The following is a 203,183-nucleotide window of genomic DNA, read 5'->3' as shown; positions in this document are numbered from 1 at the left end:
TTTTGTGGCTTGAGGATGGTTCTCAAATAAGGGACAACAGCCCTCTCAAGGATCTCCAAGTCAAACATTGAGTACACAACAGTCTCGTTTCCAGTTGACAGGGTTCCGTCCTATTGCGCAACTTAGTACAATAACCAGTCCAGAATTTTGAGACCAATTCATTTAACTGGATACATAAATATGAATCAGTATTATTTGATACATCTAAGCACTTGTATACAGCAACACTACGCTCCTTGGTATCCTCCCATTTGTTACACATGCCAGTTGTTACACACCCCAATACATATAAGGTCACAGACCACTGCACACACCTATTACCTATTTGTGAGTTGAGTTGAGTTGAGTTGGGCTTTTGTGAAGAATGAGATAGTCCATACTCGTTACAGACATAGAAAGAGAACGCAACACAATTTATTTTATTGCATTTGATGTGCATTTGTTTGCAAATCCATGTATACTAGCCACATAAAGAAACTGTGCATTGTCAAAATATTATCCCAGTTGATAAGTACGATAACAATGTCAAAGGTACATATAAACTTTAATGGAGGGATCATGAGACCATAACAAGTCGGGGAGAATTTCAATTGAAAAGTCAATCACAATGACGTCACGAGTCCACAAGCGGGACAGGGGTTAAAAGACCATGTCACAAGCTCAATAACGGGTATGTCCACCATCGGCATTGAGAACAGCAGTGCATCGACGACGCATAGAGCCTATCAAACGTGCAAGGAAGGCTTGTGGGATGTCACGCCAGATTCTCTCAAGTTCTGTTGCAAGGTCAAGGACGTTATCTGGCGGATGAGGAAGACGGCGTAGACGTCGATCCATCTCGTCCCAAACATGCTCTATCGGGGAGAGATCCGGTGAATTTGCAGGCCAAGGCAGTAAGTCAACGTTGTGGTGTTGCAAGAAATCCATAGCAACCCTTGCCGTATGAGGGCGGGCATTGTCCTGTTGGAATGTTAACCCAGGGCCATGACGTTGCAGAAAAGGAATCGCCACAGGTCGAAGAATCTGATCCATGTAGCCCACACCAGTTAAGTTGCCCTGAACAATCACCAAAGGAATTCTTTAGCGTGCTGTTATTCCACCCCAAATCATCACGGAACCACCACCAAAGCGATCATCTGTGAAAACAACATTTCTCCACCAAAACAAGGGTCTGCGGACATGATTTCGGAACCACATTCGGCGAGCTTGTCGATGACGTTCTGTCAGGATAGGCCGTATGGTAGGACGTCGTGGTCTGATTCCGTGATGACGTAAACGTTGTCGAACTGTTATCGGCGAAGGTAGATACGGCGAAGTCCTGGGATGGTTCGGGCAGCCATCATTGCAGTCTGAAACCTGTGGCGAAGTTGGGTCACCCTTATCCATCTGTCCTGCTTTCGCGTTGTTACACGTGGACGTCCAGAACGTGGCCGATCGATGACGTCATTTGTGTTCTGGTAGCATCTCACCAGTGCAGAAATGGTGTTCCGGTGGCAGTGGAAATGTGCAGCCACTTGTCGTTGAGACATTCCCCCACGGACCATCCCAATGGCCTCATGACGTTGTGCAGACGTGAGCCTTGGTATGCTATGCGTTTCAATAGCCGTTTAATTTTTTGAGGGCAGGGATTGAGCTTTCCAAAGTGACAGCATTGTGTGACATTCGTAACTACTCGCCTCTTTCCGTGACCTACAAGAAGACCCGTACCCCTCTCGTACGCCATTATTGCCAAGAATCATGGCAAACCAATCAAATCGCGCGTAGTAAAACGCATTTCGAACTATGAACATGGCGGCACCGTTGAAATTTGGAACTTCGCTAAACTATGCAAAGCACAATTTAATCATAAACATTTAGCTAAAGGATCAGAAACTTTAAACACTGAAACATATTTACAAAGGGAATGACTGTATTGCTGTTTGGCCCACGGGAAGGAGATATTCTAGGAGTTATGTTTGGAAATTCAGAGTTATCTTTCCTTGGTAATCGTACTAGACTATTTTCATCTCCGTGCCCGTTTGCGCTTAGACAGAGCCTGTCGTAAACATGGCCACGAGAGGGGTACGAGACGCCATCCGGCTTGCCGGAATGACACGAGTAGTTACGAATGCATTGTGTGGCATTCATGTGCTCTGTTTCCCTTTCCCGGAATGCACGTGCAACAACTTATTGCACGTCTCAAGGACGAACCCACTGACGTTACGGAACGTGGCACGTGCATGCATGTTGGATACATGTCACTAATCTCTGAATTTAAATCCGTATGTGTCTACACAGGTTTGATAAATTTAGATTTTAAATTTTTGTTTCTTTATGTGCCTAGTATATATGAAGTTCATCATTCTTCGATGTCTTTTATCATTTATTTCTAAACCACTGATTCAACTCAGCACATAGATTTCACATGACAAGAGTCTCAACCCAAATGGGACATCTGCTGCATCTTGTTCAGCGATCACCTGGTTGTAGAGGTCATGCATGTGGGTTGTCTCTTCTCTAGCTTTTTCCTAAGACTGCCGATAAACTTAGCCCTAGTGACATTTTCTGGTGGATGACTGTGGTCAGACAAAATCCTGACAAGATCTCCAACTGTTATGCATTGCCCTTGCAGGTCTTAACAATATATCGACATGTCTGTCGTGTTGTATACTTGTTGTAGATGATCCATCAAAAGGATCTTGTGATCTGCCTCGCTGCGTGTGACATACTCTATTTATATCAGCCATGGTTAATGTGCAAGGTTGTTGTTGTTGGTGATGTTAATTGCTTTATTTAACGTTTGAAAGAGTGGTGTAACTACCCGAAAAAGCAACAACAAAAAAACAACAAAACAAATGAGTATTAAGGAAAATTTTAATGGGAGGCCGAATTAAAAAGGTAGATGTATATGAAATAGGTAAAGAGTAATAGAGATTTGGAATTTAATATAGATGTAGTGTAATAAATAGTTATTGTTATTGTGTTTTTTGTTTTGTGAACCAACCCATGTTTAAAAACATATTTATTAGGTGAATAATGATAAACATATAAAATGTGCAAGGGTCATCCCCAGCCATTTATAGTAGATGATGTATTTTCTCAATATAATTGAGTTAACTCTACTAAATAGTTAATCCTGCTTTGAGCAGATGAAATCATCTCAAGATAGAAACAACTGAATGTACATATTAAATGCTAACTATAAAAAAACATATTTAATCAAACAAACATTTCTTGAGTAAAAGACATCAAAACTGCTAGCTCTTAATCCCTTTGATACATTTGACAGTTTGGGCTAGTCCATTATTGTTGTAGGTATAGCAGTAATTAACCCCCAACCTGACTGTGTAACAACTGGCAATATCAGAGTGTGTAACAACTGGCATTTGTAACAAATGGGAGACAACCCGCTCCTTAACCTTGTAAACATGTCGTGTAGCGTGCTCTGTCGTACAGCGAGCACTGACAAACGGGAACCTGGAAATCGTGGAAATATCAAAACGAGGCTCTACCGCTAGAAAGTTTGGCGGTCTGGTACGGACTTGATATCATATCAATCACATTGTGCGTTACAGAACTCCACTGAATAAGCGCAAAAACACATAACAGGTTTAACCAGTGAGCCAGAAGCATTGTGAATCATTTTACGACCTCATCAAACTGGGACAGTCTGTGACGTCTTAGTTAAGGTCATGCTGCCTACAGCTCGCCATAAAATATAGAAATACGATGTTATTAAACTTTAAAATTTAAATTCATTTGTAAATAGCATTTTCTTATGAAACAAGGAATTGGAATTCAGTGTAACCATTGTTGTTTGTGATGTCTATTTTCACTTTCACACGAGAAAATTCGGATCGGCTGAAATTGTCATTGTCTGAATAGGTTAATGAGACTCGTGTTTCGGTTTGTGCTGATACCGAGGTCCAATAAGGTTACCATATAATGAGATCCATCTTCCATCCCAAGGAAATGCAACCCCATACCATGATTGACCCTCCCAAAAGGGAACCGTGTCATGGAAATTGCGGGAACCATAGTTGTGTTCCCTTGTCTCCAGACACGTGTGCAACCATCCACCATATGCAATAAGAAACGAATCTCATCAGAAAAGTGAACCCTCCGCCATGATGTATCAACGTTGATCACACCAGGTAAAACGTGATGGTTGTGAGCTGGAGACTTTGGTCCTGTGTTCTACTGCTTTCAGACGATTTCTGGTGGTCCCGCAGGAAATGACTCTCCATGGAAGCCACTGTTGCCTTAACAGTGTGCTTGGGTCCCATGAACAGCTCCTAACAGGTCTCAACAATGCGCCATTCTCTGTTATTGTCATCTTATATGTTCTGTCAGGTCTAGGGAGATCTTTAACATCATTGATAACCCTGTGTTTCTTCAAGAGTCATGAAATCATGGATGGAAGGATTGCGTCCGACTTCGTATCCAATTTGTTTGAGGGACATTCCTGCATTTCTCATGCCATTAATTTGCGATCTTGTAGCCTCTGACAATTTACGACGTGCCATTACATTTATGGTTCTGAATACTCAATCCAAATTGAAAGGAGAGACTGAGAATTGTTATCAGTAAAAACTTAATTTCAACAATGTTAGGGGTATGACATTTCACGTGCATTGCTCACCGTTGCACGTGCATTGAATATATCCACACACATGCAGCTATATGTTTAAACATCATCCAAAACAATCCCTGTTTTCTTAATTCACAGAATGAGAGGTCTGTCAATTAGGTGTTGCTTAATTAATTTCCATGTGTATAATTTCAAACATTTTATATATATGCGTTTCTTTTGGAATTCAGTATACATTAGAAAGAGCTAGGCTTCAGCTTCTACCCGTGGGATAGTCTAGTGGTTAAGGGGTTTACTCGTTACACCGGTTCGATTCCCCACATGTGTACAATGTGTTAAACCCACCGTGATTTTGCTGGAATATATAAAACTTTATTCACTCTTCGCTGGACCCGTGAAGGTCCGGGCTAGAATTGATCTTCAGCAACCCATGCTTGTCGTTAGAGACGACTAACGGGATTGGGTGGTCAGGCTCACTGGCTTGGTTGACATATGCCATCGGTTGCCAATTGCTCATGCTGTTGATCACTGGATTGCCCGGTCCAGACTCGATTATTTACAGACTGCAACCATATATATCTGGAATATTGCTGTGTGCGGCGAAACTAAACTCACTCTTCGCTGAGTTGTTTGATACGCCTAGTTCCTCAGAGACAACTTTGTTTTTAAAGCAGGGGAATGTTTTGTTATTGTCTGTTTTTGTCTGCTGGGCATATGAAATTCACGTGCTTGCCAAGATCAGCTCTTGGAGTGAGTGAGTGCGTGAGTCTATAATATTCCAGCAATATCACAGCGGGAGACAGCAGAAATGGGCTTCACACATTGTACCCATGTGGGGAATCGAACCCCGGGTCTTCAGCGTGACAAGCAAACGCCTGATCACTAGGCTACCCCACCGCCCCTTTTCAATTAAATTACGTAGATTAAAATGAGTTAATATTAGTAGTAAAGTGTATGACCTCGTTGCCATTTAATTACTTGTACATCTGTATCTATAACGACAAGAACACCAATATTACTGCTGTTATGGCAGAATATTAATTACGGTTCATACGTTAATATTTCATGCCTAAAACATGCATGACATGTATTCCATAGCTCTGCACAGTAAGTTTTACTTGCAGTTTATCCTGGGGCGGTGGGGTAGCCTAGTGGTTAAAGCGTTGGCTCGTCACGCTGAAGACTTGGCTTCGATTCCCCACATGGGTACAATGTGTGAAGCCATTTCTGGTGTTCCTCGACGTGATATTGCCGGGGAATATTGCTAAAAGTGGCTTACAACCATACTCACTCACTCAGTTTAACCTCCACTAATTGTCACACTGCATGCTTACAACACTCCTTGCTCCATCGTCCCCGGTCATTTCCATTGTTGCACTGATAGGCCAAGCTGGCCACGGCTTAATTTCAACCTAAAGATTTCATACTCACTTGCCCTCTCTTATCTGTGAAGGAAGGACACAAATATAAAGCGCTAAGAATTCCTTATGATGACTTGAGGTAGGTTCATATTGTGTGTTATACCACTAGGGTGTGTTATGTCCATTGTTCCGACAGGTTGATTTTCTGCGTATCAACCTTCTGTCTGCACGTGCAGAGTTTGATATGTGGATAACAACCTTGGCGGTGCAGGAAACGCACGAGCAACAAGCAATTGTACGAGTCCATTCGGCGCCCACGTGGTATAAGCAGGTTAGCACCCGCCCTCTGCGGGTGATATGGATTCAACGCTCTCGCCTTACGGCTCGAGCGTTGAAATCCATATCACCCTTGAGGAGGGTGCTAACGTATACATATGGTGTCTATATTGATAGTTTCTTGTTTATATTATTAGAAATATTCTGTGTACTAAACATGTTAAATGTGGAGTAATGGACACTAAATTTGAAAGGATTGATGTATAAACCATGGGCGGGTCCAGGAATTTTGAAAGGGGGGGGAGGGGGTCCGCCAAAGCAATTTTTTTTTTTTAATGTGGTCTTAAGTCATTTTCAAAAGGGGTTCGAACCCCTGACCATCGCCACCCCACCCCCTGGATCCGCCACTGTACACAAAGAACTTAGTTAAGCACCCCCTGACAAATCTCACGGTTGAATCAGTCCCGATCTGAACCCTTCTGAGCAAATATTGGATATGATTGGTCGTCGTGTGCAACATACGGATCCAGTACAGAGCCTGACCCAATTGGAAGCTGCTTTACACGAAGAATGGCGTAGATTCAACATGGATTCCACTCAGTATGTCGTTTGTTATGAGTCAAAGGATCATGCTGGTCAGATAAACTCATGTTTTTCCATCGTGGTCACCACGAGAGGTTTTCACCCCCCCTGGACTGACTGACTGACTGAGTTTGGTTTTACGCCGCTTTTAGCAATATTCCAGCAATATCACGGCGGGGGACACCAGAAATGGGCTTCACTCATTGTACCCATGTGGGGATTCGAACCCGGGTCTTCGGCGTGACGAGCCAACGCTTTAACCACTAGGCTATCCCACCGCCCCTCACCCCCCTGGAACCACTGTCCTGCAGAGTTCAGTGATAGGGATAGGGTGACTGCCCGCTAGACTAACAACTAGTCTCTGAAATGAACATATTTTATTGAAAAATGTTCATAGTAAAGAAAAATATAATATAATGAAAAGGAGCCCTGAGACTTTCTTCATTTTCAGAAGCTGAGGAAATCTAGACTTGCCACATTTTCTAGACTTGCGTGGGCTTTCTTGGATATATTTGCTTCAGGGTCTGTACGAGAGACTAACTGCCCGCCTGCGTTGCAGTGATCGCGTGCTTGTTTTGGCGGTGAATGTACTTTCGGTGTTAAAAATCTAGTCATCATTTGCGAAAGACGAGCAATATCATTTAATGTTAACATTTCACGAATGTAAAGGTCCTGATGGTTACTTATATAAGGTTTTCAGTTGCTAGGTTCAACATGAAGAAAGCAATCAGCGGTTATCGGCAGAACATACCTTTTCACGTAGTCAAATACTAAGTTTAATAGCTAATGGTTTGATGTTACAGTATTTCTGTGTGCAGATATTGTTAATGATACACCTTCCACATATGTGAAGTCTTTACTCAACTGAATGCATAATATTCATGTAATCTGTCTAAATGTGATAGTGAAGTGATCGGGGTCCAATGATTGTACACCCAAGTCGTATTTTTTCTTGCAATGGTCGGTACAGTCGTTTCAAACATGAGCATACACCCAGTAGAGAAGAAGATAACTGAAATAGATCGTATGGTGGTTAAAGCGTTCGCGGGGCGGTGGGGGTAGCCTAGTGGTCAAAGCGTTGGCTCGTCACGCCGAAGACCCGGGCTCGAATCCCCACATGGGTACAATGTGTGAAGTCCATTTCTGGTGTCCCCCGCCGTGATGTTGCTGGAATATTGCTAACAGCGGCGTAAAACCAAACTCAGTCAGTCAGTCAGTCAGTTAAAGCGTTCGCTCGTCACGCCGGTTCGATTCCCCACATGGGTACAATGTGTGAAGCCCATTTCTGGTGTTCCCCGCCGTGATATTGCTGGAATATTGCTAAAAGCGGCGTAAAACTAAGCTCACTCAGGCTTTCTCACACATGCACGTGTAATGAACGCTCTACAGCCGTTTGTATTATTTAGACTACACTAACCATAGCGCCGTTATACTTTGACTTGATTATCCCTAGGTATGATGGAAATATGTGGGTGGGGGGGAGACACGTCATGCTTGAGTTGTAAGTAATCATGCGACCGGGAGAATTCACAAAATAACCGTTCCGTTATGAGTAAATGTGCCACTGAGATTCTGTTGAGAATAGACAAAATATTATGGATTCGATGTTTTGTTTGTTTATAACGCCGCACTCAGCAATATTCCAGCTGTATGGCGGCGGTCTCAAAATAATCAAGTCTGGACCAGACAATCCAGTGATCAGCGGCATGGGCATCGATCTATGGGATAGGATGACATGTGTCAATCAAGTCAGCGATCCTGACCACCCAATCCCGTTAGTCGACTCTTACGACAAGCATGGGTTACTGAAGACCAATCTAACCCGGATTTTCACGATGTAAGTAACAGATTAATGCATTCGTGTCTGTCTGATACGATATTTTTAGAAAGATTTCCGCCCGTAACCACCGTATTTATTTTTAATTATTATATGCCTGAGAATATCCGCCTAACAGCCTATACCTAACCCTAAAATCTAACCCCAAACCTTACCCTAAACCCTCGAAATAATCCTAATAAATAGAATACATTTCAAGTGGGGGTTACGGGCGGAACACTTACCCGCTGGGATGAAAAAAAATTACAAAGAAACTTTTGTATATATTTTGAGATATTTAATACGATGCTTTTCTATGGTTATCAGCTGTATCATACTCTTTTACATATCTCAACATAAACTTTATGAAAGAAAGACACGTAAGATGTTAATCTATAGCCGAGACATATTCAACACACATGAAAAAGTACAAAATATCTTTGAGATGACCCCTTGTGCCTGACCCCCCGTGATATTGCTGGAATATTGCTAAAAGCGGCGTAAAACCATACTCAGCCAGCCTTGTGCCAGTATGCAACACATGCATTTCATGCCAGGTGAGTCGACGGTCTGTCGTCATACCTGGCTGAGTGACCTAATTGCCATCTATGGTCTGATCTATTGTTTTCAGCAGCTATTCGTATTTTTTCTTAGTTTTGTCCAGTTAGGCCGAAGTGGGTTATTTCGACATGCTATTTGCGGTTGCGTAACAGCCTAAAACAGTTCTTTTCTATTTCCGACAGTTCTTTAGGAAAGGGATCAGGCGATCAATCAAAATAATATATTATATATTGCCTAATATGGTAATATGAATAAAAGAACTTGCTCAACTGTTAATTATATCAGTACTGGTGGGGAGAACTTGTCTTTTCGTAGTGTACACATTCTAACGACAGGGGGCGCTGATTCCACATTTCAAAATGTGTTTGACTTGAATACTTCACGTAGACAACTTCCTGGAGGATCGTGTGATTTATAATGCCAGGGGACATAACTCAGATTTCTTCCTTTCAGACTCCATTGAACAAATTCGCCGGCCTCCAAGCTAACAATGGGTGTAGAGATAGAAGTTATACAACCTGGCGATGGTATGGTTGATTAGGATAATTATAAACATAAAGAGATATGATCAGACTATATTTTGGAGCCAGACATTCAACAGTAATTACATAGTTCGCGAAAAACGAACGTGCCCAAGCCATGACCATGTGGGAATTGAGATTTCTTTATATCCTGTTCCCGCCTTGACTAGAAATAGATCGACCTTTATTCCTGCAATATTTCTCGTTTTTATGCATGTCAAGTAAATTGTAACTAGAACCTCAGAGATCACACACATAGAGCATAGAATGGAAGTACTCAGTGTGTGTAATTTCTCAAGCCTGGATTGACAATGGGAATAATTCGCCAATGAGCATGCAGTAAATATACAGAGTATGTGTTACGAGCAAACTACAGACATAATTAACACGGTTTGACGAGTTTAATATAATCGTTGGCCGTAATATGCTTAGAAGTACCAGTGTAAATATAAAATCAAGTTCCTGATCTCAACTTGAAGTAAAACATAGCTTTTTCTTTCCAGGTACCAACTTTCCTAAAAAGGGGGATAAGGTTAGCATGCATTACACAGGTGAGTTGAGTTGAATTTCCTAGTATTCAGTTAGGTCCCAAGAACCCAATGACCATTGTCTTGGATATGGTCTTAAAAGTCATAATACTTTTTGCCTGGTGGTGTGAAACACCACCTTTCATTTTATCTCAAAACATGCTGAATTCGACGTTCTGGTGATTTTGACGATTGTGTTGCTCACGCTATATTGGGGGAGTACCTGCACGATCGTAATGCACAAGCAGTTTCATAGGTAGGGCGGATGCCCAGTCACTATCGTGATAAGTTTTATTAACAATTGAAATCTGGAAGTTAAGTTATTTAAAAAGCAAACAAACATCAATAGTATTTACCCGTGATCATTAATACCACTTACGATGCAAAATCTATTGATTATATAACAAAATATAGCAAACCAAAATTCAGTAATATCGGTCATCTGCTTGTGACAGGCAATATATAAATAGGAAGCCATGTGATCACAGCACTCACTTGCAGTGCAGAGCGAAAAGTATGGCTCATCGTCGAAAACCCATACAAAATCCCCGGATGGGGCGGGCGGCAACATTTTCGATGATACGATGTCATCAATGTTATTTTTTTTGGAAACACTTGATATTTTTTTGTGAAATAGATGAATATATCCTTTATCACTCAAGGCTAGTAAAATAAAAGGTTTAAATGATATTACAGATAAAGAATGTCTTGTCTTGCATCATCGAAAAACCCTGACACCAGGATACACATGGTGACCTGGTCGTGTGAGACACCTTCCTTCAATACACACATGGTGACCTGGTGCTGTGACACACCTTCCTTCAATACACACATGGTGACCTGGTGGTGTGACACACCTTCCTTCAATACACACATGGTGACCTGGTGGTGTGACACGCCTTCCTTCAATACACACATGGTGACCTGGTGGTGTGACACGCCTTCCTTCAATACACACATGGTGACCTGGTTGTGTGACACCTTCCTTCAATACACACATGGTGACCTGGTGGTGTGACACACCTTCCTTCAATACACACATGGTGACCTGGTGCTGTCAGACACCTTCCTTCAATACACACATGGTGACCTGGTGCTGTCAGACACCTTCCTTCAATACACACATGGTGACCTGGTGCTGTGACACCTTCCTTCAATCCATTGACCTGGTGCTGTGAGACACCTTCCTTCAATACACACATGGTGACCTGGTAGTGTGACACACCTTCCTTCAATATACACATGGTGACCTGGTGTGGTGTGACACCTTCCTTCATTATACACATGGTGACCAATGACACACCTTCCTTCAATACACACATGGTGACCTGGTGCTGTGAGACACCTTCCTTCAATACACACATGGTGACCTGGTGCTGTGACACACCTTCCTTCAATACACACATGGTGACCTGGTGCTGTGAGACACCTTCCTTCATTATACACATGGTGACCTGGTGGTGTGACACACCTTCCTTCAATACACACATGGTGACCTGGTGGTGTGACACACCTTCCTTCAATACACACATGGTGACCTGGTGCTGTCAGACACCTTCCTTCAATACACACATGGTGACACACCTTCCTTCAATACACACATGGTGACCTGGTGCTGTGAGACACCTTCCTTCAATACACACATGGTGACCTGGTGGGTGACACACCTTCCTTCAATACACACATGGTGACCTGGTGGGTGACACACCTTCCTTCAATACACACATGGTGACCTGGTGGGTGACACACCTTCCTTCAATACACACATGGTGACCTGGTGCTGTCAGACACCTTCCTTCAATACACACATGGTGACCTGGTGGTGTGACACACCTTCCTTCAATACACACATGGTGACCTGGTGGTGTGACACACCTTCCTTTCACACATGGTGACCATGGTGACCTACACATGGTGACCTGGTGCTGTCAGACACCTTCCTTCAATACAAACATGGTGACCTGGTGCTGTGAGACACCTTCCTTCAATACACACATGGTGACCTGGTGGTGTGACACACCTTCCTTCAATACACACATGGTGACCTGGTGCTGTCTGACACCTTCCTTCAATACACACATGGTGACCTGGTGCTGTGAGACACCTTCCTTCATTATACACATGGTGACCTGGTAGTGTGAGACACCTTCCTTCATTATACACATGGTGACCTGGTGCTGTGAGACACCTTCCTTCATTACACACATGGTGACCTGGTAGTGTGAGTCACCTTCCTTCATTACACACATGGTGATGTGGTTGTGTGAAATTTGTTATCAGATATGTTATATGTTGGAGTAACTTTTAAGTGACATTGATTGATGTTTTCTGTCAGGAACTTTAACGGATGGCAAGAAGTTCGACTCTTCACGCGACCGAGGCAAACCTTTTCAATGCAAGATCGGTGTAGGTCAAGTTATAAAAGGTAAGTAGTTCTAAACATTGGGTAAAAATTCTGTTGGAATATTTTTCAATACAAGTATCCCTATTGTGATAGATTGGGACCTAAAGTGTTTAGTAGTGAGCAGCACAGATTTTACATGCAGATCTTTTCACACACACGATCAGGGGTGGAAACAACTTTAAAATTGCTAGTGTACTCCGGAACAGTGGCACATGTAAAATCACTTGCCCTGATAATTTTCCCACTATACCGGCTGTTTTCTTGTTGATTTTTTAAAATAAACAACATTATTAACATCGGAAAGTCAACTGGACACCGGTACAGTGTGATATACAAATTTGCTTGCCCGACAGAAAACAACACTGGACTCGGACATCGGGCAATGAGGTAATTTCCACCCCTGTCGATAAATGTACTTAGCTCATGTCATGATCTGTTTGTACCAACAAATGAGATCAGGAGTTTTTCAGCTGCCAGTGTACTGTTGTACAAAATAGCCATCATACTATGACTTTTAACAAGTCTATATTATCGTAAGAGGTGTTATAAGACGGTCAGGCAGCAAAATGGGTGCGGTACGATTTGTATCCTGATACTTTAAGATATGGCTCTCATTTTCCATTCTTGTCATAAAAGGTAACTATGCTTGTCGTAAGAGGCGACTAACGGGATCGGGTGGTTAGGCTCACTGACTTGGTTGACACATGTCATCGGTTCCCAATTGAGCAGATCGATGCTCATGCTGTTGATCACTGGATTGTCTGGTCCAGACTCGATTATTTACAGACCGCTGCCATATAGCTGGAATAGTGCTGAGTGCGGCGTAAAACTAAACTCACTCACTCTCATTTTCCAGGTGAATCAGAATCCTAAACCATTTATTTTAAACTTTCAATCAGCGAAAAATAGGAAATTGGGGAGAAACATTAATATGGGGACACTATGCAGATTATGCTAATCTTAGCTCATCAGAAAATGTTTGAATTTGTATTGACTTGAAAATTTGACTTGGATTGTATTGTATGCATTGTAGAGGTGTGACGATATGATTCGATTCAATACATATCACAATATGCTTTCTTTAGTTATTTTCTTTTAAAAATTATATTTTAATAGCAGGAAATTTTGACATAACCGTCAATATCTAATAAAAATTAAGAATTTTAAGGTCAACGATACATATAACGATACGAATAAATGTATCGATATATTTATCGTCAGATAAAGTATCATGATTATCGATACTACGATATATAGTCACAGCTCTAATGTATTGTGATGTAGGAGTTGTAAATTCAGGGATTTATGGGACGTGAATTTCATGCGTCCTATACGCATAAAAATTGACAATAGACTCATCAAAATTTAATAGCTCGTCCACAGGGATGCAGAAAAAGCCCAAATACTTTTTGTAAACTTTCATTCAAGTAACAAGTTATCACTGAGTTTGCTACTAGCCAGGTCATGGTAGCATTTGCAATTTAATTACTGTAACTATGTGCTGATCATGATACACAATATAATAACAGTAACTGAATTACAACAATATTACAAAATAGTATTAATGATAATGTTTAAGTGTATGGGACCCCTATTTTGTGGTCCAGAACCCCTGAGAATTGACTGTACCTTCCAATACAGGACTGTGGGGAAAAAACCTAGACTAACAACTAGTCTCTGAAATGAACATATTTTACTGAAAAAAAAGTTCATAGTAAAAAAAAAATATATAATGAAAAGGAGCCCTGAGACTTTCTTCATTTTCAGAATCTAGACTTGCCACATTTTCTAGACTTGCGTGGGCTTTCTTGGATATATTTGCTTCAGGGTCTGTACGAGAGACTAGAAAAAACCCTGTGTAAATCGATATGTTGTATCGTGAGCCTTTATACAATGACAAACTCGTAACATGATATTTGTTTGTTTCAGGCTGGGATGAGGCTGTTGTAAAGGTATGTGGAATCAAAGAGCAGTGCTCACGATAAGCCAATGACCTAATAACTTTGAGGTTGCGTGCTTTCAGATACATAGAAAAAATTCATTTGAATACTCAGTAGTGTAACAATCCTTTGCATTCGCCCAAAGCCACATTTGCAGCTTGCAAGGTGTCATGTTCCTGTGACAGGGGCGTTAACTATAGTCTGTTTGCAGTGAAAATGTACCGATGAATTTCACTCTAAACAAAAAGGTAAATCGAATAAAGTGAAATTAAGATTGTGAATCCTCATAATTTTACCATGCCAATTGAGCATTCAAATCTCAGAATTTTATTCAACTTAGGATAAAAGTTGTTTAACAAACGATCATAGTTTCAAATCGCTATTATTGGTTTGTATTACAAGGGGGTATGCACTTTAAATGAAACATCGAGAACAAGTACAGTCCGTTTGAGTCAGAAACGGACCGATGAATTGCAAATTTTATCATTGTACAAAATTGCCACATTATTGTCTTATTAGTCTTAAAGAAGGGTTGGCTTCGTTTCCGGAGCATAACTCAAGAACCGTTCAGTATTTTTTAACAAAACTTGGTAGATATATCAAACAGATCCTAAAGTGGTGCCTTTTGCTATTTGCAGATTTTTGGCATTTTTATTTTTCTTGGTTTCCATGGAAACGATTCGGACTTAGTCCCAAAAGTGAGGGGTGGGCTTCGTTTCCGGAGCATAACTCAAGAACCGTTCAATATTTTTCAACAAAACTTGGTAGATATATGAAACAGAACCTTAAGTGGTGCCTTTTGCTATTTGCAGATTTTTGGCATTTTTATTTTCCCCGGTTTCCATGGAAACGATTCGGACTTAGTCCCAAAAGTGAGGGGTGGGCTTCGTTTCCGGAGCACAACTCGAAAACTTCTCAATGTCTTTCAGCAAAACTTGGCAGATATGTGAGGCAGATCCCAAAGTGGTGCCTTTTGCTATTTGCAGATGATTGTGATTTATTATTTTCTCGGTTTCCATGGAAATGATTCGGACTTAGTCTCAAAAAGGAAGGGATGGGTTTCATTTCCGGAGCACAACTGGAAAACTTCTTAATATCTTTCAGCAAAACTTGGCAGATATGTGAGGCAGATGCCAAAGTGGTGCCTTTTGCTATTTGCAGATTTTTATCCCCCGCAATCATTATGAATCAAGCATTAACTCGATTATATTGATTATGAGTAGTTTTTTGTTTAAAAGAACCCATCTTGCAATATATTGCAATACATATGGCAATATATGCTTTCACATTGCAATATATCGCAATATGAAAATTCTCTGCAATACCCACCCCTAGTAACTAGAGCTGTGACGATAAATCGTAGTATCGATAATCGTGATACTTTATCTGACGATAAATAAATCGATACGTTTTTTCATATCGTGATAATTGTATCGTTAACCTTAAAATTGTTAATTTTCATTAGATATTGACGGTTATGTCAAAATTTCTTGCTATTAAAATATGATTTTTAAAGAAAATAACTAAAAGCATATTGTGATATGCATCTAATCGAATCGTATCATTCCAAGGTATCGCGATACGTATCGTATCGTGAAATGTCTATCGTCACACCTCTATCAGTAACCCATGCTTGTCGTAAGAGGCGTCTACCGGGATGGGGTGGTCAGGCTCGCTGACTTGGTTGACACGTGATCGGTTCCCAATTGTGCAGATCTATGCTCATGCTGTTGATAACTGGATTGTCTGGTCCAGACTCGATTTATTTACAGACCGCCACCATGTAGCTGGAATATTGCTGAGTGCGGCATAAAACTATACTCACTCACTTGATCTAATGTGATGTGTTTCTACAGCTGAGGTTTGACGATACAGAAATTTCACGATACGATACATATCGCAGTATCTTGGAATGATTCAATTCAATGCAGATCACTTCATGCTATCTTTAGTTATTTTCTTTAAAAAAGTATGATTTTGTCTTATCCTGACTCATGATCTTTTGCTTATGTCCCTTTTCTTTTCGAATAGTAGTGGAACACTTGAATCCCTTGAAGTTTCCGAGGCGGACGTAAAAATACACTCACCCACGAGTTACCTCCCTTTTCCCACGTAAACAGTCATGTGACCAGCCTTACTTGGCACTCTCTCCTTTTTCGCCCAAGTGGATAGTTGGGCGAGCACTGGAGTCCCGTATACGGCATTATATCCTTTTTATTTAGGTCCTATTCTTCAAAATTACGCTGTGTATGGATTTGGCAATAACTACTATATATTATATCAGGGAGACTCTATAAGGGGGAGTGGTCACTCCTCGGAAAGCTCCTAAGCTATGCCTCGGCTCGTCACGTGACCAGTGTAGCCAATATGGCGGCAGCGTAGTTTTTAAGATTTAGCCCGGTATATTTTCAACAGCTGATTACATACGCTGAGTGTTGTGACAACTGAAAACCTACATGTAGAAGATAAGTTACCTATTCTGTCACTTCATTTCAAGTCAAATAATTGTTATTAGTGTCAGTATAAGTACAGTAGCTTTGTAGTAAAGTTTCAAGTGGGCATGTTGTAGCTCACTGGCTTCAATTCTCAGTACACAGCGAAGAAAGACTAAATTATATCGCTAAAAACTTCTTTCACATATTCGTTTAATTTTTAGAAGGGAAATATACCTTTAGTTGAAAGGTGTTTGCAAGTAATAGTAATAGTTTTATCATTTAAAAAAAATTGTTAGTGTGTATTTGAGGTGTGTGAAAAATATGACATATCGACGATCTGCCATTGAAATACTACAGGGCGTTGTTTGAGTGTTTCTAGTTAGTGTTCAAAAACATCTTTCACATATACCTTCAATTTTTATGAGGGGAATATACCATCAGGTGAAAGGTGTTTGCAAGTAATAGTGATAGTTTTATAATTTAAAAAACATTGTTAGTGTGTATTTGAGGTGTGTGAAAAATATGACATATCGCCGATCTGCCATTGAAATACTACAGGGCGTTGTTTGAGTGTTTCTAGTTAGTGTTCAAAAACATCTTTCACATATACCTTCAATTTTTATGAGGGGAATATACCATCAGGTGAAAGGTTTTTGCAAGTAATAGTGATAGTTTTATAATTTAAAAAACATTGTTAGTGTGTATTTGAGGTGTGTGAAAATATGACATATCGCCGATCTGCCATTGAAATACTACAGGGCGTTGTTTGAGTGTTTCTAGTTAGTGTTCAAAACATCTTCACATATACCTTCAATTTTATGAGGGGAATATACCATCAGGTGAAAGGTTTTGCAAGTAATAGTGATAGTTTTATAATTTAAAAACATTGTTAGTGTGTATTTGAGGTGTGTGAAAATATGACATATCGCCGATCTGCCATTGAAATACTACAGGCGTTGTTTGAGTGTTTCTAGTTAGTGTTCAAAAACATCTTTCACATACACCTTTAATTTTTATGAGGGGTATATACCATCAGGTGAAAGGTTTTTGCAAGTAATAGTGATAGTTTTATAATTTAAAAAACATTGTTAGTGTGTATTTGAGGTGTGTGAAAATATGACATATCGCCATTGGTGCTTGTGATGCTTGAGTGTTATAGTTCTAAAACTTCTTTCTTTCTTGTTGATCTTAGTATTTGACAAAACTGGAAAGGTGTTTACAACGCTTTGTGATAGTTCTAAACTTTCTGTTCTTGAGGGGTCTGTGACAGTGTCAGTTAACATTCTGTCAATGCCCATGTCATTCCACACATGCAATAAGATATCTGAATTAGTTACTAATGTAAAAACATGTCTCAAAGTAATTTTTTTTGAAAAAGGACAGCTGATGTTAACATTTGTGTTCTACCGATAGTTTTGCGTTCTTTAACATGTTTGGGGAGGGATGGCCGTGGTGTATCATTTATTCTTTCATTCATTCACATATGTTCTTTTTCTTTTGTTCTTTTTCTTAATTTCTTTCATTCATTCACATAAATTTCTTGCTCTTAATTCATTCATTCATTCATTCATTGTAAAATTCCGACTGATACAATACACTGGCTGAAGTACTGTTAAACGCAGCCGAAGTTGCGCTGGGACCGAACCAAGTCACTGTGTGCGTTGGAGCATGACGAGGCACACGTTAATTAGTACAAATGGTAAAGAAAGCAAGCGAGTGACCTATCCCTGTTGTAGAGTATCCCTGATTATATATAAAAAAATTGTAAAAATTATTTGTATTTGTGTCATAATTTCATCGTTATGTAACTTTGTTTACATTTCATGAAATCTTGCAGTGTTTGCAGGCACAGGTTATCCATGGCTGATCCTCACCTCCAATGCCTTTCGTGCATAAAACCATGTTCTTCCAGCTTGAGCTGTTCTTATTGTGTTGATTTATCAAATCTACAATTTAATCAATATTTGTCTTATATCTATAGACGTGCCATGGATCGGGTGAGGAAGTCATGTCAAGTCACGGCTGATAAAACAGATCAGCAGAGGCCCAGGGCCCCGTTCCTCAAAGTGATCGTAGGGCTACGACAGTCGTAAGCGTATGTTAAAGTATGGCAGTTACAATCATCTTAACTCTACGATCGCTTTGAGGAACGGGGCCCTGATCAGCTGCGTATCTGGGTAAAATACGCATAGAAAATTTCCAATTACTTATTGAAAAATAATTGTTGCGTACTAATTACGCATTTAAAATGTTAGATACGAAAAAAGTTTAAAACTAAATGCGTACGAAATATATTTATAAAAATCGCTTGCTTAATGAAAAAGACATCAAGACATCAAGTTGTACTGTTAGTATAGGACTAGTGTTGTACTGTCAGTATAGGATGAGTGATTTTTTTATGAAATCATTTCCATTATATTTAAGTTGGTTTGATTAGGTATGACATAAGGCACGACATACCAGCTTAGTAAACTTACTCAATGACATAATACTTAGGTAAGTAAAATGACTGAAATATGCACATATTTGAAAGCAGTGGGTAACGGAAAATATAACACCCACTCAACATTCATAATATCCACCCCAAAATAATACAGTGGGTAGAGTACCCACATGAGCTAAATCTTATCTGGAGCTCTTGATCAGCCCTCAAACCGTATGTTGCTTGCTACTGCTGAAATTCATAATACTGGTGCTATGTTGAGCACGGTGCAGGGGCTGTCTGCTGGTACGGGGGGCCAAGAAGAGATTGGCTACAACGCAGTTGTCTCCGACTCAAGCTAAGAAAAAGACGTCTTTTACGTCGCAGAAGAAAGCATCTGTTACCAGATTGGAGGGTAAATCTACGCGGCCTAGTAAGTCAACGCATCAGAAATCCTTCAACGAAGAGATATTACCTCCGCATGAAGTCGACGTTTTTTGATGATCCTCCGTTACTTCTACCCGAAGTACCTACGAGATCGGCAACTCAATCGACTTCCACGACTACTAGATCGTCTCCTGCAACGGTCACAGAAAGCCAGCTGTTTGACGAACTACCACCAACTTCTCAACGGGGTGAAGTCGAGGCACACAACTCGTAAGCGTCCGCGAACGCTTCTTCTACACGAAGTCAGAGCATTGGTGTCAACACTAGCTCTGCATGGAAATTGCTCTATATCAGCAATTATGGAGGGCTGCTTTTAGAAGTCGGACACAGTGTTTGCCAGCAACTACCTCCGATACAGGACGTATCTAAGGACAGCTGATGAATCCAGGAAGTGGCCTGACCCACCACCAATCTGTCGGATTCTATAAGCAAAAGATCATAAGTCAGGATAAGAAAAAATATGTAAGTTTTCAAATATAATTGATATTTTTATACTTATCCTGACTCATGAGGTCAAGCCCTCCCGACCTCCCCGCAACAATTCGGATTGCACAGCAGATCCAAGTGCTTTGGCAGAAAAATCAGGAGAGAGTGACAAGTAAGGCTGGTCACATGACTGTTTACGCGGGGAAAAGGGAGGTAACTCGTGGGTGAGTGTATTTTTACGTCCGCCTGGGAACTTCAAGGGGATTCAAGTGTTCCACTACCATTCGCAAGGGAAAGGGAGATAAGAAAAAGATCATGAGTCAGGATAAGTATAAAAATATCAATTTTAACTTGAAAAGTTACATTTTCATAGGAAGTAACAGTGTAAATTTTGACATAACTGTCAATTTCTAATGAAAATCAACAATTTTAAGGTCAACGATACATATCATGATACGAAAAAAAAAGTATTAATATATTTATCGTCAGATGAAGTATCACGATTATCAATAGTACCAGGGCTCCAGATAATATTTCAACATCAGGAGTACGTACTCCTTATTTTTTCACTATAGGAGTACTGGAAAAACTTAGAGTACATTTTGAGTACTGAATGGAATTTCATGGCGTATGAGTAATCCTGTGTTTCGTTTCATATATGCACCACAACATTGCTACTCTTGTGTAAACAGGTCAATAAACAATAAAACAACACTCTTTCAGATAAATACGTCTGTAAATGATTCCGAGACCGTACAGCATTGCTGTGGTGCGTATGTGCTACGTTTTATAAATTATTTCCTACTGTATCGTGCATATTTTTTATCCGTACATACGCCGATACGGCCCTTATCTGGAGCCCTGAGCACGATATATCGTCACAGCTAGACATACAGCTGTTTGGATTCACTCGCATATTCAGTGAATCAAACTGTATCCCATCGTGAATTCAAATTGTTATTCAAAATGACTAGAATCCTAACTAAAAAGGAGTGATAATACTTGAATTTGGGTTATGCATCAAAAAGTGACATGCAAGTCCGAATGTATCAAAGCCAGGCTGGATAATACTCAACACTCATATTTCATTTGATAGTATTCTGTCAGTGGTCATTTTCGTGATATATTTAGGGGATAACTGTACTGTGTTTGACGAATTGGGGACGTATACCGGTGGTTATATAGCTGCAAACTTAATTATATCGGCGACGCGTAAGCGAAGCCAATATAACGTTAAATTTGCGGCTATATAACCACCGGTATACGTGCCCAATTCGTCAAACCCAGTACAGTTATCCCCATTCTAATTCAACTCGTTCTACGCTGTTTTTTCGTGAAAAATTCATTATTTAAACCAGGTCAAAGTTCCTCTAGGTCAAAGGTTAATCATATCACTCCTTCAACTTAAACCATCGCCAGAGAAAGTAATTCCCTTTTCAAACTACACACGTTTATTATGTGCACACAGACAAAATTTGACAATGATGAATAGATCATAGTATTATAGATAAAATGGACGGTATTATGATGAAACCGCCCTCTAGTTACAGAAATGAGCGGCCCGCTGATTCCTCAACTACGGGCCATTATCAGTTCTGTTGTCAAATGACGTCATAGCAGGTGATGTCACGCTCCATAATGACGTCATAAACCTTGTTTCATGATCTAACAGTGTTGGGTCAACAGCCCGTTGCGAGTAAGTTGTTTGAACTTAAAATTAAATTTATGATACTGTTTTGTCTTTTTTAACACAAATTCCACCCATTTTAGCTGGATAGGGGAGTTAATTGACCAATGGCTTCTGCAAATGACAATGTCCTGCGAAACAGCGTTACCCCAATAGTGTAGGGATACATTCAAAGGTTTCGGTGAATCGGTTTTCAAATTGCGACCGTATATGCTGATTATACGGTCGGAGATTTATAGCATTGACCAATCAGAACTAGTGTTACATACTAAGTTGAATTAGAATATATAATATGCCAAATATAAATTATAATAAGCCAAAGGTATGTTTGGTTATATCAGTCACAAGTTCGCAGGGACTTAGTTAATTACTCTCTGGCATGACACAGTTGCTGATTGCTGAACTAACTGGTGGTCAAATTCGAAAGTCTTTACAGAGAGTACACAATATGTTCAAGAAAGTGGTCAGTCATCACAAATATTTGAGATTACAACTTTTGTTGGTGTTCTTTTTCCAACAAGTATCAGTTGCCAAGTGGGTTAGATTGTGGACGTGTGCTGGTGATTTGGTGCCTTCAAACTAATTTGTACTTTCCTAAGAAAGAATAATTCCAAATATGTGTTTTATGTCTATTCTAACAGTGCTGAGTTTGCCCTTATCAGAGCGCAGTGGGGTAGCTTAGTGGTTAAAGCATTTGTTCGTCGAGCCGAAGACCCGTGTTTGATTCCCCATGGGTACAGGGTGTGAAGCCCATTTCTGGTGTCCCCTGCTGTGATACTGCTGGAATATTGCTACAAGCGGCGTAAAACCATACTCACTCCTGTTTCAGATGACTGTAGGTGAAAGGGCTAAACTCACCATCTCACCGGACTATGGGTACGGAGCTGATGGTGCCGCTGGAGTATATCCTTTACTAAGTGTATGCACTGTCAGGGTTCTGGGTTAGAATAGCTACCAGCTACCCATCAGGGATTTACATGGAGTCCTGTATTTGCGGGTCCCTTGGACTCATATTCTCAATTTTCAGGGGTCCTTGACATCCAAATAGTGGTCCCAGGCACTTATTTTCAATCATTATATTATTATGAATACTATTATTGTATTGTGTATCATGATCATCACATTGTTACAGTAATTAAATTGCAAATAATACCATAACCCAGCTAGTAGCAATTTCGGTGATAACGTAGTGTCACTTGATTGGAATTTTTACAAAAAGTGTTTGGACTTTATCGGAGTCCCTGTGGATGCGCTAATAATTTCATTGTGTCCATTGTCAATTTTTATGTGTATAGGACGCAGGACTTCGCAACCTGTAAATCCCTATACCCATGCTTATCACGGGTTATGATTTGTCTTCAGTAGTGGTGTCCCAATGATCAAAAATAATCTAAAATCGATTGAAAGAAGGATTAAAAATAATTATTGAGTGTAAGAAACATTTTTAATTAATCAGATTTTAGTTGTTTTAGTATTAAATACTTGAATGAAGTAAACTAACTATTATTTGATGAATATTCGATATTTAAGTGTGAATTTACCAAGTGTATGCACTCAGGTACAGATAAACTGCGCATATGTGTAAATGACGCAAATATTTATGTGAAAACTCAATTCCTATTAAGTCTGTTGTGTAGAAATACGCTTGAATTTTGGTAAATACTCAATAAATGTGATCTTACATGCGTACACAAAAAAAATGTCAAATCTTAGCTTGCGTGGATAAATAAAATAACTCAGGTATAACGAGAGGTTCTATTTCAGGATATGAACTTGACAACTTTTTTCTTATCGTTTCTCATATTACAGATCAAATTCAAATAACAAACACCAACATTTAAACTTTATTATATATTTTAAATGAATGGAAAATGGCAAAATACCCAATTGAGTTTGAGTGAGGTGAGTACAATTTATTTGGTTACTCAAAGGAAAATTAGGATACCCAATTGAGATGAACACAAGTGAGTACATAACTCAATGACCCAGAAGTTATCTGTAGCTCTGGCACTGTCTGGGTTAGTAGTAGTAGAATAGCTACCAGCTACCATGTTTATCCTGGGCCACAATTAGTCTTCAGTAGTGGTGTTCCTATGATCGAAAATCTATCAAAAGAAGGATTAAAAATAATTATTGATTGTATAAAACAGATTTTCGATTAATCAGATTTTTGCTGTTTTAGTATAAAACACTTGAATGAAGTAAACTAACCATTAAATTTGATGAATATTCACAAACATGCGTATAACAGTGTAAAGCTATGTGCATTGTAAAATTTCAACCAGATTTATTGTTTAATTACAAATCCAGTGTCTTTCTTGCTTGCATCCATTTCATTGCTTGACAGTATTAGTTATAAAACACATTAATTAGAAAAAAAACTGGGTAAAAAACGCTTAAGATTGGTGATTATATTAAGAATGTATATATTTCGATTATCATCGATAATACCTCCGATAATTGATTGTGGATTTCGTTTCCAACCCCCAACACTAGTCTCCAGCTACCCCTGCTTGTCAAAAGAGGTAACTAACAGGATTGGTTGGTCAGGTGGGCATGTCATCATATCCCAAATTAATAGATCGATGCTAATGATGTTTATCACTGGATTGTCTGGTCCAGATGATTTACAGACCGTTGGAATACAAGTCATTAGACAAAACAAACGTTACGTGTGGATTTGGTGGCCTTGCTCTCTGACCCAGCGGTCTAGTGGGTCTTTGTCAGCGTAAATAATTGCTTATGTTAGTCATAAGATTGTCTGGTCTTGATTTTGTGCAGGCTGGCATTGTACAACTGAATTATTGTTAAGTGGCATTTTAAACAACAAAACACATCAACTGCATACACAGATATACCATCGTAGAAAATACTTCCTTAAGAGTTGTTCTAATATTTGAAACATTCTTTTAGCATTAAATTTTAAATTAAGGAAAACACCATTTGCAGTAAAGTCAGTTAAATGTGTATGAGGTATATGTTTCTGTGTACAGTGCAGATCACAGATCACATGAAGTTAGGGTTTATTGCAGAGACTAGTTTAAAAGGGGCAGTGTTTTGCCAGTTTGATGTCGGAGAGGTGCGAGTGCTATTCAGGGCCCTCTTTCACAAAGCTATTGTAGCGCTACGACTGTCGTACCTCCTATACTGAAACTTTGACTAGGAAGGTCGTAGTGCTATGATAGCTTTGTGAAACGGAGCCCACAATGAAAGTAAGTGACATGAGGGGGTCTCCTTGACTTCAAGCTGTTAACATTGATTGATAACCATTATTATAGGATATCTATTATGAATTTCTTCTCCTTAACAAAACCACTATCCCGCCCAATGCTACCCTGATATTCGACGTGGAGCTGCTTGGGATTAACTAGGTCCCGCCAGGAGGATGACATGGCCAGTGGAACCGGTCTCTACATATTCAGCGTCTTGATGTCGTCATCATCTCTATCAGAAATGGATTGTCACTGTTGTCACCATAGAAACCCAAGCATCATTTCTACAGTCTTTTCCATGTACCTCTTATAAGCTGGATGGCAGAGTCTTAATGGTTCTTTATAGCGTATTCAGGTTCTTTTTAATAGTACTGGATATCAGTTTGCGATATGTCTTAATGACTGCTTCATTTTCTGTGAAAGTGATGGAGGAAATTAACTGCACTCTGCAGTAGTCTGGCTGTTCTGTCTTACACTTTTCTTTCTCAATAAAAGTCCTGAATAAAATCACAGTGCACGTCCTTCTTATCCAGTGAGAGACCATATCTGTGGTCTGATGGGTTGAGTTCATTCGTAACAACTCGTCCCTTCCCGTAACCAGAAAGAACACTCTTACCCCTCGCGTAGCCATTTTATTGAACGTGACTCTGTCTGAGGGCAAAAGAGCAGAGAGAAAGAACTATTTTCAAGGGCATGTAACTCTCATTTACTTGGAAAACAAACATGGCATCCTAGCCAATGAAATTTTTTGTCTGAGTGAATACTTTCCTACGCCATAATGTTAATATATCATGGTTATGAAAATTCAGGAAACCCAGAAGGACTATGCAATAATTAAATAAATTACTTGAAGTGTCTGGGTAAAAAATTATGCAAGCCGAAATGAAAATTATTTTTGACCCAAGTTCTTCTCTACATACGCACATTCTGATTGGCACATGTAAATCACTTGCCCTAGTACTTTTTCCACAATACCGGCCGATTTTCTTGTTCAATTTTTTAATAAACAACATAATTAACATTGGAAAGTCAACTGGACACTGGTACAGCATGGTATACAAACTTGCTTGCCCAACCAAAAAAAACCCACTGGACTGGGACGTTGACCAATAGGTTTATTTCCACCCCTGCCATTTGAAGTTTTTGAAACTTTTTTTAACAGTAATTTTGTGTTCCTTATGGTGATAAAGGACAAAATGGATGCTGTCAAACTGTCAGCAGGCGAGTGATCACGAAATGCACCCTCAGTTCAAAATATTATGTAGACATTTCGGGTGGTAGGGTTAAAATGTTGCTCATCAAGCTGAAAGCCTGGGTTTGATGCCAAACAATGGGCACAATGTGTGACACCCATGTCTGGTGTCCCTGCTTTTATATTGCAGGAATATTGCTAAAAACAGCACAAAACCTTGCTCACAATGTAGACATCTGAGATTTTGCAGTTGACCTTCCCTGATTTCTGGACACGTATTTACGTTGATGTGTAGATTGCAGGCAGTGTGCGAAATAGTTTCCAAATTTTGCTAGCCAGTCAGGCTAGCTGTGCCCACAAAATAATTCACTAGCAGGAAATATGAATGGTGAAACTAAGCAAAAGTTGACAAAAAGGTAAAACACCATAAAAATCAAATGACCTCATGACTGGAGATTTACTGGCCCAGCTGGACTTTTTACTAGCCTCGGGCCAGTGGCTAATTTGCACACTGCAGACAGGTTGTAATGATCTGTGTCACGGTTTTCGTAACAGTTCGATTCGTGTGAGTTTATTTAGAATAGACTTGACTCCTCGTGCAATAACAATGCAAAATTCCACCTTGATCAAATACATTTAATGGACGAGATGCAAGATTGTTAAATGGCGTAAGTTACTGGTAACCATGGCATCTGATGGTATGTACACTCAAGCAGAGGCAAATTAAGGATGCAAACAATGCAGACGATCAAGGCTATTTACAAACACAAGTAATATAACAACTTTCAACAATATCTAAAATGTGGACATGCAAAATAGCATTGTAACATCTTTTGATTATCAGTATCCTCACATCTTCATTCTCTTCTTCAGTGAGAGCAGGACTTCCATTGTCTAGACCTGCTGCTCTTGTAGATTGTCAGGACACGCCAACATGCTGGCACAGGTTCAAGACCAGGACCTGTTTCACAAAGCTATCATAGTGCTACGACTGTCGTACCTCCTATAATGTAACAGACTTGAGACAGTCGTAGCGCTACTATAGCTTGGTGAAACGGGGCCCTGTAGCTCACCTGGTTCATTGTATCTTTCAAAACTAAAGAAAGCAATTTCGTGTTGACTGCTTTCAAAAAGCAGGCAGTAATTGTAACAGATTGCTTCAATCATTTGTGCACATTTAGTTCAGTAACTTCAGAGAAATTTAAGATTTTTGGTGGCAGGGTTGTCGAAATCCAAATAATTTAAATCAGTCTGCGCTAATGTTAACCCATCAAATCTTTCCGCTTGTACTGTATATTATTGTGTGTCATTACAAGCTGCTTTCACCAATTTTGCAGTTAGAAATAACTTAGTCTAGACCAGACCTAAAAATCTGTCTTGATGTGACCAACGATACAAGCAATCGGTTATGAACTGTATACCAGTAATGGTTTACATACATATTTACAAGACATCTTAAATCTAAACTACAGTCGGGAGTTAACATATAAGTTTATTGATAAGTCTGTACATAACATTGCACAGGACATACTTTCATGGCAAAAATGAACCCACTATCACATGTACACATAGCTGACAAGCATTGTCATTTCGCCTGGACTCTGAATCAAGGAGACTTTATATAAATAGGATTACAGGGATAACTTGCTGAAACTTGGTATTTAACATAATTAAAACGTAGAAAAAGAAACAATTTTTTATGCAGATGTAGTTGTCTCCCTTTGTAGTGGTTATCTCCCCTTGTCAAGCCACTATCACATGTACACAAAGCTGACAAGCATTATCTTTTCACCTGGGATTCTATGCATAAAGGGTTCGTAGCACTAGGCCATTTGTAAGTCCATGGTTAAGTATAGAGTTACGATAGGTTGTAATGTTACGAATGCTTTGTGCATCAGGACCCTTGACTCTAAATCAAGGAGACTTTCATATAAATTGGATTTTAGGGATAACAATCTGAAACTTGGTAATTAATATCATTAAAACAGAAAAAGTAAAATATTTTTATGCGGATGTAGTTGTCTCCCTTTGTGGTGGTTATCTCCCCTTGTCAAGCCCAGTCCTTCAGCACCAGTTTATAGTATCCACATTAACAAGACATGATCACAAAGCAACAGCAGCAGCGAGGAAATAACATTTCTGAATTTTGGTTCAACCTACCATCAGACATACAAATATACCACGAAAGGACAAGTAAAAAAATAAACAGACATTGACTACAAAAATGGTTGGTCACGCCACTGGATATTCTTAGCACTATCAACTATGATATACTTCTTGCTGTCATTTCTCAAACCAAACTTTTCAACAGACTTAAGACATACTGAATGCAGTTCCTAAAAATATCTTGGTCCAGACAACTTGCTACAGGACTGATGTGAAATTCCAATCTCCCATCCTCCCCTCCATAAAAAGACAACTCATGAAACAGCCACCCACCCAAAAAACTGTACAAACATCCTTGAAATAACTGACTGCGTAAATTAGCATTGACTATTTCTTTTCTCATTTACAAAATGTACAATGGGCTCGTTTATATAGTGAAAATAGACAGTTTTGGTATTACCAAGGTAAGGGGAAACAACCCACATGAATCCTTGACAAGAAGCAGCAAAGATTTTGAAATGTTAATTTGTGGAACGTAAATGATCAGTCATTTAAAACAGATCTTGATGAGTCTCCCATTTCAGGATGTGTGCATTTATAACAATAGCACAGTGTTCCAACAATCTAAATCCTGTATGTGATTTTTTGTCCTAAGTTTCATGTGTAAGCTGACAAAAATGTCTTCAGTGGTATGTGTACAATTATGCTATCGGCACCATGTTCCAACAAAACCCCTTTTAGTGACTTTCTTTCTCAAATTTCACATCTGAAAGCTGACAACATGACAATGACAGAAATTCCCAAACTTTCGCTATCATTGGATTAAATCTTAAGTCCATAAAAATCTCAAAATATAAATTATATCACATTAAGCAGGTAGCTAGCAATAACAGCATTACATCATAAACACAGCTTAAATAAATAGACTTGGCAAAGTAACTCTAGAACAATGTACATAAGGCTTCTGCTGTTTGTCTCCCCTGCTGTTGTCATGGCAACTGACGGAGCAAAAGGTGACAGTCTTAAGTCATCAGGACATATGATATGAAATGTAGCAAACTGTTCTTCGAGTGGAAAATAGTTCTTGATCAGATTCAAGCTGGCATGTCATTTTTATATTTTCTGATGATTTATTTCAAACTGGGAGCTTAATGCTTTAAGTGTCATATTTAGAGCAACATTTCCATGCATCTTTTGTTTGCAAAAACGCTCTTCATCGCATCACTTGATCAATGCAGGAAGTCACGATTCTCAGTTGTCTGAATTTGACCTACCGGTGTTTTACCATTAAATACTGCACCGCCAGATTCAGACTGATTTCTTTTCACAAGACTTTCAGCCTCTCAAGTAAGACCATCTCATCAACATCAATCTAATGGACATAATGAATTACTATACCCCCAATACAGTCATCCTGACCATAAACATTCCCTAATTTCTATCTGTTGGACAATATCCTTTTTGTCCTCCCTGTATTTGCACAAGAGAGACGAAATCACTGTATGTCTCATCAAGAATATTTCCAATCTGAGGTGAGCTCAGAGCTGTATTATTTTTAACAAGATGGCTGACAGCAGCCATATTTGTTTTCCAAATACTGCATACAGTAATGCTTGGCTGACAATTTGACTTTCAGGCAGTGCTGTAATAAGACACCCTTAGAAAATTTAAGCACCACAGACTATCACATTTTAAGAAAATCACCCCCTGGTGGCCATATAAAATATCTGCTTGAAACCAATGAACATCTTTTGGGGGAAAAAAACACAAAAAATTGCCAAGATGGCTGTCTGGTTGCTGTATGTAAATTCTGCTTGGAATAAACATGAGCATCTTTAGCTGAGAAGATCATTTATAGAAAATGGCCAAGACTTCCCTCTGGTGGCCATTGGTATTTTCTTCTCAAAACAAACATGGACAGCTACACAAAATCTGAAGATGATAAAGAATTATGTGGAACTTCTGTACAATGATCTCAGTACCAAACTTTGGACCTGAATGTTTGGTCCAAAGGATCCATTCACTCACAACTGGAGGACAAGATTGTGTGGAGATTATTTGCTTTATCTATGGACAACACTCAGGTATAAAATAGTTGAGATTCTTTGGCCAATTCTGCTTTTTAAACTTGGACAGGACATATTACATTCTTTAACTGTATAAATTAGAACACAAGGGACTGTTCCACAAAGTGATCTTAGAGTAGAACAGTCTTAGTTCCATCATACTTAGGATTGAGTGAGTGAGTTTAGTTTTACGCCGCTTTTAGTAATATTCCAGCCATATCATGGTGCTTCCCATATTGTACAAATGTGGGAAATCGAACCTGGGTTTTCGGCGTGACAAGCAAATACTTTAACCACTAGGCTTCCCAACAGCTTCCCTAACACACAGGAGCAGAGACCTGTGATTGGTGTAACAATAATGTTGACAATAAAACTACCTTATTTGAAACTAATTTGACAGCATAACCTACTTAAGGCTTGATTTGCAGGTAAATGGAAACAACTCTTGGGAGCTGTATGTCCCCAGCCCTTCACCGCTGATCTAAGGGAGATAACTATACTTATTAAGGTGCTAAGGGGCTTGCATATATTTTGTTAATGAGCTAGGGGATATGACAGGTCAAGGTCACCTTTTGAACCAACGCAAGTTTCCCCCAAATGTGTTATCATTAGAAGTGCTTGCATGTTTTGGTAAAGTATGGAAGGTTTAAAATACTTAACAGATCAGGACCCAAGTGTGCCTCATTTATACTGTCACTGTTCACTTCCTAGCGTATTCCTGTCCTTAAGTTTTAGCTTAACACAGTTGATACAGAAGATCTCTAAAATTGTTCCACAGACATTCAAATCAATCTTTAAGTCTAACTTTACACTGTGGATGCAAAAGATCTCTAAAATGATGCACATAAATTCAAATGATAGACTGGAACCTATATCATCCAGAAACCTTTCGTAATGATAACTGTTACATTTACCGGTACACTTATGAAAACGACGGCGCAACCATTAATGTACTACTCAAGTGAAGTGAAGGGTCATCTGATTATCTCGTATCACTCTTCGTTTATCAGTCATGCCACAAGAAGTAAACGACATCAAATTTGTTCATATCACTGTTAGTTTGTCTGTCTTGAAAAAAGAAGTTAAGCATACTGAATTCCTTCATGTTAATAGTCAGTCGTTCCTTAAACCATCTTGAGTTGTATATGATACGCCACTACCAATCTATTTCCCCATCTTTGTGTTAATGCTGATGTAGATGAAGGTGTATTTTGGGTGTGACATAACATGTGGGAGGGTTAAAACAGTTATAGCATATGCCAGTGTAAGGTCTCCCACACACGTCATATCTTCCTTACATTTTACAAATCGGTTATAACAGTTATAACACATGCCAATGTCATATTCCTTCCTCTTTCTGCAAATATTTTATAACAGTTGTAGCAAATGCTGATGATATTCCTACCTGTTCTCTACAATTTTTATAACCGTTATAACATCCATGCCACATTCATTCAATCTCTAGTTGTTATAATGGTTATAACATGCCAGCATCATATTCCTCTCACTTCATTACAGGTAGTATATAACAGTGCCCCTCTCTTCACTACAAATACTTTATAACGGTTATACAAATGGGTATAACATGATTGTGTCATATCTTACTTCCTCTTCACTACAAGTGGTTATAGCACATGTTGGTACCATATTCCTTCCCTTACAAGCAGTTTATAACTGTTATAACACATGACTGACATATTCCCTGCCTCTTGTCTACAAGTAGTACATAATGGTTATAAAACAGGATCGTGTCATATTACCTCCCTCAGATTTATAACGGCTGTAACACACGGCAGTGTCATGTCAGGCTATATAGAGGCATGAATATACCGGATGATATTGGGTTATGTGTTATCTAGACATGTTGGCACACAGGCTAAGTCAAAGCTTAGTAGAGCAGGATGCGTTTCTCCACAGACTTGCGGCAGATTGGACATTCGTTCATGCGGTCACCACACAGCTGACACGTGCCGTGGCCACAAAGGAAGATCATGTTTTTGAGCCGATCCATGCATACAGGACAGCATGTCTGAAAAGCAAGAACAAAACAGAGTGAGTGAGTGAAGAAGGATGGGGTTAAACGTCGCACTTAAGAATATTTCGCTCATATGATGATATGCATGCGTGTGTATGTGTGTGTGGCTGCTTGTACTAGCCCAGATTTAAGTTGGTTTTATGGTGCTAGCTCACTGAGATACCATGCCGCAGTTAAGCATGAATACCCCACTCAGACACATTATACCGACTCCAAGCCGACCAGTCCTTGTACCCATTAATGTCGAGCGCCAGGCAGGGACTAACAAATACCATATTTTAACCGTGACCTTCCGGTCTCAGGGCGGATGCTCTAACCACTACACCATGGAGGCGGTCGAGTGAGGGAGGGAAGGAGGGAGTGAGTTTTTAATGTTGTTTTTCATTTTATATTACATGTTGTCAGCATGATGGAAGAGGATTTGATGCAGGCCTTAAACTTTTACCTCCTTGATGAGTAAATGAAGCTGACGGGGTGATTGTCAGCACAGGTACTACAGATATGTACCTATGTTTCTGTATACAGAAATGTAGCCTAAACAAAATCAAAATACATAAACGTGACTGGTACCCTAAACGTTTGTTCCTCAACACAAAAACAAAGACAGTAGTCATTGTTCTCGTTCTCTTGATTTAGAGCGATAAAGTGCATCGCGAAATATTTGTCATTGTGTATGCTCATTTCTTATATAACCCGTGAAGGTCTGGGTTAGAATGAACCTTCAGTAACCCATGCTTGTCGTAAGAGGCGACGTACGGGATTGGGTGGTCAGGCTCGCTGGCTTGGTTGACACATGACATCGGTTCCCATGTGCGCAGATCGATGCTCATGCTGTTGATCACTGGATTGTCTGGTCCAGACTCGATTATTTACAGACCGCAGCCATATAGCTGGAATATTGCTGAGTGCGGCGTAAAACTGAACTCACTCACTCACTTACTCATTTCTCATATAACACAATGAAATGCATCTCATACAATAGTATGATAGTTCCGAGGAAGAAAACGAGGATTGGACTCATCCTAGGGTACGTTTCTGAATTCTCCTTTGGGCTAGAGTAGGTTTCTGTATAACGAACTGTAACTGGGGTACATATCTGTAGTACCAGTGCCGACAAAAACCCTTTCAGGTTCAGTGAGTGAGAGGGCTAATAAATACTGCTATCAGGGATGAGAATGGGTACGAGTGAAAAAAAGAGGAAAATTAGCCTCCTCAGATTTAGACGATTCACAAGAATGACTCCAGTGCGATAAATCCACGGAATTTCGCAGATCCACAGGAAATTCTCATCCCTGTGCAATGAACAGTATACCAGCTGTATTGGAGCTTGTGAACTTGACGTGGTCACAGAAGATTCTTCACTTTGTGCAACTAATCAGCATTGACCTGGTGCCGACAATCCTGGAAACGATTCAGACGGATTGGGATTCAAACCCATGTTCATAGGTTTGATAGGAAGGAAAGATAACTCTCACCTGATCTTTGATGTCCTGCAGTTGCTGTTGCAGCTTCTGGATGTCACGGGAGACGTCCCTGGAGCCGTTGTTCATCACACCAGGGGCCTGGGGGGCAGGGGGCGCTGCAAGGAAAGTATACAGTATTACCCACAGGGCACGGATATGGTGAAAATACTGTATTCTCACAGTGTATTTTTAGCTTAAAGCTGAATGGGAACTTGGTTTAGATTCTTCCATTCTTTTCATCGTTCAAGAGGATTTGTCATTTCATCACATTTGACCATTATGTTGCTATCAGTCAGAGATGAAGTCATTAATTGTACATGTTTGCTTATCCTTCAATGAAACACTCAGTAATGTTCATCTAATCCAGGGGTTGATAGTAGGAGCAATGATTTAGGCCACTGTATGTGAGGTTCAATCAAAACACTCAGCTAGGCCATTTCAAATCAGGAAACCAACATTTTTCTACCTTTTTATTTGAAAAAGACTGGTTAAAAACTGACCAATCTGAAATGAGTTATCTATCCAAAGTAATTAATTTTGTGAGTTTTGAGCCTTTTTCTGTATGTTGTAAGTTTTAAAGTAAGTACTTTCATAACATATTAACAGTGTTCACTTGAGAGGCCCCAAGAAAATGTGCGGTAACTTACGGGTTCCTCCACAGCACACGATGAATGGGATTGTCTTCTCAATGGAGGCACGACACTGGACACACTTCTTCATGAGTGCAGCACAACCTGGACAACAGATATATATTTGTCACATTCACACAATCTGACTTGCCTGGTTCATACAACCGAGCAATAACAGCTATGTCTGAACCAAGTGAAATATCACTGCACTGTATCATGTTTGAACAATGTTCAAAGTTATGTTTGACTGACTGACTGAGTTTGGTTTTACGCCGCTCTTAGCAATATTCCAGCAACATCACGGCGGGGGACACCAGAAATGGGCTTCACACATTGTACCCATGCGGGGATTCGAACCCGGGTCTTCGGCGAGACGAGACAACGCTTTAACCACTAGGCTACCCCACCGCCTCAGTTATGTTTGAACAAAATGGGCTTTATCTCAGCAATGTACCATTTCTGAAGGAAGACCTACTATCACACAGAGTACTCTGTCTGAACTATGTGAAAACTTAATAATAATTTCTTTCACAAAAATTGGACGGAAAGGACACATTAAAGGAAAGCTTGTTTAAATAAGAATGTTTTTAAACCGGTCTTGAATGAACTTAGAGAAGGGGAATTGTGGAGTTCATTTGGGAGAGCATTCCAAACTGAGGGCGCACTGTATTTGAAAGAGCGCTGTCCTGCTGACTTTAAGTTGTACTTTGGGATTTTGAACAGTTTCTCACTGGAAGAGCGGAGTGTTCGTGGAGCCTTGTAAGTAGAGAGCTCTCTGGACAGGTATGGCGGTAGTGAACCATCAACAAATTACCACACCTGAAACTAGTGGGGCAATGGGGTAGCCTAGTGGTTAATGCAATCACTTGTCACATCAAAGTCCTGGATTCAGTTCCCTTCTTGGGTACATTTCTACTGTCCCCCACTGTCGTATTGCCTGAGTATTGCAAAATATGGCATAGAACCATACTCACTCACTCACTCACTCAGTGAATCAAAAGAAACCATCTCAGTAATGTTCCATGTTTGAACCACATGGCTTATACAATCAGTGTACCTGCCTTAACCACACTAAGCTATGGATGTGAGAGGCCATCACTTACCATCACAGGCACACATGTGGCCACACGGCTTGAACATGATGGAAGCCTTCTTGTCTGAGCAAACCACACACTCCTCGATCTGAAACAAACAACATACAACTTTACATAGTCATGTTTAAAATCTCCATTAAGTTTATAAAGTTTTTTTGTAATTTAAATTTTATTTCTGAATCCCTGTTACAGTCAAGGCTAAGCATACAGGGAACCGCTCAGTCAGAAGATATGCAGCATTCGCATGGGATACAGGTGTAAATTTTTACGAAACAAGACAAACCATTTACTCACCATTCACGCAAACACAAAGTTGTTTTTAATAAGTTTATGAAGTTATCATCATTACTGCCTGGTTAATCAGGATCTGACTGATGTCCAAACAATATTGATATTGTCATGCAGCTCCATAACAAATCTTTGAACCTACCTTGGTGCGAGACTGGACATGGTCTTTACACATAAGGCATTTCTTAACCCGAGGAGAGCAGAGAGAGCAGGTCGCGATGTGTCCGCAGGGTCCGAAAAGCGTGTCCCGCTTCATGTCCGAGCATACCATGCACTCCTCTAGAGACTCCTGGTCGTTGCGGATGACAGCAGCATTGGATGCTGGGACTGTCGGGCTGGTCAGCAGATATGTCAGGCTGCAACACGAAGGGGTAAATATCCATCAACTAATGACAACTGTACAGACAGGTCTATCTTGTGACAACTGTACAGACAGGTCTATCTAGTGACAACTGTACAGACAGGTCTATCTAGTGACAACTGTACAGACAGGTCTATCTACTGGCAACTGTACAGACAGGTCTATCTAGTGACAACTGTACAGACAGGTCTATCTAGTGACAACTGTACAGACAGGTCTATCTAGTGACAACTGTACAGACAGGTCTATCTAGTGACAACTGTACAGACAGGTCTATCTTGTGACAACTGTACAGACTGTACAGGACAGGTCTATCTAGTGAGGTACAGACAGGTCTATCTGTGACAACTGTACAGACAGGTCTATCTAGTGACAACTGTACAGACAGGTCTATCTAGTGACAACTGTACAGACAGGTCTATCTACAACTGACAACTGTACAGACAGGTCTATCTAGTGACAACTGTACAGACAGGTCTATCTAGTGACAACTGTACAATCTGTACAGACAGGTCTATCTTGTGACAACTGTACAGACAGGTCTATCTAGGTGACAACTGTACAGACAGGTCTATCTAGTGACAACTGTACAGACAGGTCTATCTGACAACTGTACAGACAGGTCTATCTTGTGACAACTGTACAGACAGGTCTATCTTGTGACAACTGTACAGACAGGTCTATCTAGTGACAACTGTACAGACAGGTCTATCTAGTGACAACTGTACAGACAGGTCTATCTAGTGACAGGTCTAAGTGACAACTGTACAGACAGGTCTATCTAGTGACAACTGTACAGACAGGTCTATCTAGTGACAACTGTACAGACAGGTCTATCTAGTGACAACTGTACAGACAGGTCTATCTAGTGACAACTGTACAGACAGGTCTATCTAGTGACAACTGTACAGACAGGTCTATCTAGTGACAACTGTACAGACAGGTCTATCTTGTGACAACTGTACAGACAGGTCTATCTAGTGACAACTGTACAGACAGGTCTATCTTGTGACAACTGTACAGACAGGTCTATCTAGTGACAACTGTACAGACAGGTCTATCTTGTGACAACTGTACAGACAGGTCTATCTTGTGACAACTGTACAGACAGGTCTATCTAGTGACAACTGTACAGACAGGTCTATCTAGTGACAACTGTACAGACAGGTCTATCTAGTGACAACTGTACAGACAGGTCTATCTAGTGACAACTGTACAGACAGGTCTATCTAGTGACAACTGTACAGACAGGTCTATCTAGTGACAACTGTACAGACAGGTCTGACAACTGTACAACTGTACAGACAGGTCTATCTGACAACTGTGACAACTGTACAGACAGGTCTATCTAGTGACAACTGTACAGACAGGACAACTGTACAGACAGGTCTATCTAGTGACAACTGTACAGACAGGTCTATCTAGTGGCAACTGTACAGACAGGTCTATCTAGTGACAACTGTACAGACAGGTCTATCTAGTGACAACTGTACAGACAGGTCTGTCTCTAGTGACAACTGTACAGACAGGTCTATCTACTGTGACAACTGTACAGACAGGTCTAGTGACAACTATTCAGACAGGTCTATCTAGTGACAACTGTACAGACAGGTCTATCTAGTGACAACTGTACAGACAGGTCTATCTAGTGACAACTGTACAGTACAGACAGGTCTATCTTGTGACAACTGTACAGACAGGTCTATCTAGTGACAACTGTACAGACAGGTCTATCTAGTGACAACTGTACAGACAGGTCTATCTAGTGACAACTGTACAGACAGGTCTGTACAGACAGGGTCTGTCTTGGTGACAACTGTACAGACAGGTCTATCTAGTGACAACTGTACAGACAGGTCTATCTTGTGACAACTGTACAGACAGGTCTATCTAGTGACAACTGTACAGACAGGTCTATCTAGTGACAACTGTACAGACAGGTCTATCTTGTGACAACTGTACAGACAGGTCTATCTTGTGACAACTGTACAGACAGGTCTATCTAGTGACAACTGTACAGACAGGTCCATCTTGTGACAACTGTACAGACAGGTCCATCTTGTGACAACTGTACAGACAGGTCTATCTAGTGACAACTGTACAAACAGTACAGATGACACTGTACAGATACGTCCATATGGTGACACTGTACAGATACATCCATATGGTGACACTGTACAGATACGTCTATATGATGACACTGTACAGATATGTCCATATGACACTACAGATATGTCCATATGGTGACACTGTACAGATACATCCATATGGTGACACTGTACAGATATGTCCATATGACACTGTACAGATATGTCCATATGGTGACACTGTACAGATACATCCATATGGTGACACTGTACAGATATGTCCATATGATGACACTGTACAGATATGTCCATATGGTAAAACTGTACAGATACGTCCATATGGTGACACTGTACAGATATGTCATATGATGACACTGTACAGATATGTCCATATGGTGACACTGTACAGATACGTCCATATGGTGACACTGTACAGATATGACCCTACAGATATGTCCATATGATGACAATGTACAGATATGTCCATATGGTGACACTGTACAGATACGTCCATATGGTGACACTGTACAGATACGTCCAAATGGTGACAATGTACAGATGTCCATATGGTGACACTGTACAGATACATCTAGATGATGACACTGTACAGATATGTCCATATGGTGACACTGTACAGATATGTCCATATGGTGACACTGTACAGATACGTCCATATGGTGACATTGTACTGATACGTCCATATTGAGACACTGTACAGATACGTCCATATGGTGACACTGTACAGATATGTCATATGATGACACTGTACAGATACGTCCATATGGTGACACTGTACAGATATGTCCATATGACACTACAGATATGTCCATATGATGACAATGTACAGATATGTCCATATGGTGACACTGTACAGATACGTCCATATGGTGACACTGTACAGATACGTCCAAATGGTGACAATGTACAGATGTCCATATGGTGACACTGTACAGATACATCTAGATGATGACACTGTACAGATATGTCCATATGGTGACACTGTACAGATATGTCCATATGGTGACGCTGTACAGATACGTCCATATGGTGACATTGTACTGATACGTCCATATTGAGACACTGTACAGATACGTCCATATTGAGACACTGTACAGATATGTCCATATGGTGACTGTAAATACACGTCTATCTAGTGACATCAAACTATCTGCTGTTACCTATTCCTCTCTTTGTGACACTTGGCCAGTGCCTTGCACAGATTGGGATCTGGACACAGGTCAAGCGGGGTCTGGCCCTTCTTGTTCTTGATGTTCAGATCGGCCCCGTTGGCGGCCAGGAAGCAGGCGATGGAGGCGCTGGACTTCTTGTCAGCACCTGGTGTCCCGAGTCCCATCAGCAGCTGGCATAGAAAACACCACAGACATGATTCATGTACAGTACATCATTTAAAGAAGAGCAAGAAAGACTTTGAGGTGGACAGTTTATCTTGTCCAAACACTGCTTTCTTTCCCATGGAACATTGTTTATCTTCCCATGAAACTATTTACTTTCCCTTGACATGGTTTACTTTCCCTGAGACTGATTCATTCTCCTGTGACACTGCCTACCACCCAAAAGACACAGCTTACCATCCTATATGACACAGCATACCATGATCAGGAAAGAGCTTACCATCCCCCACACAGCTTACCATCCCCCAGACACTGCTTACACCATCCCCTAATCACAGACTGCTTACCTTCACAGCTTACCATCCCCTGACATGCTTACCATCCCCAATCACAGCTTACCATCCCCCAGGACACTGCTTACCATCCCCCAATCACAGCTTACCATCCCCCCAGGACACTGCTTACCATCCCCCAATCACTGCTTACCATCCCCCAATCACAGCTTACCATCCCCCGGACACTGCTTACCATCCCCAATGCTTACCATCCCCCAATCACAGCTTACCATCCCCCAGACACTGCTTACCATCCCCAATCACAGCTTACCATCCCCAGACACTGCTTACCATCCCCCAATCACAGCTTACCATCCCCGACACTGCTTACCATCACCCAAACACAGCTTACCATCCCCGACACTGCTTACCATCCCGGACACAGCTTACCATCCCGGACACTGCTTACCATCCCCAATCACAGCTTACCATCCCCCGGACACTGCTTACCATCACCCAATCACAGCTTACCATCCCCCAAACACTGCTTACCATCACCCAAACACAGCTTACAATCCCTAGGACCCTGCTTTCCATCCTCCTTACCCTGCTTTCCATCCTGCTGACCCTGCTTACATCCCCCCGGACCCTGCTTACCATCCCCCAAACACAGCTTAATATTCCCGGGACACTGCGTACCATCCCCCACAGACCCTGCTTACCATCCCCCAAACACAGCTTACCATTCCCGGTTCACTGCTTACCATCCACCAGACACTGCTTACCATCACCCAAACACAGCTTACAATCCCCAGAACCCTGCTTACCATCCTCCTGACCCTGCTTTCCATCCCTCCGGACCGTGCTTACGATCCCCCAAACACAGCTTAATATTCCGGGACACTGCGTACCTTCCCCCGGAAATTGCTTACCATCCCCCTGGACCCTGCTTAACATCCCCAAACCCAGCTTACCATTCCCGGTACACTGCTTACCATCCCCCAGACACTGCTTACCATCCCCCAGACACTGCTTACCATCCCCCAAACACAGCTTACAATCCCCAGAACCCTGCTTACCATCCTCCTGACCCTGCTTTCCATCCCTCCGGACCGTGCTTACCATCCCCCAAACACAGCTTAATATTCCCAGGACACTGCGTACCATCCCCCAAGCTTACCATTCCCGGGACACTGCTTACCATCCCCCAGACACTGCTTACCATCCACCCGACACTGCCTATCATCCACCCGGGCACTGCTTACCATCCCCCAAACACTGCTTACCATCCACTAGACACTGCTTACCATCCCCCAGACACTGCCTACCATCCCCCCAGGCACTGCTTACCATCATCCCGGACCCTGCTTACCATCCCCCAAACACAGCTTACCATCCCCGGGATACTGCTTACCTTGCCCACATCCTGCATGTCCTGGAGTTGGCGGAGCTGGGACAGAGTGTGGTGGCGGAGTGCCTCGTGGAGTGGCGTGTCACCATCCTTGTCGGGCACATTCAGGTTACAGCCTTCACGCACCAGGAGCTGAGGCAAGAAAATACTCATCAATATATGTACGAACTATCCATGCTTCACTACAACAGGCATGGTGGCCCAGTAGGTAGGCATCACACCCATGTTCTATTCCCACTTGGATGCACAACATCTTTCTCACAACGAATTCTCCTAAAGTGTTTTACAACAGTTACGAATATTAACAGGTACAACATGTCAAGCCAGAAAGCCTTTGGTCCATCAGTTCACAATGTACCGCTTTGCCTATCTTTTTAACAGTTTATAATTTTCTATTTTCTGTGTTGAAGTCAAATCAATGTGAACATGATATTTGAAGCAAACATAAAAGCATCATTGAATGAGCTGTTGAATTTCCAAACCCAGTCTGCCATTCGTACCTGCAGCCTCCAAGTGCCATTCATGCTTGCCATAAGATACAGTCATCCCTGAACTTGCAATCAAACATCACTAGACATGATAATTCAATTGCCGTCCCTGCTATACTACCTGTTATTCAACTAAGCCGGACTGACTGACTGACTGAGTTTGGTTTTACGCCGCTTTTAGCAATATTCCAGCAACATCACGGCGGGGGACACCAGTAATGGGCTTCACACATTGTACCCATGTGGGGATTCGAACCCTGGCCTTCGGCGTGACGAGCCAATGCTTTAACCATTAGGCTACCCCACCGCTACTAAGCCGGAAATAGCAATCAGTTATGTACACGTTTTGCTCAAATCTACTAGTGATTCAGTCAAAAAGGACCCGGAAAAATAACTTCAAAGAATTTCTATTCCAGGCAAAGGGTAAGTCGAATTTCAGGTATGTCAAAATGTGGATGGATAATAAATGGCTCATGATGCAATGTTGTAAACAGGGCTGGAACAGAATCAAGGCTTCCTGTCTCTGCAGTATCATCATCAGCAGCATCGCTTACCCTGACTATCTGCGTGTGTTGCCGCTCCACAGCGAGATGTAGCGGGGTCTGCAAGTTGACGTTCTGGATGTCCATGTTGGCTTTACCCTGGAACGAGACACACGATCATTGCATCATCACGTGTTAATCACATCTATAAAAAACCAGAATCAGTTAATTAATCTTAACAAACTTATTGTACAGTCATGGCCCAATCATTATACAATCAATACACAATCTCTGTGTACAGTCAAGGCACAATCACTGTACGGTCATCATACAATCCTGATGAGGTGTCTGTGCAGTTTAGATGCCTACAATTTTAGTCATTGTACAATCATTGTACAATCATTGTACAGTCATGACACAATCATGAAAATCATTGAGCAATCATGAAACAATTCATGACACACCTAAAACTAACCTTCAAGTGCAAGAAAAGTTACTTGCTCTCAGAAAACATTATCAACATATTTTGGTCACCAGGGCACCTGTAGGACCCTATATTTCTGGCAGCTAGACTGAACACTGTGACTAAATGATGGTCCTAGATGGTCCACTGATGGTCCTAGACTGTCTCATTGTCCCTGAACCACATTAATTTCCCTTCTGCCAGCACTTTCAGCAATGCTAAAGCCCTGAATGAAGAAAGTGAATCTCCCATCCCACTGGGGCTCCTTTTCAATAGAAAATTCTATGCATTTAGAGACCAAGCACTTGTCTATGATGGCCCATTGAAGGTCCACTGAAGGTCCACTGAAGGTCCGGGCATTACCTGGTGGACAAGGAGTTCGGCCACTTCCACGTGGTTGTTGAGTGCGGCCAGGTGGAGAGCGGTATAGCCGTCATCTTTCTTTTCATCAACAATCCATGGCCGCGGCAACTTCGACAGCAGGATCCGCATCGCACTGTTACACAACAACAACTATTTAATTCAGGACACTAAATGATTCTGATGATGCAGACATAACAACTTAATGTTGATCTACCTCCAGTAACCTGTAAATCAAATATTACTTTCATCGTGACATCATGCAAGACGGACACAACAAGGAACCAAGTTCATGTACATAGTCCAATCATATGCTCAGTCATCTGAAAGTATATCTTTTACCAGCGTTTAAAATTCCCACCTGCCCGAACAGTCTATTTTCATCTCGGACGGTCAAATTTCAAAAGTAGCCTGTCCGGTTGTCTGGTAGATGTTTTTTCCCCAACAGTAAATATTTCATAATATCAGACAGGTTCTCTTGTCGTCAGTTTGAGGTGTTTTAGGTATTATGATAATTATGTTAAACTATTTACGATTGGAAGTTCATTTTACAATAACCAATCACAACACGTGTACTTTCAGTTTACCTAAACTCGGTGCATTGCCTGGTAGTGCTATATTGTTCATTGCCATGCCTACAAACAGTAAAGTATTCAGAAACCTGATATTTTTTCTTTATTTTTTTCCTTTGTTGAAAACCGGACAGGCAAATTTGTATCCGGACTGGTAATTTTTAAAGTTACCAGTCCGGCTGTCTGGCTTGGAGTTTTGGGAGTTTTAAACACTGCTTTTACACCATATCTTCTGGCTGTCTGTGCAATATCCATGCCTGACAACTATTAGTTCATATTCTTAGCTGTACCATTCCGGTCAGATGACATGCAGACAACAACGTCACTCCATGCAGAAATTGTCATTCATTATCCTCCTGTGTAAACATATCCATAAATCTCCACCCTCGGATTTGCATATTAATTAATACACAAACAGTGTATCCCCAAAATTCTTCTACATTATATCTATATAATGTAAATATCATTAACTAACTTGTCACTGTTTTTTGGGTCTCACAGGATTAAAACAGGTGAAGAGTTATCTCCCTTACACCATGAAATTTTTCTGATGATACCGTCTCCTATTCATTCTGGATGTAGTTGTAGGTTACTCCTTGGCCTAACAGATTGATCTAGTAACACTGAGTGTTATACATACGTCTTGAGGAATAGGTTTCAGAGTCAGTTTGGTTCTACATCTTTAAACAGTATTCCTACTATATCACAATTTGTCAGCTACATGAGATGAAAGCCCAAAGTGATGCACATCTCAGACATTCACCACTTTGGCTGAAGGGGTCGTAGTTGTCACGGGTACTACAGATATGCACCCCAGGTATGTTTCTGGATACAGAAATGTACCCTAAACAAAGTCAAAAGACAGAAACGTACCCGGTACGCTAAACGGGGGGTGAGTCCATATTCCTCAACCCCAAATAGCAAATGGATGTAGTTGTTCCTGTTCAACTGATTGCTAGTGATGTTTTGCACTGAGAAATACTCATAAGTATTTAACACATTTAATATAACAGTATGACAGTTTCGATCAAGAAAATGCCACAATGCAGAATGGACTTGTCCTAGGGTGTGTTTCTGTATTCTGATTTTCGCTAGGGTACGTTTCTGCATACAAAAACGTATGTGAGATATGTATTTGTTGTGCCCATGCTGACAATGTCGCCTGCAACACCACTTTGTAAGTGAGTTTAGTTTTACGCCGCACTCAGCAATATTCAAGCTATATGGCAGCGGTCTGTAAATAATCAAGTCTGGACCAGACAATCCAGTGATCAACAGTGTGAGCATCGATCTGCGCAATTGGGAACCGATGACATGTGTCAACCAAGTCAGCGAGCCTGACCACCGGATCCCGTTAGTCGCCTCTTACGACAAGCATGGGTTACTGTAGGTACATTCTAACCTGGACCTTCACAGGTACCACTTTGTGAAAAACCCAAGCATGGCTATGGTGCTGATAATCCTTAAAATTAATCGGGATGAACCAGGATTCAAACCGTGTCATACGTTTCTGGAATGCCCAAAGAACAAATCTCACGGCAAATTGTGTTGCTTCAGCCGACTTACCCGTGCACCCCTTTTCAGGAATAATACGCTAATCATAAAAAGTTATGTGTCTTGCGTTAAAGTTTCACATGCCAATCAGACAACTCCCACATACCAGTGTGTTTTTATTTACATTACACCTCTACTGCAACAAATGTTTTGGCAAGACTTTTTTCCGAAGTCTGATAACATATTCCGATATACCTAAAAAGAAGTGGAAAAAATCCAACGAAATCTGAACCTTCTCGTTCTGCTAAAGGCAACTTATCATCTTCCAACCAATTTTCAAGGTTCTTCTTTGAACAGTATTTCAGTTACGTCAGTGCATATCAGTTTAATGAGCAGATAATAGTACATACGCAGGCTGCAACTTCACATTCCAGGCCAAATACAGACTAACTAAGATATGATTGATATTGGCCATATCCAAGATGTGAAAAAAGGGTGAATCCCCTTCCACAGACAGATAAAGACATAATAATTCACAGACCTTCATCTCTGACTCACTACGAGACCTCCAACATATTGTCAGTTCTCAAGTAGTTACAGAAGCAGAAAATCAGTACTTCTTTCAAAACTATAAAAAATATACCTCAGTCCAACTAAAGAATCATGATTTTATTTGTCTTTTAGTGTGAACTCAAAAAAAAAAGAGAGCCCATATATATTGGACAAAAAAATAGAGATCACATAAATCAAACAATTTCACACAATATGTCCCAAAATATTCATGATGCCTAACAGATTTTTTACAAAATATATATCCAGCACATACACTAAAAGCCTACAGAAAACAATGATAAATGACAATTTTCGGTTAGGAAACACGGGCAGTTCAAGTTTATATGAATTACATCAGCAGATGCCTTCAACAGTTTGTTTAAGAAAATATGTTATGAAAAAAGCTATCCATTTCACATTTTGGAAGTTTTGGAAAATTTCTATATTGTAAGTAATATCAGTGACCCTGTAACAAATGTTTCATAGTGAAATCATATATATTTCTTATCTTTAATTGATTGTCCAATTTTGCCCATGTGAGACAAAGTGTCTAATCAATGCAAATATTATACTACAAACACAAGTATCATGGAATGAGCTTCTGGTTCTGTTTCCAACACCAGTCTTCATCTGCAACCCTATTCCCAGGGGCTCAACCAACATTTCAAACTAAGTGCTCTTGTTTGTCGATTTGGAACTAAATAATTTCTTTGTAAAGATCGATATTTTATAAATTAATAGGGCTGAAAGGGTCGTTGTCGGCACGGGTACTACAGATGTGTACCCCAGGTACGTTTCTGTATACAGAAATGTACCCTGGCCATAATCAGAATACAGAAATGTACCCTAGGACGATTCCATTCTGCATTGTGGAGTTTTCTTGATCGGAACTGTCATACTATTGTATTAGATGCATTTGATTGCATTATATAAGAGCATACACAGTATAACGAATATTTCACGGTGCACAACGTACACCACTCGCAATCAGCTGAACGGGATTAACTACATACGGTTTCGGTATTGGGTTCGCGGAATATGGACTCGTCCGTCGTTTAGGGTACCGGGTATGTTTCTGTATTTTGACTTTGTTTAGGGTACATGTCTGTATACAGAAACGTACCTGGGGTACATATCTGTAGTACCTGTGCCGACAACGACCCCTTCAGCATTAATAGGGATTTTAATATTGCAATTTATTCAAAACAATTATGTCTGATGAAGCATTAAAGCTTCTTAGTCTCTACTGGACCTGCTATCAGTCTAATTAACCCACTACAAAGAATAACATTTAAATAGATATATTAATTAAACATAAGTTTGGAAATTTTAATTCAGTTTGGCATATCTGTTGCAGCTTGCAGACCCAAACGGCAGCCTCTGTGTAATCTCAGAAACCCTAATCCCTGAGCAGAAACTGCACTGACAGGCTGATGGGACAGACATCTTCTGGTAACATTCATTCAAACTACCCACAATGGCTTTGATAAATTGTTAGCACTTTTTCCTGACTTAGATCTAATTGCAAGTGAATGGTTCACAAAACAAGACCATCTTCCTTCTATCACATGACATTCTTGAGAGCTCTTGTCTGGAGTTCTGACCATATTGAATATATCAGAAGACCAGGACATCCCTTCATGGGCCATTGCCAGTCCAGTCTGGAGTCCTGTCTCCCCTGCCATGTGTGGACAGCTGTCACTGAAGCAAGACCACTGGTCATTAGGCTTCTGGCAGACCCATCAGCCATGGTTCCGGCTCACGCTGTAGCCACAACATACTGACCAGCAGACAGACATGGTCACATGATCAATGGCATCATCTTCCACACTCACACAGCCGCCTTGCTTCACACCATATAATGGCTACAAATCAAACATGAATCTATTTCTACTGACTCATTGAAACCTACTAAATAAAATTGATCATAATTCATTATAACTTCATTTGTTCTAAATGCTAAGAAGCCACAGCCCAGGGAACTAAATATTTTAACATACTTTATCCTCAGTTATAAGAAGCAGGGATATTTCACCTGACTGACTGATTTTAGTTTTACGCCGCTTTTAGCAATATTCCAGCAATATCACGGTGGGGGACACCAGAAATGGGCTTCACACATTGTGCCCATGTGGGGAATCGAACCCAGGTCTTCGGCGTGACGAGCCAACGCTTTAACCACTAGGCTACCCCACCGCCCATATTTCACCTGAAAGCTCATTAGATTGACACTGGCAGAACTCAAAACACTAAAAGATCAGATAGACTTATGTAAATTTTGCTCAATGAATTGAATGAATGAATGAATGAATGAATGAATGAATGAATGAATGAATGAATGAATGAATGAATGAATGAATGAATGAATGAATGAATTCGAACATCTGATCTGATATTGATTCACACACAATTTACTCACTAAAAAAAAAGAAGATTGGACACAAGTATAAAGTCTACTATTTACCCAAGATATTTACCATTATTTCTCGTCAATAACATACATCAGAAAAACGGTCAGAAAACAGAGCACAACACAAATTAGACTGGTTGCTTGCATAAACTTCCACCTTCAGTTCATAGAAGTTTCCTGAGGCTTACATCCAGAAAACGCGGAGAGCTTCAAAACCTAGCTTTCTGGTTTGCTGTTTAGTTTTTCTTAAGATAAATTAAACGTTGAAGGCCAAAGGAGTAATTTTTCACTATTAAGCCCAGGGCTTAAATACGTAAATTCCTGGTAACATTAAAAATTGCCTAACTTAATACATTCGAAGTGTATGAATTCATGAGTTTAGTTTTACGCTGCTTTTAGCAATATTCCAGCAATATCATGGCGGGGGACACCAGAAATAGGCTTAACACATTGTAACCATGTGGGGAATCGAACCCAGGTCTTCGGCATGATGAGCAAACACTTTAATCACCAGGCTACCGCCCCTCCTGTGTATGAAACTGTGTGATGCCATTATTTTGTTATTGAAACCCACTATATACCTGGCCAATCAAATACAAATACATATCCTAAAGACACATTTTCTTTCCAGTCTTGTTCAACACCTCAATAAAAGCACAATATTGTGAATCAATGCTTCCTTTACATTTTTGTCATTGGTTCCCAATTCCGAAGATCGATGCTCATGCTGTTGATCACTGGATTGTCTGGTCAAGACTCGATTATTTACAGACCGCCGCCATATAGCTGGAAACTCACTCACTCACTCCTTTACATTCTGATATCTGTCCCTAATGTACCATGAAATAAGATAAAATATAATGTAAGTTTATTCCTCAAAATATATCAGCTGTCTTGTCCATTCATAATGAATACATCCTCCTCCAATAAAAAAAAATATAACAGAAAATACTAACCCCCTCCAAAAAACCCAACAAAAATAATATGAACCTACAAAAAGTCTGGTGTTATAGTTTGCCTGTAACCTCTGTTACTAGTGAAGGTGTACATTACTGGAACTCTACAGATACTTCAAAGGATGGTGCACCCATCCCCCCCTCTCCTACCCCGGTCTCCTATTTCCTCAAGTCAGAGGTTGTGCGTTCATATCCATACTTAGTGTCATAGGATCAGCTTGCTGACTATCGTGTTCATCTCTTTAGGTTTACTGCATAGCAATATTGGGTATTTCAAGATTCTCATCTGGAGAAAAGTAGTCCTTGCGCAAACAGGAAAATAAGCGATTTGATTTGTATAATGTCTTAGACCAACTGTTTAGCTTTCAGTTTGATCAGGCCTATAGCTTAACAAACACACATTCACTGCAGGGGCGTACATAATGTATGTGTGTGTTCGTTATTGAACAAAGATGGATAGATCTGCATCAAGGTATCTGGTAAAGATACGCTGTTCGCAATTTCATCACTGTCATTGTGACCATGGTCTATGATTGTGAGCATGATCAACAACAAAGAGGAAAGCAATGCTCATGCTGTTGATCACTGGATTGTCTGGCCCATACTCAATTATTTACAGACCGCTGCCATATTGCTGGAATATTGCTGAGTGTGACATTAAACAACTAACAAACAAAGAGGAAAGATCGATGACATATGTCCTAACATCAGCCCAGTGATTGCCTCCTAACCTTCAGAAGATCGTAAGAACTGCTATAGATATTTCCTTTGACCAAGGTCATGTTCCGCAAACAATGTTAACACAAAGACCATCTCAGCACAAAGACCCAGGCATTTGCCCTGATAATTTTTCCATGATACCGGCTGTTTTCTTGTTGATTTTTTAAATAAACAACATAATTAACATTGGAAAGTCAACTGGACAACGGTACAGTGTGATATACAAACTTGCTTGCCCGACAAAAAAAAACACTGGACTCGGACGTCGGGCTAGGGTTATTTCCACCCCTGAAGACCATCACACTGCCATTACAGACCTATGACAATCAAAGCACTAAGATCGTGAACAACAGGGACCTAAAACAAACTTCAACAGTTTATCATAATACCATAGCCTATATACAATGTTAAACATTTAGGGAAATCTTGGAGCTTGTCCTCCCTCTTACTGACACCAGAGCTACTACTAAAAGAATCATCAAACTCCCATTCTCAGCATCTTGTACCCATCGCCTTCACAGCTCAGTAACTTCAGTTAAGAGACTTGAGGTTTCCTCTGTAGTCAAAGTTTTCGTAACAGAACAAGGTATACTTAACCACACACACAACCTTATTTTAGAGACAAAATATCAGTGTAGGGTCTTTATGCTACACTATATCAAGGTAGAGGCCCCTCTTAGGGGTAAAACATTCCTGGATACATAGCTCTGTACTGAAAATATGTCTCTTTAACTAAATACACTTTTACTGAACATAGTGCTGATCAGATAATGATAAAGATAAAATATTTATTGTGCAAAGGTTCCATACAGAAACAGTGACAATATTCTATAAACTACATAAACAAGGTATATAATGAATCATATATATTTATGATGAGTAACAAAACATATATAATACAAATGTGTATAATAATAATAATGGCCTAGGACAATCAGGATTTAAATGAACATAGTGCTGATCAATCAGAATTAATGGTGGTCATTGCTTTGATTTAAGGGATGATGATGATGATGATGATGATGATGATGATGATGATGATGATGATGATGATGATGACAACGATGATAATAATGATGATGAGGACGATGTACACCGATCATGTGGAACTACTTTTTGTACCCTGCCCCAACAAAATCTTGAGAATCATTTAAGTTATTTGTAGTATTTTGGTAAATATTCCAGAAACTGAGTTTTCATGAAAATAGTATCCTGCATTCTCCACATAAATTACAGGTACTCTACACCAGAAATATACCGACAGCTATCAACCATATTCCACTCCAGATTGTGGAAGATAGCTCATCAGAACATCCATGGCTGTTGATGAGAACACCAGCGTCCCCCCTGCTGACAGCGCCACTGTTACCACCCCTGTTGCCGTAACCCGAAGCCCCCGTCCAGTTACTGATTGAAGAACCGAAACACAGAGGGGCTCACTTCTCTAAAGCCACACCTCCATATAAGGCAATCAATGTGGCAGCAGGGGAGGGGGGCAGGACAGTCTCCCTGACCCCATGGCCAGCTGTTCTGGGGTAGTGGACTTGTAATGATGTAACTGATTTGCCAGACAGGCTGTTCCCTCACCATAGAAAAACACCCCATGGTGAAATTACTCAGGGTTGTATACTAGTGTTAATTAATTTAATCAGAATTCTGCTGTGTCATTCAAAGATGCTGCTGTAGACAGGATGTGTGGATATACTTAGTCCCAGTGTTGCAAACATATCATGATTCTTCAAACTAAGAATGAAATGTTTCGAAACTTTGATCAGAAATTTTAGTAAAAGAAAATTATAAATATTTCTTCTACTGAATAAAATTCATGACATTTTCCCTATGGTGATCTCAATTTCCTGAATAATATGCTGTAACAAAGGAAATCTGTGTAACCAGTAGGACTGTAACACACCTCTCCTTTGAGATACAATATATATCTGGATAGTGACATCAGGAACATATCTCAATAGTAAGGTCAGGAACATGTCTCGATAGTGAGGTCAGGAACATGTCTCGATAGTGAGGTCAGGAACATGTCTCGATAGTAAGGTCAGGAACATGTCTCGATAGTAAGGTCAGGAACATGTCTCGATAGTGAGGTCAGGAACATGTCTCGATAGTGAGGTCAGGAACATGTCTCGATAGTAAGGTCAGGAACATGTCTCGATAGTGAGGTCAAGAACATGAGTGAGTGAGTGAGTGAGTTTAGTTTTACCCCACTTTTAGCAATATTCCATCAATATCACAGCAAGGGACACCAGATATATTGATAGTGAGGTCAGGAACATGTCTCGATAGTGAGGTCAGGGTGGTATCTTCATAGTAAGGTTACGAACGTATCTTCAAGGTCAAGAAAATATCTTGTTAGTTATGTAAGGGCACCAAAGATGGAACTTATGAAACTTGTTAAGGAAACATTTATATCATCTACAGAAATTAACAGCACCAGAAATATTGGGTATTTGACTGGTTACTGGTGCACACTTGCAAAAAATAATATTTTACCAATATATCCTCCACATATTAACTTGAATCATTTTGTAGCCATACATGTAAGTGAGTTTAGTTTTATGCCACACTCAGCAATATTCCAGCTATATGGCAGTGGTCTGTAAATAATTGAGTCTGGACCAGGCAAGCCAGTGATCAACAGCCATACATGTACAATAAGCTATAAATATATTGCAATGCACTGAAAGTGTGGTGAATTGTTACACCCCTGAAGCGCTGTGTGGTTCAAGAAACTGGTTTATTACAAGGCTTCAAGATTCAGTGTTAAAAGACTAGTAATCTGAACCTCGTTTCTGTTTTTCTATTCATGCCAATGGTTAGTTACAAGGCATCACGATTCATTTTTAAACAACTAGAAATCTGAACCTCGTTTCTGTTTTTCTATTCATGCCAATGGTTAGTTACAAGGCATCACGATTCATTTTTAAACAACTAGTAATCTGAACCTCATTTCTGTTTTTCTATTCATGCCACTGGTTGGTCACAAGACGTCAAGATTCAGTCACTGGTTACAGTACTAGTAATCTGACCCCCATTACAGACGTAGCCACTATTTTTCACAAGGCATCAAAGAATCCGTTACAACCCAAGTAATCTCACTCTCATCTACTGTTCAAACCTCTGGATCTAAGATTAAGTGAATCAGTTCACCACTGCCAATCTATCATCACTGGAGCAAACCGACTCCCAATCCTCGGCACTCCCATAATCTCCAGCAATATAATATTGGGACTCTGAAGCCAGACTCATTACATAATCTCAACAGTCACAATATCAGGCTGGAAGAACCCTCATCTTCAAATCGGTCTACAGCAGAGTTTTTAAACATATTGATTAATTGGACCTCCTCTATCACCACTTGTCCTTGTTAAATCACAACTGCTGCGACTAGACTACAGTGTATGTATTCAACAAAGATATATCCACATCTACCCAGAATGCTCCCGCAGACTTCAATCACATAAACTCCTATCTCATCAGTCTTTTTCAGGGACCATTTCTCATCAATCATCTGGGAACTATTCAAAATGTCTACATGACAATATGAAAAATTTTAATTCCGATCCAAAAAAAATTGAGTTTCCAGATGAAAGGTGCAATTATCTGACAAATTCTCAGTTGCATTTATCTTTTTTTTCCAAATGAAACTGGAAATGGTATAAATCATCGGGCTTCGCGAAGTATCTGTGGTTTCCATGGTATTTGAGATACAATAGCTGCTCCCTCCCTTCGCTCCCCTGGGTGGCAATAACTAAAATGAATGGTAAAGTGTGTTGTAGACTTGCACAAGTCTCTAAGGTAATAAATAAAAGTTTAATGTTAATTTCTAAAATAATATGAATAAAAGGACACATTGTCCCTCTAACAGACTGGGGTCTTAAATGTACTTCCGCTAATATAGACTTGCCTCTTGAAGGAATAGAATTACTATACATCCACTGGCTTAGCAATCAGTAAGCCTTGGACTGACTGACTGACTGAGTTTAGTTTTACGCCGCTTTTAGCAATATTCCAGCAATATCACGGCGGGGAACACCAGAAATGGGTTTCACACATTGTACCCACCACATGGGTGTGGAGTAAGCCTTGGAGCAAGGTTAACTGTGCTGGTATCTGATTGAAAAAGGTTTTTAAATTGGATTAGATCCTTGTAACCTTTCCAATTTTTTACTGCATTTGTGTATTTTTCAGGATAATTATTTTGTTTTCTCAACTGCAAATTTGAAAACAACTATAATGCCATTCGGTTTGGTGAAATATACCCTACAAATTAATAACTATTTTTGATCAAGTTTTATCCGTTCTTCTGACTGCAGGTTCAGTTATGAAGGAAGCATGGCGTCAAAGTCATTGTTTATTGTATCATGACGTCAAAGTCATTGTTTATTGTATCATGACGTCAAAGTCATTGTTCATTGTATCATGACGTCAAAGTCATTGTTTATTGTACAAAGTCATTGTTTATTGTATAATGACGTCAAAGTCATTGTTCATTGTATCATGACGTCAAAGTCATTGTTCATTGTATCATGACGTCAAAGTCATTGTTCATTGTATCATGATGTCAAAGTCATTGTTCATTGTATCATGACGTCAAAGTCATTGTTTATTGTATCATGACGTCAAAGTCATCGTTTATTGTATCATGACGTCAAAGTCATCGTTTATTGTATCATGACGTCAAAGTCATCGTTTATTGTATCATGACGTCAAAGTCATTGTTCATTGTATCATGATGTCAAAGTCATTGTTCATTGTATCATGATGTCAAAGTCATTGTTTATTGTATCATGATGTCAAAGTCATTGTTTATTGTATCATGACGTCAAAGTCATTGTTTATTGTATCATGACGTCAAAGTCATTGTTCATTGTATCATGACGTCAAAGTCATTGTTTATTGTATCATGACATCAAAGTCATTGTTTATTGTATCATGACGTCAAAGTCATCGTTTATTGTATCATGATGTCAAAGTCATCGTTTATTGTATCATGACATCAAAGTCATTGTTCATTGTATCATGATGTCAAAGTCATTGTTCATTGTATCATTATGTCAAAGTCATTGTTTATTGTATCATGATGTCAAAGTCATAGTTCATTGTATCATGATGTCAAAGCATACCATTCTCAGTTTATATATAGTTTTAGGAACAGACTAATTGATTGTGATAAACAGAGTATATAAATCAATCTTCTCATTTGATATACTTTAAAGAAATTAAGTCACTTTTGAATGTTGAATATTATATAAATTTCAACAACTAAATAACTGTTAGAAGAAATATTTGCCTTCTTAGATTAAATTCCCTCCCTTTACTGACTGACTGACTGAGTTTGGTTTTACACCGCTTTTAGCAATATTCCAGCAATATCATGGCGGGGGACACCAGAAATGGGCTTCACTCATTGTACCCATGTGGGGATTCGAACCAGGGTCTTCGGCGTGACGAGCCAACGCTTTAACCACTAGACTACCCCACTGCCCCGCCTCCCTTTACAGTGTAATATAAGGGTGTGAATGTCAATACATATTGTAGAATGTGTGAAGAGGGGATGAATGAAAATGATATACATTCTTTGTTTGAGTGTAATGCTTACAATTTTAATGTAATTAGAAATAGATATGTTCCTGTAAATAGTCAGTTAAATTTAGTCGCTAATTATCATAATATATTAACCAGCAATTGTAGATATACCCTTGTAAATTGTTCTAATTACATCAAAGAAGCTCTTGCTTATCGAAAAATGTTACATCATTAGCCATTTACTTGAATTACTTTGTACAGTTGGTCCTATTCTACGAAAATGTATTCTTTTTGCACGTATTGTACATGGGCTGATGGCCTACAAACCCGAAATAAAAGAAGAAGAAGGTTCAGTTATGAAGGAAGCATATGACGTCAAAGTCATTGTTTATTTTATCATGATGTCAAAGTCATTGTTTATTGTATCATGATGTCACTGCATAAAAGATTGATCTCATATCTGTCTCAAATCCGTGAAAGTTCATGTAGGGAGAGATAGCTCTCTTTCCTTCCCTCCCAATCATTTTCGGTTGACCTCAGCGCTAATGTACACAAATCAAAGTTTACTAAGCTGAAAAAACCCAAGTTGCTCCTCCACGTGATGCTTAATTCTCAGACTGTTTTTTATGTCCTCACTTAAACTCATACTTATTTGTTTGAAGCCAAATATAATCTTTCAAATCAAAATATATAAAAACAGCATGTCAGAGAGAAATATCTGCGTCTACAGCTTCCTATTGAATTCACCAAAGTTTGGTGCTTGACAGCAGGAAGTAATATCTGAAAATGCGTCTCCCTAAACTAAATCATCTTGTGTTGGACAGTAACTTCGTTGTTTCAAATGGTTCGTTCTTGGGAAGATGCAGTTGGTTGTGTGGCAATCAACATCAAAGCATTTCCTCCTTGCCGAGTTCCCCGAATAAATAGGGCAAGGTTTTCTTCCACTGTGGAAAGCATACAAATCTCCAGGAACTCTTATAACCAACTTGTACCTTGACTAGCTGCCAGGATCAAGCAGGCAGGCAGGCAGGCCACACATGGCGGGCTTTCTTAATATCCTGTGTTTGGAGGCCTTTACTGCTGATACAACCTGCACTGAATGTCTGTGTCATTTAAAGTCCGTTCCCAACACCGCCAGACCCACAGATTCACAATCAGGGGGCAAGCTGTTAGAGTTACTTTCAACCCATGACGGTTCTACAGTCTGTATATTTTTGAAATCAGAAATGTTTGAATTTGAATCTGTGGGTTTATTAGATTAAAGTTATGGTCAATACATGGTTGAGTTCTGAGGCGTGGTTTTGGTCCTTGAGAGAGTTAGGCATCTATAAATGTTCAATCAATTGAGTTCGCTTAAATTGGAGAGTGTAGACACAAACTGTTTTGGCTAGAGGGGTGGTGTCGGACTTATAACTCTGTGTAGAGATGAGGGGTGGCGTAGGACACCCAACACTCAAGTAGAGGAGAGGAAAGATGTAAACTTATAACACTGTGTCAAGACAAGGGGGGATGTAGGATACCTAAAACTGTACATGAGAGATGTAGGCACCCTACACTGGGGAGAGGAGAGGTGTAGGCACTAGGCACTAAATACACAGACTAAAGACCAGGCACTGTGTAGGACAGGGGGGGGTGTAGGTACCAGGCACTGTGAAGGAAAGGGGTGGTGTAGGCACCAGGCACTGTGTAGGACAGACTGGTGGTGTAGGCATCAGGCACTGTGTAGGACAGGGGGGGTGTAGGACACCCAAAACTGTACAAGAGAGATGTAGGCACCCTACACTGAGGAGAGGAGAGGAGAGGTGTAGGCACCAGGCACTGTGTAGGATGGGTGGTATAGGCACCAGGCACTGTGTAGGACGGGGTGTAGGCACCAGGCACTGTGTAGGACAGGGGGTGTAGGCACCAGGCACTGTGTAGGACTGGGGGATGTAGGCACCAGGCACTGTGTAGGACGGGTGGTGGTGAAGGCACCAGGCACTGTGTAGGACGGGTGGTGGTGTAGGCACCAGGCACTGTGTAGGACAGGAGGATGTAGGCACCAGGCACTGTGTAGGACGGGTGGTGGTGTAGGCACCAGGCACTGTGTAGGGCAGGGGGGGACGGGTGGTGGTGTAGGCACCAGGCACTGTGTAGGGACTGGTGGGTGGTGGTGTAGGCACCAGGCACTGTGTAGGACAGGAGGGTGTAGGCACCAGGCACTGTGTAGGACGGGTGGTGGTGTAGGCACCAGGCACTGTGTAGGACGGGTGGGGGTGTAGGCACCAGGCACTGTGTAGGACGGGTGGGGGTGAAGGCACCAGGCACTGTGTAGGACAGGGTGGTGTAGGCACCAGGCACTGTGTAGGAGGGGTGGTGGTGTAGGCACCAGGCACTGTGTAGGACAGGGTGTGTGTGTAGGCACCAGGCACTGTGTAGGACAGGTGGTTGTGTAGGCACCAGGCACTGTGTAGGACGGGTGGTGGTGTAGGCACCAGGCACTGTGAAGGAGAGGGATGGTGTAGGCACCAGGCACTGTGTAGGATGGTGTGTGTGTGTGTAGACACCAGGCACTGTGTAGGATTGATGGGGTGGGGGTGGGGGTGGTGGTGTAGGGACCAGGCACTGTGTAGGAGAGGGATGGTGTAGGCACCAGGCACTGTGAAGGAGAGGGATGGTGTAGGCACCAGGCACTGTGTAGGAGAGGGGTGGTGTAGGCACCAGGCACTGTGTAGGAGAGAAGTGGTGTAGGCACAAGCACAGTGTAGGGTGGACTAACACTTAGTCTCAGAATAAATATAATTTTGATTGTAACGAATAAACCTATTTCAATCGAAAAGGAGCCCCAGGGAGACCAGAGATCCTGAACCTGGGGAAATCTAGACTTGCTTCATTCAGGACTTTAGCACTGCAGGGCAGGCTAGACAGTAGGGAAAATAATATGGTTCAGGGACTGTGAGGCCGACTATGTGTAGGGGAGAGGAGTGTTATGATCAACTGCATTTAATTTGCTACCACTGGAACTTACAAAGTCTTCACATTTGTTTATTGTTCAAGACTAAATAAACCGACTAAAGTTCTGTCAAGATAATTTACAAGACCCAACAGATTTCCACAACATCAACACAGAAATAGTTTCTAAATTCGTCAAGACTCATGTCCAGACTAGCTTTGATAAAGTTTGAATCAGTGGAGGAGTTTATTCTGCAGGGATAGCCATCAACAACTGTTCACTTGACTCCTAAGTAGAGGGGTATGTGGATTTACAAGGCATGTGGGATGTGAGGCACGTTAATACCCAGCATACACTACTATACTGACATGGCGAGACAAGGTCCATCTCGACTCATCACAAATCAGTAACCGAGTCAAACAGTTTACCAATACTTCTCACAACAAACTATTAATATGAACAACAGCAAAACCAGCATCAACTTAGGCCACACTCAGAAGACAATTTCCCTGAAGCATGAAGAATAAGTCTACAGGAGGCTCGATAAGTCCAGCAGCGAAAACAGGTTTACCGTTCTTTGGCTTGCAGCCCAGCTGCAGTTCCCTCCCAGACTTCGAATATACAACCTGTGTCGGAGATCTTAAAGAAACACACCATTCCCTCAATCCAAATTCAGGAATTCATTATTCTGAGCTTCAAGTTGACTGCCAGTTGAATTTAATTGATTTTCTGACACCTTTTGAAATAAGTTCACTCAGTTCACTGTTTCCCTGAATAGATCCAGGAGACGCAGACAGTTGGAACAGCATCCTTGGTATGAGCTGTTTCTTTAGCTTTACATGTCCTCATCCACGCTGCCAATATTGTATTTCAAACAAACACAATTCTGAGATTTCAAATTCTGTTTAGATTTAAAAAAAACCCAGCCAATCAGGTTGTCACTGTAATTCAGGCAGCAAACTTTCTTTTATGAAGTCTTTGTGTGCAGTCAGTCGCAAAATAACAGTTCCTATGCTGGGGCTTTACAATTCAGTGTACAAGTTCTGCTGGCTCAATATTATCAGTGTGTTTTCTGATAACACGTACGTGTCTCTCCATGATAATCACAGCATCACGCTATGTTAGAATTTCACAATTAATTGAATGAGTTTAATGCTACTTTTAACAGTAATTCACAGTATGAACAGTTTTGTTTGTTAATGATTCCGTATTTTTGTAAAATGATGGCAGCCTTTAAATAATGGAGTCCGGAACAGTGATCGATATTATGAACACAACCTGCATCACCCACTAATGTGACTTGTATTCAAAGACACAGACTGCTGGTCTTATTCTCATCCAGAATTCTTGCAAGGGAACATTGTTTTATTCAAATCAAACATGTCTCAGCTTCATGTTGAAGGAAAAACTGAAGTGATGCGGGTCCAGATATTTACCACTTTAAATGTATAATTACAATATAAATATGTATGCAAATAATACATTGCAATTGCATCTATTTTTGTCAGTTGTACTCTTCCCCACGAGGGTGACTTGTGCAATGAATCTACTCCTGTCTCTTTATACCACTGACATTATTCTCAATTTTCTATGATACTTGATAATTGTTTCTGATTAATCCTCAATTTATCAGTTCCAGTTCCACCACTTCAGAAGAAAGTGTCACAGTCTATCCCAGTGTAATTATGATAGGCCTCATTACCTGAATTAGTCGTGGCCATTGGCCTAACATTTATGGATGTCAGATGCTGGGTTAGTGTCTCACAGTCACTGGACTCTGTTAATTCCCTTTCCATCCCTCTCTGGAATATGTATGAGTGAGTGAGTTTAGTTTTACGCCGCACTCAGCAATATTCCAGCTATATGGTGGCGGTCTGTAAATAATCGAGTCTGGACCAGACAATCCAGGGATCAACAGCATGAGCATCGATCTACGCAATTGGGATACGATGACATGTGTCAACCCAGTCAGCGAGCCTGACCACCCGATCCCGTTAGTCGCCTCAAACGACAATCATGGGTTACTCAATATTCTTACCTGGACCTTCACGGGTCTCTCTGGAATATGGGGCGGTTACTACGGGAAGCTCAGTGATTAAAGCATTCGCCCGTCACGCCGAAGACCCAGGTTTGATTTTCACATGGGTACAATGTTTGACTCCCATTTAAGGTGTCCCCCGCCATTATATTACTGGAATATTGCTAAAAGCGGAGTGCCAAATGAGTGAGTTCTGTTGTACACTGCTTTTAGCAAATTTACCGCAATATCACCGCAGGGACACCAGAAATGGGCTTTACATGTAGTAGCATTAGTACCATGACATTTCCTTCTGATCTGAATACAACTCCGCATCAAAACATTTGAGCCTGCTGGCATCCATCATCAAGTCAGAAGTAACAACAACTGTCATGGCCTCCAATGGTCATATCTCATATGATTCAAAGCTTGATGATGGAATGGATATTATGACAACTTTGTAGAAGAATATCTTTGGCCCAACATTCTACACTCATTGGTGGATTAATTCCATAGCATCTCAGCAACTAATCATTTCTCCATCCACAGAAACATTCAAAAAATGTTATTTTCCTGTCAATTCTCACAGTGTGATACAATACACAATCCAATATCAGACACTACAACACCCAGTTAGTCAAGAACACTTGAGACCATCACTTTGGAGCTCAGAGATCTACATATAATCAGTATACATGAATACATTAATTAAATCTACACATAATCAGTATACATGAATACATTAATTAAATCTACACATAATCAGTATACATGAATACATTAATTAAATCTACACATAATCAGTATACATGAATACATTAATTAAATCTACACATAATCAGTATACATGAATACATTAATTAAATCTACACATAATCAGTATACATGAATACATTAATTAAATCTACACATAATCAGTATACATGAATACATTAATTAAATCTACACATAATCAGTATACATGAATACATTAATTAAATACACATAATCAGTATACATGAATACATTAACTAAATCTACACATTAATCAGTATACATGAATACATTAACTAAATCTACACATAATCAGTATACATGAATACATTAATTAGTATACATAATCAGTATACATGAATACATTAATTAAATCTACACATAATCAGTATACATGAATACATTAACTAAATCTACACATAATCAGTATACATGAATACATTAATTAAATCTACACATAATCAGTATACATGAATACATTAATTAAATCTACACATAATCAGTATACATGAATACATTAACTAAATCTACATATAATCAGTATACATGAATACATTAACTAAATCTACACATAATCAGATTACATAAATGAAGGCTCCCATGGGTCCTTGTTATACAATCTGATCATATTTGCATTAACCCTAATGTTGAAAGATTAAGATTTCAGGGTCCCAAATACTTTAATTTAGTTGTCAAGTACAATAATTATTAATCTCAAGGACCTTGCAATCTCACTCCATTTCAAACACTGCCTGTTTTAGTTTTCTGTCAACTTGAAATGTGATGATTCCAGAGTCCTTAGCTCTGTGAGAAGCTACAGTGACAGCAATTCAAGCTAAACTGTAGATTTTCTGACAAGATAAACAAAAACGTGTTGTGAAACTACGTTGCAAGATTATTGTAAGTGTCCTCAACTCAGACTTAACAGCTGAGGAAGATAAACAACTTTGCTCAAATTATATACCAGATCATGTGAGTTATACCGTATATGACCGTCTATAAGCCGAATTTTGAGGACCAAAAAATGCAGTCTGTAGAAGGGGGTCGTCTTATCCATGGGTTACGCTTTCATCAAACTTTTTTCCAGGGGTAAGAAAACAACATCGTATCACTCCGCGTGAACAAACAACAGAAGACGACTTTGTCAGTAGAGACGTCAAATTTGCAATTAAACATCACTAGACAAGATTATTTACCTTTTAAGTTATAAGTTGTTTTGCTGGGCATTGTATTATTTGCAGGGATTAAGATTACCGTGCGTATTTGTCTCGTACACAAAGCCGGAAATAGCAATCAGCTGTGCACACGTTTCCCGGCGAACAAGTTCAAACATGCACAATAATATAATGGGACGAATTCTGACGCAGTCATCAGTAAAATATAATACAGAATACCATTATTTAACCCAAAGAAATATATCCTAGCATTGTGTAATTTTAGTTACAGTTTTTGCTCTATAAATTAATTAAGATTACCGTGGGTGTTTGTCTCGTACACAAAGCCGGAAATAGCAATCAGCTGTGCACACGTTTTCCGGCGAACAAGTTCAAACATGCACAATAATATAACGGGATGAATTCTATTGATTGAATACTATTATTTAACCCAAAGAAATATATCCTAGCATTGTGTAATTTTTTAAGTAAAATATATATAATCAACACTAAGGTTATATGGACCCTCATGAACGTGGTAGGCGCAAGGAATGGGGTAAAATACGGAAGCCATTTAAATTCACACATTTATACCAATGTTACTGTAAACTAGCAGTCAATGGAAAACGAGGCGGTAATCAGTTCGTGATTGTTGAATGGGGTAAAATAAGCAAGCCAGTTTGTTGCTACAATAAATATGATATTTAGAGAAGCTATATTATGCATTTTCTGTCAACTACACTTCGTTTCGATCCGTGAGTAGACACAATATATATGACAGTGAATTCTTTGAATAATGTGGACCAAAGTTATAATTATTGGTAACTGCCAGTTGTCTGTGGTCTGTGTTTGCCGCGATTAGGACCCCATCGCGGGGGATCTACTTATGCACGAAACACCATTTTGACACTGATTTTAAGGGTCAAGTTTGGGGGTCGTCTTATCCATGGGGTCGTCTTATAGACGGACATATACGGTACTTCATCATGTTTTCAGGGTAGTGTGTAAACATGTTGTGCCTTTCTTCTTATTCTATTTATTTTGAGGGGACAGGAGTTCAGTAAGTTGGCACGTAGTTTTTCAACCCAAAACTCTATATTCACAATATCAATCACCTGACTTTCTGGTCCAGATATGACTTTTGACAGGCGTTGAACATCAACAAAAGAAATAAATAATCCAGAACTAGCATTCAAAGAAACTTTAAACTGTCCTCATCCAGTTACAAAATATACTAATATTGTATTACAGTCAAATCCTGATGAGTCGAATCGCTGGGGACCAAGTAATAAATTCGACTTATCCATGTATTCAAGACATAGGTATGTCTATGAGGGTAGAATAAAGATGATCCAGTCCTAATTCCTCTGCCTAAGCATTTGTTTATCTAATGATTTCCATATCACTAATAGGGGCACCTTAACAGTTCCAGTCTGATTAGAACAGACAATGATTTCTGTAAAATCACTAATCTGCCTTTTGAACTCACCCGTCAATGGCGGAAAGGTGTGAGCCGCGCTGGTTTGTTAATTGGATCAGTTTGCCACACCAATCAACTTCTCATTGACTGACTTCGGCTTATGTATACAAGATTGCTGTTGTTTGAATCTCATGGGACCAAATTTCCTTCTCGAGTCATCGTGTGCATTTATGAGACGAATTCGTGTAACTGGAATTCAAATGATGACAACTATAACAGGGAATGGTCGGGACCGACAGGTACTTCGAGTTATGCATAATATTCGAGACACCGGCATTCGACTCATCGGGATTTGACTGTATGTTGGAAAAATACTATAGACAAACATACTGGCAATATGTCAAAAAAAAGCATCTAGCAACTTGTACACTGTATTAAGCTCTAGTATACAGATTTCAGTGCTTTGGTAAACTGTCTGCCAGCATTAAACAACAACCTATAGCAACAGTAAAGAAATAAATCTTGAAAGCTGAATCCATAAACACTGTGTGAAGACACCAGTTGCATGACTTGTCAAATCCCTTGTAAGTACATAATATTCAAACTAACCCTGGAAATCCATTTCTGTGGGTGCCAAATACAAGATCTGACAACATCTCTGCAATCTCAATCAACATATTTCGAGTACTCAAGACTGTTTTCCGATTAACGTCCAACTTGTCCCTGATTCCGAAGTCACCCTGACATTGCGAACAGAGACTCTTGCAAGTCTAGACACTTGGGGCAAATCCCATAAAGAGGCCATGTCAACTGAAAACCAGATCTATTCCTGGCAAACATTTGGTTAAGCAAACCTCTAAATAAGCCACTGAGAAAGTACACTTAGTAGGACTGACTATGCATCCTCTGCTATCTGTTCTCCCCAGCCCCACCCCGAGAAGGATCAAATTCCAGGACGGTTTCTGTGTATAGAAGCAGTGGCAGGGAGAGTGCCGCGGCGGCAGTGGTGGTAGTGGTAGCCCATGCAGCACATGCAGTAGCGTTGGCGCCGCCATGTGGTGCACATTATGCAGAGACAGAAGCGGCTCCCATTGCCTCCCATCAGGACTGATGATAGTCCCCTTGGCCCAATCCATTGCGTTCCTCATTAGCATACCAACCCTGCTGGCGGGAGGGGGGGGAAGAGTTACGTTTCCATGGCAACCATGAAAGCATATCAGACAGTATCAGTTGGGGGCAGTAGTTGCACCGTGGCATTGATCTGTGTGGAAATATCAGACACACCAGGACAGTCGCTCCTGACCCTGTGACCCGAGAAAAACTCACAACCAATTTGTACCAGCCCAGCGTACCACTTAGTGCATAAATAATGTCATTAGCCTTCTCATGTGCTATTTTCAATAATTGCATGTCCAATATTCTATGTTGAATGGCAGTCCCCACTCTCCTCTCTCCGCCAGAGAATTCAGACATGACATTGACGCTGCAATGAGATGCTGTGAAACTGGTGTGGAGGTGGGAGGTGCTGGCCGTTCACTGCCATTCATGTCTCTATGTCTCTCTCATGCCATATCTGGTGAGTACAGCATCCTCACTTGCTCTAGCCCCAGCTACATACTACAGCTAGTTCACTCAGTACTACAGCACTGTAGTCGCAAATCACATATATTCAATTTCAAGCAGCTAAACAGCATCAAACTTCAACCTTTGTCAATGGATATTTCATTAAAGTAATGCGATACTTCTGTGAATGAATTTAAGCCTCAGGAATCAGAGTTTATCAGAGTCTGACTGGGAAAGAACAACTACTGGGCAGCAATAGTTGCCTAAAATAGTTGTCTCATTATCTCGGGCTATAAATACTCCGTAAAGCAGAAGTGGCAATCCAAAGTGGCAATCCTCGGAGTGTTCCTGGAATACCCACCTACTGCAGCCACCCTCAACACACTCTGTGACATCTCCGAGCCCCCCTCTCTTACCAGGAACCCTGACCCCCACAAGCCCATCATCTGGGAGTGTTCCAGGAATACCCACCCTACTGCAGCCACCCTCAACACACTCTGTGACATTTCCGAGCCCCCCTCTCTTACCAGGAACCCTGACCCCCACAAGCCCATCATCTGGGAGTGTTCCAGGAATACCCACCCTACTGGAGCCACCCTCAACACACTCTGTGACACCCCCTAGCCCCCCTCTCTCACCAGACTTCTTACAGACCCAGCCCATCATCTGGGAGCGGTCTAGACCGACATCCCATGATAGGAATATCACAGCATCTAATTTGCCATCTGCTGCAATAATTCATCAGGTTGATATGGATTACTCACGGTTCAGACATTAACCACCAAATGGAGTCTGTTATATGCATTGGTGAAAGGATATGAGCTTTTCCAGGACTACTTAGTGTAACAAGAGGCGTCCACACTACGTTGTTAAGGTGTCATCTGTAGCAATATTCCAGCAATATCATGGTAGAAATTGGCTTCAGATATTGTACCAATATGAGGATTCAAACCTGCGTCTTCAGTGTGACAAGCTAACACTTTAACCACTAGGCTACCCCACCAACCAGTTCACAATATTGAAGAAAGAATGGCTTGACACCACTCTTAGATATATTCAAGCAAAAATCACAGCACAGACAAGAGAACTAGGCTTTACACACTGTAATCATTAGAAACAAGCCCAGGTGTTTTGATTCAAGAGTGAAAACTTTAACCACTAGACTGCCCTTCCATTCCAAAGGAAACTTTAAGTTAAAGCTAAAGCACCACTCACAGATGTACAGTGTACTCTGTCAATACCGGCATCAGTCGGGACCAAGTAAAAATGCCGGTTTTGACAGAGTGCCGGTTTAGCTAGGTTCGCTTATGACGCCTGCGCACACGGAAGTTCGCTGTCGTACTGTCACTTTAGCATTAACAAGATGTTTGAATAAGAAACAAGGCAGTGCCTGAATGCACATTCATGTTGTTTAAATCAAATAAAAATGTCTGAAATCTCTTATTAAATTTCAACTGATCATATATTATCGGCAGAATTAAAATTAGAAACTATTTTTCGCAATGTTATTGCAAACAACGATTCTTGTTTATGCTTCGGCAGCGGGTCCACAATAGCATTGTCAAAGAGCAAAGTAACGATGTTTCAAACATCGAGGAAATCATTAAATAAATTGAAATCAACAATAACATTCATAAAAGTTGTCAAACGATACATATAAAATTACTATTTCCATTCTTTTGGCGATCATGCAATGTAAGTCAAGTCACTGACAAGTTACATCTCGGCTTTCACACGATGCTTAATGTGAAAATATATCGTGAAGCATTTTTGTCATAGGCCATAACCTAGCACGATATGTCCAATACGTTCCATGATTTCACGATATAGGTAGCGATGTCTTTCTTAATATGTTCAGAATTGCATTATTTTACCCAAAACTTTTCGTCTTAATCTAAAACTTTTAGTTTCACGAGGGCGGTATCCATTTCCATAATATGATTGGCTGCTTAGGTCACGTGTCTGATTTTGACCAATCACGACCCTGATAAGCAAAGTGTAGTGAAAAGCGTCGTTAGAAACCAATCTTTATCCAATAAAATCGCTTCTTACAAATGTGAAAATACTCGGCAAGAGTACAGTGATATTGTTGATGTTCAGAGCTTTCGAGCGATACTGCGCCATCAAGCGATTAAGCCTCTATGTAAGTGACACGTGCCACTCACTAATTAACAAGAAACTGATTGATACTTCCGTTTCTGAATAATCTCGAGTCAATACCAGCTTGAATCAACAAAATGTAAACACTTGCTTGTTTATACAGTCAAACTGCCCACTACATGTATTAATTACTCTGGGTAAGTGTTACGTACCACTCACTGATTAACGGGATACTGATTAACACTTCCCGTTTCTGAATAATCTCGGGAGTCACAGCGAATTGTGTTGTTACATCATTTGGACCTAATTGCATCAAAGGGTTACGCTGTCTTTCATGTGCCGGTTTTTACAGATTCGTTTTCATAACAACTTGTTCGTTGGGACTGAAAAACAATGCCGATATCCTGAATAGACAGATGCCGATGTTTACAGAAGTTTCTTAATGATAATAACGTGCATTTCTGCCGGGACTGAAACTTTGTGCCGATGTAGACAGAGTGCCGGTGTTAAGAGAGGCGGGTATTGACAGAGTCCACTGTATATATAAAGTCTATAAAACAACAATAACTCAATCACTCCAGGTTCCTGAAATTGAAAAGATGTGTCGTCATCAGAATTATGGGTAGGATAATATTTGTCAACACAATGAAAGCCTAACAAAAGTAAGTTACATGATATTTTCTGACAACATTGCTTCAGTGTGGACAAATGTACTGAAGATGATTTTGCCTGCAGTCAAACATTTACTTGGCATTTTTTCACGTAGCAAGCTGTATTATGAACTTGTAACTCAATAAGGAAGACTGTGTTTCACATGGCAAGGCCTATAAAGGGTATCTCACAGAAACGTTTGTCCCATTCATTCTTATGATCAGCAGAAAGGATTCCCAAAAGTAATCTGTTAACTCTTTGTTGAGTTATAACGAAAATAGTATCTTAGCTTATCAGGCAAAACAGAAGGTTAGATTTTAAACTAGACTCAAACACTTTCTCTACACATCATTATGTAACCTATGTACACTTGAGGATATGTACAGTTTGGGAGAATCTAGGGCCTGCAGCTTGGGGCTTGATATTGCAACATCCCTTGTCTGCCTGAACGCCTGAACGTCTGACCGACTGACTGACTGACAGACACATATAACATCCAAATACTGACTGATATATCAGACTTGTACAACAGGCCTTGTCTGCCTGAAAGTCTGACTGACTGACTGACTGACCCGTATAACATCCAAAGACTGACTGACTGACTGTTCACATCCCAGACTGACTGACTGACTGACTGTTCACATCCCACACTGACAGACTGACTGACTGTTCACATCCCACACTGACTGACTGACTGTTCACATCTCAGACTGACAGACTGTTCACATCCCAGACCGACTGACTGTTCACATCCCACACTGACTGACAGACTGTTCACATCCCATCCCAGACTGACTGACTGACTGTTCACATCCCACACTGACTGACAGACTGTTCACATCCCACACTGACTGACAGAGTGTTCACATCCCACACTGACTGACTGACTGACAGACTGTTCACATCCCACACTGACTGACTGACAGACTGTTCACATCCCACACTGACTGACTGACTGTTCACATCCCCGACTGACTGACAGACTGTTCACATCCCACACTGACTGACTGACTGTTCACATCCCAGACTGACTGACAGACTGTTCACATCCCACACTGACTGACTGACAGACTGTTCACATCCCACACTGACTGACAGACTGTTCACATCCCCGACTGACTGACAGACTGTTCATATCCCACACTGACTGACTTAATGCCCCACAGGGCTACATGTACAACATCCCAGCCAGTCATTCCACACATAGCACTGCTAAGGAAGTTCAGATGCAGGCAGGAAAATGTCATAAAATCAATTACACCAATGACAAAATTACCGGAGGGGAGGATTAAGTTTACCCCTGGTCTATCCATTCCCTCTCTACTGTACGTTACACACAACCTATCGCCCGAGCCAGCAGGCCAAGGGCGGGGTGGGGCGGAGGGCGGCCATTGCTCCAGATTGTGGAGTACCAGAGGTGGGTGGCGCGATGAGGTGTCAATGTCTCGCACGAGGCGGCTTCCACACGCCGTCCTAGTAAAGCAATATATACACAGCAGCATGTGGAAACATTTCAACCAGTAGCATTTAACCCGCATTCAGTCTGTCTGTGGGCTTATTTTGGCCACTGGAAATTGTATTCTGGTCTAGAAATGTTAGGGCTGCATGGCTTTGTCTCTTAAACAGTCTGCGGCTTACCTAATTTTATTAACATTAATTTGCTTTTAGTTCCAGCCTTGAAATGAGATGGTTGTGCGGATAATAGGTTATTTTTACTGCTGATGCTTAAAATACACTCAGATGATAAAGGTTTACTTAGCCTGTTGATTAAATAAGGGTAGCACTTAGTGGAACCGATGCCTCAATGTCTCTACACCTCTGTCAACAAGCATCAGCTGACTGCTAGGCTCATCGGCCACAATACACACATCATCCAGATAACCTGTTGCAGATCAATGGAAATTAGTACTAGCACTAACTCTTACATCCAACCAAGTTCCATCAGTATTTATGAGCCCAAATTAAAGCGTTATATTGCACGAGAAACTAATACTGGCTATCTCGATCAAAACTTGACATGAATATGTTGTAATACATTTGTTGAGGGGAAGACACACTCCGCACTGACTTGATAAGCGTTGGACTGTCGTTCAGCAGGAGAGTGTAGACGTCTGTCGCTGTTCCAGACGACTCCCCGAGCTGCGACTAGCGCCACACCGAGGTAAGTTAATGTGCTACACTTCTACACATATGCAAGTAGATTTGTGAGATCACAAGACTGGTCACAGCGATCAGATATTGCTGCCTTATATACGGCTTGTCAACATAGGCCATTCTAGCACTGTCAAGGTCACTATCACCAAGAGACCACATATAATCACAAGCAGCAGAGATGGGGGTGTGAGAAACACTAAACAACAGTGAGCAGACGGTCACGGCTTTTGTCGTCTGCTTGTCGTCTGCTACTCAAACCCTGGTGTCTGACACACCAGGTCTGTTGGATGTGATTGTACGACAAGCTTTAGATCAGACAGATCAATGGCTGGAGTCTGTAATGGATCTCTGCTCATTCTGTTAGTCCTTGTGGGAACACACAAGACATTTTCTAGGTGCTGGAATTCATCTATGCATCAGTCACTAGGAAATAATTGAGACAACTGTTGATTGTAAATGCCCCAGTTAACTATAAAATCAGTTCCGAAATACCGAACACACGATTTTCCACACATATCAATACACTGAAATATATTGTTGATGTATATTTAAACTATCATTTCCCGGGAATCTCCAGCAAGCAAAGGTGGCTAACATAAATCAATGGAGGGAATTGCCAAGGGCAGGATGTTGTCTCCCATGTTTGTAACCTGATTTAAGGAACACACAATGTGTAAGATATCATATAGCTTTCAGAACTACAGACTGAAGGAAAGATCTAAAAAAACATCTCTCAGTTCTTTCAACAATAATGATGCTTATTGAGTTAATCTTTGAACCTAAGCAGCTTTGCAGCTCCATTAAGAATTTACAACATTAATCTAATAATGCTTGGAATCTTTCTGGCAATGGCCTTCCAGCCATTTTGTGATGGCTGAATCTGTGTAAGTCATCTGCAGCAGCAGCAGGAAATAGCATCATGCAGGATATAATTTTATCTCCCTCCACCAACCACTGACACTCAGATCTAACCACCACATCCCACAGCTTGCTGCCCAAAGCCCATGTGTAATCCCCTGTTACCATATATTTCATTTTTTTCAGTACCATCATGTATTGATTTTTATTCTACATCAAGGCAATAACTGAAGAAAAGTCAAATATCGGTATCATATTGTTCCCATTTGGGAGGATGTTTGACACCATCCACCATATCCACGGAAGGGGGTCATGCTGGCAAGCAAGGAACTGACCAGTTGATTGTCTTCCATGGTTAAATAACCAAACCACTGGCGCCAACCATTATGTTGATGGAAAACCGTCCAAATTTCAAGCTTGGCTGAAGGAGTCAGTTAATGAGTTTATTTACAAGCAAACTCTTCTAGAGTGATGATAGATAGGCTGCATTGATTTTTTGAGGATTTCCCAGAATCTGCAGATGAGATATAAATACTCATGTGGAGCATAGTAGGTTATGAGGGAAGGATGTAACTAGTAGTGTGGAACATAGCATCCACCGCGAGGTATGTGGCGTATGTCCTAGTTCTGTCTCGTACTTTACAATGAGGGTAGCATTATCTGTCAAAATGAAATCCTATATTCTAGTCATCACTTTCAGGACTCAGGAAGTGAGAACATTTGTCATTTGAATTTCGATGTTTTACTCGTATGACATTCACCAAAAAAAGATTCCTTATTCAAGTTAGATCTTATTCAAGTATTATCTTGACAATGGTTGGTGGATTTATATGACTGACTTGCTTAATTTAAACGTGAGTGAGTTGATTTTTACGCCGCTTTTAGCAATATTCCAGCAAAATCATGGTGGGGGACACCTTAATTCAAAAGACTTTGCAGATAATGCTAGTATGTCTCTCAGTCTCTGAACCTACTAATTTCTCATCCGCCTACTGTAATGGCCAATCTCTAATGAAGCAAGTCATGAGATTTTCCAATGGCCCAACTGGGGCCGAAATTCAGTTTGATATGAATTGTGTGTCTGCATCAAATTACGTATTTCAGAAACTAAATTTTACATGGGTGTGATCTGTTTAAATAGAACATGGATGTGATCCATGTAAATAGTAGCCTGGTCTGATCTTTGTAAATAGTACATGGGAGTGATCTATGTAAATAGTAGCCTGGTCTGATCTATGTAAATAGTACATGGGTGGGATATATGTAAATAGTAGCCTGGTCTGATCTTTGTAAATAGTAGATGGGAGTGATCTATGTAAATAATAGCCTGGTCTGATAGATGTAAATAGTACATGGGAGTGATCTATGTAAATAGTAGCCTGGTCTGATCTTTGTAAATAGTACATGGGAGTGATCTATGTAAATTGTACATGGGAGTGATCTATGTAAATAGTAGCCTGGTCTGATCTATGTAAATAGAACATGGATGTGATCCATGTAAATAGTAGCCTGGTCTGATCTTTGTAAATAGTACATGGGAGTGATCTGTGTAAATAGTACATGGGAGTGATCTATGACAATTGTACATGGGAGTGATCTATGTAAATAGTAGCCTGGTCTGATCGATGTAAATAGTACATGGGAGTGATCTATGTAAATAGTAGCCTGGTCTGATCTTTGTAAATAGTACATGGGAGTGATCTATGTAAATAGTAGCCTGGTCTGATTGATGTAAATAGTACATGGGAGTGATCTATGTAAATAGTAGCCTGGTCTGATTGATGTAAATAGTACATGGGAGTGATCTATGTAAATAGTAGCCTGGTCTGATCTTTGTAAATTGTACATGGGAGTGATCTATGTAAATAGTAGCCTGGTCTGATTGATGTAAATAGTACATGGGAGTGATCTATGTAAATAGTAGCCTGGTCTGATCGATGTAAATAGTACATGGGAGTGATCTATGTAAATAGTAGCCTGGTCTGATCTTTGTAAATAGTACATGGGAGTGATCTATGTAAATAGTAGCCTGGTCTGATCGATGTAAATAGTACATGGGAGTGATCTATGTAAATAGTAGCCTGGTCTGATCTTTGTAAATTGTACATGGGAGTGATCTATGTAAATAGTAGCCTGGTCTGATCGATGTAAATAGTACATGGGAGTGATCTATGTAAATAGTAGCCTGGTCTGATCTTTGTAAATAGTACATGGGAGTGATCTATGTAAATAGTAGCCTGGTATGATCGATGTAAATAGAACATGGGAGTGATCTATGTAAATAGTAGCCTGGTCTGATCTTTGTAAATTGTACATGGGAGATATCTATGTAAATAGTAGCCTGGTCTGATCTATGTAAATAGTACTGGGTGTGATCTATGTAAATAGTAGCCTGGTCTGATCTATGTAAATAGTACTGGGTGTGATCTATGTAAATAGTAGCCTGGTCTGATCGATGTAAATAGTACATGGGAGTGATCTATGTAAATAGTAGCCTGGTCTGATCTTTGTAAATTGTACATGGGAGTGATCTATGCAAATAGTAGCCTGGTCTGATCGATGTAAATAGTACATGGGAGTGATCTATGTAAATAGTAGCCTGGTCTGATCCTTGTAAATAGTACATGGGAGTGATCTATGTAAATAGTAGCCTGGTATGATCGATGTAAATAGTACATGGGAGTGATCTATGTAAATAGTAGCCTGGTCTGATCTTTGTAAGTTGTACCTGGTGGGATCTGGTCTGATGTAAAGTACAGAGGCCTGGTGGGGTCTGGTGGGATGTATGTAAAGTACAGAGGCCTGGTGGGATGTATGTAAAAGGCTGGTGGGATGTATACAGAGGCCTGGTGGGATGTATGTAAAGTACAGAGGCCTGGTGGGATCTATGTAAAGTAGAGAGGCCTGGTGGGATGTATGTAAAGTACAGAGGCCTGGTGGGATCCATGTAAAGTACAGAGGCCTGGTGGGATCTATGTAAAGTACAGAGGCCTGGTGGGATCTATGTAAAGTACAGAGGCCTGGTGGGATCTATGTAAAGTACAGAGGCCTGGTGGGATGTATGTAAAGTACAGAGGCCTGGTGGGATCCATGTAAAGTACAGAGGCCTGGTGGGATCTATGTAAAGTACAGAGGCCTGGTGGGATCTATGTAAAGTACAGAGGCCTGGTGGGATCTATGTAAAGTACAGAGGCCTGGTGGGATCTATGTAAAGTACAGAGGCCTGGTGGGATCTATGTAAAGTGCATAGGCTGACAAGGACAACCTAACATGACCTAGACAGCAGGAACATCTCCCAGCTACAGTATTCCTCCAACATGTGGCATGTGCCTCAGGCTGCCAGCCAAACCTTTGTTTTGTCTTTTTCTGACATTTTCCACTTGTTGCAGATGTGGTATGACTGACTGCATCAAACTGCTGGCCCATTGACCAGTGTCAGACTGAACAACACCACTGCCAGAGTTAACACCACAAAGACTGTGAGACTGAACACTTCTGATGTACTGAACACCACTGACAGAGAGAACAGCCCTGTCAGACCAAACACTGACTGATAGAACACCCCTGTCATACTGAAGAACACGGCCTGACAAACACCACTGACGGAGTTAACACCAGAAAGACTGTGAGACTGAACAACTCTGATGGACTGAACACCACTGACAGAGATAACAACCCTGTCAGACCAAACACTGACTGATAGAACACCCCTGTCAGACTGAAGAACACGGCCTGACAAACACTACTGACGGAGTTAACACCAGAAAGACTGTGAGACTGAACATCTCTGATGGACTGAACACCACTGACACTGGAGAGAACTCCCCTGTCTGACTGAACATAATTGAAACACAGAACATTCGTATCAGACAGAACACCACTGACAGAACACCACTGACAGGCTGACCACTGACAGGCTGAATACCAATGACAGGCTGACCACTGACAGGCTGAACACCACTGACAGGCTGAACACCACTGACAGACTGAACACCAATGACAGACTGAACACCAATGACAGACTGAACACCAATGACAGACTGAACACCAATGACAGGCTGAACACCAATGACAGGCTGAACACCACTGACAGACTGAACACCACTGACAGGCTGGACACCAATGACAGACTGAACACCACTGACAGACTGAACTCCAATGACTGGCTGGGCACCACTGACAGGCTGAACACCACTGACAGGCTGAAGACAACTCAGACTGAATACCACAGACAGGCTGAACATAACAGGACACACCTGTCGTACTGAACACCACAGACAGACACCATCACTAGTATTCCATAACAAACAGGAGACTGCCCATGTCTAAGGGACACAAATCTCCTGCAGGGGTGGCCTGGGACTTTTGCCAGAGATGGAATATCTTTATAGATGTTTCTTCAAAACATTTTCTGTGAACCATATTTTTGTTTCCGACACCGAGCTTCCCCTGGGACATCAAACAGTCCCTCCCCACAACAATCCCCTCACAACACCATCGCTGTTTGTTGAGCAGAAACAATACACCTCATCACCTCACACATCTCTACACATCAGCTTGCTCTACATACTCCCCATGCTACAACACATTCCATCAACATAAATAGACTAGAAGCTGAAACATGTTTAGTAGATTCGAGATGATAATGTGGCTTCAGACATCCTGTACATACCAGCAGGAAATAGGTAACAAACATTAAAAGCACTCATGTTGTATACCAGAGTTGGATATATTATTCATTCATTCATTCATTCATTCATTGACTTATTTATTTATAAATGTATTTCACGTACTTATTTATTTCTTTTACTTACTTATTTATGATACATTTAATAACTGATTATTCTTGGTTAAGCATTTGTCAGTGTTCAATGTATATTTTGACATCATTATAGTGAGAGGATTTGTACTGTGGCAGGGACATCATGATAGTATTCTTTATGGAGCCTTGGCAGTTGTAGTACTCTTATTTTTTATTACTATTTGTTAACAACTCGTTGTATCATGTCCACTTTTCTAATACCAATGTTAGAGAAACTGGGGAATTAACATGAAATCAAATAGTTTAAATTGCTAGTATAAAAATTATTTACAATCTACTTTCTGATATTCCATAATCTGATATTCAGTGACACTATGAGGCCATGTTTAATGTTTCAGAGACAACGAATCAACATTCCATGGAAGATGATGCATTGTGGGTAGGTTATTAAAGGCAAAACTTCAATATTAGGTCAGAGATATCATTTAACAATGCAGAACAAAGGATTAAAACAAGAAAATAACAACAGCGTCTTCATAAGAATAGATAACCAATCAAACACATATTTGTTGCAAAATGATTTAAAATTATGAGAAATCAGAGCTGAGATCAACTACCATATTTACACAGAGGGTATTTGGATATGAGCCTGAACAGGTCATGGTGAAATCACTTTCATTCAACATCTTGAAAATCTGTTTGCAGGCAATTCCAGACTTTAAAGGCCTCAAAGGCAAATTAATTAAACTCAAATTTATATGTTATCACTGGGACATAGGGATCCTGCCGATTGCTATAAATTCATCAAATTTTTAATTAAAATGGTGAAACATGTTCATTGATTCAGAAAACTTCATCTCGAAACATGGATGCTCAGAAAACTTGAAAAGTCGATAGAGTTTCCTGTGAAGGACATATCCTTGAAATCAGTTTTATACTTGTGAAGACCAACAATATTACAGTAAAGAAATGTTGTTTTTATCATTCCACTTATTGACTTCATAACATAACTTGTTTTCTTTTGTGTATTTGTCTTTTAGAATCTTGGGCAAGGACTTTCCTCTGCAATACCACGTATGATGTCATCGCATCTTTGACACCAATCTCAGGCATCATCTTCAGAATTCACAGATAATTTGATTTGAAGGATTTCCTACTGATTTGAGTGATTTCCTGAGAACCGTGGGATTTCCTGCATAATTCAGGGATTACATTAAAATGGATTACAAGTTATGATTAAATGAAGGCAAATTACAGAAGATTTAAGAGATTAACTTCAGCTGTTGGAATAAAATGATATTCAAGGATTTACTAGTCTTCCAGGAGTTACTACAGATATGTGATATCACTACAGAATTGTATGAATTCCTACAGCTATTGGATATAACGACATATTGCAGTGATTTACACCTGATCTCCAGGATATACTTCACATTTCCTGGATGTAAAACTGATTTCGAGGATTTCCTAATGATGACTTCCAGAGTTTCATGAGATGCAGGACAGTGAACCCCTGTTAATCAGGATAATACAGCTATACTGGGCAGCCATCATGTGTAAGTGTTATACTGTATATCACTCCAAATGCTAAACTTTCAGAATCTTTGTTATCGATATCCAAATAGGATGTCTCACAATTTCAAAAAAGTATTATTGCAAGCTATCAGTTGTAAAACCTGCCATGTTAGTGTCTGATACTTGAGTGAGTGAGTGAGTGAGTGTAGTTTTACGCCACTTTTGGCACTATTGCAACAATATCCCGGCAGAGGACACCAGGAAGAGAGACATTTTTAATTCCTAATTAGGACTGCTTCCTGACACCGGCTGCGGACCATCAGTCTGGGAGCAGGTCGAGATAAATCTCTGGTGTATATTTCAGGGCTGAAGAAGAAGAGGAAGATATGTGGATGTGTGGAGAGTTCAGCAGCAGGAGATGGAGGCGAGATTGGAGAGATAAACCTTGGTGTGGGAAACGGATAGCGACATCACTGGCCGTGTTCTCGCACTACAAAGCATGAAGAGTCTATAGAGCAGGGTACCACAGATTTAACATTCCACCAGTATCAGAACAGGATCACAGTATGCAAGGCCTTGATGGGGAGGTTAGATGCTGTAGGCTGTATGGTGCTACAGGTAGAATACAATTGGCTGTATGTTCCTATAGGAAGTACAGGGCCTATAGGTACTATACACGGGGCTGTATGACGCTACTGGTAGTGTACAGTGGGTCTGTATGGCTACAGGTAGAATACAATGGTCTGTATGGTGCTACAGGTAGCATACATGGGGCCGTATAATGCTACAGGAAGTGTACAATGGGCTGTATGATGCTACAGGAAGTGTACAACGGGCTGTATGGTGTTACAGGAAGTGTACAATGGGCTGTATGATGCTGCAGGTAGAATACATGGGGCAGTAGGATGCTACAGGAAGTGTACAATGGGCTGTATGGTGTTACAGGAATTGTACAATGGGCTGTATGATGCTACAGGAAGTGTACAATGGGCAGTATGGTGTTACAAGAAGTGTACAATGGGCTGTATGGTGTTACAGGAAGTGTACAATGGGCTGTATGATGCTACAGGAAGTGTACAATGGGCTGTATGGTGTTACAGGAAGTGTACAATGGGCTGTATGGTGTTACAGGAAGTGTACAATGGGGTATGATTACTGTACAATGGGCAGTATGGTGTGTACAATTACAGGAAGTGTACAATGGGCTGTATGGTGTTACAGGAAGTGTACAATGGCTGTATGGTATGTGTGTTACAGGAAGTGTACAATGGGCTGTATGGTCTTATAGGAAGTGTACAATGGGCTGTATGATGCTACAGGAAGTGTACAATGGGCAGTATGGAGTTACAGGAAGTGTACAATGGGATGTATGGTGTTACAGGAAGTGTACAATGGGCTGTATGGTGTTACAGGAAGTGTACAATGGGCTGTATGGTGCTACAGGAAGTGTACAATGGGCTCTATGGTGTTACAGGAAGTGTACAATGGGCTGTATGGTGCTACAGGAAGTGTACAATGGGCTGTATGGTGTTACAGGAAGTGTACAATGGGCTTATGGTGTTACAGGAAGTGTACAATGGGCTGTATGATGCTACAGGAAGTGTACAATGGGCTGTATGGTGCTACAGGAAGTGTACAATGGGCTGTATGATGCTACAGGAAGTGTACAATGGGCAGTATGATGCTACAGGAAGTGTACAATGGGCTGTATGGTGCTACAGGAAGTGTACAATGGGCTGTATGATGCTACAGGAAGCATACAATGGGCTGTATGGTGCTACAGGAAGTGTACATGGGTCTGTAATGTGTAATGTACATATAGTGTACAATGGGCAATATGGTGCTACAGGTTGTGTACAATGGGTCTGTATGGCAATGCTACAGTTAGTGTAAATTGTTTTTACAATGCTACAGTTAGATCGTGTAAACAGTGTTGTACAATGCTACAGTTATAAATACTGATACTGAGAGTGTAAATCGGGTTGTACAATGCTACAGGTAGGTAATGCAAATGGGGTTGTACAATGCTACAGGTAGAGAGTGTAAATGGGGTTGTACAACGCTACAGGTAGGTAATGCAAATGGGGTTGTACAATGCTACAGGTAGGTAATGCAAATGGGGTTGTACAATGCTACAGGTAGAGAGTGTAGATGGGGTTGTACAATGCTACAGGTAGAGAGTGTAAATGGGGTTGTACAATGCTACAGGTAGGTAATGCAAATGGGGTTGTACAATGCTACAGGTAGAGAGTGTAAATGGGGTTGTACAATGCTACAGGTAGGTAATGCAAATGGGGTTGTACAATGCTACAGGTAGAGAGTGTAAATGGGGTTGTACAATGCTACAGGTAGGTAATGCAAATGGGGTTGTACAATGCTACAGGTAGGTAATGCAAATGGGGTTGTACAATGCTACAGGTAGAGAGTGTAGATGGGGTTATACAATGCTACAGGTAGAGAGTGTAAACGGGGTTGTACAATGCAACAGGTACGGGTACTGTATACAGGGGTGTACCACACTATAGGTACTGGTAGTGATCATTGGACTGTTTGACACAAGAGGATATTGTACATAGAGCTACGGGTACATGTTGTGTACAGCGTTATATAGAGCCACAGCTTCCATAGATACAATATGGTGCTACAGATATTGCTGATAGTGTTTAGGGCATGCCACAGATACTGGTAGAGAAGACAGGCTGACATAGCGCTACAGGTTTTGTACACAATTTGATGTGGTGCTACATGTATGATGTACAGAGTGATAAGATGCTAGAGAGCTAGAGAGCTATAGTGTTGCGTCAGGGTAGACAGAGCATTCAATCCAACTTGTGGATCATGTCACCAGATTCAGAAAAAACAAAGCGTCCAATCACATTTGGGAAAGCCTCGTACTTACACAGGCAGGCATTTTGCTATGTTAAGGTGCTTGATTTCTCCTTAATCATATTCTACAAAATACTCTTACCATAAGGTAACAACTGACAGAGTATAACAAAAAGTTCACAGAACATAAACTACAGAAGTGGTCCTTATTATTCATAGCATAACATCACGAAGTAGAACATTAATGCAGCTGTCGTTACTACTTAGACAGATTATACTTCATAGATGGTACCACCATCCCACCAAACAATCACCCCATTTACCCCATCCACACCATTCTATATATTATCCCATACAAGGACCATCCCACCAAACAATCACCCCATTTATCCCATCCACACCATTCTATATATTATCCCATACAAGGACCATCCCACCAAACAATCACCCCATTTACCCCATCCACACCATTCTATATATTATCCCATACAAGGACCCTCCCACCAAACAATCACCCATTTACCCCATCCACACCAATTATATATATTATCAAGGATACAAGGACCCTCCCACCAAACAAACAATCACCCCATTTACCCCATCCACACCATTCTATATATTATCCCATACAAGGACCCTCCCACCAAACAATCACCCCATTTACCCCATCCACACCATTCTATATATTATCCCATACAAGGACCCTCCCACCAAACAATCACCCCATTTACCACATCCACACCATTCTATATATTATCCCATACAAGGACCCTCCCACCAAACAATCACCCATTTACCCCATCCACACCATTCTATATATTATCCCATACAAGGACCATCCCACCAAACAATCACCCCATTTACCCCATCCACACCATTCTATATATTATCCCATACAAGGACCATCCCACCAAACAATCACCCCATTTACCCCATCCACACCATTCTATATATTATCCCATACAAGGACCCTCCCACCAAACAATCACCCCATTTACCCCATCCACACCATTCTATATATTATCCCATACAAGGACCATCCCACCAAACAATCACCCCATTTACCCCATCCACACCATTCTATATATTATCCCATACAAGGACCATCCCACCAAACAATCACCCCATTTACCCCATCCACACCATTCTATATATTATCCCATACAAGGACCATCCCACCAAACAATCACCCCATTTACCCCATCCACACCATTCTATATATTATCCCATACAAGGACCATCCCACCAAACAATCACCCCATTTACCCCATCCACACCATTCTATATATTATCCCATACAAGGACCATCCCACCAAACAATCACCCCATTTACCCCATCCACACCATTCTATATATTATCCCATACAAGGACCATCCCACCAAACAATCACCCATTTACCCCATCCACACCATTCTATATATTATCCCATACAAGGACCATCCCACCAAACAATCACCCCATTTACCCCATCCACACCATTCTATATATTATCCCATACAAGGACCATCCCACCAAACAATCACCCCATTTACCCCATCCACACCATTCTATATATTATCCCATACAAGGACCATCCCACCAAACAATCACCCCATTTACCCCATCCACACCATTCTATATATTATCCCATACAAGGACCATCCCACCAAACAATCACCCCATTTACCCCATCCACACCATTCTATATATTATCCCATACAAGGACCATCCCACCAAACAATCACCCATTTACCCCATCCATCCACACCATTCTATATATTATCCCATACAAGGACCATCCCACCAAACAATCACCCCATTTACCCCATCCACACCATTCTATATATTATCCCATACAAGGACTATTCCACCAAACAATCACCCCATTTACCCCATCCACACCATTCTATATATTATCCCATACAAGGACCATCCCACCAAACAATCACCCATTTACCCCATCCACACCATTCTATATATTATCCCATACAAGGACTATTCCACCAAACAATCACCCCATTTACCCTATCCACACTATTCTATATATTATTCCATACAAGGACCAGGTATGCAAAGGGAGGCAACTATTCTATATATTATTCCATACAAGGTCAGACAACCCATGGGTTGAAGTCACACTCGATGTCCTATAACCTATGGGTTGCAATTACACTTGATGTCCTATAACCTATGGGTTGCAATTACACTTGATGTCCTATAACCTATGGGTTGCAATTACACTTGATGTCCTATAACCTATGGGTTGCAATCACAATTATGTCCTATAACCTATGGGTTGAAGTCATACTTGATGTCCTATGACCTATGAGTTGCAATTACACTTGATATCCTAAAACCTATGGGTTGCAATCACAATTATGTCCTATAACATATGGGTTGAAGTCATACTTGATGTCCTATGACCTATGGGTTGCAATTACACTTGATGTCCTATAACCTATGGGTTGAAGTCATACTTGATGTCCTATGACCTATGAGTTGCAATTACACTTGATGTCCCATAACCTATGGGTTGCAATTACACTTGATGTCCCATAACCTATGGGTTGCAATTACACTTGATGTCCTATAACCTATGGGTTGCAATTACACTTGATGTCCTATAACCAATGGGTTGCAATTACACTTGATGTCCTAGAACCTATGGGTTGCAATCAGATTTGATGCCTTATAACCTATGGATTGAAGTCACACTTGATGTCCTATAAACTATGGGTTGCAATTACACTTGATGCCCTATAACCTATGGGTTGCAATCAGATTTGATGCCTTATAACCTATGGATTGAAGTCACACTTGATGTCCTATAAACTATGGGTTGCAATTACACTTGATGTCTTATAACCTATGGGTTGCAATTACACTTGATGTCCTATTACCTATGGGTTGCAATCTGATTTGATGTCTTATAACCTATGGATTGAAGTCACACTTGATGTCCTATAAACTATGGGTTGCAATTACACTTGATGTCTTATAACCTATGGGTTGCAATTACACTTGATGTCCAATAACCTATGGGTTGCAGTCACACTTGATGTCCTATAAACAATGGGTTGTAATCGCAATTATGTCCCATAGCCTGTGGGTTGTTATTGCAGTTATGTCCTAGAACCTATGGGTTGCAATCACAATTAGGTCCTATAACCCATGGGTTGCAGTCACACTTGATGTTTATAACCTATGGGTTTCAATCAGATTTAGGCAAGTCTAGATTTCCTAAGTTTCAGGGAAAATGAAAAAGTTTCCAGGTTCCTTTTTTCATTATTTATGATTACAATTCATGATACCAGTTTTTTTCCCCGTAAAATATGTTCTATTCAGAGACTAGATGCTAGTCTATCCTATAACCTATGGGTTGCAATCACACTTTATGTTCTACAACCTATGGGACCAAGCGTAACAGCCCAACACCCACGGGCAGTGGGGTAGCCTAGAGGTTAAAAGCGTTCGCTCATCTTGCTGAAGGCCTTGGTTCGATTCCCCACATGGGCACATGTGTGAAGCCTTTTTCTGGTGTCCCCGACATGATATTGCTGGAATATTTTTAAAAGTGGCATAAACCCCAACTCACTCAACACCTGCTACATTCTGTACACTATGCTATGAACCACGTATATCAAGGGGTTACAGTCCCACGGCCATTCCCCCCACCCAAATAACCATAAAGCCAATCTATATGTCCTAAACATACGAAACTAAACGTAACAGTATCCCAACATCCCCTACCCCACAAATCAAGACCCAAACTGTTACGCTACCTAAGGGAGTAGGTATATGGTTCCATGATACTCAACACCTACAGTTCCAGCCTCCACAGATGGCGATACAGTTACATGTGAGAATAATAACAATAATCCCCATCCCCTACAATAAACCCTCTCCCTATGTTGGTTTACAGCCGCGTGATATAACCCGTATTGCGTAACAGTGACAGTGTGTTAATCTCTTTAACAAAATCCCTCAGAAACTTGAGGATGAAATAACACTTGGCGATTAAACCTACTAAGTACTAGCAGGCTTGCAGCAGTTAACGATGCCTCAACTACTAATAAACATCACCTGGAGACTGACAGTTATCTGGTGGGCTTTGATGTTCCCATCACTTACAGAATACCATACCATAACACACATGCCTCAGTGCTTCAACCATCTCTCTCCGACCCCAACCACAGCAACATCTCCATCAGCCTCTCCATCATCAACTTCACATCTAACCTTCCAAACCAGCCCCTCCACTCTATGAAGGAATGGACCTCAATAAATTACAGGAACCATTTTTCCATATGGCGGCTATCTACAATGAGCAGCCTACAAACCTGGTGTGATGACACAAAGAAACCTTGAATACCACATTATCTTGACTCTCAATATACAACTTCAAAGAAATCTGAAAAACCTTTAGATCATCCAATGTCATTAAAAAATATTTGTATTACAAATACATTGTATTGTTATACTGCCTTATGTGTCAGTTTATATAGTTTAGAGAATATTCTTAGAGTCTCTACATGGACTGTTTGCTCAATAAATATCTTTATTTCTGCTGAATCACAATCTCTACACTATAAAGAATCATGTATTGGAGAAGCTATGTCAAAGTTGAAATGCTCATATGAGCAAGATTTACTCTTCTCTTTCAATGGTTCAAAAGTATGAATTTTTCTTTTCTAAAAGAATATAAATAAAGAAATTGTATTGCATCATAATTACATTGACATTATCATCCACTTCTCATCAGCTTCAACTAGACATTGCAAATATTCTAATATTCCTTGAAAACAATATTTCCAGTATGAATCAATAATTCATTGTACAAAAATTACCCTAAAATGTAGAACATTACCTGGTGCATTGATAGGAATGTAAGAGAGGTGTATTATGTTGAAGAAATATATCGTCTTTTGATCTGCGTGAAATACCAAAACCATGTTGATAAATACTTCGTAAATTGTTACATCCACTTAGCTTGTATGTATGCTTGGGGAATCTACTGATATAATATAATTACTGAGCTTGAAATGGTTGAATATCATATTTAGTATATGAGATATTTATATAGTTAAGGATGACTACAAACCTTAATGGTGGGCAGACAATAAGCCCACTGGGGTAAAAAGCCCTCGGAGAAAAAAAACCTAGGCTAAATGCCCCCAGGACAAAAAGCCCTTGCAAATTGCACCACCTTAATGCATATATTATTATGTTGCTGATATTGCACTGAAACCAATGGTCTTTAGTCATCATGAGTGAATAACGTAAATACTGTATTGCCAGGTAGAGCTTCAAATTAAGGAATCTGAAGTGTTCATAAAAAGCTGAAATTCCATGCTTCAGATACTATGTTGTGGACTGAGATCTGCCCTCCCAACCAAGACAGCCCCATCCCCCAAACCAGTTCACCCCCACCCCCATTCTCCCCACATGCACTCTCTACCACTCCTTTCTTTCACTGAAGCATCTTATCTGAAAGAGATTCATTTCAAAATGAATATATTCATGTTCATGTGTGCAACCCTGATTTGTAAAGGAACTTGATTTTTTCTGATGCTAATTTTTTACAGATGATCAAAATAATTCACCCCAACCATAATTCAAAGCATTCTTTTGCTCCAATATGTCCGCGGTGTACTGACTAATCTGATAGGGGATATCCTCTGTCACCATCAGCCAGGGCTCATTTACCCCTCCCCCCAGTCCCCCCCCAGCTGCCTGGCATCTCAGAGTTACATCATCCTCCACATTCCTCCACAGTGGAACCCACAGGCCCTCTGTATGAAGTCTGTTGGAGTTGGTAATTAGTTGCTCCTTCTGTATTCAAAATCTCCTTCAGAAACGCTGTAGATAAACTGAACTAAAATGCAAGTCATTCTTGAACCTGTTGAAAAAACAGGAACTTCTGTCTTTAACTTCATGGTATAAATCACTGTAGGATATTATCAGATGCTGAATATTCCAGCCTTGAATTATTGTAATTCCAGTAGTGGTGGCGCCATGTCCACCCCTGTATCAGTTTGTGATTGCTCCATACACCAAACTGTCAGTATATGACAACCCCAAACTCCAACCCATAAAGTGTGACAGCTCCAAACATCCACCCCAGTTACCATCCTACAATGACAGCCCAACCCATCCCAACCAAACATCCATTGGTACCTGTATTTATAAAACCACAACTGAGTTATCTATGTGACCAAAAAACTCTATCACAGGCTGAATGATAAACAATTCTTAACTTTCCAGAGGAAACCATGGTGAAGATTGGATTGATGAGTGCCAAATGTTGTCTGTACATTCCATTGCGTCTTGACCCTACTCTGTAATAACTCAAATCAACACTGTGCCACTAGTCTTGTCTATACGTTTTATACTATGTGTTCTACTTTCTTTCCCCATTCTTCCCATCAATATACATGTCTGTATCCACTGTTCTGCTCCAACATTCCACTGATGGCCTCTCTACTGGGTCAGCAATATACACAGGTGAACTTCATCAGTGATAATCCCCTTCCACTTGGGAAACATTCCCCCTGCTGTTCCTCAAGTACAGATGACATGGTATGAGCTAGTGGCAGATCAATCCACCCTGAATTACTAACAGACCTACTACTAGTCCTCCCCCCACTCAGCACCATCACTCCCCGCTCAGCACGCTCTCTCTCCTCTACCCTCACATCACCCTCCACACCCCTCACATCACCCTCCACACCCCTAAGGCCAAAAATAAATATATGTCCGTTTCCTATTACATGCTTTTTAAAAATAGGGTAGGTGGGTAGGTTTTATCTTTTTTTTAAATTTTTACAAATTTTTAGTAGCACCAGGTGGGCACCTGAGAATGTCTTCAAGGATACCATATCATGTTGTGACAATGCCTTGTGATGAAACATAGAAAGATTTCTATAGCAAATCATTATTTATGTTATTTATTTGCAGTTTTTTTCAGTGATAGCCCATTATGCCAATTCAATGCAATCTATTTTAGCCCTACGTACACTGAAAAACATGAAAATATCATACTAGATTTGGATGAAAATGATGAGTTGAAATGCACTCCAGTCATGATTTTGATTTGGTTAAAAAAAGGGCCCACACACTTCACTACCATCACTCACCCCACACCACCAACTTACACCCCACACCACCCTCACCCCACACTACCATCACTCACCCCACACCACCATCACTCACCCTATACCACCCTCACCCCACACTACCCTCACTCACACCATACCACCATCACTCACCCCACACCACCATCACTCACCCCACACTACCATCACTCACCCCACACTACCATCACTCACCCCTCACCACCCTCACCCCACACTACCATCACTCACCCCACACTACCCTCACCCCACACTACCATCACTCACCCCACACCACCATCTCACACCCCTCACCGATCCACACCTTTCACATCAACAAAGAAAACCTTACCCACCCCACCAGCCACCAAAGGAGCATAGCCACATGTACCCACACACCCGATACATCCCACCTTGGCCCCCCCAACACATCCCGACCCACAGACAACATTTCCCCAGATGTTCCAAACCTACCACCCTGACACCAAGACCCCCTCCCCTCCAGGCCTACAACATATGGTTGTTATCCATCCCCCCTTCCCCAGCTTTGATCTCCCTCATCCTCTCTCCCACAGATGTACCCTGACACTTCCATCATCAGGTTACCCCAAACTCACACACATCACAAACTACCAACAAATACATAATAAACAACACAGAGAAGGTATTGGAGGACTATTTGCAGCAAAGTAAACAAACTTGCAAGTAAATTTGACTTATATGACCAATGTTCGACAAGGAACAAACAAGCACCAGATGTAATTCATTTCCATTCTATTATTAATCCATCTGAATGAATGAAACAGTATGGACCTGTAACATCTATCAAGAATATACATGAAACAGGATTCCACAGAAGGGTCTATTCCCTCAGTTTCCTAACATTCCATAAAATAAGCTAATAATCTGAATGAATGGGAAGAGTATGGTCCCATCTAACCAGAATATCATCAATAAGACAGGGTTTCACAGAAGGATATATTTCCTGTTTCCTAACATTCTGTAAAATAAGCTTATGATCTGAATGAATGGGAAAGTATGGTCCTATAGCATCTAAACCGGATAATATCTATGAAACAAAATGTCCTGTTTCCTAACATCAAATAAAATAAGCTTACAATCTGAATGAAGAATTATTCTCCTATAGCATCTAAGCAGAATATTAAGACAGTATTCAACAGAAGGATCTATTTCCTCAGTTTCCTAACACTCAATAAACTAAGCTCGTACAGAGGATACAGAAGCCATTAAATGATGACACACAACCAAGAGCTAAGGAATACTCATGTATCTTCTCAAACTATCAAGTACAGAAATGTAAGATAAAATTTGAACAAATCACAAACCTTCCTAAAGAACAAGATACTGTAAACAAAGACTCCCAATGAGCTGAGCTTGGATATTTACTCCTGCAATATATTGACTGTTATCAGAAGTATTTGGCAGGTATGCCTGTCATGGCGAAGAGGAACCGCACATTAGACCAGCCATTGATGCTTGTGTTTGTTTATTTGCCAAAAATATCATTTCCAGGAGCAGACGCCAAGTAGCAGTGAAGAAGGGTCGACTTTGAGAGTGACCAACACCTTCTGCTGTCAACAGCCCTAGATGGCAGCAGAACCCAGGGGTGTGTATGCAAATTACAAGGTGCCAGAGCCCCCTCCCTTCTCCATCCCCTCCCGCTCAAGCCAGCTGGGGTTATGCAAGTTTGATTCCGTCCTGTATTTAAGATGCTTCATCCCTCATTCCAAGCAGCAGAAGCAGAAGCTCCTTCCACGGGGCAGACAGACCCCAGACACACAGACACTCAGGACCAGTTCTCGGGTAAGTATATTCTAGGTATGGGTATCTGATTTGGGTAGACATTGTTGGCTTGGTTTGATTATGTATGTGTGAATGAGACAGGATGCTGCAGGATACGATTGTTTCACAGGTTGCAGTGAGTGGGTGCACGCTGCAGCTTGATAAATGCTTTGGGTAGATCACATGATTTCTGCATTTTTGAGTCAGGTGTTCGCATAAATCAAACAGTATTTTCTGACCTATTGTAGTGAGTTGTGTTTGGCTCGAGTGTGTTGTGCTATGGCTGGGGAATGTCTCTGGGGAACGGCTGAAGACAAATCACTACCACATGTCCCCTACAACTACTTCCAGTCACCCTCAGGCCGTGGAGTCCTTACTTCAGGAACTAGTTATCGCGATTTTTTTTCCGGCAAACTTACCCACAAGTCCCCGAGAAACTACATTCTCAAAATCTTTCGAATTAACCCAAGACTCATCTTTTCCATATCTAGCTATCTGGCGTAACCGAAGCCGGTCCAGGCTCCAGGCAGAGGGACATACTTTAGTAAAATTATATGGGCCCTGCATCTTGACTGTGCCAGCCATCAGGCCATATTTAGCATGAAGAGCATCTCCCTTTGCCCAGCTGGGATGGCTGCCATTAACATTTTGTGATCAGTCTCAGTACACCTTATCATCCCATCCCTTCACTGACTTGCACATCACAAACTTTCTCCACTTTAATTGCTCTTCTTGTTGCAGCAGCACCCCCAGCTAGGGGGAGTGGACTCCTCCGCCCCACTCACCCACCACTGCATGTGTGGAGGCAGCCCATTGGTCCAAGATCTTACTGAAGGAGCCATTGGATCTGGGGCGTTTTGATTGGCCGAGGGTAGAGGGGTGCAGGCAGTAAAGGCCAGGCTGAAATTGGTAAAACTATCGGTTGGCGTAGGCTGAGTGAAATGAGGCCAGTGTACAGTGTCGAAGGGTATTAGGAGGCTCCAAGCCTCTGGGTGACCAGCATACTGTAGCCCGCCTGCCTTCCCAGCCCGCCAACTTCACTACAGCTACCTCCACCTTAGCTGCCATCTTTTTTCTTTTCCTCACGGACCGTCCACAGTCAGGCCGACAGCCATAACCTGTGGCCTCTATCACACTGTGTGCAAGGCACATACTTCTTTGCTATCCCATATGTTTGACAAAAGTTATGGAATGTAAAGAAGTATGTATCGTGTGTGCAGAAGTTCGTCTGGAGTTTGATAGCTGCTGACTGGATTCAAATTTGAAATGCTTATCCTCCCTGGACTCAGGGATGTAGGTGAGTTGTGGCATGAGACGAGGGTACCAGTAGTTTGCTTTCTAGCTCATACCTCACCATTAAATCTGCTTCTTGTAGTCAATGTTTTCTCTCTATATAGCCGTGTCTCGCTTTCTTACTCTGGCACACACATGAAAGCATGCCCCAGAGTACAGACAGTCTGTGTTCCACATGTCGATTGAGGTCACTGAACTCTTGGATCGGCCATCTTAATATACTGCCCAAACACTGTGTCAGCTTGGCCATATTAATATATTGCAAAATACACAGTCGTGTTAGCTTGGCTATCTTTAGTCCACTCTTGTGTCAGTATGTCTGTCTCAAATACTTTCCAATTCCAGTTAATGCCTGCACCTTCTATATACTGCATGTTGCATGACTCACAACGGTTTCACAATGCTGGGGCGTAAAATAGATCTTTTGTGTCTTACAATTTGCATAAACAGAAATAAAGTCAGGCCCGGCATCTTAACCTCTTAAAACCTGCACACCATATTCTACAAAATCCCCAAACTGCTTCAAAATGATAGGATATGCTTCTGTGTTAGTCTCCAAGTTACTAACTTCAGAACTACAAACTACAATCTCCTCAACCTCCCAGCTGCTTTTAATCACATCAATGTCTTCCCTGGTCAGCCTTGTTTCCACAAGGATGTGATACTCTGCCCTTTGACATTAGTCTCACCACCAGGTGGGGTGAGACAGGAAACAGCCCGCCTCTCTCACCCTTAGTTTACCATGACCCTGTAAGCTTGGTAGCAATGGCCTCCCTGCTTGCCTCCCTAGTTCCCTCTGCCTTCATGGCTGGCTTGACAGATCAGCTACTGAATGTGGAGGTCACACAGCCAGGTATGCTGCCAGCTTCTGAATGTGTAGGTCCCACAACCAGGTGTGCAGTCAGGTTCACACGCTTAGTTAGCATTCTCATCTTGAACAATTTTTTGGTTTTCTCTTGTGAATCTTGTGTAATCTAGCTGGCATGGACATAGCAATGTGGTGAGATGGTTGAAGCCAGAGCGCACTGCCTTCAAGAGGGATCAACTTACAGCTGACTAAATTTAGAATTGTGCTGCTACTGAATCGCTGCTTCTTCTCCAGCTTTGGGGGGTGGAAAGGAGAGGAGCAGGTGATGGAGGGAAGCTGGTTCCAGCCAGGCAGAACCATCCAACTGACTTGTGTCTGTGTGGTGTTCCCGCCATGGCTGCCTGCATTGTCAGCGGCATGGACTATCTGACCCAGAAGCTAATGACAAGATGGTGCCTTGTGTGGATGTGCTGTGTCATCTTGCTGGATGTACTAACCTGTGGATGTTTGTTCATTGTGGATTAGTGTATGATACAGTCAGGAGCTGCCCTCATGTGGAGTAATATTACCATGTTCGTTTCAGGAGACTCAAGGACAAATAAATCAAAGCAAAGCAAGCATAGACCCCACACAAGACAGCATACCAGTGCTTCTTGCCCCTCACCATGTACATACACACACAAACTACACATTTGCTAGACATGTCCCTATGTCTTTTTCTAGACAAGCACATCCATACATGTTCCTGCAGAAGACATGGTACCAGATTACACAGGACCAAACACAAATCCTATTTCCTAATGCATCAATTCCAGATGGCCATGTTGACCTCACCTTCATCCACTGCAACATCTGCATCAATCGCCCAACTAGTCTTGCACCATCATGGTGGAATATCTGGGTCTTCCATATAGGTTTCTTGCTGGACATTCAATGAGGATATTTTCCTATCAAATTTGGAAAGGGCTTACAGAATTGGCAAAAATTCTTTGAATTTCAACCATATATCTACCTTATCTTTTCATGTAGTTACCAATTTGAACATTAAAAATATAAAATCTATTTTCTCCAAACGTTACCAATCAAAATTATTTCATTCCTTTGACATGTACATTCAAGTAGTTACCAGTTAAAACATAGTTTATTCAGTCTTTTCAAGAAGTTACCAATTTAAATTCTACACACAATTACTTTGTCTATTACATTAGCTCCCAATTTTATTAAAAATTAATTATTAATGTATTAATTACTTATTCTCGGCTTTTCAAGTACTTATTAATCTGAATTTCAAACTTACTGGGTACGGTACTTCATTCAATTGCTTTGGCTATTCCAGTAGCTACCAAATTGGAATAAAAGATATTTAATTCCTTGTCCTTGGCTTTCCAAGTAATTCTTATCTGAATTTCAAACATACTGGGTACTAAATTTCAATTGCTAGGCTATTCCAGAAGCTCTCTATTTTATTACAATTTTTTTATTTCCTTATCCTTGGCTTTGTAAGTATTTATTAATCTGATATTCAAACATACCTCATTCAATTGCTTTGTCTATTCCAGTAGCTCCCAATTTGAATTAAAGACTGTTTCATTTGATAAGCTTGTCTATTCAAGAAGTTATCAATTTGAAAGTTAAAAGTATTAAATTCATTTGCAAAAACTATGCAAGTATTCACCTGTTTGAATTTCAAACACTTTTGTTAGAATTTTTCGCGGCTAGTGAACATTCTTAATAATTTTCCACCCCTGAAGATATGGGCGTTAACACTATAAGACCCAATTTCACTCACATGGACTGAAAATTGTCTAACCTTGCAGACTAAACTGGCAATACATCTTACAAAATACATAAAGCCAGCTAGTTCATAATAAGCTGAGGTATTTTACAACCTGAATAAGAATCTACTTATCTCCTTGCAACTCTATATGACATAGAAGAGTTGCGGAGAACAAGACTATAAAATCTAACAAAAACCTGAAATAATTTCTAGAAACTGACACACAATTCATTCAGATTCCAACAGGAACTTGCACCACAAAGTATAAGTGATGTTTCGGTACAGGTAAAAATAGCAATTAGCAACACAAACTATTTCAGGATCAGCAGCCTTGTGGAAATTCTCCAGGAAAGAGAACCTGCGTTCTAATTCATCATCACTCAAAGATGTAATTACAGTTTGTGAGCAGCTGCTTAGCTGCAGAAATATTTCCAATGCATACCAGTTGGCATAAATGAATCACAGGTAAACTTGCCCGGGGAAACAGTATCAAGTATGGAGGTAAATGCCAAGGTGTCTTTTATTCTGCATCAGATTCAGGCTAACCTTTGTTATCAATTACTACGGACACTGCTCATCTCAATAAATAACACATCATACCCGATTTATTGCCAATATAAAGAACAGCACACTGACCTTAACAACAGTGAGTGAGTTTGGTTTTACGCCGCTTTTAGCAATATTCCAGCAACATCACGGCAGGGGACACCAGAAATGGGCTTCACACAATGTACCCATGTGGGGATTCGAACCCGGGTCTTCGGCATGACGAGCGAACGCTTTAACCACTAGGCTACCCCACCGCCCCCCTTAACAACAAATATCAGAGCATTTATTGTTTGTAGTTAACTCCTCACTCAACAGCTGTATGGCGGAGTTACGTAAATAATCAAGTCTGGACCAGACAATTCAGTGATAAACAGCATGAGGGGCAGCCTGTAAATAATTACCGTAAGCCTGGACGAGACAATCCATGGGACAATATTATGAGCATTAAGTTACACAGTTGGTGAATGACATCATGCTGATTACATCTCATCCCCAAGAACCCCTTACAGAAAACATAGTTTGGGGACCTCTTCTAACCTGGAATCCCTACCTAGCTCAAGGGTTAAAGTTTCAAATCAGGATTGATCCCTTCTCATATCAACAATGAAAATATATTGACTGATAAGGGAGACCGAAATTAAATGAAAGACAAGAAATAATTCAAATAGCTACTTAATTCTTGGGACAATGATGAAAGGCTCAAGGACAATGAAAAGGATTGAACTTGAATGAAAGAATGTAACATATGTTATATTTGGGATTACACTTTCTTAGTAAAGTACAGATTGTAGTACCTTTTGGGTTGAGTCCCATCCGGAAGCCGTAGGGGCTGAGCGGGTTAGACGGCTGACTTTGTGTGCTGGCGATTAGGTGCCTGACTCTGAGGGTGTGGGTTTGAATCCCGGATGGGACTCAACCCAACAAAAGTACTACAATCTGTACTTTACTAAGAAAGTGTAATCCCAAATATAACATATGTTACATTCGACCATTTTCTAAAATGGCATTGTGTATTTCATTGAATGAAAAAATAAAAACGTTCCGACAGCTGCTCAATTTTTGGGTCAATGGAGGAAGTTTAACATAAAGTTCCTTGCATCTGGTTAAGTAAAACTCACAAGGTACCAGCAGGTGTTTCATGAAGCACCAAAGTTTTAATATCGAGGCCAAGAGATGACAGAAATTACTATTGGCTGCTTGAGAAGAGTAATGTTTAGTCTCTATAAAACTATAATTTAGGCAGAACAATGAAATTCAGAATCCCAGGAACACCAAAACTTGCTTCACTTCGCCCATTTGCATTTAAGTAAGGGCTTGGAGGAAGAGAAAATAATATGGTCCAGGGACTGCTCGAGATAGAAGGTGATGAGACTGGATTTGAGATGAATGTATCTTAGTGAATATTCTACCTGGGATCAGTAAGATAGATACAGGGCAGGGCCTAGATTTTCGAAGCTCTCTTAGAGCTAAGATAGTCGTAAGTGCCATACATTAACATTAACTTACGACTATCTTTGTGCTAAGAGAGCTTCAAAAATCTAGGCCCTGATTTACACCACTAATAATGATTAACCAAAGTCATGAGTACAGATATAAAAAACTCTTGACATCAATGCACAAGACATCTTGTGATTAGTAACATAGCTTCCATACCATATTGCCAAGATTGCAACCAGTCGCCAAACAGTCTGATTCCAAAACATAATAATTTTCCCATAAAGTTTCGAGGAAGTGGGTCTATTGATATTCCAAGATTGGTTTCTTGTGGGAACTACAAGGTGGCCACTTAGGGCAACTATAGAATATATGTGCAACTACAATGAATACATGCAAACAATTCATCTTGGAATAGGTCAACATCTTATGATTCATATTACCATGGGTGCGGTGTGCAAATCAACAAGTTTACCAGAGACCTAAAGGTAAAATAGTAATCACTGCCCAAAGAACTACCAAGTCAGGTTGTATAACGCAACATTAGAAGTATTCTCTCAGCCCAAAGAACTACCAAGTCAGGTTGTATAACGCAACATCAGCAGTATTCTCTCAGCTCAAAGAACTACCAAGTCAGGTTGTATAATGCAACATCAGCAGTATTCTCTCAGCCCAAAGAACTACCAAGTCAGGTTGTATAACGCAACATCAGCAGTATTCTCTCAGCACAAAGAACTATCAAGTCAGGTTGTATAATGCAACATCAGCAGTATTCTCTCAGCTCAAAGAACTACCAAGTCAGGTTGTATAATGCAACATCAGCAGTATTCTCTCAGCTCAAAGAACTACCAAGTCAGGTTGTATAATGCAACATCAGCAGTATTCTCTCAGCCCAAAGAACTACCAAGTCAGGTTGTATAATGCAACATCAGCAGTATTCTCTCAGCTCAAAGAACTACCAAGTCAGGTTGTATAACGCAACATCAGCAGTATTCTCTCAGCCCAAAGAACTACCAAGTCAGGTTGTATAATGCAACATCAGCAGTATTCTCTCAGCTCAAAGAACTACCAAGTCAGGTTGTATAATGCAACATCAGCAGTATTCTCTCAGCTCAAAGAACTACCAAGTCAGGTTGTATAATGCAACATCAGCAGTATTCTCTCAGCCCAAAGAACTACCAAGTCAGGTTGTATAATGCAACATCAGCAGTATTCTCTCGGCCCAAAAAACTACCAAGTCAGGTTGTAAAACGCAACATAAGCAGTATTCTCTCAGCCCAAAGAACTACCAAGTCAGGTTGTATAACGCAACATCAGCAGTATTCTCTCAGCTCAAAGAACTACCAAGTCAGGTTGTATAATGCAACATCAGCAGTATTCTCTCAGCCCAAAGAACTACCAAGTCAGGTTGTATAATGCAACATCAGCAGTATTCTCTCAGCCCTAAGAACTACCAAGTCTGGTTGTGTAACGCAACATTAGCAGATTTCTCTCAGCCCAAAGAACTACCAAGTCAGGTTGTAAAGCGCCAACATAAGCAGTATTCTCTCAGCTCAAAGAACTACCAAGTCAGGTTGTATAACGCAACATCAGCAGTATTCTCTCAGCTCAAAGAACTACCAAGTCAGGTTGTATAACGCAACATCAGCAGTATTCTCTCAGCTCAAAGAACTACCAAGTCAGGTTGTATAATGCAACATCAGCAGTATTCTCTCAGCTCAAAGAACTACCAAGTCAGGTTGTATAATGCAACATCAGCAGTATTCTCTCAGCCCAAAGAACTACCAAGTCAGGTTGTATAATGCAACATCAGCAGTATTCTCTCAGCTCAAAGAACTACCAAGTCAGGTTGTATAATGCAACATCAGCAGTATTCTCTCAGCTCAAAGAACTACCAAGTCAGGTTGTATAATGCAACATCAGCAGTATTCTCTCAGCCCAAAGAACTACCAAGTCAGGTTGTATAATGCAACATCAGCAGTATTCTCTCAGCCCAAAAACTACCAAGTCAGGGTTGTATAAGCACAACATAAGCAGTATTCTCTCAGCCAAAGAACTACCAAGTCAGGTTGTATAATGCAACATCAGCAGTATTCTCTCAGCTCAAAGAACTACCAAGTCAGGTTGTATAATGCAACATCAGCAGTATTCTCTCAGCCCAAAGAACTACCAAGTCAGGTTGTATAATGCAACATCAGCAGTATTCTCTCAGCCCAAGAACTACCAAGTCAGGTTGTATAATGCAACATCAGCAGTATTCTCTCGGCCCAAAAAACTACCAAGTCAGGTTGTAAAACGCAACATAAGCAGTATTCTCTCAGCCCAAAGAACTACCAAGTCAGGTTGTATAACGCAACATCAGCAGTATTCTCTCAGCTCAAAGAACTACCAAGTCAGGTTGTATAATGCAACATCAGCAGTATTCTCTCAGCTCAAAGAACTACCAAGTCAGGTTGTATAATGCAACATCAGCAGTATTCTCTCAGCTCAAAGAACTACCAAGTCAGGTTGTATAATGCAACATCAGCAGTATTCTCTCAGCCCAAAGAACTACCAAGTCAGGTTGTATAATGCAACATCAGCAGTATTCTCTCAGCCCTAAGAACTACCAAGTCTGGTTGTGTAACGCAACATTAGCAGATTTCTCTCAGCCCAAAGAACTACCAAGTCAGGTTGTAAAACGCAACATAAGCAGTATTCTCTCAGCTCAAAGAACTACCAAGTCAGGTTGTATAACGCAACATCAGCAGTATTCTCTCAGCTCAAAGAACTACCAAGTCAGGTTGTATAACGCAACATCAGCAGTATTCTCTCAGCTCAAAGAACTACCAAGTCAGGTTGTATAATGCAACATCAGCAGTATTCTCTCAGCCCAAAGAACTACCAAGTCAGGTTGTATAATGCAACATCAGCAGTATTCTCTCAGCCCTAAGAACTACCAAGTCAGGTTGTATAATGCAACATCAGCAGTATTCTCTCAGCCCAAAGAACTACCAAGTCAGGTTGTATAATGCAACATCAGCAGTATTCTCTCAGCCCTAAGAACTACCAAGTCTGGTTGTGTAACGCAACATTAGCAGATTTCTTTCAGCCCAAAGAACTACCAAGTCAGGTTGTATAATGCAACATCAGCAGTATTCTCTCAGCCCGAAGAACTACCAAGTCAGGTTGTAAAACGCAACATAAGCAGTATTCTCTCAGCCCAAAGAACTACCAAGTCAGGTTGTAAAACGCAACATAAGCAGTATTCTCTCAGCTCAAAGAACTACCAAGTCAGGTTGTATAATGCAACATCAGCAGTATTCTCTCAGCTCAAAGAACTACCAAGTCAGGTTGTATAATGCAACATCAGCAGTATTCTCTCAGCCCAAAGAACTACCAAGTCAGGTTGTATAACGCAACATCAGCAGTATTCTCTCAGCTCAAAGAACTACCAAGTCAGGTTGTATAATGCAACATCAGCAGTATTCTCTCAGCCCAAAGAACTACCAAGTCAGGTTGTATAACGCAACATCAGCAGTATTCTCTCAGCCCAAAGAACTACCAAGTCAGGTTGTATAACGCAACATTAGCAGTATTCTCTCAAATCAAAGAGGGGCGGTGGGGTAGCCTAGTGGTTAAAGCATTCGCTCATCATGCTGAAGGCCCAGGTTCGATTCCCAACATGGGTACAATGTGTGAAGCCCACTTCCGATGTCCCCCGCCGTTATATTGCTGGAATATTGCTAAAAGCAGTATTAAACCCAACTCACTCACTCACTCAACCCATCTCAAAGTACTATCAGGCTGTATTACACAATATTAGCAGTATTCACTTAGCTTAAGCATCTTCCATCCCAAAAACATATTTTGCTATACAGGTTAACTCATTTGTCACTGCATGGATGGTAATTAAAAGACAGAAACGGCAGTAACAGCAGCAGCAGCATTTCTTGTTGCCGCAGTGGTTTCTTCTTATCAGTGTTTACACATGCAGAGGGTTGCAAGGTGAGGGCAACCTCTAGCAGCGCGGCTGCAACTGCTGTTGTTGCCGACTGCACCGTTGAGACGTGCTCTGCACCCATGGAAGTGCTGCCGACTCGACTTCAAATGCATCTCCAAAAAGCTATTCTGTTTCCATGCCAAAACAAGTTGTGTTTACATAAGTGCATCCTAATGTTCACTGATAGGGCCGCCAAGCATACAAGGACGTCCTGGAATTGCTACCAGGGCAACAAACATACCAAAGTTGAACACTTATCAAATCATATGGTTATAGCAACCAGTTAACAGGGACAACAGGTATACCTACCTGCTTTCTTCATGATCAAGGAACTGTTTGTTTACCTGTCTTGTAAGATTAAAATCGATAGTTTGGATTCACACAAGGATCTCAAGATAAAGACACAGATGTGGGTAGTGCTATATTCAGAGCATCGACCTGGAGGGTTACCAAATGAACTGACGTATGTTTGAAATTTACAGCCAGTAGAGATGATTTTTTTTAACATAAGACAATAGGAACCAGTAACATGACTATTTCTGGCTGATTATTTGCAGGCCACTGTGATATGTCTGGAATATTGGTGAGTGTGATATTGACTGACAAACACACAAGAAACGGGAGTCAGAAGAGATTCTGGACCTCACCTGAATTATGACCAAAAAAGTGAGTGAGTGAGTGAGTTTAGTTCTACGCCACTTTTAGCAATATTCCAGCAATATCATGGCTGGGGACACCAGAAATGGGCTACACACATTGTACTCATGTGGGGAATCGAACCCGGGTCTTCGGCATGATGAGCGAACGCCTTAACCACTAGGCTACCCCACCGCCCCTATGACAAAAAAAGGTGACGATGTTTCAGTTTGATTGGAATGCTCTTGGAGACACTTTAGTCAGGATCGTTCATGTCTTGTGGGTTCAGCGCAGATTTAAAAAATGCAGAAACGATGGGGGTATTTAAATGTCAAAGGTCATGGGTTGAACAACTATCAACATAAGCAGAACATTGTACCATAATATTTCACATGGAACATACATGATGCATATCAAATATTATCCATGCAGTCATGGATGAGCCATAAGCAAATAATAAATGTATCTCCAACAGTCACCATGTTCCATATTTCAGTTTGGATCACAATGCTTTGACCGCTTGTTAGAGATATCATAGCCCTGTGAGACCCATTAGTTGATGATCAAACCTAGTTGCCTTGTTCAACCTAAAACTGGATGATCAATCCTACCCCTCCCAGCTCATAATAATAATGAATGATAAAACATATCTATTCTGATTGAAGCCAATGCCTGATGATCAAGATGACCACCTTGCTCAACCAAATGTCGGATAATCAAACCTAATCACACTGTTCAACCCAATACTGGATGATCAATCCTAACCACTCTTTTCAATTATATGCTGGATGATCAAACTTAACCACCCTGTTCAACCCAACACAGGACGATCAAACCTAACCACCCTATTCAGCCCAATACTGAATGATCAAACCTAACGACATGGTTCAGCCCAATACTGGATGATCATACCTAAACACCCTGTTCAGCTCAATACTGGATGATCATACCTAACCACATGGCTCAGCCTAATACTGGATGATCAAACCTAACCACCCTGTTCGACCCAATACAGGACAATCAAACCTAACTGCCCTGTTCAACCCAATCCAGGACAATCAAACCTAACTGCCCTGTTCAACCCAATCCAGGACAATCAAACCTAACTGCCCTGTTCAACCCAATCCAGGACAATCAAACCTAACCGCCCTGTTCAACCCAATCCAGGACAATCAAACCTAACTGCCCTGTTCAACCCATTCCAGGACAATCAAACCTAACTGCCCTGTTCAACCCAATCCAGGACAATCAAACCTAACTGCCCTGTTCAACCCAATCCAGGACAATCAAACCTAACTGCCCTGTTCAACCCAATCCAGGACAATCAAACCTAACTGCCCTGTTCAACCCAATCCAGGACAATCAAACCTAATCGCCCTGTTCAACCCAATACAGGATGATCAAACCTAACAGCCCTGTTCAACCCAATACAGGATGATCAAACCTAACTGCCCTGTTCAACCCAATCCAGGACAATCAAACTAACTGCCCTGTTCAACCCAACCCAGGATGATCAAATGTAACCACCATGTTCAACCCAATCCAGGACAATCAAACGTAACCACCCTGTTCAACCCAATCCAGGACAATCAAACCTAACTGCCCTGTTCAACCCAATACAGGATGATCAAACCTAACCACCCTGTCCAACCTTATGCTGGATGATGTTTCAATCAAGATGAGTACATAAAATAACGTCAATTAAAAACAATGATTAAGCGATCACTGCTCAAAGCAGCATCAGCGATGACACAGCTATTTCTCATGATGGGCGAGATAAAAACACCCTTGAGTCATCTAACAGTCATCTAACAGTCCCCTGTCACTAACCACAACAAATGTAGAGCCGAACCTATCAGTGCAATCTCAATAAATTCCCATGCACGACGCCATGACGACTGAGAGTGCTCCATTATCTCTTCTCTCAGCATCATCAGCTTCCCTCCAAGAATGTGAAAATACACCTAGCAGGTACTAGAGACAAACTACGCTAATGGCGGTGAGGTGAGACGATATATATAGAAAACTCTCTACACAGAATCCTTCCTCCATGTGGATGATCGGAGACCAGATGTGGAACAGGTTTACCAACATGGCCGAGCACTCGGTACATGCACAAAGCAAATGATTGTAATATAACATTCAGCATCTTCCACATCCCATGTGTATTCAGTTTCCAAGGGATAAAGTCACCATGGTAGCTAGTGTGGTGGCCTAACGCTGACTGCAGGTGATATTATAGTATAGCCCTTTCTGCTTATGATGTTATGAACAGTCAAACCTTAATGCTTACATACTAGTTTTAAACAATATCTGTGATACTTTTGTTCTCTTATTGTCCTTTTTTACGACAGGTTTTATATTAAAAAATGCAGTAAGAAATTACTTGTTTTAGTCACAACAGACTGAAATACTTCTTATTTGAGTATAAATAGTAACTCACTCAAATAAATATAGGAACACTTGCATCTGATGCACTCACCAAGTATATATTACACATATGGTATAACTTATGCTATAAGGAATTCAAAAACAATTTATTCTGTTCTTAATGAAACCATCATTTGAGGTACTTTCAGTTCATTTCACTGCATCTCAGGTATTTTGTCCAAAGGTGGAGTCTCCAGACATCCTATGCAGACAAACATCGCTGGAAAGCACAGAATATTTAGGCATGACTTGCATCCATTTGAACACATACTGTGATTTAGCTTCCTAGCCGATATAACTGATCTCTTAAAATTTGAATAATTCACAATACAGCAATACGTCAGAAATTACACCTTTGGCTCAACAGATTGCATCAAATCGCTGGGGAAGGATTTGGTAGAACAAGTATATATGGATGACAACTTCTTTAATCTAGAGCACGATGTTTCGATACAGGTTCTTGTATTGAAAAAGATACAAGTACCTGTATCGAAACGTCGTGTTCTAGAATAAAAGAAGTTGTCATCCATATTAAGATAAGATAAGATATTTATTGCATAGCATTCCATGAAGAAACAGTGGCAATATTCTATAAGCTACAAATATTTACACAGTAGGTACAAGAAATATAGATACATTTCACACATAAATGATGTACATTATAACAATTTTTAGAAATCATGTGGTAAAATGACATGGAAATAATATATGAGGAGACTATGGTAAGATATTGAATTCATTTAAAGTTGTAAAGATGGTGACATATTTTGGAAATTAATTCAAGACTTCTGTTCGTGAAAATTATTAGGAATTGTTTTTTTTTTGAGAGTGTAGTAAATTCCATATACAGTGTACTCTGTCAATACCGGCATCAGTCGGGACCAAATAAAAATGCCGGTTTTGACAGAGTGCCGGTTTAGCTAGGTCCGCTTATGACGCCTGCGCTAATTAAAATTATAAACTATTTTTCGCAATGTTATTGAAAACAACGATTCTTGTTTATGCTTCGGCAGCAGGTCTACAATAGCATTGTCAAAGAGCAAAGTAACGATGTTTCAAACATCGAGGAAATCATTAAATAAATTGAAATCAACAATAACATTCATAAAAGTTGTCAAACGTACATATAAAATTACTATTTCCATACTTTTGTGCGATCATGCAATGTAAGTCAAGTCACTGACAAGTTACATCTCGGCTTTCACCGCCTCCGTCTTGACGCCCGGACACGATGCTTAATGTGAAAATATATGCTTGAAGCATTTATGTCATAGGCCGTAACCTAGCACGATATGTCCAATATGTTCCATAATTTTTCGTTTGCGAGGACGGTATCCATTTCCATAATATGATTGGCTGCTTAGGTCACGTGTCTGATTTTGACCAATCACGAGCCTTATAAGCAGAGTGTAGTGAAAAAGCGTCGTTAGAAACCAATCTTTATCCAATAAAATCGCTTCTTACAAATGTGAAAATACTCTCGGCAAGAGTACAGTGATATTGTTGATGTTCAGAGCTTTCGAACGATACCCGCCATCAAACGATTCGCCTCTATGTAAGTGACACGTGCCACTCACTAATTAACAAGAAACTGATTGACACTTCCGTTTCTGAATAATCTCGAGTCAATACCAGCGAATCAACAAAATGTAAACACTTGCTTGTTTATACAGTCAAACTGCCCACTACATGTATTAATTACTCAGGGTAAGTGTTACGTACCACTCACTGATTAACAAGATACTGATTAACACTTCCCGTTTCTGAATAATCTCGGGAGTCACAGCGAATTGTGTTGTTACATCATTTGGACCTAATTGCATCAAAGGGTTACGCCGTCTTTCATGTGCCGGTTTTTACAGATTGGTTTTCATAACAACTTGTTCGTTGGGACTGAAAAACAATGCCGATATCCTGAATAGACAGATGCCGATGTTTACAGAAGTTTCTAAATGATAATAACGTGCATTTCTGCCGGGACTGAAACTTTGTGCCGATGTAGACAGAGTGCCGGTGTTTACAGAGGCCGGTATTGACAGAGTCCACTGTATACTTGTTCTATCTGACTTCCAGCTTCTAACATGACACTCAAATTGATGGCTAGAACACATGGACATCCAGAAGAAAGTGGGCTAATGTCCACCACCTGGACGGACAGGGATCATGGAGGGGTGATGGCTTCGGGGTGGGGAGGGGGATAGCTATTGGGTGGTGTGTGCTAAGTCACTAATGGCTCCTAATGGTGCTGATTGCTTCCCGGCTCATCAGCAAGAAGTCTTATTCAATCTGAACATTCCCCAGCCTGAACCAGTCAGCTGTAATGACAAGCCCAGGTGATGGCTCAGCATCATTACAACATAGCCTCATCCCACAGCCAGCTTCCCATGGAGGATGGCTGGAGTCTGAGAACATCTATCTTGTCTCTGTATCACACACAGACTCAAGCATGCAAACAAAGTTGCCTTTTGTTTTGAAAACATGTAAAAATATTTACTTTGGCCTTAAATTTTACAGCCAAATGATATTTAGTTACTTTTCTGAGAAAAACTGTTTTAAGCCAGGTATTTATGTAAGGATCATTTGTCCAGTGCAATATTTATCTGTGAATCTATCTATCATCATGCAGCGACCAAAAAATAATCTGTGCATCACGGGATGAGATCTATTTAAATAACTTTGAGCTTTACCACTTGAAATGTTGTTTGGTTTCAAATTGTTCTATGGTTTTGCACAGTCCATGAAAATTAGAGGTAACTGACGTGGAATATGTGCTTCTGCTTCTGTTAATCTTATCAGTACCTACTAGAGCATTTATTCCAACCTCAGCACCAGATAATGTTTCAAGCCTAATTTGGGGATACAGGGGGCAGAGGTTCTCTTCTTGCTGGGCTGGGGAAAGGGACCCTGTTCTACACAGTGTTGGTAGGCAGGGGAGATGGGTTTGGCAAGGGGACCCTGCCCCACTATGAATGGTAGGGGACAGGGAAAGGGTTGCCCTGCTACAGATGGGGTTGACTGGGACAGATGTAGACTAATGCTTAGTCTCTGAATATGTATAATTTTGATAGTAACAAACAAGCCCATTTAAATTGAAAAGCAGCCCCAGTGAGATGGGAGTAGACTTGCTTCATTTAGGGTTTTAGCATTGCAGGGAGGGTAGACTAATGCTTAGTCTCTAAATATATATAATTTTGATAGTAACAAACAAGCCCATTTAAATTGAAAAGGAGCCCCAGGGAGCCCAGAGATTCAGAACCTGAGGAAATCTAGACTTGCTTTATTTAGGGCTTTAGCACTGCAGAGAGGGCTTGGCAGTGGGGAAAATAATGTGGTTCAGGGACTGTAAGACAGACTACAGGGAGGGCTGTGCTGGAGAGGAAATAATGTGGTTCATGGACTGTGAGACAGACTAGGGCGGATGCAGTGGGGTTGGGGGTGAAGAGTTAGGGAAGGAGACCCTGTTCTGGGCTGCGCTGGATGGGGAAGGGTTTTCATGTCTGAATGAATGCTACTGTGAAAACAGCAGGGTTCCCTGCCTGAGACCAGAATGGTCAGGGATGTTGGTGAGTGTCCCAGATGTGTGAGTGAGAGCGGCATCTGGGCATAGTGAGACTGCACTTCAGGAAACCATGGGTGTATAGTGTTCCCTGGAATTATCTCCCTCCATCTAAGACATCACACACACACAACCAGCAATATCATCAACAAATTATCTCTTATCATAAACCCACAGGATGCAACTGAGCAGTTTACTAATGAACATACATGAAGGTTAGGTCTGATCTTAATTAACAAATCCATGTACCGGAAAATATACTCTGCATCCTCATTTCATATTCAATGAATGGCAAGCTAGTTCTACATGGTATTAAGGTCAAGGTCAAGGTCAAAGCAACAATTACTTTTGGTACACTGGAACTTAAAGAAGACATTTTTCATGAAAAATTTCAGAGCTTTTTAGGATTATATGTCAGATAAATTCAAATCTCCATCTGATTCAGTCACCAATAGCATGAGCTATGTCAAACGTCAGAAAGGCGCTCCACAATAGATGTTTTCCGCTAGACTGTGAAACATCTCAACACGCCTGTGTACAGACTGACTCCATCCTTATCAAAGTAAAGCTGGGCAGTTAGCCTCAGCGGTCTTGGCCAATCACTTCACACTTATCACAGCTGGCTAGATGGTTGAGGAATTCTGATAAATTAGAAAACGTGGGTGCTTCATTAAGACCTTCTTGGAAATCAGCACGTTAGACTTGCCACCAGACTTGTGGAAAAGTTTGGATGAATAAATGTACATAATATTGGTTTTGATTGACAAAGGTTACAAAAGCAGTCTGTGGCAAATGGTTCAAATCCATGAGTCCAAACCTATCTCATAGAATCGTCTTCTGTAGATCTTACTGGCTATGTGGCAGACGGCAACTGATTCCCAATGATCATTTGTTTCAAGATGAAATACAGTCTCTATATGAAAAACCAACTAATAAATTCATATCTCACTTGAGTGAAAAAGCAAACACTTGATGCCAGAACTAGTTTCAGTCTGTAGATCGTGAAGGTCAGTAAGAAAAACAAAACAACAACAACACTGTCCTTCCTTGCAAAATCCCATGCTGGAAAATATCAGTGTTATCACTCGACGAGATAAACATGTTAACTGACCACAAAAACTAAACATCATCTATATAGTTCACAACTTTTGGTATTATCCTCACTGATTATACATGTCTCTTGTGCCAGGTGTTGCCTGGAAACTGGCATAATTAAAGGTTCATTTCAAGTTGAAGAAAATATAAGAGTACATTTCAAGAATTTGCTGTCCTCGGAGTTCCACTACAAAAGGGCATATCTCAAGGTGCCTATCGAAAGCTGAGCGTAAGTCAGTTGGTGATGAAGGGATGTGAGAGAAGGAACCGAGAGACGGAGGTCATTGACAATCAAGAGGAATTTATTATATGTCATTCAAAACCATGTACATTCGCCTGTTTACTTGAAAATAGTTGTTTTATTCAAAACTGTCATATCTAAAAGTTCTAAAATAAAAGGTATATTAACATTGTATTAATGGTATAGCTAAGTAACAAAGTCTCTTCCTTTATACTTGCCCAATTATTTGTTAAAATTATATAGGTAATCTCTGCAAAGCCATTGCATCAATTGCAACAGTGAGAGCATGGACTTAGAAAAATAAAATATAAATTTCAGAATTTTTACTGACAATGTTGGGCAGACTACCTGCTAGGTCTTGGACTAGGTGGATCAAGATTGCAAGGTTTGGATCATTGAAGCTGGGGTGTTCAGTTGTTACCAACAGCTGTCTACTGGAATCGGCCATGGCTGCCTAACACTGGCACCATTTTTATTAATTTGGAAAGGCAACTGATAAGACATCACTTTAATACAAAAACGGGTAACAAGAAACTGACATCTGTTGTTCAGCTAAAGACACTGCTATATATACTGAAGCAATGTGGAGATAACATATATATGAACAGGTATAAACATATTCCAAATGCTAGGAAGAGAATTCCTACCAAATATTCACAGTTTATACTAGACAATAAAAACTACATGCCACTTTACCAAATAGTAAGCATTTCAACATCCAGCATATTGAACCATTGCTATAATTCCTTATTGGTTTCCATGGAAACAACACAAAGTAACCCACTTTGAAAGTTCAAAGATTTGAAATCAGATCGGCTGAAGGATTCTATCTATGATCTAGCATTAGAACTTTACATTCAGTGAGAATCATAAAAACTGATGACTAGGCCAAACATCAACTGAAGAAAACTTTAACAAAAATGTTTTGAGTAAGAAAAATAGATTCTGATATGAGACAAGTAAGCTATTTCCGATGTACCTAATTATTTGTCCCTCAGTTCGAGCACAAAAACTTCAGAGTGAGGGGAATGGACATAATTTTTACAGTGATTCATGCTGAAAATGTAATCAAATCGGCCCGATTTCAAAGCGGAAATTAGAACTTCATAAACTGACTTGACATTCTTCTAGATTCTCTGAGGCTGTAGAAGATTATATCTCTGAGTACAAATATGAGGCGTACAACTGGAAGACGATCTGTATCCTCCATGACTTTTCCCTGCATGGAGTGTGTGCTATCCCTTGTATATCCTGCTACATGATATAGGAAACTCTATGCTTCCTGTGACCCCAAACTTCTGGAAAATACATCTACAACCCGCCTATTTATATCTTTTATCTATCTCCATCCCTACATGCCCAAGCCATCATTTCAAGAGGAATATATAAATATATAAACACTAAACTCGAGCCAAATCTTTCAACATTACCCAGCTACTAAAAATAAATATATTTTAAAATAAGGTTTCTCAGGACAACCTCACTGGAAATAAGCAGGGTAAGTGACTTTGTAAATTCTGTCATCCCTAACCTTAGCTGGAATGCAATCTTCCAAGGAAGAGGAAAACAAAATGGCCGCCATTAATGTCAGTCAGCCGTCTGCTCCGCCCTCCATGGCTTGTGGGTCATGTGACCAGGAGGGTGACAAGCCGCTGCACATGTTGGGAGGGTGGGAAGGGAGGATGAAGGGATGCCTTATAAGCAGATGGGGAGGAGGGCAGAATGTGTGCGAGCTTCCTTATAAGCTACTCAGAGGCAAAGCACAGAACTAGCTTCTGGTAACTTGAGTCAATTTGTCGGGACCATGTGCGCTTGCACTCTATCAGTAAGCTATACCGGACAGAGGGGGGAGCGCTCTTAAAATGGCTACACAGCCAGGGGTTAAGGGTCAGTGAGGAGAGGGAGGATGGTCCTATAATGCTAATAATACAGGTCATGGAATTCAGTGCCAAAATTACGTCACATCCCCAGCTGAGCGAGCCAGCCATTGCACCTCATGCCAGAAAGTTGTCTTTTTGCACCCCACATGGCTTGAATTCTTCCCTCACAGGAGATAGCTGGAATACCCATATACATCTCTTTCTCTCCTGTATAAAATGCTAGTACCCCTTCAGCATGCAGGCTTCATGTCAATATACCTCTGTCTCTCCGTCTGCGCAGTACGACTAGCATCTCATAGAAACATGCACACACCACAATACGGATTGTTTAAATACGAGACTGTAATGGATAACAATGTAACTACTTGAAAGCAGCCAGCACGCGGCCTGGCGCTGTCTAATGCTGCTATCGTGGATGATGATGTGGTTCTATGGTGGTGTGTTCGCTGCTGTTTACAGCAGCCGACATGGCGGATGTTGGCCAGTTAGCCGGGTGTCCACACTGGTTCGACCCACAACCGTAAGTTGTCGTGTGCCTCTACTGTGATGCATGGTTTGTGATTTGCTGGCATAGTGTTGCAGTGTGTCCCCATCCTGAGTGCCATCCATCCACCCACCCACCGACAGCCGTGTGTCCACCCATCCATCCACCCCACCCGTCTCTGCGTCCGTTGATGCCAAGTGGTCGTCTCAACTCTACCTCAACTAACTCCAATTGCTTTGTGTGGAACTGTTGTCAAATTAAAACTTTCCCTAATAAACAGTGAAACGTGGTCTAATGGGCTCCCATCGACCCCTGCTAACCCCTAACATGGCTTGCTGCCCAACCAGGGGGGCCAAGCTGCCTGTCTGCCTGACTTTTCTCTCCCCACTGGTTGAATGAAGGGAACCAACCATCCTTCCTAAACCATTGCTTTTTTGAATTTGGGAATTGTGTTTGATCCTGATTACCAGCTACAATTTAATAAAATTTTAGGTGAATTATTCAAGACTTGAACCAATTTGCTTTTCTGTAGCTGGTTGAAATCGGGCCAAATTGTAGCAGAGCTTCGGCATTTGGTCCCCTTCAACCAGCTGTAGTTAGCAATCTTATCAACAGATGGCGTCACCCACATAGCTGACCTTGTCGCCATGGTGATGGGTCAGCGGTAGCTGTTTGGCATGCTGATTTAACTAACACATGGGGCTGTGAAGAGTGAGTGAGAGGGAAACGGGAGACATATTTCGTCTCCTGTGATAAGATAACCTTCAAATCTTACCATATTCTCTATGCTAGCTGTCTAGTGCATCATTGATAACAAATGTTCTCAACCCAAACTGCAGTATCATCAACCATGCCAATCTGTATCAATTTAAAACAAATACAATTGACATACCTTTAAAGATCCAAAAATATATCACTACACATGTAATGTAGCATTAATACAAGCATCAGTTTTTAAACTGTTTGCAGTGATGTCTGAATTATCTCCCTTGATACAGCTATAAAAAGAATATTGGAAAAACTGTTGACAAACCTATCTGTCATTTATGGAGATGAATTTCTATGACCTTGAATCAACGTCTAGGTTCCCACTGAGAGTTCTGTGAGTGCACATGGTAAGTGGAACTACAGCATTTTTGTTTTCATCAATTTTGTTATTATATTCTATGTAGATAACTGGCTTATCTAAGAAATAGACTAGAACTGAATATACAGTGACACATGTCATATTTAAAGGAAAATTTCATCCTCCCCTCCTGTCTCACAGTAGAATATATTACAAAGCTGTGTGAAGCCATTGATGATATCATGGTCTCGGTAAATGCGGTTTGACAATTTCATCCTGAACAGAACAGTATTTAGAGCTATCATCATCATCATCATCATCATCACCATCTGGATCGTCAAATGAACATCAAAGCTATCATCAATTTTCCAAACAAGTAAATCATATGCATATTTAAATAATTTCAGAAACATGTAAATTTAGCTCACAAATTAAATGAAAGAAAAATCAGCAATTAAATGAAAAGTTAACAAATTACAGAAAGTATAAGATGGTTCCAGGTTTGGTTGCCATGGTTGCGATGCTTCTTCAAGGTGTGCGTTCTAGGCTGAGCACACAGAGTAGGCCCATGAAAGGTGAAAGTGTTATAAATAGTACCTCTAGTAAAACCAGCTGGAAGAAGGGGGACCAGGGGGTAGGGGGGACCCTATCTGTCTCTGTGTAGAATATGGCACATGGGTTTCCTCCCAAATCATGTCAAGCTTAGCATCGGATCAAATTACACCGGCTTCCCATTTCAAATTCCTCCACACATGGTGTAGAGTTGCCTTGCTCTCATCTAGTATTACAGCCGGACATTTTTGGTAGTAGTGGTATGTTCAATAAACTTGAATGACCTATGAGAAATCAATTCCAATCCTTGTCATTTCCAAAGTACATTTAAAGTACTGATTTTGTTTTCTTTATATTTGAGAGATGACCAAACATTCATAATGTGAACAGTGCATTTCTTTCATAAACTACACCAAACATTCTGATTCTCAATTTCCAAACAAAACTGAACATATTTTCGCTTTAACAATCAATATCAATGACAGTAATGATAACTTTTGTCTGTGAGATACAACAACACAATATACCCCTGTATTATGGGATTTCCAATACCTAAAAAGCACTCTTACAACTCTAAAACATCTCACTGTGTTATAAAATACAACTACACATAAACACAAGTCATCATACTAATAGTATCCTATTTATAGCAACATCCCACCTTATAACACAAATAAACACTGCTGCCCAAACACATATAATCAGACGATATACGATTAGGTATTTATGACTATGTAACTTAATGTAGCAAGTTGGCACTTATGTTTAATTCAATACAGTATTAAGTAAACATTAACAATTATAAGATATATGTATTGGACTTTGTATAAATTATTTTGATTATTTCTGCTGAACATTAGACTGTAATTTCATTGTTGAACACTGAGCCATATGTTCCAGGGGCTGGTGGCTACCGTCTCAAGGTGACACAACGACCCCTACCACAAGCAGTCGTCTCACAATACATTATCTGGAAGAGAGGAAATAAGGCTTACGCTGATCTGAACAGTATTTCAGTTACATAATGGCGTAAAGGGTTGATGTGGAAGGAAAGCCACAGGTTAAAGACATTTCAACACTTTTGAAAACCTCAAGAGTCTGAGAATGGTGCTAAGCTCACCAAATGATCATTATCAAGTGATTCTGGGATGCAAATCTATGACCCAAGGATTACGGAATGCTAAAGTGTGTACAAGGAAATGTAGCACCCCACATACATCTGTGCCATGATTGTGGATTTTAAATTTTTTAGTTATTTTTCACCGAAAGCATTTTTCAGTCTCGATCAGATGAAAGGAAGTCCAGAAAACTTCTCTTGCAAAAGATAAATTACGATAACAGTGAGGTGAGGTGAAACTGGGTTTTACGTCGTGCTTGAGAATATTTCGCTCATATAACGACGTGCATGCGTGTGTATGTGTATGTGCGGCTCCTCGTACTAGCCCAGACTTTAAGCTGGTTTATAGTACTAGCCCACTGAGATACCATGCCGCAGTGAAGCATGAATACCCCACTCAGACACATTATACTGACTCCGAGCCGACCAGTCCTTGTTGTACCCATTAATGCCGAGCGCCAGGCAGAGACCAACAAGTACCATATTTTAACATCTTTTGGTATGAAGCGGTCGGGGATCGAACCCGCGACCTTCCGCTCTCCGGGCAGACGCTCTAACCACTACACCATGGAGGCGGTTCTACGATAACAGTAAACTAGGGTTAATTTAACATTAAGGGACCACTAATTCTACCTTGTTAACCATAGTTTATTATATTATATGCATTAAGATGAAAATATACATTAAGAGGACAGAACAAAATACTGATACTTTCCTATATCTATCAGTTTGTTAAATTCGTATTTGATATCACCGTAGCTTGGTGCACTAAAGAAACCATTTCACTGACAAATTGTTCGTCTACACCTCAGACCACTATTAAAACTTGTGTCCCTTGAAGGTGAGTGTCCTGTTGCAGAGTTGTGGGAAAATACACACATATAATCATGATAATCCATCAACTGCAACATGATCATACCAGTACAGGCAATTTATCACCATGAAGTAAATTTACTGTCCAAATATCTCTGACATTTGTTGAAATATTTCCCTAACAGCTGTAATCGGCTGGAGCATTGATCAACAGAAGCTATCTCCAATCCACAATTATCTGGTGCTTTTTCATCCTCATCCTTGTTATCTCTCACACTGTCAACACTGACACAGCGCCACCTAGTAGTCAGTTACCTCCCTTGTCACTGTCCAAACTATTATCAGCACACCAACAGGAGGGGTAACAGATGAGCCAACATGATGCTCCCTGTCTAACTATAACCTCAGTTACTTCATATTTTTATGTCCACTACTCATCTCTTGCTAAGGATACTGAGACATTTCATATGGTTACTAAAGCTGAAAGGGTCGTTGTCGGCACGGGTACTACAGATAGGTATGTTTCTGTATACAGAAATGTACCCTGGCCATAATCAGAATACAGAAATGTACCCTAGGAAGATTCCATTCTGTATTGTGGAGTTTTCTTGATCGGAACTGTCATACTGTTGTATTAGATGCATTTGATTGCGTTATATAAGAGCATACACAGTAAAATGAATATTTAACGGTGCACAACGTACACCACTCGCAATCAGCTGAATGGGAATAACTACATACGGTTTCGGTATTGGGTCGCGGAATATGGACTCGTCCGTCGTTTAGGGTACCGGGTACGTTTCTGTAGTTTGACTTTGTTTAGGGTACATGTCTGTATACAGAACGTACCTGGGGTACATATCTGTAGTACCTGTGCCAACAACGACCCCTTCAGCGTTACTAAACTCAGAGAGAGAACAACTTGCTGGGATTTGGACTTGCGTTCATTCTTACTTCAAATGATGATGAAAGTTGTATACATCTCAGGGAGCTGAAACTGAAAATTGTCTGCACACTGATCCACTGACAAGGTATTCACTTTGAGATGCTTTAGGGTGTGGAAATAGTTTACTTAAAATATCTGTTGGTCGCAAGAGTACTTACAAGCAGTCAGTTATATTTTCCCTTTCTGGAAACTAAGAATATCCTTATCAAAACTTGCCCATGACGGCTTGCTGCCAACACAACTATAATACTGGACACTTACAAAATACATTATGAATGAGATCAGGGATTTTCTTACAACATATTTTCATTAAGCTTTACATATGTGATAGGTGTTTGAAAATTTAGGGAGACGTCTGATTGTTATCTGATGACAACTTTACAAATATATTCCAAAAAGATACTGATGTCTGTTCAGACAAGGTGCATCTTGGACAAAACATGGAAATGGTATATTTCATGTTGTACATCTGTTGATACTATCAATGGCACAGCAGGGTATACCGTAGATGATGATTGCTGACAGAATAACTGACTGATTTTGGTTTTACTCCGCTTTTAGCAATATTCCAGCAACATCACGGCGGGGGACACCAGAAATGGGCTTGACACATTGTACCCATGTGGGGATTCGAACCCGGGTTTTAAACGTGACGAGACAACGCTTTAACCACTAGGCTACCCCACCGCCCCGACAGAATAACTTGTCATCCAAGTAACATGGAGCAGTCCACAGACTTACAGTATTCATCCACAGTTCAATCAGTTGTTTCAAAACCAAATACATGTATCTGTATCTAGATGGATCAATTTTTAAAAATACAGCTCTTCTGTAATCCTGTGTATTATGCCAGTTTTAGTTCTTAGAGTTCAAGAGTACATAAGTCAATAATGCGTGCATGTAGGTCATGTGAATTTTGGTTTTGTTAGTTGCATAAAACAACAGTAAATACAGTCTGTAAATAATTTAGTCTGGCCCAGACAATCCAGTGATTGATGTCATGAGCATCGATATACACAATTCAAACACTGAAATTCAATCAAGTGAGTCATCTAGCTTGACCATTCCTGCTTGTCGTGACTTACAACAAGCAAGGGTTACTGAAGACCAACACTGACCCGAATATTTTGAGGGTGGCTGAATCGAGAATGATTTATCCTTTATATTTTATATCAATAGTCAAGAAAGATTTAATCATAATCCAACACATAAATAGTGATAACTTCTAAGTCATTAATGTAACAACTACACAACACATTGCAATAGCGCAAAACTAAATACATCTGAGAAGTGGACAATTTTTATTCAAGGGGGCAGTAGGGTAGCCTGGTGGTTAAAGCGTCCGCTCGTCACGGGTTCGAATCCCCACATGGGCACAATTTGTGAAGCCCATTTCTGGTGTCCCCCGCCATGATATTGCTGGAATATTGCTAAAAGCGGCGTAAAAACCATACTCACTCACTCACTCATTTTTATTCAAGTGCGCGATAAGGTCAGGCTTAACACCGCTTCGGGAACTAATCAGTATTCAACTTATTTACATATATATTTATTAGAACATCATAAGTAAATGTATCAGTGTTTGTGCATTTTGTGCCAGAAAAAAACATATGGACACAAAACTAGTGTTCTTAATATTACTGCCTATCGGGCTTAAATCTTACCATTTACTGGCTCAAGGGTCATAATTGTTTAGTCTGTCCACGAACCACATTATTTTCCCTTCCACCAAGCTCTTTCTGCAATGCTAAAGCCTTCATGACGCAAGTCCAAGATTTCCTGGGGTGCTGAATCTCTCACCGTACTGGGGCTCCTTTTTAATTTAAATGGAATTTTTTGTTACTATCAAAATTATATACCATATATGACCGTCTATAAGACGACCCCATGGATAAGACGACCCCCAAACTTGACCCTTAAAATCAGTGTCAAAATGGTATGTTTCGTGCATAAGTCGATCCCCCTCGATGGGGTCCTAATCGCGGGCAAACACAGACCACAGACAACTGGCAGTTACCAATAATTATAACTTTGGTCCACATTATTCAAAGAATTCACCGTCATATATATTGTGTCTACTACTCACGGATCGAAACGAAGTGTAGTTGACAGAAAATGCATAATATATTTTGCTTCTCTAAATATCATATTTATTGTAGCAACAAACTAGCCTGCTTATTTTACCCCATTCAACAATCACGAACTGATTACCGTCTCGTTTTCCATTGACTGCTAGTTTATAGTAACATCAGTAAAAATGTGTGAATTTAAATGGCATCCGTATTTTACCCCATTCCATGTGCTTACCACTTTCATGAGGGTCCGTATAACCTTAGTGTTGATTATATATATTTTACATAAAAACTGTAAATAAAATTACACAATGCTAGGATATATTTCTTTGGGTTAATTAGTAGTATTCTGTATTATATTTTACTGACGACTGCGTCAGAATTCATCCCGTTATATTATTGTGCATGTTTGAACTTGTTCGCCGGGAACGTGTGCACAGCTTATTGCTATTTCCGGCTCAAATACACACGGTAATCTTAATTAATTTATAGAGCAAAAACTGTAACTAAAATTACACAATGCTAGGATATATTTCTTTGGGTTAAATAATGGTATTCTGTATTATATTTTATTGATGACTGCGTCAGAATTCGTCCCGTTATATTATTGTGCATGTTTGAACTTGTTCAGCGGAAGCGTGTGCACAGCTGATTGCTATTTCGGCTTTGTGTATGCGAGACAAATCACGCGACGGTAATCTTAATCCCTGCAAATAATACAATGCCCAGCAAAAACAACTTATAACTTAAAAGGTAAATAATCTTGTCTAGTGATGTTTAATTGCAAATTTGACGTATCTACTGACAAAGTCGTCTTCTGTTGTTTGTTCACGCGAAGTGATACGATGTTGTTTTCTTACCCCTGGAAAAAAGTTTGACGAAAGCGTAACCCATGGATAAGACGACCCCCTTCTACAGACTGCTTTTTTTGGTCCTCAAAATTCGGCTTATAGACGGTCATATACGGTATATAATATTCAGAGACTAAGCATTAGTCTAAGATTAAGAATCATACTACCTACTGACTTACCACTACTAGAACATATATACTGTTATATTGGGGTACTTGCTCTGATTACAATACAGAAGAATTTCAAAATGCACACCACTTACTTCTTATACTCAACATCTCATGGTCAATCCAATGATAAACTGGCAGTATATGAACCAATCAGAATTGAAAATCAGAAATGAAATATGCTGCCATTTTTCAGGTCAATTCAAAACACAATTAAAACTTTCTGATCATGAGGCCAGGTCTTTTAATTAAAAATATTAGCATTAATACTTTTGATCAACAAATATTTGCATGTTCACCTAATTCAGGATAATAAATCATTATCAATTCACTCATACAAAAACAGAGTAAATAAGTAAATTAGTTTTTGTTGTGGGCAGGTAAGTTTTGGTCACGCCTGGCAAGTTTTACATCTAACCAGCCCTGTGGTCGGGCTGAAATTGTTTGGGAGTTTCATGCCCTGGTGTTACACAATGTCAGGAATTGATTAGCAGCAATCATAGCCACCTTATTGAGTTATGCCTCCCATCTAAAAGCAGACTTATCACAAACTTGATGGCGATAAATCAACAGCTGTACATTTCCCAGTCTGTACGTGCTCCATGATAGGTTGGACATATGTCTGTCTGACTGACTGACTGACTGAGTGAGTTTGGTTTTACGCCGCTTTTAGCAATATTCCAGCAACATCATGGCGGGGAACACCAGAAATGGGCTTCACACATTGTACCCATGTGAGGATTCGAACCCGGGTCTTCGGCGTGACGAGACAACGCTTTAACCACTAAGCTACACCACCGGCCCTTGGACATATGAAGAAGCAGTCGTAAACACAGAAACAAGGGTAACGGTAATCATTGTGACAACATGTACTGCAATGACATCACAAAAATACAGCCAGAGTGAGTGAGTTTGGTTTTACACCGCTTTTCGCAATATTCCAGCAATATCACGGCGGGGTACACCAGAAATGGGCTTCACACATTGTACCATTGTGGGGAATCGAACCCGAGTCTTCGGCATGATGAGCGAACACTTTAACCACTAGGCTACCCTACTGCCCCCTACAGCCAGAGAGTCCTCAGTACGTAGTAGTCAGTCCTTGTCAAGAACCAGCAACTATATGTTGGGGTAAGAGGTCACACTAAAACTGCAAGACTATGACAGACAGATGCTCAGTTGGTTTCATCAGTCCTTAGCTAAACCAAGTATCTATTCAATGTCTGGATGCAAAGTCACACCAAACTAGGACCAAGATCCTCAGAAGGTGGTAGCCTAGTCTAGAAACCAGGAACCAGGTGGGGTAAGAGGTCACATTAAAACAGCCAGACCATTACGGAGATCAGTTGGTGGTCATCAGTCCTAGAGCATTATCCACTATGTCTCGATATTAAGTCACACTAATACAAGCAGACCATGACAGAGATCAGTTGGAGGTCATCAGTCCTAGAGCATTATCCACTATGTCTCGATATTAAGTCACACTAATACAAGCAGACCATGACGGAGATCAGTTGGAGGTCATCAGTCCTAGAGCATTATCCACTTTATGTCTCGATATTAAGTCACACTAATACAAGCAGACCATGACAGAGATCAGTTGGAGGTCATCAGTCCTAGAGCATTATCAACTCTATGTCTCGATATTGAGTCACACTAATACAAGCAGACCATGACAGAGATCAGTTGGAGGTCATCAGTCCTAGAGCATTATCTACTTTATGTCACACTCGATATTAAGTCACACTCAATGCAAGCAGACCATGACAGAGATCAGTTGGAGGTCATCAGTCCTAGAGCATTATCAACTTTATGTCTCGATATTAAGTCACACTAATACAAGCAGACCATGACAGAGATCAGTTGGAGGTCATCAGTCCTAGAGCATTATCCACTTTATGTCTCGATATTAAGTCACACTAATACAAGCAGACCATGACGAAGATCAGTTGGAGGTCATCTGTCCTAGAGCATTATCCACTATGTCTCGATATTAAGTCACACTAATACAAGCAGACCATGACAGAGATCAGTTGGACGTCATCAGTCCTAGAGCATTATCGACTCTATGTCTCAATATTAAGTCACACTAATACAAGCAGACCATGACAGAGGTCATCAGTCCTAGAGCATTATCCACCTTATGTCTTGATATTAAGTCACACTAATACAAGCAGACCATGACTAAGAGAATCTAGTTGGTGGTTAATTGTCTCCAAGCAGCTATTATAAAATGTTGGTGTAAGAATTCACACTGGTTCAGCCCTAAAGAGACGATCCACTACTGAAGATGGAGAATTTTCCAGTCAATTAAGGCCTTTCAGAACACTGACTGACTGACTGAGTTTGGTTTTACGCCGCTTTTAGCAATATTCCAGCAACATTACGCCGCGGAGACCAGAAATGGGCTGCACACATTGTGCCCATGTGGGGATTCGAACCCGGGTCTTCGGCGTGACGAGCCAACGCTTTAACCACTAGGCTACCCCACCGCCCCCCTTTCAGAACAACCAGCTGCAGACAGCATCCTACACCTTAATGACATAACCTACCAACCTCAGGCTGAGAGGGTATGACTGCACCACAATGTCACTGGTGATTATGATCAGTGAATGAGCTACTTCACGGCTAGATCAGCTCCTGTAGTCACATGACCGCCACCATATAGTTGGAATATTGATGAGTGCGGTGTAAAACTCAACTCACTCACTCACTCCTAGTGACATAGTTGACAACATAAGCAAGGGTAGGATGCTGTTAACCAAACCTCCAGAACAGGATGAAACCAGGATTTGAACCCTTGATCACTGGATCCTGACACACCCAAGGGATGTAATTCTGACCATGTGTTCCGGCTGCTGTAGCACCTGTTGTAACTGGTTTTCCCTACAACCGGTCACAGATCTGGCAGCTTCTTGGCAAGTGTTTGGTGGTAGTAGGTCTATGTTGAACTACAGCCAAGTGTGTGCATCATTAGATGTGGAAGAGACACAGGCCACAGGGCGAGGTGGGATCATTTAGTGTGGGCCTCCACCAGCCAACTCTGTGATGAATGAGTGTAGTTTTGATGCTTTAAACAGTATTCCTGTTATATGGCAACCTCATGTAGGATAGACTAACAACTAGTCTCTGAAATGAACGTATTTTACTGAAAAAAGTTCATAGTTGAAAAAAATATAATATAATGAAAAGGAGCCCTGAGACTTTCCTGATGCTGAGGAAATCTAGACTTGCCACATTTTCTAGACTTGCGTGGGCTTTCTTGGATATATTTGCTTCAGGGTCTGTATGACAGACTACATGTAGGAGTGAGTGTAGTATTACATCCCTTTCAGCAATGTTCCAGCAATATTCCAGCAATATCACGGCGCGGGACACCAGAAATGGGCTTCACACATTGTACCGATGTGGGGAATCGAACCCGGGTCTTCAACGTGACGAGCGAGCGCTTTAACCAAACGGCTACCCTACCGCTCCTTCCTAATGTAGGAGGAGAGCACCAAGTGATGAAGGTCTCAGACATTTACTACTTTTCTGAAACTTATGGTGCTGACAAACCTAGAAAAATAATTGGACGAACAAGGAATCGAAGCCATAATCACAGACTTGTATGGAGATCCCTGAGACCTATGACTGCTGCATGAGACTACATGATGGACTGGGTGGTCGGACTCAGCAACTAGATAGTACGGTCAACATACCTCCAGGGGATGGGAGTCCCAGGCATGAACATGGGAGTCCAAAGTATGAACGTGAAGGGGGCCAAACATGAACATTGGAGTCCAAAGCATGAACATGAAGGGGCCCAAACATGAACATTGGAGTCCAAAGCATGAACATTGGAGTCCAAAGTATGAACATGAAGGGGGCCAAACATGAACATGGGAGTCCGAAGCATGAACATTGGAGTCCAAAGTATGAACGTGAAGGGGGCCAAACACGAACATTGGAGTCCAAAGCATGAACATTGGAGTCCAAAGTATGAAAATGAAGGGGGCCAAACATGAACATGGGAGTCCGAAGCATGAACATTGGAGTCCAAAGTATGAACGTGAAGGGGGCCAAACATGAACATTGGAGTCCAAAGCATGAACATGAAGGGGCCCAAACACGAACATTGGAGTCCAAAGCATGAACATTGGAGTCCAAAGTATGAACATGAAGGGGGCCAAACATGAACATGGGAGTCCAAATCGTCAACATTGGAGTCCAAAGTATGAACATGAAGGGGGCCAAACATGAACATGGGAGTCCAAAGCATGAACATTGGAGTCCAAAGTATGAACATGAAGGGGGCCAAACATGAACATGGGAGTCCAAAGCATGAACATTGGAGTCCAAAGTATGAACGTGAAGGGGGCCAAACATGAACATGGGAGTCCAAAGCATGAACATTGGAGTCCAAAGTATGAACATAAAGGGGCCAAACATGAACATGGGAGTCCAAAGCATGAATATACGGGTAATAAGAATGAACATAGGAGCTCTTGCAAGACAATCAACAAAAAGTGAAATATGAAATAATTGTGAAACCTTAACCCAACTATTTTGATGGAATTCCCCTTGTTTGAAACCAACCCCATGAGCGAGTGAAGGAGATCATAGAGTATGTGTTCCAATGTGGGTTTAGGTGATGAGGCCATGAATTTCAAGACAGACATACATCCCCGACATACTATTGTGCCTGCCGTGTCACTCACACTAGTCACAGTGTCAACTAGCATTATGTTTGTACACAGGACACAGAACCTTACTCCTGTAATACCCAGAGTGGGGAAAGCGGTGGAATTGGAATAGTGGTGTTCCGATTAATTAAAATAATCGAAGATTGGTTGCAGTGACCAAAAGACCAAATAATCAATCACATTTTCTCATAATCGAACATAATCGAACTACTGTTTTAGCGTTTGAAACACTTGACGATGGAACATATCCCTTAGAAACTGTCTGCGCCTGAAAACATGTTTAATTCTTAGAAAACTCACTTAACTTACTGACAAGTCATGACTAAATATTTCTTAAGGACTCCAGGAAGTTTATGTTCATGATATATTAGTCATCAGTAGCAAGTTGCATCATTTTACATTGGATGGGAAGTTTGCAAATGCAATTTGCGCAGTTTCTAAATAAAACAATACAACAGAAAATCTCGTTATTCTTATCTGCAATAACAACCAGAATAGTAAATCTGAAAAATGACGGTAACCAATTATTTTTTTGATGATTGCTCGTTGGTAAGGAAACAATCGTCAATTGTGAGATTTCAACCAATTCCCAACACTAAATTGGAATTGAGTGGATCAAAATTTGAGTGGAAAGTAACAAGAGGTACTGAAGATCAGGATATGGGCGGACAATACACAAGGCCTCCACTCCTCACACACAGATGCGAGCAGTAAATAACTTAATATTCTTGTAAGTTGTTTTAATTGGAATGGCAATCTGCCATAATAATTTCTCGAAAACTTAAATCAATCTGATTACAAAATAACCTTGAGCACAACGCTGTGCATGTTACACAACTCCACGGGGAGGAGATCTATGTGAGGGTGGGGGGTACTGTCTACAGAGGGTGGGGGGTACTGTCTACAGGAGCTGCTGGAACTGTCAGGCTGATTGGGAGAGATGTAGACTGAAATATGACCCCGGGTCACAGAAGCAGATGGCCCAGATGAGGCTGAAGACAAGCCTACCATGACACAATTGATTAACATCCAAGCCTTTGTGGTGGCAGGCAAGGTTACAGGGTTCACCAGTGGCAACATCTTCTCCACCCTCAAACATGGGAGCTGGGGAGGTGGGGATACCCTAGCACATTGGAGGAGGTAGGGGTAGGGCACCATGGTACACTTACATCGGGGTGTGGGGTAGTAGAGGTGGGTCATCTTTGTTCAAGGGAAGTTGTAGGGGTGGGACACCCTCATATATGAGCGTTGAACGTCCAAACTCAGGGAGGTTTATGGGTTAGGATGATGTTGCAGGAATGGGGGTTGGATTGGGGTGGGTGGGTGGTAGGGTGGGACAGAGGTACGGGTGGGCCATGTGCAGGGGCAAGGGTAGTGAAAGGGGTAGGATAGTGGTAACAGTGGGATAGTGCTTTGAGTGGGCTATGTGGAAGGGGTAGCATGTTGGTAGTGATGGAGTAGTGGTAGTGCTGGATAGTGGTAGGGCTTGATGGAGGTTGGATGGGAAGTGTGGAGATTGGGTGCACAATGTGGGTTCTGACATGATTGAATGATCACAGTGTGTCAATATGGAAGACACAGCAGGTGCCCTGAACATACTGGTTGAGGTGTTGCTGATGAGTGGATGTTGGTGTAGACTAGTAGTCTGTCTCAGTCCCTCTCTCCAATGCTAAAGCCCTAAATGAATCAAGCCCAGATTTCTCCGAAACTGTGGTCTCCCTGGGGCTCTTTTCAATTTAAATGAGTTTGTTTGTTACTATCACAATTATATATATTTTCAGAGACTAAGCGTTAGTCTAGTAGACAGAGTGTGGATGTAGAGTGGAGTGGGTGAGAGGTTGCTGTTGGAGGTCAAGATTGGCCTGGTAGGTTCCCCATGAACTTCCCTGCATCACACACAAGACAAGCACAGTGTTAATGTCCACTTAATGATCTCTGGTGCTGGAGAGTAAACACATCATTACAGCAATAAACATACACCACAATAAAAGGTAAACATTGAAACGAGAATCAAACCATCTTAAATTAACCTCCCTACACTTCCATCCCAGTGACCTATTCCTCCCATGCACCTAACTTGGCACCAACAGGAGTCCTTTTCCATCATCAGTAAATATCAACCCTGGAGACCATTCCTTCATCTTACAGTACAACCTCCTCCAACACCCCCCTTGTATCCCAGCGTGAAGCTCCCCCAACCCCCAAGTGCTTAACATACCTGCCTGTAAGAGATAGAGAGGTCAGGTTACTTGAGAACCTACAAAAACTACGAGGAAATGGCTTTTCAAGATAGATGCCTCACTTCTAATCATCATACTTTTGTTTGTTCTAAACCTGTACTCTAAGGAAATGGTAAAACCTTAAAAAAGAGACAAAATTCTTGAAACAAGGCGTTAACACACAAAGTTTTCCTTTTTCAAAGTTTTCTTTCCTCAGTCACATCATTAGACCATCTCCTGAAACTGTGTATCACAACGCATTGGGTTATCGGTGAGAAATGGATATTCCAATCACCATGGAAACCATATTCTGTGTTGGGTGTGGGGAGATAATGGGCAGAGGGTACATTCCTGCATCGTGCATGGCTGGTCACAGCAGTGCCAGAACACATGGCACCAAGTCTGGCAGCAGGCCTGGTACCACCAAACATGCACCAGGTACAGACCTAACCCAGCACAGATGGTCGAAGGTAATACAAGACCTGCCTTCAAAAGTTAACTTAGGATCTTATAACTAAACACACTTCTCACGCTTGTTTCAAAATACAACATTTGACCACATGCAGTGAGAAACGTGTACCAGGACCCATGCTATATTTGCATGAAATAACACCACTTTTTTAATATTCTTGTGAAGTCACAATGCTTTGACCTGATATAAGGGCATGAAGTGGCCCTGAAACATTCACCACACATGGAGAGACAAACAAAAGCTAAAGAAACATCAGAGAAGAAAGTTTATCCGCCCTGAGGAACGCTAATTAATGGCATCCAGTAAACACAAAGAAGAAATGAAGAGTGAATGAATATAGTTTTACGCCGCCGCTTTTGGTAATATTCCAGCGGGGGACACAAGAAATGGCTTGACTCCCTGAACCCATGTGGGAATCAATCCCAGAACTTTGGCATGACAAGCGGACCTGGCTACTCCACCACCCGACAGAGCTACAGATAACATTTTGGGTCATTGAGTTATGTACTCGCTTGTGTTCATCTCAACTGGGTATCCTAATTTTTCTTTGAGTAACCAAATAAATTCTACTCACCTCACTCAAACTCAAACTCAATTGGGTATTTTGCCATTTTCCATTAATTTTAAAAATATAATAAAGTTTAAATGTTTGTGTTTGTTATTTACATTTGATAAGTAATATGAGAAATGATAAGAAAGACTGCAAGTTGACAAGTTCATGTCCTGAAATAGAACCATCTCCATATACTTCAGTTATTTTATGTATCCACCGCTTTTAGCAATATTCCAGCAACATCACGGCGGGGGACACCAGAAATGGGCTTCACACATTGTGCCCATGTGGGGATTCGAACCCGGGTCTTCGGCGTGACGAGCCAACGCTTTAACCATTAGGCTACCCCACCGCCCTTCCCATTAAGAACATGAATCTACGGATTCTGAAGCATTAGGAATATGGTGAGGACTACTTCTCGTTCAAGTTTAATTTCCAACATGGCACTCCACTTGTCCCCATTTCCCTGTGCTCTCTATCTATCCATTTATCTGTCTCTCTATCTTTTATTCATGTGTGTCCATCTGTCAGTCTATCTCTCAAATACAGAACTTGAAACCATCATATCTTGTGCTTATATGTAAGGCTTGATCACATAAATTATATGAGAAACTAACAGACAATTCCATTACACAGCCGTAAAATCGGTCATTGATTAAAATCTTCATCTTAATTCGTGTTATTCAATACAAACAAATCACTAATTCATGTCACACTATCAAATATCTGAAAAATAAGATATTTCTCAAAAAGATCGTCTGAAAAAATATGATCAAATAGGGATGGCAAGAACACTTGAAAAGAAAACTCGTAACACGAGACATGACACATCAGCGTAGCAACAGAGCATACACAACAAAACAGACGAGCTCCTCGTTTCTTACAACACAAGTATCTTCGGTGCATGCATGTGTGCACATGTGCGTGAGTGTAGATGCATCTGCTGCACGATCATCATCAGATGATGAGGCCATTGACATCCCATAGTAACGGAGGTTGATACATCTGGAACGTGTTGGTGCAGCAGCTTTCATACCTAGCATCCAGGACCACGGAAACATCTCCAGGAATGTCTCTGCACAGTACTGACATGTTTCTCATCATACATCCTTCTAATGACATCGGACGTCACACTTATAAGTTTGTGTGTTTCACCATAATAGGTCTCTGGTTCTCATTAACATAATGGATTGATGGAGTGTATTCTGTATTGCAATTGCCGTGAAGAAGGCCAGGGTATGGAAACAATATGGGCCTTGAATTGGGATTAAACAGATCGGACAGATCAGGGTAACCGGCTCCATGCTCATGAACAATTATTTAGGTTACGGAACCATGTCTGGGTGATATATGTGTTAGGCGGCCCAAATATTTCTAAACATAACATTCAACAAATGTCATTGAGCTAAGCATTTGAATATCTGCACAAAATAAATCTCCATTAGGTTCTGAATTTTAATTTACAAACATTCATTGAAAAATTTCAAATGCCTAATTGTGTATGACGCTGTATAATTACACAGTGTTACCCTTTCAACTTGCATACCTATGTTGTTTGGTATGTCTTTATTTCTACTGATCAAATGCAGGCATCTCATGAACTCTCAGTGATTAATAAATAAATGAGTTGCTGCTTTGTGGTGATTGTTGATCAGATATGTATATTGCTGTTATGGAACAGATAAAAGAGATGGGGAGAGAGGAAGGAAGGAAGGAGGAGGAGGAAGGGAAGGAGAGACAGAGTGAGTATGGATATATGCCACTTTTAGCAATATCAATGGCAGAGAGAGAGAGAGGGGAGAGAGAGAGAGAGGACAGAGAGAGAGAGAGAGAGAGAGAGAGAGAGAGAGAGAGAGAGAGAGAGGAGAGAGGAGAGAGAGAGAAGAGGAGAGAGGAGGAGAGAGAGAGAGAGAGAGAGAGAGAGAGAGAAGAGAGAGAGAGAGGAGAGAGAGAGAGAGAGAGAGAGAGAGAGAGAGAGAGAGAGAGAGAGAGAGAGAGAGAGAGAGAGAGAGAGAGAGAGAGAGGAGAGAGAGAGAGAGAGAGAGAGAGAGAGAGAGAGAGAGAGAGAGAGAGAGAGAGAGAGAGAGAGAGAGAGAGATGTGAACACTCGAAAATTATGAACATTTTTTTTTTCCAGCATACTCTCAGCCATGGTCAGTCTCAGGGTCCCTTACAGTAATGCAGATGCAGTTATAAAGCAAGCCTACAGTTTTATTTAAATTCAATTTATGTTCAATTTAAATGAACTCCTTTATGTACATATATTTTCAAAGACTACGCATTAGTCTTGCCTTGGGTGTGCACTATTCTTTATAAAATACATGCTCTGTGCAATAGGTCACTGCTCCAGAAAACTGCTTGAGCATTCAGTGTTTCCACACAATTCAAATTTCTTTGGGTATCTGGGTCCAAAATATATTCTCAACTAATGAGCTGGACATTTTTGAAACAATTATCTTGAATGTGTTTGAGGTGTTTGATCCTGTTCTCCACACATGTGCAAATATTGTTGTTTAATATGCTGCCCGAGGCAAAGATTTCCACTCCCTTCAATGTTTGGTAGTTATTGTGAATGGGCTTTGCTCAAACAGGATGTCACATGACAGGCAGTTCAACATCAGAACAGCACATACATATGTCTAGTTGCAATAAGAGTTGTGCATTATCCACTGCGGTCCATGAACACAATGCCAGCATTTGATCATGGTAAATAAGATAAATAAATACATACTGATAAACAAACTGAAAAGGCTACATTGGGTAATTCCACACTTATATTCACTTAGGGCTGTTACAATTCACTTACATATTCGATGATATAAAATCCTTGAAGTCAATTCGATGTTCGTGATCACAAGAATCCAATATTCATGAATTTTCTAAAAAGGAATGTTTTATCTGAATTTGGGTGTTATTTATACAAAATGGAATATAAACAAGCAGGCAGGTTAATACTCAGCACGCTTGTGCATCTATTTTGACAGTATTATGGTCACTGGTCATTGTACTGATAAATCAACATAGTCAAAAGCATTCATTGTTATCATGGTTATTGTTTCACTGAAGATAATATATAATACATCAGCTGGGGAAATTCATACTGAACTTATAACTCAATATTCGTGAAATGAAATTTATACTGAAGTTATAACTCAATGTTCGTGAAATGAAATTTATACTGAACTTTTAACTCAATATTCGTGAAATGAAATTTATACTGAACTTATAACTCAATATTCGTGAAATGAAATTTATACTGAACTTATAACTCAATATTCGTGAAATGAAATTTATACTGAACTTATAACTCAATATTCGTGAAATGAAATTTATACTGAACTTATAACTCAATATTCGTGAAATGAAATTTATACTGAACTTATAACTCAATATTCGTGAAATAAAATGCATTTGCCTCATAATGGATTTTGTGTAGCCCTAATATTCTCAATAAAGCATTTGTAAATCAAATGATAGCTGCTGCAAAGTTAGTTTTCTTGAAACTATTTAATTTTTTAAGACTTAAATCTTTCATAAGGGGTGCAAATAATTTTGCTCTTTTTTTTTTAAGCGAATCGCAAGTTTGAAAAACACATACTTCATGGACAATGCAATTTGTACACATCAACATGAATATGTTCTCATAATTCCTGAAGAGGTTGTGTTATGTTGTGTGATGGGTTAGGGTGCCAACCCGCTTTTGGTACACTGGATGCCAAGACCTGTTAAGAGCTGTTCCGGATGCCGCTGTGCAGTAATGTTTATTTGGTACACGAATGCCAAACTTTAAAAGCTCTAATTTATTTTTTGTCATTTTTCTCTTGAAAAGTGTGACAAACCTGTCAAATAGTAGGGTTAAACACATGAGCATGCATGGTCATGCATTAAATGTGAAAATCCCAGATAAATTCTGTTGTACAGTTGTGTACACTCATATAACTAAAAACCTCAGAATTGGATGCCAAGACAAGAGGTATGCCGGGTGCCGAGTCATGGTGGTTGGCACCATCATCATACTGACTGACTGACTGAGTATGGTTTTACGCCGTTTTTTAGCAATATTCCAACAATATCACGGCGGGGGACACCAGAAATGGACTTCACAAATTGTACCCATGTGGGGAATCGAACCCGGGCCTTCGGCGTGACTCGTGACGAGCGAACGCTTTAACCACTAGGCTACCCCACCGCCCCGGCACCATCATCATAAACATAACAGGCATGTCATACAAGGAACACATCACACTCTGGTGGCCGAAACCTATACTTCAGTTTGCAGAACAGAAAACAGTTACACGCAACTGCTAAATTTGGATCCACATTCCATGGTCAAAATATATTGAGACGTAATGATTTTTTAGAACACCTGTGTTCTGCATTCTACAGAACAAACAGCCCAGGATTAAACTTTATGAAATTCTTGCTTTTAAAATGCTGCACATTTTTCCATGTCATCAGTTTTAAAAGTTTAGCCAAAATAGAAAAGAGATACCACAACATGGCATGGTTAGTGTAACTTGGCATCTGAGTCGTGTCATGTTCCCCAACGAGGAGCTCCAACAAGAAGAGTGACGTACCTGGGGTTCCCTCGCAGTGCAGCATGATGGAGAGCGTTGAAGCCGTTGTTGTTGGCGATGGTGATGTCTGCGGCATGCTCCAGCAACAGGGAGATCATGTCGTCTCTCTTCTTGCTGATGGCGTCATGTAATGCTGTGTCCCCTTCAGAATCCTGAACAATGCCAGAGTTTGCATGAGTGAGTGAGTGAGTTTGGTTTTACATTAGCAATATTCCAGCAATATCATCCAGCAATATCCGGTCTTGGCGGAATTAACGGACACCAGAGATTAATGGACTTCACACATTGTACCCATGTGAGGAATCATGGCGGGGAACCCGAGTCTTACCCATGTGGGGAATCGAACCCGGGTCTTCGGCGTGACGAGCGAACGCTTCAACCACTAAGCTACCCCACCAACCCAGAGATTACCTGAGTCAGCTAGATGCAGCTTTATGCAATATTCATTTATTCTAAAGGACACTCAAAACTGGTTTCACTCAATCTACTACTGTGGGAATCAAACCTGGGTTTTCGTTGTCGTGAGCAAACACTATAACCAGTCAACTAACAAACAACCCCAATTAGCAGTTGATTGTAAATAGCAGTGACTTGTAAATAATATGAAATGCATGAAAGATCACAAATGTTTTACAGTGAATAATTCTTGATCTCAAGCTACTCAGCTCCTCTGGACGATGTGAATTAAATAATAATTGTTGATCTCAAGCTACTCAGTTCCTCTGGACGATGTGAATTAAATAATGCAACTTTCATACAGAAGAAAAACAAATCAATAATATGAAGCTATACAGTTAAAGATTAACTTAATTTATATGTACAATTTTGCAGAAGAATCTGTCTCAAAGCAAAGAATGTGATTTTCAAGTCTATAAGGCTGTAAAAACTAAACTGACATCCCAAGGTCAAGGGGAGATAATCACCTGCAGACTCGGATGACATCCAAGGTCGAGGAGCGCCCGCACCACCCCGATGTGACCCTTGTTGACCCCAATATGCAGCGGTGTTTGTCGTCGCTTGTTTCTTGCGTTCAGATCTGCCCCTCCTCTGTGCAGCATTTCTATCACAGACGGCTCGTCACCGAAAGCAGCATGATGAACAGCTCGATCGCCATCTTTGTCCTGCAACAACGGTAACATTAACATTCTCTGACACATAACTCAGGGAACGACATAGACACCAGTGATGTATAAAACAAAAATGACAATTTGTAAGAACTCACAAGTTTCTTCAAAAGAGTAAAGCAAAGTTTACATCCATAAAAGGGAGACAACTCTTTGGAGTCCAGAGTTTTTTCATAGATCTCTTTTCAGATCTTGGGACAGTCATTCAGAATAATTTTTAAGGTGTTCTGGCCGGTGCATCGCAGGCATGGTTCAAAATGTTTTGTTGATGCAGTGATGTGATTTATTTGAAAATGTTCAGAAGCCCATTATACATCACAGAAGGAGGTTTTAATGTTAGACTGGTGAAAATCTACCAGACGATCAGTACTTTCAGTATAGTTCTGACCAGAATAACAGTGTCAGTAACAGGTAACATGCAATCTACAAGTATGGTTTGCATAAACCACGTCTTCATGAGACAAGGGAGATAACTGACAATAAAAGTCCAGTCTCTATCCTTGCTGAAATAGCCTGGACTATCAGAGTCAAATTTGGCTGGAGTAACAAGTCTATGCATAGTTCAATCAAAATCAATGAACATATTCGATATCTAGTTCGTAAACTGACCTACATTTTGGTCGATTGCACGATTTGCAAAAATTATGTACTGCAAACAGGTATTGACTAAGTGTGGTTATTTCGTTTGAAGCAAATGCAAGTAATAAGTGGAATATGATTGGCCGACAGGAGGGACAAAATCAATGAACATATTCGATATCTAGTTCGAAAACTGACCTACATTTTGGTCGATTGCACGATTTGCAAAAATTATGTACTGCAAACAGGTATTGACTAAGTGTGGTTATTTCGTTTGAAGCATATGCAAGTAATAAGTGGAATATGATTGGCTAAAAGGAGGGACGAAGACAGGATATAATTGTAATAAGCACTCATTGCAGTATGATCAAGCCATTAAATTGCAGTCAAGTTCAGTACGGGTGGAAATTGGACTTTCATCTCTGGAAGATGCGTCCCTCCAGGAACATACAACATACATTACCTGCACCCATTCACAGTTTGTAAGCATATTGAACAGCATATCTTGTTTTTATCAGGGAATATTAGTGTATATGAGATGACATTACGGCTGTAACAATTCACTTGCATATTCGGTGAATCGAACCGTAGCCCTTCATGAATTCAATTCGTTATTCGTGGTCACCAGAACCGAATATTAACGAATATGTACGATTTTTTTAAGGGAGCATGTTTTACTTATGTCCTTTCCAAAGTGAGATATGCAAGAATGGAACATGTACTAGCATTTCAGTAGTGCAAGTCATGTTACTTTGCCAAGACTGCACATGGTACTGTCGATTATAACGATTACATACCAAATTTGAGTGTCATGAGATCTCTGGTTATTGCTGTGACAAATCAAAACTGTCAACATGGGCATTCCATATTGTACATCAATCACTTAACTACAATATTGTATTCGTGAATAATTATTCGTATTCGTTACCCAATATTCATGATACGCATCATATTCACCAAATAGTGTATTCGTTGCAGCCCTAGATGACATACATGAAAATCAAGGAACATAATCGATATCTAGTTCATAAACTGACCTACATTTTGGTCGATTGCACGATTTGCAAAAATTATGTACTGCAAACAGGTATTGACTAAGTGCGGCTATTTCGTTTGAAGCAAATGCAAGTAATAAGTGGAATATGATTGGCCGACAGGAGGGACAAAGACAGGATATAATTGTAATAGCCACTTATTGCAGTATGATCACGCCATAAAATTGCAGTCAAGTTCAGCAAAGGTGGCAACTGGGCTTTTATGGTCGGTTTTCTCTGAAAGTTGCATCCCTAAGGAACATGCATTACCTGCACCCATTCACAGTTTGTAAGCATATTGAACAGAATATCTTGCATTTGTAGGCAGTTTTCATCAGGGAATATTTGTGTACGATGACATCAATGAAATGAAGAACACATACTGACCTCCACTTCCATGTCAACAGTGTGTTTGATGAGCACTTTAATGACCTCGATGTGGCCGTTCTGTGACGCTGCCTGCAGTGCCGTGTGTCCTGCAAACACGCCGTTCACCTGCAACGCAAGAACAGGACGATGAGATTCACATTCAGAATCATGCATCCAGAGCCTGTGTGTGTGTATGTAATGTTTGAATGCAGCTTTAAGCCATACACCTGCCATTTTGGGACAGAAACAAGAGAAACCCAGGTCATTTCGTGACAAATTGATCCTTTTAATGATGCTACCCCATTGACAATCCTCCCAAACCAATGCATCATTGTTTGTTGATGATGGTGATTTTGTTATTCTACTACTTCTACCCATGATGATCCGTGTTAGAATTTGTCTTCAGCAACCCATGCTTGTCGTAAGAAGCAACAGGCTTGGTTGACACATGTCATTGTATCCCAATTGCGTAGATCGATGCTCATGCTGTTGCAAGGACTCAGGGTATATGTATTCTGAAAGTCCATTTCCAAAATTGGGAGTCCATCAATTTGCATGAAATTTTTGATCATGGATGCTTCCCATTTGATAATGATTATGTTATAATATGAGTTACTTTCAATGTCATTAGAATAATGATTGTAAACAGAATGCTTATATTTTAATATGGGATATCATAACAAACTCAGAATTAGAAATTTTAATATAAATTGTATATTTATATACTTATCCTATCTCACGACTTGCACCTCTCTCTCTTGCTTCGACTTTTAGTGGAACGACTGTAATCTTTTTTCCATAGGCCTCCTTGTCCATTCGCCCGTGCACTCCATGCGGCTCTCCTTAATTAGCTTCCTAGTTCCTAATAAAGCTTGCAGCATGCTCCACTAATTGCCCACGTGACTACCTTGAATGATCATTCTCATATTGGAGCCAACGTTGTAATCTGAGTAGTGGGGAGGCCGGGCGGGCATCCATCGCGTGAGATAGGATAAGTATATAAATATACAATTTATATCAAAATTTCCAAATTTTTAAACTTATCCTATCTCACGACTTGCACTTATCCCACGGTTGGACGGCGGGCCGCAGATTACCCTTCTGTCTGGACAGTGCGAACAGCTGGTCTTGGAGCTGTGTGGACTGATGACAACCGTACATAGCGATGTACAAGGGAGGCCTGTTACGCATGCACGCAACTCCTATGCTTGTTGTGGGTTCTCCTCCGGAGAACCCCTTGGCTTACTAAGCACAACGACTCCCAGGGAGATGGGTGCTCCCGAGCGATGTGGTGTACAAGACAAGGGAGGCAACTCGGCAAGCAAGCCTCGCCTCGCTACGATTGCTTCAAGAAGGCCCCCCAGACACCGACCGAGGCGGGTGAAAGAGAAACACAACTCGGCATCTCCAAGGTTTATTTTCAGTTCCAGGCAGCATCAAATTGACCCTCACTCCTAAGCCTAACTTTGGAGGCAGAACACATCGAAATCCACTGGAATTCGGGAGTGTCACACTTCACTGATGTAATTGCTCCGTGGAGTAGAGGTCAGTAAGTGTGAATGTCGAACACCTCTGCATCGTCATACTGATTGTGCCTCAGGTCCCGCTAGGTGGCCGTATTCCGATGCCTTTGTATGGAGGCCAAGTGATGTAGTTCTTAAACCCATATAATGAGAACAAAAGGTTGAGATCCAGTTCAACTTTTATTCAGTATATACAAGGAAGTAGTAACGCGAATGCGGAACCGTCCCTCATCTGCGTTGTTGGGCCAATGTAAGCTGCTGAGCCAGTACAAGAGGTCCAAACTGGTGTAGTCCCTGGACATCCATGACAGACAGGTCTCGCAGGTAATGTGAAGATAGTGAAGACTGTATCAGAACGCCAGAAACAACCTTCCATGATGGCGGTCAAGGAGCAGTTGCTATGGAGAGCCATCGTCGGGGCTAGTGCACGAGTCTCATGAGGATTGGAAGCAGCTGGAGGAGGCAACCCTGCAAAGGTGTAGGCTCGCAGGATCGTGGCACGCATCCAGAAGGCCAATGTGGTCCGGGAAACCTCAGTTCTTTAAGCGTTTGACAAGGGTATGAAGAGGCGCTTCCGTAGCCGTCGATGATCCTTGGAGGCAGCAAGGTAAACATGTAGAGCCCTAACAGGGCAGAGTGTCAAATCTTCATTATCATCAGGCCCAAGAATGGTGGACAACGGGGGGAATGGTAAACATCCGGTCCGGTTGCCCTGGCAGTTGGTTTTTCGTAATGAAGTCCCAGCGGTGACCCAGGAAAGCCTTGCCATGCTTCTTCTGCTCGAACCGCACCCAATTGACATCAAGCGCATGCAGTTCAGATATACGAGCAGCAGAAGCCAAACCTTCCAGGAAGAATGTCTTGAATGTCACTTGTTCGAAGTCCTTGTCTTCTAAAGGTTCATAATCTGTAGAAATCATATGACGAAGGACGACGGACAGATCCCAGGCCGGAGGTCTGAACTTCCTGGACAGGTCAGAGAGTCTATAGGAGCGTAGTAGACTTTGCAACTCGGGAACAGTGGAAATCTTCCTGCCCGTGGTGGTAGCCAAAACCGAGTTGATGGCAGCTAAGTAGGTAGCTAACATAGTACCTAGTTATTAGGAACTAGGAAGCTCATTAAGGAGAGCAGCATGGAGTGCACGGGTGAATGGACAAGGAGGCCTATGGAAAAAAGTTTACAGTCGTTCCACTAAAAGTCAAAGCAAGAGAGAGAGGTGCAAGTCGTGAGATAGGATAAGTTTAAAAATAGTTCTTTTCCATAAAATAATTAGTTGCGTCCACAAGGACGCACAGGATTTTAGCTTGGTGGTACTTCATCAAATTTCTGCGTCCAATATGCAGGAATCACGTGTCCTGTAAAACCCTGTGTTATTGTCTGGTCCAGACTCGATTATTTACAGACCGCTGCCATACAGCTGGAATATTGCTGAGAGCGGTGTTAAACAACAAACCAACCAACCAAACTCAGAGGAGGTGTATTGTATACCTAAGCAGTTGATCCATTCATTTTCAAATTTACAGCATCAACTCCCTGGGGTCTGTACAACCCCAAGTGGCCTACGGATACTAGGAGAAACTTGTAGGTAAGGGACACAACTCTGGACAACCCTGATGTCCATACACAAACAACAAACAAGCTGGGACTATCTTCATGATAAAGTCACTCAAGATGTTCAATCCAGAAAGTGTAGAAAGTCTTGAAAATATACCATACCACACTGTGACATAATCCATTAGTAGAAGTATTAAACTTTAAGAAAATCCACATTTGAGGAAACAAGAAGACAAAGTCATCAATATCCCCCGCAATGGCAAAATACTCTACATGATTATGTCTACGAGTTATGATTATGTCAAATATTTAGGTGTGTATATAGAAAAGTGGAAGGAGAGTATTGAAAGGTTTTAGAGTTCTGCTCCGGAAAAGAGCACTACCACAATTTCAGGCTAAGTCGAACTTGTTGCCATGTAAATGCCAAAAATATTTTATTCAGAATTCCAAAACTACCAAAAGGCACCAGTACACCACCAGATCTATCTATGTGCCAAGTTTGGTTAAGAAATAGTGAACGGTTTTAGAGTTCTGCTCCGGAAAAGAGCACTACCACTAATTTCAGTCTAAGTCAAACTTGTTGCCATGGAAACGCCAAAAATGGTGAAGAAATATTGACAGGTTTTAGAGTTCTGCTCCGGAAAAGACAAATGTGCACGGACGGACGGACGGACGGACGGACGGACGGAGTCCATTTTAATACCCCAAAAAGCGCTCTGGGGATAAAAAAGTATATTTTCAAATTTGCCTGCCAAGAGCAGATAATTTGGAATACAATTAACATCAGTGAAAAATGGCCGAGTTATATTACCTAACAAGCAACAATCTTGATCTTTCAACATTGGCCATTAAATATGGCAATTTTTTTATCTCACTGGCATAAATATGTGTACAGTACAGAGAGAGATTGTTGAGTGACAGCTATTAAATCCCTGTAATATGACCATACAACTAAGTTAGAATACCAAACAATGAAAAAAACCAAAAAACGTTTGAACACCAAAAAACAAACTTCAAATACAAGCAATAAATTGTTGCATTTTACAGCCATAGAACATAAATGTCAATCCTTTGTAGAGCGATTGCTGCATGTCTAGAGTGACCGACTGACCTTCTGACCATTCAGGCTGACCTCCCCTTCAGGTCGTTGTAATATCTCATCAACCTTGGACCCATCACCGTTGGCAGCAGCCTTCACCAACTCCTCATTGACGTCACCAGAGACGTGAGTCTCAAACAACTTCTTCAGCAGGGCACTCAGACGCTCTACAAACATACATGGGTGTTGAAACATTTGCCAGCTTCTATTTAATGAATCAGAGTCCTACTTCACAAAAGGGAAAGAAAAATAACATGAAACACTGTATGTGTTGATATTGTGCATTTCTGAAAAGAGCATTCCCAACATGGTTATCAGTCTAATATAGATTCTTCCAAACATATCCCCAAATGAATAAATATTTAAATCGTACGGGTATGAGGTGAAAAGATTGTACAAACTTGATTCAACTGGTTGTATTGAAGAGGTCACAATTTTGTGTTAATAATTCATAATATTTTAATCATGTAACAAAAAACTCCAATTAATTATCACATTCATTAGAAATTTGACTTCTTTTTGTGGCATCATTTACAGAACTCTTTATAAGTAGAATCATATGGAATTTAATTTCACCATATGGTGACACACAATACACACTGGTAAATCAGGAAAATACTAAACATCCATCAGCAGTATTTCAGCAGCACTTCAGCAACATGTACAGTATTTCATGAGGATGCTTCAAAGGGATGAAGTTCTCCACTAGAAACAAAAGCAACAGACCGTACCAGTGTCTAGGCATTGAAACTAATGTAACAGAGCACTACTTTACATAAATCACTAATAGTAATATCAGTTTGGCAGCCCTGGCAATTGCCCTGAATAAGAATGTTTCTTCAATATTTGAATGTGCACACCGTTACCTCCAGACGAGCAGCCAATGGCAGCCCCATCAGCAGACGCCACCTTCGTGACAGCCGAGGGGTTGTACGTCCACGACGTCCCACACACCTCCACTTTCAGATCATTGTCGTGGTAGATCTGCTGGACACGCCCCGATCTTCCCTAGCGTCTGAAATAAATACAGAGTAATGTCATAATGATGTCCTTGGTAACAGAGACACTTGGCTACACAACCAGTGGTTGACAGCATGAGCACTCTGTGGCTGTACAAAATGACCTAATCACACAAGTCGCAGACCTCCCATTTCAAATAAGCAACCTCTTTAGTCTTACAACAAAGAATTTCTTCATACTTAAACATGACATAATTTGTGTTGAGCAGGTGTTGAAAATATTCCAGGAAATTCAGTGGAAAACATCAAGACACACAATGATGTTGAGCATTTTATTTCAGAAAGTAGAATTCAATTTTCCTTCTTTTAAAACACCCTTCTTACATCACCACAGCATTTAAGGCAGACTATATTGATTTATACGGTGGTGGGGTAGCCTAGTGGTTAAAGCGTTCGTTCGTCACACCGAAAACCCAGGTACAATGTGTGAAGCCCATTTCTCGTCTAACCTGCCATGATATTGCCGGAACATCGTAAAACCATACTCACTCACTATTTGATTTAACTTTAACCTGTAGTATCTGAAACAAAACATGAAAAAAAATCCTAGGCCCCCCAAATATCAAAGATGTTGAGAAGCTTCTTACCGGCAGCATGGCTTCAGCCCATTCTCCATGGCCTCGCTGGAGCACCTTGATTCTCTCGACATCGTTACAGATCTGAACCAGGTCCCCCCACAGCGAACTGTGTGGCTGTGCTGGTGTCACTAGCGAGGGAGGCGGAGCTGCTGGCTGTGTTTACCTTCGTCAGCACAGCTGGGTTGAACGTCCATCTACACAAACACACACACTCTTGTATTAGGGCTTGAGGGGCGGTGGGATAGCCTAGTGGTTAAAGCGTTGGCTCGTCACGCTGAAGACCCGGGTTCGATTCCCCACATGGGCACAATGTGTGAAGCCCATTTCTGGTGTTCCCCGCCGTGATATTGCTGGAATATTGCTAAAAGTGGTGTAAAACTAAACTCAGTAAGTAAGTCAGTATTAGGGCTCGAATCAATTGCCAGGAGCTCGTTTAGCTTACTTTCTGAAATGAGAGCAAAATGTGCATATTTCTTGTGTCTGTATGGTACTGATTTGAAAAATGAGTCTACTGTATAAATTCAGAAATAAGTAAAGCCCATTTCTGGTGTCCCCTGCCATGATATTTCTGGAATATTGCTAAAAGCAGCATAAAACCATACTCACTCACTCAGAAATAAGTCTAATTATTTTTCATCAACTATTGATAATGACCTGAGTGTTTGATTTTAAGGTGGGTTGGGTACATGAAACTCCGAAAGTACTGTAAAATGGAGACCTCTGAATCATGAACATTAAACCTACGATGATGCAATGTTCTCTACACTTTCAAGCCTAATTTTCAACACCAATTTGAAACAACAAATATAAGTCTTCTACATCGAAACCAATTCAGGGAATTGTTTGTTTATTGTTTAACACCTCACTCAGCAATATCAGCTGTATGACAGAAGTCTTTAAAAATATAATGTCATTAAGTAAGTGACAAGTTGAGAGCAGTCACGGGTTTCTGGCACACCAAAGGGACATAACTCTGGCAATGTGCTGCAGTGAATCAGACAACAAAACTCTTTGTAATCAAAGCTGTAGAGTGGAATGAATATTACAATATGAGTCTTAAGTGTTTTTTATCGATTTGCAGCTTTATATTACAGATAATGATAATAAATGGAAGATTTGTAATGGTTAACTGTTCAGTGTTACTGTATAAAGGTGAGAATGATGAAGAGATCCACAGAGATTTACCTGTTCCCACTTGGGTAGGAGACGACAATATCGTGATCCTCATCAATGCCAACCACGGTTCCTGTCGTACCCAAACACTGAAACGAGGGGTCAGATCATTTTATTTGTGTCAGCAGTCATTACCAAAAGAAGGTTCATAGTATCATGTCAGTTAATTTTAGTGTCATTTCGTACACTAATATTAGTCAGCCATTTTTCCTCTCTGTTGCTCCTGAAACCAAAGAGAAGTAACTCTAATCTGAAGTTATGTAATCCTGTTTAATGTGTATTCTGACACACGATATATGTCTTACTTGAAACTGAAGGTACTTAATGAAGCTATCTATTCTGATGCATATGATCAACATTGTCTGCTTTTAATTTCAATCAATATGGCACCATCGTAAAAATACTGAATAATATCAACAACAATTGGTGTATTTTTACAGATATATAACTCTGCATTTTGTTTATTTTCAACATCGTTTAAATCTCCACCTTTCAATCTGTAGGAACTTTCATAATGCCAACACAACGAAACTTTGAGTTTAGGTGCATATACACTGATGGAAAACTAACTGACTAACAGTAATGGAAAAAGAGAGCTATCAGTTGTATGCTCAAACTAAGGTACTTTGTGTGTTTTTGTGTTACTTACTGAATTTAATTTGTAAAATCGGTCACTTGAAGGTTATCAGCAGGTGAAAAACATAGTACATGGATTGCATTACGATGGTGTGCCATTTACACTGGGAAGAAGAGAATGTGATAGTGTTCCCCTCACACAAGGCACATTTACATAACACAGAACCTGTTTGCTGGGCATTGCCCTGCCAGTGAGTTTTGAGTCTGTAAATAATCAAGTCTTAGCCCTGCCCGCCCTTTGTTTTGCCCTGCCCTGCCCTGCCCTTTTAGCCTCAATCCCAGTTTTTTTCCAGCTGTGCTTGATTTTACAACAACCCGTGTGTATTTTCGGATTTTATTAAGGGCGGAGTTCTCTCCCTTTCAAGGGGAGACACCAAATTGTTTTGATAATGATTAGGAAATTGGCATTTAAACCATGGCGAAGTCAAATGTGTTTAATTAAACTTTACAAATCACAATGCCTACCAAGGAAAGAATCAAATGGAAAAAGAAGAAGCGGTGAAGGTTGAAGCAAGGAAGTGTCGCCGACTAATAGATTTCTTAAGCTCCTAACAGGTATGTGCCTCTAAGTTAAGTGATTTTTAGGCCGTTGATTTCCCTTTCAATTTCACATGCCTTTCAAATAAGACCTTCATTTATTAAAGACAACGATGTGTGAACTACATGGGATGTATTTTGAATGCGTTTGGGGACCGATATTCATGTGACTGTGCTGTTTAGGTGAAAATCTGAAACTTCGAAAATGTCCGCCATTTTGAATCCATCGGCAATTTGAAATTGATCTTGAATTATTTTGTTGTTTGTCCTGGGAAATGAAATAGTTAATACAGCTTGCATAACAGCTTCACTTGGTAGCCTTGTTTTTAGTGTTTACTGTCGATTTCATAAAAATGTAAGTCTTGAAGGCGTAAAACTATTTTACGATTTCAAACAATGGGAAGCCACACCCTTGTCGAGGCTCTCCACAGTAGATACTTACGTTCAGGTGTATTATTGTGTGATATTTTTGTTTTAATAATTATGATTGCAAATTTAATATCTAAGAATATTTTGAATATGGTATATGAACTTTGTATTATTTTTTTTTTCAGACCGGACGAGTCAGAGGTAGTTTCCTATGAAAATTCAAGGGCACACGAGACAGAGTCAGTTAATCCAACACAGAAGAAAGATGGTGGTCACAAGACTGCATTTGACACAAAGTGGCAACAAAACCGTCCCTGGTCGAGGTACTCAGAAGATGACAAAAAGAAGGGAATGATGTTTTGTTGTTCATTATGTTCTAAGTGGAACACCAAGGGCAGAAATGGACTTAATGTCGACCAAACACAGATTGAGTGGAGTCAAGTAAAGGAGCTTGACACCAGTTCACCCTCCACCATTTTGAAGACTCAAGCCTCAACTTGGAAACTTGAATCCAGACATTGTTCAATTACTGTCCATTCATGCAACTGTGATTGTCCACTTCTGAAGTTGAGAGAGTGTTCTCAAAAGTGAAACTGATTGTGACAGATCATAGAAACAGACTCAGTGTTCAAAATTGCAACGGACTTCTCATGATTAGCCTGAATGCATCGTCAGTTTCAGACATTGACTTGAAAAAAGTTGTGAACAGATGCTTGGTAAGAAAGAAAAGAAGACTGTAAATTGTTGTTTGTGTGTTTTGTGAAATTGTAAACAAATGTGACAACAGGTTAATGTCTTGAAATGCTTTTTTTTCCAAATTTTGATCTTAAAATACAAAATGAGAAGAGTAATAAATGAACTTTAGAAATAAAATTATAAGAGCATTTGACTTCATATACATTTTGTTATTGTTATTTTTTCAATAATCCTCACCAAAGTGCCCTTTTAGATTATGAAGTGCCCTTTTTGTTTAATTTACCCTGCCCTTTCTGAATCCTCCAGTGGGAACACTATCGATCTCTTGATTTCAACATCCAACCACAACCACTCCTGTACATGCCATCTCTATCCTGGTAAAGAGCTTATACGGTGGCATTAAGCATGGACCCTGGTCGGAGTGTGTAAACCTGGTACACTACACAAACTGACTTACCCAGTAGAGGTAGGTGGTCTCGGTAGAAGGACCCGCCCTTGGCATCATTCATCACCTTAAGGTCCGCCTACAGCACAATGGAGATAATTGAAGCAAGATCTATAGAAACTGTTTTCAGATTCAGGTAACTTCATCACCCAAGGGAGATAATTCAGATAAAACCTTTTTTAATTTGGTTTAGAGATTCTCACAACTTCATTAATATAATCTCCATACCATTGTTGAAGCATAAAACATAAAAAAGTCTAATTTTATCTAAATTTCTTAAAGAAAGTTCCAGTTTTTCAGATATAGTTTCTCCATAACGAACAATAGCCATTCCGTACTGTTCTTTCATACACCAAATAATTTCAAAATTAAACATGGTCTAAGGGAGACAACTCTACATAAACCTGTTCTGTTGATGTCAACTTGCACTTACCATGCCCTCAAATCCAACCCTGTACAGGTTCTTGGCCCCATTATCCCACAGAACGTAGGCAGCACTGCGGGGACTAGCCGAGCTCCAATCCTGTGTAACAAACATAGTTTATGTGTAACAAACATACAGTTTATACCCCCGACAAGATCTCTCACAACGCAACCAACAAAATAAGTCTCCATGACCTTAATCTGTAATGATCTTCCTGACTGCTATGAATGCTGTAGGCCTCACTACTGAATACAGACACAGTCCGAAATAATAAATCAAACTGAGTGATTGATATTGTCAGCACTAATCTACAACGTTGAAGTAGGAAAACATGCAGTCAACAAAATCACTGAGCCTCTTGGTTTCTGGGGCACTAGTCTCACCCAAGAGGGACACGATATTCTCACCCAAAGGGGGCACAATAAACTCACTCAAAGGGGACACAATATTCTCACCCAAAGGGGGACACAATATTCTCACTCAAAGGGGACACAATATTCTCACCCAAGGGGGACACAATATTCTCACTCAAAGGGGACACAATATTCTCACCCAAAGGGGACACAATATTCTCACCCAAAGGGGACACAATATTCTCACTCAAAGGGGACACAATATTCTCACCCAAGGGGGACACAATATTCTCACCCAAGGGGGACACAATATTCTCACTCAAAGGGGACACAATATTCTCATCCAAGGGGGACACAATATTCTCACCCAAGGGGGACATGATATTCTCAACCAAGGGGAAATGATATTCTCACTCAAGGGGGACACAATATTTTCACCCAAGGGGGCCATGATATTTTCACTGAGGGGGGACACGATATTCTCACCGAAGGGGAACACAATATTCTCACCGAGGGTGACATTATATTCTCACCCAATGGGTACACGATATTCTCACCCAAGGGGGACACGATATTCTCACCGTGGAGGAACATGATATTCTCACCCAAGGGGGACACAACATTTTCACCCATGGGGGACACTCACCCAAGGGGGGACACAATATTCTCACGCATGGGGTACACGATATTCTCAACCAAGGGGAACATGATATTCCCATCGAGGGGGAACATGATATTCTCACCCAAGGGGGACACAACATTTTCACCCATGGGGGACACTCACCCAAGGGGGGACACAATATTCTCACGCATGGGGTACACGATATTCTCAACCAAGGGGAACATGATATTCCCATCGAGGGGGAACATGATATTCTCACCCAAGGGGGACACAACATTCTCACCCAAGGAGGACACAATATTTTCACCCAAGGCAGACACAATATTCTCACCTAAGGGTACACGATATTTTCACCAAGGGGGGACACAGTATTCTCAACCAAGGGAGGACACAATATTCTCACCGAGGGGTACATGATATTCTCACCTAAGGGGGACACACGATATTTTCACCCAAGGGGAACACGATATTCTCACCGAGGGGGGACACGTTATTCTCACCCAAGGGGGACACGATATTCTCACCCAAGGGGGACACAATATTCTCACTCAAGGGGGACACAGGATATTCTCACCGAGGGGACACACGATATTCTCACCGAGGGGGGACACAATATTCTCACTCAAGGGGGACACACGATATTCTCACCGAGGGGACACACGATATTCTCACCCAAGGGGAACACGATATTATCACCTAAGGGGGACACAATATTCTCACTCAAGGGGGACACACGATATTCTCACCGAGGGGACACACGATATTCTCACCGAGGGGACACACGATATTCTCACCCAAGGGGGACACAATATTCTCACTCAAGGGGGACACACGATATTCTCACCGAGGGGACACACGATATTCTCACCGAGGGGGGACACAATATTCTCACTCAAGGGGACACTGCGATATTCTCACCGAGGGGACACGATATTCTCACCCAAGGGGACACAATATTCTCACTCAAGGGGACACACGATATTATCACCTAAGGGGGACACAATATTCTCACTCAAGGGGGACACACGATATTCTCACCGAGGGGACACACGATATTCTCACCGAGGGGGGACACAATACTCTCACCCAAGGGGGACACAATATTCTCACTCAAGGGGACACGATATTCTCACGAAAGGGGACACAATATTCCCACCCAAGGGGAACACGATATTATCACCTAAGGGGGACACAATATTCTCACTCAAGGGGGACACACGATATTCTCACCGAGGGGACACACGATATTCTCACCCAAGGGGAACACGATATTCTCACCCAAGGGGGACACAATATTCTCACTCAAGGGGGACACACGATATTCTCACCGAGGGGGACACGATATTCTCACCGAGGGGGGACACAATATTCTCACCGAGGGGACACACGATATTCTCACCGAGGGGGGACACAATATTCTCACCCAAGGGGGACACACGATATTCTCACCGAGGGGACACACGATATTCTCACCCAAGGGGAACACGATATTATCACCTAAGGGGGACACAATATTCTCACCAAGGGGACACACGATATTCTCACCGAGGGGACACACGATATTCTCACCCAAGGGGAACACGATATTCTCACCCAAGGGGGACACAATATTCTCACTCAAGGGGGACACACGATATTCTCACCGAGGGGACACACGATATTCTCACCGAGGGGACACACGATATTCTCACCGAGGGGACACACGATATTCTCACCGAGGGGACACACGATATTCTCACCCAAGGGGAACACGATATTCTCACCTAAGGGGGACACAATATTCTCACTCAAGGGGGACACGATATTCTCACCGAGGGGGAACGATATTTAAGGTAGTGCGACATCAGTGTGTCTGTGCCACTGCCTATGACACTATGATGTTAAATATGCCTTCCCCTGGGTCATTGCCACCTTCCCCTGATGCATTACTACCTCCCTCGGTAGACAGCAGTCTTCCCCTTGGTCAGTGATGCTTTTCATTGGGTCATCACCCATGTATGAAATCATTGTTACCTGCGTGTATTTAAGTTGCTTTACCTTGGGTTGTTGCACCTGTACAATACAATCTCATTACCCTCTTGTACCTCAGTTTTGTTCATTTGTTGTTTACACTGCACTCAGCAATATTCCAGCTATACAGCGTGGTCTGTAAATAACTGAGTCTGGACCAGACAATCCAGTGATCAACAGCATAAGCACTGATCTACGCAATTGGGGTACGATGACATGTGTCAACCAAGTCAGCGAGTGTGACCACCCGATCCAGTTAGTAGCCTCATACGACAAGCATGGGTTACTGAAGACCAATTCTAACACAGATCTTCCTAGATCCTGTATCTCAGTAAACTTTCCCCTTGCAGACATCCAAACCTTACGAAACAACATCATTACCCACCTGTATTTCAGTAACCTTCCCCCTTCGTCCGTTGCCCCCGTCCTGGTCTTCCCACTGCCAGTCGACACCTCGCACAACCCTGGCCCCAGGGTAAATCCCCCTGGCCGTGATCTTCTTGCTCTTTCTGCGAGGTTCCAGCAGCACCCTGCATCAGAGAGGATGTCACCAGGTAAACAACATATTGCCACATACACTGACTACACTGTAGTATGTAACAACACAAACTGGTTCAACCATAACTGACATAGGTCAACTCTGACCCCTTAGCTCTGATTTTAGAAATATATCATATCACATTGAACATACTGAAATGGTATAGGTCCATCAGTTTCATGTTTATCAAGAGCAAACATCCTGTCACGGTTTTGGTAACATTCAACTGGATCACCATACAACTTCATGATACTGCAGTTCTTACACTCTTTAGAGTGTATCAAGGATGTCATTCCCTGGACAAGGACTATTTGCTGATTGTGTAATGTGTTTGAATTTAAATGAACCATGAAACTACAAAGGCCATTACCATACTCCTGGGAGTTCACTGATCCATTCTTACAGTGGTTGGGTGAAGAATGATTGAGTGATGCAATACTCTTACACAGAACAGAGTGGTTCGTTAGCACCTCATCCTACCACTAACCAGAGAGGTTGGTTAGCACCTCATTCTATCACTGAGCAGAATGGTTGGTTAGCACCTCATTCTACCACTGAGCAGAGTGTTTGGTTAGCACCTCATTCTACCACTGAACAGAGTGGTTGGTTAGCACCTCATTCTATCACTGAGCAGAGTGTTTGGTTAGCACCTCATTCTACCACTGAACAGAGTGTTTGGTTAGCACCTAATTCTTCCACTGAGCAGAGCGGTTGGTTAGCACCTCATCCTACCACTAACCAGAGAGGTTGGTTAGCACCTCATTCTATCACTGAGCAGAATGGTTGGTTAGCACCTCATTCTACCACTGAGCAGAGTGTTTGGTTAGCACCTCATTCTACCACTGAACAGAGTGTTTGGTTAGCACCTCATTCTACCACTGACCAGAGTGGTTGGTTAGCACCTAATTCTACCACTGAGCAGAGAGGTTGGATAGCACCTCATTCTACCACTGAACAGAGTGGTTGGTTAGCACCTCATTCTACCACTGAACAGAGTGGTTGGTTAGCACCTAATTCTACCACTGAGCAGAGTGGTTGGTTAGCACCTCATTCTACCACTGAGCAGAGTGTCTGGTTAGCACCTCATTCTACCACTGACCAGAGTGGTTGGTTAGCACCTCATTCTACCACTGAGCAGAGTGGTTGGTTAGCACCGCATTCTACCCCTGAGCAGATCGGTTGGTTAGCACCTCATTCTACCACTGAACAGAGAGGTTGGATAGCACCTCATCCTACCACTGAACAGAGCGGTTGGTTAGCACCTAATTCTACCACTGAACAGAGTGGCTGGCTAGCACCTCATTCTACCACTGAGCAGAGTGGTTGGTTAGCATCTCATTCTAGCACTAGCAGAGTGGTACGTTAGCACCTCATTCTACCACTGACCAGAGTGATTGGTTAGCACCTCATTCTACCACTGAGCAGAGTGGTTGGTTAGCACCTCATTCTACCACTAGCAGAGTGATTGGTTAGCACCTCATTCTACCACTGAACAGAGTGATTGGTTAGCACCTCATTCTACCACTGAGCAGAGTGGTTGGTTAGCACATCATTCTACCACTGAACAGAGTGGTTGGTTAGCACCTCATTCTATCACTGAACAGAGTGGTTGGTTAGCACCTCATTCTACCACTGAACAGAGTGGTTGGTTAGCACCTCATTCTACCACTGAACAGAGAGGTTGGTTAGCACCTCATTCTACCACTGAGCAGAGTGGTTGGTTAGCACCTCATTCTACCACTGAACAGAGTGGTTGGTTAGCACCTCATTCTACCACTGAACAGAGTGGTTGGTTAGCACCTCATTCTACCACTGACCTGAGAGGTTGGTTAGCACCTCATTCTACCACTGAACAGAGAGGTTGGTTAGCACCTCATTCTACCACTGAGCAGAGTGGTTGGTTAGCACCTCATTCTACCACTGAACAGAGTGGTTGGTTAGCACCTCATTCTATCACTGAACAGAGTGGTTGGTTAGCACCTCATTCTACCACTGAACAGAGAGGTTGGTTAGCACCTCATTCTACCACTAGCAGAGTGGTTGGTTAGCACCTAATTCTACCACTGACCAGGATGGTTGGTTAGCACCTCATTCTACCACTGAGCAGAGTGGTTGGTTAGCACCTCATTCTACCACTGACCAGGATGGTTGGTTAGCACATCATTCTACCACTGAGCAGAGTGGTTGGTTAGCACCTAATTCTACCACTGACCGGAGCGGATGGTTAGCACCAACTAAGTTACCATCCTGACCACTATGGGTCTGTCCAAAAAGTCTTAATTTATAAAAAGCATGGATTGCTGAAAACCTTTTCGAACTTTCTTCCTGACCATTCACTATGTAAAAAGATGAAATACTGCACCACCAAAATATGTCAACAATGCAGTTGTCAACATCTACAATGGAAGACTTCATATGCCATGTCTACTTTAAAGGTAGATTAAATCTTTAGATTCTTTGTACATACCTTTCATTTCCAGGAGTGCCAATTCTGTAAAAGCGGTGTCTGAGATTGTGCTTGTCACCATGGTAACACACAGAACACAAGTCATAGTTAGGACACTCTGCACACTTCCATCGGATACCAAATATGGGCTGTTGTCTGCACATATCACACATGGTGCCATCGTGCTTGATTCCTGAAATTATCACAAGACTTAGTTTGAAAGTGTGCACATTACTGTACCAACATTGACGGTGAGTGGGTGAATATGGTTTTATGCCGCTTTTAGCAATATTCCAGCAACATCATGGTGGAGAACATCAGGAATGTGCTGCATACATTGTATCTTTGTGGTGAATATAACCCGGGCCTTCGGCGTAATGAGCGAATGCTTTAACCACAAGGCTACCCCACAGCCCCACATTGACGAGGTGCGTTGTTGCAGTTACATCTTACTGACATGAAAAGGTGACATTATCATGATTATGAATATTATCAGTTAAGACAGCATTGGAATGCTTATTTCACTCACTATGGAACACAGTGGTTAACATGGTTAAGGTGTTCCCCTCGTCACTACAAAGTCCTGGGTTTGATTCTAAACATGGGTACAACATTAGAACTTAATAGAAGACCATTTCTGGTCTCTACATGTGAAACTGCTGAAATATTGCTAAAAATGGCATAAAGTCTAACTTACAAAATACATAGTTGTATCACAAATATGGCAATTACACACGGTAAATAAACATGGTAAATGCACATGGTAAACACAACAAAGATCCTTAGTGATGAAGATGATAAATTTAAGATCACAGGCAATGCATGATATACAGTGCAACAAGTTACTGTCTTTGAGAGTAATTGCACATCATAATGTTGTCATGTTACCATGGATACAGTGTAAGCTCTGTCAGCATTTCAATAACCACTCCACCCTTATCCAAAACACCCTCACCTTAAACTTGCAACAAGATGTTCATTAACATTAACATAAATTTATCATGATTATATGGTCATTATTTTCCTGAATGTCATTTTGCTCTTGGAATTACTGTGAGTAAGTGAGTGAGTGAGAAAGTTGGTTTGAACAGTATTCCTGTTATTTAGCAATGTGTGGCTCCAAGTGAAGCAGGTCACACACATTTACCACTGGTGAATAGGACTGCATGGTATTACTGGTATACCGGTATACTGCAGACCGCCTCCGTGTGTAGTGGTTAGAGCGTCCGCCCGGAGTGCGGAAGGTCGTGGGTTCGATCCCCGACCACGTCATACCAAAAGACGTTAAAATATGGTACTTGTTGGTCCCTGCCTGGCGCTCGGCATTAATGGGTCCATCAAGGACTGGTCGGCTCGGAGTCAGTATAATGTGTCTGAGTGGGGTATTCATGCTTCACTGTGGCATGGTATCACAGTGGGCTAGCACTATAAAACCAGCTTCAGTCTGGGCTAGTACAAGCAGTCGCACATACACATGCATGCACGTTGTCATATGAGCGAAATATTCTCAAGCACGACGTTAAACCCAATTCCACCACCACCACCATCGGTATACTGCAATACACTTTTCAAACGATACGTATTGCAATATTTTTTCTGAGAACCAGTATATTTGGTAAAGAACATATATGCAGTTTTTGTGATTAACTTTATGGTTTTAATTAGAATCTACACAGGCTTTCATTCATAAACAAATGTTTTCCTTCGTCATTCAATGACGAAAAAGCAGCGCCGTAAAAATAAACTCACACACTCACCCATGACCCTGGGTAGGTGCTGACATGAGTGACAAACAAAGAAACATACCGGTAATCTCGACATATCAGGATTCAAGTGAGTGAGTGAGTTTTATTTCATGGCACTTTTAGCAACATTCCAGCAATATCCCGGCGGGAGACACCAGAAATGGGCTTCGCATATTGTACCCATGTGGGGAATCAAACCTCATGAAACGTCAGCTTATTATGTGAGGAAAGCCAGACAATCCAGTGATTAACACGGCTAGCATGAACATTGATCTTTGCAATTGGGATACGATGACATATGTCAACCAAGTCAGCGAGCCTGACCACCCAATCCCATAAGTCGCCTCTTACGACAAACATGGGTTACTGAAGATCAATTCTAAACCGGGTCTTCACAGGTTAATTCTCCAGACCTTTTGTATTTTCATTATATTTCTAAATATCAATTCAATATTTGCTAGTTTCTCTACACAAAATATCTGTAAAAAAATATATATAAATACAAATGTGACCTTTATGTGTTTATCGGATAAAAATCACTAAGATTTGTATTGATGGCAATTAAAAGGTAACAAACTGACCAAACATAAAACCTGACTTCACTGTGTGGCAATTTACTACTCATAACTGTTCTCGGTTCAGTTGAGCTACCAATCTTATATTTCACAGGCAAGGTAATCACCACTAGCATGGCAAGTAGAGCATGGAAGGGCATACTGTGCACATAATCACTTCAGATTAATCAGCTAATCAGTCCAGTACTAACAAGCATGTCTTCCCTGAACGGTGTTACCTGACCTACAAGGTGAGGTGAGGTGAAATTGGGTTTAACGTCGTGCTTGAGAATATTTCGCTCATATGACGACGGGCATGCATGTGTATGTGTATGTGCGGCTGCTTGTACTAGCCCAGACTTAAGCTTGTTTTATAGTGCTAGCCCACTGAGATACCATGCCGCAGTGAAGCATGAATACCCCACTCAGACACATTATACTGACTCCGAGCCGACCAGTCCTTGTTGTACCCATTAATGCCGAGCGCCAGGCAGGGACCAACAAGTACCATATTTTAACGTCTTTTGGTATGACGCGGTCGGGGATCGAACCCGCGACCTTCCGCTCTCCGGGCGGACGCTCTAACCACTACACCACGGAGGCGGTCACCTGACCTATAAACCTCAGTATACAATAATTAATTTCAAGTCTCCTTAAGGAAACATGAGGATGCTCTTATAGAGTCGTGCTCTGTTAGTGGGACGCAATATACTTTTTTCAGTATTTATCATCTACATTTGTGCATACAAGACACATATTTCTGTACTGCATACATCCTTGTCCCTGTATCGGGAAAATTTATAGCAGAAATATTCTGCTGTTGCTAATTTAGAAAAGGATATTTAAATTTGATATGTTCTATTCTCTGACATCCATAATGATAATAGATTTGATACATTTTTTATTTATCAGCTTATTATAAGCGTACCATTATGATGAAATCCTATAAATTGTGTTCCTGAAGAATGCAAGATTTATTCAGTAGGGTGAGTGAGTTTGGTTTAATACTGCTAAGAACAGTATTTCAGTTACATCAGAGGAGTAACCCTGGTGATCATGTTGATGCAGGTCTTACTTACATATTTACCTCCACAGGAGTGAGTGAGTAAGTGTGAAAGAGTGAATGAGTGAGTGAACTGAGGTTTAACCAACTGAATCTCATTTGTCAAAGATCAATAAAATTCACTGTATTATTCCATAGATTGGCAGTTACATAATAACTAATGAATTTTAGGTGTGTTTACTAAAATAGTAGTAATACTAGTATCGTGATTGTTACACATCATTTACAAAAGAACACACATGAAACTGAATGGAAAATAACTCCACAGCAATGAACCAACAGAGCTCATATGATAACACTCATTAACTGCATGTATTTGTGATATCATGAACACAGGATGACGGTATTGCGTATCCTATATATCACATGAATTACCAAAGCACTCCTACCATGCCAAAAAACAGGACTCAACTATGTCATGTACTATCCTATTACTTGTGTTAGAATTAATCATGGTAATAGCACAGGGCATATCCTGTCAAATACTGATATGCATTAGATTTAATAAATTGGTAAAGTGCTCCACCATCTGCCAATGCCATTATCTGAATATCTCTCATATAATAATTCTAATTCTATACATATACTATTGTTTTTTTAAAACATATTTAATCATTTTAACAACTGAAAATACATCTCTTTCTGTGACAAATCATTGAATGTCAAATGAGACTATCATAAATATACAACACTGAATAGATGTGTAACTAGACCACAGTAATCATTTAGAGATCGCCAGTTAAAATACAGTCTAGACAGATATCTTTCGTTGTGTTTTCGGATTATATCTTTCGTTGTGTTTTCGGATTTAATTAATCTTGTGTCACTAACCGGTTGGTGCACTGTCTAAGATTCTGAGGTCGTAAGCTCCAGCACATCTGTAATTAGCTGCTGTCCCGTTATCCCACACCACTACAACTTCCTCCGGTGATTCGAAGTTTCTGACAGTGCCAACGTGACCTTCCCCTCCGTCTTGTTTACCCCATTTCCAGTCAGGTCCACGGGCCACTCGTGCCCCTACACCCTCCATCACATTCATACGGAGCCCCCTACTGCTACTCGCACCCGAGTCCATTCTGAAGAGGCTGTATTACGTCCTCATACACTAAAAACAGTTATGATCACTTCTCGGGTGTGAGTGAATATCTGTCAAATCGAGTTCTGAAAATGGCCACAGTTCCTGGTCTCAGGTTTTCTCGTTCTCTGTCAACTTCCGCGAGATTTGACAGAATATCAAAGATGGCCGCAAGCAGAAAAACACAGAAATGCCGTTCCCGTCGAAGATTAGCCGCTATCAGTTTCCTTTCTAATATATCGTTGGATGGAAGTCACTCAGACACAAAGTTTCCACTTTTCAACCGAAAACATCACAGGTTAAAAGACATATGTGTAAATGACTCGAAATCCTCCGACGTGAGTCCCGAGGCTCAAAGCAGTCCGTGTGTTAGAACAGAACCATCGGCTTTTGACAACCAGGACGAAAATGTCAACGATGAAAACATAATCAGACAAAAGAGTCACAACAGACATGACAATAACCACCTTGATCGTGATCATGCACAGTGTGAAAAGGGACCGGAGTCACCGTCAAAACGATGGAGGTAATATGTTTTTCGGTTTTTGATGAGTCCAGGGGTTGGGGATTGTTTAAGTGCCAACACACCTTTATCTGTGATGGTTTTGGCATCACATTTGCTCATTTCTGATAAAGATACCAAAGTCGTTTTCTGGGTGCAGCTTATATAGTGCTAATTGGCTCAGGCCAAAGGCAGTGGTGTTTGCTTCACAGATCTTGCATTCCTCCTAAGAGCTAGTTGGTTTAAACATATTTTTATTCTGTCAATGCAGAAACCTGGATAGGCGAACAAGCCTAGTGGCTTATATAAACGCCCCTCCAGTACACGGTTCCAATATAGCTGGATACATATTTGAAATAGTCCGACAAGAAAAGAATGATACTGAGACAAAATTACACTCAGAAAAATGATTGAATAATAAATATTTGGTTATGGTATTGGTTGTGCCTAGCAACGAAAAGAGCTGCCGCAGAAAATCAAGTTATATAAATCTTGTCTTGCATTGAATATACATGTATATGTGGAGGTGATAATCACTGGAAGAGCTTGCTTTTAAAAATGAACTGGTGTAATGAGTTGAGAATGTCGCAATTTGTTGAGTTATCCAATGCACCGTTACCGTATAAGGTAGTATTCACATCGTATCCTTGAATATAAAAATACACTGTTGTTCTTAAATTTTGATAGTTCCGCCATGTAAAAAGGAAGTGAATGACGTCTTCGTTATAATGACCACATGGACACTTAGCTGTTTCTGATATATGTCCATTATATCTGTCTGCGCTCAGATCACTACAGCCGAGCTTGAGGACAATGGATGATTGGACAAAATCTAGTCCCAAAATTTAAATCAAAGTAGTTGTCAGTTTCTGTTGGATTTATCATGGTTTTAAACTGCCTCACGGAAATAGCGTTAACGGCTCCATCAGGCAATGAATTCCACAACATAATCGCTCGGTAAAATGATTGAGAATATCTTTTGCGTTCTACAGTTAGTAGTTTGAATGGAAGTACTATCTCTAAGATTATAGTTGCTTTGTTGAAATACTCTACCTGGTACAAGATCATTCAGATAATCAGGAGTCAGATGATGATACATTTTATAGAAAGTTATAAGTTTAGAGCGATATCGTCTTTGTTTCAGTGTGCTATAATTGGTTTCCTTGTATATTTTATCATGACTGGTGCCACGAACGCGCACCGCATATAGTTCTTAATGCGTCTAAGTGTAAATTTTCCAGTAAAATCGCCTGTTCAATCGTACAATTATCCCATATATGACAGCAGTAATCAAAAAGTGGTAAGATAAAGGAGTTATATAAAGTATTTAGTGTTTTCCAAGATAAACGATATTTCAAACTTCTCAGACAATTGATCATTGGACTAATTTTCTTTACCATGTCACCTATATGAACTTTCCAAGAACAATCGCTTTGAAGTGTTATACCTAAGTATTTATGGTTATCAACTTCTTTAATAGTTTAGCTAGTTTAAAGAGCTAGTTTATTGTGATCACATGGTGATTAGGCTAGGTTACACCAAACTCTGTCTTTATTCATTGGATACCCTTTCCTATCAGGTATTCCTTTACTATCATTAGGGTTCACTATCCCTTTCTGATCAAACCGCCCTTCAGGATCATTTGGATCGGCACATTTTCTAATCAAACACTCCTTTACAATCCTTATCATTAGTTGTGATGTAAGTGTAGCTATTTAACATATTAATTCAATGAAATTTTATAATTTACTTTTGTGTTTCACTAAAAATGGTTAATGTGCATAAAGGTGAAAGTCAGATGTTGATTACTTGGTAAACAAGCATAGTCCCATGGTAAAGTGTTGGCTTACCGGATTAAATCATGAGCCAAGAGGGGAAGTGGGGTAGCCTAGTGGTTAAAGCGTTTGCTCATCATGCAGAAGACCTGGGTTTGATTCCCCAATGGCAACAATGTGTGAAGCCCATTTCTGGTGTCCTCTCCAAATGTAACACATGTTATATTTGGGATTACACTTTCTCAGTAAAGTACAGATTCTAGTACTTTTATTGGGTTGAGTCCCATCCGGGATTCGAACCCACACCCTCAGAGTCAGGCACCTAACTGCCAGCACACAAAGTCTGTCGCCTAACCTGCTCGGCCACTGTGGCTTCCACTGTACTTTACTGAGAATGTGTAATCCCAAATATAACATATGTTACATTTGACTACTTTCTAATTGGCATTGTGTATTCATGCTGGACATTTCTTGTGTCCCCCGCCGTGATGTTGCTGGAATATTGCTAAAAGTGGCATAAACCATACTCACACTCACATGAGCCAAGCATAGCTTCGCGCTGACAATGTAAGTTCATGGTGCTCACTGGAATTTGATACTTCTAAGACATTTCATTTGGATGGCTTCTGCATTTGGTTTTGGAATGAGCATGGTGGGTGCCAGTCAAATCGTCCCAGCTACAAACTGCCCCAGCAAATTTGGTCAAAATGCCCAGATTTTTGGTCAAATTGCCCTAGGTTTAGTCAAATTGCCCCAGGGGAGTAGTCAAAATGTCCCAATTTATTTTAAATGATTAAATATATGCTATAAATGCATTGTTTTTGTCAACTTAGATATTATATTCTTCATATATTATAGTAATATGTCTGATAAATGTTCCATTAGTAAACTCATTATGACCAGGAGGCTGTCTGAAGACAATCCAATCCACAACATGCAAATAATTGGTATTGCAGTGTTGTCTATTACTTTTGTTCTTATCAGTCTTCAAATTGAACATTTATCAGAAATATTAGTATAGGCCAAATAAAAAAAATGTTGTGGTTCCGATTACACCTCTTTAAAATTTAGGGTAGGTAGGTAGGAAGGAATTTGTTTTTACAAGTAAAGTACGAACTAATAAGACATTTATTAGTGCTGGCACCCAGCATAAAAAGCTTTTTTTTTCAAATTTGTGTTTATTGATGTCTCTATAAAGTTTATTCAACACTTATCATACGTAGTCTCTAAGATCACCAAGATCAATACATGTGAGATAAACGATAAACCTGATAAAGTAGTTACCATCATGACTAAAGGATATATGCCAAAATCTGTTGAAGGGTATTGTTTTAGGATTGTCTCTACATATACATGATATAGGCATAGTATATTTTACATCACTTGGGACAGTGCTGTATTCAATTCTTGACCCATATTTTGAAATTTAAGGCCCTACTTGTTAACTTGAGACCAACACAATTACAGGCTTTGGAGTGTCTGGGAAGCAAAAATATATAAGCAAGATAAATGTCTGAAATAGTACCAAACATGTATTCTCCGTCATGCTTCATGACTTTGGTGTGAGACTTTGGTTAAAAACTTCACTGATATCCTCCAATCCTCATGTTCGAGCCAGTAGATCAAGATATGTACACAGTGGCTTAAGATATCTTCAGTGAGGCTATCTAACAGTATTGAGCATCCTTTGGGCATGTTGAGGATGATGGGGAAGATGGAATCTAAAGATGATAAGCAGCTGGTTATGACATTCAATATTTACAATGTCACTATGTGTGACCTGGTTTGGTTGATCTTTATCATGAGATATCAGCGACAGATATCCAGTATCGGCTTCATTATCACTCATCTTCAGATAGATTAAATTGCACCTGACCAGCTGTTCAGGACAGTTGTTTTGATAATATCATCAATTAAAAAATTAACCATGCACCAAAACCTGCACAATTACTTATGACATAGTGATAACATATACCGTATATTACCGTCTATAAGCCGACTCCATAGATAAGCTGACCCCCAAACTTGACCCTTAAAATCAGTGTCAAAATGGTATGTTTCGTGCATAAGCCGACCCGGCGATGGGGTCCTAATCGCGACAAACACAGACCACACACAACTGGCGGTTACCAATAATTATAACTTTGGTCCACATTATTAAAAAAATTCACAATCATATTGCGTCTACTCGCGCATCGAAATGAAGTGTAGTTGACAGAAAATGGATAATATTATTTTGTTTCGCTAAATATCATACATATTGTAGTTTGATGATAACATGCCAACAAACTGGCTTGTATATTACCGCCTTGTTTTCCATGGACTGCTAGTTTACAGTAAAAATGTGTGAATTTAAATGGCTTGCTTATTTTACCCCATTCCATGTGCGTACAACTTACCATGTTCATGAGGGTCCGTATAACCTTAGTGTTGATTATATATTTTACATTTATAGTGCAAAAAGTGTAATTAAAATTAAACAATGCTAGGATATATTTCTTTGGGTTAAATAATAGTACTCTGTATTATATTTTACTGATGACTGCGTCAGATTTTATCCTGTTATATTATTGTGCATGTTTGAACTTGCTCGCAGGGAAACGTGTGCACAGCTTATTGCCATTTCCGGCTCAAATACACACGGTAATCTTATTCTTACTTAATTTATAGTGCCAAAACCTGTAATTAAAATTACACAATGCTAGGATATATTTCTTTGGGTTAAATAATAGTACTCTGTATTATATTTTACTGATGACTGCGTCAGATTTCATCCCCTTATATTATTGTGCATGTTTGAACTTGATCGCCGGGAAATGTGTGCACAGCTGATTGTACGATAAATGTCATAATGACTAATATGTAATAATATGTTGAAATAATGATAATGTACAGGGTAATATGTATTTTATTCATCATTCACAACATAAACGCTGTAATCGTGGCAAACATCCTGGCAGATGTACCGGTAACTTGTAACATCGTCCTGGCAGGGCACTGGCGAGCTAAAAAATATTTCCGTGAAGTTGTATCTCATAGATAAGACGACCCCCTTCTACAGACATATTTTTTGGGTCCTCAAACTCCGGCTTATAGACGGTAATATACGGTACGTGATTTAGGAGCTGTACCTAACATGCCTGATTTTTTACCACTGATACCAGCCATGCTGTCCTACCCTCTGGGGTACTTATTACATAAAACAAACCGCCTCCGTGGTGTAGTGGTTAAAGCGTCCGCCCGGAGAGCGGAAGGTCGTGGGTTAGATCCCCGACCGCGTCATACCAAAAGATGTTTAAATATGGTGCTTGTTGGTCCCTGCCTGGCTCGGCATTAATGGGTACAACAAGGACTGGTCGGCTTGGAGTCAGTATAATGTGTCTGAGTGGGGTATTCATGCTTCACTGCGGCATGGTATCTCAGTGGGCTAGCACTATAAAACCAGCTTAAGTCTGGGCTAGTACAAGCAGCCGCACATACACATACACACGCATGCACATCGTCATATGAGCGAAATATTCTCCAGCGCGAGGTTAAACCCAATTTCACCTCACCTATTACATAAAACAATCTGATTCTGATGATATGACCTCCATCTAACCTAGAAAAAGATTAGTCCTTTTTTATTTTAATCATGTTAAGGAGTAGTAGTATACATAATGGGGGTTCTGGACCACTTCCTCCTAGGGCGTTATTTCTATCCAATTCTGCTCCAAGCACCCTGTAAAAAATGATGAACCCCGAGCGGGAGACATCGTTTAATGCCCTTCTATACTATTGACTACAACGGTGTCCGTACGCGTAAGTCATGACACCATCTATGGCAATCCATCGTTTGGTATCCATGGGCGACAGCGACGATTATACCAGGCATTCCAGTCATCCATCTCAGAGATGCAATTTCCTGTGCAGAGTTGTCTCCCTTGGGTACCTGAGAAACCTATGGTCATGGGTTTGAATCCCATCTTTGCCCTTATCATGATTCTTGAGGTGTGAGCACCATACCCGTGGGTTCCATCAAAGTGATAAATGACTGAGACCTGCATCACTTTGGGCTTTCCTTCCATAATACGCTGACGTTTCATGATATTTGTAAGATATTGCATCTCATCTCACTCATTCCTTGGGGTGGTGGGGTAGCCTAGTGGTTAAAGCGTTTACTCATCACGCTGAAGACCCAGGTTTGATTCCCCACATGGGTACAATGTGTGAAGCCCATTTCTGGTGTGCACTGAAGTGATATTGCTGGAAATTTTCTAAAATCGGCATAAAAGTTAAAACCAAACTCACTCACTCACATGTTTCTTCTGCCCAATTAGCAATACTGCTTGCTGTCCAAGGCTGCAATTTTGACAATAAACATGATAAAACCCTAGTCATTTTACATGGCCAATGTTTGATATGCTTAAAAAACCATATACTGTAATCGCAGTTATTTTCGCGTGGGATTAATTTTCTCGCTTTTAGCGCAAAATCATTGTGCGTCAATAATCATACCAAGCGAAATATTCATGGTCAAGTCATGCCAAATACTCAAGTAGGAACAACATGCAATTTGTTTATTCTCTCAGATAACAACATCCAAACAATATACAAAGGAATAGAGGCATATACTAGTATAATAGCGATCACAATCAGCAAATGTTTGTTATCAGTTTGTCAGTTAATTGATAGCTGATTACTCGTAATCACAAAATGAACGAAACTCACTTACATCAGTCACAAATCACAATGTTGACACAAGTATAATCCCACCTCTCTCTGATTGTTTTAGTAAACACGATTCAATTATGGCGGCTAGCTTTGATCATTGCATTTCTAGTGGTTGTGAAAACTTTGTGATGGACACCACCACTCAGGCGTTTGAAATGCGCGAAAAAACTACTGCGCTAATAGGTCTTTTGTGAACTTTCCGCGAATATTGCACCCCGTGAAAATATATACGATTACAGTATCCCATATGCTGTTTGGCATGATTAGGTCCAAATGTTATGAATGTTCACATGACACAATGAAGAGTTTGTCAGAGCTTCACAGAGAGAGTTATCAACTTGGAGTAATAGATCTGAGTTTGAGCCGTCCCCAGAGCATCCCTGAATGTGAGTCATTCTTTCAGAGCCTCCTCCTGCTCCGATGACCGAGACAAGTATGTGAAGCGCAAGTTGATGCCGACCTCCAGTATCCCATGGTCGTCCCCACCGGCCACATCTCATGACCCTGCTGACAAGATAGGTAACTACCTGTTCCATCATTGCTGTAAGACATATCAGAATGTGTCATTATACTCATCTGTAACCATGGTAACTAGCCGATGCAAAATCCTACATCCTGTCCACATTAACATTGAAAACAGGTGCAAAGAAAATTCAGAGTGTATCCAACAAGGCTGAAAGTTTAGAAATGAATGCAGCTGTATTGGAATTTTGTACCTCTTAAAAAGATTTTTGAAAGTTGTCATTTAAGAATTATACAATCCATTTTAAACATGCTTAAGTGCTTGTGGATTCATTTTAGATGGGGAGTGTTAACTGTTATATATATTATTGACTAACAGCCTCTGAACATTCACAGTTTTTATGTCACATGGGACAGTGATGTATTCAGGTTTTGACCCCTGTTTTGTAGTTTAGGGCCCTACTTGTTAACTTGAGTCCAATCCAATTACAGGCTTTTGAGTCCCCAGGAACCCAAAATATAACCAGGGTTAATGACTAAAATAGAGCTCCAGATAAGATTTAGCTCATGTGGGTACTGTACCCACTGTATTTTTTTTGAGTGGGTATTATGAATTTTGAGTGGGTATTTCATTTTCCATTACCCACCGCTTTCAAATATGTGCGTATTTCACGTATTTCAGTCATTTTACTCACCTAAGTATTATGTCATTGAGTAAGTTTACTAAGCAGGTATGTTCTGCCTTATGTCATACCTAATCAAAACCAACTTAAATATGATGGAAATGATTTCATAAAAAATCACTCATCCTATACTGACAGTACAACACTAGTCCTATACTTACAGTACAACTTGATAGCAATCGATGTCTTTGCATTACGCAAGCGATTTTTATAAATATATTCCGTACGCATTTGTTTTAAACTTTTTGCGTGTTTAACATTTTAAATGCGTAATTGGTACGCAACAATTATTTTCAATGCGTAATTGGAAATTTTCTATGCGTATTTTACCCGGATACGCAGCTTATCTGGGCCTCTGATAGTACCATACAAGTATTCTATCTCCTGCCATGCTGAGGGGCAGTGGTATACACTAGTGGTTAAAGCATTTGCTCGTCACGTCGATGGCCTGAGTTCCATTCCCAAAGACTCACTCACTCATAATATTTAGCATGATAGTCGAGAAGGCATCATTATATCCCCAATCGGGCCCATGGTATAGTCCGTTTGGCTCAAAAGCGGACCGATGAATTGCAATCTAACTCGAAAACTATTAAACATAAAATACTCAATGAAATGCTGATCATAATCAAAACATCATACCCACTCTGTGAGGTTTTTGCAGAATTTTTGTCCAAAAATTAAAAAAGTTGTTTAACAAACTATCATTAAAATATTGACACAGTTCACTATTTGTTACGAGGGAGGAGTGCAGAGAAACGGACAGCCAGGTGTTTGAGAACAGATGGAGACGGCACAGCACAGGTTAATGAATAAATAACTTTGTCTGTGAACGTGCTTCTCGAACACCTGGCTGTCCCTTTCTCTGCACGCCTCAAACATGGCCTACATGCCCAACCAGAAAATATTGTTATTATATAGTTTGCACTTTAGGAAGCTTTTATTATCTGTGTTGAAAGTTGTGATTTGATTGAACATTGTGATTGGTCATTTAGGAGAACGTCTGGCTCGAAGGTCCAGCTCCATGTCTGGTGACTCGGGGGAATCCTCAGCCTTGAGAGAAGTGCGCTTCCTGTCTGGCAACTCCACAAGTTCCATCAGGGGTGGACGGTACGAGACATTTATCACCTACACTATATACACCTGTAGTTATTTCATCAGTTATTCGGGACGGTGGGGTAGCCTAGTGGTTAAAATTGATCCACATGGGTACAATGTGTGATCCCCATTTCTGGTGTCCCCCGCCGTGATATTGCTGTAACATTGCTAAAAGCGGCGTAAAACCCAACTCACTCGGTCACTCACTCATCAGTTATTCTGACCTGTGAAGATCCGGGTTAGAATTGATCTTCAGTAACCCATGCTTGTCGTAAGAGGTGACTAGAGGGATCGGGTTGTCAGGCTCGACGACTGGGTTGACAAATGTCATCACATCCCTTTTGCATAGATCGATGTTCATGCTGTTGATCTCTGGATTGTCTGGTCCAGATCCGATTATTTACAGACCGCCGCCATATAGCTGGAATATTGCTGAATGCGGCATAAAACTAAACTCAACTCACTCACTCATCAGTTGTTCTTAAGGTTTCTTCTGACAGCGGAAAGCCACAAGCTTGTACCATTACTTCGGAAATTCTCAGTGAATGCCTTTACTTTCTACTTCACTGAAGAGTGTTACATCAGCAAAGATTGTTTTTGACATACTCCAACGGGATTATTAAAAGTTATTTTAAAGTCATAATGTTTTACAGGAAAATACCAAGTGGTGAAATGAACCTGCTACCTCACATAATGTGTTTAGTATCGTGACCCGGGGCAGTGGGGTAGCCTAATGGTTAAAGCGTTGGCCCGTCACGCCGAAGACCTGGGTTCGAATCCCCACATGGGCACAATGTGTGAAGCCCATTTCTGGTGTTCCCCGCCGTGATGTTGCTGGAATATTGCTAAAAGCGGCGTAAAACCAAACTCAGTCAGTCAGTCAGTATCGTGACCCACTGTTTTCCCACTGAGCCATGGGGCGGGTGATGAAAAGATGTTCAATCTCAAGGACACTGTAGTTCCGGGCATTAAATGGCAGACAGCATCATGATTATGTTATCCTTGTTATCGAGTGTACAAAGCAACCCATGTACAGTGAAGTGATCTGTATTTCAGAGTGGTGATAGTGACTGGCATGAAGGCGCCCGTCGCCATGTGCTCCGTGATGCCGTACAGGCGGTCAGCAAATAGGTGAGATCAATTACAACATCATCAGCTTTAACTCCAGGCCCCGATTTCTCGAAACAAACTTAAGTTTTTACTCAAATTTCAAACTGAGTTTGACAATTTGCAACAGCTGAATTTTTAACTCAACTGCATTTTTAAAATAAAAAAAGCCCAAACAACTTAAGTAATCCATCCACCAAACTCAAATTGTCTAGTATGTTTGAGTTTAATATCAATTTCAGTTCATTCTGCTAAATGCATTTTCTCTATCTGAGTAAAAACTCGAACTTAAGTCAAAACTCAGACTTAAGTTTGTTTCGAGAAATCGGGGCCTGGACTCGCATTTCAGTAAACCTACGCTAAACCCTGATCCATCCAAATTACCCGCCCTTGATTTCCATTAGCCAATTTGATTGGCTGCGCTACTTGGTCTAACATACCGATCAGAATACAGTGTACAAACCAGCCTCAATGTTTGGTTGACAAGATAAGCTACACTGCAGCAAGTCCCATTGACTTTGAGTTTGCGAGAAATTCACACAAAAGAAAAGATCTTTAAAATCATGTTGTTAGAAAGAATGTCTTCATGTCCATTTAAACATGTCAAACATGGAGGCGGCTTTGGTTTCTAGTAATAGTAGTTAGCTCTCTTACCATTTCCCTTTCCTGTCTGTCTATGTTTGAGTGGTCAGTAAAATGTACAAGGCGACCAGTACCAAGGAGAGGAATTGCGATCCCTGGAGGTTTTGAGGATGATACAGCCTTTCCATACTCATTTGTTTTAACTAAAAGTTTCGTCCCTTAGTTTTGTGGATGATCTATATGTTACAAATTTCCACATTTGATGCATATTTTCACTGATACTAGTGATAGCATGGCATTTGCTGTGTGCCAAAAATGTCCCAGCTGTTTGTCCTTGAATTTCATTTTTAATAATTTTTATCCCCCCGGAATGTAATGCGGGGGATATAGTCGACGCCTTGTCCGTCTGTCCGTCCGTAATCATTTTGTTTCCAGAGCATAACTCCAAAACCGTTCAATATTTTTCAACAAAAATTGGTAGATATATCAAACAGATCCTTAAGTGGTGCCTTTTGCTATTTGCAGATTTTTGGCATTTTTATTTTTCCCGGTTTCCATGAAGGGGTGGGTGGGTTTCGTTTCCGGAGCACAACTGGAAAACTTCATAATATCTTTCAGCAAAACTTGGCAGATATGTGAGGCTGATCCCAAAGTGGTGCCTTTTGCTATTTGCAGATCTTTGTGATTTATTATTTTCTCGGTTTCCATGAAAACGATTCAGACTTAGTCTCAAAAGGGAGGGGTGGGCTTCATTTCTGGTGCACAACTCGAAAAGCGTTACGTATCTTTCAACAGAACTTGGCATATATATTAGGCAAATTTTGAAATGGTCCCTTTTGCTATTTACAGATTTTTGGCATTTATATTTCTCATGATTTCCATGGAAACGATTTGGACTTAGTCAAGCTGGACTTTAAGTAAACAAACTGTCAGATGATTTGTTCTTTCAAATATGGGGGGGCCGGCGGGGGGGATATGTCATCTTCTGATGACTCTTGTTTGTAATGTTCACACTTCTGAGTTCAATTGTAAGGAAGAGATCACATTCATTTATCATATACATTGCCTAATTTTGACAGTTTCTATTCATCTTTCAGAAGTGAAGGTCACAATGAAGAAGGTCGCACACGCCACCACTCAGGTCACTCTGGGTCAAGGTCAGTGTCATCTCAAGATGGCCTGCTGTATGTAGGGCTGCAGGCAATAGTCAAGGTGGAAGAGGGTCAGGTAAGAAATCATTGTGCACACGACTTCCTAACTTTATAGGGGCGGTGGGGTAGCCTAATTTTTACAGCGTTGGCTCGTCATGCCGAAGACCCGGGTTCGAATCCCCACATAGGCACAATGTGTGAAGCCCATTTCTGGTGTCCCCCGCCGTGATGTTCCTGGAATATTGCTGAAAGCGGCGTAAAACCAAACTCAGTCTGTCAGTCAGTCAGTCCTAACTTTATAAACAGATAAGAGTCTTCTATCCTTTTTGTGGAAAATAAGCTGACCTGCCATGCACAAATGTTCCCAGCTTTTGAATGATTTATGTCAATGTTTCAAGCATGTTTTTTAGGTAGCATTTCTAAGGATGAAGAAATAGAAATAGTAATCTGTCCATAATAACAACCGCTGATGTTTCTGGTCCAGACTTGATTATTTTCATGCTGTCATGTTACAATTGGAATCACACCATCAACAAATCTGGATGAAAATGATCATGTAGTTGCTGGTTAATGATGAAAATATTCTTCTAGGACGTGTCCTACAGTGAGTTTCTGGTTCCGTCCCGTCCTCTGGTGTTGAAGAGGACATGTTCAGAAATACCCCACACTGAGTCAGTTCTCCTTCCCCCAGCTGCAGGTAGGTGAAGGTCGTTGTGTGGGTGTGTCACTTGAGTCAGTGATGATTGTAGTGTATTGTACAATAGTGTTTGATCACCAATGTGCCCCAGAATGTCTGAGTTCCCAGTGTTGTAGTGTGAATGACACTAGATTTTGAGATGGCTGTAATGTTAATGAAATAGTAAGGAGATAAATAGTCACATGCTGAGTTTTCTCCAGGAGGCAAGTGGGAGGCATAATAATTTAGTTATGATCACACTTATTAGAACTAGTTGTGCATGAAAGAATTTGCAGAAAAACAATCAAACACACAATCAAAATTTCCTGATCTATTTATTTGAACCCTTATTACATGTAAATTGACAAGAAATCTCAAAGTCTAGCTAAGTGTAAGCAAAGTCGCCATACTCATGCCAGTTAATATGAAAAAAAACCAGTTAAAAGTTAATGATTTCCAAGAAATCGGGGGCTGTGAGGTAGCCTAGTGGTTAAAGCGTTCGCTTGTCATGCCGAAGATACGGGTTCGAATCCCCACATGGGTACAATGTGTGAAGCCCATTTCTAGTGTCCCCTGCTGTGATATTGCTGGAATATTGCTAAAAGCGGCGTGAAACCAAACTCAGTCAGTCAGTCAGTCCAAGAAATCGCTGCAATATATTTAGAGAGATGTGGAAGTGTGCATGACCCGAAGCAGTTCTCTATTTGATGTTTTTATGCAGACATGAAAATTATATCGTATTTATCAGATATGATAAATCAAAACTATTTCTTTGAAAGGAAAATATCTGCCTGTATTTAAAGAGATGTATCTACACAGGTTTCAATGTGTGACAGAAATATACAGAAGAATGACTTGACCAGAGGTAGCTGTGATGAACATTTTAAGTGTTAATGACTAAGTATGTGAAAAACATGTCTATGGTCATAGCTATGACTGTCATACTCTCCCACTAGTTGTATGGATATACTTCCTTTCTGGAACTCAGACCACAGATCTCTCCCTCATTTTCAAATTTCCGGCACAGTCTCTGCATGTGCAGATGTGTTCAAAGTGTCACCGAACTTTATAGCTGCTTTTTTGGTGACGGGTCTAATTTTGTTTCATCTGGGTCCCCATCCACAAATTGTTCATAGCACTACGATGCTCGTAACCTGTGACAAGGTAAATAGTTATGATGGGTCATAATGCTACGAACACTGTGTGGATCAGGACGCTGCCTACTTATAAACATCTTGTCCTTCTCTCAGTCTGTGAAACATTCTCAGGACAGGCCATCTTCCAAGCCAAGAGTGTACTCGTGCCAATATCAAAGTCTTGTTTTAACATTGCCATTTCAAGCTGATTACTTTGCTCGATGACGGTACCACCAGTTTTAGAGCATGAATGATTAAGCCCCTTATGATCAACTTGCTGTTCATATTTTGAGGGTGGTGGGGTAACCCAGTGGTTAAAGCGTTCGCTCGTCATGCCGAAGACCCGGGTCCGATTCCCCACATGGGTACAATGTGTGAAGCCCATTTCTGGTGTCCCCCGCCGTGATATTGCAGGAATATTGCTAAAAGCGGCGTAAAACTCAAGTCACTCACTCACTCATCTTTTGAATGGCTCCTAAATGAGAGTGACTACCATAGAAGACGGCCTGAGCAATGAGATGACAAAAAGGATTAGAGATTTCATCCCTGACAGACTAACAAAATGAAACGATAGTTATGGCTGCCACATTTGCCTTAGGCTAACTCTTAGTCTCTGAATATACAGTCAAATCCCGATGAGTCGAATGCCGGTGTCTCGAATATTATGCATAACTCGAAGTACCTGTCGGTCCCGACCATTCCCTGTTATAGTTGTCATCATTTGATTTCCGATTACACGAATTCGTCTCTTAAATACACACAATGACTCAAGCAGGGAATTTGGTCCAATGAGATTCAAACAACAGCAATCTTGTATACGTAAGCCGAAGTCAGTTAATGAGAAGTTGATTGGTGTAGCAAACAGATCCAATTAACAAACCAGCGCGGCTCACACCTTTCTGCCATTGACGGGTGAGTTCAAAAGGCAGATTAGTGATTTTATGGAAATCATTGTCTGTTCTAATCAGACTGGAACTGATAAGGTGCCCCTATTAGTGATAGGGAAATCATTAGGTAAACAAATGCTTAGGTGGAGGAATTAGGACTGCATCATCATTTTGTCTACCCTCATGGACATACCTATGTCTCGAATACATCGATAAGTCGAATTTATTACTTGGTCCCCAGCGATTCGACTCATCGGGATTTGACTGTATATAATTTTGATAGAAACAAACAAGTCCCTTGATATGTACAAGGAGCCCCAGTGAGATGGGGGATTGAGAACCTGAGGAAATCTAAACTTGCTTCAGTCATATGAAATTCTCACTCTCAGTAGGGTTTTTCTAAAATAAGATTTGCTAATCAATCACAACAGTAATTATGGTAAATGCTCAATCTTTGAGTTCACACACATTGACGTCTGCCCTCAGATAGATCAAAGGCATTCTTACAACCTGTTTTCGAAATCTGGATGTTCATTTTGTCAAACTTTCTCTGATTGGGCTATTAATAATAAATTATAGTCCATTTATCATGTGCATTGCTCCATGCACAACGCATGCTGGAAGCGCCCAAGCAGTCTGACTATTATTATGATATTACCCCGGATAGCTCCAGCTTGAGGGTTATAGTCACATGACTTTATCCCACTGCGTACCCATTTTCTGCTGAGTAAACAGAGACAATTTTTAAGAAACTCACTGGCCAAAAGTGAGACCACATGTATCACATGTGCCTCGTTGTGGGGCAGGACTGAAGTCCTAGAAAGTCTCAGGAGTCAAGCTGCCAAACACGGGCACCCATCCAAACACTCTCTGCGTCCATTGCTTCTTAACTTCACCTGATTTGTGACCTGAGCCCTATGCACATGACAACTTGCCACCACTATTGATATGTGTAGGTCTGTTTACAATGGTTTATGCACCAAACCAAGTCAGCTTGAAACAGTGATTGTGAAACCTAGACTTTGATGTAAGCTAGTGGACATTCTTGCCTCATGAAGTTGAGGACTATATAGTACTTTGAACTTAATCCTCTACGAAGAACACTCACTTACTACCATAATTGCCACACCTGATTAATCCAGTAGATCTACTCTTGAAGGGGTATGAGGTATGTTATTGGAGTTTAAGATCAAGTTTGGTGAGATACAGAGAATGTAGATTCTTTGTCATCAGTGATGTGTCGTCATCTCCCCCTTCAGTCTCGTGCCGTCTCCCCCGTACTATGGAGTCATCCACACGCTGTTCATTCACCTCGTGTTCTTAGGAAACGGTTTTGCATGATGCGTTCAGTGTTCAATTCTCACCATGCACTAAACAATCTGCTAAGGTGTAAAGAAAAGTCAGATTGTCCTATAAAAATATTTGGTAGTATACTACAAACTCGAAATTAACAAATTTTGTACACACATCGTGGCTATGATCGCAAACTATGTAGTAGTTGATGTGTGTAGTTAAATTAAAAATGAAATGTGTGAGATATTAACAATAGTGAGTTTTTTAATTTCCTGATTTTTTTTTAGCTTGTACTAAACATTATCAAATTGAATTTTGATTGATATTGTTTTTGTAATAGATGAAGATTTTTTACTGAGATGAAGAACAACTGATTAATTGCATGTTTCAGTGCTGGTATGTTACATTGACTTTTGAGTTTGAAGTTTGATGAATATGATTTGACTACCTTTGTGTTTCCGCTGTCTTCATGATCAGGCCGGGAGTACTTGCGGAGTCACTCACATGACCCTAGCATGTTTTTCCAGCGTTCGGGGCTGTTTTCTGCCCTGGAGAGAGGTAAAACCACTAGCAGCTTCTCACAATCCTAACACCTCCTGTGTCCTTCAAATTGGGGTCTCTGTTCATCGATGCTTTCAATATTTCCCGAAAATACTTCCTTTCATCATGTAGTGGACTTTTCTACTTTAGATATGAAGTGAAACCTCAGAGTAATAACTTCTTTTGGGAAAGAACGGCGAAATTTCAAACATTTGTATGAATGACAACTGACATGGTGAGCAAGCTCAGTGTGCTCATCGTGTCAAAAATACATTGTAACCATGGTAACAGAGGTCCCAGTGTTTCCATGTCTGATCCTCAGCATAAATCTGTTATCTGTCTTGCACTTCTGCTTTGCTGTTCCTTTAACTGCACTTTGTCAAACACTAATCTTAATATTCGTGATCATGTTGCACTTTAATCATCAGTACCAAGTGGGGCTGAAGGGGTCGTTGTCGGCACGGGTACTACAGATATGTACCCCAGGTACGTTTCTGTATACCTTGGCCATAATGAGAATACAGAAACGTACCCTAGGACGATTCCATTCCCATTGTGTCGTATTCTTGATCGGAGTTGTCATACCGTTGTATTAGATACATTTGATTGCGTTATGTAAGTAATGAGAATACACAGTAACGGATATTTCGTAATGCATATGAATACCACTCGCAATCAGTTGAACGGGAACAACTACATGCGGTTTCGGTTTTGGATTGAGGAATATGGACTGGTCCGCCTTTTAGGGTACCGGGTACGTTTCTGTATTTTGACTTTGTTTAGGGTACATATCTGTATACAGAAGCGTACCTGGGATACATATCTGTAGTACCTGTGCCGACAACGACCCCTTCAGCCCAAGTGGGCTTCTGGAATCAGTACCCAGTACCTTTTGCATGTCGTAAGAGCTGTCTAAATTGGGGATCGGTTGGTCAGGCCTGGATGGCTTTGAGTAACTGCTCATGCTTTTAATCTTTTGTTTGCCCTGTCCAGACGTTTGACGAGTCCAGGCTGCTGTGATTTAGCTGGAATTATGCTGACTGTGACGTTGTGTCATATCCACTCGCTCGTCGGGTCATCATGTAATGTTGTAGGTTAATTGTGTCCACATGATATTGTGGTAGGTGCATGTGTTGCTGCTGCTGCTGCTGCTGTTGATGCTGCTGCACTCACAGTCTCCTTTTATTGTAACCATGGCAACATACACGCCAAATAACTGTATATTTTACAATGAAAGCAAGAAAATTTTGGAGACCTTTTAAACAAAACCTAACAATCTGGTAAGTAGGACTTTCATGTTACCTACGACAGGAGTAGGATTTCTGGGATACGGCAAGAGTTGTCTAATACTGGGGTAAGAAGAGAGTTATGAATACTGGGGTAAGAAGAGAGTTAGGAATACTGGGGTAAGAAGAGAGTTATGAATACTGGGGTAAGAAGAGAGTTGTGAATACTGGGGTAAGAAGAGAGTTATGAATACTGGGGTAAGAAGAGAGTTATGAATACTAGGGTAAGAAGAGAGTTGTGAATACTGGGGTAAGAAGAGAGTTATGAATACTGGGGTAAGAAGAGAGTTGTGAATACTTGGGTAGGAAGAGAGTCATGAATACTAGGGTAAGAAGAGAGTTGTGAATACTGGGGTAAGAAGAGAGTTATGAATACTGGGGTAGGAAGAGAGTCATGAATACTGGGGTAGGAAGAGAGTCATGAATACTGGGGTAAGAAGAGAGTTGTGAATACTGGGGTAAGAAGAGAGTTATGAATACTGGGGTAAGAAGAGAGTTGTGAATACTGGGGTAAGAAGAGAGTTGTGAATACTTGGGTAGGAAGAGAGTCATGAATACTGGGGTAAGAAGAGAGTCATGAATACTGGGGTAAGAAGAGAGTTACGAATACTGGGACAAGAAGAGAGTTTGGAATACTGGGGTAAGAAGAGAGTTATGAATACTTGGGTAAGAAGAGAGTTATGAATACTGGGGTAAGGAGGTTGAGGGATGTCTAATACTAGAGTAAGGAATGAGTCTAATACTGCGGTAAGAAGAGTTGTCTAATACTTGCATAAGGAAGTTGGAGGGTCTGGGGGGGTCTAATATTTACCTATGGAATTTGTCTGATAACTGGGGTAAGGAGGGAAATGTCTAATATTTATCAATGTAATGAGTTGTCTGATAACTGGGGTAAGGAGGGGGTGTCTAATACTGAGGTAAAGGGTGAGTTGTCTGATAACTGGGTAAGGAGGGGGTGTCTAATACTGAGGTAAAGGGTGAGTTGTCTGATAACTGGGGTATGGAGGGGTGTCTAATACTGAGGTAAGGAGTGAGTTGTCTGATAACTGGGGTAAGGAGGGGGTGTCTAATTCTGAGGTAAAGAGTGAGTTGTCTGATAACTGGGGTAAGGAGGGGGTGTCTAATACTGAGGTAAAGGGTGAGATGTCTGATAACTGCAGTAAGGAGGGGGTGTCTAATACTGAGGTAAAGGGTGAGTTGTCTGATACCTGGGGTAAGGAGAGGGTGTCTAATACTGAGGTAAAGGGTGAGTTGTCTGATACCTGGGGTAAGGAGAGGGTGTCTAATACTGAGGTAAGGGTGAGTTGTCTGATAACTGGGGTAAGGAGGGGTGTCTAATACTGAGGTAAAGGGTGAGTTGTCTGATACCTGGGGTAAGGAGAGGGTGTCTAATACTGAGGTAAGGGTGAGTTGTCTGATAACTGGAGTAAGGGAGGGGGTGTCTAATTCTGAGGTAAGGGTGAGTTGTCTGATAACTGGGGTAAGGAGGGGGTGTCTAATACTGAGGTAAGGGTGAGTTGTCTGATAACTGGGGTAAGGAGGGGTGTCTAATACTGAGGTAAGGGTGAGTTGTCTGATAACTGGGGTAAGGAGGGGTGTCTAATACTGAGGTAAGGTGTGAGTTGTCTGATAACTGGGGTAAGGAGGTGAAGTGTCAAATACTGTCCAAGAACAAGGGGTAAGGAACTGGTAAATTCGCACACAGCACAAGAATGTTTAACTCAAATGTGCCAGACTGCATCTATCAGAAGCATGTTGCCTTAATACAAGATGTTGCAATGAACAATAGTGACATGGTCACTGACCGACATTCTCAGTCCATTGAGGGAAACTGATATTCAACACTTAAAGGGTGGAATGAGACAAGTACGTAAGGCATTGTTTACCACAATAAATAACCACTGGAGTGTTACCATGGATACACAGTCCTGTTGTCCCCGGCAACATAGCCTTGTGGGGCTTCCCTAGCATTCTACACTGGTCGTAAGAGACTACCAGTTGATTCAATGGTCAGAGAGGGTGTTAGAGTGTCATCGTAGTCGATGATGTGGATCATTTCTAAAAATAACAATCACTGGTTCATCTGGTCCAGACTTTTTTGTTGAAATTTGAAATGCCACCATCATTTGCCTGAAATGTTGCTTCACCAGTATTAGCAACAAGGAAAGTAGCTGTGAACGGTAGAAGCAGTTTTGGGACCAGCCCCTTCATTCAAACTTTCTTTTATTTCCTATCCTCTTTATCATGTAGTTGACCAGATTAGTTTTTTGCTGCAACATGGAAGAGAATGATTGTGTAATATAACCCTTTACTGCCTGTTCAGTCCCAGAAGAAAACACCGACTTCTACGACCCCAACCTGCTGGATGATCCTGAACTGCAGTCTGGGAGCTACAGGACTCTGATGACCTTCCCTTCCTATGTGGTAAGATTGGCATGAGTGAGTGAGTCAGTATGGTTTTAAACCATTTTTAGCGATATTCCAGCAACATCATGGCAACGTCAGAAATGGGCTTCACACCTTGTACCCACATGAGGAATCGAAGCCGGGTCGTCTGCATGATGAGCGATGCTTTAACCACTAGGCTACCCCACCGCGCCAAGATTGGCAAGAAGGAGGCTCTCACTTGTTGTCAACTGCTGGGGGGATTTTACACTGTAATAAGTCCACAGCGACAAGGTGGATTGGTCGATCAGACTCACTGACATTCTCAGAGGGTGTAGATTGTTACTCATACGACCAATCACTAGATATTCTGGCCCATGTTTCAAGGGGTATGAGTCACTCAGACAAGATATTACAGTGAGTGCATTATTGATATATGCAATTTTGGGACAATCATAAACTGATTTAACAAAATCAACAAATCTGTGTCATAAATAGTTTGGTGTTGAGGCTGACGATCTGTTAAAGTATAGCATTCCCAGAAGTTAAACATTGAGTTTTGGACAACTGTGGTTAATCACGAAACAGAGTAATCCATACTTGGGAAATAAGAGCCATTTCTGGAAGATAGGTGCAAAGTAATCGTCATGATATTTCATAATAAAGTGTATGCTCTGTTATGTCTGGGATAATCCTGGGATAATCCTGGGGGCGTGGTGGGCGAGCTGGCTAAGGCGCCAGGCTAGTGTTCCAGCGAGGTTGAGGTGTCGGGATCGAGCCCACCTGTGACCGGGTGTAAATACCTTGGAGTCAACTTTGTGTGCAGACTCTTTCAGTGTTGTCACAACCCCTAGTGTACAGTACACAGCCCTGTGCACTTAAAAGAACCCACGAATCCGTTGGTATTTGACCAGATGGTGGCCACATCAATACGTGCAAACACCTAGTTACGGGTACAGCAACATGCAGTGAACATGGACAAAGTACTGTGACTATGTGTCCCAGTCCACCCAGCTGTGAATGGGTACCTCGTTAGGATGAGAAAGCCACAATAACTCGGTGCGCCTAGTGGCTGCAAGGGTTGTATACTCCCCAGGGAGTTGAGATTGATAATGCGATGTGCCGTTGGGATTGACATCCAGTGATCGAGGGAAAAAATACCAGCGCCTTGAGCATGCACTAGTGCGTGGATATGTGCGCTATATAAATATCCTATAATAATAATACAGTCAAATCCTGATGAGTCAAATCGCTGGGGACCAAGTGATAAATTCGACTTGTCGATGTATTCAAGACATAAGTATGTCTAGGAGGGTAGAAAAAGAGATGATCCAGTCCTAATTCCTCCACCTAAGCATTTGTTTACCTAATGATTTCCCTATCACTAATAGGGGCACCTTATCAGTTCCAGTCTGATTAGCACAGACAGTGATTTCCGTAAAATCACTAATCTGCCTTTTGAACTCTCCTGTCGGTAACCCCCCATTACCCCTACATGCCACTACCCCTACAGCTTATAACAAGATAGTTTACGGTCTGTTGCACTGTTAACCCACTGCCTGTTACCTATTCCACACAATGGACTAATCCACTTAAGAGACATAACAACACACAACTAAAAGGTTGAGAGAATGATTTTAATGAAAAGTGATCATCATTTGTCATCATCAAGATTTTAATAAGAATAAACAATAATTCGTCATCATGATTCTTTGATGGACATTAACAAATTAATAAATGTTAGTTTGTTGTCAACAGCTATATACTATATCGAACTATCTCAATTTACTTTCTCGTCTCACCTTCTCATTTCCCTCCACTTCTCAATAATACTGTGTATGTTTTATCATGGCACTAAAACAACTTAATTTCAACATTTAACAACCTACACATTATCCAATTTGTAAAATTGTTCTACTCACTAGAGGTTTATCTTTCATCATGAAACTAAAACAACTTTTAGCTAATCCCAAATTTCCTTGACACAAAACACTAAAGAACAGTTTAATCCCTCCCTTGATCTCATCTGTATACTCTATGCACTAATCTCTCTTTGGGTCAGTTCATTATGCCAGACAGGTAAATGCCGTGTGTTGTTTTAACTAATTGTAGGGATACTGGGCTGTAGGGGTAGTGGCATGTAGGGGTTATGGGATACAACCCTCCTGTCAATGGCGGAAAGGTGTGAGCCGTGCTGGTTTGTTAATTGGATCAGTTTGCTACACCAACCAACTTCTCATTGACTGACTTCAGCTTATGTATACAATATTGCTGTTGTTTGAATCTCATGGGACCAAATTTCCTTCTCGGTCATTGTGTGTATTTATGAGACGAGTTGGTGTAACCAGAAATCAAATGATGACAACTATAACAGGGAATAGTCGGGACCGACAGGTACTTCGAGTTATGCATAATATTCGAGACACCGGCATTCGACTCATCAGGATTTGACTGTAATCCTCCCAAGAAGTACTGAGAAATACCCACATTTTACAGTTTCATGTATGGCATTGCCTGATGTATTACAGACCTCTGTCATCGAGTACGTGAAGCCCTCAAGCCTGAAGAAGGAGCTCAATGAGAAATTCAAAGACAAGTTCCCCAACATTCAGCTCAGCCTCTCCAAACTGCGCAGGTACAATGCTGACATTCTGATTGGTGGTGGTTTGTGGCCTTGTCAATTGTACTCGGGTTAGAATAAAGGCTGGGTAAGGTTGGTGTGTGAGATGAGGTGGATGGGTGACCGCACACAGCTAGCAAGACTCCTGAGTGTCCAGGGATATTGTATTGCAAACCACTGAGTTAAAGACGATGTTGTGTCTCCTTACACAAATAACTTTGTTAGTAATATGACTCTGTTCAGTCAGCACTGACTGGGTACCTGGTAGGATGAGATGGTTATGTGGATGTGAACCTTGCACCTAACATTACTTGGGTTGCATACTCCCCAGGGTGTTGAGAATAAACTTTTGAACACTCACTGGTTATTTTACCCAGATAGTAATGTTATATGCTCTTTAGTTTGCACTGTGTAAAGAAACCTATCATTATTATCTCCTCCTCCTCCATCATCATCATCATCATCATCATCATCATCATGCTTATTACTCATTATTATTCATTTAGGACATTTAAGCTGTAATTTATATTGTTTCTTGATTTGTTAGCAGGGATTGGGAAAGGCAGGGGCCATGGGCCATTTTGCACATTAGAATAAAAAATGGCCTATTAAAATATTGAAGTTTACTATTGATACAAGGGCAGTGGCCCATTCTAAATTCAGAAAATGGCTAATAATCCTGAAAATGGCCCATTGTCAAAGTTCAGGATCCCAATCCCTGTGTTAGTGTCATAAATTAGTGTTATATGGTCATAAATGCAGTTGGGATAGCATTCACTCACTCACACAAACATTTTTGGTCACTTTTACAGCATCAAGAGGGAGATGAGGAACATCTCTATGGTCAAGGTGAGGGATATGTTTATGTTGAGGTGTAGTATTCAGTGAAATGGTGCTATCAAAGGATACAGTACTCACAAATCCTCGTTCCACATTCTGAAGTATCCACACAATGTGGTTCTCACTCACTTCCAAAGATGTCACATGGTACAATTGTTACTCACAATCCCATAATAATGACTTGATACAGAGTCACACAGAAGTTACATGATGCAGTTTCTCTCACTCATCTTATCACATCCCTTTATTATTTTCAGTGCGGTGTTGACATGTGGACTCTGGCCCAAGCTCATGTCTTTTTTGAAAAACTTATTCTCAAGGTAAGGCATGAGTTGAGTTATTGATTGGATAGAAACAGTTGACTGAGTTTATCAAAATAAAAGTATGTTTTACTGAACAAACTTTGGTTGTATCAAATGTCATTTCATGTCAGTATGCGTCAAACCTGGAAAGGGGGAAAATTTCAGTTTGGCTAGTAACCATTCCATTTATATATGTATCCCATGTTTGTGACTGGTAACAGATTATTACTTCTGTATATCATATTTACAGTCTTTTACTGAAAATATCCCATATATACTGGCTCTTACTGAATGTATACCATATTTACAGTCAATTACTGAATATATATGTCATTTTTGATACCTGTTACTGAATATGTCCCAGATTTACAGCCTGTTACTGTATATATCCCATGTTTGCAGCCTGTTACTGTATATATCCCACATTTACAGCCTGTTACTGTATATATCCCACATTTACAGCCTGTTGCTGTATATATCCCATGTTTGCAGCCTGTTACTGAATGTCCCACATTTACAGCCTGTTACTGAATATATCCCACATTTACAGCCTGTTACTGTATATATCCCACATTTACAGCCTGTTACTGTATATATCCCACATTTACAGCCTGTTGCTGAATATATCCCATATTTACAGCATGTTACTGAATATATCCCACATTTACAGCCTGTTACTGAATATATCCCACATTTACAGCCTGTTACTGAATATATCCCACATTTGCAGCCTGTTACTGAATATATCCCACATTTACAGCCTGTTACTGAATATATCCCACATTTACAGCCTGTTACTGAATATATCCCTCATTTACAGCCTGTCGTCAACAAGCAGAACAGGAAACTATGTGCAGGTGCTTGTCTGGTGCTGTCAGCAAAACTCAATGATGTCAAGGGGGCTGAGCTCACAAAGCTCTTTGAGGTGAGTTATGTTAGATGTAGGTACACGTTATTATCTTGTAAGATTTTATGCAGCATAAATAGCCTGGTATACCATATATTTCCAATACAGAATGCCTGGATAATATTATACTAGCACAGAATACCACCTATATATGACTGGAATACTATTCAAAGTGGCCTCACTCACTCACTCACTCACTCACTCACTCACTCACTCACTCACTCACTCACTCACTCACTCACTCACTCACTCACTCACTCACTCACTCACTCACTCACTCACTCACTCACTCACTCACTCACTCACTCACTCACTCACTCACTCACTCACTCACTCACTCACTCACTCACTCACTCACTCACTCACTCACTCACTCACTCACTCACTCACTCACTCACTCACTCACTCAGAAAATAATGAGACCTTATATTATTTCAGCAAATAGAAGATGACTTTCGACTGCATCGCAAGGAGCTAATGGCGTTTGAGTTTGCATGCCTGGTTGCCTTGGAGTTCTCCCTGCACATCCCCGACAACGAGGTGTACCCCCACTACCAGCGCCTGCTGTACCGGTCATGACACTGGCCCCAGTGACCACACCCCGCTCGCAAATAGACACACAGGGCACAGACTGGCAGACACTCATTGGATGTCTTCATCAATTCATTTGTCTCATTGAGACACAAAAGTCTCCTTTCCAAGATATATACGTGTGAATAAGTTCAACACAACTCATATATTTTCATGTTTCACAAACCTTTACATGACATTAACATCATTTTGATAAATCCCATATTTACAGCCTGTGAAGGCTAGAGCAAGAATATTCTTTGTGGCTCCTACAGGACTGATCATATTCTCTGCTGAACAGTTGCTAAACATGTTATTTCAAAATCGATTTAGTCTTTTGTCGGGCATTTCAGTGTAAGAATATGACTTCCTACACAAAAGAATGTTCGTATATTGTACGAAATGGCTAATTTTTAATATTTTTTTTGGTTAGTGGTACTTCATTATAATCCATGTATGCAGAGTTACCTGCCCCTTGTCGTTTGGTGTCACATACGGTAGGGAACTCAATGTTAATTATCTGCCAGTAAGTATCAGTATCTGATTACATGTTAAAATCACCTACCGGTACACTTGATATTGTGTCTTAAGAGAGTTCTCCTAGAAATCCTGTAAGATATTATGGCATGTAAGTACATATGACAGCAACTATGACATTTTTCTTTTGGAAAAGTTGAGAGGAGTGAGCTCCTTGCCCAGTCTGTCGTGTCGCTCTGTGTCTATCCTATTGTCTGGAGTGGTCACTTTTGACAAGGCCCTGCTGTGGAGCCAGGCACAGCAATGCAGGCCTGATATCTATCACAGATCTGAGAGTCTGTGACCCTGGCTTTTGGTGACCTCACATGGAGGTCATGTACTGGTGCACTGGTAATTTACTTGGAGTAGTTAGGTTGATGGGATTGGTTGCAGTATTGTATCACATTATCCATAGACATTATCCATAGATAATGTTCAAATGTTATAAAAAAATTGTTTTGGAATCTGGCGGGATTGGTTGCACCACTGGATCACATTATCCCTAGATAATTTTCAAATTTAGAATTATTTATTCCAAAAAAATAACACACTCCCTAAAGTGATGCCCCACCCCAAAACACACACACACACACACACACACACACACACACACACACACACACACACACACACTTTTGCTGTATTTTTCATGACACACATATGCAACCAACGCCCCATTTCTCAAACACTTCCCCAATCCCCATACCCAAATCCCATAATGAATGAACCATAAAATATACTACTGCTCCAAAATGAGATAGAGCTGGTGATATCCTCCGTGGTGTCTGCCCTGCTGAACATACTGGACCAAAGATAATTTTACTAGACTCTGTCTTCAGACTAGTGGATTAAGTCACAGCCTTCAAACTGTGTTTTTGGACATATCTCTCACAAATTTCACACCGAAACTTTATATACATATCAACATATAGGTTTCTATTTAAGGAATTTCTAAATTAATAGTATTTGGGGCTTCAATTCCAATGTAGAATTTGTTGAAAGTTGAGTCTGTTTCCAAAACATAATATATTCATTAAGTTAGGATAACATTTGTTAATATTGGTTATAAGCATTCATATGACATAAGCTTAGTAATATTGCTGATACAAATGAATGCTGAAATTGTTATGAGTCCAGTGATTTATTCTATCTGTCAGGACTGTATATCTCTTATGATCTACATCTCAGTAATGCTTAGCAATCAGTAAAAAGGAAATGTTCTCTTCGCAATGCAAGAGGTCACCAATGTCAAAGGTCATCGTCCCTGTGTAATGTAAAGGCTACCAAGGTCATGGTCATTAATGGTGGTGCATGGTTGACCTGATCAGTGGGCAATAGTTACGATTGCTTGAATAATCCTGTATACTGTTCTCCAGTCAAGTGATTCAGCTTCAGTGACTGTGTACAATGTTTTTGAGTGAGAGGACAGTGTCGCCATACTTGAGTAATGTGATTGTATCATGGTATGGTAGCAGGCTCGTATCCTCTCTCATGTCACAGACAGGTGGACAAAAGAGATAAAGAAATGAAACAAGCAGTTTTCTGGAAAGTCATTTGAATGGAGCCTTTTTAATGGTGTTTTGTTGTAAAAACATGCTGTCCTGTAATTAATGGCATTGATGAGATGCTGTTGCTGATGCTGTTGACGGCCAACTGTCAAATGTTTTTTAGCGTTATCAATTGTTAAGGCTTTAACCCTTGCAGCAGTTAAGAATATGCTGAAGTATTAATGCTCACTTTGACAAAAGTCAGATGTCTAGATATTGTTTTATGATGATGAATGTAATGTACTTATGTAAGCTACATTGACAGGTGACGTATTTCAATGCCAAGTTTTATCTGGAAACTCGGGATGTATCATTTACAATTTGACATTGAAGTCAGATGTCTGAAATATTTTACACATGAACATTACCTCTTCTACAATCGGACCCATGAAGGTCCGGGTTAGAATATTGATCTTTAGAACCCATGCTTGTCCTAAGAGGCGACTAACGGGATCCGTTGGTCAGACTTGCTGACTTGGTTGACACAAGGCATCGTATCCCAATTGCGCAGATCGATGCTCATGCTGTTGATCACTGGATTGTCTGGTCCAGAATTGATTATTTACAGACTGCCGTCTTATAGCTGGAATATTGCTGAGTGCGGTGTAAAACAAAACTCACTCACTCACTCTTCTACATTCGTCAGTACAGCGCGGGGTTGTATACAAATCATTCCTCTATCGCCCATTAATACACGTACATAAATGCTGTGAAGATTGGGGTCAAGGACATTTATAACTCAGAGAAGTCACATAAACTCTACTCTGTGCATGTAATTTATATGGATCCTAAATCGCCTTATTTTGAAGAGTGTGGAGACTAGACCAAGTAATGCAATGACGCATGGCCATATAACTCCCTAAGTCAAATGAACTCGACGTGCATGAAAGTTATGGGAATGTTGTTTAGATATCAAGCTTGACTTGTCGGTTAGAAAAACTGATAACACTGTATTTTGATATTATGTGTTGATGGGGGATAGAGGAAGGTAATCAATAAAAAGCTTGAAGTATTGATCATACCCTACAACATATTTCTGGGTGGAATCATTATGAGTTTGTATTCATTGATACGGCACAAAATATGTTGGGTTTTTTCAGTATCGATACAAGACGACACACTTGGTAAAATAACTAACTTGATACTCGCGCATTGACCCTTCATTTTTGTCAAATATAGTAAATATTACTAATGTTTACAACAAACACGTTTAGAGTAAACTAGCAGATTTGACAAACCATTTGTTTTCTGTATAGTCTAAACGTGTATAACAAAGATTATATGGAACGAAAATTAGTGTTACCTTTGTGTTCGGTATAACCATGATCTACTGTATTAAAAATGTGTTGTTATAAGCGTTTCATGGTCAGTACTTAAAATGGCTGCTGAGAACATGATTCTGAAGCTAGCTTGTCATTTGAACTTTTTCTGAAATAGTTTTAGTCAAGATTTCACCACACCTAATCAACATATAGCAAAACGTTTCATATTATGATCGATGTATCGTGATATCATATGGAGAACATGATATGTCGTTTCCCCAGAAACTTCTATTTAATTTTGTTAATTTATTTGACTTTGTTTGATGATTGTCTTGTAAAACCTTCAAGAGTTTACAAAGTAAGCTTGAGTTTAACAAGTAGAGCATATTCGCTTAGAACGTAGAAAAGTTCGATAGGAATGTAGTTGGTAGAGAAATTCGTTTCATTTAGTTCAGTTTCAAATGTTGCCATCTGTTCTCCCTCCAGCATAAAGCCAAGGTTGTTGTTATAATGTTGCGGCCATATTTATTTCTGTTACTGAGATTACTTACTATTTACGTTTACAGTGGTTTTATATTGTTGTCATACCTAGCTTGTGCTGTTGCACCATGTGATCTCACATAACTAGGGCACAGGAGGAGAAGGAGGGGCACAAGACGGAAAGGAGGGGCACAGGAAAGGCGGTAGGGAGCACAGGATGGGAGGGGCAAGAGGATCTTCTAGTGGTTTGTTTGGAAGGGGAGAGATATTCTTTCACACAAGGCAGAGATACTTTATGTCTTATATCCTGTCGGAACTTTGCATTATTTGAAAACTTGAGCGTTTTTTTGTTTGTTTTTTTCTCTCGATGTAGTGCAAACGAAACAGAAATATAGAATGACAGTCCTGTGTTCACGTTAAACGCACAGCTGTAGGGGGTCCTTTCCAAAGACCTAATGTTAAAACATTAAAGGATTTGATTCAGATCCTACAGAAGCCGACTTCAAGGATTCCTTTAATACCGCAATCTGTTTAACCCAGCATGCATTTATGTGGACTGGAAACTGGATTTATTTCGTGTATAACTTGTATACCCATTCCTCTGATATTACTATTATATGCCCTGTTTTACTGCAATGTTTACTGCTATTCCTAATACTCAGCTGAAGATGTCCCTTCCTGCTCCCCACTTCCGACTTACTGTGGACACAGGGGCCATAACTCCGTGTGATCTCACTTGAACACTAGTCACTTTGTGAACCCAGACAACACAGTCAAACAGCTCATGGAACGTATGAACTGGTCGAATCACAATCTCAGTGTTATCACTTATATCAGGAAAACATGTTTCCATTGTTGACAAGACCAAAATAAATGGGGCAGATCCATGCTCTTGGGGATAGCACAATATACAAACGTCCCTTTAAGGGGACACGACTCATGCCTACTCTGTGTGCAGAAGGTTGCAAGTTGTCTTCCCTTGGGTCTGTCTTCTGACGTCATGAAATGTTTCATGAATAGTTGTGTGGAATAATAGGCCGTCCATGCTGTTTTATGTGTTTCTCATCTAGCAAGAAGAGCTGGAAATAAAAAAAATTAAAAAAGTTTTTAACTAATTCTGCAACTTATTTTTGGAAATCTTAAAATGTAGATCACTTGGTAATAGTTGTCAATTTATTTTATTTGTCGATTGAGTTCATGAACAATTGTTTAGTTAAATGCCGTTGATGAAAGACAGTCTGACCGCGATTTTTTTTCATTACTGTCAAAGTACGTATTTTTTTATCACATCTGAGCATAAATTTCCAGAAAGATTTTCAAAAGTAGAGATAAGAAAACTACTTAGTCTTTCACACTGGAATTAAAATTCAGGGTGGGCAGGAGATGTGAATCACAGACAACATTCTGGGCAGCTTAACAGGGAACTATTGAGCCCAAGTAATGGTATTCTGTACATAAACCATATTTATAGGTCAAAAGGTCTTGGTAGACCCAGTAACTCTGGAGTATTAGCTCACAAAGTAGACGGGGCGGTGGGGTAGCCTAGTGGTTAAAGAGTTCGATCATCATGCTGAACGTCCAGGTTCAATTCTCTACATGGGTACAATGCTTGAACACCATTTCTGGTGTCCCCTGCCGTGATGTTGCTGATATATTGCTAAAAGCGGCGTAAAACCATACTCACTCATAAACGACAGGACGTCAGGGTTCTGCTGTTGTATAATGGGAATGTGATACAGCTTAACATCAGTATTCATAATAGTGTCCTTTATTCCCTTGAAGGATGTAAAACAAATCTTAAATTACCATTTGGTCTGGTTTACATTTTTTTAAACATATCCGGGCATAGCTGGCCCAACATGTAAGGCAGAATTCACTGTGTAGAGTTGCATCCCTTTGGTATGCCAGGATCCTATGGTTTTGGTTTCAATCACAAATTCACCCAATGGTTCTTGATAGTTAGCTCCAGCCTGTCCATCTTCCACCCACCCTGAATTTTCTGGGGTTTTTTTTAGCATAATTTCACCATGTGAGGTTGAAATTTATGTCCTGATGTGACAAATAGAAACACTCTAACCAGATCATGAAAATTCCAGGTCAGCTTGATCATTCATCATCTTTATTTATTTTTAATATAAATCATAAGGAAAGTGACCCGAATGACATCATGAATTGATTTAAAAATACTGACCAAGTGATCAAAATTTTATAATTCTGTAAAATAAATTAGTGAAAAATATTTTTTTTCTTCCTGCCATCCCGCTGGTGATGAGAAACACAAGACAAGGATAGTCTGATGCTTGAACAAGGCATCAGTGAAGTAAGACACAATGTGTTCCGACACGTCATCATGCAGATCTATTATTGGATCAGCATATCATATAGTAGCTTCTGATTTCAAGGACACCTCATGTAATGTTTCAACTCCATCAAGCCGACCAATGATTACACAGAATATATGTACGTTTCATATTCCATAACCATTTAACCTGTGTCATTTGTCATGTGAAGTGAAGACAAGCCTGTTTCTTGGAATACACTGATATAGTCTAACACTGTTGTGTCAAACTTATGGTTGTTTTGAAGTAAAAGCTTGGGCCCTTCCATTTCTTTTTTAATTCATACATTTTTCTGTTTTGAATTCTGGATTAGTTGAAGGATTCATGTACGCCCTTCAACTTTGACAAAACGATTTTTGACTGTACTGTGTCTTCTGTAGACCACACTGGCTGTTTATCAATTTGTTTATCATACCCTTTGTTTATTTATCGTCATACTGTACTGTAAATATATCATGTACATAGTCATAATTGGCATATCTCGCATCCCTCTCTTATAGCATCATCCCACAAGCTCAAGGGCCAAAGGGAAAATGCAGTCTCATTAAAATCAGATCTGTCCCAAGGTGTATCTGTTCAGCATGAAACACCTCACGTCTGGTAACTGATCAGCTTATCAGTGTTGTCTTTTTAATTCTCAGTTTGAGTGAGTGAAGCCTTCAAACAAGCAATTTGATTTCTCCATCCTGAAAATGAATTTAACTGGGGAGTTCTGAATGCAAAAAGAAAATCCTTGTCCAATTGTTATATGTTTTGGATATTTTCTTCTGATTACCATTGCATCTACACAATAAAGGGGGAGTATATGGGGTTATATTGGGGTGGATTCTTTGGCAGAGATCAAACTCTATGCATTGAGGTGGCAAAGAAATGTAGCTAAATTATTTCAGAAAGCCAACATCTGATAGGATGAACAACCCAAACATCCTCAATTTAGATTGGTTAAACTTCTCATGTTTTACCCTGGCTAGTGGTTAAAGTAGCTAGTTACTCAAAAGACCCAGGGTTGGTTACCCTCATGAATACAAGAGTGAAGCCCATTTCTCGACCCAAGCTTGATGTAAGAGGCAATTAACAGAATCTGGTGGTCAGGCTCACTGACCAGGGTCTAGATTTTCGAAGCTCTCTTAGCGCTAAGATAGTCGTAAGTTAATGTTAGTGTATGGCAGTTACAACTGTCTTAGCACTGAGAGAGCTTAAAAAATCTAGGCCCTGGTTAGCACATGTCATCATATCCCAATTGTATAAATAGATGCTCATGCTGTTGATCACTGGATTGTCTGGTCCAGACTCAATTATACACAGACCACTGCCATATAGCTGGAATATTTCTGAGTGCGGTGTTAAATGACCAACCATCCAACCAACCCATTTCTGTACACCATCATGATACAGCTGGAATATTGCTTAAAGTGGTGTAAAACCATACTCACTCATCTGCTGCGATTTCCTATGAGGGGTTGTCAATCCTTTTGGAGCAAATGATCTGATTTTAATGAGGCTGATCAAGATGTGACATCATTTCCGCTCGCGATATTTGTCTTTTTTTATTCAGTGGAGGAAATAACAATTTTACATTTATTTGATGGTGTAACTGGCTTTAATGTCTCCTGACTGTGTAACATGATTACAGTGGGTGCTTACATTGTTGTCGTGACTGGGTGTAGTCCACTTGTTTCATTGCTTTAGACATTGTGTTGTTTTACATGCAAATCAATGATTATTACTGGATTAGGCCAGACCAATTTTATTTCTTGTTTTACGTATCTGCCGGTTGTATTTTTTCAAGAATAAGAAAAAAAATATAAATTAATTTTCCCCGCTCAAAAAATAAAATTTTAATACTTTTATCAGCCAAAAATGCAAATTCCAAGAAAATGTTTTTAGATTGTTTTTTGCCCCATATACACTTCATAAATTGCCAAAATTAAAATACTTTTAGTATTTAAAAGGAATAATACTTTGACTGGTGATTTTTATTATTATTTTTTTCCCCTCCTGCCTTTAGGTTTTCTGGGGACAACATTTCATAAAACAAAAGAAATAAAATTGGTCTGGCCTTATTTGATACTGAAATATTGTTTACAAGATGTTTGTTGATTAAATTCATATCATATCCAAGAAGGGAAAAAAAGACATATTTTTATTTTTCAAAGCATCTTACATGTTAGGGAGTCTGGTATATTATATTCAAGATAACAAGAATTTAGTGCAAACTAAATGAAAACTATGAAAATACCTTACCATCCGAAAATACTTTTATTGCGCAAATTTCCTGGTACGTTGGTGTTACCTTGCGTTATCCTTCGGGAAATGGCTAACGAAGGGAAGCTAATTTCAGAAAGTGCTCATTACTATCCCTGAAATATAATTGATGCAAGATCATGTCATTTGCTGTACAGTTTTGTACTTGTAATCGGAAAGTGTGTGTACGCGTACAAGAGATGACATGTGTCAAATGTGATGTGTCACATGTCATGTTCGAATGAGATACATTAGATGGATGTATCCTGTGTGGTGATGAAAGATGTATCATGCGATGATGAGAGATGTGTCACGCGATGATGAGATGTATCATGCAATGATGAGAGATGTATCATGCGATGATGAGAGACGTATCATGCGATGATGAGAGATGTGTCATGCGATGATGAGAGATGTATCACGCGATGATGAGAGATGTATCACGCGATGATGAGAGATGTATCACGCGATGATGAGAGATGTGTCACGCGATGATGAGAGATGTATCCTGCGATGATGAGAGATGTATCCTGCGATGATGAGAGATGTATCACGCGATGATGAGAGATGTATCACGCGATGATGAGAGATGTATCACGCGATGATGAGAGATGTATCACGGGATGATGAGATGTATCACGTGATGATGAGAGATGTGTCAGGCGATGATGAGAGATGTGTCGTGCGATGAGAGATGTATCCTGCGATGATGAGAGATGTATCATGCGATGATGAGAGGATGAGAGATGTATCATGCGATGATGAGAGATGTATCATGCGATGATGAGAGATGTATCATGCGATGATGAGAGATGTATCACGCGATGATGAGAGATATGTCACGTGATGATGAGAGATGTGTCACATGATGATGCTATTCAAACGTAAGTGAACGTGTTGAGCAGCATGTGAAAGACTCTCAGAAGTGTTGCCAGCTTTAAATCTTCTAGCAAGTTTCAAATTTAACCAGCCTTGATAGACAACATTTTATTTTTTTCAGAAATTTCAGAAAGTAAGCTGGAAGGGAAACACTAATTTTTGCAACCTCAATTTATTATGGATATTTATTTGATTTATTAATATTTTTAATGTCGCAATAATCTACAGAAATGTTTCTGTTTTATTTTGATCAACTAAGAGGTTAGCATACAAAAATTACAAAGTCAGACTACAGAAATTTCATTATCTTTAGTTAAACTAAAATATTGCTGGAGATTGGCTGGTGAGCAGGTTACTATTTCGCATGCTGGCATTAGGACAAGACTGGGTGTGTGGCTGTTGATGTAGATGAAAGCCAGGAGAGATATCTTGGACCAATGTGAATGTTTATTTTTGTGCAGAGAAACATAGTCAACTCGAACACAACTTTAAACATCTTAACGGTCTTAGCGCTGTGACAGACTTATGGAAGTTATAGGGCTAAGATCGTGAGTTGATGGTAATATCCAGAATTTACTAAATATTACAATTCTCAACATATCCAGATTGTAGCTGTGTTTTTATATGAACACCACATGCATGAATTAAATTTATGTTTTCAAACATGATTGTGTTTTAAGACATTGCATTATCAGTTGGCAAATGACCAACATTTTGATTTGGCAAGCTTTGATATTTGCTTAAATTTTGTTTAATTTAAATAAGGTAGAAAGTTTTCATTTGTTTATTTTATTTGACATTTTGTTACTGGCTGAGTTGTCTGATCGTGTTACATGTATGTCCTATTTGTCTTGCACGTCTTTGCTGGGATACTGTCTGAGGTGAAGGTCGGCGTGAAGCTTGTTGCTGATGTCGTCCCTGTGTCTGTATAGGGCATTGTGTTGTACATAGCTGTACAATCATCTCTGTGATAAGCTTTTAACAGAAAAAAATAAAAGTGTTGAAATACTCATTTTAGTTTATTATGTTTTAATATATGGGGTTTTGTAGGAGATAATTTTAGGATTCTGTAGTTTGGGCTAGCTGTAATGAATATGTTGAGTAAGGTGTAACGACACATCAGTCTGTTGTATCTGATCAATCCTGCAGTTTTGACTTAATGTAACAAACTGGTGTTGAATATGTGAGTGGTCAGTCAGGGACATTATGTGCTGTGCAGACCTGTATCTTTAGGAAAGACAGTATAGATCTAATGATGAGATAAGCTTAAGAAACACTGCTCAACATAGTTTTGAAGAATAAATTGAATTATCATCCAAAACTGTGTTCCACAGGAGATATCGCTTGTGTGAGATCAGACGATATCTCCTAGGAGATATCGTTTTGGCAGTAGATTTTGTACAGTGCCCTGACAATTCTATGAGGTCATGAACTTGATGACGTCACAATGCTTTGACATCGCTGCACTGCAAATCTAATGACAGTACTGTGTTCAGAGATGTACATTTTTAATTGAAAACTAATGAAGAGTGATTTTTTATGATAAATAGAATCTCACCCTCGTTTCTTCTGATATCAAATATATCAACACTCGTTGATAAAAGTAAAAATAACCTTGGCAAGCCTCGGATATTTGTTACTTTATCAACTCGTGGTGATATATTTGATATCAAAAGACACTCGGGTGAGATTCTGTATATAGACTTAATTGTCACCTTTATTCTTTTTCTGTCTTGATGACTGTAAAACAGATAAATACATTGTCTGAGCTAAATCTGACTTAACTGGGTTCTGGATAAACCAGTAACTTTATTTCTTTCATGAGCAGCCTAATTCAGGAAGAACTTCATGTATATCAGTGAATCTAATACAACAGTAATACTTGCAAATGCTCATCACTCCTTACCAGCCTTCAAAGACACTATGAACAATGTCCACTTTATGTGCTGCTGTACCAGCCAACACGAGACTTGATGATCCCTGTGCAATGTGTACTGTACACCAGAGGCCCAGATAAGCTGCGTATCCGGGTAAAATACACATATAAAATTTCCAATTATGCATTGAAAAATAATTGTCGCGGACCAATTACGCATTTAAAATGTTAGATACGCAAAAAGTTTAAAACAAATGCGTATGGAATATATTTATAAAAATCGCTTGCGTAATGAAAAAGACATCAATTGCTATCAAGTTGTACTGTTAGTATAGGACAAGTGTTGTACTGTCGGTATAGGATGAGTGATATTTTATGAATTGATTTCCATTATATTTAAGTTGGTTTTGATTAGGTATGACATAAGGCAGAACATACTTGCTTAGTAAACTTACTCAGTCACATAATACTTAGGTGAGTAAAATGACTGAAATACGCACATATTTGAAAGCAGTGGGTAACAGAAAATGAAATACCCACTCAACATTCATAATACCCACTCCAAAAAAATACAGTGGGTACAGTACCCACATGAGCTAAATCTTATCTGGAGCTCTGCTGTACACTCCACACATACAGCTACCATTGTGACAGAGCTGCTTCCAAAGCTGGTGCTGAGTTGTGGAACATACCTCCAGCTTATCCACATGATACAAATTACAAAGTTTCACAGCTGAACGGAACAATGCTGAAAGCAATCTTTTCCAAAAACAGCACATGGCAAAGAGTGCAATGAGGAGTTCCCTGGATTTGTGAGTTGTGGAAATGGATTGCTTCTTGTTACTTTTCAAGTATCACCTCAGATTGTAATTTTCCCATCTAATTCATCTCTGTGATACAATCAACACCAGAAGAGTCTAAAACTATTACACTCCAAGGTGAGGTGAGGGGAAATTGGGTTTTACGTCGTACTTGAGAATATTTCGCTCATATGACGACGTGCATGCGTGTGTATGTGTATGTGCCTCTGCTTGTACTAGCCGAGACTTAAGCTGGATTTATAGTGCTAGCCCACTGAGATACCATGCCGCAGTGAAGCATGAATACCCCACTCGGACACATTATACTGACTCCGAGCCGACCAGTCCTTGTTGTACCCATTAATGCCGATCGCCAGGCAGGGACCAACAAGTACCATATTTTAACGTCTGCTGGTATCACAAGCACCTCTGTTCCTTGTATTTCAGTCCCATGTAAAGAGATTACTTTTGTCATTCCCAGGATCACCTCCGACAGTATTCTTCTCTTCTAGGTCATCTCTGTGATACACTCAACATCACAAGAGTCTGAAACCATTACTTTCCAAAGGATCACAAGCATCCCTATCCACGGTACTTCCATCCTATGTAAATGGATAACTTGTTACTTTCCCAGGGTCACCTCAGATTGTATTTTTCCCTGTACTCAGGACAGTTGTAGTGGTCAGATTCCACGGTATTGTCTATATTGGTCAGCCTGACAAACAGCTTGCCATCCCGTCGTATCACAGCATGTGTCCTCTGCTTCACGCCTTTCGACTTCATTTCTGGAGGTTTATTCAAGTTGAATGGATCAATTGACTGTGAATAGAAAAAGCAAAATGTCATCCTACAGGAAAATACTTTTAGTTCTCCAAACCGAACATTTTGTTTGCTTCACACTGATTGCAATCTGATAGAAATCAGGTCTTTGACTCCAATGTGAAACCTCTATAAGGTGAGGTGAAATTGGGTTTTTACGTCGTGCTTGAGAATATTTTTCACTCATATGACGACGTGCATGCATGTGTATGTGTATGTGTGGCTGCTTGTACTAGCCCAGACTGAAGCTGGTTTTATAGTGCTAGCCCACTGAGATACCATGCCGCAGTGAAGCATGAATACCCCACTCAGAGCCATTATACTGACTCCGAGCCGACCAGTCCTTGTTGTACCCATTAATGCCGAGCGCCAGGCAGGGACCAACAAGTACCATATTTTAACGTCTTTTGGTATGACGTGGTCAGGGATCGAACCCGCGACCTTCCGCTCTCCGGGCGGACGCTCTAACCACTACACCACGGAGGCGGTCCACCTCTATATAAAGACTCCATGGCACATCTAATGGAGGCTGTGTCATGTTAACTTTCTCATCAGGAGTGAGTGAGTGAGTTTAGTTTTACGCCGCACTCAGCAATATTCCAGCTATATGGCGACTGTCTGTAAATAATCGAGTCTGGACCAGACAATCCAGTGATCAACAGCATGAGCATTGATCTGTGCAATTGGGAACCAATGACGTGTGTCAACCAAGTCAGCAAGCCTAACCACCCGATCCCATCAGGAAATCAACACTGAGGCTTCTTTGATTTTATGTGAATGCAATAAAGGATTTAGAATGTTCAGTTAAGCATTTTTATATCTCGGAACCAATAGATATGGATTTTCTGATCACAAAGTAATATAGCACTGCTAATATTTGCATTGCATGTTATGAATTTGCATTGTCTTTCAGCAAATGGTCAAATGTAACATGCTATATTTAGGATTACACTTTCTCAGTAAAGTACAGATTCTAGCACTTTTTTTGGTTGAGTTCCATCCAGGATTGGAAATCACACCCTAATCGCCCAAAAACAAAGTCGACAATCTAACCCAGTCAGCCACTGTGTCTTCTACACAAAAAAGAAGTCCGACAACTGTTACCGTATATATATTGTATTGATGTTTCTCAAAAGGATTTACTAAAAATGATAAATATGCCTTCACTAGCTATTTTACTTTGCAGTCATCCAAAATTTCCTAATCATGGCAGCAACTATGAGAAGAGGTCAAACACCCTTTACTTAAATGGGACAGAGTTGGCTTGATATTCACCTGGAGCCACCTGCATTGGGTGCCTTGAGATGGTGGAAGTTATCATTTGAGAGTGAAAGATCTACTTGAATGAAATTGTGCCAACTGTTTCATTTTCATTGTTTGTGAATATATCTGTACAAATTGACAACATACAAACTCATTGTCGCCTGAAATTAAAGATGGCATGCTCCAGGACATCACAGAATGTTTCATCAGATGCCACACCCGTTATAGACATATTGAGATAATACCTTCGCCCAATACTTATGATCAGAAACATATTTGTTCATATTTTGGGAAAACAAATTGAAAGAGTAATATAGACATCAATCAGCTGAGGACTTGGAATTGAGGAATATTAGTACCTCATATTGTTAGTTCATCAGCAAGACATGTAATTTACATCACATAATGTTATATTTCAGGTTATAGTAAAGCTATTTACAGTTTGAAAACCTACTTTCTGCAATGCAAATGTGAATCTCATGCATTAAGTGTGTGCATTACAAACGTGCTGGCTATAAAGATAAAATTGCAATAAATGTTTTTGCAGTTTGAATATATTTGGGGCTTCAGCATGAAGAGCGAATAATATCTAGGCTACCTAACCGCCCTATTTGTAATGAATACATTGTGCATTATCCTCAATGTATTGTGTCTTCAGAGCTATGAAACATTAAGAGTGTTAAACAATTATTTATAAACTCTCCAGATCAACAAACGATGCTCCAACGTAAACCATACTGCAGAGTTCAGGGCGATCTTGGGCTGCTACGTAAATCTGTAAACTGTGGTATGTCACGACCTACCTCATATATTCCTTCTCCATTGGCCACACAGATCATATAGTTATGCCAAGGACATCGTACACAGGTCCACTGACCAATGTCCTGGAAGAAAAAATTAACTCCTTGAAACAAAAAAATCTTCATTACTATAATTTTTAGCATACCATCACATCATTGACCTGCGTGCCAGTTGGCACTGAACGTAAATGTTCTTCCTCATCAAAGTGATCTGACCATCTGTTATTAATGACCTTAAAATCTCTTAGAAATCTACTGGGTGATATGAACAGCATATTACTATACCAGGGCTCGATTTAGTGCTTTGTTACTTGCACTGGTGCAACCAAATATTACAAAGTGCAACCTAGTTATTAGTCTAACCACAGACCATATATGGTCTCTGGTCTAACTTGCACCAGGTGCAAGTCAAGTTTCGAGAAATAAATCAACAATAAATCTAACATTATAAGCATAAATATGTCAGCTCATATTTCTTCTAAACTTTGAATAGCAATAGCAGCAAAACATTGCCATTTATAGACACCTCTTGGCTATGACAGGTGCAGTAAACTGGACTCTGTGTCTCTGTGTTGCTATGGTTTCATGGGTACAACATCACGGAAATATGTCTATGTGCACTGAAACCTCTGATGTTTTAACACACTTCATTGCAACTGGAATTTGGCTGGAGCTACTAGGTTTTTATCTTAGGTTGCACCTGGTGCAAGTAGGTTAACATCTCTCAAATCGAGCCTTGTATACCATGTTCCACTTGCCAGTGGCAACAAGGTAGATGTTTTATTTTCTAAAATTCAGAAAAACTTTAGATACATTTCATCAAGAAAGATATAGGCAGCAATGTATAACAAGATTTTCATCCAAACTTTTTATAAACATGCAAGAGCAGTTATCATTAAACCAACATCAAGCAATCATTAACTGTCGACGGGTATGATTCATGTGAAGCATGAATGTGTCAGGACTACAAAACAACTCATGAAGTACACAAAGGAGGATGTTCTTTGCAGCAAAATGATAGGAGGTAGTTGGTACAACAGTGTGATGGGGAGGGATGAAAATCTAATTATTGATATCCATAAATTTTCATTTTCTTTACGCAAACAAAAGAGGTCCAAGGATGACAATGTTATTTTTGAATAAAGAAATACTTTGAGATCTCAGATATTGACAATGTGAGATCGGTTGATTATCTGATACATGTGAGATGTTTAAGTCACACTGTAAGTATCCCTGGCCAACAGGCTAAACAGAAATGTTCCTACCTCAATCTGTCCTGAATGTAGAGGGCCTCCTGCATCTACAGTATAAGGAAACAGTGCAGGTTAGAAAGTTTGTTCAACATGGGAGTTGAGTTGAGTTGGGTCGAGTCGAAGTGAGTGTAATTTTTTTCTGTAAACGGATGAGGTGAGGTGAATGGATTGGGTGAGGTGAATGGATGAGGTGAGGTGAATGGATGGGGTTTAATGTCGTATTCAAGATTATTGCACTTATATAGTATCATGTCCATATGTCAATATTTGGCTTGTCAATATACCCGAGTCCTTGATTCATTTTATTAATGGCAAGCTTTAGTCAAGGCAACAACAAATACCATTTTTCAGGGATTGTTTACTTATTTTAGAGTGAGATGGTGGGCAGAGAAATTTTCTTAGGACTGGATCATATTTGGCATTTTTTAAATTAAGTGTGTCACCCTCTGTGACTACATCCATCGAAAGTACACCCTGCATCTTGTGCTGTGTCTCCCTTGTTGAAATTGAACTTTTATGAAATTGTTATTTTGATCAAGGTAATGTCTTTTAATGAAGAAATTTGTGCTTAATCAATGATCATGTTCAACAAGATCCAGGATAGGATAGAATTGGTCTACTGCAACCCATGCTTGACGTAAGAGGTGACGGTTTGATTGGGTGGTCAATCTTATGCAAAGTAGGATTGATGCTCATGATGTGGATCACTGGATTGTCTGGTCGTGACTCGATTTATTTACAGACTGAAGCCATATAGCTGGAATATTGCTTAGTGCGTCGTTAAACAACAAACAAACATTTAAGTGAGTAAAGATATTTGGTTTTAAAAAATATGAAACTTCAAAGGTTTATACGTACGATAGCAGAAACTATCCATGGCATAGAACTGTCCTCTCACTTTGACTATGAACACATCTCTCCCACACACCGTCACTCGTTTTCTGTCAGATCCTACGAGATCAGCTTCATGGCAAACAAACACCTCTTCCTGTTAAAATGAAAATGAAATGAATGAGACAGTATGTTCTTGCTTACAAGAACAAAAGTTTCATCAAATGGAAATCAAGGGCGGGTAATTTGATATTGCAGGAACCACAGGAAAGGTTCCTGGTGTTAGAATAGGTTTAATTACTGATATGCAAGTCCTAGAGATGCAGAAGTTGAAAATCATCATAAAAGGTAGATGTACATCACGACCATTTACGCATACCTTATACCTGGCATAGGACGTTCTATTTTCTTAAAATTCATTTGTTACATATTTTGCATATTACGACATAATTACAGGATACTGTTGTGAAAGCCTAGTGCTAGGGAAAGGCGCTTACCTTGCTTCGTAAGCGTAGATGGATGTACTGCAATTTAGCGTCTGTTCTCGTCAGTGTCTGGTCTCGATCTGTTAATTGTCACCTGTCAGATTTGGCGGGTAACACCCGGAAAACATACGAGCAGCATCAGATGGCCAATCCAATGTTACCCGATGTACGAGTGCGGAAGCACTGATCACTACATTCCTCCCTCTTTTCTGGACTTGCCCCCCACTAGGACTGCAGTGAGTATGTCTAAGGGAGGATCTAACAGGTGACCTCACAAAGACATGAGAAAATCCCTGCAGGGTTGGGCAGCAGTGTTGTGCTATCAACCGAGACAGTTCACGTAACTCATGATTAAAGTAGGTTATACATCTGAATAAGAAAATCCCCAACCAGGTTGTTTGGTGGCAACCGAGTCAGTTCGCATAACTTAAAAGATGAATGGATTAGTCTAATAGTCCAATTATCTAAACCGGATCGATGAACTCATTTACAGTCCTGATCAAGTTAGATTTACGACAACGCTTCACTTGGAATCTACACCAGATCGGTGGACTCAGTTACAGTCCGGAAAAAGTTAGATTAGGGAATCCTATTTCTCTGAATGTTTGTCTTACACTCGGTAGAACTGGATCTGGTTTAGGCTGACTGGAGTTGCCCACCTAAACATTGTCAACTGCACTGATCCTGAGCTTGTAGTATCTGACAGCTTGAAGACCTCATACGTCGGGACTTGTTTACAATCATTGCTACTCTGTTGTCATTGCCCCCTGGTGAGATGACCCGACACTTGTAGCAACTGAAGTCCTGACCAGCAATTCCAGTGATGATGAGACTGCCCTGTGGTGTGATGAGATGTCGACCTCCATTGCTGATTGGCTGTTGCACATAATCCGGCTTCTTGTAGAAGACCCATGACCTGGATGTTATGATCACAGGTGACACCACACCACTGCAGGATGGCACTGGTACCTAGGATGTCAGTGATATTCTGTGGTGGCTGCACTCTGTGTCTTGATGATGACTCTTCTGAGGCATTACCATGGGTGTTGGTGGCAATACATCGGTATAGAGCAGAGACTGGTTACTTGGTCGTAGCCATAAACAACAAGCCATTGTCCATTGATGCCAACACCTGCCCTGCTATACACTGAAACACTCCACTGTCCAGTAGGTTGATTCCATTAATTATCAGTGCCATTACCAAAGTCTCTGTATCTTGGATTGCCAAGCAGTTTGATCCGCCAGTGTTGTACTATGTGAAACTACTCACAGACAAGTTTCACTGTCTCACTGAAGTCCTTGTCCCGGTAGTACAAGATGTTGTGGGCAGTGGTCGGGTGGTGAGGGGACACAATGGCCTGTTTTCCGGCACTTGAAGCACTCCCCCGATCGCGTTGGCGATGATGAGGGGCTTCTAAACCGTCGACTCAAGATGACTGTCAACTTCCGTATGTCTGCTGACATCTCCTCAACCCGAGCTTCCAGGTGGGTCAAACATTCCCCCACATTGTACCTTAAGGGTTGTGATGGAGTTTGCCATTTATCCTGAGAAGGGGTGTGATTTGATTGAGAAGTCATTTGCGACACCAAGTAGTCATCTTCCTCGGAATCATTGGCCAAGTTTGATTGCTTCACATCTCGCCTAATGACTGGTCTACCATATACGGCCTGGGTGTTCTGGAAGTATTTCTGTACAGCATCCATGGCTGATTCCAGAGTTCTCAATCCCAGGTTTGAAACATAGTGGGCAGCTTCTTTATTAGCACATCCTTGGCAGAATCTCCGCACCACTTGTTGTTCCACAAAGTCATCTGGTAAATCCGGAAAGGCAGCAATCGCGACTTGGAGTACACGCTCCGCCCATTCTTCCAAGGATTCGTCCGAGTTCTGACGAAGGTTTGGAAACTGCAGCTGGGCAGTCTCTGCATGACATTGTTTCCCAAACCACCTATCCAGTTTCTTCACCATTCCTTGGAAGGAGATGAACTCATCCCTCTCTAGCAATAAGGCAAAGAAGTCAGCTGCTTTACCGGTTAGGCAGTAACACAACTGATCTAACTTTTCTTCATCCTTCCATGACTGAGAGCGAGCAAAACTTTGAAATTTCATATAAAAGGAGGACCATCTTGTACTACCGTCATATAACATCCAAGGTAGTGAAGCTGTTGGTTTATCCCCATCTGCTCGATGCCTCCTCACAATATGTTTAGGATGAACCTCATCTAAGTCGCTATCCGAAGAGTAGCCTAACGGTTCTCTCCAGGCGGCTTGATGACGATGAGGAGCTCTTTGGATCCTGTCGACCCTCTCGTTACGTAGAGGTTTACACATCCTCTGCCTATCTCTGGGGGCAGGTGCGAGACCATCATCAACATATCTAGAATGATCCCGTAGTGGCTGGAGTTCCCCGCAACTGATTGGCTTACGGGCCACAGGATGTGTAGCATCCACCCGGCATCGATTAGGACTTTCTACGGAATAATACTCCCTTGGCTCATGGTCCATATGGTCTACATATATGTGAGACCTTTGGGAGTGGGAACGTTGATGGCTACCATAAGAATGGTCATGTGTGTCTTCATATACAGGATAATCCCTTAAGGCATGGTTAATCCTAGGGTACCCATCTGTATATCTTGACAAACCATATTCTGTCCCAGATTCCAGATATATTACCTCTCTAGGCCAAGCAGGGGTACTGGAAGTAGGAGGCCCAACGGGGTCGCTCCCGTTCCGCTTAAACAGATATTCATCTCCATCTGATTCTCTATCGGAGATTTCCCTGCTTCTCGATGCCCTCTCTCGTAGACTGTCATCTCGTACAGCTAGAGGACGATGGGACCTGGATACAGCTGTCCCTGGGGTGGATGGGGTTTCACGTGTGTTTTTCCCCTGGGCTGAGTTAAATAGGATTGGTTGAGGGGCCATTCTTTTGGTTTGGCCTATCCCCCTCCGTTCCTTATACCCAGGGGTTAGAGCATGTCTCTGATGGACATTCCCATCAGCACCTTGGAGGACCCTAGGGTCGATCTCCTCAGTATTGGGCTTTGTCCTTGAACTCTGCCGGACACGTCCATACCATGTACCACAGAATGAGGGTTAGGCATGGGTGCCTTGGCAAGATGGCCAGATACCGGATCTTTAGGGCCACTGGCTTCCGGATTGGCAAGAACATCAGTAAAAGCTTCCATTTCCCTGTTGAAATCATGAGAGGCCGCCTGCCACTGGTCATAGAGAGCACTATGACTTTGTGGAGTAAGTCCTCTCGCCTGGCCTGCAAGTTGGTTTCCGTGATATTCCAACTGTCTTAAGTTGGACTCAATAGCCTCAGCGTCAGTACTGGTGACTGGTTTCTGGAACCTTTGATCAGTATCGGACAATCTACCTGGTGTACCTTCGGTGACAGGGGTAAACTGTCCAAAAACTGATTTAGATTTGGATGTGGATGGTGCAGCTTGCCCTGAAGCCTGTTGCTCCACCATCCTCGGAGACCAAGAGCCTGCAGTTGAAATACCAGGATATTCCACCGCTGAAGGAGATGGCGCTAAGAGCCTGCTCAGGGTTCCTGATAGAGGGGAGATCACGGAAATCCTCCTCCGTCAGTACACCGAGGCTCTCTCTGAGTTCCACAATTTTCCGGGCCAGTTTCATCCCTATTCCCGGAATAAGCCTGAGTTCCTCCTCAGAGCACAGATTAATATATACTGGTGGCATGATTGGATTATCTGAAATAATCCAACAACCATACTTAATATATGATTATTTAGTACAAGTTATAAATAACCCCATTTTTGGAACGGATACAGTTGGGAAAGGAACATAAGTGTTCGAGCCTTCCCTGCAGTATTCTTGCTCTTGTACTACAACCTGAGGTAAGACAAGCTGACCTATTGGTACTTATATGGTAGCTGTATAACCTTAAACTAACCTAGCTAAAGGGTTGCCAATATTATGGATAAGACAAACTCTATATATGTCAAAGGATAGAAGGTGGAGGTTACAGCCCATGTGATGAGTCTACACCTGAGCAAAAGAGACCATGGCGGCAGAGAAGACCCGAGACATACGATCAACCACAGCCACCACCGATAGAGAACTGATACCAACCCAAACAATACTGTGCTACACGTTGCTGACAGGGCGAGGCAATGGCAGCAGACTGCGATGCCCATTGTCCGAAGAAGCATAGAGCGCCAGTTGATCGTGAAGAATGCTCCACGTTGCCGAATATACTGACTGCGGACCAGTAGAATGTTGCCGTTCGTATGAAGGACAGAGCATTAAAGTGGACGGCATATTGTCAGCAACCGGACTTACAGGCTTCACAAACCAGAACCAAGTGAACGATATCGTTCCCCGGAGGACAAACAACTCAGCCGCTAAGCGTAAGCTACCCTTACCTAACACTACCAGACTTACAGATGCACACACACAACATTGCAGGCAAGATAACAGAACTGTACCAGCAATAAACTATGGCAAATGGCATACCCAAGAATAATCTGTACATTGAAAAAGCTTAAAACGCTCCATACAGCGAGTTTTGCTCTATAAAAGGACATCACGTGACCCATTCATCAGTCCTTTCCCATTGTCGTGTGACATATTTTTCTTGTCACAAATTTCACAAAGGCTTTATCCTGTTCACAGCGCCATTTACGCATACCTTATACCTGGCATAGGAAGGTCTATTTTCTTAAAATTCATTTGTTACATATTTTGCATATTACGACATAATTACAGGATACTGTTGTGAAAGCCTAGTGCTAGGGAAAGGCGTTTACCTTGCTTCGTAAGCATAGATGGATGTACTGCAATTTAGCGTCTGTTCTCGTCAGTGTCTGGTCTCGATCTGTTAATTGTCACCTGTCAGATTAGGCGGGTAAGTTGATCACGTGCCTCGATCACACCCGGAAACATACGAGCAGCATCAGATGGCCAATCCAATGTTACCCGATGCACGAGTGCGGAAGCACTGATCACTACAATACATTTTTTTAGGAAGGGGGCAGCACATTTTTTACGAGTTTCAATGGTCATGTTTCAATGGTCATTTAATATACCTTTCAGGACAAAAAATAGGATATGAGCCCCTGCATGCGCACGCACGCACAAGCACGCACGCACACACACGTGGATCCGCCTATGCATTACATCTGATCTACAATCAATGTCCTTTTTGATTAGAACAAATCGATTCAGGATTTTGGCGCTGACCGAAGGTAATCGCCTAAAACAATGTGTATTCAGATTTGAGCATATCAGACTTTAACTTAAAGATGGAACTAGAAGCCAAGTAAATTACTATCCTGTGGCCGTTTCCACTACTGAAAGACACAACTCACCCCAACTTCCCCGGCCGACATAGTTTGTTTACTTGTAATGACAGGTGCTTCTGAAGAGTTCTCGAAGGGAAGTAACTCTAAAGCAAATGTTGCGAGAGAGAGAATTTATGCTGCCTGGTTCTGGGAATATGTAATTTATGCTACCACACAAAATCCGATTCGCATACGACTGGAAATACCGATAATTCACTGTATTATTTAAAGCAATAAATGTAATAACACTTTTATTTGGACATCATCACGATAAAATTACATTTTTGACAAGTATTCTTCATTTAGATAGTTTATAGGAGTGAGTGATCTGGATTTTACGCCGCGTTTAGCAATATTCCAGCAATGTCACGGTAGGGGACACCAGCAAGGGGATTGACACACAGTTTCCATGTGGGGAATCGAAACTTCGGCGTTATTGCGAAAACTAGGCTACATCCCCGTTGTTTCTGTAATTTTCACTGCTTTGACCAAACTACATAAATTTTCAATCTTGACAATCATAACCGTTGAAAGGAGTGATATTGAAAATCCAGTACCCTGTGATATCGTTGAACTGATTAAATTGGGGGCCCTGAATGAGTCACAATTCGTTCAATCGCTTGAAAAGTAAATAGTGTAATTCGTTCAATGCGTTTTGTCCCCATACTTCTCACTGAGCACAAATGGAGTGCTTACTTCAGCATAATGTTTCAGTTTTTAATGAGGATTGTATTTGTTTTATGATATAAGGTATAATTAAATAATGTCGTTCTCGTTTCCTTTTGTAAATGTGGTGTATATTTGGATACATTATACACGTAACTTGACCTTACACTGAATTGATTGACATCGTTAACTATACATGCACTAACTTAATATATTTAAGTCATGTGTAAGAAATATTATCTAGCCCAATTGTGTTCCTATAACATTCATGTACTTCAATCAAATTTCTGCCATGTTTACGCAATCCGTTGAAAGTGGTGGTTGTAGTCCATATATGTCGTTAACGTATCAGTTTAACGTGTAAAAACCCAATCTACCAAGCTGTTGCCATTTTAAAAAAAACTCAGCCCTAGATGTCTTCGTAACTGATTATCAATGGCACCCGTCTTTTCTAAGCTTCAGTCAAACCTCTTGTCGAGGGTGAGTGAGTGCGTTTAGTTTTACGCCGCACTCAGCACTATTCCAGCTATATGGTAGCGGGCTGTAAATAATCGAGTCTGGACCAGACAATCCAGTGATCAACAGCATGAGCATCGACTTGCGCAACTAAGAACCGATGACATGTGTCAACCAAGCCGGCGAGCCTGACCACCCGATCCAATTAGTCGCCTCTGTCGACGGTGAAAGGACCCACGTAAATACTTCGAGTTACCCATGGTGCGACACAAACAAAAATGGTGAGTTTAGAAGGAATATGCAAGTAACAAGCTTTTATTTCGAGACAACTGTACGTTCGACACATTAACTTTCGCCACAATGATGTTTCACTTTAGTTCTATTTTTAACCAACCCTGTTTACTCCATTAAAGTGAGTTTATTTTTACGCCGCTTTTAGCAATATTCCAGCAATATCACGGCGGGGGACACCAGAAATTGGCTTCACACAATGTACCCATGTGGGGAATCGAACCCGGGTCTTCGGCGTGTCGAACGAACGCTTTAACCACTAGGCTACCCCACCGCCCAACTCTATTAAAGATAGGATAAGATTCTGAGACAGGTGGCGGGTCTCCACTTGGAATAGAGTCAGCTGCACGTAGCGGCTTCTCCATGGTAAATTTCATTATATTAAATCCCACTAAACAAATATCAAAGATACGAAATGAATAATGAACGAACACTATAAGTTATCACATCGTGTCTCGGGAAATACGGGGTTTTATCAGTCCCGCCTCCTGCTCGGGGAATACAACCTTACTCGGGACTGATAAAACCCCGTATTTCC

General features: G+C 40.6%; 5 protein-coding genes and 2 long non-coding RNA genes across 9 annotated transcripts; 4 read left to right on the top strand and 3 right to left on the bottom strand.

Moving 5' to 3' along the window:
• The first annotated feature begins 9,539 nt into the window (after positions 1-9,539).
• Positions 9,540-25,694, top strand: LOC124253744 (peptidyl-prolyl cis-trans isomerase-like). Its single transcript, XM_046687571.1, has 6 exons — positions 9,540-9,693; positions 10,191-10,238; positions 12,550-12,639; positions 14,548-14,570; positions 22,805-22,878; positions 25,292-25,694. The coding sequence occupies exons 1-6, from the start codon at positions 9,657-9,659 to the stop codon at positions 25,344-25,346; spliced, it is 327 nt and encodes a 108-aa protein (XP_046543527.1). The 5' UTR covers positions 9,540-9,656; the 3' UTR covers positions 25,347-25,694.
• A 6,399-nt stretch (positions 25,695-32,093) lies between these two features.
• On the bottom strand, positions 32,094-162,163 carry LOC124253740 (E3 ubiquitin-protein ligase MIB1-like). Its single transcript, XM_046687566.1, is given in 20 exon segments — positions 32,094-32,580; positions 34,062-34,165; positions 34,697-34,783; positions 35,782-35,860; positions 36,203-36,416; positions 39,687-39,868; positions 41,550-41,678; positions 42,589-42,675; positions 43,343-43,475; positions 129,440-129,591; positions 130,363-130,560; positions 132,564-132,671; positions 136,735-136,889; positions 137,589-137,715; positions 137,717-137,737; positions 138,329-138,415; positions 138,417-138,513; positions 139,505-139,590; positions 142,089-142,099; positions 162,155-162,163. Coding segments are annotated over 19 exon segments (2,196 nt in total). The 5' UTR covers positions 142,098-142,099; positions 162,155-162,163; the 3' UTR covers positions 32,094-32,439.
• Positions 109,049-112,277, top strand: LOC124253746. Its single transcript, XR_006892278.1, has 2 exons — positions 109,049-109,385; positions 111,868-112,277. It is a non-coding gene; the product is annotated as an uncharacterized LOC124253746 (long non-coding RNA).
• Positions 139,520-181,037, top strand: LOC124253742 (CDK5 and ABL1 enzyme substrate 1-like). 3 transcript variants are annotated; one of them, XM_046687569.1, is made up of 13 exons: positions 139,520-139,590; positions 142,089-142,099; positions 162,155-162,250; positions 163,295-163,369; positions 165,025-165,154; positions 165,670-165,775; positions 169,548-169,628; positions 173,220-173,320; positions 175,810-175,916; positions 176,714-176,750; positions 176,999-177,061; positions 177,864-177,968; positions 178,389-181,037. In XM_046687569.1, exons 3-13 carry the CDS (start codon positions 162,165-162,167, stop codon positions 178,527-178,529), a joined length of 1,032 nt encoding a protein of 343 aa, XP_046543525.1. In that variant the 5' UTR covers positions 139,520-139,590; positions 142,089-142,099; positions 162,155-162,164; the 3' UTR covers positions 178,530-181,037. The 3 variants fall into 3 exon arrangements, with proteins under 3 accessions (XP_046543525.1, XP_046543523.1, XP_046543524.1); XM_046687567.1 differs by lacking the exons at positions 139,520-139,590; positions 142,089-142,099 and adding exons at positions 153,098-153,531; positions 160,399-160,514 and having other exon boundaries at positions 162,136-162,250; XM_046687568.1 differs by lacking the exons at positions 139,520-139,590; positions 142,089-142,099; positions 169,548-169,628 and adding exons at positions 153,098-153,531; positions 160,399-160,514 and having other exon boundaries at positions 162,136-162,250.
• On the bottom strand, positions 142,117-153,102 carry LOC124253707 (E3 ubiquitin-protein ligase MIB1-like). Its single transcript, XM_046687517.1, has 5 exons — positions 152,762-153,102; positions 148,590-148,761; positions 145,970-146,114; positions 142,609-142,698; positions 142,117-142,254 (listed from the first exon to the last, which is right to left on the bottom strand). Exons 1-5 carry the CDS (start codon positions 153,003-153,005, stop codon positions 142,117-142,119), a joined length of 789 nt encoding a protein of 262 aa, XP_046543473.1. The 5' UTR covers positions 153,006-153,102.
• Positions 181,038-186,646: 5,609 nt separating the features above from the next.
• Positions 186,647-188,799, top strand: LOC124253715. The gene is made up of 2 exons (XR_006892267.1): positions 186,647-187,235; positions 187,765-188,799. It is a non-coding gene; the product is annotated as an uncharacterized LOC124253715 (long non-coding RNA).
• Positions 188,800-190,762: 1,963 nt separating this feature from the next.
• LOC124253714 (Rieske domain-containing protein-like) lies at positions 190,763-201,310 on the bottom strand. The gene is made up of 5 exons (XM_046687525.1): positions 201,260-201,310; positions 195,457-195,586; positions 194,611-194,645; positions 193,349-193,429; positions 190,763-191,282 (listed from the first exon to the last, which is right to left on the bottom strand). Exons 1-5 carry the CDS (start codon positions 201,278-201,280, stop codon positions 191,100-191,102), a joined length of 450 nt encoding a protein of 149 aa, XP_046543481.1. The 5' UTR covers positions 201,281-201,310; the 3' UTR covers positions 190,763-191,099.
• Positions 201,311-203,183: the final 1,873 nt, after the last annotated feature.

Source organism: Haliotis rubra, unplaced genomic scaffold, assembly GCF_003918875.1.
Source record: "Haliotis rubra isolate DU_JTF1 unplaced genomic scaffold, ASM391887v1 Scf55, whole genome shotgun sequence".
NCBI lineage: Eukaryota > Metazoa > Mollusca > Gastropoda > Lepetellida > Haliotidae > Haliotis > Haliotis rubra.
The sequence above is the reverse complement of the archived record's forward strand: the minus strand, read 5'-3'. Positions and strand labels throughout refer to the sequence as shown.

Bases quoted from the DNA above. Each gene is read 5' to 3' on its own strand.
- LOC124253744 (XM_046687571.1), top strand. From the start codon at position 9,657: ATGGGTGTAGAGATAGAAGTTATACAACCTGGCGATG. The intron at 10,239-12,549 runs GTGAGTTGAGTT...GTTTTCTGTCAG, and splicing joins GGTTAGCATGCATTACACAG to GAACTTTAACGGATGGCAAG. The intron at 22,879-25,291 runs ATATCCTTTACT...TAACAAAACCAC, and splicing joins GCTGATGGTGCCGCTGGAGT to TATCCCGCCCAATGCTACCC.
- LOC124253707 (XM_046687517.1), bottom strand. From the start codon at position 153,005: ATGGACTCGGGTGCGAGTAGCAGTAGGGGGCTCCGTATGAATGTGATG. The intron at 148,762-152,761 runs GTTAGTGACACA...TGATAATTTCAG, and splicing joins CTTAGACAGTGCACCAACCG to GAATCAAGCACGATGGCACC. The intron at 142,699-145,969 runs GTGGGTAATGAT...TTTGTTACACAG, and splicing joins GGAAGGTTACTGAAATACAG to GATTGGAGCTCGGCTAGTCC.
- LOC124253742 (XM_046687567.1), top strand. From the start codon at position 153,098: ATGGCCACAGTTCCTGGTCTCAGGTTTTCTCGTTCTCTGTCAACTTCC. The intron at 162,251-163,294 runs GTACGAGACATT...TCTGTATTTCAG, and splicing joins AGTTCCATCAGGGGTGGACG to AGTGGTGATAGTGACTGGCA. The intron at 169,629-173,219 runs GTAAAACCACTA...CTGCCTGTTCAG, and splicing joins GTTTTCTGCCCTGGAGAGAG to TCCCAGAAGAAAACACCGAC.
- LOC124253714 (XM_046687525.1), bottom strand. From the start codon at position 201,280: ATGTCGGCCGGGGAAGTTGGG. The intron at 195,587-201,259 runs GTGAGTTGTGTC...TCATTTTAACAG, and splicing joins TGTCGGCCGGGGAAGTTGGG to GAAGAGGTGTTTGTTTGCCA. The intron at 194,646-195,456 runs GTACGTATAAAC...CTTATACTGTAG, and splicing joins CATGGATAGTTTCTGCTATC to ATGCAGGAGGCCCTCTACAT.